Source organism: Chanodichthys erythropterus, chromosome 5 (assembly GCF_024489055.1).
Source record: "Chanodichthys erythropterus isolate Z2021 chromosome 5, ASM2448905v1, whole genome shotgun sequence".
In the NCBI taxonomy this organism is placed as follows: Eukaryota; Metazoa; Chordata; class Actinopteri; order Cypriniformes; family Xenocyprididae; genus Chanodichthys; species Chanodichthys erythropterus.
The window spans coordinates 11,963,749-12,252,106 of NC_090225.1; the positions used below are offsets into that span (position 1 = coordinate 11,963,749).

The 288,358-nt window shown below is 37.1% G+C and overlaps 5 protein-coding genes across 5 annotated transcripts; 3 read left to right on the top strand and 2 right to left on the bottom strand.

The window, feature by feature from the left end:
• Nucleotides 1–1,006: 1,006 nt before the first annotated feature.
• Nucleotides 1,007–8,895, top strand: slc3a1 (solute carrier family 3 member 1). The gene is made up of 10 exons (XM_067386094.1): nucleotides 1,007–1,491; nucleotides 2,832–3,011; nucleotides 3,277–3,419; nucleotides 3,696–3,821; nucleotides 5,446–5,565; nucleotides 6,061–6,185; nucleotides 6,266–6,467; nucleotides 6,640–6,816; nucleotides 8,252–8,377; nucleotides 8,462–8,895. The coding sequence occupies exons 1-10, from the start codon at nucleotides 1,074–1,076 to the stop codon at nucleotides 8,885–8,887; spliced, it is 2,043 nt and encodes a 680-aa protein (XP_067242195.1). The 5' UTR covers nucleotides 1,007–1,073; the 3' UTR covers nucleotides 8,888–8,895.
• A 371-nt stretch (nucleotides 8,896–9,266) lies between these two features.
• Nucleotides 9,267–17,631, bottom strand: prepl (prolyl endopeptidase like). Its single transcript, XM_067386093.1, has 14 exons — nucleotides 17,345–17,631; nucleotides 16,863–16,991; nucleotides 16,702–16,768; nucleotides 16,416–16,628; nucleotides 16,210–16,336; nucleotides 15,847–16,063; nucleotides 15,569–15,760; nucleotides 13,614–13,820; nucleotides 13,342–13,517; nucleotides 13,026–13,242; nucleotides 12,799–12,945; nucleotides 12,116–12,242; nucleotides 9,750–9,832; nucleotides 9,267–9,394 (listed from the first exon to the last, which is right to left on the bottom strand). The coding sequence occupies exons 1-14, from the start codon at nucleotides 17,444–17,446 to the stop codon at nucleotides 9,275–9,277; spliced, it is 2,124 nt and encodes a 707-aa protein (XP_067242194.1). The 5' UTR covers nucleotides 17,447–17,631; the 3' UTR covers nucleotides 9,267–9,274.
• Nucleotides 17,632–18,195: 564 nt separating this feature from the next.
• camkmt (calmodulin-lysine N-methyltransferase) lies at nucleotides 18,196–138,961 on the top strand. Its single transcript, XM_067386096.1, has 11 exons — nucleotides 18,196–18,523; nucleotides 18,646–18,824; nucleotides 20,792–20,856; nucleotides 99,712–99,772; nucleotides 103,344–103,398; nucleotides 107,539–107,602; nucleotides 114,613–114,679; nucleotides 115,751–115,825; nucleotides 126,309–126,372; nucleotides 130,418–130,549; nucleotides 137,718–138,961. The coding sequence occupies exons 1-11, from the start codon at nucleotides 18,404–18,406 to the stop codon at nucleotides 137,808–137,810; spliced, it is 975 nt and encodes a 324-aa protein (XP_067242197.1). The 5' UTR covers nucleotides 18,196–18,403; the 3' UTR covers nucleotides 137,811–138,961.
• A 65,755-nt stretch (nucleotides 138,962–204,716) lies between these two features.
• Nucleotides 204,717–207,000, top strand: six3a (SIX homeobox 3a). Its single transcript, XM_067385193.1, has 2 exons — nucleotides 204,717–205,408; nucleotides 206,808–207,000. The coding sequence occupies exons 1-2, from the start codon at nucleotides 204,717–204,719 to the stop codon at nucleotides 206,998–207,000; spliced, it is 885 nt and encodes a 294-aa protein (XP_067241294.1).
• Nucleotides 207,001–222,992: 15,992 nt separating this feature from the next.
• On the bottom strand, nucleotides 222,993–225,975 carry six2a (SIX homeobox 2a). The gene is made up of 2 exons (XM_067385194.1): nucleotides 224,955–225,975; nucleotides 222,993–223,722 (listed from the first exon to the last, which is right to left on the bottom strand). Exons 1-2 carry the CDS (start codon nucleotides 225,512–225,514, stop codon nucleotides 223,416–223,418), a joined length of 867 nt encoding a protein of 288 aa, XP_067241295.1. The 5' UTR covers nucleotides 225,515–225,975; the 3' UTR covers nucleotides 222,993–223,415.
• Between the last annotated feature and the right edge of the window lie 62,383 nt (nucleotides 225,976–288,358).

The following is a 288,358-nucleotide window of genomic DNA, read 5'->3' on the forward strand; positions in this document are numbered from 1 at the left end:
GTGAGGTTCTCAAGACTCCAGAGACACCAGGAGCTTCAAATACCTGTTTGCTGCTCAACACATGCTTTTTTATAGCTGCCCTTTTAATACAATTTTTTTTTTTGACAGGAACATTCATTAATAAGTCTTTATCTGACCGAGTTCTGCTGTGCTCTAATCACTCACAAATTTTATGATAATTCGATTATCTCCATTCAGTTTCACAAAATATTGGTTATTCTCATGCCTTTTGCACAACATTGGACCATTTCATGCTTGTCATCTTCAGAAAAATCCTTCTTCCTCTCCATATTGCATGAGAACTGTGATTTGCTTAATAATGTGGAACAGCCTCTAAGTAGGGTTTCCATAGACTTAAGTAGACCTGGCAAATTATTTTGTCTGAGATTGATACCAGTTATCTAAAAAGACATGGATAAATAAACAAACATACATTTTCTTAGAAAAACTAAAATCTAAATGTTTATTCTACTGAAATCTTACTGATATGTAATAATTTGGAACGCAGTGTATTTTAATGTGATCAGGCCTTGACTGTATGCATAAACCAATAAAATTATATAATCAAGCTGCAGTTTACAATCTATTTAACTAGTTGTAAGTTGGACAGGATTCATATTTTGTTAATTCACAGAGATATGATTTCAGGGAAAATCTTTCAGCTAAGAAACTAAAGGCTTGCCATCTAGTTTTTCATACAATGAGAAAGCTAGCTATCTAACTAGTTGTCTTTAGTTTGCTAACTCAAATACCGTGGTTCTGTCGAGGGGTGCGAGAATCCCGTGTAGACAGTGTTGTCCGCAACACTAAAACCTTGTAAACCGTCACTTATAGCCAATGTCATGATGAGTTACCTGACTTTTCAATAATATGTAGCCAAGGCAGTGTGTGATTGGCCTTGCTAATCTCTGCCACATTCCTCTGGGAGGGGTTTTATTGTGTGTGTGAGAGCGATGGAGACTGAATGAGGGTTGTGCACTATGGACTTGTGAATGCCTCTATTTAACAGGACTGGTGTGTCGGCTCTCACAACACAAGTGTTGTTCCTGTGATCTTGGATTGAATGAAGAACGATGAGTTTGACCAAAATCACAAACATCGACACGTTGGAGCTGCAAGAAGGTGCCCAGAATGCAGCCTTTCAAGAGGATGATGATGACACACCTGACGCATCAAGCACTCGAGAGCAACAGGCCACCAGCGTCTCCATCACCGCCAGGCCGGAGGAAAATGCATACACTCAGATCAAACCGTATGCTGGGATGCCCAAAGAGGTTCTGATGTTATACTCGAGCAAAGCCTGCTACCGAATACCTCGAGAGATTATTTTCTGGCTGATCATCGCATGCACCCTGGCTCTGATTGCCATGACCATTACGATCGTGGCGCTGTCGCCTCGATGCATGAGCTGGTGGCAGCTGACTCCGGTCTATCAGGTTTATCCACGATCATTCAAAGATTCAAATGCGGATGGTGTTGGAGACCTTAAAGGTAATTTTTGGTCGTCAAGGTAACAAAAAAAAATAATAATAATTTTTTAAGATGTTCCCATGAAGCAATGTAAAGTTGTTATTCTCATTGTTATTTTATGTTATTATAGTATTTAATAATATTTTGAAATAGCTTAGTTTTCATTTTTATTTTTTTTTGTTTTAAATATTTCTATTTAGCTTTTTTAATTTCAGTTTGTTTAAATAATTTTAGTACTTCAACTTAGACTCATTTATTGTAGCTAGTTGACAATGCAACATTTCTAAATTTAATTTTTTTCTTTGTTTTTCATCTAACATTTATTTTGTTTTTTTATATACTTTATTTCAATTACCGAAAAATGATATTATTTAATAGATGTAGTTAACAATAACACCACGGATAATGGCAATATTTTCTGTTATGTACCTTGTATTAAAAGTTGCCCCCCAAACATATGCAAAATAGGCAATTATACCACCTTTTTATGCATTCTGCAAAAAAAAGAAAAAAAAAGGTATTTTAGTAATGATTATTAGACTTATAACACTTATTACATTTTAATTATTTTAATATTTTTATTGTTGCATAAAATGATAGTATTTTGAAATCTTTTTGTCCATGTTTACATAAAAATAGTGTAATCATGTTAATTGTTCTGTGATCTCTAAATCTTACATAATATTGTTGAGAACCTCTGTGTCAGGTTTGGATCTTGTATTTTCAGTGTGATTTCAATCATTCTGAGAACACCCAATGTACCTACACGCATCCTAGTATGCATAATGTGACCATTTTTCAACAATTTGGTTAATTCTGAAACAATTGGCCTAAAACATAAAGGCTGAAAAGTTTCAAGCTGCCTTGAAAAACAACTCCCTTTTCAGTAGCTGAGAGTTCCCTTCAGCTGTAGTGTTATTTGAGAAGTGAGTGTATTGATGGCTTGGACAGACACACAAAAGCCTTGTTTTTTGTATTGCTGCATATTCTGTTTCATGCAAGAGGAGGAGGTTGTTTAATGCTCTTATGTAACGGGTAAAATTGCATCTACACATGCCATAAAGTAAAAAAAATGATTTTATGGCGGTGCATTACAGGGTCATTAGTATTTTACTTTGAAACATGTTCAGACAAAGCAAACACTATGGATAAGACAAAACACCAGCTTATCTTCTACATGAGACGTATTATGACTTTAGTGACTCTCAAAAACGATCATATTTAGATATTAAAAGATTGAAATGATTAAAGTTTGGATTGATTAAGATAAATCCATTGTGAGGATTGTCATATGTCTTAGTACAGGTCAAAGGTGCAAAAATGTGTAGATAACAGTTTTATAATTCGTTGTTTGATTTCAGGAATCAGGGAGAAACTGAGTCATTTTGAGTACCTGAACATTAAAGCAATCTGGATCAGTCCTTTCTACAAGTCTCCTATGAGGGACTTTGGCTATGACGTAGAGGACTTCAGGGAGGTTGACCCTATCTTTGGAACGATGGAAGACTTTGATGACCTCCTAGCAAGCATGCATGACAGAGGTGGGCATGCAATATAATAAATGATCCAAGATATTTCAATCAACTTTGTTGTCAACCAACAACTTGTAACGGAATGACTCATTTTGCAGTCATCATTTTTGCTGTTTATGGCTATAATTTAGCAAGTTTCACGAGTTGTTAATAATTAACAGTTCCAAACTTGTTACAATGTTATAACACCATTATAATCACTATAAAATGCTCTGTTTGATAATCGCATTAATCTTAGCTGTTTTTTTTGTTTGTTTGTTTTTTTTGGCCACAGGTCTAAAGCTGATCATGGACTACATCCCGAACCACACCAGCGACAAACACGTCTGGTTCCAACTTAGCCGTAATGGCACAGAGCCCTATAAAGACTACTATATCTGGGTTAACTGCACAGCAGACAAACCTCCTAACAACTGGGTATGAATGTCCATCCTCACAATGCAAACAAATCAGTGAATAGTAAGAGCTGCTGTAGCATTATCCAGTGGATCTTTGGTATGGTTCAACATAAAGAATCAGTGCTATTCAGAATGTTTGTCCCAAACTATTATATCTCATCATTTTTTATAGCACATTATTATTATTATTATTATTTTTTTGTTGCAATTAGGACTCAATTAAGTAAAATGATTAGAAAACATTTACATATAGAACTTAGATGTGGTTGACTGTAGTGTCACATTGTTTGTCCAGGTAAGTGTCTTTGGGAATTCCACCTGGGAGTATGATGAAATACGACAACAGTGCTATTTCCATCAGTTCCTCAAGGAACAGCCAGACCTGAACTTCCGTAACCCCCGAGTCATAGAGGAGATGACGGTAAGAAAGAGCTAAAGGAAGCATGTAGACAATGGCTTGACTATGAACATTATGCAGACTTTAGGTTCCAAAAGGTTTTTTTTTTTTTTTTTTACCCATGGTAAAAATCGTGTTCCAGGGGATAAAATTCACATTTTTTTACAGGGCTCCCCAGGTAAAATACATATTCCAGGGACTAAATATCGTGTTATTTTGGGTCGATTAAACCCGCGGACATGAAAAACAACCCGCGGCAACAGTGTAAAAGCAACCCAATTCAGCAACACTGCACAGATGAACCATTTTAGGAAAAAACACTTAACACTAGGATGGTTCTTGGATGACTAGTTTAGGTTCCCAACTGTTCTTTGGGAACCCAAAAGGTTCATCCAAGAACTACGGAGAATTAGGGCCAAGCAATAATAAAAAAAATAAAACCATCTCGAGATTTAAGTTGTTAAATTTCGGGAAAAAAGTCGACATAAAATGTTGAGAATAAACTCGTTAAATTTTGAGAAAAAAGTTTAGATAAAATGTTGAGAATAAAGTCATTAAATTAAGAGAAAAAAGTTAAATTATGAGAACAAACAACATTTTTCTCATAATTTAATGAATTTATTCTCAACATTTTATCTCAACTTTTTTCTCAAAATTTAACAAGATTTTTTTTCGTAATTTAACGAGTTTATTCTCAACATTTTATTTTGACTTTTTTCTCGAAATTTAACAACTTTAATCTCGAGATGGTTTTATTTTTTTTTATTATTGCTTGGCCCTAATCCTCTTCCGTAAAGAACCAAAGTGTGAAGTAATTTTTATTTTTTTTTTGTGCAAAGAAAATTTTCTATGGTCATTAATGGTTCTTCATGGAACCATAGATGCCAATAAAGAACCTTTATTTTGAGTGTATATATACTTTTCCAATCATTTGGGATGAATGGATAAGGATTTATTTTAAATTTAATAAATCAATTTAATTTTATTTTCTATTTGTAGACAATAAAATGTTCTTGAGCTTGAGCTCAACTAAAAAAAAAAAAAAAAATTTCCCATGACTTTTTAAGACTTTTCCAAGACATATGAAATCCCTGATATTTCCATCTTTTTCATTAAAGATAGATAGATAGATAGATAGATAGATAGATAGATAGATAGATAGATAGATAGATAGATAGATAGATAGATAGATAGATAGATAGATAGATAGATAGATAGATAGATAGATAGATAGATAGATAGATAGATAGACAGACAGACAGACAGACAGACAGACATTCATTTTTGGATACACAATTTTTGGAGTGAATGTTGCTGTGGGAAAAAGCAGTGTGTGAATGAGAAAAAGTGTTAAGAAAATCAGTGACTGTGTCTGAATGAACGTTTTGAATAAATGAATGAATGTAAGAGGGCTTTAAACCACTTAAGCATGAAGCCACCATCCATTTAAACACAGTTATGTTTTCATTTACACAGGATGTTGTTGTTGAAGAGTGAAATATTTGTAAATATTGCTGGAGGAGGAATATTAGCCTTCAAACTCTTTAACAAAAAGGCCCTTCATGCAGATCTGCAGTCCACCATACCATATCATGTTTCACTGCGAACATGGACCCTCTTTGATCTTTGTTTCATGTCTGTGTAATAGGACATAATCCATTTCTGGCTGAAGAAGGGGGTGGATGGGTTCCGCATGGACGCTGTGAAACACATGCTTGAGGCCACACATTTGAGAAATGAACCACAGGTTGACCCTGACCAAGATCCAGTAAGCTATATAATCTCATGAAAACATACACATTCAGTTTACACACTTATTTATTGAAGCACTTCATCTGCCAGAGCCACAATTATTCTCTGAATGCATTTAGGAAGAGTCATGTTACTATTCTTTGTTCTCACAATGTCATTGAAGGATTACTAGTGCATATTTCTCTGGATTTACTGGCAAGTCATGCCCATTATCCTAATTCCAGATGATCACAAAGCCACTGAAGATCTAGGGAAGGCCGTGGAATGACTCAGTGGTCTTGGCCCTCTTTCTTCAATGACTTGTCCTTCGGTCCTAATGGACTTAGAAAAATGTTCCGGGTTCAACACAAGTTAAACTCTATCATCTGTGACATGTTGTGGATTACTGTAGAAAATCATTTTCATTCGTCCTTCAGTTTGTTTAAAGTAATGTACTTAGACTGCACATCTGATTTCCATTGTATCTAATTACAAGGTTTTCCTCATTCTTTCATCTCTTGATGTCTTTCAGTCGAAGGTGGACACAGAGTTTGAGCTCTACCATGACTACACCTACACACAAAACGGGCTACATGAGATCCTGACACAATGGAGGATAGAGATGGACGCCTACAGCCGAGAACCTGGCCGCTACAGGTATCCTCAGTTCTTCGACTTCACAATTCTCCATGTGTTTCTCTCTTGTAAATGGCTCTTTTGTGTTTTCTCTAACTTAGATTCATGGTTACAGAGTGTTATGACTACAAAGAAATTGAAAAAACCATGAGGTACTATGGCACAAGCTATGCCACAGAAGCCGACTTTCCCTTTAACTTCTATCTACTTTATCTTCCTGATGATCTGTCAGGGAACCAAGCCAAAGTCCTGGTTGATTTATGGATGTCGAATATGCCAAAGGGAAAATGGCCAAACTGGGTGGTGAGTGACCAGATGTCAGAAAAAATAAAGATTGTTTTCAAATTGTGCTGCCTTTGGTCAAATTGAGATTAAAATGGAAAAACAATTTCACATTCCAGCTTCAAATATAAAATTTAAAATACATTTTGTTCGGTTTGTTACAATCACAAAATATGTTTGTTTACATATATAGGTGGGAAACCATGACAAGCCACGTATAGGCTCCAGTGCTGGTAAGGAATATGTACGTGCTATAAACATGCTGTTGTTAACCCTGCCTGGAACTCCCACTACATACTATGGAGAGGAGATTGGCATGGTGAACGTAAATGTATCAGTAATTCAGGATCCTTTTGGACAACATGATCCAGTAAGTGTAAAATACTTCCATTATTTTTTTTTTAAAGCAATAGTTACATTAAAGGGTTTGTTCAAAAAATGAAAATTCTGTCATTTATTACTTACCCTCATGCCATTCCACACCCATAAGACCTTCGTTAATCTTCGGAACACAAATTAAGATATTTTAGTTGAAATCCGATGGCTCCGTGAGGCCTCCATAGGGAGCAATGACATTTCCTCTCTCAAGATCCATAAAGGTACTAAAAACATATTTAAATCGGTTCATGTGAGTACAGTGGTTCAATATTAATATTATAAAGCGACGAGAATATTTTGGAGCGCCAAAAAAACCCCAAAATAACGACTTATTTAGTGATGGCCGATTTCAAAACACACTGATTCATTTATGCTCCGATGCTTCCTGAAGCAGTGTTTTGAAATCGGCCATCACTAAATAAGTTTTTTTTTTTTTTTTTGGCGTACCAAAAATATTCTTGTCATTTTATAATATTAATATTGAACCACTGTACTCACATGAACTGATTTAAATATGTTTTTAGTACATTAATGGATCTTGAGAGAGGAAATGTCATTGCTCCCTATGCAGGCCGCACGGAGCCATCAGATTTCAACTAAAATATCTTAATTTGTGTTCCGAAGATTAAGGAAGGTCTTTCGGGTGTGGAACGGCATGAGGGAGAGTAATTAATGACAGAATTTTCATTTTTGGGTGAACTAACCCTTTATGCACATTAAAATGTAGCACTTTTGTACTCTTATTCAAATAAGTGTTGTTTGAGCTGTAAAAGTCCTTTTAGTTGCCCTATTAAGGCAGCCATGGACCACTGTCCTGCAAAGTTTAGCGCTAGCTTGCCTCATCACACCTGCCTGGAAGTTTCTAGTATGCCAAATTAGCCCTTTATTGGCTGGTTCAGGTTTGTTTAATGGGGTTGGAGCCGAACTCTGCTGCACAGTGACCCTACAGGACCGAGTTTAGACACCCCTGGGTTAAATGCAGAGGACAAGTTCAGAGTATGGGTAACCATACTTGGCCTTCACATGTCACTTTCACGTTTTAGTGGACGGACTACCGTTCAAAAGTTTGGGGTCGATTTGGGGGATTTTAAAAATATTTTTGAAAGAAGTCTCTTATGATTGAAGGCCACATTTATTTGATCAAAAATATTGTGAAATATTATTACAATAAAATATATTTTAAAATGTAATATATTCCTGAAATTTCAGCGGCCATTACTCCAGTCTTCAATGTCACACAATCTTTCAGAAGTCATATGCTCGAGAAACATTTCATATTATAATAAATGTTAAAACAGTTGTGCTTCATAATATTTTTTTGTGGAAAAGTTCACAAGAACAATTTATGTTAAAAAGTTACTGTCACTTTTGATCAATTTAATGCATTTTTTAAAAAAATTAAATATATACTTTATTTTACCATTAAGAGCAACAGTCGAGACCCGCAGCGAACACCAATGCAGTGGAATGATAAACCCAATGCTGGCTTTAGTGACAGTGAAAACGGCACATGGCTTGACATCGCTCCAGACTACAGCACTGTCAATGTGGAGGTACGTTGATTTCGACTGCTATGAAAACAATCTGTGTGTTAAAGTAGGGAAAAATCTAATCCCAGCTTATATTTTTCTCTCTAGCTGCAGCAGACCGAACAAGACTCTACCATTTCACAGTATCGTGCTCTGAATTTGCTCAAAGGGTCGGAGGTAGTCCTGTCCCGAGGCTGGTTCTGCTACGTCTGGAGTGATGTCAACGTATTTGCTTATTTGCGTGAGCTGGATGGGCTCAAAAAAGGCTTTCTGGTGGTTCTAAACTTCGGCAAGGATACTATAACTGACTTGTCTTCGGTTAGTGAGCTGCCAGATTCCCTTACTGTGCATTTAAGTACAGTGCCAATAAGCCAGAACACTTTCTCTAAATCCAGTATTCCAACATCTCAAGGTCAAGGATTGCTCCTGGAATATTCTACCAATCAGCGATTTCACCCTAACCATGCATCTGAATGTTATGTTTCTGAGAAAGCCTGCTATTTGTCCGCACTAGATATTCTGTACAAGTGTTGAGGATACTTGTCTTAATCAGGCAGACAGCGAATCGACAAATGAATAAGGCTATCTATTCCATGTTTTATTTATGTGGTGTCATGCTGGCTAGTCCTGCCCACTCTGAAATCTCATTGGTCCAAAATCTCACTCCATAGAACTGTACCCTGAACATCAATTATTTTCTGATTGTCTGTGATAACTGTTGTGTTAAGAGTTGCTTGTCAGTGCAAACTTGTCACATTACAACTAGTTTTGGACACTGTTAGATTTTATTTTTGCCAGAATAAAGACAACCTTTGTTCAAAAAGAAATGAACAGCATCTATAAAACAAAATTGTTTGGTTTATTAAAAAATATCTTTTTGTCTGCTTGTTTGTCATTCACACATACACAAACAATTTTTTTTCAGTGTTTATGGGACTTGCTAGTTAGGTTATTTGAGCTTTTTTTTTTTTTTTGTCTCCGTTGAGTTTTTTGGTGGTCTAGTCCAAGTTCCGTGTAAAGAAAGGCTAACTGCCGGGCACTCTGTGAGGGGAAAAAAAGGTAGCAGATATTACACAAATAAAAGCTCACTTCAAATATATGATTACTATATAGCCTGGAAAAATACACCATGACATAAAAGTCTAACAGCATTCAACAGTACAGTATAAGTTAATGTGTGACATTAAACCGTGAGAGGTGAAAGGTGACCTCTCAACTGATTCTCATGAGAAAGTGTATATATACAGAAAAAAATGCATGTTTACTTGATCATTATATAATCACAACCTTGGCGATTAATCCAAAGCTTTATAATACTCACCATGCTCAACTTTTATGCAGGTAATTTCACAGTTCAGTCTGATAAGGTGTGGGATGAATATAATTGTTTATGTACCTCATTCAAGGACAGATGAAAATCCTCAGGGCCAAAGTGATCACCTCCTGGCTGCATGTTCAGAATGACATCTGGGACACGTGCTGGTAGTTGAACAGTGCGGGAAGCATATGTCAAAGAGGCACAGGTTCACATGTATCACCACGAAATCAAAATTTTTGTTTATGGAATATTGCAGTGTTTATTATAAATGATTTAACTTCCCCTCCCTCTTGCAGTAACACTTCTCTTTTCGGATGAGATTTTTACTGGCACGAGGGTGGGACAACCTGTCACTCACATGAGATCACAGCAATATAGCAAACCGCAATGATCCAATCAATTCCAGATGGACAAAATCAAGTCCCACCCTACATTTTCTTGTTGCAGAAGCTTTTTCACTCTTTAACAGATATATATTTAACATTAGGGAAGAATCTGTGAAAATGTGATACAATTTTAACAAAATAAGAGAGATCATGCAAAATGCATGTTATTTTTTATTTAGTACTGTCCTGAGTAAGATGTTTTACATAAAAGAGTTTATGAACCCTTGATTCTTAATACTGTGTGTCGTTACCTGGATGATCTACGACTGTTTTTATGTTTTGTGATGGTTGTTCATGAGTCTCTTGTTTGTTCTGAGCAGTTAAACTGAGCTTTGTTCTTCAGAAAAATCCTCCAGGTCCAACAGATTCTTCAGTTTTCCAGCATGTTTTGCATATTTGAACCCTTTCCAGCAGTGACTTTATGATTTTAAGATCCATCTTTTCATACTGAGGACAATTGAGGGACTCAAACACAACTATTAAAAAAGTTTCAAACATTCACTGATGCTCCAGAAGGAAACATTAAGAGCCAGGGGGTGTAAACTTTTGAACAGGATGAAGTCCAAATTTTTCTCTTAATGCATCATGTTTCCTTCTGTTCTAACATATATATATATATATATATATATATATATATATATATATATATATATATATATATATATATATATATATATATATATATATATATTTATTTATGAACTTTTTAAACATTTCTGTGTAGCATCAATAGTTTTAGTTTTTCAGCTTAAATGAAAATTAGTAATGTTGCCTTGCCAACTAACTGAAATATATATTTTTTTCTAATGCAGCTTTATATCCATTAACAATTTTTAATAGTTTTAGTTAACAATATCAACTATGGAGTCATTTTTTTAAATAAGAAAAAAGTTACTGAAGCACCTTTAAATAAACATAAGTAAGCTAAAAATTGATCTTGGTGCACATCAATACAGTAGATAAAGAAATGCATGGACACGAGTTAATGTTTGTCACAAGGCCAAACGCACTGAATATGTAAGACTAGACTGACAATATCCAAGCGTAATCCGGTACTCTGGCTCTCCATCACAACACCTGGGCAACACATGCAGCACTTTAAAGTCAGCGCTCTTGAAACAGAGTGGATGATGAGAGGCTGCCATGTAGGTGGACTTGGCCCACTCCTTTGCCTGGCTGCCTTATTTCCCCACGGTGATGGGATCTCTCTGAAGTGAAGCTGAGTATAAAAATCATATGCCTAATCCTTAAAACTCTGTCATCTGCCTCTTATCTGCAGTACGGCCGCCGGTGTCTCTCTTCATCCCGCTCCTTCTCTGGGCCGCATGTTTCACAAGCCTTCTCCTGACCTTGGCACAGCCCAGTGTATTGTTCCTTATCTCCTCGGCTGATACACTATCTCATAAACATGTTAATCGTCCGAGCTGGCAGCATGTGTGATCAGCGTTTTATCTCCCGGAGAGGAATGGGAGAGATTAGAGGAACTTTCGTTTTTTCTTTGCTTATGTGTGTTGGGTGTTAGCGAAGGTGTTTCTGTGTATGTGTGTCTGTAATAAAAATAATTAACGGTACACAGATGGAGAGCGAGTCTAACGGAGGGGGTCCGGACTAAGATGTGCTGACAGAGTGTCTCACGCAGCAGCTCGCACACAAGGTGACCTCAGGTTGATATGGAGAGGAATCGCTCCACATCACCTGTTTCCAGATCAGTGCTCTTCTCTCCTGAGGAGAGAGTAAGTGCTTCTCTTAAGCCCAGGGGTTTATTTGAGAGCTGGGATTACAGCCAGTGACCTCCAAGTTCATTTCCATTATACTTCACTTGGTTTATTAGAGTTTTTAATACTGCAGCTTTAATGCTGGAGATAATTTTCTTCACTTCTTGGACTAATGAGATGTCTAGATTCCATCCATCCATCCATCTATAGTTCATGTATTACGCTGATTACACCCAAGAATACTCTTTAATCATAGACTGTAGTTGCTTTATTTTATGTGCTAGGAGAATCTGACAATTGTAAAGCTGATTAAAAAGGCTAAAGAGAGCATTTATACACTCACCGTTAACACCAACCCGAGTGGTACACATTTGGATGGCCTTCTTTAGTCTTTCCACATACTTCATGACCCCAGATAAAGGAACTCTGCGATCTTCTGAATATGCAGTGATCAGAATAGATGGGTAAAGCTGTGAAAAAATACAAAACGATTATTAAATGGCCTTTGAATCATAAGACACAAAATACTAATTAAAAGTTTGAGGTCTGAGAGATTTGTTTAAGATTTTTTTTTTTTTAAATCACTAAGCCTCATTAATAAAAAATACAGTAAAACTGTTAAAATATTTTTTGCAATTTAAAATAACAGTTTGAATATATTTTAAAACGTAATTCATTGATGTAAAAGCCTCATTTTCAGCAGCCATTACAGTCTTCAGTGTCATATGATTCTTCAGAAATCATTCTAATATGCTGATTTGCTGCTCAAAAACATTTCTTATTAATATCAATGTTAAAAACAGTTGTGCTGCCTCTTATTTTTGTGGAAACCATGATACATTTTTGTTTTTATGAATAGAAAGTTAAAAAGAACAGCACTTATCTGACATATAAATCTTTTGTAACTTGATAAATGTATTTACTGTCACTTTTGATCAATTTAATGCACCCTTTCTGAATAAGAAAAACAAAGAAAAGTAACCTACAATTTTGAACGGAAGTGTATTTGATATCTGAGTGATTTACCTGAGGTATAATGTTGTGGCAGGGACAGTAAGAGGCAATGTTGTCCCTGTGTTCCCTTATATGGGGGTCTCCCCACTCCCCCCTCTCCTCAACAGTAAGCGGCAGGGAAGCGTCTTGCATTGTGCCAAGAACATCCAGAAAAGGAGCCTGCCGAGAATTGCAATGTCATATATCTTGTGAAAATATGGCTCAAGAAATGTGTGGTCACTGAATTACTGAAGACCCACCTGTAGAATTACAGCTCTAAGAAGCTGTGGGTTATGGTTGCACAACGCCCCCGCTAGGACAGCTCCAGCACTGCGAGCGGTGAGGGCGGTTAGAGCAGGATGAGACACTCCCAAACGATGAAGAGTCTGGATGCAAGCAGCAAGATCTTCCACTCCCCTCCGCTTCTGCAGCACAGAGCCCGCTCGATGCCATGATAGACCACGCTCACCACCACCCCTGCCCAGTCACAAACAACACAAGTACACATAGAGATGCATTTCAAAGTATTTTTCTGCATACCTATGAAAAAAGATTATTAGAGTTGTAGTTCAGTACCTGACATGGCAGTAGGCCAGAGCCCAGCCGTCCTCCAGCAACAGTCTCTTCTCAGGACTGAAGGACATATCGAGGTCAACACCATATGCTCCATATACATGCAGAAGCAGTGGAGAGTTATGCAGCTCAGATAATGCAGGCATATGGAGGAGAGTCAAAGGCACCATTGTACCATCCTAAAAAGTCAGACATTTGGATATTATGGCTTTTTGGAATGACATGGTCTGCTTTTTGTACTTTTACAAACTTCTCATATGTTAAATAACTCATACCTGACTGGCTGCCCGCAGGCGTGTAGTGTTAAAGTCAGGGAGGGAGATATACCGGGTGTCGTCCTCTGTTATGGAGAACTTTTGTTTTCTGGAGGAATAGTGGTAGCGTACAGGTGGGTGCACTGGGGAGGACAGGAGAAAACTAAATGACCGTCCGTTCACAGTCCCAACACGCTGTGGTGATAAATCACAGGCCCAGTAGGGAAGCTAAGAGTAAAATAGAAACATGCTGTTAGAAAGTACCAAGAGCATTTTGGATCCCATATTTGGACCATAGTATCAGTTAAATGTATCAATGTATCAGGTAAACCCTCATGGAGTCTGAGAGAGCCTTTTAATATATCAAAAACATATCGAACATTCAAGTTCTTGGTGGCATTTTGTTTATGAGAAAAGCAAAATTTAAATTTGATCCATGAAAAAGGTTACATTACTTATGTTAGGGGTCTTTAGAGACCCAGCCCAGATGATAACTGTAGCATTTAACTCCTGATAATTTTCTATTTAGATTTCTATTTCTATTTATTTTGTCTTTCTACAGTGTCATAAACATTTAATGCTTATTTTATTGTAAAGGTTTAAAAGGTTTAAAGATATTCTAGGTCTTTCACATTATATATATGTCAAAATAATAAGAGGTTAATTTAATAAGTTTTTTAATAAATGAAGTGAAAGTGAAGTGAAGTTTTGAAAGAAGTCTCTTATGTTCATCAAGGCTGCATTTATTTGATCAAATATACAGCAAAAACCTTAATACTGTAAAGTAATTTGAGATTTGAATAGATTTTAAAATGGAATTTATCCCTGTGATGGTAAAGCTGAATTTTTAGCATCATTACTCCAGTCTTCAGTGTCACATGATCCTTCAGAAATCATTCTAATATGATGATTTGCTGCTCAAAAAACATTTATTATTATCAGAGTTGAAAATAGTTGTATAATATATATACATATACACTACCGTTCAAAATTTTGGGGTCAGACTCAGTAAGATTTTTTTTAATGTTTTAAAAGAAGTATCTTCTGCTCACCAAGCCTGCATTTATTTGATTAAAAGTGTCACATGATCCTTCAGAAAACATTCTAATATGATGATTTGATGCTCAAGCGACATTCATTATTATTATCAATGTTGAAAACAGTTGTGTACAAATTGTTTTCAAAATTCTTTGATGAATAGAAAGTTCAAAAGAACAGCATTTATTTAAAATAGAATATTTTCTAACATTATAATTGTCTTTACTGTAACTTTTGATCAGTTCAACTCATCCTTGATAAATAAAAGTATTGATTAATTTTATTTCTATCCCCCAAAAATAAAATTAAAATTCTTACTGACCCCAAACTTTTGAACGGTAGTGTTTAATGTTACAAAAGATTTAGATTTCAGACAAATGCTGTTCTTTTGAACTTTCTATTCATCATAGCATCATGAAATAAAAATGTAAATAACTGTTTTCAACATTGATAATAATCATAAATGTTTCTTGAGCATCAAATCATCATATTAGATTGATTCCTGAAGGATCACGTGACGCTGAAGACTGGAGTAATGATGCTGAAAATTCAGCTTTGATCACAGGAATAAATTACACTTTACTGTATATTGACATAGAAAACAGCTGTTTTAAATTGGAATAATATTTCACAATATTACTGTTTTTGTTTGTATTTTTAATCAAATAAATGCAGCCTTGGTGAGCAGAAGATACTTCTTTTAAAACATTAAAAAATCTTACTGACCCCAAACTTTTAAACGTATATATAGAGAGAGAGAACATGAGAGTAAAGGCTTTAGACTTTCTAATACATTTATGAGAAGAAATAAGAAATTAACTCAGTAAGATGACTCTGTCCAGTAAAACAAATCTAAAATAGCAAATAAAAATATGTCTCTTTAAATTTTTATCAATATAAATAAACACTTGTGTATGTAAATTAGGGATTCTTCACACCTCGAGAGTGTTTAACTGATAGGGCTCTTGTGTGGTAAGAGTGTGGATCTGAAGTCGACACTGTGAATCCTTTACTGTGAACACGCAGTGATCCTGAAGCAGCTCCATATCTTTAATGACTGTTCCTGGAAGGGCACTGAACACAGGCACCCAGTGTGGCATGGACGGAGAGGCTAATGGTGCCCTGAGCAGCTTGAGATTTGAGAAAGAAAAAAAATACACATAGTTATAATTTAGTTCTGAACAATACTGCTCAAGTCTCTTGGTGCTGGAATTACCTGATACTCCTGATGTGCTCCAGTGTTCGCAAGGATGAACAGATGGTTGTCCGAGTGCTCCACATGGTAAAGCAGACCAGGATGACGGGACTCGATGAGGGTGGGGAATGAAAGTGGAGTCTTGCTGTCAACAAACCACACCTCAGAACTGATCTTGCTACTGCAGTTAATGGTCACCAGCCTCTGGTCTCTGGAACGACTGACCTCCACAAAGAACCTAAGGAGAGGGCAGAAAACCACATCAATGCTGGCTAAAATAACTCTTCACCAACAAGTAGGACTTAAATAGACAATTCTTAATTTTTTGTAAATGACTATCGCAACTTCCATTTCATTCCGACTCCAAGCACACTCTGGGCTTACTCTGGATCCTTTTCTTCATAAACAAGGGTGGTTTGGACACCAGAATCACTGAGATGAAGACGGAAAACACGCAGGCAACGAAGAGCCTCCTGTGTGCTGTAGAAGAGGACGTCATCTGCAGCCCATTCTGCAAGAGAGAAGACATTTGTGGAGGAAAAACTCTGTCAAAAAACTTTGCGTTATTATCAAAGTACAGTAGATCTTACCAAAGCTGAGCACGTTGTCTAAAACCAACATAGCATTTTGTTGAAGGTTGACACCACCTAGATGGACCAACATGCATCTGGTCTCCTCATGGTGGTCTTTCTTTACAGTGGCAGCCAGCATGGTCTCTGTGGGAGAGAGTCTGACCCTCTGGATGCTTCCATATCCATCTCCTCCCCAGTCTGCTCTGAACACCTCTACCATCTCCAGCTCACCTGTATGAACAGATTTACTGGTTTCTACTTGGAACTGTCTTTTCTGAAATGGTTCCTCTTTAATATCTCTTACCGTGTCCTGGGGTCGATCTGTAGATTCCTTTGCCATCTTCAAAGTATACATGATGGTGTCCCTGAAACTTGAGATGATGTTGAGGGAATGATGACTCAGACTGGTTTAAAACTTATATCAATCATGCATTATACACACTTTGCACCATTACAGTTGCTTACCTCTGAATTTTCTGGCACATTGGCAAACTTTCTGTGAATCGAATGCAATCTTCTTTTAAAACGCTGCTCCTGACCTCTGAGTTTCTGTAGTTGGGCTTTACACAGCTCTGCTGTAGTCTGTGAGAATCCCTGAAGGACATAAATGAAGGACATGTTAAACACAAAATACTTTTGAGAAGTTGATTTGCAGTGTGATTATGCTATACACCATCTACAGGCAATTTAAACAGTATTTTGCCGATTATAATTGTTTATTATTATGCATCTACATAGACACATACTGTTACTTTTTCTAATGAATAACACATTATTTTTTTTCTTGCTACAGTAAATTCATACTTTTTTTGTTTATTTTTACCATGCACTTTTATGAGTCTCTTAATTTGCTCAGCGAATGTCAAACGAATGTTCAATATCTTTACCGCAGTTATGCAAAAAGTACATGTGCAAATGTGAAACCACATCTATGAACTTGATCTTACCTCAGTGTAAAGACGTGTGATTAGTGGGTGTATATTCGCACGATGTATATTGCGTGAAACTGATCGCAAAAGCAGCAGACAAGAGGAGGTGGTCAGATTCATTTAATGCAGCAAGGATGTCACTGTCTAATTAGTTTCTGATTATGAAGGAACAGCGTCTTTCTGTTACTGTAAATGTCAAAAATACAGTGCATTAATCATTCTGGGTAAGTAGCACATTAAAAATACTTAAACTTCCCTGAAGCCCATGTGCTTATTCTGCACAACTGAGGTGCATTGACATTTACACTATCGATGCCCGTTCTTTTGAGTCGGATCTTTTTAATGAACCGGTTGAATTGGTTCACAAAACAGGAACAATTCATTGGCTGTTCTCGATCAACACTTAACCGTGAAACTTTCAAAACAGACTGTTTCGTACATGTCTGACTGAAAATAAACCAAGAGCCGAATAGTGAACTGGATTAGCTGATAAAAGTGCATTTTGTAGAGTTTAATGGGAATGCAAATTGTATTTATGTTCTTAATCGCTGCAACAAACTGAGTTGGAACACATGAAATTAAAATAAACACCGCTATTATAGAATATGTGCCTTTAGGTGGCTGTATTTCAACATTAATATAACAAGGCTATCAATCGGCTCTTTAAAAAGAACTGTTCGAAAGAACCGATTCGCCTAAATGAATCAGACTCCTTATCACTAATGGCGCTGAAATATGACATCTAGTTCAGGCAAGAGTAATCGAGTCTAAATTCATAGATGATAGCCGATAGAGCAGAGTGTTCGATGACTCTGGTAATGAATTGGATTTTCTTTCCTCCTGCAACAAGAGGAGGTGGTGTACGGAAGTAGCGTGGGATTTTATTACTAAGCAACAGAGACCAGTACATACCGGCGAATTTGTGAAAACGGTATTAAATTGTATTAAATATACTTCAACCACATCCAGAGAACAAATGCCAAATAAGCCTTCGCCTTAGACGCTGCAATTTATAGTTTTACTGTGATACGTTATTTTCTGCATGAAACCGAATCAGATCGAGCAGGTTGCTCTGGCATGAATAAATGTAAAGACCCCCCGTTAGCTGCGACAGAAATGCATGCGAATAATCACCAAAATCACGACTCTCACTGTGGAACCGTTGTGGCCAGGGCACGATGGGGTCTTCTGCGACAGGTGAGGGGGTTTCAGTGAATTTCCTTCAAGCTGACAGCTTATTTGTTAAATAAGCGTAAATGTAATGCGTTATGTAATGCGGTTGTCACGTTAGACAAATGGATGTGTCTCTCACAATGCAGGTTCTGAAACAGAAGCAGCTCGACAGTTCAGATGTTCAGCAGGTGTCAGTACGAAGATTCTCCTCCTTTAACCTGTTCTCCAGGAGCAGGGTCACTCCCACAGAGACGGATGACCCATCAGACGGGCAGTGGGTGGAGTACAGAAGTGCCATCTTTCCCCAGTACAGTGCCTTACTCAGGTATGCTGGAGAAAGTGTTGAGTAGACTACACTAGAGCAGATTATTTGTTGGTGTTTTTCGTTTCCACACACCCATAGTCTCTGAAGGACTTAATGTTTTAAGGGATAGTTCACTTAAAGGATTAGTTCACTTTCAAATAAAATTTTCTTGATCATTTACTCACTCCCATGTCATCCAAAATGTTCATGTCTTTCTTTCTTCAGTCGAAAAGAAATTAAGGTTTTTGATGAAAACATTCCAGGATTATTCTCCTTATAGTGGACTTCAACAGCTTCCAGATGGTTGAAGGTCACAATTACAGTTTCATTGCAGCTTCAAAAGGCTTTAAACGATACCAGATGAGGAATAATGGTCTTATCTAGTGAAATGATTGGTCATTTTAGAAAAAAAAAATACAACTGTATATGGTTTATGTAAACAAATGATCGCCTTACGTGTGCTTTCGCCAAAACCGAACTTTCGTATTCTTTAAAAAGCTTATGCTGTATGTCCTACGCCTGCCCTATTCTACTTACGGAAAAAATGGATCTTGCGCTGCGTTCATTCCGTCTTTTTTCCATACAATGATAGTGAATGAGGACTAAAACTCCATCATAAAAGTTGCTCGTATGATTTATATTCCAAGTCTAGATGAAATTTAATTCCAAAAATCCTGCTGTGAAAATATGTCTTCACAGCCATTATCATCATTCCTTTTCATTGTATGAAAAAAAGGGCAGCTTAGACATTCTGCTAATAATAACAGCTTTTATTTATAGCAGAATGGGTGAATAAACAATGACAGAATTTTCATTTTTGGTTTAACTGGGTTATTTTATTTTTATTTTTTTGTCGTCATGTCAGTATGATATATTAAAGGTGCCCTAGAACCAGTTTTTACAAAATGTAATATAAGTCTAATGTGTCCCCTGAATATGTCTGTGAAGTTTCAGCTCAAAATACCCCATAGATTTTTTTAAATTCATTTTTTTAGCTGCCTATTTTGGGGCATCATTAACTATGCACCGATTCAGCGCGCGGCCCCTTTAAATCATGCGCTTCCTTTATTTTTATCATTATAAAGAATGAAGTTGTATTTGTGCATTATACAGACTGTTTAAAAATGAAAATAGCGACGGCTCTTTTGTCTCCGTGAATACAGTAAGAAACTATGGTAATTTTAACCACATTTAAAAGTACATTATGACATGCTAATGAAACATTTAGAAAGACCATTTACAAATATCACTAAAAATATCATGATATTATGGATCATGTCAGTTATTATCGCTCCATCTGCCATTTTTCGCTATTGTTCTTGCTTGCTTACCTAGTCTGATGATTCAGCTGTGCACATCCAGACGTTAATACTGGCTGCCCTTGTCTAATGCTTGAACATTGACTGGCATATGCAAATTTTGGGGGTGTACATATTAATGATCCCAACTGTTATGTAACAGTCAGTGTTATGTTGGGATTCGCCTGTTCTTCGGAGGTCTTTTAAACAAATGAGATTTACATAAGAAGGAGGAAACAATGGAGTTTGAGACTCACTGTATGTCATTTCCATGTACTGAACTCTTGTTATTCAACTATGCCAAGATAAATTCAGTTTTTGATTCTAGGGCACCTTTAAACAAGTAACACTTTATTTTAGGGTCTTTTAACTAGTTGCTTTAGTAGCATGCATATTACTAGAATATTGTCTATTTATTAAGCACATATTAATGTCTTATTCTGCATGACCTTATTCTACATTCTTAATCCTACCCAATACCTAAACTTAATTACTAACTTACTAACTATTAATAAGCAGTAAATCAGGAGTTTATTAAGAGAAAAGTCGTAGTTAATAGTTTATATGTGTTCCCTATACTAAAGTCTTACCATTAAACACATTATGTTGTTCACATTTCATGCTAACATTATTGGTTTGTCAGTATCTCAGGATATTTATGCCTATATCATGTTTCTTTATGCATTTCAGAGACAATCTTGGCCCTATTAGAGTGGATGAGGTGCTCAGCAGTTTTGACAACACAGGAAATGTCTGTGAGTATCTTTTCTGTGCAAGTTCATACTTCAGTTGTTGCATGAAGTTTTTGTGAAACTGGTAATCATGTCCTTTTAATGCAGTTAGGTTACTTTTTGATTATGAATGAACAATATTTCACTGTGGTCTTAAACTGAACATGACCTATGGCAGGCAGTAGCGGTTCAGATAAAGCTGCAGCTCCATGGTGCACCAGCTGCAGGCACACTTGAGCCTTGTAAGCACATTATTAATAAGCAATTTATTGACTCCTGCTGTCTATGACTGGGGTATTAAAGTATATTATTCTTTCCCAGTGTATTAAATAGTCTGTGAATTGCACAGTTTCATGTTATAGATTACTACTCTTTGTTTTTGGAAGAAATTAATACATTTTGGCCTTTTTAGTGCAGTATTAAAAGGGATAGTTTGTCCACAAATATAAATTTACCTTCATACTATTCCAAGCCATTCTTCTGTTGAGCACTTTTCTGGATCTGTTGCTGGCTATATCTGAGGCTCATAATGGTATTGTATGAAATTAGTATATATTTTTTCAGTTATTGTTCTTTGTTGTGGAGGATGAAGGAATGTCTCAGTCTCTTTTTAGTGGAAAACATATTTAAAAGGTTTTTTTTTTTTTTTTATTCATGCAGATTACTTGTTTTAATATAGAAAGGAGACTGATCCCGTGCTGGTTTGTGGACTGAAATGTCTCGAAATGAAATGAAATGTCAAATATTTGGCTCTTTTACTGGATTAGTGAAAAGGGGCAGCATGGCTCTCTTCTACGGCAGGGTCATCGCTTCTCTTTTCAGACCTTCCTCTCAACCACCCTTAATTGATCTTACGCATTGGTAAGCCCAAACATCTCCCCCATGTCCTTGTCAGCTCAGCTGGGCAGGCTCATTGTCTGCAAAGGGGGGTGCCCCATGTATTACCCACCTCACATACCCAGTTCAAAATCCTCGTCTCAGGATTTGACAAGCCGAAAGGTCTCTATGTCCTCTGAGGCACTGAATGTGGATTAGCTATCCAAATGTATGGATTACGGTGATCCAACTTGTCAGGGTTGGAAGGGTTGACGGTGCTGTGGGTTTAAGTGCTGTTGTTTCCAGCAGGGATCAAGAGGGACACAAAAGGTCTTATCTGAACATGCTGGGTGGACATGAAGAGCTTTAGAGAGGCTTGTTGACCACTGGTTTGGATTCAAACATCAGTTCTTCCGCTGTCATGTGCTTGGGTCAGAGTTGGTTAAAAACAAAAGAAAAATGTAGTTGTAGTATACATAGTTTAGAATACTGATACTCATTTAAGGGAGCTCTCTGCAGCCAGGTGATGTAGTAACAACATCTACCAGCAGGGGCTAAAAATACAATAGGTTCTTTCACACAAACCATCTTTTCAGGAAAATTACTGGTAAATTACTGTTTAGAGGTCATTTGTGAACAGAACATGAGATTACCAGTATGAGTACCTAAGAAGTCTGCTTTGGACCAATCTTGAAGTTCTAATGGAGATTTTCTCTACACAGTTTACAACCTACACGGCTACATAGCAATCAATAATAAAAGTGGCCTGGATAAAAAAGGTATATATATATCTTCTGTGGAAGTCTCAGGACCAAAGAATGTTTGTCCAATCATTGCATTCAGTCTGAATGCAGTAATAGGATGTCCTACCTGCCTGTCAACCTACGTATTTCCATACCTCCGTGCAACCTACTTGCGCAGACATTACACGTCATCGGCACACTCCATGCATGCTAGCAGGATTGTAGACAGGATTGTTGAACCAAAACAACAAGCTTATGCTGTGTTCACGCCATATCGTAATTATGAGATTGCAACTCATGACTCTCTACCCGGAGCTGTTCACACACTCAGACGCTGTCAACACTATCAATGGCGAATTGAATCTGCAGCAGTCAGGTGGTACTAGTCAGAGCTTATAATTATAATGTTATGTGCTTTGACACATGATTTAACGCCACAGACTCTGCTCTGGCTGTGCACGTTCATGTGTTTTGGAGGAGGCATGTCTTTGGAGAGCACTCTGAAGGGAGGGTGGAATCTTATGCTTTCAAAGCTAGCTTGCTATTGCTAACTTCTCCGAAGTTACTTGCCATTTCTTTGTAATTCTTTGTGAAATTTACTAGAAATTTCTTAGTGAAAAATGTTTCAAAGTAAATCCTACACCAAATTTTTTTCAGTGTAGACTGTAAAAAAAAAAATCCCCGTAAAATTTACGGTAAAAAACCGACAGCTGTGGTTGCCAGAACTTTACCGCAAAAATACGGTAGCAACGTAAAAAAAAATTGTTACATTTACGGTAAAATACTGTATTTCATTAACTGATGTTAATTTACCAACCTAATGAAGTACTAATATCTGTTTTGCACCTTTATAATAAACTGACAACCACCAAACACAGTGGTGATGAGAGTCACATGATGAATCAAAGTTCATCACAAGCAGATTTTCCACAAGCTGAGAAGTACGCAGAAGGTGCACACAGTGTCATTCACACAAACACTAAACACCATCATGGTAACACACGTGAAATTTTAAAAATGCAATAAACATTGCATTGAAAAAACTATGAAGAAATTTAGTTATTTCAACGAAAATACATCAAATGTGACGCATCATGCAGGGTATTGTCGGAATGTCAATTTACGTTTTTTCACTGTAAATTATACAATGACTTATTTTTCACTTCCAAAAACTGTAAATTTAACAGTATTTTACTGTAAAATTATATTAAACGTACCGTTAGAGCTATTACAGTTATTCACCGTAAATAATACGGAAACTTTCTGTAAACCAATTAACTATTTTTCACTGTAGCATTTTTAAAGAGTTTACCATTAAAATCATGGTCCTTTTTTACAGTGTAGAAGGCAGTTGCATAATATTGCGCAACGTCTCGCAAAAATGCATTCTGTGTTTCCCCCCCCCCTTTTTCGACACCCCCCCCCCCCTTTCACCAGTAACTTTTTAACTTTAAAAGTTTTTTCCAATTTACGTCAGCTGTAAGCTGTATGTGTTTAATTCAATAAAGAATAATTCTTTCAGTAATCAAACTGCAAAGATCAGTTGCGAGGTAATGCATTAGATTCAGTTGTGAGATGATAGTATTTTAGTACACTGTTCTTTCTGCATCAGATGAAGAATGCATGTGTGAGAACCGTTAACAGAACCAAACATCATTGAGTATTGGTAGGATACTCTCAGCCAGTCCAGTCAGCGTCTTTATCCTGTGTCCTGAGTTAAGACATTCTTCAGAGAGGTCACATGATAAGGTGGAGGAACTGATCCCTTCTGAAATCACGGCATTCAGGCTTACTAACAGGCAATGCTCAGTCTCAGCAGGGTGTCTGCTGAGCACCCCACCAGAGCAGTTATCACAAATCCATGTGTGATGGTGACTTTTAGAGCCTTTTCATAGCTAAATAAGTGTTATTAGTGTGTGTCTTTCTTTTTATTTGAATCATGTGTTTGTTTGTGTGTGTCCAATCGTCTCCACTCACATGCCTGTCTGTCCTACCCCCTGCTTGGGCAATTATGTAGATTGGGGGACCCTGTGTACTAATTGCTCAGATTGAGGCTGTCCAATGAGGCCTGGTTAGACCTGCTGAGGTCAGAGGTCTGGCTCTCCATCTCTGCCTTATTCTGCTCTCCTGTGTTGGTGAGAGTTAATTAACGCTGCTCTCAGACTGTTTACAGGACGGCTCGCTGACCAGACTCAAGCCCTCATTACTGCAGAACGGCCTGTTGAACGTGTGCAGACAGGGTCCAAAAATTAACACTCGCCAAGCACCGAATGCCAGCCAGAATTGTCCTTTGCGAATAAATAGAACAGTTTCTCGCCAGTTGGCTGGAAACTTTATAGGAACTATCCACTGTTGTAAGCAATGTGAACTATTCAGTCAATCAAATCAAACTGTCTATTACTACTAATATTTTTTTCCCCTCAAATGTGCAAAAATTATCAATTGGGCTAAGATCGTTTTCATTTTATTATTACTTTTTATTATTTATAGTTATTTTATTTTTGATTATTTATAGACTTATAATGAAAAAAACGTTTACTTTACTATACACCATTTCACTGTTACTTTCCTCATTAATTAATTCTCATAGTATTAAGACTTTAATCTCATAATGCCATATTCTTTTTCATAATTTTGACAAAATATTACGTCAGCAATGTTATGATGAGAGGCGTTATTAACAATAAATGGCAAGGCATCTTACGCACAGAAACCATTGGCACATGCCGCAATGCTTAAGGCTCTGATATACTTTGAACAAAATCGAAGAACGAACTGATGTGACGTCATTTTGAGCAAAATCAGGCCAAAACAAAGTTTGTTTTGTGTTCCTTTTGGGAGGCTTGCCAAAGCAAACTCTCAGGAAAAGTTTGCTCCAGCGGCAAAACACCTTCATACTACCATTGGTCCATGACGATAACGTAATAGGAGGTGTGCGCTTCTTTCATACAGAACTCTTCTCTGCAGTGTTGCCAAGTCCGTATACCAGCATAGTTTTTCATGCCTGCGGGTTGAAGCGACCCCAAATAACACAATATTTAGCCCCTTGAATGCGAATTTTACTAGGGGAGCCCTGCCAAAACATGGATTTTACCCCCCAGAATACCAGAGACCCCCACTGAAACGTGATTGGCCTAGTTTTGAGTAGCAATTGGGTGGGTTTTGTTGCAAAAAATTGGTGACCCAACTTCTCTGACTCATTTCATCTGTTGAGTCTGTTATGGTAAGATCTTCATGGGTGAAAACATGAACACACTAGATAACCGCTTTATAGTAGAAAATGAAGTTGTGCTTCTGACGAAATGAGGCACATATTTCGAACTTCGATTTATCATTACTCCATCCGATTACCATTGGAGTGTGCTAGTGACATGCCGAATGATTGCGCCATGTGCCACTGACATTGTTGCAAAAGCACGGTCCAAAAAAAAAAAAAAAACTCATCATACATAGTAAAAGTGTCTTCAATCAGTGCCACTGGTGAAAAGGCCAAGAACTGCTTTCATGATAAAGCCACATACAAGAAATATTGTCTGTGTTTGAGTGACTCAGAACTGACCGGGTCTTCATGCTGAATGATAAATGACTGACCCAGATTAAAGTCATTATGGCAAACATTATTATAGAACATAATGTTGTTGTTTTTTTCTGGCTATGTGTAAGATGGCATCATAAAAGGATTTGCTTTTCTATACAAGCACAAGTGTAAAAGCGAATGTTCTTAATCATGGCTACTGGGGTCAGAGTTGTATCAGAGTTAAGAGATGTGATAAAGGAAACCCTGAAGGAAAGAAATTACAATACTAGACTTTGCAGGGCCGTTTTGTGCGGGGTGTAATGCCACAGTAATTACTAACATACCTTAGCAGCCAGGTAACACTTTTTCTTTTGTTGCAAAGGTCCCTTATAGTCTGGAATTAGAAGGGAGAGCGGGAGAATGAAGAAAATAATAACACCCTAGAAATTCACACTCTAGACTTGTGTAATATTAGACATTTTCTCCATAATTTTCCAAGTTTTGTGCACCTTTTGCCCCTCATGCATTACTTTTTGGCTATTCACTTGCCTGTGAACTAACTGGCCTCAAAGGGCTAGACTTGGATGAAGTTCACACAATTTTTGTCCTAAACATGCTAATTACTTTGATAAAACCATGAGAAGCCATGCTTTACAGTGATTTTACCACAGGTAAAGGGTGTTTAAAGGATTAGTTCACTTTAAAATGAAAATTACCCCAAGATTTACTCACCCTCATGCCATCCTAAGTGTATATGACTTTCTTCTTTATATTTATATTTCTTTATAGAGTTATATTAATAAAAATCCTGATGCATCCAAGCTTCATAATGGCAGTGAACGGGACCAACAAGTGTAAAGCTCAAGAATGTGCATCCATCCATCCACACCGCTCTGGGGGTTAATAAAGGCCTTCTGAAGTGAAGCGATGCATTTGTGTAAAATAATATCCATATTTAACAAGTTATAAAGTAAAATATATATAGCTTCTGTCAGACCGCCTTCCATATTCAACTTACGAAGAAAGTGTAATGCCTCTCGCAATTCAAAACGATTACACTCCGCCTTCAGTATTCAACTTATGAAAAAAAAACATAACTGATGCATAATGTTTATGATGGATGGATGCACTTTCTTGAGCTTTATACTCGTTGGTCCCGTTTCACTGCCATTATAAAACTTTGAAGCGCCAGGATATTTATTAATATAACTCCGATTGTGTTCATCAGAAAGAAGAAAGTCATATACACCTAGGATGGCTTGAGGGTGAGTAAATCTTTCATTTTAAAGTGAACTAATCCTTTAAAACTTACACCAGTATCTTGTTGGTAACTAGTTTATTTTACAGTTTTGACATCTCAGAGTTCTAAAACAGATGTAATCTCTGTCTTTATTTATTATTAATTAATCAAAGTCATGAATTAAAATCTTGATGCCAAATCAATCTCAGCCTTTCTCCATGGTAGTTCCATCATACCATGTCTAAAATACTTTTAAGCATTTTTTTTTTTGTTAGTGTACAGAACAACAAATTACCCCTAAGCCTCTATTTCTCTGTAAATATGTGTTTATATGCTCCCATTGCACTTGTGATTAATGCAATGTAGTTAATTTGTCTCTCATTTCTGTGTCCATCAGACTGCACTTTTTTGTCATCCTATTGGTGCGTTTGTGGACCCCCCTCAATGCTCGAATTCACCCTTTTGCCTGTATCGAGTCCCCGGTTCCTGGTTTGCCTAGCAACCATGACAGGTCTCCAGAAGCCCTAATGTACTTGATGATGTTTTAAAACAAATAGATCATTTATCTGATTAGCGTCTTGGTGGAGAACAAGCCATGTGAATGGCCACCTCTTACTCAGAGCTTGGGCAGCACTCCAAAAAACCTGACTCCCGGGAGGGATGTGCGCGCGTGCGTTTGTGTTTGTGTGTGTGCTGTCTGAATGTATGTCCGTCTGCAAAACACTCAATGTAATGGCTCTCACTCTTATTTTTGTAAGTGCTGTCTCCTGGTTTACATGTATGTTACCTAATTAACACAGCTATGTATGTTTTAAAATAGGCTTTTATGTTTTTACAAATGTTAATTTTAATAATTTATATTAATATTGTTTTAATTTAATTTAAAACTTTATATCCTGTTGTGAAAACTTGTTAACAACAATAGATGTATTAATCTATCTTTATTTATTAGACACTTAAATTCGACAACATTAACTGGGGTTTACATGTTTATTTTAGAATTACTTATATATTTCAGTATACATTACAATTTTATCTTCTTTAATGCACTAATTAAAGATTATGCCCGATAAATGGTCAATATCAAAATTCTAGACTATTTTGTCTAAATCAATTAAAAACAAAACACAAAATCTAAAATCAATCATTATAAATATTAAGTGAATTTAGGCATTGCATTAAGTACAATGAAAAAAATGTATATTCATTTTAGATTGTCTAAAGAATACTGTACATTTAACAGTGTTATTAAAGTGATCATCTTTTTAAAGATAAACTTTAAGTGGGTGTTTAAATAATTGGCAAAGGTAATCTAAATGTTTATCTAATGACAGCTGATATATACAACATCAATAGTGATATTAATAAATCAGATGATAGCAGATATATTTATCTGTAGTTCATTGGCCTTGAAATTTGCACCTTTACTAATATACTCATAAATAAAATAAATTTAAATAAATATTAATCATAATTAATTTCACAAAAGTTAAGGTTGATCAGAATGAATCAATATGTTTTACCTTGGCAGCACAGATCATATAGATTATTTGTCAAGTATGTTTGATGGTTGTCAAGGTCGATTCTGTGAGGTCACAGGCATTGGTGAAGAGTGCTGAGTCGCTTAGTGTCTCGGTGACAGCTGATCAGGGGTTCTGGATCCCCCCCCAGCTGGACATGGTGCAGCCTGTCTTTTGTATTTGACCAGCCAGCCCGAAAGCTGGGGGCCGGTACGGCTCTGAGGGAGAGCCAGTGCGGAGAAAAGGACCGAAGAAAAGGAGAGAAGTAATTACGTCCAGTCATTGAGTTCTGAAGATCCCCCCCCCCTCAGGTTCATTACAGGGGCCCTGCACTGGCGACAAAACGTCGGCCATTTGGAGCGAAAGGAGCAGGAATGTTTTGGAGGAATATGACACCTCCAGATCCCAGCTCTGGCAAGAGAAGCAAGATTAAAAGCCCACACCCCCTGCTTTTGGGTTGCGGTGCAGAGAAGTGTAGAAACGGGCTGATTGCTTGGCTTGCCCATTGTCTGCACTTTTTCATATGTACTGCAAGCCGTTTCACATCACTAGCTTTTCAGGACAGGACCGGACAGGACAGAGGCCCCACACTTTTGCTTTTTGTCCACTCTTATTTTTCTTTTCAAAGACTTAAAGTAGAATTTTCTGTCTTAGAGTTCCCCCAAAAATGAAAATCATTTACACACCCTCATGTTGCCCTAAACCCGCTTGACTTTCTGATGTTTTAAAAACACCTGTTTTTTTGTTCTTTCAGTGTAGTTTTTGGACCCCATTGACTTTCATTGTATGGAGAAAAACATTCTTCAAAATATCTTTATGTTCTGCAGAAGACAAAACGTCATACAGGTTTGGAACAACATGAGGGTGAGTAAACTTTCTGGCCAAGTTGTGAATTAATCTAGTGAATGGACACTGGTTCAACCACTGCACCTCGTTTCTACCTTCTCACCCAGCTCAGGACGGCCCACCTCTTTTCCAGCAGGTTGGTTCCTGTCTCATTGTCTTTTTGGAGCCATAAGGGGATGTAATCTTCAGCAGAAAGGAGAAGTCATTTATTAGTCCCAGCCCAGGGGTTCATGCTTCACAAAACGTATTGAGGCTGTGCCGACCAATCAGAATGCAGAATTAGGGGAGTGCTGTGGGGGTGACGTTGCTGCTTCTTTCACCCACCTCTCCCTGCCCATCCAGCCCAAAAGGATTATGGGGGATTGATGTAGTGCTGGTCCGGTGGCCAGATGATGCCAAACCACCCCACTGAGCTTTTTAGGTGCATGTCTATAAAGCCCGTCTCAGAAAAGAGCCTTTCAAAAGTAACACAACTGTACATTTCAGTAGAATCCGTGCCCGTGATCTTCAAATATCTGACCGCCGTTCGAGAGATGCACTATTGTTTTGTAAGTACACCAGTTAAAGAGCCTGCCAACACCCACCCCTTCTCCAACACACAATCACATCACAACAGTTTGTGGCACACAAAGATGCACACAATGATACTCGTACACACACACACACACACACCCACATTCTCTCCAAACAATCCAGTCGATGCTTTTTCGCTGCTTTGCCAAGTGGCTTTTTACAACTGTTCCACAATGGAGAAGCTAATTACTGTAGATTTGGAGAGCTGGTTAATTGATCGTGCTAGCGTCCTAATTGCATCTCTCTTACCTGGGGCCTCTGAAATGGCAGTGAATGCCTCTCATATGACCTCTGTGTTTTGACATAGTGAGAAAAACACATTGCTGAAACTCTTCAGAGGGATACTTGTGGAGAGAAGGCATGTTTATTTAGGTGTTTTTTTTGGGATCGGCCATTTTTAAACCTCTCATGGTGTTTATACGGTGGTTTCTGCTGTAATTGTTTTAGTTTTTTTAATTGTGCATCCAGTTGGGGGCACTCTCATACTTTGCAAAACTGTTCTTTTGGCATTATCTGATCGGACAAATGTGCCCTTGTTATTTGTTCAGTTTGTAAAGTTCTAAAATTATTAGATTATTAGTAATGCCACCCCTTTACTTTCTAGAACTTTGTGAGATTGTACCAATCAAACAAGTGACTCGCTGTGTTGGTAAAATTGTAGCGGCTTACTTGCTAAATTGACACTTAATTCCACTCTTGATGAAGATATTAATTGAGGAGTGTCACATTACATTGCATGAAGAGGTAATTCAGTCTATCTGCACTTGTTCTGTCACTCACTCTCAATTTAACGTGCGCGCATGCACACATTGATGATGTGCCGTTGCCCTTGCTGCGAGTGTGAGCTGAAACCCATAGTGTGCTTCAAAGTGGGGCATCACTAATCAATGCGAATCATTTAAGTCCATTCTCTCCTGTGCCACAAAACCCAGCGTTTTTGCAATCAATTCAAAACAAGTGCCATTGGCTTTTCCAGTCTGCGGTACACGTAGCTATACGAGCAAGTATTCGTGGGGAACGAATGTGCGAATGAGCCTGAATCTCGGCAGGAATGCGCGTATGTGTGTGCGCGTCGATGTAAGCGCACATATTTTCTGCTGCTTTTTCTCTTCAGTTAAACGCCCGTCTACATTTGTATGTACTCTTGTGTGTATACAAGAGCTCTGCATCAGATTGAATTAGCCAGTATTGTCCTGCTCACTAAAAGGGGGCTATGCTATTAGCAACCTTTCTAAGGACCACCGCATCCTGCACCAGGCAATCAGATCACTCAAGAGCCTCTTTCCCCTGCCGTGACCTGGGCTCCAGGCCTGCGTCTGGTAAAGACCGCTTCTCTAATGTCCCTCTCCAGCCTCTACTAAGCCCCCACCAGCCAGCGGCGAGCCCCCTGCGTCCTTCACCTCACACAGGGGAAGAAAGACAAGGTCACGCACATGGAGAAATAAAGGAGAAATGATTCCCATTCAATTGAGGTGAAGCATTCCATTTAGCAGCTAGCCCCGGGCTGCCACCGGGAGAGAGCTCTAACTGGCCAGTGCATGCACCATGCACATTGCCCAACTGTGGGTGTACGTTATTTACAGAGGCTGCATGGCTTTGACAGGCTATTACTGTAAATAATGAAGAGATGGGCTGCAGATATGAAGCGATCAGACGCAAGCTTGTGGCCATGAGAGAGAAACTGAGAGGGTGTGGAACAGATCCACTGTTGTATTGTTCTGTTGTCTGCCAGTGTTGGCTTGATATAAGACGCATTCTTTTCCACTGTCTATTGTTGATAGTCTTTGTTATGTTTCAGTCATGGCCTAAAACTCTTGCAAACATTACTGTGGTGGTCTCAAGGTACAGTAATGGTATCTGATGATAATATCATGGTATTTTCATATATACCATGGTACCAATTGACTTGCATGTTCATATATACGTGCATATGCTATTGATGTGGTACTCCAAATATTTTACTACTACAATGTAAAAAAAATCCCAGTAAAATTTACGGGAAAAAAAACAGCAGCTGTGGTTGCCAGAACTTTACCGTAAAAAATACAGTAGCAACGTAAAAAGAAAATGTGTTAAATTTACGGTAAAAAAACGTATTACATTAACTGATATAATGTTAATTTACCAACCTAATGAAGTACTAATATCTGTTTTGTACCTTTATAATACACTGACAGTCACCAAACACAGTGGTGATAAGAGTCACATGATGAATCAAAGTTCATCACAAGCAGCTTTTCCACAAGCTGAGAAGGACAACACTAACATATAGAAGGTGCACACAGTGTCATTCACACACACACTAAACACCATCATGGTAACATGCATGAAATTTTAAAATTGTGGGAATGTCAATTTACATTTTTCACTGTAAATTTTACAATGAATTGCTATTTTTCACTTCCAAAAACTGTGAATTTAATGGTATTTTACCGTAAAATTACATTAAATGTACCGTTAGATCTATTAGTTATTCACCATATATAGTACAGAAACTGTAAACCAATTGACAGTTTTTCACAGCAGCATTTTTACAGTCTTTTACTGTTAAAATCAGTCATTTTTTACAGTGTACTATGGTACCATGTGAGTTAATGTAATTTTGCATTGTGATATTTTCGTGATAATGAAGCATATTATGTTTGTCTCGACATTTTTTTTTATTTCTACTTTTCAGTGGATAATATCTGTAGCCTATATATTAATTGTTACAGTAATATTTATTAGTGTATTTAAGCAAAAAATGCACACATTAGCGTAAAACAAAGCAGTACATCAAATACTACATGATCAGATCTTTACATTAACTTTTTTGCTCACCAGCCACTGTAGCCACAATTTTGCTGTTGAGAAATTACATTTTATATGATTAAAGTTGACTTTGGCATGATTAAATTACTTTGAGTGACTTTATTTGATTTAGAAGATTTAAAACCCTTTCAAACTTTCAAATGCAGAGTGACTACCCAAATCAAGACTACATTGTATATCAGCTGTTATGTACAAGTGGGCAATATGAGCATAGGCTAATATGAGAAATTAATATGAGAAAAAGTTATTTTTGTTAGGCTATATAAAAGAACAAAGAAGCAAATTAGCAAATTACAAAAACAATAGAAAATTAAAAAAAAAAACTTTTTTTCAGATACAGTAGGTTTATTTAACATTTATACATTTATTTAACGTCTTTTGTTGTTTGATTAACATTAATGATTTAATTGGGCTGCTAAATGCATGGTCGTAATATACTGACACATATCCAGTTATTACCCACCTGTTTACGTCCACTTAAGCCAAAGCCGACTGTATTCATGTGAGATACTCCACATGATGGACATTTTGACATCTGTGTGTGCGTGTATTTGACTATTCAGGCGCAAGAAGAACTGATGATTAACACTTTCAAATGCCCAGAAAGCTACTAAAGACATATTTAAAACAGTTCATGTGACTACAGTGGTTCAACCTTAATGTTATGAAGAGACGAGAATACTTTTTGTACGCCAAAAAAACTAAATAACGACTTTATTCAACAATATCTAGTGATGGGCGATTTCAAAACACTGCTTCATGGAGTTTCAAAGCTTTACGAATCTTTTGTTTCGAATCAGTGCTTCGTGTATCAAATTGCCAAAGTCACGCCCCCCAGTGGTGAACCATTGAAAGTTCGAAACTTTTCGAAACACTTATGATGTAACGAAGCCTCGTTTACTGAAATCATGTGACTTTGGCAGTTCGATACATGCTCCGAACCACTGATTCGAAACAAAAGATTCGTAAAGCTTCAAAGCTTCATGAAACTTTGTTTTAAAATCACCCATCTCTAGATATTGTTGAATAAAGTCGTTATTATTTATTTATTTTTTTTTTTTTGGCGCACAAAAAGTATTCTTGTGGCTTCATAACATTAAGGTTGAACCACTAGTCACATGAACTGTTTTAAATTTGTCTTTAGTAGCTTTCTGGGCATTTGAAAGTGTTATTATCTTGTTGTCAATGGAGGCCTCACTGAGCCATCGGATTTGATCAAAAATATCTTAATTTGTTTTCCAAAGTTGAACGAAGGTCTTACGGGTGTGGAATGACATGAGGGTGAGTAATAAATGACAGAATTTTCATTTTTGTGTGAACTAACCCTTTTTAATTCAGCTAGTAGAAGAAAAGAGTGAAGGAGGGATAGATGGGAGGAAAGATTAATCTCTTGAGTAGACACACTGCTGCTCGTCTGGATATACAGAAGTTCATTATTAATACTGATATAGATGGACAGTGAGAGAAACGGTTGAGGGATGCACAGTATTGGCCTCTCTCTCTCACACACACACAAACAGGGTCAGTAATAACAGCGGGCAGGCTCCATTACTCCCACAGTCGGAGTGTTAAGTGCTGTCCTGGTGTCAGTGGAAGATCAATGGCCAGTACTGTGTCGCAGTCAACGCAGCCCTGCCAAACAGCCCCAAGGTCAGAGGTCAGTCAGCCAGACGGTCCAGAGGGCGTGGTGGCCCTTAGGGGGTGGCATCACCACAGCGACCCATCGATACCCAGGCGGGGCAACAGAGTGCTAATGCCCTGCTGATGGAGGAGCTCCCTGCCCCCGAGGACCATTAGAGAGAAACACACAAACACATGATGCATTTACACCTCACTCTTTTCTTACAGATACATACATGCCGCTGCACATTAAAAGAGCGACCCGAGCGTATGATCGCTTGCCCTGAGCACATCACCTCTGCTGTAGTACACACTCATCAAAGACAAGCGTGCAGTCTATTAATTTGGTTTGCAGTCTGTCTTAGTGACAAGTGCATTAGAGATACTCACAGATATTGATCAGATGCCCATATGGCCAATCATTCCTTCAACTTTGCACGTCTACAGAGGCTTTATGTCAATTATGATGTCTGGCACTCTAACCCTTATAATTAAACATGAAAAGGGGGAATCGGGACTTCATTTTAAGTCATTTTAACTCATACTAAAACAAAATCCACATTGTCCACATTGGAATTTATAAAACAAAGTTACATATATACTACAATTGATGATATATATGTGTATATATATCTCAATCATCAATTATAGAATAAATGTAATATTTCATATTTAATAAAATATTTTATAACATATTAAAAGATAAAGAATATAAAAATGTATCAGTATTTTTCAGTCACTAATTGGATTATACACAATAATAATCATTAATAAATAAGCATTTTCATTCTTTTACCGCATTTTTTATTGAACAATTGTTAATCATTTTTGCACTCTGTGCTCAAATTATTTTGAATTTGCAGATGAAATTGATATTTAACCTGAAAGATTTGTGCATCTAACCTCACTTTGTCTTTCTGCACCTTTCATTTCACACTAAAACTGACTGGCAGATAGTACAGTGAGATCTAATTTAATCCGAAATCATACAAGCAGACGTTTTTGTTCGAGAGTGTTTAGATGGGTGAAACGTATAGCTGCTGGTCAATACAGATACTCCGGTTGTTCTCTCCGAGGTCATCATTGCTGCTGGAGTTGTAATGGCACTCTAGCCCTCTCCACTCTCAGCCTCCATCTACCTACAATCTAGTGACCCCTACCACTCTACCTCTTCTCCCTCTCTCATCTCTTTCACTCCATTTTGTATTTCAGGTAGCATTTTATTCCTTTCTGCACTTTCTGCCGATGACCTTGGGCTTTGAGCCTTCAAAAGCGTTCGGTATGCTCTCTTCCATTTTACAGGACACAAATACGCTTAGAATATATCTAACAAGTTATGTACTATATACACTCCCCGGCCACTTTATTAGGTACGCCTGTTCAACTGTTCGTTAACGGTAATATCTAATCAGCCAATCACATAGCAGCAACTCAATGCATTTAGGCATGTAGACATAGTCAAGACACTCTGCTGAAGTTCAAACTGAGCATCAGAATGGGGAAGAAAGATCATTTTAAGTGACACTGAATGTGGCATGGTTGTTAGTGCCAGGCGGGTTGGTCTTAGTATTTTCAGAAACTGCTGATCTACTGGGACCACAACCAAATCTATGATTTACAGGGAATGGTCAGAAAAAGAGAAAATATCAAGTGGGCGTCAGTTCTGCGGGTGAAAATGCCTTGTTGAAGCCAGATGTCAGAGAGATTGGCCAGACTGGTTCGAGTTGAAAGAAAGGCAACAGTAACTCAAATAACCACTCGTTACAACCGAGGAATGCAGAAGAGCATCTCTGAATGCACAATAAATCAATCCTTGAAGCAGATGAGCTACAGCAGCAGAAGACCACACAGGGTGCCACTCCTTTCAGCTGAGAACAGGAAACTGAGGCTACCATTCACACGGGCTCACCAAAATTAGACAATAGAGGATTGGAAAAACATTGTCTGGTCTGATGACTCCCAATTTCTGCTGTGACATTCAGATGGTAGGGGCAGAATTTGGCATAAACAACATGAAAGCATGGGTCCATCCTGCCTTGTATCAACAGTTCAGGCTGCTGCTGGTGGTGTATTGGTGTGGGGGATCTTTTCTTGGCACACTTTGGGCCCCTTTCCAATTGAGCATTGTTTAAATACCACAGCCTACCTGAGTATTGTTTCTGACCATCTCCATCCCTTTATAACCACAGTGTACTCCTCTATTGATGGCTACTTCCAGCAGCTACTAACTCACCATGTTACAAAGCTCAAATCATCTCAAACTGGTTTCTTGAGCATGACGATGAGTTCACAATATTCAAATGACCACCAGATCTCAGTCCAACAGAGCACCTTTGGGATGCGGTGGAACTGGAGATTCGCTTCATGGATGTGTAGCCGAAAGATCTGCAGCAAATACGTGATGCTGTCATGTCAATATGGACTGTCAAAATCTCTGAGGAAAGTTTCCAGCACCTTGTTGAATCTATGCCACAAGGAATGGAGGCAGTTCTGAAGGGGTCCAGCCTGGCACTAGCAATATATAATAGCAGCTGTCATATACTGTTTGTGTGTATTTTTGAAGAAGTCTCTTATACTGATCAATTACAGCATGCATTTGATCAAGAAAAAAAATTATGCAATATTGTATTAGTAAAGTTATGCAGTGTTGTCTTAAAGAGTGATGCTCATGTGAATGGATGTGATACTTTCATTTGCATTCTACTTGTGATATATGCTTGGTGGATAGTAAAAATCCCATGTCTTTTGACCTAGCAATATTTTGTTAACCACTCATAACCCACCGTGGCAATTTTGTACATGTGCAAGCACCACTTACATTAGTCATTTAGAGCCTTTTGGTAACATATGAGCAGTTGCACTGTGTGTGATTTTTGCAGTAGTGCACATGATCTTGACACATTGGTGTTCACATTGGTTTGAGTCCAGCCTGCAACCCAATTAGGTCCCAACTCTTCATCATTTTAGCATTCTAAAAAAGAGGCAGCAGCTCAAAAATAACAAAAAACACTAATTTCCACTCATAAACGGCTGTTTTTTTTTTCTCCATAGATTACCAGCTACCAAAAGTGAGCACAAGTCAATTGTGGTCTACTCTGTAACCTGGTATACATTTCACCATGACAAAATGTCATAGGTATTATCTTGCTTACTCTACCTTTATTTATTTACATAGTGAGTGCACAAAACCCACAAGCTGACTTTTCTACAGCTGTTTGATGCTGAATATTCCTGCCCTTCAAAAGCACTCCACATACAGCAAGCTTGCTGATTGTCCTCTTCAGGCCTCCGTACTGAGAGCTCATTCTGTCTAGTACACAAACAAATCAATCAACAGATACTCTGTGTGTGAGTGCCTGAATGCTTCTGCAGATGTTTACACAATGCAGAGCAATAGAGTACTTACGGTAATACACATGCATACACTTCTAAATATCTAATATAAGAGATACTCAACTGAGTATCTGAGCACTTTGAGTCTGTATAGATGATTGGTGACGTTGTATATATGTCCTAGATTCAGGCTTCAACCAACTAATTTGATAATATATACAAGCCGGCTATGTATACCGAGCATTCTTGACATCCAAGACATAACAAGATACTGAACTTGGGAACAAGTTCAAATTTATCTTCTGGAGTTGTGGGACAAAGCGGATGGTTTTTGGTTTTCATGAAATGCTTGTGAAAATGACAAAGCTTTGTTTAGAAGATGAGGTTATTGTGAGACAGTTTTTTTTTTACAGTCACGCAATTCGACTCTTTGTTTTGCCGTTTATTTTGAAGTCTGACAGGATTTTAGTGATGTTGTTTCTCTGAGGTGGGTTTCCTTTGTGAGGACTGAGTTTGCACAAACAGCCTGTTCCCCATCCGCTCCAACACAACTGTAGTCTCACTTGTTTCACATAATGCATCACAAGGCCTCTGTAACCCCTCATTCTCTCAGTACGGATACTGTATTATAACATTGCATGCAGATTTTTCTTTAACTTTTTAACTTTGGTTTATCTTGTTGCTTTTTTCTCTGAACCATCAATATTTGAGTGAATGAATTTAATTTCCACCATTGTATTGCATGTAATAGCATTCTGTGATGGAATTGACAGTGGTGGAATTGCTATGGCTAATTTCATACTTGGCATTATGTTCTAAATGGATACAATTATTTAGACTGATTGGAACTGAAGCTCAAAAATATGTATATTATGAGATATTTAAGTGAATATGAAAGATTGAAAAGTTAATTTTACCTTTATTTTTTGTGACAGTGAAAATGAAAATGACCAACATCTGAAGGACAGTCATAATTATGTGTAAATATTGAAGACAAAAAATAAAAAAAAACACACAATAAATATTGAAATGTTTTATGATTATTTCAGTCTTTGTTTATATAATTTTGATATATTATATGGATTTTCTATATACAGAAATATGATAGATTTTCTTATTTTAAATTTAAATATCTCATAAATTTAAGACATAGAGCCAGACTTACATTTTATAATAAATAAATAAGTCTGGCTTTTGGACAAATGTAAAAAAAAAAAGAAGCAAAAATAAATTATGAAGGTTCAAAGTTAATTTTTTTCTCATTTCATACCCTGACACACATGTGTCTTAAAATAAGCGTGGTTTATTATTTATCTCCACTTCATGCCCTATAATGGTTCTGTCTTTTTTTTTTTTTTTTTTTTTGTGCAAAATTTTAAGTGTCCTACATAGTGTCCCAAGTTGGAAGAGACTTTCTTTAAAATTTAGAAGCAGAAACACCTTAAGTATGAAGAAAAGCCATTCAAGATCTCAACCTAAATGATAAAGTTTTGTCTTGCTGTACTTCCTCTCACCTGTAGGTGGCAGCAGCTGCAACATTTTAATGAAAATGAAAATAGGAAAATGGATCCCAACATAGCCCAGTCTGAAAAGGAGTACTGCTTTTTTTTCTTCTTCCAGTTTTCTTTTTTCAAACATTTGTCCTAACATCATTGTCTGGTAGGCTTTAGGTCAAGATGGATAATAAAACCTGTCAGACCAAGATGAGCACATTTGGTGGGTTCATAGGGATGTGTGTTTTTTTAATATGAATACGAATGATTTTTTTTTCCTCAGGAACCTGCTTAATCATATTTTATTTTACAGTTGCCTAATTATTTAGCCAACCCTAAAATTGACTTTTTTGCCATTCATAGTCAGACTGAGGTTTTTGAAGTGAACCATGTTGATATTATTTTTGATACCAAATGGAGGGGAAGAGAGGAAGGAATGGAGCGATTGAAGTGAATGGATTACATTAGTCTTTTCCCCACTAGAATTAACTGGACCGAATGATACGCATTGGGCCTGTTAACATTACAATCATCAACTCGTTTTCTGCACACTTGTTGGGTTGGATTATGTTATATGTGTGTGTGCTTGTGTTTATTTGTGTGTTTGTGTATGCCCATACAGCCTTAAATAGAGCACTTTGACTCATGACAGCCTTTAAGACTCCATTTAGAAACAAACCCTGTAGCTTCTTTCACTCTCTCTCCCACACACACACACACACACACACACACACACACACACACACACACACACACACATACACACGTAAACCTCCTGCTGCTATTTTGTTTTTCCTCCCCCTGTAAATTTCGTTGGCAATGTGAGTAAATTATTTTAATTGGAAGCTAGTCGGCGTAAGTATTAATCTGGATAATGAATGATGCTATTTATTTTGCAAAAACTACCCAGAGCTTTTCTGTCTTATTGATGTCTGTTCCTGCATATTAGTACGTTTTGTAATAGCAAATTTATTTGGAATTTAAAGTGTGGGGACAATTTTAGTGTGGAGATTAAATTTAGGTAATGTGAGAAGCAGGTGTTTACGGAGCGGGAGGGAGTTTTTGAACAATCTTTAGAGTGTGTAATTAGGTTTTATAATTGAAATGCCAATGGCATTTATCAAGCAAACGAGTTATGTTTTTTTCCACGTTTTTTTGACAATGACTAAATGAGGAGAAACAAACAAAAAAATGAAATAAAAAAATGAATGTTCATTCAGAGCTCCGAAAGCGTCTGGCAAAACAAAAGCTTTTTGCAAATCCTACATAAAGAGGGATGGATATTTACAATACCATTATCTGGCCATTCTGAAAATGGATTTTGGAAATGATATTGGTATTTTTTCATCACATTTAGAAGATAATCGTATTATGTTTATATATAGATGTATCTATATCTTTATATATATATATATTTTAACATGGATTGGACTGCACTATAATACCATACAATTATGCAAATGCAGCAGAACACCAGCAGTGTACATTAACAAACCATCACACACATGTTTTAAGGGATGACCCTCTGGATAGATGAATAAAAGAAGTGCTATTGTAATTCGAGAGATGGCTTGAGCCAAGATAATCCCAAACAGATGATCATTTTACTGGCAAATTTGATTGATAGCAGCAAAAAGAGGGAGAATTAGAGAGAGAAAGGTGGCCTGGGATTTTTAGGAAGATTTAAAAGCTAGGAAGACTACAGTACAAACACACACATACACACACACACACACACACACACACACCATGTCATCTCTCTGCTGAGGGGACACTCTCTCTGTCTCTGCGCATTTCTTGTTGTCGTACCCCACTTCCTCTTTCTCTCCATCCCCCCTCACCCTCAGTGCCCTTTTAGTTGTTTCATTTTCACTCATCCTCTTGTTTTTCCTCTCTCTCTTTCTCCCTCAAGAGTGTTGGCAGTATAATCCTCAGCTTCAGCCCGTGTTGCCACAGAAACATCAATAATATTCCTGCTCAACAACATCTTAGTGCATTAAAGTGGTCATATGGAGTACACCCCTCTCCCTCACCCACTCTCACCCTATGTCGCACTCATTTTGGCCTCTTTCTGTAATGCTTTTCCTGTAATTCCCGGGCAGAAATAGCGTGGTGCGTGTGTACTTGGGAACAAAGGGCGAGACTGAAGGATTGTTAGTGCGCTCAGACCTTTCCCGATCCTTCATTATCCGGAGCCTCGCACACTCTCGCCTCAGGTTAAAGGATGCAAGGTCAGGGGATGAAGACGTTGACGCCTTCGTCAGGTCATTTGACACTGGAAGCTAATTGAATTTTATGTAGTATACAGCTAATTTTGAAGGGCCGTCGGTGGAGAAAACTGTTTATATGGAAGAAGAGTGTGTAGTTATGACATAGCAAAGACTAACCATGTTACCTTTAGGGTTCAGAATAGCATGTTACTTGTATCTGGAATCACAATTCAATTTTACCTAATATTGTCTTAATATCCTTATCCCTATTTTCTAGCCATATTGTTGCTTCCCACAGAAATGTGTCAGATTACAGAAGTTAGTTATTTATTTTGTAAACTTTTTGAAATTAAATTAAGACTTTGATTTGCAAACCCCAGGGGGTTCATGAGTTGATGGAAAGCTAACATTTAATTAAATTATTAAAAATTTAAGCTGAAAATTGATCATTTTAAATGAAAAACAATCAAAATAAAGCACTTTCTAAAAAAAAATTAAATGCTATTTCTTTACCTGTATATCATGTGATCATTAACAGACATTAGCTGTGTAAACACTGTAAAACTCAATAAGTTCAGAATACTCAAATCATTTGGGAAAACGTATTACCTCAAAACATTTTAAGTAAACAAAGTCATTAATTTAAGTTAGCTGGACTTAAAATTTTTGTGAAAAGTGGAGCGGGGCCGAGAGCCTTGGAAGCGGAGCAAGGCCAGTGTGGTGCACAGGTGTCTTTCATTAACAATCACGTCACCGGCATCCCCACAGTTCTCAGCCCCGCCCCACTCATCATAATGTTAATAACATACAGTTTGCTTGCATAAACATCACAATCAGATCTTGGTTAAATGTTAAATAACAAATAACACATGCTATTATAACTATCAAAGAGACTGTTATTATATACTTGCATTTACATGATCAAACAACATACAGTATATATGGTCTTAAAAGTTTTAGTCCACTCTCAACCTAACCACAGGCTCTACTGTTCACCACAATGGTAACCCTACAAAACTAACATAACAGAACCCCATGTAAATCCCCAAATAACACAACATTAACACTAATTTATGTCTCCCTGTGTTAATCTTGTGCAAAAACACAAAAAATAACACTTAATTTCAACATTTATTTATAGTCTGACACAAAACATGCTGGGAGTTAGAAATCTGAGAAATCTCAACTCAATCATATTAAGTTCAGCTTACTACGGTGAAATTTTGTCATAAGCACTGTCAGCACAGTGCTCAAGACAACTGTTATAGTAGTCTTGCAGTGTTATAACACTACTTACTATAACACAAGCAGTGTTAGTAAGTACAGTATCCTCAGGCACACTGGCCTGCTCGTCCGTGGCTTTGTCTCTGTGGGGTTAAGTGTGTGTGTGTGTGTGTGTCCTCTCACAGTCGATTGCACTATTTGCACCCTGGAATTCAGAATATATTTGTGGATCACGCACATTTGTTGCCCTCAACTACTCAGACTCCAAATCACCGTCACACAAACACACTCCCCCCTCCTCAACATTCAGCACCCAGAGTGTGTGTGTGTGTGTGTGTTTGCATACTATTTTTGTGGAAAGCATTCTCACCGCTCCATTCACTGATGATCACACACACACACAGTTGGGGGTATGTTCAGGCTGGGGATGTCATCATCACAGCAGCCAAATTATTCTGATTGACCGTCTGATTTCCTGATAGAAGGGCTTCAGTCGTTAAAAGAGGCAGGGGTCCCGCACTCCTAGTTCAACTTTAATCAAATGATTTGATTTTGCCTTTTATTATCTCTCCCGAGTGCTAAAATATCACCGGTGGTGGGCTTTTCAGCCACTGATGAGACCAGCCTCTCTGCGTTAGACTCTAGAAAGTATAGATGAGGGGTAAATGGGACCAGAGCCCATTTCCCGTTACCAACCAAAGTCAGAGGAACTGCCTGGGACTTTTATTTTTTTATGTGACATAGTCACTTCCTTATGTGGTCATTCTGGTCAAAAGCCACACTTACTGTGTATAGTTAGATGTCTTATTACCAATTTTACCAATTTATTTTACCAATTTATCTTATTTGAAAAATGAACTACCATTCAAAAAGATTTTTCTTTAAAAGAAATTAATACCTTAATGGTGCATTAAATTGACCAAAAGTGACAGTAACATCAGTTATAACGTTAAAAAAAAATTATTATAAATAAATGCTGTTCTTTTGAACTTTCTATTCATCAAAATACAGAATGAATGGATTACAATATGTAATTCATTACAGGAATGAATTTCATTTTAAATATATTAAAATATAAAACAGATTTTTTTTTTCCTAATTTTTCACTGAATCTATTGGATGAGAACAAAACTGGAACTGAATTGAGCTAGACAATTGAGCCGTTTTCTGCAGAGCTGCTTTAAAGCCGATTCATCTTCGACACAGTTATTGAACTGAATGAAATCAACAACTGACTTAAGCTATATAGTGACATATGTTCTTCTGTAGAGATTTTGAATTTGTCTCATCTGATGAAGTCTGCATCATGGATCATTATTTTCCTGTTTATTATTGTGAAGCTGCTTTAAGACAATATAAATTGTATAAAACTCTATATAAATAAAGGTGATTTGACTTGTAAGGTGACTTTCTTGACAATATTATTGTTTTTAATGTATTTTTGATCAAATAAATGCAGCCTTGGTGAGAATGAGACTTCAAAAAAAAAAAACATGAAAAAAAAATCTTACACCCACACAAACTTTTGAAAGGTAGCGTATGATACCACATTTATAGACCGGCATCAAAAATAAGGGCACAACAGTCTCTATTAGCAGTTTTTCAGAAGTAGCTTCAATTCTGTTCACCCAGAAGCAATAAGTTTTAATAGACATAACTCAGAAATCAGAGATCAGTAACCACTTGTCATTGGAAACCTGAGGGAAAAACCTGGAACCCTGACCCGACACACCTGGTTAGGTCACAGTGAAACATTCATGAAGTGTATTGTAGGATATTTAATTCAAGTCCCTGAAATGGTGAATATGCATTATGCACCTCCTCATTTAGCCTTTAATGTGTTGGGGTTGTAGAATGGATCTGAAAGGGCTTTGCTTGTGAATATTAAGTATGTGGCTTAAGGTTGTTCAGTACACCTAACTGATGCTACTTGTAAGGCAGATGTTGGTAGGCAAGCGCTTGGCATAGTAAGATGTATGTGTTCGTTCAGTGTACTGTCAGCGCTTAAGTTTGGCAGCGAGTTCTGTTTGTTTAAAGGGATTACTTCTCCCTAAAATAAGATTTACTCACCCTCAATTCATACCAAACCTTTTTGTGTGTGTGTGTGTGTGTGTGTGTGTGGAAATAAAAAAGGAAAAATTTTAAAATTTTAAATTTAAATGCATTACCCAATGAATGAGTACTGAAGTGTTTTAAGCTTCAAAAAAGGATTCAAAATTTAAGTTATTTAAAAAAAATTGTATTACATTTATTTATAATATTGCATAACTTTATAATATTTCCCTTCCAGTTCATTGTTAGTTGCTGCAATAAGATTGAGTCACAGTTAATTGCATGAGAACTTGCATGAGAATTGCATTGTCTGATTCATAAACAAATCATTCAGTGAGTTTTTTTTAACTGGATCAACTGATTCAATTACAAAGAATGGACTCAAAAGAATGACTTTACAAATTGAACACTGCTATTTCTCTCCACAGCATTGCTATTGTCCAAGGAAAGAATGTATGTCAAAAATTTCCATTTCAGTCTGTTCCTCACTCAAAGCTATCCTATGGCTTCAGAACTCTGTAGGAATGTACTTCATTCATTCATTCATTCATTCATTCATTCATTCATTCATTCATTCATTCATTCATTCATTCATTCATTCATTCATTCATTCATTCATTCATTCATTCATTCATTCATTCATTCATTCATTCATTCATTCATTCATTCATTCACATGGGTGAACAAATGATGGCATAGTTTGCTTAAACATTTTCATTTTTGAGTAAACTATTCCTCAAAGTTCCCTCTCAAACTCCTTTTTTTAAATTTTCTATTATCCTCATATATGCACTGCCAAGTAAACCATTTCTGTCTTGTTTGCTGACACTTTATTATGTCGTTTATGTGATTTTAGTTGTCGCTTCAGTACAGTTTGATTGACTCAATGACAAGTTGGGGTCAATAAGTTTCAAAGTGCGCATGAAGGTTAGTCACCGTCTCAATCTGCTAGCTCTTTTGACATTTTCTTTGAGCACTAAACCAACTCGGGTGGTAGGAGCCGCCTGCATAGCATAGCAAAACATACAGCAGAATACAAGCATGAAAAGGTTCAATGGACACTCCCACACTTGCAGCAAATACACTCGGTCATCATCTTGTTTTTTTTCAGTGTTAGTGTGTAAAGCTGAGCTGCGCACCGAGTGCCAACTCTTTGCGAGCGTCTTCAAATGCCAAACGTCTTCCCTGCATTCCAGTCTTTTTCAGTCCTCTCCATGCAATTTTCAGTTATTTTCTTGTCTGAGTGCAGCTTTCAGTGCGGTTGGTTTCGGGACACACGCACGCACACATACACACACACACATACACACGTACACAAACACCTTGCCTTAAAGCCAGCACCGGCTGCCCTGTGTTTGGCTGGCCGGAAAGGAAGGACTGCAGTGAACTAAACATGCCATGGGTCGTGCAGATGTCACTTCCTATTAACAAGCACAGATTGCAACCCATGTCATACAGGTCACGCACCTCCTCCCTGCTTTTGTGTGTGTATGTGCACGTGAATGTGGCGTCTCTCGCTTAGTGAGCGATAGACACAGCTAAGTACAATCATACTGATGCTCGGTTCAGTCTGGGTTTTATCATGTTCAATGTACCTTTTCCAGGTTTAAGTGTAGTGAATTATAATGGTAGACTTTGACTGGACAAGTAATGGAGCTTGCCCACACAAGCACACCCACACACACTTGAATGTGGACATATCGAGCATGGTACATGCACACACACACGCACGCACACACACACAAGCACACACACACAAGCACACACACACACACACACACACACACACACACACACACACACACACACACACACACACACACACACACACACACACACACACACACACACATCCTTGTTTATACAACTTTGTGGGGTCCAAACTAAGATAGTAAGATGAGGAATTTCCTTTAGTCTGACCCCACAAAGACAACATCTTAAAAGTCAGAATGTTTGACAAAATCTTAAAAGTCACTATAGTATGGCCCTTCCCTAAACTATACCTAAACCTACTCGTCACAGGAACCTAATGTAATTTTAACATGAATATTAAAACATTCTTATATATATTTAAGAATTTTAAAACATTCTTATATACAGTGCCCTCCACTAATATTGGCACCCTTGGTAAATATGAGCAAAGGTAACTGTGAAAATAAATCGGCATTGTTTATCCTTTTGATCTTTTTATTTAAAAAAAAAAAAATCTTACCTTTCATTTAAGTAAAACAACTGAAAATGGGGGAGAAAGCTCTTTATGAAATAAATGTTTTTCTCTAGTTCACATTGGCCACAATTATTGGCACCCAATTATTGCAATGTCCTTTTGCTAAGATAACAGCTCTGAGTCTTCACCTATAATGCCTGATGAGTTTGGAGACAAGAGATCAGAGACAGTTCCTTCATACAGAATGTCTCCAGATCGCTCAGATTCCCAGCTTCATGTTGGTGCTTCTTCTCTTCAGTTCACTCCACTCATTTCCTATAGGGTTCAGTTCAGGGGACTCGGATGGTCATGGCAGAAGCTTCATTTTGTGCTCAGTGACACATTTTTGTGTTGATTTTGATGTTTGTTTTGGATCATTGTCCTGATAGAAGATCCAACCACGGCCCATTATAAGATTTCTAGCAGAAGCGGTCAGGTTATCAAATAGTATTTGATAGAACCCATGATACCATGTATCTGAACAAGATGTCCAGGACCTCCAGCAGAAAAATAGGGCCACAGCATTAAAAGAACATTAAAGCAGTATATTTAACCGTGGTCATGGGGTAATTTTTATCCATGTGTGCGCCTAACCCATCTGGTGGGTTTGCTGCCAGAAGCTTTTTTTTTGTTTCATCTGACCATAGAAGCTGGTCCCGTTTGAAGTTCCAGTCGTGTCTGACAACTGGAGATTGTTTCTGGATGAGAGCAGAGGATTTTTCTTAAAACCCGCCCGAACAACTTGTGGGGATGTAGGTACTGTTTGATATATGTTTTTTAGGCTTTCTGACCCCAAGACTCTAATCTCTGCAATTCTTCAGCTGTGATCCTTGGAGAGTCTTTGTCCACTCAAACTTTCCTCCTAACCGCGGATTCGGATGATTTAGACACATGTCCTCTTCCAGGCAAACGACGGTAATTTTCTCTAAATCTGCCAGTTACGGAGACTTCCGGGTAAGCTGATCTGCAGCAGCTTTTGCGCCTTCGCGCTTTTGTTATGAACATCATCATTGTAGCACGTTCTCATTGGTTTGCTGGTCTATTGCAAACAGAGTGCCCCAGGGATGACGCGTTTTTGTAGGCAAAACCCGGAAGCGAGTTAGCATTTTAGGACTTCCGGTTCCAACGGCGTAAAGTCTATGGGTTTTTTGAATGGGTTTTTACTAAATCGCCTGAAATAAGGTCTGTGGTTAACAAAGCCTCTAAATAATTTCACGTTTTGATCTATGACATAAAACACACCAGTTATAACCCACTTGTGATTTTTTTAAACTTTTACTGTGTCTTAAATTCGGCGGTTGCTAACAATTTGCTAAAAGGGACTACTTCCAGTGGCGGGGACTTTAGACGACATCATTAAAAACGGGACATTTGGACAGCATTTCTCATGAAAAACTGGATAAGTATTAATACACAGCGCAGATCATAATCAGCAAGCATATTTGTAAATAAAGTTGTTTTTTTAGCTTGGTGGTGACGACGTTGATCCGCGACCATGGTGTGCTGTAGTCCGTTTATAGCCTACTGTTAGCTTTTTATATCTGAAGACTTTATTTAGGCTTCAAAATCTATAAATTTTGTGTTCACTTGTAAAGATTATCTTGATAGTCAAAACGTGTAAGTGTCAAAACCCTTTGTTAAACACAGAGCTTATTTTCTGCAATTTTCCAAAAGTCTATGGAAAAAAAATGCATAGGCTTTCAACCGAGGGAACCCGTGCGCCGCTAACTTCCGGGTTCGCCTACAAAAACGCGTCATCCCTGGGGCACTCTATTACATGGGCAGGATAAGCTATGAGCGGACCGCTCGCCCAAGAGAAAAAAAATAGCTGCTGCCAGATCTCAATAACCGAAAATCACATTGTATTTGATACAAAACTAACTAGACTTAGCCAAATGGGGGTAAACTAAATATTACTATTACTAACTATTACTAAACTATAACTAAAACTATTTTCATAGTATTTCATTTTCTCCATAGAGATTTTTTTATGAAAACTTATAAATAGTTTAAGGATGTTAATCGATATCATTTTTTTGTGTTTGCATAATTTCAACTTTTTTTTTAAAGAATAGCCTACTGATATTTTTATTTATTAAAGCCTACTTATATTTATTAAAATTACATTGCCATGGTGTTTTTTATTTGTCGTGTCTGATTTAGATCTGTGTCCTAAACTGATACGTTGAAGTATGTCATTTCTGTGACACTAGCGGCACCTAGCGGATTACAAAAATACAGCATATTTTGCAAACACACCTTTCGCATGTTGCGCCTCCGTCGACTCAAACGTCACAAAAGCTCTTACAGGTGCTTGTGAAGGCACGTCTCAACAGGTAAATATGGGCTACTCTCAATAAAAGTTCCAACATATTAGAAATACTTTTCGCTGTGTTGCTATTTGTCATGAGCAAGCGAATGAGTAAACTAACAATGTCTAGAGAGAATGTGAGCGTCTCGCATATTAGCTATAAACCCATTCAACGTAACTGCATTGTCCACATTTATTTACATGACGCACCACACAGCATACCCGGTTAAAAAAGTCACAGCTCGCCACTGATATATATATATATCACTGATATAATATATATAAAGCTTATTAAAATAAGCTTATTTGGTGTGCTGTCCAAGGGGATCGAGGGCTCTGAGCTTGGAATTTTGCCCAAATCCAGAGTTCTCCTCGTATCCCCAGCCAGCTGAGAGTGAGGAACGGGTTGGCGGAGGGGATGCAGAAAACTGTCGAGGTAACTCGTCCGTGTATATATACCTCCACTCAAGCTGATTAGATAGATAAAACTTTGTTTATAAAACATAATTTGTCACTTGAATTCTGCAATCTCTCAAGATGCAAACATGTAAGAGGCTGACAATTAGCTGAACATATACTTGTTTAATTAGTGACACTTAGCCTACATTTTAAAACCTTTAATTGAATATAGCAACATTTTTATTTTAAAACCTTTATTTGGATATGGCAACATGATAGCTCATTCTACTATATTTCTATGATTAAATCGCTGACAGAGACTCCTCCCCCATCAGCCAATCACTGTGGGCATAGTCCATAGCAACAAGGTCAACCCCGCCCTTTCTCTAGCTTAAGACTTCTCTCTATTCCGTAGTAAAAGTTGGTCTCAGCAACCTTGTGAATAGGTTTTAAAAGAAAACTCTTAGCTAAGAACTTTTACTGCTATTTAGGAGAACTCTTAGTGGTAAGATATGTTTTGTAAATGTTTTGTGAATACGGCCCCAGAACTATATTCTTTGGTTTTTCTCATTATGATGATTGATTAAGGCAATTTGGCTTTTGTGTACACATATTTGTACTCCTGTGGAACAGGAAGTCATGACATGTTCATGATCACCCTGGTGTGCTAAAAAATGTAAATATGAATAGGAGGTGGCCAAAATATTTCTAGGGGTGCCAACAATTGTGGCCAACATGTATTGGAGAAAAACATTAATTCATAATGTGAGTCCCCCCCCAAAAATTCACAAAATTCCCCCCCACACACACTTTCAATTGTTTTACTTCAATAAAAGGTTCATAACATTAAGGTAGAACCACTTTAGTCACATGAACTGTTTTAAATATGTCTTTAGTACCTTTCTGGACATCTGAAAGTGTTAATTATCTTGCAGTCAATGCAGGACTCACTGATTTTATCAAAAATATCTTAATTTGTGTTCCAAAGATGAACGAAGGTCTAATGGTTGTGGAACAACATGAGGGTGAGTAATTAATGACAGAATTTTCATTTTTGGGTGAACTAACCCTAATCTTTTAGTACCAATTACCGTACATTTCATTTTTGAACTGCCACAATACGTACTACAACTACTGTATCGTAGAGAAACGTTGCCAGATTCACAAACTCTCTTTTAGTGCAACTCTCAGGACATTTCACTTTGAAAGTGTTATGAAACGTGCAAGAAGCAACATGATATCATATTTCGGAAATATCACCACATGCACATTTTCCAAAAATGCCTGGGTTGTTAAAAAAAGGTTATATTTTTTAATGATACTGCCTAGGCAGTAGACAGCAATACAGCACACTAGCTTTTGGAACAGAGCCTTAATGTGTGTGTGCCAGTCAGACTGATTTCCCCCTTCAGCAACTCTGTTTTTGAAAAACAGATCTCAGATAGCAATAGCAGGGGAAAGCTTTGAATTAGTCATGACTGTGGACTTTTAGAGTGCTACCGTTTTAGGATTGCATGTGTGTGTGAGTGGCCTGCACAGTAATCCTCTCCTCTCTGCCCCCTCTCTCTTTCCCTCCACCTTGTTCTGTATCATCGTAGCTTGCTTGCTGAATAATTGCAGTGAGGGGACTTTTCAATGCATTCGTGATTGGCTCTCTGGGTGCAGTAGGCTGTATAGGCTAGGGTGAGTGTGTTCTTCCTCCCTAAGCCCATTTCTCCTCCTCTAATGCAGTTCAGCCTGACTCCTACCGACATTAACACATGAATACTTGACTATTACAAAGTTCTTTTTGCTTTTCTCTGATGCTTTGTAGGCTTGTAGTCTAAATTTCTGATGTTCTCTTACCAAATACACGGATTTAAACGGCCAACTGCAACCACTTTTGTGTATGGTGTTTGATTGTATAAAACCTTGCATCTTGCTCATGAACCATCCACAATCCATCTTAAACTGGCATAGTGCTGTGCCACAAGTTTTTAAATGAAGTAATTGACATTATTTTCAGCATAAACATGCATTTTTCCATGCAAATGAGGTGTATAGAATACAGCATATTGACAAAAGTCGGTAGTGTTTGCCTGATTCATTTAGCATTGAGCTATTATCAACCACTGAAAGCATGAGGCATGAGTTCACACAGAAATCACTTTCAAACCAAGCAGCTTTCTGTCGGTCAGCGTGGTGACCAAAAACCCAATGTGAAATCACATGGATTCTTATTGAATGACTGTATTTTGCCCACGAAAATTCACTGAACAATGGTAACTCTTTTTTCTTTGCCACATCCCTTTAAGACTTCTATATAAACACCTGCTTTGTATGTGAAATTACTTTGATTCAATTTGATTTTGCTTCAATCCTGACTCATTTGGCTTTTTGCTTTCATATAACATAAATCTCTCTCTGCCGATACTGTAAATTATACAGGGCAGTGTTTCACGTGGTGCTTGTGTCCTATACTTTCCAATGTATAACTGAATATGGATCCTGTCCTCCACCAGCATATTATGCAGAGTGTTGTGAAATAAACACTAGTGGGCCTACTGTTAATCAAGTGGGAGGAATCAGTAACATTTTTCAATTCTACCAGATCCTACACATCATCAAAACCCTGACAAACACACACTTACAGTCTCATCCACCCTCATCCACTCACCAGCAAACACAACTCACACACTTCAGCCTCCCACAGATCCCACTATGCAAATGTGTCCTCCAGCAACAAACATCCATATTTTTTTTTTTGTTGTGTGGCCCATTGTCACCTCCAAAGGCAGTGGGACAGTATGGTGATCTGGCATGTTGATGATTAGAGGGTTTTATAAAATCAGGGGTGCCCAGTCCTGTTCCTGGAGATCCTGCAGAGTTCAGATCTAATCCTGATCCAACACACCTGTCTGTAATTATCAAGTGCTCCTGAAGATCTTAATTACCTGGTTCATTTGTGTTTGATCAGGGGGTTAGAGCTAAACAGTGTAGGTAGGTAGATCTCCAGGAAGAGGACTAGGCCTGTATAAAATTATGAATGTACAAAATCAAATAGCCATGAATTTCCCAAATGACTGTTGTTCTAAATGGTTTGTATATTTCGCCAGTGGATGCACACATCAGTTATCGAGGTTTATTATTATTATTATTGGTTACACTTTATTTTAGGGCTGGGACAATACTATCAATGCATCAGAATTCGTGGCTTAGTTTTTAACAGCAGATGGTGCTCTAGACTGTTTTTTGACCACATGCTCAAATGCTCATGAAGAAGACTGCTCGTGCGTTTGACTGAGTCTGACCTTGCACCCCAGAATGCTTTTATGATGTGAGATTAATGTAGAATTGTAATTTGCTTCAAACTTTTCAAACTTTATGAATGATTATTTTATAGAAGATTCAAGTGGCGTGTGTAAGGTATTGGATGGAAGGAGTGAACGGCTGTTTCTAAAGCACACAGTGAGATCTGCTGTTAAAAACTAAGCTCAGAATCGATCGAGAGAGAATCGCGATACATACGGGAAAATATCAGAAACGATTCGGAATCATTTCTTGATTCGCGATGCAGCGGTGTATTGTCCCAGCCTTAATTTATTTTGATGGTCCCCTTTAGATATTCTGTTGACACTACATAACGTCGCACCCGCATGTCAACTAACTCTAATTTTGAGTATTAGTTGAGCATTAGTAGACTTTTAGGGGTAAGATTAGGGTTTAGAAGAATAGGCTTTTGCAAAGTTACTTTACTCAGTGGAATGTCTGTTGGGGGACCATCAAAATAAAGTGTTACCTTATTATTATTATTCATTGGTACTGGTTGATACTGGATATACTATACACTCCCGTAGTCCTCTTTAAAAGTTATTTTATTTAGCAAGGGCACATTAAATTAATTTTTAAGTGACAGTAAGACATTTATAATGTTAGAAAGATATCTTTCAACTAGTCAACTATTCAACTAGTTGGTTGTTGGAAAGCTAGTCAATTAACTGACCATGGTGACTCGTCACAGGTAGAAGTCAGTCTTACTACCAGACTGACTTTGTTCGAGTTAATATTTTGTAAATTTAGTTGGTAACTACATTTTTTAGACTACCAGATTATTCACCCCCTGAAAGGTATGTCATTAATGTAATACCCCACCTTGCCTGGCGTCCCACTAATGTGTATGAGTGAACCTGAGTGTTAGAGGGTGTTAGACACCTGCCCGGTACACCAGCCCACACCAGCTGGTGTCTTTGTTAGGACTAAGTACAGTCAATTAGATAACAACCGAATGAACACAAATGTGTTTGTGTGTCAGTAGTGTAAGAGGACTTGGTGTTGAATAGAACTCACAGAGTCATGAGCGTCTTTTACAAGCTGTTGTGCTTAAAAACATAAATGCTAGTGCTTCTGCTTTTCAGAGACTACTTTAATGCTTAGGGTGAAAAAATCTGCTCAGTTAAACATTTTCTGCTGTGTTTTTTTATTTATTTTTTTTAGCAAAAACATTTTAGCAGTAACAATTGAGAACGACTGCTACGACAGATTGGCATAGAAACCTCATACTTTTCTTTCGCATAAAGTTAGCTGTCTAATGTTAGGTGTGTCTAGACAGACGTTCCTCAGTAGGGGGTTAATATTTGACCAGACGCTGCCTCTCCTGGTAGTCCCATTATCTGGGTTACCCAGCATTCAGCAGACAGGTGCTTCCCCTCCCTGTATGCTGTGACCAGGGAGGAGAGGACTTCTTTGGAGTGGACTTCAATAGGTGGGCTGCTGGGACAGCAGCAGGATAAGGAAGTCAGGAAGTTTACTAATTACAGTGGTGTGTGTATATTTGCTTATATGTGTGTGTGTGTGGCACTGACCACTGAGCCTATTGCATATATTGACAGGTAAATCGGTAGAAATGATTATATTTCTCTATCATGTGGGTTATGTTAGTCTTGCTAATGAAGCAGTTTAAAGTCAAAATTGTGCTATTATAACATTGTTTTTTTTTTTGTTTTTTTTTAACTGGTGTAAAATGCAGATTGTCCTTAGTTATTTCATTGGCCATTTAAAGATTTCTGTTTTCAATCATGCACACTTTAAAAGTACTCTTTCACCTGTAGACACTCTAGGTGTTGACCATTTTTTCTATGGCAGATGTTCAAATCTATGCATTATAACATATGATCCTGTTTGATTAAAGGTGCCCTCGAATGAAAAATTTAATTTATCTTGCCATAGTTAAATAACAAGAGTTCAGTACATGGAAATGACATACAGTGAGTCTCAAACTCCATTGTTTCCTCCTTCTTGTATAAATCTCATTTGTTTAAAAGACCTCCGAAGAACAGGCGAATCTCAACATAACACCGACTGTTACGTAACAGTCGGGGTGTACGCCCCCAATATTTGCATATGCCAGCCCACGGTCCCAACATTATCATTATGAAAGGTATTAGACAAGGGCAAAACGTCTGGATGTGCACAGCTGAATCAACAGACAAGGTAAGCAAGTAAGAACAACAGCGAAAAATGGCAGATGGAGCAATAATAACTGACATGATCAATGATATCATGATATTTTTAGTGATATTTGTAAATTGTCTTTCTAAATGTTTCGTTAGCATGTTGCTAATGTACTGTTAAATGTGGTTAAAGTTACCATCGTTTCTTACTGTATTCACGGAGACAAGAGAGCTGTCGCTATTTTTATTTTTAAACACTTGCAGTCTGTATAATGCATAAACACAACTTCATTCTTTATAAATCTCTCCAGCAGTGTGTAATGTTAGCTTTAGCCACGCAGCATAGCCTCAAATTCATTCAGAATCAGTGTAAACAATATAACAGTATACAATACTCACATAATCCGACGCATGCATGACGAACACTTTGTAAAGATCCATTTTGAGGGTTATATTAGCTGTGTAAACTTTGTTAAGGCACTGTTTAAGGCAAGTGCGATCTCTGTGGGCGTGGACCACGGGATTTAAAGGGGCCACAGCATAAATCGGCGCGTTTATAATGATGCCCCAAAATAGGCAGTTAAAAAAATGAATTAAAAAAATCTATGGGGTATTTTGAGCTGAAACTTCACAGACACATTCAGGGGACACCTTAGACTTATATTACATCTTTTAAAAACATAATCTAGGGCACCTTTAAGTTATTTTGCTATTTTGTATGATTCATTATTATTGCAATTATTACCGCCATAGACTTATATCAGTAATATCCTGATATTATTTCCATTTGTCAGTATTAGATATGTATCAACTGATATTAGATATTTGATCACTGAGGCTAATTTCCTCTATTTTTACTTGTATTTTTATTTGCTTTACTTTTCCATCATATAGCAGTCGTTAGATGTGATCTTCACTAATAATAAAATGAATGTAATCTTTAGCAAATCTTAAAATGAAAATCCATTCAGAAATCCATATTGTGATGCAAAGTGTTGGGGTAACGCATTACAATAACATGAGTTACGTAATAATATTACTTTTTTCCAGTTAACTAGTAATAAAAATATCAGTTACTTTTTCAAATAAGTAACACAAGTTACTTTGTTTTCTCATTTATTGGATGATTTATTGTTGTGCTGCCTAATACACGTGTTTCTTTTTTTTGTTTTTATTGCTGAAGTAAGAGTGTTTGAGTGCGTCATTTCACTTTTGGTGTCAAAGGGCCTTGGCATTTGGCAAAAATAGAACTATTTTGTTATTAAAAAAAACAAATAACCAAGTCCAGCCCATGTGAGAAAAAGTACAGCAAAAGTAACACAACGCATTACTTTCCATAAAAGTAACTCAATTAGTTATTATTTTAAGGGATTAACACAATATTGTAATGCATTACTTTTAAAAGTAACTTTCATTGAGTAACATTGTAACATAAAAGTAACATTGCTTATGTCTAAATTTATTTGTAACATTTAAAACTATTGATTTTAGGTTTTGTGTGTTTATTTTATATTCATTTTTTTATGCAAAATTGTAAATGGTGTCCTTTTTCAGTTATCAGCCATAGCATTACAATAATTATGGACTAAAATTCTTTTAATTTTTTTTTTAATTTTCAACCAATGCTCTTGAAGTCATATTTAAGAGGAAGAGCACTAGCTATATGTGAAATTTAATAATCACAATTCCTCTGTTTTTATAAGGGTGTTCCACAGGGATCCATACTTGGATCGTTGTTATTTGTACATCAATGATTTGCCCTCAGTTCCAGCTATATGTAGATGATGCTGTGATATATGTGCATAGTTGCTCTGGTGAGGATGTTGCTTCCAAACTCACCAGAGCAATGAGTATTGCTAAATGGTTATATCATTCATGTCTTTATGATAAAAGTTAATAAAACTGTTAGGGTGTGTTTCCTTAAACATCCATGTAGAATTTCAGAACCTGATATTGTGTTCTCATGGCAAAAGTTACAGATTGTCAAGATTAAATATCTGGGTGTCTGGATTGACTCTAATCTTTCTTTTGGGACACATGTAAGAAAAATGTCCCAACAAGTTAGGATTAGTTTAAGTAATTTTAGATTTATTAGAAATTAATTGAGTCCTGGTTTTGCTATGATATGTATGAATGAAATGATTATCCCTCATTTTACATATTGTTAGATCTGCTGGTTGAAGGCCAAAAAAAACAACTATGAAAGTCAACTGAACGTCTAGACATAAAAGCTTCCATACTTGTTTAATTTTAAATAAATATAGAGTTTTAAGTTGGGAGACTTTAATTAAATATGCAAATCTTTGCCTTGTTTTTAAGATTTACAATAATACTGCTCCCTCTCTTCTTTGAACAAATTCATAATGCAAGAAGTAATACTCAAGTTACAAGAGGAATGACTAGAGGGTACTGTATTATCACAATTTGTAAAAGTACTTTTAGTCAGTTCACTTTCTGTGTAACTGCTTTGAAAGAATGGAACTCTTTGCCAGTGTGTATTAGAGAAATTCATACTCACCATCTTGTTACTGTTAAATTGTAGCTGTGACTTGTCAATAACCAATTATGTGAGCATTAGTATATTATTTGTCTGTCATTTTTATTTAATTTGTTTTGTTTGTTTTTGTGTGTGTGTGTGTGTATATATATATATATATATATATATATATATATATATATATATATATATATATATATATATATATATATATATATATATATATATATATATATATAACTCTGGCTCATTTACAGTCTAGATTCTGTTGATCAATTAGCACTGTTCCTGTCAAAAAAAAAAAAAAAAAGTCACTTTCATGTACAAAGAGCAATAATTTCAATCACAGCACTCACATATTGTATCCCTGGTCAAAACTCGTCAGGAGATTATAATTCCCTCCTCCTGTGCAATCATCTTTGAAAGGTGTTGGGCATAATTTGGGTGGATTAGGAGATTAGCTGCTTATTGTGGGTTTTACACATGGGCCTTGTCTGATGTAACCCCACTGATCAAATGCTTTGTCTCCAGTGACTGCCAGCTATTGTTACACCTTTGTCAGGGTCATTTAGAAAGATGTCAGCAGGGGAGCCTTTTAAATTTGTAAAGCATATTTCCAGGTTTCCTCACTGTTACATTTATTTCATTAATTTAAGTCTACTAATGCACTGGGATTTGTGCCCTTGCCTCAACCTAGACCAAGTGAATTATTTCATCAGGAGAAATGAATAGGAGAATTTCTTTCCTTTTTTTAATGAAGGCAAAAAGACTAACCACAATACATACTGGAATAATGGTGTAATGTCTGACACTGTACAGCACCTGTTCTTAAAACATTAAATCCTACTAAGGGTGATTGATCCTGATTCATCAATCTGACATCAATTTGGTCAAATAATCTACTATTATATTATTAATCTATTACACTATTCCGTACTAACACAACAGAGCCTTTTTCAGAAACATGGATGCCTTTTGACTTGTAAACCCTGAAAACTTATCTAATTTAGGGTTATTAGCCAGGGGACATCAAGATTTGTGAAAGACCAATGTACCAAACTAATTTTCAAAAATATTGATTGTTTTCAATTTGGTTTTATATATGCATGTTACAGACGCACACCACTGAAGCTGGGATGTTGGAAAGGTCTGACAAACAGCAGATTTTTAAAAGTGTGTTTACAGTATTCAGGAAATCAACCTACTGTGTGAATGGCTTACATCTAGTTTTATCGACAAAATATACTGTGATAGGAAAAAGTATTTTGACAAGGAAAAAATGACACACTTCACATTTAAATTTGGTCTTTTCTAAATTCACCGCCTCAATACGGACATTGACAGTTTCCCACACAATACAACATGAAAAACAGGTTTCCACTTTTCTCTGAATGATTGCTACTCATTCTCATATCTCAGCTTCATTTTCTCACCTGTGCATTAAAAAAAACGTAGCCTGCGCCTCAGAAAACAAGTTTACGCTTCCATGAAATGTTTATCTTTACGTCTGAATGTGTTTTGCTGTTTTCTCTCACTGGTGAATATGGTTATCCAGTCGTCAAAAGGACACTTCCTGCCTGTCCTTTGAGCACATCCTGTGTCATACACCCTTATTGTTACACAGACATGTTGACAAGGCCTTCTCTCCCACTCCACAGACGACCTTCCACTGTCTGGCTGTATTTGTCAGCTCAAAGGAGTGTATTGTCTCCGCTTCCAATGCCAGACAATAGACACCATAGGACAGACCCGCTCACAGACTGATCTTAGCATCTCAACAATGTTTATGTCAGCCAAATACAAATAAGTGATACAAGCCTATGAGAATCAGTGAGAATATACTTCACTGGCACCACTATGAGCACTTTTTCCACTGCCTGTTTCATGCACTTCTATTGGCTGAGATAATTTTATGTACTTTGTTCAGTGCCTGATTAGAAATAATAGATTTTTTTTTTTTTTTTTTTACTGTGATTTAATCACGAAATGTCTAAACATGTATGTTAAATTCCAAATTACTAGGAATACACAGTATATCAGAATCATTTGTCATTCATCTCGTCATATTAGACCAGTGTTAATTTTGACAGCAAATTTTAATTTAGTTTTAGTCATTGTCTTTTGATTTGATTTTTAGTTTTTCTGTTTTCATTGTAATTTTAGTTAAACGTTTTTAGTAATTTTTTGTGTTTGTCTTTTAGTATTTGCTTTTAAATGTCTATAAGTTTTTAATTCTGTTTATTTTAATACCTCAGGTTAAGCTAAAGCTTAGACTTTACATTTTTATATATATATATTTATTTTTTATTTCAGTTAACGTTTACTTCAAGTAATGAAGATTCTTTGGTTTTAGGTTTAGTTAACCCTTATATTTGTAAAATATATTGATTAATGTGTCAAATAATGTTCTTCTTTCCTTCCTGTGACAGAAGATACGGTAGTTTACTATGAAGTGAATATAAATTAAATTAAATACAGTTTATTGTGTAAACAAAATAACAATGAAAAAAATCATTATAAACCATCCCGAAATACACCATGACTCTTATTCTGAAATGTCTGCAGTCTGCACTGTAGCAGGCTGCTCATGAGAGTGATAGAATATGCATTCTTACATCCATCTAAAACATACTACCATATAAACATTAACATAGTAAACATCATAATTCATCAACATTCGCTTATAAGCAATCGCTTGGCATAAATGTGCGCTATTCATTAATTGCGAAGTAGTCTGAAGTGCTGCTGCTGCTGCACGAGCCAGTAGAGCGCGTAACAGCGCCACCTTTCCCGCGGTTAGATCAGCACGTTACACTTCAAATGTGCGCATCTTCCACACAGGACAGCAGTCCTGACTGGATATCTTCCCAAATCGTCCATCTCTTTCATTTTTGTCTTGTTTTTATTCGTTGACGAATATTAGAGTAGATTTTGGTCATAGTTTTAGTCATTCAAAACGCATTTTTATTTAGTCATCGTCTCGTTTTCGTCCGTGAAAAAATGTCGTTGACGAAAATTATGACACAAATTATTCGTCAACGAAATTAACACTGTATTAGACAAGGTGTTTTAGAGTTTTAGAGTTCTATTTTTCCCATTTTATTTTTCTTTTACATACCTTTAGGACATACTTAACCTGCTCACTTAAATTTAATCTTTAAAAACACTAGTAATTTAGTAACACTATTAAATTAAAATTGTAGCAAATATACAAAAAAAATTGTACATTTTATTTATTTATGCTGTACATTTCCCCTATTTTACATTTTCTTCCCATTATCTGACGGTCTCTATAAGTTTTAATCTTTACTAATAACACTACTAATTTATTTAAACTGTTAAATGTAATTTTGAGCAAAATGAATATCTATTATATTAAAGGGATAGTTCACCCAAAAATGAAAATTTGATGTTTATCTGCTTACCCCCAGGGCATCCAAGATGTAGATGACTTTTTTTCTTCAGTCGAACGCAAATTATGATTTTTAACTGCAACCGCTGCCGTCTGTCAGCCAAATAATAGCAGTGATTGGGAACTTGAACAATAAGAGTCGAAAAAACTTCCATAGACAAATCCAAATTAAACCCTGTGGCTCGTGATGTCCTAAGACACGAAACGATCGGTTTGTGCGAGAAACCGAACAGTATTTATATAATTTTTTACCTCTAATAAAATCACTATGTCCAACTTCGTTCAGCTTCCGGCTAGTGAGGTCTGATAACGGAAGTGATGTCTCGCGCTCATTGAAGTATATGGGCGAGACATCACTTCCGTCTTCAGAACGCGTTTTTTGACCTCACTAACAGGAAGCTGAACGAAGTTGGACATAGTGGTGTATTAGAGGTAAAAATTATATAAATAATGTTCGGTTTCTCGCACAAACCGATCGTTTCGTGTCTTAGGACATTAATGTGTCGTCACGAGCCGCAGGTTTTAATTTTGATTTGTCTAAGCAAGTTTTATTTACTGTTATAATTGAAGTTCCCATCTACTGCTATTATTTGACTGACAGATGGCAGCGGTTGCAGTTATAAATCATAATTTGCGTTCGACTGAAGAAAAAAAGTCACCTACATCTTGGATGCACTGGGGGTAAGCAGATAAACATCAAATTTTCATTTCTGGGTGAACTATCCCTTTAACTGTACATTTTATAAATAAATATATAGTATCGCTTCTATTTTACATTTGTATTACATTTGTATTGTAATTTCCAACAACAAATTTCCTTTTAGGTTTTCAGTTTGTTGTCAGTTAGCAAGCTAATAGTGTAGCCTACTAGCTTAGCATAGGGCTAAGGGGTTAAAAAACTCTTTTGATGTGATTTTGATCAGGCGTTGAGGATCGGGGAGAGGATTCTGCGGGGGGTTGACACTGGCCCCTTAATCCTTCTGGTCTTTATTAAATTTATTTAAATGATTAAAATTACAACATTCTTTATACTCTTCTACTCAAAAGACCAACCATTTGTCATGTGATTGAACGTCCTGATATTCAGATCAAAGCGTCCGGGTTGAAGGGCGGCATGGGTAACATGGGTACCTTGCTCTCAAAGGTAAAAACTTCTCGCTTCCACAATTGAAGAACGATAGTGCTAGCATCAGAGATCAAGCCTAGCGTAATACTTCAAAAGGGTTCACAGGGGTGTTAATTTGTGCTCTGTGTGTGTGCGCGAATGTGTTCATATGTGGAGTATGCATGTCCACTGCTATTGCTGCCTGCTGTCAGCCTATTTCAGAGTGTACAATGCAGAGATGAAATGTTTTCAGTGTATTCTATGTGTGAGCATGACCCAGACCGGCCTCGCATCACAACCTCCATCTCCAGCTCTGATTAGGCTGCTTTGACAGCTGCGAACTCCTGCGTTTTTATGGACTCCTATCTTTCTGTAGCTTCCAAACGGCTCTTTTTCTGTACAAAATGAGCAGGGCCAAAGCGAGGGACCCCAACTATTCTGTTGATGCCCTCTGCCAGAGCCTGAGTCGGCCCCTTGGACCCACATCCATTTGAAACAACCGTGCTTCTATTAATTTGGCCATAATTGACCAGTTCTGGTTAGCCTTCCTCATGGTGTGAGAACAAAAAGGGTTACAGTGAGTCAGAGGGGCAAATATATTTTTCTTCCACCATCTTCTGGCCTTTTTGTATGACTAGGCACACGCATACACATGCTCAATGGGGCTTTTTTTTAGCATTCTCCTATCTGTGCCACACATTTCTAGCATCTGCCTACAGATTTGCAGTTGAATAGTGTGATTTATCTGTGTGCCCGCTAGAGGCATTGAACGATAATATCCAGGCGAGAATATTGTGTGTGTGTGTGTGTATAAAGTTACTCCCTCATTCAGCAGGGCGCCATGTGCTTCAGCACCCTGGTAGCGTGTCATCGGTTTGCTCGCCATACGCCCTCTCTGTGGTTCTAATGACTCTGTAACTGCAGCGAGAGGTGAGGTGCAATACCCCCAAACTATCTCTTTACCCTCCCGAGGCCCCGTGCCCTCCTGCCCATCTACTCGGATTCTCTCGCTCCCTCCCCTCCTTCTTCCCCTGAAACCCACTCCTCTCATTACTGTGTTAATGATGTGTTTACATCCCTGTATGTTATTAAAGGCTAACCTCAGAGCACTAATAATTGGGGCTCCCTTTCACACTTTCTCATCAGCTCTCGTGTTTTTAGGCACACACACACAAATAAATATACCCCTACTGCTCCCACGGGAGGAAACACTATTAGAAAAGATTCATTCTTTGCAGATTTCATATTTTACAGTTGAAAATATGCGATACTGATGCATTTAATGTTGCATATGTTGTGGAAGTGAATCTTGTTGCAATTAGAATAGTTATTTCTGTCACTAGCATTTCAACACACTGTCAATAAATTATGCTGCATTTAAAGGGTCAGTTCACCCAAAAATGAAAATTCTGTCAATAATTACTCACCCTCATGACGTTCCACACCTGTAAGACCTTTGTTCATCTTTGGAACCTAAATTAAGATATTTTTGATTAAATTTGAGAGTATCTAATCCACACATAGGCAGCAACGTCATTGCACCTTTTGGCGTCAAGAAAAGTAGTTTAAAAATAGTCAACGTGACTACAGTGGCTTCAACCTTAATGTTATGAAGCAACAAGAATACGTTTTGTGTGCAAAAACAAAACAAAAATGATGACTTTATTCAACAATTTGAACCGTTGTCATAAGTAGTGAACTCAGTGCAGGCGTCCTTGTTTATGTCCGAATGCTGGCTCATTATTGGCCGAAGCTGAACATATTTTATGTTTATATATTTATATATATATATATATATATATATATATATATATATATATATATATATATATATATATATATATATATATATATATACACTACCGTTCAAAAGTTTGGGATTGGTAAGATTTTTAATATTTTTAAAAGAAGTTTTGTCTGCTCACCAAGATTGCATTCATTCCATTAAAAATACAGTAAAAACAGAAATATTGTGAAATATTATTACAATTTAAAATAACTGTTTTCTATTGGAATATATTATAAAATGTAATTTATTTCTGTGTTGGAAAAGCTGAATTTTCAATATCATTTCTCCAGTCTTCAGTGTCACATGATCCTTCAGAAATCATTCTAATATGATGATTTGCTGCTCAAGAAACATTTTTTATTATTATCAATGTTAAAAACAGTTGTATACTTTTTTTTCAGGATTCCTCGATGTATAGAAAGTTCAAAAGAACAGCATTTATCTGAAATACAAAGCTTTTGTAACATTATACACTACCGTTCAAAAGTTTGGGGTCAGTAAGAATTTTTATTTTTATTTTTAAAGTAAAGTAAAGACATTTAAAATGTAACAAAAGATTATATTTCAAATAAATGCTGTTCTTTTGAACTTTCTATTCAAACTTTCTATTCAAAGAATCCTGAAAAAAAATATTGTACACAAATCTTTACATCTGTACACAATAAATGTTTCTTGAGCAGCAGATCAGCAGATTAGAATGATTTCTGAAGGATCATGTGACACTGAAGACTGGAGTAATGATGCTGAAAATTCAGCTTTGCCAACACAAGAATAAATCACATTTTCAAATATTTTCAAATAGAACACAGTTATTTTAAATTGTAATATTATTTCACAATATTACTGATTTTACTGTATTTTTAATTAAATAAATGCAGCCTTGGTGAGCAGACGAAACTTCTTTTAAAGAAAAAAAATCTTATCTTACCGATCCCAATCTTTTGAACGGTAGTGTGTATATATGTATTTATATATATATAATTTATTTCAGCTTTTTATATATATATTTTTTTTAAGATAACGCAAATTATTTTTAATACTTTTTAGTTTTAGTTAAAAATAACAAACCAAATTGCAAGCTAGCTATTATATGCATTGTTTTGGCAAACACTCTGTCTCCATTCTTGCATGTAATGTCCCCTTTCCATGATCCAGTCAAATCCCACTGGAAAAAACAAACAATTTTTTTTTTTCTTGCTGAATATCCTGTTTCAATATCCTGGTTATAAATGGCAATTCATGTAGAAATCATTGATCATATCCCTCTCTATCAGTCTACTCATAGTCAGTGAGTATGTCATCTGAGAATAACACTGAAGGCTGTGTGACCTAAGCAAATGGACTCTTTTTACATGCGCACACACACACACACACACACACACACAGTCACTGGTGTGTTTGAGCTGAGATGCTTTATTTGTTTTTATATCCTCACGATGCTGAGAGCTCTGTGGTTCTGCTTTGTTTACAGGAATCCTTCAAAAGGTTTTTGCAAGAATATTTTTGGATACTCTCATGGTTTGTATAGAAGGGGACTAAACAAGCATATAAGTGTGTGTGTGTGGGGGGGGGGGGGGTTGATTCGGTTTTTGTTGATGGACACATCTCACTTGCTCTCCTAAGCCCCTGATGACTGCACCTTAGTGCTATCTCACTCAGTGTATAAAAGCCTTTCAACCATGACTGCTATAAAACCAGCCCAGCACCCAAGAGCAGTTCAACAAGAGGGTGAATGATCAGACTGCTGTCATCTGGGAGACAGAGAGAAATTGAGAGAGAGTGGAGAAACTGTCTCTGAGAGAAAGAGGTTGAGCGGGAAAAACATTGCTCTTCGGGTGTGAGCGAAGCGATATGTTTGTTTTGCGTGAAGTGGACACTTTCTTCCACAGGGGTCCAGTTGTAGTACCATTGACTTGTGGGAACTGAAGTTTGGAGATTCCCTGCGATGGCCCGGCTCTTATCGAAGTCATTAACCTTGAGGCTAGATCAGTATTATAACAGCAGAATGGTTTAAATGGATGTGTGGATTGATGCACAGGTGTATAAGAGGCTTGTGGATGGCATCTGGTTGGACTTAGCATGCAGACTTAAACAAGGCAGATGATCTCATAGCCATCTTAGACTGGGATCCATCGGGCTGATCTTCATCAAGGTGCTCGACTTACCTCAAAAAATAGGATTTGTCTGTCCTTAGTGCCAAGCGGAGTTCATTTTGTTGAGTGACCCAGGCTGAGGAGTCTCGTGAAGACACGGCTGCTCTTTGGCCTCTTGAGATTAGGCTTTGAGCTTTGATCAGCTGTCCCTTTAGATCATCTTGCTCACCTGCAGACAGACCACCTGAGCTTTGTGTCGTACTGAGGGATCATCCTGTCATCTTTGAAGAAGGCCCTGACCCTCAACTACCTGATAATCTGCTCGTAATTCTTCATGTGGCCTGGGTAACGTCACAGAGTACAGTGATGCAAAGTAGAATTATTATTATTATTATTATTATTATTTTAACTCATTATATATTTTTTTCTTAATATATGTTTTCTTAATGTAAGTAATCTATTTATTTTCTAATCTATTTTCTATATCCTTTTGATATACATTTGGTTGGGGGTACATTAAATGGCCATGATCTAGGTTTAAACTGGTTTATGTTTTATTTATTTATTTATTTATTAATTTATTGTTTTTCAACTAGGGTACCATTTGGGCCAGGACTGTCACTTAATGTCCCCTCAAAAAAAAAAAAAAACTCTGCATGATGTCCCTGTAAGACAAAATATGACTATATGCGTAAATGTGTATGTGCTTATTTTATTTTAAATCAGAATACAGAGTGTGTGTGAACAGTGTGTACAGTGGTTCTGTTTGAGTGTTTTTTGATTGCTTTATGTGGGGGGAAAAAGAGAGCGACTGGAGGAGTGTATTTGAGCTGGATAATAGAGGCGATCTCAAGGTCTTGGGCAGCAGGTGTCATGGATTGTGATAGTCGGGCTGTCTTTTAGAGAGCTGTTCTGCGTTTAAAACCACACCAAGCTACACTCTCTCTTCCTGACCCTTCACCTCTACTCCAGCTCCTGACTGACAGACGCAGCACTGTAATGAGAGGAAATCAGGACAAATTAAGCCCAATTAAACATCCATTTATGCCTCTGTCTGCTCTTCTGCCAGGCTGGTGAATATTCAGGCATATCAGAGAGAGGAATAAGGTGATTTAATATCATGGCAGTTGAAATTGTTACTTTTTTCAGTGATGGCGATGAAATAATTTTATGCATATTGTTTGGTCTCAAACACTGTGGCTTTGGCACTAAAAACGTCTGAGTTTTGTACAAGCATGAAGTTGAAGGCCAACCCCTAAATAAAAAAATGATTGATTGATTGATTGATTGATTGATTGATTGATTGATTGATTGATTGATTGATTGATTGATTTTGCTTTGATGGGAGCAGTTTGTATAAAACCTGATGGTCATGTTCTCCAGCATGATTTGAGGTGATCCAAAGATCTTGTGCTTCAATGAACAAATATCTGTCTGTAGTCACATGATCAGTGTCACACATTTACTTATTTCCCTAGTGACCTAGAAATAGTGCAATACCTTCAATGTTTATTATTAATTTTACAACATAACATTTCTTTGTTTTAATTCTTTAAAAGCCCTGAAACATTAATTTTCAAGTTTAAATTGGATTTTGAATGCCAGATATTCAATGTTGTCTCCATCTTTTGAACATTTTTTTATTTTTTTCCTGACATCATCACACTATGATTTCCATGTCCAGCTCTATTTGCCTTGTCTTCAGTGCTGGCCAGTTTAGGCCAAAGGTTGTGTCCCCCTCAGATGTAATAGTCTATAATCACTCCTTATTGTTATTCAGGTGCAGGAAGAATGTCTTATTCAAATGTCAGGGTCTCTCATTCTCTTTCACCCCCTCTCCGCTTTGCTTCCCTCAGCTCTCCTTTCTCACTCACATCAGGTCTTTTGACAGACTATAGGATGGCAGAGCAGACGTTAGGTAAATTACTTTTCATGATAACAGAGCTGAGTTTAATGAAATGCATCGCTGTGTCAGCAGCCCTACTGTTCTGCAGCCCTACTGTTCTGCAGCAGAGGAATCAGCTGTCAATCATTGCTTTCATGGAGAGTGGGCGGCAGAGCACCCTATGTCCCTTTTAATAGTATGTGAGATGAGAATTATTGTGGCGCAATTCATACTACATTGAAAGCATAGATGCCTGGATTCAGAATGTGTGTCTGTGCATACTTTAAAGCCTAATATTTCCCACAATCCTTTGCACAACAGAAAAGGGGAATTTTATGACCATTCTCTTTTTAATTTTTAATTTTTTTTTTCTGAAGAAATGTTTTTAAAAATGAGAAACCTTGAGTTATAATGACTTTAAAGAGAAAGTTCACCCAAAAATGTAAATTCTGTCATCATTTGCTCACCCTCATGTCATTTCAAACCTGTATGACTTACTTACCTTCTTCTGTGGAACACAAAAGATTTGGAAAAATCAATTTGTGTGTGCGTGTGCGTGCGTGTGCGTGTGTGTGTGCATATAATATAATATAATATAATATAATATAATATAATATAATATAATATAATAATATAATATAATATAATATAATATAATATAATATAATATAATATAATATAATATAATATAATATAATATAATATAATATAATATAATATAATATAATATAATATAATGTGTGTATATATGTGTATATATGTGTATATATATATATTAATATATTAAATATATTATATATTAATATACACTCTAAAAAATGCTGGGTTGTTTCATGCTGGGTTGTTTCAACCCAAATTTGGATCAAATATGGACAAACCCAACCGTTGGGTTAAAAAATGCATTTAAAAATTTAACCCAATGGTTGGGTTTGTCCATTTTTGACCCAAACTTGGGTTGAAACAACCCAGCATTTTTTAGAGTGTATATATATATATATATATATATATATATATATATATATATATATATATATATATATATATATATATATATATATATATATATATATATATGTATATATATATATATATATATATATATATGTCATTGGTAACACTGACAAAACACAAGACAATGTTATTTTGTATGGACAAAAACAGTTGAGAAATTCTTTAAAATGTATTCTTTTTTGCTGTACGGAAGAAAGTCTTTCAGGTTTGGAATTACATGATGGTGAATAAATGCAAATGATACATAAGGGCATCTGGTATCAAGTGTCTTAAACCAACGTGTTGTATTACTACACACATTTAAAAGTGCAGACTTTGTCAAGTACATACTTGTAGAGCTGTAGTATAAATATTCTAATTGGTACACAGCCTCTAGATGTGGCAGAAGAGGAGTTAACATTGACTGGGTTTACTGTGGTGTGCTAGACTTGGGTGTGTGTATTTTATGATGCCCTTTAAGTGAATTCCAACACAGTCTGCACATACTATATGCAATAAAGATAATGAACAAGTGTTAGTGTAATGATAATGGCTGTAACAGATTATCCGATTACCTGTAGTGATCCTAAAGGGCTTAAAATTGTGATACCACAGAAAGTAATGCTAACAGCCCTCATCATGTGGAGCCAGCTCTGAGACCATTGTATTTTCATTTTTATAAGTAATGTAATTTCCATAGAGGCCCCCGGAGAGACCAGATGGTTCATAGTAGAGTGAATGAATTTAATTTGTGTAGACATGACAACTCCCAATGCTAATATGCTTAGAAATGGAATCCTAGATGGACTTTGTCCATACAGAGAAATCAGGAACAGTTAAACCCTACAATATGGCAGGTAATCCCAATGAAGAAAGACTTGATTTTTGGACGTCAATGACATCAGTGTCTAGAAGAACCCTCCAGAACTTGAAGATGAATTACCTCCAAATATGTTTCTTCCCCATGATGATTTAGTCTGCTCTGCAACTTCAATTTGTGGCTCTTTAGTGTTGCAGCATTGGCTCCGCTACATCCCATCTTCTGACAGTGACAGCGAGGGGTGGAGGATGTTCCGCGGGGAAGAAGATGAGGCATCCCTGTCTCCAGTGATGGAGACAGGGATGTTGTCACATGCAGCAGTGGCTGATAATTGGTCACGTCCTCGCTCCGTCCCCACCGAGGATCTATAAAAATGTAAATGAGCATGAAGTTGCTTGGTGATAGCAAAGGAATCTGAAGCAGCTATGAAAACCGTTTAACAGGCTAGTGTGGCGGTCAGCGTCTTTGCTGGAACTTGTCTGGAAAGGACAGTTGGCTGGTAAGGGCTGCCCAAACAACATTCCTCTTGACATCAACCCTGACATTACCATCAAAGTCTCTCTGAATCATAATTCAAACCAGATATTGATCTTTTGTTGATGCACCAATATCATGTAGCTGTTTGTTGTTTCAAAAACAACACAAAACTGTACAATCAACTTGAAATCACACCTCTCTTACCAGTTTATTCCTCTACAGACTCCCTGTTAATCCGACTCTAGCTCTGTCTGTAATGCCCCATTGAAAAAAAGGCTCACCCATTTCCTGGCCTAAAACCCAGACTGGAAACCCAGCTATTTCCACTCATGCAGTCAATATTCTCCTCCCTTTATGCCTCTCCCTATACCTAAGGCACAATAGCCTGTAATAACAGCAACGTCTTTAACAGTGGTGGAGATACGCCGGCATGTCGACAGCAAGAAAAGGCCTCAATCAGTATCCATAGAGCACCTCCAATTGTGTGATCTATGGGGCAGCGGAAAAGGTAATTTGAGCAAAAGAAAATGACACCAGCACAAAAAAAACATGGTGATTTACGCAAAGTCAAATCACACCGTTCCATCGACACCTGGCTGTGTTATTATCTCAGGAGTTGGACCGCCGGGTTCCTCCGCTGGGTATCATGGGGAGGAGAGAGAAAAGCGAGGCAAAACATTTGTACACAAATGATAGAAGAAAAAAAAAAGCGAAGATGCTAAACAAAAAGCTTTCTCTCCTCATCCGTGGCTATCAATTCTCCCTCCTCTGGTTCTGAAAGCATTGCTCCTGGCTCGATTGTTCAGGCATTGTTCCCGCAAGGGCAGGCGGAGTCAGAGAAGAGGGTATCAGAAGAAAAGGGACAATTTGTTGTTGTTTGTTGATATCTAGACCACTATAGCTTGATTGCCTAGCATTAAACCAGCAATAACAGCCCCAATCATCACACTTACACCGCAAGATGCAGAACAACTGAATTGGATCAAACTTGTCTCTCCAGTTGGCCCACGCTCCTTCGCTCTATTTCTCTCTCTCTCCTCCATGAAATGCTTATTAGCCCGTATCGATCCGACTTGGTCAATTGTCAGCTCCTCTCATCCACGGAGTATTGACGGCATAATCAGTGGATAGAGGCGGTAGACAGATGAAATATGATGTCGGTGGGTAAATTATTGGCTGCTTGCCAGTTGACCTGGGCTGGGGGACTCACACCTTCTCAAAGCACACATGCACAAAAGCCCGCATTCTCCACCAACTTATTTACACCCACATGGTACTTTGCAATCATATAGATTCTCACCCTCGAAATGGACGCAAAGTGATTGATGGAAAATGAGCTTTTGGGAGCATGATCATTGTTCATTTAGCATCCTGAGTATTATTAGTTTCAATGCATTTGAATAAGAAAGAGGAAGCATTTACATTTTATGCATGTACTTGCGCTTGTCATTGACTGTGACTTTAATGGTGCTTATTTTTCTCTCCCAGCTCAAGAGTCAAGTATCCATGCATCTCCTCCTGCAGGGAAATGAGAAGGGAGACTATTGTGTGCACATGCTGTTTTCATGTATGGAGTGCTCCACAGATGCGTCTCTGCTGCAAGGCCAGCCTTGAGCTTTCTATGGCCTCTAGTTGAATCGTACCCTCCTCCTAGTGATACACAACACTCCAGTCCTCAAAAAGAGAAACATCTAATCGAAAAACATCTTCCATATGAGAATAGTTAAGGACTGACTGATATACATCAGGAATATGGGTTGTAAGGTGTGAGATGTGTTTATAGTAAGGAGGTGGTTCTGTTAATTGTTATTTCACGTGCTACTGAATATACATACAGAGAAACAGACCGCGCAACGAGTGTAGTCTGATTACAAAATTAATTAATAACAGGTTATGTTTTGTCAGGAGTATCTTATAAAATTTAACTAATGAAAAATATTAAACAAACATAAAATATATGTATATGTAATAGGGGTGTGACGAGACAGGTATCTCACGAGACGAGACGAGACTCGAGATTGAATTCACGAGACGAGACAAGATGGCGAAATACATGACTAAAAAAAATATTCTGCAGGTGTATTTGAAATGTTTTAACTAATCATCTTGTAATGAATGCCATTTCAGTTTTACTTTCTGAGTATGAATTCTCCTATGCAGTAAAAGACAACAATACTCAAGCACTGTAAAAGGTTTTGCCACTAACTCGACTGACTGACTTCTCTTCTGTATGTTTTCAGTCTCTTCAGACCTTACTGTACATGATTTATGAGCTTCTACAACTTTTGACCTCCTAACTGAACTCCTTTTCACAAACTGATCATAGAAATAAAAACAGTATAAATGAAAATGGTAACACTTTAAAATAAGTTAATAAGTCACTTAACATTAATGTATTAACCAACATCAACTAAGAATGAGCAATATCTTTGCTACAGTATTTATTAATCTTTGTTTATGTTAGTTGATAAAAATAGTCTTTCATTGTTAGTTCATGATAGTTCACAGTGCATTAACTAATGTTAACAAATTAAACATTATTGTTTGTGCTTAATAAGATTAAGAGAAAACTCTTAATCATTTTTATGGTAACACTTTACAATAAGTGCAACCATAATCGCACTCTCTCAATATTCAAAGTGCAAATAAGACCAAATTTTTCTTTGATACAGAGCTAAGAGATGGCTAAAACTACACTGCCCAGCCTAAAATAGCTTTCATATTGAGAGATATTTGCATTCATCAGGGAGCCGCTTTCAAAATGCGGGGTATCGAAATCGTGTTTGAATGCACGCTCGCGTTTACTTTCACTTTCACGATCGCGCGTAACTCTGTGCCGGCGCCGACCGTTATCCAACTGAATTAAATGTTTTTTATTTAAATACAAAGCAAAAGGACAGTGGAGGTGTAATGTTAATGTAGCGGTGGCATATTCTTTCCTAATCATCCTAACACTCTATCATGGCAACATCACAAGACTACTTTTCACCTCAGCGAGAAATCTCGTCACAGTTTAGTCTCGTGAGATCTCGTGACACGAAATCTCGTCACACCCCTAATACGTATAGTTATAAATCCACGCAATTTGATTGGGCCTTATATCTCAGTGGATACTTGTGAAGATTTTTTTTTTTTTTAAATGGAAAATTTTAGATCTCAAATACCTCCTGCCATTTGTGATCCATTTGTCCCTTCCTGTTGCCCTGTGGTGTTTAATCACTTTGAACTTTTTCATTTCTCTAGTTTGGCTAAAATAGTAGACCAGCTGAGGCCATCGGACTACCCACTTGATACTGTCCCATCAGAACTGACCAAACAGGCTTTTGATACAGTTGGGCTGTAGTGATTTATCTGTAATGAATAGCTGCATTGTGTCAGGGTCTGTTTTGTAAACATGCTGTGGTGCAGCCCTTAAAGGTGCCCTAGAATCAGAAATTGAATTTATATTGGCATAGTTGAATAACAAGAGTTCAGTACATGGAAAAGACATACATTGAGTTTCAAACCCCATTGCTTCCTCCTCCTTATATAAATCTCATTTGTTTAAAAGACTTCCGGAAAACACGCGGATCTCAACATAACACCGACTGTTACGTAATAGTCGGGATCATTAATATGTACGCCCCCCATATTTGCATATACGCCAGCCCATGTTCAAGGCATTAGACAAGGAATTTGGAAAGGCAGTATTAACGTCTGGATCTGTGCTCAGACAAGTTAAGCCAGCAAGAACAACAGCGAAAAATGGCAGATGGAGCAATAATAACTGACATGATCCATGATATCATGATATTTTTAGTGATATTTGTAAATGGTCTTTCTAAATGTTTCATTAGCATGTTGCTAATACTGTTAAATGTGGTTAAAGTTACCATAGTTTCTTACTGTATTCACGGAGACAAGAGAGCCGTCGCTATTTTCATTTTTAAACGTGCAGTCTGTATAATTCATAAACACAACTTCATTCTTTACAAATCTCTCCAACAGTGTAGAATTAGCTGTTAGCCACAGAGCATAGCCTCAAACTCATACAGAATCAAACGTAAACATCAAAATAAATACTTTACTCACATAATTCGAACCATGCATGACGAACATCTTGTAAAGATCCATTTGAGGGTTATATTGGCTGTGTGAACTTTGTAAATGCACTTTAATATAGTCGAGAGATCGTCTGTCAGGGAGCATGCGATTTAAAGGGGCGGCGCTGCCATCAGTGTATAGTTAATGATGCCCCAAAATAGGCAGTTAAAAAATTAATTAAAAAAATCTGTGGGGTATTTTGAGCTGAAACTTCACAGACACATTCAGGAGACACCTTAGACTTATATTACATCTTGTGAAAAAGCATTCTTGGGCACCTTTAATTAAAAACATAAATTTGGACCAAACAGTTTATTCGATTTATAGACCTATATCAAAATTACCTTTTCTCTCAAAATTGTTGGAGAAAGCTTTTCTCATTCAGCTGTAGCCTTTGAATATGAATTCTCTCTTTGAAGTATTTCAGTCTGGGAAGCATCATAGTAAAGAATCTGAACATTTAAAGGTTCTTAATGTTGTTTTGTTAACTGCTGACTCAGGGGATGCTGCAGTTCTGGTGTTAATAGATCTTATTGCAGCATTTGACAATGTTGACGGTGAAATTCTTATTGCACGGCTTGAGTGGCTGGTAAGGATTTGAGGTACTGTTTTAAACAGAACAACTTCTATTAGTCTAATAGACTTAACCTGGTTTAAGTCTATTAGACTGAATTCACTTAATCTTTGGCCGAATTAGGTGAATTCACTTAATCTTTGGCCCCTCTAATATGTGGGATTCCACAGGGATCCTCCATTTTGGGACTCATTTTGTTTTCATTATATATGCTTCCAATTGGGTCTTTTTTCACAAAACAGAGTATCATTTCACTGTTACACTGGTGATACTCAAATATATGTGCCAGTAAAGAAGGAAAGTAACTCTCAAGAGCCTCTTATTGCATGTTTGAAGGACTTGAAAACATGGTTGGCGTTGAATTTCTTGCATCTGAATGAATGTTAAAGAGACTATTGTGTTTGCACCCCCTAATGAATCTGGGTCCCCTAATATTGATTTAGGCCTTTTATCTATTTATAGTAAATCCATGGTAAAACATTTAGACATTTAAACATTCAAAAAAACACACCTTCTGCAAGAATTGTTCTAAATGTATTTATTTTTTAATTGATCTATTCATTTGTGCATGGCTACATTTTAATGGTCTGTTCCTGCCACCGTTTCCTATGTGGGAGGAAGTATATTCAAGTGTTTTGATTTCCCACAAGATCTGCTTGCCACAGCACTGACATGCCTTTTTGATTCATATAGCTGAAGTCTGTCCCGTGCTCTCCAGTTGGTGTCTGATGCCCTGCTCCCCCACTGAGCGCCCAGCTCTGGAGACTTCATTGTAGGGAGAGGAGCAGCTGGCAGGGCCTCGGTCTTGCTGAAGGCCGGTGCTCGCATTGTTGTCTGCTGATTAACTTTTTATCAGGCACTTAGATGGGCATCTGTTTCAGGAGTTTTTCTCTGTATACAGTTGAACTGCCACAACATGATCAGTGCCAGGCGGAGTCATGTGTTCATGTGTCTTTGTGATCAGTGTCAAAGGAAATTACGGCATGCATTCCCTGATTGAGTCACTGCACTGTGCCTTGCATGTCTGTCTTTATAACTTGTTTGCATGATGTTTGGTAGTTGAATGAGTAGAAATGAACCTGACTTCCATCGCTGGAAGGATGTTTGCTCAGCTTGATTCCAGTGAGTTATCCATCTGGTGGGATTTAGGGCATTTAACGGATAGTCCACCCAAAATTTAAAATTCAGTTGTCATTTACTCATCCCAGTGTTGTAGGCAAGACCAGCTGATTCGTGTCCAGGTCAAGACTGAGACCAAAAGTGGGTTTGAGTTTGGATCGAATACGCGGCAAGGCAGAGACTGTCTTCTGGTCTCAGTCTTGACTCTAACTAAAATGAGACTCACCCATCCATAGTCAATGGGGTCCAGTGTTTTGCAATGGGGAAGACGTGAGCATCAGTCATCAGAGTGTTGCATTTGAATGTGTTTAATGCATTATGTTTTACCACATATAACATACATTTTTATTTCTAATTGCAATACCCCTCAGAAATCACTCAGAAAGAGCATAAATGTGATCTTTGCATTACCAACATTGTAGCAGGTCTACATATCACTCTATCCTACTTGTTACCAACATCATATCTGTCAGCTTGAAAAATAAGAGGTGCATATAGTGGCATTACTGTGAGCTCAGCAAGGCTGAAGTGGAGGCTTTGAAATGATACTAATTCAGTGTGAAATTGTGCAGTTGATTCAAGGATATAAACTCGAAACTATAGCTAGTGGTCTGACAGTGGGTGGAAGCAGGAGAAACTAACACTTGTTCAGAGTTTATTGTGTGTGTGTGTGTTGGTCACATCTGAGAGTTTGCTTATTTCCCATATCACTTGAAAAGTGAAGACATAAAGGAATGGCTATATAAAATGGTGAGCGTGATTGAGGAAGATGGCATGATTGAGACAGATGCTTATGGATCGCTCTTCACTTCTTTTGTCCTCAATGCCAGACTTGTTTGTTTACTCTGATTTGGAAGTTTATTCAATATGAGTTTTGCAGAAAACTTTGAAAACTACTATACAACATCCTATCAGATATCCTATCAGGATGTAGATCTTGAAGGATCGAATTGTTTCATAAAGATGGGAAAGTAATGAAGCAATTACTGCACCTCTAGTCAAATGGAATGGCAAAAGTTATGAGTGTTGGCCAAAAAAACATTCTTCTATAGAGCTGTTCAAGTCATAATTTTTGGCTTTTTTTCTTTTCCATAATATCCTAAAGAATACATTTTTATCATAGGGTTTGTGTCTGTGGTAAACATTACTTGAAAATACTTGCAACTTAAATTACACAGAGTCATACCTTAAATTTGAATTTTGAGGTGACCTTTAAATCTTAAGTTGCTAACAAGTTGTTATTGCAAAGTTGGTGCGATTTGTAAAGCATGTAAGCTCACATATTTGTGGCGACTGAAGTCCTTAAAAACGTGGGTTCAAAATTCACGTCTGAGGTATGTATAATTTGTTAAAGATGCTGTGACATTCTATAAGTACTCATAATTTTGACTATGGCTAACTGGCTAATAGCTACAAATAGCTAACATAGTTTTCTATACACATTCAAATTGAAAGGAGAAACTATTTAAACCCCAAAAATTACATGCTTCATCTTCCGGTTGGTGGTTTGTCTAAAGATGTGGTCACATTTACATTTGTTTGGTGAATTTTCACGGGTGAAATCCAGTCATTTCAGTAGGAATCCACAGGAATTTTGCGCAAAGACGAAACTGTGTACCCACGCATATTTCGCAGCGGGTCCAGTTTGATCACCCAGATTATTGTTTGTCAACACAAATGTATGTTCACAGTAAAATGCCTTCTCACATATGCTAGAGACTAGGGCTGCACGATTAATCACATGCTATTCTCACGCGCATTTCGTCAGTAAAGCCGGTTCCCTGATTACCGCTAAATCGCCATCACCTGTTTTTAAACGGAGCGCCTTTTATTAGACAGAGCCGTAGTTCACAGACAAGCCACGCAATATCGCGTTCATTATCGCAGGCGATTCATCTGCGATATGAACGCGATATTGCGTGGCTTTTCAGTGATCTACGGCTCTGTCTATTAAATGCCGCTTCATTTGAAAGCAGGTGATGGCGATTTAGCAGTAATCAGGGAACCGGCTTTACTGACGAAATGCGCGTGAGAATAGCATGCGATTAATCGTGCAGCCCTACTAGAGACAGACATAAACACTTGTGTCTGTTGACCAGCAACACCTCAGCCTCTGCCCAGAGGATCCTCATGAAGCAGTGAACTTGCTTTCTTTCCTTTATTTCTTTTTCCCGAAGACAAGTTAAATTAGCAGTCTGGCAGCGATGCCCCACCGTCTGCTGACTTTCCTGTGTTGCCACAGCGCACAGTGACTGTCAGTGAGAGCCTGACGGCTTAATAGTCTCTCCTGAGTGGATTTGGGCACTTTGCCTGCCTCTGTTTACATGCGCATGTCAGCCCTAAAATATTCAGATGGAGATGTGAAATATTCATATGAGGTCCCCACCAGGCCTGGCAGGATCCCCGCCACCCCTCCACACACACACCTCCCATGTGCTGTCAGTCAGTACAGACCCAGGAGGACGCCGGTGCGAGTATTGTCTCTTTAAGAAAATGGAGGAACGGAATGTGACTGCGACAAAGCGAAAAGATTTTAGCTGAAATTGGTATTTATCTAATGACTTAACGTTACAATAGTCCTGAAGAGAAAAGTGCACCACTAAATGTATCGACTGCTAAGTAGGCGAATAAACACCAGCAAATCTGCTTTCCTGTTTTTTTCTTATTTCTATTTATTTATAATCAATCCCTGTTCACGCTGGGGTTTTTTGCACATCACGTACATCAGGATTGTCTTTCAAAGCAGGCCAGTACAAATAGCTTCTGTTAGTATATACTACATATGGGTTCATTTAGTGTGCACTAGAGCAGAGGAGTGACTAACGTTCTGTTTGAGCGAGCGAAAGACAGTGAAAGGGGAGAAGTGGGTACATTAGAAAAAGAAAGAAGAGAGTGTGACATTGGGAATTGTTGGCAGCCCCGGTTTCATTGGCGCTTTCTTTGAATGGCTGCCATATGTCCTTGCTTATCTTGACATTCTAATCTCCATTCTGGACCGAAGATGGTGGGGGATTTAGTCTGCTCTTTGGAATGAATGCAAACAGTGGAATGGCTGGGCCCACCGCAGCCTTCACCTCGTTTCAATCATGCTGGTTAAAATGACTGCGTGATACGGATTGCGCTGCGGCCCACTCTCATTCTCAGTTTCTCTATTTTGTTCCCTATCTCTCCCCTGCATCCTTTTTTTTACTGTCACTTGCAATGCCTCTGTTTATCTCTCAACTCCTTTCCTTTTGTGTGATATCAAACCCACAGAATAGCACATGCCATTGCATTATATTCCAGTATGGCGTTTTCATTTTCAACCGTGCATCCTGTCAATATGACTTTTTTGTGTGGGTGCATATGAGGTTGTTTGTTTTTTCCTTAGCGTTTGTGTGTCGAAATGGCGAGAGAGATGTAGAAGGACCACTTCGAATAGTATGTGTATATGGATTGGAGAGAGAGCGCAAAAATGTGTGTGTGTAAAAGGGTTGTGGAAAGTGGCTGGCTGAGAAGGCTGTTCTATATATAAATGCCTTGCTAGTTCATAAGTGACGTTAATGATAGAGCCAGGCAGACAATGGCAAGCTGTCAGGGTCAGTAATTGAGTGGGAGGGATGAGCTCTCTTCATTTTAGTCCATCGGTGTCACGGCGACAAGAGCACCACGGCAACTCGTCACCCAGAGATACCAGCCCGCCCGAACAATAGCTCCTGTCCGTCACAGCGCATGGCCGTCTAGTGCTGGCAGGGTTAGTGAGATGATGCTCTTGCCGGAGAAGAGAGAGCACTCATTACTGCGGTACTTCTCCGCATTGTGACGCGTGCACACATCTATATACAACAGATCAGTGTCGTCCACAGTAAGGAGCGCTCTGTTAGGACTGTTGCGAAATAATGAGAGGCTAAATAGGTAAAAATTTGATTTGAGCAATGAAAAATCTCATCTAATGAACTTAAAGCCTTAGTTCTCCATAGTCTCATATCGTTCCAAGCCTGTATAACTTATACTTTCTTTTGAGAAACGCAAAAGAAAATGTTTCAAAGAATGTTTCTGTTTGTTTCTGAAGAACTGTTTTTGTAATGCAAAATTAAGAACAGCTTTGAATAAAGAAATGTAGATAAACTATCGACTCCCCTAATCCAAAGTTATGACCAATTACTACTTTTAACACTGATGTTTTGTCCTATAGGATTCAAATCTGTTTTGGGGTTAACGCACAGAGTTCAGGCCTTCCACCAATCCAACCTGCCACTTATGTGAAGCCATTGTTTGTGCCTGTGCCGTGAAAGGCTGTTTTACTTGGCAAGAACATGGCCCTATTACTTAGCCTAATTAAAGCAAGGTACATAATTATGCTTAATTACACACCGACAGGAGTCCCCCCCCCAACCTTTTTTTTTTTTTTTAATTTCCAGTGTGTGCTTTGTATCATTGCATATCAAATAGGTTTACAGTCTTTGGAGATTATGTGTGTATATTTACTGTTTAAGTGTACAGATATAAATGTATGTATAGATTAGTGAGAGGCATGGAGGAAGATCAAAACAAGTCTATGAGTCTTTAAATTACATTCCAACCAGCTGGGTCTTCAACAAGAGATGGCAGAAAGAAAGTCATGTGGAAAAAAAGCGAGATGGAGGGATGCTTGTGGGAAACATTCTAAGAATGAAATATTTAAACAAATCAGCATCTCCAATTAGACTGTGTGTATCTCCTGCTCACTCTGATTAATATCTCATCTGCAGAGGGATTTTATCCACCCCTTGAAAGGGAATTAAGAGCTGTCTTTTTTTGTTGAATGCTTTTTTTAGTCTTCAGTGGCTTAGTTTGGGTGTAGCTTGATCATTTTTAGACATTTAAGCTGTCAAAATGTGTTACGTTTACCCCAAATTGCATGAGTTCATAGAACATAATTTTTTTCTTGTACTTCAACATGAGGGCTCTGTTCCAAAATGAAGTGAGCTACCTTCCTAGATGGCATATTTTATGCTGCCTTCTAAGGTATTTCATTTTGGCCGAAATTTGTATTGCATTGTATGTATCCTTCAGGGAGAAGGAAGTCCCAGAATGCATTGTGATGAGCTCTGTCAGTAGAGTGCTACAGTGATGATGAATTTTTGTCGGCCAACACGGAAGTTGGCATCACCATGTTTGATTTAACAAAAACCCAATAGGATTTTTTCATTAACTTTACATGTTTTATCATAATAATCTCCACAAGTGAACACAACTTTTATCAATTTTGAAGAGTAAATACAAGAGCTTAACATAGGCTTTAAACGAATTCTTGGTCACATGACTTCAACATCACCACCATTAAGCTTCAGACAACTCTTTTAGTACTTTGCAAGGGCACAATTATAAATGCAATGAGGCTGTAAAAGCGGACTAGTGAGTAAATGAGAAAATCCTGAGTTTCCCACTGGTTTGGTGGCGTTCAACTCATAAAAATCTTTCCGACATGACTTGAACGCACCAAAATAAACCCCTTGACTTAAGTATGACCGGAAGTGTTAAAATGCTAACTAGTTTCCAGTTATTGGTCTACAAAAATATGTCATTAAATTAATATATAAATATAAATATATTTCATTCACTGCTGAATACGATCAATAAAACTCTTAAATCACGTCATTAATAATACATATTTTAATTACATTATTTTAATTACAACATTATCTTGATAGCTTAGCAACATGCTAAGATTAAACTAGTAAAAATCAGTAGCGATTTCTGACGCACAGTATTTGTTGCCTTTGTAGAGCATTTTAGTTAGTGTGCAGGCATTGAACTATTGTACCCATTATTTGTATGCTATGCATTTTTATTCGAAGTGCAGTATCTTGTTATCTTAACAACATGCTAACATAAAACTACTGAAATCAATAGCAATTTGTGTGTATTTGCTGCCTATGTAAAGCATTTTACTCAGCATGCATCTTAGTGGCCGTTGACACAGAACACATTTTTCCATTACACTTTGCTGCTTTTCCATTGGTTTTCTATATAAACATGCGTTTGACTGACATGTTTGACTGTTGCGCTTACGTCTTACGTCTTTTGCAGTGTCTTTTACATAACTATTCTCTCTCGAGTTCTGCCCTGCGTCTCGCTTTTTTAAACGCAAAATGTATTCTCTGTTAATGGCCTCTTTGAAGGTCATTACCTATGTAGACAGCAGACTGTAAAGCAGCTCACTTGGTCACTTACTCACTAGAGCTATGATGTTCAAGGTCGCATTGTGTCAGTAACTGACCAATGTCTTTACTCTTGTCAATGTATTTTTTCTCTAAGTTAAACTTGACTGTACCTTAATGCGGTAAGTCTGTGCCCTGTAGTGCTGGGGGTAAACTGGGACACTTGCCTCCCCCATCCTCCTCATCCTTGGCCTCTGGAGGTGTCTTAACAAGGAGCTTCATTGGAGTAATAAGGATCTCTGGGCTGTCCCTCACCAGGAGGCATATCACAGGTCATCTCTTCTATTTTAGTTTGTGGCTAGCAGCGAAGGCCGTCTCATAACAGTACTGCTCAACAGGCCTCAGTCCCTTAAATTGTTTTAATGACCAAGTAGGATATTCACCTATTAAAAAAATTAACACGAGATGTTTGCTTTCTAGGGTTTTCTCATGTGGGTACTATACCTATAAAGTGTGACCATCGGGTGCCTGTATATTCATGCTCCAATGACCACATCCCTCCTGAAAAAACTTTTAGCTGGTCTATGACCAGAACCTGTCTGAAACCAGCCAACAGACCTGCCTGACCAGATTGGGAGATCTGCTACGACCAGCAAACCAGCTTAGTCTTTCTTTCTTTCTTTCTTTCTTTCTTTCTTTCTTTCTTTCTTTCTTTCTTTCTTTCTTTCTTTCTTTCTTTCTTTCTTTCTTTCTTTCTTTCTTTCTTTCTTTCTTTCTTTCTTTCTTTCTTTCTTTCTTTCTTTCTTTCTTTCCTAAATTGCAGTGCTGTACTCACACAAGCCTATTATTCCTCACAGTGACTCTGGTTTGCTAGGATACAATAGTTTTCTGCTCTGAGAGGTGGGGTGCTAACAATACATTCCTGACCAGATAGGCTCTTCAATTGTACTCTGGTATGTTGGGAGATTAGTCCTTTTGCTGTGGAGAGTAGCAGCTTGACTTTCAGTGGAAAAAGGTTAAAGTTCACAATTTCTTCATGTGTGTGTCTCTTTTCACATCTTGGTGTGTCCTGCCATGGTGTTGGTGAAAATGACTTGGTATGCGGACAACACGTTGGCCCATGCAGTGCTGCTGTTAGCCTGCTGAAATAGCTCATCCACAGCAGCATGGTCTGTGGAACCTGTGGCTTTATCTGGCCCGTGACTGTGTTTGGCCAATGGCTATTAACCAGTGCTGCTCAGGTACAGTCACAGGATTGAATCACCACTCTGTAGATTCAAATCTGTAATAATAATCTGTAGATTATTATTATTATTATTTTCAAACATTTTTTTGCACTTCCTCACTGTAATTTTCCCCACAGTTACCAGCCCAGTCACTATTATACAACACGAGGTGATGGGGACTGTGTCAAAAGCATTTATTCACTCAACTACTCACATAATATCTGCCTCTAAGTAGCGGTATACTCAGCACTCAGTTTATCTTATCTGTAATTTGCTTCAAGATGATCCCTCAACAACAGATATCTCCCCTGATGGCATAATATCTGCTCCAAGTTCATCTGAAGTGACACAGATTGAGAAAGTGTATCTTTGCCCTGTGGGCTACGTCTTTAAAAAGAATAACCCTCATTTGCTGGGTGCCTGAAGTCCTTAGAGGAGGGAAAGGGGCAAAGAAAATGCTGCATTCAATCTTTTTGTTCGTATTTAAATGCTTTTAGTCATCCATAGAAGGCGTTTGGACTTCTCTCAATCCACTGTGAAGTTACGTGAAGTGTTGTTCTCGCTTAATGCGTTTTGGCTTTCCCCGCTAATGTTTTTTCTGGCACTGTTAGCGTCTGTCTGTTGGGATTCTCTGAGATGTCACACTTGGGTAGTGTTGTTTACCAAAGCTTTAGACTTTTGTCTTTTTATTTACACCTTGTTAAACCCCAAGCCATAGACTGTAACATCTCTTTTTTTTTCTGTTACGAACTAGAACAAAATTATTTTTGGAAAAAAACGTGCTAGTTGCTAAATAGCTAGTTAACTTTGTAACTACAGAGAATATAGGAAAAAAAAAAAAAAAGTTATTTTTTAAATGTTCTTATTTGTATATTTGCTGTGTCAGAGCACCTGGTTTTTGCCCAAGGTTATAAGCAGTGTTTAACCCGGGGTTAAGAACAGTTATATACCCTCTAGCACAGGGATTCTTAACTCAGTGTGCGTCTCAATCAGCTCCCTAGTTCAGTAGTCAGGGCACTGATCAGGGAATCGGCCACATTCATTTACATGATATACCGATTCACGACCTAGGGAGCTAGGGAGCTTCTAGAAAGCTACAGACAGGTGAGTATGATCAAGGTTGGAGCTAAACTCTTCAAGAAAGTGGACCTTCATAATGTTTTCATCATTATCTTATCTAGGACACCTTGTGAACCAGGACTGCCATTGGTGCCCCTTCAAACAAATGCATGGCACCCCTTAAAACTCTGTATCATTGCAACATATGTTATTACATGTGAATTATAGAAAGAGCGGGAGCGGGTCCACTCAAAAGAATGTGAGCATACTGAGGGGAAAAATGTGTGCGTGTGTGTACTAGCGCGCATGTGGCTCTAAATGGCTTGGCTCTCCCCTGGTGGGCCGGGGTTTGCTGTGTCCGGAGCTTTGCTTTGTCCTGGGCTTTCTCTCTGATTAGGCGCTGGTGAGGTCTCACTTAAGGCTGACGGAGAGTAGCGTTCTACCTGCACTGCCCATGCTGTTCCCATCACAGCCACTTCCCCTATAATGCCACTTAATTCCCCAAGAAGTGGCACACTGCAGCAGTGGCCAGCCAGAGAAAGGGTGTCGTAATGCATCTGGACCCGACATCGCCCCACAGGGATAATAGCCCTGATTGCTCCTGATTCCCCGTCTCCACAAAGTACCTCATGTAAAATAAGTGACATTTAAAAGGCATCAAGATGTGAAAAGGAGCCAGGGTGTGCACCAGAGAAAACGAGAGAGAGAGAGCGAGCAGGGGAAGTAGTAAGCTTTTCACCTGAAAGAGGAAGAGAAAAAAAGGTCCCTTCTTTTGCTGGCGGGGGAGCGACAGAAAAACGATAAGCCCTTGTGTCGCGAGCTGACCCTCGCTGCTAAGCTTTTTAACTTCCCCCTGTCTGTACTGCTTTTCTCTCTCCTCACACAAATCCGCATACACGCACGCACACACACACTGAAAGAGAGAGAAGGAGGCAGAAAAAGAGAGACGCTGGCAGTGGGTTGACATTGCTTCTGGGAAGTGCTTGAGTCGGCGTGCTAAAAATCATTTCGGGTTAGATAGAGGCCCCCTGAGCTGGCCCGGGGATATCACCACGCTCATCTCCGTTTAGAGTGAAAAGCGGCAATGCAAAGCACAGCCTGCAGGCGCCCTGCTTGTCCGTTCTCAGACAGAGAAAGAGAGAGTCAGAGAGAGATACGGAGGGAATTCAGTGGCCTTTGCTGTATGCAGTGCTGAGGGTACAGCCAGCATATGTGCCCTATGGAATGCTCTGTGACCTTAATGCCCTGCCACAGACAGTGAAACGCAAAGCAGTGACTCATTCAGCTCAATCACGCACTGGAGACGTTTATCCCTTAATCATTGCTTATTTTTTATTTATCAACTTATAATGTTGTGACAGTAATACTATTGCTTTTTTCTTGTCTCTGTCTCATTTCTTCTTCTTCTCTCTTTTTTCGCTTTCCTAAAATGTCAGAGAGGGTCACAGTAAATAATTGTTCAATTTACTGGATTATCGACAAATTTTCATCTAATTTTAACTTGTTCAGTTCAGTTCAGTTCAATTTATTTATATAGCACATTTAAAAACAACCATGGTTGACCAAAGTGCTTAACAATGTCCAGAAAATAAAAAATAAAGAGTCACACACAAATAAGACAAATACAATAAAAAACATCACAATGTCACAGCTCAGCTCAATATAAAAGCCAAGGAATACAAATGTGTCTTAAGTAATGACTTAAAAATTCCAACAGTCTGAGCAGTTCTTATGTGTACAGGTAAACTATTCCACAAATTAGGTGCCACCACTGAAAAAGCTCGGTCACCTTTATTTTTTAACCTAGTAAAAATATTCTCAAAAATATTCTTTAAAAATAAAAATATTATAGTTATTGTTGATAACTATAAAATAATTTTTCTACAACTGACTGGCTGATTAACGAGGTTGAATGGATTATCTAGTTTTCATGTAGTTTTAACAGGATGAAAAAAATTCCATTAGGTTTTTTTTTTTTTTCATGTTTTTGAAAGAAGTCTCACCCAGGTTGCATTTATTTAATCAAAAATACAGTAGGAAACAGAAATATTGTGAAATATTGTTACAATTTAAAATAATTGTTTTCTATTTGAATATATTTTAAAATGTAATTTATTTCTGTGATGACAAAGCTGAATTTTCAGCATCATTACTCCAGTCTTCAGTGTCACATGATCCTTCAGAAATCGTTCTAATATGCTAATCTGCTGCTCAAGAAACATTTCTGATTATTACCAATGTTAAAAACAGTTGGTTACAATTATTTTGTAACATTATAAATATCTTTACTGTCATTTTTGATCAGTTGAATCAATGCATCCTTGCAGTATTTCTTTCTTTTCAAAAAAGAAAAAATAAATAAAAATCTTACTGACCCCAAACTTTCGAACGGTAGTGTATGTTACTAAAGCTTTCTATTTCAGATAAATGCTGTTCTTTTGAACTTTCTATTCATCAAAGAATCCTGAAAAAAATTGTACACAACTGTTTTCAACATTGATAATAATGAGAAATATTTCTTGAGCAGCAAATCAGCATATTAGAATGATTTCTGAAGGATCATGTGACACTGAACCACATCTTACCGATCCCAAACTTTTGAACAGCAGTGTTTGTGTGTGTGTGTGTATGTAGGTGTGTATATATACACATACTATGTATATTGTGAAATTTAGTTTAGGTGAATCTGAAACCAGCCTGCTTGTCCAGAATTGAGTTTGATTTTCCCATCACACTAATAATAGTTCAAGATGTTTTAAATTTGGATTTAAAAAAAAAAAAAATCCTAGACCAGGTGCTATGGGAAAGCAAGAGCAGCAAATGTACATAGTAGGCAGATGATACTTGACATCCATTTTTGGGCCACTCACTGGCCCCTAATGACACACCTGGCCATGGCCCTGCTTTTCAGCTAGGTGTGATGTAGGGCTTTTTGCTGAAGGCTATTCAAACATGAAATGACTTCTAGTTTTAGTCTTGTAGTGGGCTTAAAGGACAAAAAAAATAAATGTTGTGATTTATTACATGATTCAATCAATAAAAAAGTTTAATATTCACTGGTAGGGACAAAAACAGGTTGCAGTACAAGTCAGAAGGATGACACCATGATGACATGTTGTCATGATTACAATTTGGAAGTAAGTTCCATCTACATGATAGACAATGTCGGACTTGAGACATCTCTGTGTGTGTCTGGGTCTGGCCTGTCCATTGTTATAGCTGTTAACACATTCTCACCTGTACACATTAAATCACACACACACACACCTGCAGCAGTGGATAACCGTTCACACATTATCGCCCACTGAGCACACACTTTTTCTCACAGTGCTGTTCCTGTATCCCCTACAGGGCCGTGCAGTAATGTAGGTTAAGATAGCTGCCAACAAGAGTGCTGTGATGCTATATAACAAATAAAGTGGGTCGCGCTGACACTATTTTCATCTGACTTTTCAATAGGTTTATGATAGGAACTTTTTCCCGACGCAGTAATGAATTGTTTGCTAAGAAATTCTCATTCAAAGGCCTTTTGTCCCTGGCGCTGGTCATTACACCTCAAAAAAAAGAAAAAAAGACTCAGTGGTAATTACCGTATGCACTAAAACAATTCATTTCTAACAAAGGAAAGGTCTGCGCTTAAAAGTAGAGATGTTTTTGTCAGCAAGCACGTTTACAATATCTCATCACCCATCTCTTCACCCCTTTTTTCTCATCAAACTCTTCCCCTCTCCTTCTCTCTATTCATCCCTATCATTTCTCTCCCTCTCCCTTTAATTGTTTATATGCATTAACATTCTCCAAATAGACCTTGTTCAGGTGACAGGGCTGTAATTTGGCGGGCCCCTGCTCCACAGTGCAGCAGAGAGAAGTAAGCAATTTAGGCTTGCGCAGCGGCTGTAATCTGGGGTTGTCAACGGCCCGCGCCATCCCAGCCTATGCTAATCAATCAGCTGCGGTCTGCACCCGCTCATCTGACCGGCTTAGCCCCGCACCCGCGTGCTGATATATCTATTAGTCTGCCGTCAGCGCCGCGCCACTGCGAAGATGAGATTCCGCCAGCTTTGGCATTTTCTCTCACAGATAAGTAAGCTATCAGGCCACCGGATAAATAGCAGAGCAAAGAGTTGCCCCGGCCCCCGCGCGCGCCGGTGACAATGCAGCGATGGCTCTTCTCCCCTCATTATACGCCGTCACCCCTAATCCAAAAAAGTTGTTTACCAAGAGAGGAGGGCGGCCTTATCTACCCGAGGCACAGTGTTGCGGCTTTGAAAACACACTCGTGTGCGCAGCTGGGCAAGACGGAAAGGCTTTTTCCCCCTCTGTATTCTGTCATTTTGGTGTGTTGGAGCTGTGTGGTTAGAGGATTCCTTTTTTGTGCACTGAAAATTGCTGAGGGGTGTGTGTCTGTATGAATGCGTGTGTGGGTTTGTGTTGTAAAAGATTAAGCTTGTAGAATGTGAACCGAGAGTTTTAGGGGTGGGCGGTGTGTCCAAATGCATCATGGTATGAGTAATATTATATGACAGAAATAATATATATATATATATATATATATATATATATATATATATATATATATATATATATATATATATATATATATATATATATATATATATATATATATATATATATATATATATTTATTTCTGTCATATAATATTACTCATACCATGATATATATATATATATATAGGTATTTTTGGCTCAGAATTCAATTTAAACTTTGTTTTTGGAAACTTGATGGATGGAAATCCAAAGGTTATTCATAACAGGATGACTAATAAGTCTGGCATCAATGCTAAAACAGCTTCACGTTATGTAATGCCTGAGTTTGAGGAAAATAAAAGACTGACCGTAATACAATTTTTAAATGTGGCAGTATACGGTATGTTAGGAGCTGTTATAAAACTGCTGATAGTCCCCTGCTGTCATGTCAGCGACATGACAGCAGAACTATTGGCTCATGGGGACTCTGGTTCAATTCTGACCTGGGTCATGTCCTGTGGCCGGTTTCATAAACTGCTTAGACTAGTATTAAATGTTAGACAACAAACTTTTGTCAGTTACATAAAAAGTTTGAATGGTCTAATTTGAATCCAAAAAGTGACACTTGGCTAACTACTGTTGGCCAAACAAGGTTTTAAAGGTGCCATCGAATGTTTTTTTTTTTTTTTTTTACAAGATGTAATAAAAGTCTAAGGTGTCCCCTGAATGTGTCTGTGAAGTTTCAGCCATTGATTTTGGGGCATAATTAGAAATGCGCAGATTCAGGCTGCGGCCCCTTTAATTGCTCGCACTCTCCGCCCCCCCTCGAGCACTCGACTCTATCATTGCACAAACAAAGTTTACACAGCTAATATAACCCTCAAAATGGATCTTTACAAAGTGTTCGTCATGCAGCATGTCTAATCACGTAAGTATGGTATTTATTTGGATGTTTACATTTGATTCTGAATGAGTTTGATAGTGCTCCGTGGCTAACAGCTAATGCTACACTGTTGGAGAGATTTATAAAGAATGAAGTTGTGTTTATGAATTATACAGACTGCAAGTGTTTAAAAATGAAAATAGCGACGGCTCTTGTCTCCGTGAATAAAGTAATAAACGATGGTAACTTTAACCACATTTAACAGTACATTAGCGACATGCTAATTAAACATTTAGAAAGACAATTTACAAATATCACTAAAAATATCATGTTATAATGGATCATGTCAGTTATTATTGCTCCATCTGCCATTTTTCGCTGTTGTCCTTGCTTGCTTACCTAGTCTGATGATTCGGCTGTGCACAGATCCAGACATTAATACTGGCTGCCCTTGTGTAATGCCTTTCATAATGTTGGAAACATGGGCTGGCATATGCAAATAATATGTACACCCCGACAGTTACGTAACGTGTTATGTTGAGATTCCTGTTCTTCTGAGGTCTTTTAAACAAATGAGATTTATATAAGAAGGAGGAAACAATGGAGTTTGAGACTCACTGTATGTCATTTCCATGTACTGAACTCTTGTTATTCAAATATGCCGAGGAAAATTCAATTTTCAATTCGATGGCACCTTTAAGACACTGTCTTAAAAGTGGGGTATGTATTTTTTCAACAATGCTGTTGGGCATTGTTGATATTTGAAATCAATCCAAACAAACCCACCCCTCTCTTCATTGCTCTGCCTCCAAAACTCACCCTCCAATCCTAACCATCCTACTCCGAGTCAGTCTCGAACCCCGGCCCGTCCGCTGCTAGAAGGCAAGGCAAGTGCACTGACGGTGATACCAAACACCACATTCACTAACAGTCGTCAGTGCGCAGCGGTTTACCTGCTTAAACTCTCACTATCTGGCCACTGTTACACATGCAATGCGAAAGTGGATGTCTGTTTATCACAGCTGATGTGCAACAAAATGATTCACGAAAAATAAAGCGCAGATGATAAACGAACAACAAGGAAGCACAAAAAATGAACGTACAGTACACAAGAGTAAATACAAACGAGTTTGTGTTAGTCGCCAACAGCACATGTGCAGCTCCAGACAATCAATGACACTCAAACCCAGTGTTACTCACGTGTGAAGCTGAATCAAAGCAGCCTCCACGTCTGTTTTCAGGCCTTCCCGCTTAGCACTCTCCAGTGCCGGAAAGCTTTTCTAATATTAACGCTGGTCCTAAAGTGCTTGCCTAGTCATAAACCTTCATTCCAGTGATATTCTTTTGAGCACTTTGTATTGCGTCTCATCATCTCTCTTTCTGCATTTTTTTTTTCAAATCTCCCTCTCGCTCGTTCTCTCTCCTCGACTGTCATACGCCCCCTAATGCTGATTGGTTAGACGTTTGTTGTTAGTGTCAGCCCAACTAACTTCCAAACAGTGTTGTTGCAAAAATACATAACCCACCTTACTCAACTGGCAGCTGAATTCATTCTCATTCTACCACCATCCACTGACTGTCCAGTCAAATCTTAACTTCTTAATATAATGATGACCAAAAGCCTACAAATAATTATATTCTAAATAATGAATTATAAATAAATTAGTTTGCCAAACTGTGTTGTTGCTAAGCAACTGTAAACACTGTACAGTAATGCTATGCCTATAGAGCACAACAGTCAGGTTCCGGAAGTAAAAATCCCATTCATTTTCTCCATAGGGGAATTGATTTTTAATAATAACTTATTACCTTTAAAGACAAACCAACTTTGAACTACGACATTGTTAATCTATGGTATATGCTTTTGTTGAAGCCATCAGCCAGCATCATATCAACATATTTTTTAAAAATAATTGTTTAACATCAGAATTCCTGGTGAAAAATGACATTCCCCATGATTCTGCAAAAAAATCTCCACTGGTCAGAGAATCTAAACACCCAAATCATGCCAAATCACCCACTCCCATGAGGCACTGTGAATAAGTCCTTCTCCTTACGCTCTCAGGCTACTTAAATATTTGTGTATATACATTTTTAAATAAACTTATATGTTGTTTCTGTATATCTTTCAATTAATATTGTTATATTTTTAATTTGATTGTCATTTGCACAGTAGTTCCTTCTCTCAATAAGGCCTCTAATTATACAGTCTTGTACTTTTGTCTTTTTGTCTGATTTTCAAATACTTTTTTGCTTCAAATCAATGTTTGTAATGTTGTGATTCACCTCATATTATTTGGTTTCGTTCTTGGCTTATAACTCTTTAACAAAGACTTTTTTAAATCATTGTGGAAAAAATACTTCTGGAACTAAAGCCACTGAAAAACTGTTCCACTCTATAGGACATGAGCTAGCATAGCGCATAAAAACAAAATTGCTTTATAATCAACAAAGTGCCCATCTGCGACACCCTTTGGAGTGTATGTTATAGTTTTTGGCTTAAACATTTGAATCCAGTGGCCATATTATTGAAACATACCAACTCAAAATCTTCTGTTTATAATGTTATTAGAATCTCATTTAGAACATTTAGATTGTATCATCTTCTCATATCCTATATAGGTCCAGGTCTTCAACAGCCCTGATTGGTTCTACAATGGTTGTTGAACTCTTGCAGGAACTGCGCTTTGTTGCATCTCTGATTGCTTCAGAACCCAACTTTTACCATCTTCTCTGAGGCGCCACGCAGTGACTTTGGTTGTCTGCGGAAGTACGTGTGAGAGTAAGTGAGTGTGTGTGTTCAGTAATCCTGAGTTGGAGTAAAGTAGCGGTGTGAGGGAACAGATTGCAGTTGATCATGCTGAAATGCTCTCTTATCCGTTATTGGATCTGAAATGGAGGAGGCTTAGGAATTATCAGAGGCCGGCGGTAATGTGGAGATCATCTGGAGAAAGCTCAGGGCTGGCCCGCATCCTGAAAGGGAGGAGGGAACACAAAATTATGAGAGAACTTTGTCTTTTTTCTGTTTCTCTTTGCTGCATGTTAGATTTTTAATGTTGTGATGTATGTGATTCATAGGTTTTTAGCTTGATCTGTATGACGTGTCAATCTTTGGACCTCCGTATCTAACAGTTCATAAAGTGTTGTAGTAAGCTGATTGTTTGTCCTGTTCATTGTTCCTGTTTAAGCCCATGACGTTGAAGGTCTCTACGTACATGCACGCAAACAAGTGGCTCCAGAGCACAGCAACTATAGTATGTGCGTAAGTAAGTGCCGGACGGCATCTGCGCGTCTCATCCCGGCTCATATGATTAGTGTCTGGCATTTCCACCAGGATTAGCCAGGCGCTGCACTTTTCCAAAGTTCACAAGGTTAGGAGTTCACCTACACTTAGGCTGCTTGCTGGAGGACCACAGTTGGGTGACATTTTTGTGCCACTAGTGGCAATAAACAAAATTGCACAAGTATTGACTCTTTTTCCCAAAAAAAAAAAAAAAAAAAAGAAGTAAAACACTTTTTTAATATATATAACACAGTGTTTCAATGTTCAGCTACAGTAGCATAGTGAGCTGCAGCGTATGTATGTTTTTTATTTAACCTCACTTTTACATTGTGGGTTTTACATCAAAATTTGAGGGAAGTGGAAAAAAAGAAAGAAGAAAAAGAAAAAAAAGAAGTTTTGAAGATAATTTAAGGGAGGTAAAGAGAGTAGCAGAGACGGCTCTGTGTCTCATTTGATAATTGATGGTGAGAAGAGATTGCATTATCCCCTTGAAGAGCTTTTATCTGCTATCACCTCATGGCTTCTTCATTTCCTCAAGTGCATCTTGACCCCTGTCCAAATAAAACACACACCTTTACATGCACATATCTGCTTTAAGTCTTTCATTTAGATTCAAGTTTTAGATTCAAGACTTTTAGTCTTTCTTAGTGTCCATGTCAGTACTAAATGTATTACACTACCAAAAGCTTGGGGGTCAACTTTAATGTTATTGAAATGTCCACCAAGGCTACATTTATTTGATTAAAAATACAGTAAAAACAGTAATATTGGGAAATATTACAATTTAGAATAACTTTTCTATTTGAATATATTTTAATATGTAATTTGATTGAATATATTTTAAAATGTATTTTTGTTCAATTTAATGCATCCTTGCAGCATTCAAGATTCAAGACTTGGAAGTAATTACCCTCTGCTATGATTGGGTAACAGTTTTGCATATTAAAATAATTTTTAACATCCCCGCTGTTATACGTGTGGAATTGTTTTGAAAACTTCCGATGTTGAAAAATATCTTGTTACATCGTTGAAACATTTGCCAATGTAAAACATTTATGCGTATTACATATTCTTTATAAGTCTTGGTTGTGGAAAATAAAGTTTAAGGACTTGGAGTACCACAGTTACAGTTGACAGGATAACTTGCGGTGTTTTGTGTAAATGGAATTATGAATGAATGTACCATCATCTGTCTCACTTTCATTCTTATAGGCTATTTATCGTTCATCGGGTGGGCAATGATGTAGAAGTGGGTGTTGATTTTCTTCTGCAGGGGCGTTCTTTTGTCGCACTATTACATCATAATGTGAAAAAATCCAAAACAAGTAATTTTGCCAGCTTGGTTTCAATAAAACTTTGATAACTACAAAAAACTCCCCTATGTGACTGCATAAAATTTTAGAAAATCAGTAAACTGACATAACAAAACTGTCTTGAACAGCATTCACTGACAGAATTATTGTTGCATAAAAAGCACTTAGAAATAGTGTTTCATAGTCATGATTATTTATAGCACCTTTGACTGTTTTTAAGCAGCTTCACAGGATTTTTTTTTTTTTTGCTGCAGATTTGCTATATATCTGCCAAGGCAGTGCATTTTTGCTATTCATCGCATATTGAATAAAAATGAGGATTTTTTAAGGATTAGTGTATTCATGCTGTACTTCTGATGAGAGTAGGGAAAGAAATCCACCTATTGCCATAATTATATCTCAGCATATCATTATTGAAAAGACCTCTAAAAGCAGAAAAACTCTTGCCCTTATTAAGCAGCTTTTGTGTTATCTCACCATTTGTACAATTGCTGAATCAATCCATTTCAAATGTCATTTTTAAGAACGTCTACCTTATGAAAATGTCATTAATACATTGTGTACAGTTTATTTTAGAAGGCACTTTCTTCAAAATGTTCTTTTATGTATGTAACACTTCAGGAGTTAATTGAAGACACCGCATTACACTTTCCTGAAGCATAGTTCCAGATTTATCACTGCAAAATTAAAAATGATAAGATTTAGCCCATCATTCAAACTCACAGTTATTGGCTTTTTAAATTCTCAGTCACAGAGGAGACTGTGTCTTCAGAGATTACAGACAGACAAATTAATCGGCCCAGGTGGGCCACCTGGATGAGCCTAGAAGTAGTTGTTATGACCTCTAAGTGTCATAAGTTGTGTTATTTTCCCCCTGTCTAGCTCCAATCCTTATGTGATAAATCTTACACTAGCCTCTCAAAATGTCAAATGGTTCATCAGCAAGTGGAATAGCAAGCAGGTGCTGCCTTCTTTTAATGGCAGAGGCATATGTTGACGTTTTATCAATAGACATTATTAAATCTTGCTTGGGTGAGTTAATCTCAAGCTGATGGTGCAGAGAGGTTGAGAGAGACAGGCTTTAACAGGCCTTCCTGAAAGGCAGGTCATAAGCTGCTTATTATATCGACTCTGTCTTACAAATACACACACACATTTTTTCTCACCCTCTCTCTCTAACCTTCTGCATTACTGCCGTTCTTGCATGGACTGAACAAAATCATTAGCAGGGTCATTCTGCAATATAAGGGACACCTTTTGTGTCCCTTATATACCTATGTGGAAATAACTTTAAAGGATAGCTGTAGAATAGTGGATGCCAACTTTTACTATGCTGGAATATAGACATTTTTTCTGAATACAAAATATATTTTTGATAAAAATCCAGTAATTTTATTTGATTTTTGTTTTGTTTTTTTCTTTCCTTTTCCCTTGTTCTTCTCCTTGCTATTATATCCATAATTAGCTCATTTTGATTAATAACTAAAAATGGAAATAAATCTTGCATTTGGCTTTATTCTCTCTTTAGTTGATATAATGTATTATTAAAAGTTATTTTAAAAGTTATTGTGCTTTACCTTTGTGACTGTCATATTTTCCCCCCTTTTGAGTAATAAACTACTGCATAAATCATAATGACACAATTTTCCAGACATGAATCCTTTTAGGACATTTTGAAGTCTCCTTATTTACTTAATCTTACGTTTTGTTACTTTTATCAGTAGGGGTTTCTCTTAAAGGGATAGTTCACCCAAAAATGAAAATTTGGTGTTTATCTGCTTACCCCCAGGGCATCCAAGATGTAGGTGACTTTGTTTCTTCAGTAGAACACAAATGATCAAACGGTCTGTCAGTCGTATAATGCATGTCAATGGGAACTCCATCTGTAAGAGTCAAAAAAACACAACAGACAAATCCAAATTAAACCCTGCGGCTCGTGACGACACATTGATGTCCTAAAACATGAAACGATCAGTTTGCGCGAGAAACTGAACAGTATTTATATCATTTTTTACCTCTAAAACACCACTATGTCCAACTGCGTTTAGCATCCGGTTAGTGAGGTCAAAAAACGCATTCTGATGACGGAAGTGATGTCTCGCGCTTTCCTTCAATGAGTGCGAGAGATCACTTCCATTGTCAGAGCGCGATCAGACCTCACTAACCAGATGTGGAGGGCAGTTGGACATAGTGGTGTTTTAGAGGTAAAAAAATTATATGAATACTGTTCGATTTCTCACACAAACTGATCGTTTCATTTCTTAGGACATCAATGGTAGGGTTTCATTTGGATTTGTCTGTCGTGTTTTTTTTTTACTCTTATAGATGGAATTCCCATTGACACTCATTATACGGCTGACAGACGGCAACGGTTGGAGTTAAAAATCATCATTTGTGTTATACTGAAGAAACAAAGACACCTACATCTTGGATGCCCTGGGGGTAAGCAGATAAACATCAAATTTTCATTTTTTGGGTGAACTATACCTTTAAAATGTCAACCCTATTACCTTCAACCTTGTGATAAATAAAAAATGTATTTGTGCAAATATCGATATTAGATTCTACTTTTAAGAAGTACGTTGCTGCATAAAGCTTGTAATATGTTTTTGAAGGCATATTTATACTGTGACATATATTCATATCCCTTAATTAAAGGGATAGATCACTCAAAACGAAAATTGTCTTCATTTATTTGCCCCCGCTTCACTCCAAACCTGTATTTTTATTTATTTATTTATTTATTGGTAAAAAATGTTACCAGGATTCTTCAAAATATCTTCAAAATAGTCTTTGAAATAAGAAAGTCATACAGGTTTGGAATGATATGAAGGTGAGTAAATGATGACAGAATTTTTGGGTGAACTATCCCTTTAAACTTAAGTTGGCAAAGTTAAGTTTTTTAATATTTAACACTTTGTTTGTCTGAGAGAATATTTAAAATCTTACAGAAATGGACAACCTAAAAAGGCAGTTTTTCATAGAATGATCGAGCGCGCGCACACCAAAAACCTGTTTTATTTCTTCTTTCTTTTAAAACACTTCACAAATTTATACATGAAGATACATTGCAAACGAAAGTAAAGTTACACACACAAATCCAAACACATAAGAGCTCCCATCAAAGGCAGACAGCTCAGGGGCCTAAGTTTATTGAAATGACTATTTTTCCTCAGCTGCATGTGTGTATGTGTGTGTCTGAGAGACAATAGCAGCTTTATGGCTCTTGCTGGAGCTAGCAGAAGGAGCAGAGGCTGACAGTGGGTGATAAGACCACCAGCCTGCTTCTTGTGATAATCGTTCGCTGGACCCCCACTCACTCTGTGCACAGCTTACAAGCCTAAGTAGCCAGAATCTTATGTGTGTGTGTGTTGGAAGCGAACTGTAGCGAGCAGGGAGTGTTCATGAACACAGAGAAAGCGCTAGTGCAAAAGAGAGTGAGACATTGTCTTTATGTTGCATCATGTGAAGGTTACCAAGTAGGCTTGTCATTGTGTGAGAATGCAGTATGTAATAAATTAAATGTTTCCTTGCTTTCTATGATGAATAACTTCTTAAAGTCTTTTGATGATCTGGCTATCAATGATTTAAAGAATTGCTATGCAAGGAAATGTTAGATAAAATGTGTTGGTTACACTATATGCATGATTAACTAGTTGAATATTCACTACTAACAGTAGCAATAACAGTTTATATAAACACTGGTATTTCATATGGTTTTATAATTATACAGTATATTCAGTGAGATCAGAATTATATATTAGATATTAGATATTTTAAAAAGAAATTAATACTTTTATGCAGCAAAGATAAATTAAACTTTCTATTCATCAAAAAATCCTGAAAAGTCACAATTTACGCAAAACATATTAATCAGCACAACTGTTTTCAACATTGATAATGATAAGAAATGTTTCTTGAGCACCAAATCAGCATATTAGAATGATTTCTGAAGGATCATGTGACACTGAAGACTGGAGTAACGACTGTTAAAAATTACTTTTCCATCACAGGAATAACTTACATTTTAGAATATATTCAAACAAGGAACAGTTCATTTCAATTATTTCACAATATTACTGTTTTTACCTACTTTCAATGCACATTTATTGTCCGTCTCTAAACGTCAAGTAAAAAATGAGTTGTGATTGGTGGTTTAGGGTGCGTTCAGACTTAGCATGTTTAACAAACTGTGGTGCGATTGCTCTGTTAGTGCGGTTCATTTGAACATGTGTGAATGTAACCCCTCACCCAGGTCATACTCGCCCCGCTTTGCGCGGGCCTCGCACCTGGGTCTCCAGCGTGGATGCTCTAACAAGGAAGCTAAAGGCTGCAACCCCTAGTGTCAGTCGCTAGAGCATCTCTTGAGATCAGAGGAGTAAGGTTTACTCGCACAGCCACTACTAGCTGGCCTCCGTTACATGAACGTGCGCCAAACAACTTCCAAATGAACTCTGGTGCGGTTCAAATGATATATGAATGCAACATGAACCAAAGACATGCAAACGAACCAAAAACAGGAAGATGATAGCCTAAAAAGGACAGAATGCTCACGCATATCATTTGTGTGTGTGTGACGGAGTGTTTCCTGATGCTGTTTTGACTCCTTTACACATTTTATAAGCTCTTCTCAAATTCTCAGCTGGTCAAAATATCACCATACAGTATGTAGGCTACACACATACTGTACAACGAGCACATTTAGCCCAGAACACAGCATTGTTTTGGATGTTTGGTACGTTCTTCACAACAAAACCCACCCAATTTCTTCTCAAAACTAGCCCAATCACATTTCGGGGAGGGTTCCCCGGAAAAAAAGTGGTTTCGGGGGGTAAAGTGTTTCGGGGGGTAAAACCCACGTTTTTGACAGGGTTCCCCTGATAAAATTTGCATTCCAGGGGCTAAATATCATGTTATTTGAGGTCATTCAACCCACGGACATGAAAAACTACCCGCAGCAACAGTGATAAGTAGCCCAATTCCACAGGAAAACCATGGTCTTGGCAACACTGGTTCCATCTCAAAATATGCAATACGTCATAAATGTGTCCCTGTGCCTTTAGGTTCGGTATCTTTTGGTTCGGTATATGTCAGTCAAATGGCCCTCTCATACCTGAATGGACTCTTCATGGCCAGATTATGCTGTAATGTGCACTAAATTGAATGTGAAAACGTGTCTAGTTTGATTGACTGGATGATCTTGTAGTATCTGTATGCAAGAATAATTCCCAGCACTTTGAACAGGCTTAATAGTGATTATGGCATAACAGCGAGTACCAGTTTACTTCTTCTAACCTCTTTCTCTCTTTCTCGTTCAGGTGTCTGGCCTTCTGAAGAGGTGATGGCCTACTACTGCCTGAAGAAACGTCACATGTTTACGTGAGAACACCCCCCCCCCCTCTCTCTCTCAATTTCAATTTAAGTGTGCTTTATTGGCATGGCAAAAACAATACATTTGTATTGCCAATGCAATGGCAGCTAGGCGGTGTACAGAATGTGTGCAATGCAAAGTACAATAACATTCTCTCTCTTTCTCGCTCTCACACACACACACACTTTGGCCATATGACAGAAAGGCAAGGGGCACTTTTTGATTTGCACTCAAGGCGGTACACAAGCCTTTGATTTCCTGTTTTTACATTCAAGAGGCAGAGGAGGGAAGAGAGGCTTATCGATCACACAGCGGCAAGCTGAAGGTCAACTGGGCATATAGAGACAGAGCAGGTTTTTGCGCCCTTGGGCCAATGCTTCTGCAGGAGTGTATGTGTGTGGGTGTACGGAGGATGTTAAGACCTGTGTTCTGTTGTGATTCGGTCTGTGTATCGCTTTTGTGCATATTCAGACCTCCGAATTAAAGCTGAAGTTCATTTGCATGAGTGTGTGTGTGTAGTATGTTTGTGCACGTGTGTGTCGATGTGTGCTCTTGTTCCTGTATGTCATCAAGGACTGTCACCCTCTCGCTATCTTCCAGACCTGTTATCAGGCACTCACCAAAAAGAGAAAAAGAGGAGGATAAAGCAGAACAAAAAAAAAAGTCAATTTACAGAGAGCGCCCATCTCTTCTCTTCATCCCTTTGGTTTTTCGCCTTTCTTTCCACTAGCCCAATGTACAGCCAAATAGCTACCTGTCACTGGGGCTTTGTCCCCGCCGCGGCTCATACTAGCAGTTTTGTGCGCATTAATTTTTAATTGCACTCCCTCATACAACAATCGCTCTCTCTTCATCCTCCACTCTGTCTCTCTGTCAATGGAAGGTGTCGGATCATGGGCTGAGAGCAGACAAACACATGGAGACTGTTGTCACGGAGTGCAGAAATGACTGGCAAAGTGATGAAGTCAATCTGCCGGTGTGTGTGTGTGTGTGTGTGTGTGTGTGTACTACAAGGACTCTCTACTGTATATTTTGTGTATGACAAACATAAACTCTATGCAAATTATAGTCTTTGTGTAAATCCTCCGTTCCTGTGGGAATTATATGAATTACCTTTCATATGAATTATTCCATTCTGGTGCTGTAGTAGGTCTCTATGTATAAAGTAGGTGTCTGCATGTTATAACTGTTGTGGTATGACTCAAAAATTTATGGAAGCTTGTTTCTGCCACTGAATGAAAAATAAAAAAGGTAATTTTGACTTTCTATCTCACAATTCTGACTTTTTTTCTTGCAAGTGCGAGTTTACATCTCAGAATTTCATGTTATAAAGTCAGTATTGTGAGATATAAACTTGCAATTTTGAGAAATAAAATCAGAAAAAAAAAAAAAATGTAAATCATAAAATAATTATATAATAAAATAATGATGCATAGATAGGATAGCCAATTAGGCTTATAAACTTTTTAAAGGGTGGGGAAAATGCTTCTGATATCTATCTGTAGTTGTTGACATATGTAGTTGTGTAGTTGTTTCTAGTTAAAATTTTGCTGTAGTAGCCAGACAATTTAGCCAGATGCTAACATGTGGTGTGTTTTGTAGTATAAGTAGTTTGAGCTGAGCCATAGCTGGGGTATCCAGGGCCCCGGTGCTTGAAGTCATGTTGCTTTTTCCCCTCGGTTGAAATCGCGGGGCTCACCTAAGGCCGGGGGCACTTGGAATTGTCTCCACTTTTCGCCCCGCTAGCGATGGCCCTGAAAATTCCAAAAAGAAAAAGTGCACGTAATTAACTGGAAAAACAAAGTGTGGAATGTTGTACACTTCATGCACTCAACTGTTGCAGCTTTAATTGCGTAGCGGAAGTGCTATCAGATTCTGATGTTGAATGACAGAATAACCTCATAAAATTCATACATTACAAGGTTGAGTACATAGTGAATGCATAGTGTGTAGTGCGTCATTTGGGACACAACTGTGGTTGTAAGTACATTCACATGCAACAAGGTTATGCATTTATGCTGACTTCAATGTTTTGTGCGACAAGTTTTTGACAGCCGAGAGCATTAAATTATCAAAATTCATGAGACATTTTAATAAATGATTAAAGTTTGATTTTAAAGACATTTACTTGTGTACTTGTGTGGTTTGCCACTTGATGTAAACAGAAATCAGAAATATAGAATATAGCACTTACAAAACAAGTAAATATGTTTGGACATTTACCATAGTAATACGATGGTATTCTTGAAGTACCTTGAAGTAATATATATATATATATGCCATAGTTTTTGAATACATCCAAAATCGCATACTCCCCTATCATATAGTAGGCAGAAAACAATATGTGACAAAATAAGTATGCCTGAATTCACAGTACTCATTAAAGAGTAAGCAAAAAGTACCCAGATGACTACTACTTCAGGCGAGATTTTGAAGTGTACATACTGTATGATGCATGTATGAGGCAATGGGAGAGGATTTATGAATGGCAGTGAAGCGACACAAATGGTAGGTCACATGATGATGACAACATAGAGAGTGTAGTATACCGGATTACATTCATACTACATATACTCATACAGAACATACATTTTTAGTGGTCACAAAGTAATTACTTATTCAAAAAAAGTACCTGCTCAAGAGAATATGTGGTTTCAGACTCATCCTATGTCTTCTTATTTGTGTCTTATGATGGGTGGCAACCAGCGTTAATGTGCAATACCTCCACCTGCTATGTTGGAGCGTCAGTTACTGGTGTGAGATTATTTAGGATTATTGTGTGTCAAATTAACATAATGTCAATATTTCTTTTTTTGGTAACACTTTAGTTTAGGGTCCAATTCTCACTATTAACTAGTATCTTATTAGCATGCATATTACTATGATATTGGCTGTTAATTAGTACTTATAAAGCATATGTCTTATTCTGCATGACCATACATGCCTAAATCCTACCCAATACCTAAATTTAACAACTACCATACTAACTATTAATAAGCAGTAATTAGGAGTTTGAGGTAGAGATCATGGTTAATAGTGAGAATTGGACCTAAACTAAAGTGCGACCTTTTTTAAAAAAAAATCATGATTATCATTAATACCGGGTATATTGTGATAGCCCTAATTCAGTACTATTACACAAAATCAAAATACAACAATATTACCATCTGATAGATCACTGTACTGTACAGAATCGAAGAAGAAAACTGATCTTGTACGTTTAATTAGCTTCCAGTTCTTGCAAATCCACATTTCCAGCAGGAAAAAAGGACAATTGCACTTTCTTTTGTCAACACATATACACCCGCTCGCATGCAGAGAGTAGAAGAGAGAGGAAGGTTGAGATCAATGAGCCCAGTGGAATTGCATTCCAATCAATGGCATCCCCCTACATGGGCAAGTTAATTAGCGTTATTGTCAAGACATAACAGCCATCTCTCTCTCTCTGTGTCTTTCTTTATCTCTCTCATCCTCCTGTTTTAATCTCATTTAAAACGAAAAACTTAACTCTCATACTCATGTACTTCAGTTTTTACACTAAACAGCGCATCAAGCCATTTCTGTCTCTCTGTCTTACAGGGGCTCCTCGGTGTGTGAACTGGGTGGAGGCATGACGTGCCTTGCCGGGCTCATGGTAAGTCAAAAGTGAATGCAAAAATTACATACAGTACACTCACACAAACAGACAATCACAGGCAAATGGGCAATTTGCATCAGCATGGGTAATCTAACATGGGCATATTGCAGGCAACATGAAATCGGCCGGTGCACATTGACATTTCTACCTCAGTGACCATAAACACATGTGGCCCAATGGGCTAACTTCATCAAAAGCGTTCAAACACACAGGCTTGCATATGCAAGCACTTTATTTCTTGGTCTCTCTCTCTCTCTCACACACACACACACACACGCACGCACGCACACACACCAGTGGTTTAGGCTCTGGCTGTGTGTAGTGTATAGTAGTTTGTAGTAGCCTCTCCAGATGGACAGGCTTAACATGTTATCGATTTCGCCTTCACAAGACCAGCCTTCCCATATCTCTCCACTCAATACCCCCGTGTTGTGACATTACGGACTGCCAGTGGATCGCCGTTCTCGCCCCCCACTCGATCTCTAGCTACTCACATTCCTCCTTTTCTCAGGTCTGACTTAGTGCTTGTGTTTATTTAAGTCCTTGAGCAGGACCCTCTCTTTTGTCCTGTGCCCTGGAGTGCTGTGGTTTTGGCAGTGTCAACCGTGTTTTTCTTGGGTGACTGGTTGGTTTCCTGCAGGTCTTGATGCCCATATGGCTAGCTGGTGGTGCGGGCCCCGTGACCTGACTCTTGCCCACAGGGCAAAAAACACAGCATCACTCCAGAGATATTTCTCCTGCATTGTCTCATTTTGTCATTCCCTTTGTGTTTAACATTGAGCAATTCATATAAAGACATTTAAACTGTCTGCTGTTGATGTTGCGAGAAGTGTGCATCTTCAAAACAGCTTTTATCTAGGAAAATTTGTCCAGGAAGCTGTTCTCTGTGATAACACATGGTATATTTGTCACATTATGCCATCAAAACAAATAAATTAGGAACAAAATGTTTAATGTTTCTTATGGTCACCCAAGCTGCATTTATTTGATTAAAAATACAGTAAAAACAGTAATATTGTGAAATATTATTACATTTTAAGATTCCTCTGATGGAAAGCTGAATCGGTACTCCAGTCTTCAGTCTTATTCAGTCTTCACAATTCATTCTAATATGCAGATTTGGTGCTCAAGAAACATTTCTTATTATTAATAATGTTGAAAACAGTTGTGCTGCTTAATATTTTTGTGGAAACCATGCTTTTTTCAGGATTCTTTGATAATTAGAATGTTCAAAAGAACAACATTTATTTGAAATAGAAAACATTTTCTAGGGCCCCTACACACCCGCTGCAATGCAACGCCAGGCCCGACGCAAGTGTTTTTGCTAGTTTCAGCCCAACACAGTTATCATTTTCATGTCGCAGCAACTTAATGTAATAAAATTTAAATTACAATCAATTAACCTGTTTGGCCAATGAACACTCAGTGTTAATTGTTTATTAATTCTAAGAAATGTTAATTTCCAGGTTATGGGAAATAACATTTTATTGTAAAGTACTACTCAGAGCATATAGTCAGGATCTGCATGATTAGGGACTCTAGTATATGAGCATGAAACACAGAAAACTTTCTCTGTGACATGAACAAGACTTTAAGACTAAAAACTTAAACTACTCTAACATTCGCACACATTCATGCATACAGTTTACCAAGGGAAAGAGAGAGCTGAAGCAGAATACAGGAAAGCAAGAAGTTATTGCATTATTTGAAATTCAGCAGATCAACAGCCTGGAGCAAACCATCAGTTTAGTTCTAACAAATCCTTTTTTTAAAGGGGAGTAAGGATACTTAATGTATCAAACAATGAGACTAAGTTTGATACTTGCATGTCTCACCCAGAGGATCTTTGGTGAATGAAAAGTCTAGGCCAGAGCCTGGCACAAGCTTGGGGTTCCTTAGAAGCTTCTAGGTTCTTAGCATCATCTTCACAGCAGAGTTTTCTCAGTAAAAGAGAGAGAGAAGGGGCCTGTGATCCTGTGATCAGTCATTTTAAGGGGCCCTAGATTGTTTTTTTACAAGATGTAATATAAGTCCTAGGTGTCCCCTGAATGTGTCTGTGAAGTTTCAGCTCAAAATACCCCATAGATTTTTTTTAATTAATTTTTTTAACTGCCTATTTTGGGGCACCATTAACTATACACTGATTTTTTCAGCACGGCCCCTTTAAGAGATGTGTTGCCTCTGCCCCACGAGCTCTCGACTATATTACAGTGCATTTACAAAGTTCACACAGCTAATATAACCCTCAAATGGATCTTTACAAGATGTTCGTCATAAATGCTATATGCATGCTTCGAATTATGTGAGTAAAGTATTTATTTAGATGGTTACGTTTGATTTTGTGTGAGTTTGAGGCTATGCTCTGTGGCTAAAGCTAACATTACACACTGTTAGAGAGATTTATAAAGAATGAAGTTGTGTTTATGCATTATACAGACTGCACGTGTTTAAAAGTGAAAATAGCAACAACTCTCGTCTCCGTGAATACAGTAAGAAACGATGGTAACTTTAACCACATTTAACAGTATTAGCAACATGCTAATGAAACATTTAGAAAGACAATTCACAAATATCACTAAAAATATCATGTTATCATGGATCATGTCAGTTATTATTGCTCCATCTGCCATTTTTCGTTGTTGTTCTTGCTTGCTTACCTTGTCTGTGCACAGATCCAGACGTTAATACTGCATTTCCTTGTCTAGTGCGCCGGATGGGCTGGCATTATGCAAATATTGGGGTCATACATATTAATGACCCCGACTGTTACATAACAGTCGGTGTTATGTTGAGATCTGAGTGTTTTCTGGAAATCTTTTAAACAAATGAGATTTACATAAGAAGGAGGTAACAATGGAGTTTGAAACTCACTGTATGTCTTTTCCATGTACTGAACTCTTGTTATTCAACTATGCCGAGGTAAATTCAAATTCTGATTCTAGGGCACCTTTAAAGTGAAGATGTCACACCCTCTTGAGGTGTCTGAGCCAATAAGGAGTTGTCCCCTCGGACAGAGACTTGGTACAACCCTTTTGGACCATGCACCTGATGCACTAGCAAAAGTAGATTCGGACACCCCCTAAGTGCACCTGCACCATGCGCTTAGATCGTTAAAATAGGGCCCTATAATTGTTTTTACTGTCACTATTTGATCAATTCTTACTAAATAAAAGTTTCTTTAAAAAATACTTTTGAATAGAAGTTTACAGTATATGCTAAAATTCCTAATAATCACATCACTATGCTATTTTCTAAATAATGTCATTCTCATATGGACAATGATAAATAAGAAAATAATATTTATTAAAAAATAATGCATAATACACTTCCATGGCTGGCAAGAAATGTGTGTGTGTGTATATATATATATATATATATATATATATATAAACTCTACATTTTTAAAATTCACTCAGCATTGGCAGGTGTGACAAAAAATTAATTTTGCTTCCTGTGTTTGAGAAATGTCAGAAAGTAATCCGAAAATCGCATCTTTTAAAAGCACAAATGTAAATCCTTCCAAGCACTTTTACAAACACACACACACTCCCTGATTCTGCCCACTGCTCCTCTCCAAACAACTGTTACACGGCACCTCTGATAAAGCTGACTACTTGAATGAAAAGACTGTATAAAAAGAGGACAGAAAGAGCTGACAGTGGAGCAGCACAAAGGCAGAAGCTTCGCAGTACAAAGTTATATGAAGGGCATCAGGCAGGCCTCGCGAGCCGAGTAAGGAGTGACAGCAGAGCGCGATGGCCCCGCCTGATAAACGCCACACTGCAAATGAAAGGCTCGGCGCTCACCATCATCCCCTGTCACAATGCAATTACCCAACAGAGTGATAGCAAGATAGAGGGCTCCCAGCCACCGGGAATGATAAAAGTATTGACTGATTTGATTGAATGATTAAAATAATGCAGACATAAAATGAAAAAACGGCAGAGACAGACAGAGATGGATGAGAGGGAGCAGGGGAGAAAGAGAGACGGGTGGTCGGTTTGGAGTAGGGCTTTAAAAATCAGCGCTCTTCAGATATGACTGCTTGCGAACAGTGTGCTGCTGAGGATGTCTTGCTTTTGTTTTATTTATTTATTTGTTTGTTTATTTTTCATCTTTTTTTCTCTTTTCCGGCAGATTGCGGTTTGTGCTGATGTGAAGGAAGTGCTGCTATCTGATGGCAACGAGAAGGCAATTCAAAGTATCCTTGCATTTCAGACCGGTATGTGGCTCTGTTCCAAAAACCTAGTGAGCTGCCCGCCCCCTACATAGGCAGCTGCTTTCTATGGCAGCTCCTGAACTGAAATGGAACCTCATAAGTGACTGATTTGGAACCGTCTACTTAGGTAGGTTTTCTTTACAAAGTGCAGAGGAAACAATTACAGGCAACACGAGAAGAAAGAATTTTGTTTAATGAGAATAAATATATACCAAATACACAAATATAAAAGTTTTTGTATTTAAAGAATATATATAAAGAAATATTATTATAAAGAAATAATAATAATAATAATTTTAATATGTTTTTTTTAATTAATAATTTTACTTAGCAAGGATGCATTAAAGGATTAGTTCACTTTCAAATGATAGCTTTGCTCACACTCAAGCCTTCCAAGGTGTATATGACTATCCTGACGCATTTGAGCTTTATAATTTGAGCGGGATCAACGATTATGAGCTGAAGAAAGTGTCTCCATCCACATCTATCCATTACAAATGTACTCCACACGGCTCCGGGGGGTTAATAAAGTCCTTCTAAAACAAAGCGATGAGTTTGTGGGGAAAAAAAATCCATATTTAACAAGTTATGAATTAAAATATCTAACTTCTACCAGACCGCCATCCGTATTCAACTTACGAAGAAAGTGTAAACTTTTTTTACATAAACATCACTTTGCTTCAGAAGGACTTTATTAACCCCCCGGAGCCGTATGAAGTACGTTTATGATTGATGGATGGGGATGAAAGGCACTTTCTTCATCTCATACTCATTGATATCACTCACTGCCATTATAAAGCTCAGATACATCAGGTTATTTATTAATATATCTCTGATTGTGTTCATCAGAAAGAAGAAAGTCATATACACAGTGAGTCTCAAACACCATTGTTTCCTCCTCCTTATATAAATCTCATTTGTTTAAAAGACCTCCGAAGAACAGGCGAATCTCAACATAACACCGACTGTTATGTAACAGTCAGGATCATTTATATGTACACCCCCAATATTTGCATATGCCAGCTCATGTTCAAGGCATTACACAAGGGCAGTCAGTATTAACGTCTGGATGTGCACAGCTGAATCATCAGACTAGGTAAGCAAGCAAGAACAATAGCGAAAAATGGCAGATGGAGCGATAATAACTGACATGATCCATGATATTTTTAGTGATATTTGTAAATTTGTCTTTCTAAATGTTTTGTTAGCATGTTGCTAATGTACTGTTAAATGTGGTTAAAGTTACCATTGTTTCTTACTGTATTCACAGAGACAAGAGCCAATGCTATTTTCATTTTTTAACACTTGCAGTCTGTATAATTCATAAACACAACTTCATTCTTTATAAATCTCTCCAACAGTGTTTAATGTTAGCTTTAGCCACGGAGCACAGCCTCAAACTCATTCAGAATCAAATGTAAACATCCAGATAAATACCATACTTACGCGATTAGACATGCTGCATGACGAACACTTTGTAAAGATCCATTTTGAGGGTTATATTAGCTGTGTGAACTTTATGCTGTTTAAGACAGTCGCAAGCTCGGGGGCGTGGAGCACGAGAATTTAAAGGGGCCGCAGCCTGAATCGCCGCATATTTAATGATGCCCCAAAATAGGCAGTTAAAAAAATGAATAAAAAAAATCTATGGGGTATTTTGAGCTGAAACTTCACAGACACATTCAGGGGACACCTTAGACTTATATTACATCTTTTGAAATCACGTTCTACGGCGCCTTTAAGAATGATCTGAAAGATTCCCAAACTCCATCAAAAACTGTATATTTATTCCTTAAAATATAAGTTATAAGTTACCATTTATTTTAGCCAGTGTCCTATACTTGGAACACAAATACTTTTCCAATTTAAAGAAATAAGCCTTTTTGCTTGAAGAATACCTATATTTATAAATATATACTCCTCTTTTTTTAAACTAGAACTTGTTAGTATATAAATCACATAGAAAAAGTAAAAGTGACAGTGGAATGTTAACATTGAGGATCTTCTCTATCACACCTTTCCAAAAATCTGTGACTTCTTCGCACTCCCATATGCAATGATATAATGTACCTTTATTATTGCTGCATCTTAAGCAAGTGTCAGGGACATTTTCACTATATTTATGCAATACAACTGGAGTTATATAAATCTGCATCAACCAATTATATTGTAGCAGTTTCAGATGTGTGTTCATTGTTTGTGATTGAGCTTTTTTACATGCTTCCATCCAGTCCTCCATCTGAATATCGTCATTGAGATCCAATCACCAGGCTTCCAGTTTATAGATTGAAGATATTAAAAAATCTTCAGACTCCAAACTTTTGACTGCTACTGTACTGTAAGTATTTCCCTGCTGAAGAAAAGCAGGTCAATGTAATATCTTAAACCAGCCTAAGATGGTTTGCTGGTCAGGGTGGTATGTCGACTGGTTTTAAAGGGTTTTGGGCACTTTTTAATTTGTCAGGCTGTGAAACCAACTTATAACTAGCTAAGATCAGCTGAAACCAGCTAAGACCAGCAACCCAAACCAGGTTAGGCTCATTTAAATAGGTTTTATTCTGGGATACTTACAATTTGTCCAAAATGAGGTAACTTAGAAGGCAGCATAATTAAGTTGCCTAACTTTTGGGACATCCTTCACATTGTAAATTGTCACCTTATTTAAATGCTCCATACAGAGGTAGCTCACTAGGTTTTGGAGCAGTGCTTGTGTGTTTGTGTACTTCTGAACCATTCCAAACATCACTTTGTGTTGCAGGAGCGCTGACAGAAAGGCGTTTGGTCTGTATATTCTCAGTGTGAGCTGTCTTTTAAGAGCGTAGCCCAGAAAAGAATACCTTGCTGTCTATTTAACCCGTATTTACCTCAGATATTCCTCTCACTTCCACCTCACACATACACACACATTCAGTCAGCCATTCTTAATGTGCACTCTGACAAAGAATACCCGCACACACACACACACACACACCCCTCGACATAACTGAATGTGAGGCAAATCATCCAGCTGACACCCGAAACCTGCATTTAGCATGTTTAATACATATTCATGTCATTGAAGGCTACCGCTGTGTGTGTTGACTCACCTGCTCCTTGTCTCTCACCCTCTCCCCCCTTCTTCCATTCCTCTATTGACTTTCCCTTTTGCCAGGAGCACAGATGAAGCTTAAACAGGTGACAGCGCACAGCTCGAACCTTCTTTCTTCATTCCCTTTCTTTGCTTTTTCTTATTCCCGCTCTCCATCTCTCGTCTTTCCACCGCAGTCACTCAGATTAGCCACGTCGCTTGGCTTACAAAGGCAGGAAAAATGGAGACGACAGACGTGACAGCAAAACGCCGCAAAATTACTGTGCCCACGTTCGTTAGTACAACAGCCAGCACTGCCACTACAATGAGCTTTTATTGAATATCAAGACTCAAAGAACAATGGCCGTGGCATGAAATTAACACAATTCCTCATTGAGAAGAGATTTGTTTAAAAGAAAATGGAGGGAAAGGGAGCAGAGCAAGACATACTCAAAACATTCAGAGTCTGTCTCTAAACTGTTTCCTGTAATAGAGTGTGAAAAGACTGGCAGTAGGCTGATAGAGCATTAATTGGCAGTGCTTTGTTTCAGAGATGTGTCTGCCATAATAGAACGCCAAGAGATGATCTGATGATCGGACGAGGCCAGGAAAGGACAAGCTGTCTTGTGAGAACCGTATACGATGTAGTGTTTTCTTTCTTTGTGTTAGAGGATAGAAAATGAAGGAATGAACAAAGTTATTGAAACCATTTAGTTAGTAGACCATTTCAAATTAACATGTTAGTCATAAGATTGCTCCAAACATTTAATGTAAACATATCTACCGTTGTGTATATACAGAACTTACTTTTCTTTTTTGTTCTGTGTATATATATTTATTATACAATTTTATGTATTTTTTGTATTAGTTTATATACTTACATTTTATATATATATATATATATATATATATATAAATTTACTGCGAGAGTTTTACACTTTCTTCATACGTTGAATAAAAAAGGCAGTCTAGCAGAAGCTAGATATTTTACTTCATAACTTATTACATATGGATTTTTTTTTTTTACACAAATGCATCGCTTCACTTCAGAAGGCCTTTATTAACCCCCCGGAGCCGTGTGGAGTACGTTTATGAAGGATGGATGTGGATGGAGGCACTTTCTTCAGCTCATATTCATGAATCTTGTGCACTACCATTATAAAGCTCGGATAGGTCAGGATATTTATTAATATTTCTCCGATTGTGTTTATCAGATAGAAGAAAGTAATATACACCTAGCATGGCTTGAGGGTGAGTAAAGCTTGGAGTAATTTTCATTTGAAAGTGAACTAATCCTTTACTCTACTGAATATGACTCAAGTAGACATATTTAGTACAGCAACAGTCGTACACACACACTTTCTCTCTCTCTCTCTCTCTCTCTCTCTCTCTCTCTCTCTCTCTCTCTCTGCGTACTTAATCAAGACATCAGCCCAATGAGCCCAACTGGGAGTGAATAAAGTGTATCACAAAGTGCTGAGTGGTTTCATGACTCAGTTTTGATCTCAGTCTGCGTGTTCAAAAGACTGGCTGAGCTCAGATTAAAGCTGTGCATGTATAATCAAGAGACCCTACTGTTAACTGCTAAATTTCACTTCTCACATACTGTTTACATTGTTTAATGGCTGCTGCTCTCTCGAGCTTTACAAACTCTATCAAGCAACAGTCATGGAACTTTTAAAGACAATATATGCACAGGTGTTACACAGGAAGTGCATTTTTGATCATATTGTGTCTCAGGGCCAGCGCTGACCTCTCCCCCAGTGGTCTTTTCCTGATGGGATTACACCGTAAGCTTTCCACTCTCTCTCTCCTTAGCAGCAGATCGCACCAGTGTAATGCGTGCACCCAGCCTCCTCCCCTCTTTCATCGAGGGATTTGCCCTCCATCCCTGCGCTATAGATTGGATTTGCTACGGTTGTTTTCCATGGAGCGAGAGAGAAAGCTGGGCAGAAAAAGCGAGAAATCGTAATTGAATTAGTTTAAAACTGTCGAAGGGTCTATTCATAGATGCACTGACATCAGTCCCGCAGTATAACCACAATGGGTGGAGGCCCATCCGAGGAGATGGCCGCAGGTTAAAAGCCTCCCTATTGATTACCTATGATGATGCTTTGCATGAGTTGGTTTTGAGCTCAGTGGTAATCTGAGGATGAGGTGTGAAGGGAAAAGACTGTTACGGATGCGAACGGACTGTGTGGGTTGACGTCATTTAAGAGGGCCTGACATAATAGAGTAACATGGTTAAACAAGAAATCAGCTCAGTGTAATAGCCTCGAGATCAGAGGGATAATGAAATGATCTTGCTATTGTTCCACAGTGTCTCACCTACATCTCTGAAGTAGCTCATACTTTTTCTGTATACTTTTCTGTATTCTGAAACTTTTTATTGCCATCCATCCATCCATCATCCTTCCATCATCCATCCATCATCCTTCCATCCATCCTTCCTTCCTTCCATCCTTCCTTCCATCCGTCCATCCATCCATCCATCCATCCATCCTTCCATCCATCCATCCTTCCTTCCTTCCTTCCTTCCATCCATCCATCCATCCATCCATCATCCTTCCATCCATCCATCCATCCATCCATCCATCCATCCTTCCATCCATCCATCATCCTTCCATCCATCCATCCTTCCATCCATCCATTCATCCATCCATCCATCCATCCATCCATCCATCCATCCATCCATCCTTCCATCCAACCATCATCCATCCTTCCTTCCATCCATCCATCCATTCATCCATCCATCCATCCATCCATCCTTCCATCCAACCATCATCCTTCCGTCCGTCCATCCATCCATCCATCCGTCCTTCCTTCTATTCTTTCTTTCTTTCTTTCTTTCTTTCTTTCTTTCTTTCTTCCATCCATCCATTCATCCATCCATCCTTCCATCATCCTCCGTCCGTCCATCCATCCATCCGTCCTTCCTTCTATTCTTTCTTTCTTTCTTTCTTTCTTTCTTTCTTTCTTTCTTTCTTTCTTTCTTTCTTTCTTTCTTTCTTTCTTTCTTTCTTTCTTTCTTTCTTTCTTTCTTTCTTTCTATAATTTGTTAACTCTTTACTTAAAGCCTTAAAGTATAATGCATTATAAAGGTAATAATACGTTGTAATGCATCATATAATTTTATAAATAATTGTAATCAAAGTTAAAATGCATTATAATATTTGCACATTCCTTGTTACATCTGAGATTGTTAATCATGTTTTTTAATGTATTATACTTTATAAAGGTGTAACATTGTATTATAATATACTTTAAATGTGATCACGATTATTCATGAGATCATAAGGTGAGATGAGATGCATTATACGGTGCATTACAAGGCATAATTAATGCATTTAAAAATACTTTTATAGTGCATTATACATAAAGGCTTTGAGTAAAGTGTTACCTGTAATTTTTCTTCCCATCTTATCCCATTTATTTATTTATTTTATTTTAATTCATAATATTATTTAAAAATTATTTATGTATCATGATGCTAATTGATAAATTATTATTAATAGTAATATTAATAAATAATAATAACAAAGTATTCGATTTTTTTGTTTATTTGTTTGTTTGATTATTTGAATTGAATAGTGAAGGAAAAGCAGCCACCAAGTGTCCGGCAAACCTGAAAAGTCCTTCAGTACTCTTTATAAAGCATCCCAGGGTGCATCTCAAGTTAACTGACAGATTGTCCAGGGTGTGCAGAGCAGTGTTGACAAATCAGCATCCAGGACCGGAAATGTCCAGTATAGAATTTGTGATATTTCATACTTTTAATGCCTTCACTGTTAATACAAAATATAGGAAACAAGTAGGTGTGTTCAAACTTTTGACTGGTAGTAGATATATCTGTCTTTATGAAGTTGAGGTCTGATTTTCATGCTTTTATTAATAAACAGTTGCATTTCTTGACAAAGATCACCAGATGTACGCAGTGTAATCGAGAAGAACAGACGAGAAGGGCTCTTCCTGTCTACCGATGTGTCCAGCAGGTAAGAACTCTCTTACACCTCCCAACATCTCTGATAATGAAAGACAGAGCACTAATATTGCTTTTACATTACTGCCATATGAAGGCCATCTCTCATGTCAATACAAATTCAAGTGTTATTATTCACTGAATATGTGAATTCTTTGCGTAGTCGAGCATGCCATGAAGTATAGGAAAGTGTGTTTGGGTAAAGAGGCATTTACGGCACTTGTGTTCGGGACATAATAGTGTCAATAAGTAGGCAAAAATGAGGTCGCAAGGCTCCGTGTCACTCCCTGAACCCAGTTGGCCCGGTAACGAGGTATCCGCAGCCCGCAGAGCGAGCGCTACGCTCTCTAACGCGCTAAGATGTATCCAGGCAGAGTGATGATGAGCCACTCTCCATGATTGAATGCCCTCATCTAGAAAACTCAAACACACACACACACTCTCTCTAACACCCCTCTCTCACATTTGCCAAAACACAGCTCATCCACTGTGCACACCATCACGCAAATGCATTATCACCTAAAAAGTAATTTTGGCACTCAGTGATCTAACCACTCTCTCCCCCTCTCGTCTCCTCTCCTCTCTCTTGCTCTGCACACTTCCCCCTCCCTGTGTATTTACACTGGGCTGATGAAGTGAAAGAGTAAACGTATAATTAGCCTGCATTACTTTGATTGTTTTCTTTAGAGATTAGGCTTCCTGTCAGAGCGCGCGGTTTGAGTGGGGTGAAGGTCGCGTGTGATTGGTTGAGGGAGGGGGGGGGTGGATTCGCTTTCTCAAGTCAGTGAATAAGCGGTGCAGACCCCCGCTGAGAGAGGAGATTGTATTTCCACAAGACGTAATTTTTGTTTACTGACTGTTAATAATGGCTAATTAATAATCAGATTTGCTTGCCTGGAAACCGGCCCTAGCACTTAAAGAAAAGAGAGAAGACGATTGCCGCCAGACAACGGCGCACATAAAACGAGTGTCAGGTGTGTGAAATGTCTCTGGACGCATCATTATTATGGGGGTCTTGGATGAATGATAAATTGTGCAACAGGGTTTATGACGCAGCTATCATCCTGGTTCTGTCCTCTTTCAGGGTGGTGAGATGGGACAATGAGGCTGATGTGTCCGCTCTGGAGGGTCGCTTTGACGTGGTGATGTGCGCTGACTGGTAGGTTAACCCTTTTGTTGAACTGTCAGTTCTTCAGATATCCACCGTAACCTTAAACATGACACCAATACAATCCTAACACCTTCAAAACCGATCTTTCAGTCCAAATCGCTTTCTGACACTATATGATTCTGAGCAGATGAAGAGATTCTGTACATCTCTCCAAACCAGCCATTCTTACAGCCATTACAAAATAAATATCATATCTCACACTTTACTAGCATCTCCAGCCACAATATGTCTACACCCTTAATAAAAGTGTGCACCTTGTGTCCCGGTGATGTGGCATTAATATTCCTGCGCCCGTAACGCTTATCAGATGGCAGCCATCAGCTTGCGGATGGCACTGCATTATTTCCCCTCCGCCAGCTCCGCCAGGCATTTCCATTTTTCAGAAATTGCCTCTTTTTCATGCTTGGCGTCCCAGCAAATGGATGTCTTAGGCAAATTGCAAATAATTATGCCTGTGCAAGGAGAGAAAGAGAGCGAGAGAGAGATTGTGGAGCAATACAAACATTTCAATTAGCCAGGTCCTGAACATGTGGAACCATTGTTTTGTTTTTTGTTTTTTTTCTTCATGTATCTGTGTAAATGTGTTATTGTGTGTGCATTACACTAGTCTTTTACACTCATTTGGATGTAAATTTTACTACTACATTCTGACTTCATTATGTAATGCAAGAAAAATGTAATGTGACTTGAATGCTGTATTTTAGATCATTTGGGAAATCCAGCTTAGGGAGGCATCATGTGATCAAAGATGAACAGTATCTCATGTTAATTTAGTTGTTAAAGGGATAGTCCACCCAAAAATGAATTCATAAAAAAAAAAAAAAAATATCCTGCAGGTTTCAGAACTCAAAACTTCTTTGTTAGTATAAAAACAGCTTTTATTGAAACCAAGCTGGCAAAATGACTTGTTTCAGATATTGTTTTTTAGTATGATGTCATGGTATGTAACTTAAGACCATCTCTGCAGAAGAAGATCAACACCTACTTCTGCATCATCGCCTTTTTTAGCCCCACTCACCAATTTGCGCATGTAATAGGAAGTGAGTTAGTATGAGAGGCACAGGATTCCAAAATGATAGAGATGCATCATGATTTTGCAATGCCAAGTTATGGAAAAACACAGTCTTTGCATTACCTTCCTTGTGGATAAACTTTATTATTTTATGAAGTTCCAGTTTGCATCAGTAAGACGTTAATTAGTTTGCTTCATTTTACAGCGGATTTTTAAACAAGACACTGTTTGACTTTTTATAAAGACTGAAACTAAAAGATGATGCAGTGATGACTACTGTATATTGAATCCAACAGTAATGTCAAAACACACAAGTGTAACAATTTTTTTTACAATGCGACACTATTATGCTTTGTTACAGATCGTTTGATTATGTAGTCATTTCAGGGGCGTCGGACTGGGGGGGTAAAGGGTACCGAGTACCCAGGGCCCGAGGCAGGGGGGGGCCCTTAGAAGTCAGTTTTCTATACATACATATACATGCACTAACATTTGTATAGCATTTATTTACAAATAAAAAAGTTATAAACTAAACTTGTAGTTAGGCACTGGTTTGGTATAAAAAAAAGTCATTTTCATGCTGTGCAGGGCCCCACCACCCCTCTCGAATCAATGTAAATGGTACGACCCGCAGGTCAGGTGCTTCTGCGGACCTGCGGTGATTCGTGAATCAGTTAATGAGACAGGAGCTGGAGTTAGCCGTGATATGAACTAGGAAGACAGGGGAAGAGTCATGTCTTTCCTTAAGAAAGGAAAATCAGGGGCTCAAAAACGAAAAGAAAAGAAGATTAAAGAGAGAAAGGCAAATGAGGATAAGCAGTTGCTCACTCAGGTTTTTGAAAAGAAAGGTGAGCTACAAATGCATCATCGAGCATTGACATTGTTTTAACATAAATATCTACTCCAGGTAGAATAGCATACATTTATGTTCGTACTCTATTTGAATAATATACCAATACTTTATAGTATCACACCCTACATAGCGAGCAAACAATATTTCTGGGTAAATAACGGAGTGAGAAGCAGACGGAGGCGGAGCCTGCGCAGCTTGTCTCCTCTTGTGCTGCAGTTCTCCCCAGAGTCAGAACTTTAGTTACATGAAAACACTGTATATTTCCCTCCATTATCAAAATCTAACACCCGCAAAAACACAGATCGTTAGCGCCTATTTTACCGCATTTTTATGCAAATTAGCTCGCGCACGCTCTTACATTAAGTACAGGATTGTTCTCAGTTTAATGCACATCTTAATGATTGAAAATGACTTATTTTAAAACGTTTTGGCGGTTAGTGTACCCTGTGATTCTATAGTCTGCATTTATTTTAAACAGACAAATAATCAGCAATTAACTTGTACTTAGCCTACACTTTAAAAAGGGTATTGTGACAATAAAGGATATTTTAGCAAGTTAGTAGTACTTTTGACAATGAAACAAAAATATATTAATCAGAGTGTGGCTTACTTTGTTTACATTTTAAGTGTTTTTATGATAAAAATGCAATAGCCCACCCATTGGTATCACTATGGTATTTGGTACAGGGGCCCAGCAAGATGGTTTGTACCCAGGGCCCAAAATTTGGTGCTACGCCCCTGAGTCATTTTACTTTCACTTCAGTGAAAATGATGAATATAAGAACAAACAGCAGTGTTACAAACCATGGGTCAAGAGAGGGTCAAAAACTGGATAGAAAATAGCCTATTCTAAATTATGTTTTTTGATGTAAAAATCTTGCTAACATTTTATATATATATATATATATATATATATATATATATATATATATATATATATATATATATATATATATATATATATATATATATATATATATATAATTCAAATATCTTATTTGTGTTCTTCAGAAGAAAGAAAGTTTAAAATGACATGAGCATGAGTAAATTATTACAGAATTTTAATTTTCCCCTTAATGCATTACAATATGTGTTAAATTGTGTTCCAGTAATGTAAAGTTTGGCAGTGTTTTATGTATTTATCTGCTTATTGAATGTACAGAAAAATTGCCAATGAATACAGGAGATTATTATAGAGAGATTTTATCGGTTTGCTTATTCATGTCTGATTCTTTTGTAATGGTCCGTGCTTTCATTACATGAGTTATAATAACCCTAATTAGTACTTTAATTATATACATTTTCGAATCATACACGTTTTTCTATATCAAACTTTTTCTTAACACTATTATAGTTTATTACATTGTTATTACATTGTTATATGCACAGCTCTAAACAGGATGTTCTTTGGCATTGTCGCTATCTAGCACAAAGTGGTGAGGCTGATGGAGGCGGGGTATAATGATACCTGTGTGTTCTCTGGCGATGATCACTAAAGCCTGGTACAGCCTACTATTATTCTAATGTCAGACAAATGGCAGCTAATACGCAGGTAAAATGTGCAGCAGAGGGCCAGCATGAGATTGATTTGTGTGTAGTAAGAAGATACTGTGTGTGTGTGTGTGTGTGTGTGTGTGTGTGTATGTGTGTGTGAGAGAGAGAGAAAGTGGAAGAACGTATGTGAGGATGAATCATGCCGCGTTGGCTGTCCCCCCGTTGCTTGCGCTGGCAACTCATCTGTAATTGCCGTCGTCAGGAGAGTGATCGCTCGGCGATTAACGAACATAGCCATGCTGACGATCACCTGCGAAAAGGTCAACAGCCACACTTCTGCTCCGATTAATTATAGTCTTTCAGACAATCATCAAGAAAGGTAGGACATAATGTGGCGGCGCTCACACTAGGAGAAGAGAGAGAGAAATAGAGACGTAGCCTCCGTTATGATAGCAGAAGATTCTTCCAAAAGACAGCCCTATGTTTCACCTCGTTTTTGTCTTCACAAGACTATGCTATTCTTGTCTGAAAACTATGTTTTATACCTATGCTAAGAGTTAACAAAAGCATGAAATTAGCACTTAAGGCCCATAGCTCTTTACTTGACTTGTGCAGTTTTGTTTAAAAAAATATTTTCTCACTGCTGAGCAGGTAAAGTAATGATATGCTTTTTTAGTCTGAAGTTTTCATGTGTCTCTTTTAGGTCTGTCGAATTAAAATTTTGAATATTCATCGAATTTAAAATACAAATCCACATTCGAATGCAAAAACGGTGTATTTGAATCTAATTTGAACATTAGTAATATTTAAAGCTGCAGTCCTTAAATTTTTTGGGTTAAAAATGATCCAAAATCAATTTTTGAACAAGTACATAACGAGCCAGTGTTCAAAACTATCTATTTACCGTAGTCCGATTCACAGCGGCAAGCTTGTAATGTTTTCAAATTCGAGTGGTACTGCTAGGTTTCAGAGGAAAATTCGAGGATGCCGTTCGTCTTTGCTCCATTATGTCACGTCTGTTCACTTAAAGGAGTCCCAGCTAATAGGCTATATCGCATGTGACGGATCATTTATAGCCTTTTCTACAGCATCTGAAATAATTCAACTTATCATTTTGATGAGGGATTGTATGGTATGACAAATTAACGTATGAGATTAGACTGTACAGAAATTGAAATACAGGTAAATCTAATGCACACTAAATACACAATCACGCAGTGCTATACGCAATGTTGTTAACATTAACAATTTGAGAACAAAGTATAACAATAATAATAATAATAATTTGCACAGTTTGATGTGATATGAGCTAAGTGATCGTTAGATTTAATCAACAAGTGTGATTTATTGTAATGCTTTTTTTCTCAGTTGGTCAGAGCAAAAGTGGCAGATTTGTAACTTACTCCTTCAGATGAAATATTTTCAGATGAAAATTCTTATTTTGGAATATTTACAAGACTACAGTCTGTGATTCCAAAGTACAGTATCCACCGGTGCGGTGACCTATCACACATTCTCCTCAAAACAATATATTAATTCGTGCTGAGGAGCCATGCTGACATACAACTCATGTAAAGATGATAATTTCACAAATTACTGTAATTGCAGGTTTCGAACAGAGATGGCGACAAAGAAGCAAAACTTACAGACTGAAGCTTTAAGTATAAAATGCGAGCTGAAAACCCATCTCTTTCGTGAGCACTTAACCTCATCTTAAAAAACAAACAAAAAAAAAACAACTTCTTATTCGTATCCTTTCACTTCCTCTAATCCCTCTCTATTGTAGCTTATGATGATCTGAGCACTGCCTATAACTTGTATTATGAGCACTTCTTGTCTATTTGCCTTGACATGGCGACTCGCTTGTTGTATTCCTCACTTGTAAGTCACTTTGGATAGAAGCGTCTGCCAAATGAATAAATGTAAATGTAGTTTTTCAGCCATTTTGACAGCCCTAGTCTCTTTGTGATGGGCCTGTTACACATCACATGTGACATAAATTGCTTGTCTGTTTTAGTCTTTTAGTTTGTAGTTCTGTCTTGTTCCTGTTTCCTGTTCCCCCTCATTATTCCCTGATTGTCTGCATCTGTGTCCTTAGTTACATCCAAAAATGCACGGTCTGAATAGATACTACATTTAATGAGGAACTTTGCGACTGTTATAAAGTACATTCCATATAGGATGTGTGTAATATGAATTGTATGAGTTATACGCTGCTCCGAGACACTGAAAACATTGGATCACGAGCTGCTCATGTGTAAAAGAACACAGTACTACACTAAGCCACATCACAATTTCAGTTTTATTTGGATTAATCACGCAGGCCTACTTAGATTAGATTGGCCTGACATCCAAATTGGCATTCATATATACTTACAGTCTTGTAATAGCACTGTATTAATAAATAATGCTTAACAGATCATTTATGTATGACTCTGGTACATTTTATAATGTGCGTTAGTGACTTCATAAGGGTAGTCTAAAATGTAAGTGTAACTCATTTGGGTTTAGTTGTATTTATACTGTAACTATATGTAAACATGCTTGCAGGGAGTCTGTTATAAAGTGCTGTGGCACTCTAGAAAAACATGGTGTATCCCATCACTTAGATCCTTGGTTGGATTCGCAGTAACATCAGGCTAGGGTCAAGTATGTGAAGAAGCAGTCAGCCGTGCTCCATGATAAGTGAATCAGTCATCAGTATCCTCCACTTGATCCCTCCAGCAGTTCCCATGGCAATAGGTGCCTGAAACTAACAGGTGAATCTCCGTACAGTATGTGTGTGAGATTCCCTTTGGTCCCCTAGGTAAAAACAATTCATGCGTGTTGAATTTATTAGACAACAGTTAAATAAGATGTGTGTGGACATGGGGGAAATATACTTTATTGAAACATTATGTTATGTTTTATGACCTCCCACAGCAAACGTGAATGCATGTTTCTTAGTGGTTTATGCTTTGACCGCTTTAAATACACAAATGGAACATGGAATGGCTTTGCTGCACAAACTGTATGGCAGCTGGTGTGAATTCCTGTAGCGGTCTCGTTGCGATCACGGTTGTGGTGATTGACTGACTGCGAGAGAGCTTGGTATCTCAGCTTCCTCTAAGGTTCCTGTGTGTGGATTCTGAGATAAAGGCTTTTGTACATGTTTATTTATTTATTTAACTTTTTTAAGAAGTTACTGTTATTTTTTTCTGATTTCTTTCACACCTTTCATTGTTTACATGCCCCTGGTTGAGCTTGCTAGAGCCAGTGCCAGCTCATTTTGTGCAATCATTTCTTTTTTTTTTTTTTTAATACATGGTGAGTTAGTGAAAGAAAGCTCAATTTACATCTTTGTATTTTAAGAGCACCTCACCTTAACAACCTAATGCCTATTGGTGTCAGCTGCCCGCATTGTTTAGCCCTTTTAACTGTAATAATAGTACATAGAAAGCGCACTAAAATTTTCCCAATAGCTTTGAAAATGCTTTAATTTACCAATTTTTTAGATGTAGTTTACATAAATTGACCACATCATTCAAAGCATTTCAGTGTTGAGTTCTGTGTAGTTTGTGATTTCAAGGTTTGAAGCTTCATAAAATTTCAGTTAGCTGAATTAGTGAATCATAATAAACTAATTTGAACAACGGAGAATATGTGTGAAATATAAAAATATATATATATATATATATATATATATATACACACACACTACCGCTCAAAATTTTGGGATCGGTATGATTTTTTATGTTTTTAAAAGAAGTTTTGTCTGCTCACCAAGGCTTAATTTATTTAATTAAAAATACAGTAAAAAAAAGTAATATTGTGAAAAAAAAATTATTACAATTTAAAATAACTGTTTTCTATTTGAATATATTTTACAAAGTAATTTATTTTCGTGTTGGCAAAGCTGAATTTTCAGCATCATTACTCAGTATCACATGATCCTTCAGAAGTCATTCTAATATGTCGATTTGCTGCTCAAGAAACATTGTTTACAATTGTACAAAATATTTGTGTACAATTTTTTATTTTTATTTTAAAATATTTTCAAATAGAAAACAGTCATTTTAAATTGTAATAATATTTCACAATATTACTGTTTTTATTGTATTTTTAATTAAGTAAATGCACCCTTGGTGAGCAGACAAAACTTCTTTTAAAAACATTAAAGATCTTACTGATCCCAAACTTTTGAGCGGTAGTGTGTGTGTATATATATATATATATATATATATATATATATATATATATATATATATATATATATATATATATATATATATATATATATATATATATATATATATATATATATATATATATATATGTATGTATATATATATATGAAAATGTAAGTGACCTATTAATTGCCATTAAAGTGAAATTACTGAACCTAAACATACGATAGTCAAAACAAAATGTATTCAGACACCTTAAACATTTCATTCATTAATACAGTTTATTCACTATATAGTTAAAAAAAATGATAATAACATATGACATAATAATATAAGATCTCAGAGTTAAACTGTGTCAGAAAACATTGACCTTAATTATTTCAGATAACTCTTAAGCAAAACATGGTCAGGTCAAAGTGTCTGAATAATTTTTGGTTCCAAATTTTTATCAATTTTACTGGTAGTCCACTGTATGAAGAATTTATGGGTATAATATGTCACAGTTTACTTTATTTTGCTATCCTCACTTACATAAATGAACTATAGTGTCCCCACTACTGCACCCACTAGTAAAAAATGTCTGAATATTTTTTGGTTTGAGTGTGTGTGTGTGTGTGTTTGTGTGTGCTTTTGTTTATATTACATTGTGGGGACCACGATGTCCCCACGATGTAATATAAACCTGAGTTCACCTACATCGTGGTGACCAGCCACCGGTCCCCACAATGTTAATTAATTAATAAAATACTAAATGATGTTTTTGTGTTAAGGTGTGCACAGTTTCCTGTGATGGTTAGGTTTAGGGTTAGGGGTAGGGTAGGGGGAGAGAAAGTATGGTTTGTACAGTATAAAATGCATTGTGGCCTATGGAAAGTCCCCACACAGTGTGTGTGTGTGTGTGTGTGTGTGTGTGTGTGTGTGTGTGTGTGTGTGAGTGTGAGTGTGAGTGTGAGTGTGTGAGTGTGTGTGTGTGTGTGTGTATCACAATTTTGGATACACTTGACTGAAATATTTCTTATGATCTTAAAAACCTAAAGGTTTATGTTTAAATGCAGTTTGTTTTGTGGACAAACAAATTCTATGTATGATTTCAGATTTTTCAGATTTACATTTTTTTTTATTTTATTTTATTTTTTTTATTGTATTTTAAAAATGGATGATTAAAAACTATCCATCAAGTGCCCAGGAAACATAAAGAAACTGTATATTTATTTATTTACACATAATTGTACCCATACTTCGATTTATGTTTTAGTGTCAGTTTTAGTAAGTTTTTCTGAAACTGCAAATATAATAAAAAATGATTTTATATATAATATATAAAAATAACAGTCTCTTCATATATGAAGGATTTTAACTCTAATCATCAATAATTTCAGTCATCTTAGTGTAAACTTCTACTATTTGATGGTATGATGATTTTTATGAGTCATTTATCTGCCTTCGCTGAATCCTTGAGGTTTCATTGTGGGGATGAAGTTAATGCACTCTGGATTAGGTCAGATTAAGTATTAAAATCTGGTCAGAGTAGCAACCCACGCATATTTTAATCTTACTACCGCCACCTTCAGATTAACATGGTCAAAAATATTTCAAGTCCTACTTACAGTGTGTTTGTCTTCTGCCGTTATCACCTTGGTGAGCTATGTAGGGTTTTGTTTAGAGTTCTGTACTTCTGTAATATGCTACCACACTTCTATTTATAGCGTTGTAAATGCACTGTTCACACAGGTGAGGCAGGAGAGAGGGATTTGAATGTCAATTAGCCACTGATGAGGATGACGACAACATTACCAACAAGCAAATCTTGTGGCTCAAGGGCAAAGGTCTGATTACTGCAGGTGCTGTTGCTGATGGTTATTAGTTTTTAGTAAACAAAAAAAATGCTTTTTATAAGAAGAGAATGAATGGAAAGCAAGTATTACATCACTGACAGGTCAATATATGGAAGTTATGGAGGAAGTACCATAGGTTTTGTTTGACATACCATGTCAAGGCCAATGTAGCCAGTCGAACATTCCTTCACTCTGACCTCTTAAATTCACCCTCTATTGTCCGGACTGACCTACTCAACCCAAAACATAGGGTCAAAAGTTGAACTTCTAATGAAATGCTTCGAGCCATCACACTTGTGACCGCTAGACGTGGCCAGTGAGATCACACAAATATGGTTTAATCAACATAACTCTGACCTTTGACCCCTTGCAAAAGAGGGCAGTGTTTTTAGTTGGCTCAAAGGTGATTTGACTCTTTGCTAGTAAAAAGTTCACTACTAAAGTCAGTCTGGAACATAGTTTTCTTTTGGGAAAAATAGTTGTAGTAGGGTTGTGTTTAGCAATGGGGGAATGATTTTTTTTTAAATGGAAAAATCACCATAAAACATGGAAAACCAATGTCTGTGTGTGTGTGTGTGTGTGTGTGTGTGTGTGTGTGTGTGTAAGGAACAAGCAATTAAAAAAATATAGTAAAAAGTATTTGATCAATCATTAAATAAATCCTTGTTCATTTGAGGGCCTTATTATTATAGATTATTCATTTAAGAGTACACTTAATTGATCAGCCAATTTATATTCTTCTCCACTCTTTGTGTGTTTATGTTCAGCATTGGTTTTGTCATTTTGAAATTTGAAATTGTGTCACCAGAGGGTTTTTCTTTTTCTGTTGCTTTGTATTAGTTTGTATCATGTGAACGCCACCTGATACTTCCTTGATCATTCATCTCTGCTAGCGTGTGTGTTTTACATTTGATTTGAATGCTGTCACACCACTGATTTGTTCACATCTAAGGGAAAAGGAGCATCTGCATCCACAAATAGTATTTTCGCCATGCTGGTGGATTTATTCACAAACAATGAAAATAAATAGCCTGCTGCTTTATCTGGAACCATTATCGTTGCAATGCATTCTAATCTTTCTGGTTTCTCTGTGTTTCTCTTCTTCTCGTAGTCTGTTTCTTGACCAGTACAGAGGCAGTCTGGTTGATGCACTAAGAAGATTACTGCGACCTGATGTAAGTGACTGTGTGTGTGTGTGTGTGCGTGTGTGTGTGTGTGGACTCTCAGTAATTAGTTGGCATGTATGCAGTGATTGAGCGAGTAATGGAATGGCAGGATTAATATCATGTAATACTTTAATACTTATTATGTGCAACTTAGATTGGGTCATCTCATCTATTTTATGCTCTGTGCTAATCATAAGACCCACAAGTCCTCTTTCATGCCCCCTTGATATAAGACCCTGTACAGCAAATGAAGAACACTTCAATGATAACAATGGATTTGTATTTATCTTTAAGGTTTTTCATGTGTCGACTTTGATATTTGATGCCTTGTTGAGGGTGGTGTGCTGTCTGTCTGTGTGTGTGAGTGAGTGTGTGTGTGAGACAGAAAGAAAGTGTCAAAAAAAAGAAATATATTTGGGTGTTTTTCAAGTAATCTCCCTTAAAACACAATTTTCACACTCTGGTTTATTTTATTTGTTTACTAACAAAAACATTTTGTGATGAAAAGAATGGTTATGGAATTTTTTTTAATAATAATAATAGGAAATAGATTTTTCTTTATTTTCTTCACATTTTATATTTTATTATTTTAGACCAACCATGGTCTTTTATTACGCTGTTGTTTCTTTTCAGCTTTTTAGTTTTAATATTTTTGTGATTTATACAAAAAAATTTTTTTTACAAAAAAAAAAAAAATATATATATATATATATATATATATATATATATATATATATATATCTATATAAATATATATATATATATATATATATATGCACTTTAATATATTTGTGATTCACATAATATTTCTATAATTTTTGGGATTTTTATTGAAAGTCTGGGTCTGTGACAGGAGTGACACAAAATCCATACACACAAATCATTTGAAAAGTGGCAGCAATAAATGAAGAAGGCATAGTAAAAGTTTCCAAAACATGTTTTCATATAACAAAAAGAATAAAAGATGAAACTTGTTAGTAATTGTTAAAACTTTTTAATAATATACAAATGCTACTAGTCCTCTAATAATACAGTACTTCTGTAAATAAAAATGTTTCTTTTTTTATTCCTGGCTCATTGTAGAGATGCATTATTGTGATTTTCCCCATAGCATTGCTGACCAAATGTTTGAGCCGATTTACTGAAACCAATTAATTTCCCTTCTAATGACTCTAATTGCTTATTCTAAAATGCCAGTGGACCATCCAGCCAGCAAACACAGCTGATTAACACATCTGTAGTTATGTGAGTTTGTATATGTGTGCGTTTTCAGCATATGTCCTGTGTAGAGCTTATGAAAAAATGAAAACATCTGTTGTACTGAGATGATCCTGTTCTCGTATTAATTGTTGTTTGTTTCATTTGTGTCTGTGCCCATTTAATTAAAGCAATATTATGAACAAAATATGAAATAATATTCAAAACCGAAGGATTTCAAAGAAACTTTGAACCTTTGGGTAATCCTCTTAGCTTGCCTGGTTGGTCTGGGCTTGTTGATCTATAAAGAGAGGGGATGCGCTTCCAGCCATTGATTGGATTAGGTGAGCTTTAATCTTTTTGTTTATTATCTAATATAATACCTGGGAGAAATCAAATAGAATGTAATGATGCAAACCACCACGTTCGCTGTGTGGGCTTTGAGATGTAGTGGAGACGAGCTGGGCCGGATGTGGAGTAGAGCTCAGCCCCCTGCACTAAAATCTTACCAGAGTCTACCACAATTTTTTTAATTTTCATCAGAGCGATTAAAATGTACCTCCTAAAATGTTCCAAACAAAAAAACAACAATCATACTACCCTACCCTGCCTTCACTGTTTTATAAAACAGACGGCCTGCCCCAAAGTCACAACACTGGTTGACTCAAAAATTGACTAGTCAGACCACTCCAGGAAACTAAGCAGTGTTTTAGGGCGTGTTCACACTTGGCAGGTTCTGTTCGATTGCTCTGCTAGTGTGGTTCATTTAAATAAGTGTGAACGTTGCCATCCAAGCCCTATCTAACAAGCAGACTGAGCCCGCTGAGAAGATGTGTCCGCTTCCAAATGAACTCTGGTGCAGTTTGAATGAAATATGAATGCAACACAGACCAAAGACATCTTAATGAACCAAAAACAGGATGCTCAAGCATACTGTTTTTTGTCATCATATAAGCCATGACACCCGTTACAGTTCAATACAGGTACCAGAATTTCTCTCTCTCCTTGCTGCAAATCTTTGTATGTGTGCAATGGAGGAAATTTTGGCACCGTTTTGACGGCTTTTTTTGTTTTGTATCTTTAGGTTCGATCTTAAAGGTGCCCGAAGAACATGTTTTCAGAAGATGTAATATAAGTCTTAAGTGTCCCCTGAATGTGTCTGTGAAGTTTCAGCTCAAAATACCCCATAGTTTTTTATTTTTTAAATTTTTTTAACTGCCTATCATTATAAATGCGCCGATTCAGGGTACGCGTCCCCTTTAAATCTCATGCTCCACGCCCCCGGAGCTCGCGCTTGCCTCAAACACCATAAAGAAAGTTCACACAGCTAATCTAACCTTTAAAATGGATCTTTACAAAGTGTTCGTCATGCTACATGTCTAAACGCGCAAGTATAGTATTTATTTGGATGTTTACATTTGATTCTGAATGAGTTTAATAGTGCTCCGTGGCTAAAACTAACATTACACACTGTTGGAGAGATTTATAAAGAATGAAGTTGTGTTTATGAATTATACAGACTGCAAGTGTTTAAAAATGAAAATAACGACGGCTCTTGTCTCCATGAATACAGTAAGAAACAATGGTAACTTTAACCATATTTAACAGTACATTAGCAACATGCTAACGAAACATTTAGAAAGACAATTTACAAACTTCACTAAAAATATCCTGATATCATGGATCATGTCAGTTGTTATTGCTCCATCTGCCATTTTTCGCCATTGTTCTTGCTTGCTTACCTAGTCTGATGATTCAGCTGTGCACATCCAGATATCCTGCCCTTGTCTAATGCTTGAACATGAGCTGGCATATTCAAATATTGGGGGCGTACACCCCGACTGTTACGTAACAGTCGGTGTTATGTTGAGATTCGCCTGTTCTTTGGAGGTCTTTTAAACAAATCAGATTTATAAAAGAAGGAGGAAACAATGGAGTTTGAGACTCACTGTATGTCTTTTCCATGTACTGAACTCTTGTTATTTAACTATGCCGAGGTAAATTACATTTTTGAATCTAGGGCATCTTTAAAAATGACAGTGTGAGCACTAGCGAAACAAAACTAATTGTATCATTTTCTTTTTTGGTCTGGACCAAAAGAACCGAACTAGAAGTGTGAACACACCCTTAAACACCAAACAACGTTTGCACTCTTTAGGGGAATCAACCTAAAAAAAGGCTTATTTACAGTTGTTTCTGCACATTCAAACAAGACAACAGTATTGTTGTACTGAGTAGTAGTAGTAGTAGAAGTATTAGAACAATTTATGTGCAAGAGTATTGATTTAGCAAAAACATCTCTAACCTATAATCTCTAGTAAAGGAGTTCAGTGTTTTTAGCAAGATCATAGTATTGTTGATTAAACATTATTAATATGACCTAACCTGCCATGTCTAGCATCTGTGAGGTAAAGTAGTGTCAGTATTAGGTTATTGAGAAAGTATTTTGATGTGGTCTTGATACATTGCCATTAACTTTTACTTGTATTGCATGTTGGTCACCATGATTTTGCCAAGTAAGATATGTTCCTGCAAACATATTTTGTTGATCCTGAAACAATATTCCTCTCTGAAAATTTAGTCCTAACCATATACCTACCACTAAACCCTAAGGGAAATGATAGATGAATAACACTGATGAAGAAGCACCTAACCCTGGGTGTAAGCCTAAACTTGACATAAATGGTAAACTTGTCCCTCAAATATGGTTGTTTGCAGAGTTATCCAGGATCAACAAAGATGTTGCACTTGTTGAAATCATATTCACCATTGGATGTTAGCAGATACACAATTTGTTATTTGTGAAACACCAGTAAAGTATTTCTACACTGTGTATGTTTGTGATTTGTCACTTTAGGGCACCGCTCTAGTATTTGCCCCTACCAGAGGAGACACACTGGCAGAATTCTGCAAACTGGGAGAGAGCGCAGGCCTGAGAGTATGTCGCTATGACAACTACGACTCACACTTGTGGGACCTTCACCTAAAGGTGTGTGCAGTATGTGTATGTGGCGTTTATTGTATATGTGAGTGTCTAAAGTGTTTTAAAATATCAAAAAGTTGAGAAGCAAAGTACAAAGTTTGTCTGCATTTGCCACTGTCTTTGTCCATGCATCATTTGTATTTTGAAAGTTTCATTGAAGTACATTATGCCATGTCAGCAGGAACAGGGACAGGGAGTCTGTAGCTCAAGCTCAAAATGGACTCTTAAAAGTCAAAAGCTGTCTTTCTAAAAAACCCTAAATGAATGGGGCATGGTGCAACTCCGTTCCCCCTGCCTGAGAGCACAAATACCAAACCCAGGTCAAAGCAGCAGCGCCGTCCAGCTGGTTAACTTGCACCGAAAGCACAGCCACGGCTGCCATTTTTGGTTACCGAAGAAGCTGTGCGGACCCATTATGCCCCATAGGCCTAACAGTGGCGGCCTTGCCTATGCCTGAGGAAAATGGGCCTGTCAGCGGGACTCCAGAGCTGAGTGATTGGAACTTTATTTCTGTAGTGATGGACATAGCTGGGCAGAAAAACTCTTAGGGGCTACAGAGGAAAGAGTGCTTGAATTTAGAGATCTCAATTGAATGGGGAAAATGAGAGAGAATCAAAAATGCAGATGTGTGGTGTACATATAGAATCCCTGGAGTGATTTTTTGTGTGTGTGTGTGTGTGTGTGAACAAACCTAATACGGCAACGAAAGTGGAAAGTTTTAAGCCTGTACACAAAGTCAGTAAAAATAGGGCCTGTGTACTGTGCTTTTTCACAGGTGTTTTATCCGTAATTTAAAGGATTAGTTCACCCAAAAATAAAACCCTAACCCTGTCATTAATTACTCACCCTCATGTCGTTCCAAACCTGTAAGACTTTTGTTCATCTTCAAGATGTTTTTAATAAAATCTGAGTCTGTTCTGTACTCTCCATTGACAGCTATGCAATTATCACTTTAGTGGTAGTTGCATAGTGGTAGTTTTAGTGGTGATGAACTTTTATTCACAAATAAACATCGAACAGCAAACATAAACAAGCTCAACCGAACCTGCTTGAGACGCAAAATAAAATAATAGTTGCATAGCTGTCAATTGAGGTACAGAAATTTTTGTTCCGAAGATGAACGTAAGTCTAACGGGTTTGGAACATGAGGGTGAGTACATGATGACAAAATTTTTGGGTCAACTATCCCATTATATTACACTTTGTATTGTGTTGTGTTTTAGGGTTAAAGGAAATGTCTCTAAGCTTACGAATAATGTCCTGGCAGAAAAGTACCTTTTCCATTTTTCTAGTGTAGTTCTTTATCAGAGTAAAGTGAAAAATTTGGTTAGACAACAAAGGCATAACAACCATTACTTATACCTTTGCTAAATAAATCATTAGAAATAGTAATTTCTTATTCAGTTCCTGAAATTGAATTGAATTTTATTTGAATGAGCAAACAGGATGCATATTTGAATATTAAATAAGGGAAGTAGTTTATTCCTACTTTATTAAGTAAAAAAAAATCCTATATGCCATTAACTGTTGAATATCTTTGAAACTAGTTCTTGTAATTTCAATTTAGCATCCCATTGGGGTGGGACCAATTTAATTCCAATTCACACTCATAAACTAAAGGGGAACCCATTCTTAAAATTCAAAATTTCGCCCGACCCTGATAAACGCCACAATACAGTTAAATGAGCGAGCTGTGAGCGAACTGGATCAATCCTTTCTGCCTGTGAACCACTGCAGGTTTGCAGAGATGCCATGTGGTTTAAGCTACAGGCGGCGGACGTATTTAGTGGTGGAAGTAAGCAAAATGTGTGAAATCGCACCTTTAAGTATTGTCCAGATGAGTAAAAACGGTGTCACCCTTGCCCATTTGCACACACACACAACTAGCTAATGCAGTCAGCTTGTCATTGTGTTGCCCCGATGCACCTGAAGTCTAACGGGATCTTTTTGAGCCAGACCACCTACTGTGTTTCTGTGCGGATAATGACATGAGCAGCGAGGGGCCGAGATAGCTGAGTCAAGAGTCCCCCTGTTCGCGCCTGCGTGCGTGTGTCTTTACTCTCGGTTTGTCGTCAGTTCATGCAGCTGTGTGTGTGATATGAGGGGCGAGCTGAAGTGCCCTCATCATATCTCAAAGTGATTAATTCCTCTTTCTTATCTTCTGATGAACACCCTGCCCCCTGCGAGTGCGCGTTGGGTGAGAACGTACGAAAAGAAGTGCACAAAGACACGCACGTTAGACAATAGATCACATGCCCCACCTCCTTCAGAATCCCAAATCACAGTCATCTATTATAGCAGCGTCTACGGGCCCCTCCCGGACGCACACGTACGGTCGTCTGTCGCTTCTCACCTCCAGCCAGCCTCTGATGTCTTGGAGATTGAAGTGTTTCCTTTAAGACCCTAAATCTCCTCCCTCCCTCCCATGTGTGCCGACCGGCCGACCGGCCGCGGATGGGGCTCTCAGCGGTGTGGGGACGTGGCGAGGGGGCTGTGTGTTATCCTCTTATCCCCACTGTTCTGGAATAGAGCACCAGCAGCTGGAGGACTGCAAGCCGCCTGATAATGCAGCTATTTTCTACTCGGCCATCTTAATCTTGTTACTCAAATGGTTGTGAAGAGAGTCATGAATTTTAATTCAGACATCCCCCATCCACACCCACACATATACATACACATATTAACTTAATCTCTCTACATCCTCCCCAACTTCCAGCTGTCTGTCTGGCCGTATCTGCTCTCTGCGCGTTTAACACCCAAATCTATCCATTTCTGGGGCCTGTAGAGCGAGCATCCGGTTGTCCGTTTCATCCTGTGCTTTCTAAAGAACGCCTCTCGCTCTCCTCATCGCAGAAAGCAGGCTGAGGGGGAAAGAGGAGAGGGAGGGAAAGCAGCAATAAAATAAATGACTTGCATCTTGGCAGCCGCGCGATTAAAAAGTAGGAGCCGATTTATCCAGCCACCCATGAAGCTGATTAGCAGGCTGTGATCAGGAGGAACAGCTTTGCTTGTTAAACTTTTCACCTTTGCAAGCTTGCTGCCTTTTCCCCCTTCCTCTCTCTCTCTCTCTCTCTCTTGCTTTCTAAGCTTCTTTGCTATATCACTCTCTAACACTTTTATTGCTCCCCCTCTCTCTCACTCGCTCACTTTCCTTCTGGTCTCTCTCATTCACTCACATTCTCTCTCTATTTCTCTGTTCCTCAATCCTAACTTCCATGTGCACACTCTCTAGCTGTGTTACAGTTCACAGGGTTCCTATGCAGTTATTCTGAAAAAGGAAAATCGGTGAAGTTTGAGTTTACAAAATTCATTCATTTGGAATGTCATCAAACACAAACAACACTATATACTGTGTGTTGCTGCCACAAAAATATTAAAGGGGTAGTTCACCCCAAAAATGAAAATTCTGTCATTAATTACTCACCCTCATGTCGTTCCACACCTGTTAGACCTTCATTCATCTTCGGAACACAAATTAAGATATTTTTGATAAAATCCGATGGCTCAGTAGTGAGGCCTGCATTGACAGCTAGATAATTAACACTTTCAATGCAAAGAAAGCTACTAAAAACATATTTAAAACATTTCATGTGACTACAGTGGCTCAACTTTAATGTTATGAAGCGATGAGAATACTTTTTGTGCGCCAAAAAACAAAATAACGACTTTATTCAACAATATCTAGTGATAGCAGATTTCAAAACACACTGCTTCATGAACCTTTGAAGCTCTACGAATCTTTTGTTTCGAATCAGTGGTGCGGTGCGTATCACACTGCCAAAGTCACGCCCCCCCCAGTGGTGAACCATTGAAATTTCGAAACACTTATGACGTAACAAAGCCTCGTTTACTGAAATCACGTGACTTTGGCAGTTTGATAGTGCTTTGTATCGAACCCTTTAATAATAACAACATTGTTAATAATAAGACATTTCTTGAGCAGCAAATCGGCATATTAGAATGATTTCTGAAGGATCATGTGATACATGAAAATTCAGCTTTTCCATCACAGAAATAAATTATAATTTAAAATTTAATAAGATAGAAAGCAGTTATTTCAAATTGTAATAATATTACATAATTTTATTGTTTTTACTATATTTTTGATCCTATAAATGCAGCCAGAATAAGAGACTTCTTTCAAAAATATTAAGAAATATTACCGTACTTTTGAACGGAAGTGAATATTTTTAAATATACAAAGTATGAGTGATTTTTGTATATTACTATAGTTTATCAGACATGAAATCCCTGAATGAAGTGAGAATAAATCACTGTTTAATATTTAAATATATAAAAAAATACTTAAAATAATATAGTTAGTTATCCCCAAATATAATGGTAATAAAAATTAAAATAAATGTGTTAATTTTACAGCATGTAAACTATTTTGTGATATTTGGTCATAATAATAGCATTGTAACAGTCACATTTTGTTATACCTGCAAACAAATGTGTAAAAGCCCATGAATTAAGCTCAATAAAAACTCTTTTTCACATTCATGTAGTACTAAAATGGTGTGCATTGACTTTTGGGCAAATTTCCCTTTCCAAATGATGTGATATATCAATATGCGCTTGTTCCTAATGTTGCTTTCAGTGCCCTTTGGACTAAACATATATGCTCCCTATGGTTTGAAGTCCACTTTGCAGGGTTCTACGATTTGAACGTACCCTCTCTTGCACTGCACTCTTACTTGTCCAATGAGACCAGGCTCTACTTGTCTGGCTTGGTGTGAATGTATTGGTCTTCGCATTGGGCTTAGTGTTGGTCGGCTGGCTGCCCCGATTACAGAGAGGTCACGGGTTCAAACATTGGCTGCTGTGTCGAGGGGTGGAGAGAGAGATAACGCACATGAAGGGCAAGAGAGCGGCCTTTCATCTGTTCTTATTTTATCTCAAGCCACAGAGAGGAGGAGGTGAATGTTAGAGTAAGACAGAAAGGGAGAGTGTGTCCATGTGGGAATATCCAAGTAGTGTTTATACAGATTTTACTTTCATTTGTAATGGTTTATTCTCTGTTTGTAGTCAATGGAGAATGTTTAGATACTCAATAATACTGTTCATAACATTCCCTTCAAAGATCTGCCTGAAAAGACCTTTCAATTTCACATGGTAATGATATAATTTCAGCACACAATGAACGAGTTGGTGTTTTCTGTATCTAAAAAAATACTACTACAAAAAAAAAAAAAAAAAAGTGACTGTAGTGATTGTGTATGTGACCTACTCTGCACTTCTCCAGCACATTTAAGTCACTCTGAAAAGTATACATGTACGTCAGCTGTGTTTGCTGTTTGGATATGTCTTATTTTCATAAACGAACTGCATGTTACTTTTTCTAAGTGCTGGCGGAGTGTGTGGGAATTTGGACGATTTGATTGGTTGAGACAGGGCTGAGCTCCGGGGCAGAAGAGACTGGCAGCGCACTGAGTGTACTGCCACAACTCTTGAGTTCAGATGGTGGCAGACCCACAGGGCATATTGTGCAGCAAGGCTGCGTGACATTCGCTTTGCAGACACCTCTACTCTAAGCGGGCCATTATGAAGCAGTTAGTGGGATTCTTGCTGCTTGTCCTTGTTTGTTAAAGGGAGTTCTTGCAGTGCACGTCCGAAGAGTGCTTAGTATCTTTTTTTTTTAATGATATACAGCAGAAATAAAATGTTTTTCCTCTAATGTGTCAGAACATTTCTGAAAGCAGTAGAGTAGGTGTCATTTGAACATTGGTGCTGATGCAATAAACCCAATCAAGTCAAACCTTTACCATTTCTTATATAAAAAAAAAAGTACTTGAATGGATTTTTCAAGATACAAAATATATTTTAAAAAAACTTTCAAATTATTTTATAATTATTATTTTATAATATTTTATAATTATAATTTTTGGATCATATGAGTAGCATGAATTATTAATTAATAAATATGAAGTTTTGGGATAGCAGTGTTATAATTGGAATAAAGCTGAAATAAAAAAATATACATAATAGATGAAAATTTAATCCTAACTTACTTATTTTGGTTAGTTGCAACAACAACTTTTGAAGGTTTTTGTTGTTGTTGAAGAGCTAAAATATCTAAAATTAAAATTAACATAAAAGTAAATTAAAGCTAAATAGATTTTTTTAATGACAAAAGCACAAATAAATTACAAAAGCTTCAAATTAAAATGAAAACAAAAACATTTAAAATATGAATAAATACCATAATTTTATATAAATAATACTAAAATAACACTGTTGGGTACAGTAGTCGCACCACATGATATTATACATGATATTAGTATGTCTGAACTAACCTTGCTATGTCATTAAAATGTCAAATTATCTGATTATTTTAACATTATTGTTAAAATACTTACTGACTTCTCACACTGTCATGATGGTCTGCAGAAGTCCTCTTTATGACATCACATCCTGTTTTTTTTTTTCATGTTTTTGCATGTAGGTCACACCACATTAATTTGCTTCACTGCTTTCTAATATTATGCCACATCTATTCAAAAAATATTAGTAAATACTATTATATTATACTATTATATAAATAATACTAAAATAACACTTTTTGGTAGTTTACAGAACTGAACTAACCTTGCCATGTCATTAAAATGTCATCAGATTATTTTAACAGACTTACTGACTTTTCACACTGTCACAAGGGTCTGCAGAAGTCCTCTTTATGACATCACTTCCTTTTTTTTCTGCATGTTTATGCATACAAGTCACACCACATGACTTTGCTTCACTGCTTTCTAATATTATTCCCAATCTATTTTGTTGAAATATGATTTGTAAGAAATTAAAATAAAATATGCCAAACTACTTAATAAGGTTTTGTTTTCAGGAATGTAATTTTTTAACAAGGAATTTTTAAAATTATGATATCAGATCTGTCATCATAAAACAAAAATGCCTCATTAAAAGAATAAATACCTGGAGAAAAAAAAAATTAATTTAGAATTTTAAAAATATGCTTGTCATAAAAGAGGTGTTCAAATCCACTGTATGTTTGAATTGCATTTTTAATGTCTTTTGAATTAATTAATATACAGTGTCTTGTCATTGGCCCAGTTTTTTTAATAGTACTATCATTTCAGATGTTTATTTAAATAGAGTTATTGATTCAATAATGCATCTTTTTTTCCTACTTCCTGAACATTTGCATTTTGTTTTTCAGATGCAGAGAGAGGGAAAGGAGGTGTACGACGAGAACATCCACTATCCTCTTCTCCTCACTCTCACTCACGGATCCAGTCCAGCCCTGATCTGAGCTGGGCAAAGCCATCTCATACCAGGCTGCCTTTCTGTACCGCCCACCCCGGCTTTGCCACTGTGTCCTCACCTCCTGTGCGTGTGCGCCAGGCCTAAGCGGCCTCTTATCACACTCCTCAAATACCTTTTTTAACTACAGTGTGCGTGTGTGCTTTGAAAACAGACTGTGTAGCTGAGTTGCCGTGTGTGTGTGTGTGTGTGTGTACTTGACCTGTTTACTGTGCAATAACAGTGTGAAATGTGTTAAATGGGAATGGAGAACACATCCCTCCCTCTCATCCTACAGACACTGCGGATGTGACGCTCAGATATGAACTCATTTAATGCCTGTGAGTATGTGTGATATCAGAGATGATGTTTCAGGGCAGAACATTATGAATTTATGAATTCCTCTGGAGGCTGATTCAGCTAATCAGGTTCGCAGGACTATCTTCGCCTCTTTACAAAGGCGTAAATGAGGCCGCAGGGTCGTCTTGATCATGAGATCTTGTTATCATAATGACACCAGCTCTCAGTTCGTCGTTAGCTACTGATTCTGTATCTACACTCAAAGGTTCATTCTGACACCAAAGGTTATGAAGGGTTGAGATGGATGCTGCTGCGCTGAATGTTATTTGCGTCACTGTGAAATGCTCTCACCTGGCATTTTTTATCGAAGAACTGACGAGATATGACAGATTAGGCCATACTAAGGCTGAATTGATGTCTTGATAGTGTTACACTTCCACTGGTAAGACCTGCAGCAGTGTTCTCCACTGAGTCCTGTATGTTTAGAGAGCACTCAATGTGCACGCTAGACTAATGGCCTCATTAAAGAGATGGCTCACCCAAAAATAGTGATGATTGTGTCACTGTTTACTCACTCACCCTCATGTCTTTTGAAATCCATTTTATTTTCCTTTAACCTTAGAATGCAAAAGGGGTTATTTGTAGCAGAATGTCCAAACTGCTCTTTTCCATACGATAAAAGTGAATGGAAACCATGACTGTCAAGCAAGATTTCCAGAGAATTAACAACTTCAATTTTAGTCTTTTCTACATACACTGGCTTCAGAGGATTTGTGAAAGTTGTGTGACGTTTTTATAATGCTTTTTTGGAAGTTGTCAGCCTCTGGTCACCATCTTTCATTGTATGCACTCTAAAAAATGCTGGGTTAAAAACAACCCAAGTTGGGTTGAAAATGGACAAACCCAGCGGTTGGGTTAAATGTCTGCCCAACCTATTGGGTAGTTTTATTTAAACCAACTATTATTTAAAAATTGCTATATGGCTAGCTTAAAATGAACCCAAAATAGTTGGGAAATTAAAAACCAGATGCAATAAGAGACAACAATAATAGACAAAAGGTGAATGTTTATTAATAAGCTTTAATATTTTATTAATATAAATGTAATAGTTTATTAATATAATTTTATGAATAAGCAATTTAATAAATGTTTATTGTTCAATAATTATTCATTGAACATTAATAAATGTTCATTTTTAACATACTTTGGGTTCATTTTAATTAAGCAATACAGTAATTTTTAAACAATAGTTGAGTTAAATAAAACTACCCAGCAGGTTGGGCAAACATTTAACCCTACCGCTGGGTTAAAACAACCCAATTGCTGGGTTTGTCCATTTTCAACCCAACTTGGGTTGTTTTTAACCCAGCATTTTTTAGAGTGTGGGAAAACGTTTTTGGACATTCTACTAAATGTGTTTATGTTCCACTTATGAAAGAAAATAATATAGGTTTGGAAACAACATGAGGGAATTTTAGGCAGAATTTAAATTTTTTGAGTGAACTATACCGTAAAGGGTTAGATCACCCAAAAACTAAAATTCCATGATTAATTACTCACCCTCATGTCGTTCCAAACCCGTAAGACTTTGGTTCATCTTCGGAACACAAATGAAGATCATTTTGATGAAAACTGAGTGCTTTCTGTCCCTCCATAGACTGTCTTTGCAACTTGAACTTTGACACTTCAAAAAGTTCATAAAGATATCGTAAAAAATAATCCATTTGAATGGAGTGGTTTAGTCCAGATTTTCTGAAGAGACACGATCGCTTTATATGATTAACAAATTGAATTTAGGCTTTTATTCACATATGAATATTAATCAGCGAACATAAACAGAAGCTCTTGCGGAAGCTTAAACGAGACTGAACCTCATTGGTTCTCGCACGCGTCAAGCAAACTTGCTTGAGCTTCCGTTTATCATAACCAATGTGTGCGTTGATGAATGTTAATATTTGAATAAAAGCCTAAATTCAATCTGTTCGTCATATTAAGCGATCATTTCTCCTCAGAAAAATTGGAGTAAACTGCTCAATTCAAATGGATTAATTTTATAATCTCTTGATGACCTTTTTGAAGCGTCAAAGTGTCAGTTGCGTAGCTGTCTATGGATGGACAGAAAGCTCTTAGATTTCATCAAAAATATCTTCATTTGTGTTCCGAAGATGAATGAAAGTCTTACGGGTTTGGAACGACATGATGATGAGTAAATAATGATGGAATTTTCATTCTTGGGTGAACTAAGCCTATAAGTCTAAATTTAATTAATGGATACAATTAATAGAAAAGTATATTCTTTGCTTTGGGGTTGTTATTGTATACAAAAGTTATGTTTTGGTATATTATTAAAAGAGTATTATTTTATCCTCAAATATTATATATTAAACTCTTAAACTGATTTATGCATTAACAAATACTTTTTTTTTTTTTTTTTTTTCTCGAGATATATATATATTATTCGGACACAGGGCTTTCCTATAGCCCCTTTTTTCCACTGTTGCTTTCTCCTGGTGGTGAGCTGGTGACGCCTCATTCAGAGCTCTTTGGTTCGTTGTGAATTGTTCAGGGCTGTGTGCTTCTGCACTGTGATTACATTTGTACAAAACACAGACGAGTCCAAAGTGATTGTTTCTCACTGGCACTGCAGGTGCTTGTAACGACTGTGATTAAATCATTGTTTTGAATCCTTCTGTGTGTCCTGGTAATTTTTTTGTATCGCAGAATAATTGATTTGTGGTGTGAGGGCTTATGGTTATAATGATTAATGCCAAAATTGTTTCATTGTATTTAATGCAGTAATTGTACAAATTAAATATTCTTTTTTGAATATTGTTTTTTGCTTGTTTGGTCAAATGTTTGAGTGATACGTTTGTATTAAAGTGATAATTTGCGCTCCAGACTGCCATGAAGGGGCTCTGGACCATTTGCAAAGGCTGCGGATTACAGGTAATAATGTTTTAAGTAATGTTCAGTTACTTGCACAGACAGATTGTTTCGCTTCATAAGACCTCAATCTATTGTCAGGAGCCATGGGTATTAATTTTTTTTTGCCTGTATATGTCTTTTTGATTCTCAAAATGACGGTGGCCATTAACTTGCATTTTATGTATCACCAAGGACCAGAGTTTCAGCTAAAAATCTTCTTTACTGTTCTACCGAAGAAAAAGGACACCTACATCTTGGATGGCCTGAGGGTGAGTAAATTAACAGCAATTTTTTATTTCTGGATGAACGATTCCAAGTTAGAAAAAAATGCAAAACGGAAGCATTTTCACTGGTGGTCTCACTTTTGGACCCAACTGCATGTCCTGCAGAGTCCCTTTACTGGCGGATGGCCTCACATGTGCCTCAATTCACATTGACTGTCACTCTAGGCCTCTTCATTTCCCATGCTCTGATAGCCAACTGAAGCTCAGCTGTAGAGTCGCTATGCAGCTAATCCTGTCAGTCAGTCAGTCTATGGAAAAGAGAGAGGGGAGAGGAGGAGGAGGAGGAGGGGTAAAAAGGAACCCAACTCTGTCTTTTGAGATTTGAAAGAGGTCCGTTGTCCCCTCCCTCTGTCCCAGTAGAGGGAGAGAGCTCCCTGTTCACTACAAGGGCTCCATTAACTTGACCACTTGCCCTTTGCACACAAAGCCTGGGCCGGCCCACTGTCCCTCCCACCCAATTATGTGCGATTAAGCTCAGTGTGCTGTGTCAAGATGCAGAGGGACAGAGAGAGAGAGAGTCGAGATACTCTGTAAATGGAGGGAGAGACTGAAAAAGAGGAAGAGGGTAGTTATTAAAAGGCACTACATGCCTGTAACCTGTAGTTTGGCTTATTGTCTACCAGTACAAACAGTCTAAAGTACATTGTTTGCAGTTTTGTAGTGCTTTAGGAACCAAATTGGATATTTTAGAGTAGAGTATGGATGTATATGTAGACTATGAAAATTATGGTAACACTTTACAATAAGGTTCAGTTGGTTAACATTAGTTAATGTAGTAACATTACTCTTAAAGCATTTATTAATGTTAATCTGTACATTAATCTAGGTTAATGTACATCATTTTTAACATTTCAAGTTGAATAAATTAGCAATGTATTATGAAAAAACATGAATAAATTAAAAGTGTCATAAATATATTAAATACATTAATAGAATAAATTGTGCAAAGGTTGTTCATGTTTTTAGTTTGATACCTAATGCATCAACTGATGTTAACAAATTGTATGGCGTTACCAAAATTAATATATTTTTTAAATGTATATTTAGTATTTTTATATATATTATTTATGTTAAATGCTAATATCATTAATATTATGACATACTTGGCAGGCTGCAACTATTCTTAAGATTATTGCAAGAATTTAAAATGTGATATTTAAAACATCTTGCAAAGTAGGTCTTATTTATACTGTTTTATTAATGTTTATGGTAACACTTTACAATAAGGTCTCATTTGTTAACATACTAACATGAACTAACATTGAGAAATGTATTTCTTACAACATTATTTAATCTTTGTTAATGTTAGTTAACAAGAATACAGTTTATTGTAAATGTTAGTTCACAGTGCATAAACTAATGTTAACAAATACTTTTTATTTTAAAAATGTATTAATAAATGTTGAAATGAACTTCAGCTAAGATTAATAAATGCTGTAGAAGTATTGTTCAAGTAGTTCTAATGTTAACAAATTAACCTTATTGTAGAGTGTTACAATGTTTATTATCAAGTTTATTAATGCAATGGTAAATAATTCTGACATATTCCATATTACCCGAATAAATAAACGAATAAGAGTTTTAAACCTGTTGTATACAATTGTTTTGTGTTTTGGTGCTGGTGAGGGCACGTGAGAAAATGTTTTGTGCACAAACTCAGATAGATGTCATGCTATTATTGAATGGATCATGCTCACTTGTTTGTGCCAGTCTCCCTGAGGCAGTTTGGCAGTGTTGGGGCAAAAGCAGGTGAACTGAGAATGATGAGCTGTTTCAGGTGAGCATGTGAGCAAGGATGGATTATGGCACGGACCTGACTGCCAGGGGCCTTGTGCTACGGGGGCCACTCTGGCCTGACACCCAGAAAACAAGACACTGCACATGTAACAGTGAATTAGTAAAAAAATAAATAAAAAGTTTTTGATTGTGTACCAGTACAATGTTAAAATTTAGTAAATAATAAAATGCACACAAATCACATAATTAAATAATTATAAAATGGCTAAGAATGTAAGATACCTATAATTTACGGTAGCACTTTGGTATGGGGAACACATATTCAGTATTAACTATGACTTTTGCCTCAATAAACTCTTAATTTACTGCTTATTAATGGTTAATAAGGTAGTTGTGGTGTTTAAGTTTAGGTATTGGCTAGGATTAAAGTCCTCCTCAATAATTGTATCCCTTAAAACTAATCTTTGATCACCAAAATTACATATATAAACATTTTTTTTCAACGCTAGCTCACGACCAATTCGTACGTATTTTACGAGGTTACGAGGCTAATTCGTATGAATTCGTACAACCTCACTGATATGAATTTGTACAATTTGTCTAATTCCCAGTGACGGGTAGGTTTAGGTGCAGGGTTTGGGGTAGGTCATTTGTATGAATTCATAAAAAAGTGTCAACTCGTAAAATACGTACGATTTAGAAAATCTTAATGCCTTAAAATAGCTGGAATGTAACTCTACACCCTTGCCTCATTTAATATACACGGATGATCTATGAATATGATAATTAGCCCCGCCTCCACTCATTCGCACGAGCTCAGGAGATCCAATCGACAACTTACTGAGGTAAACGCTGCATATTGGTCGCTTTTTACAACGTAGGACTCATAACGGTAATTAATATGATTATGCTTAGCTACGTTATCAAACAGCTAATTGTGTTGGTAATGTTACACAAACCATGTTCATATTCACGAGTCGGACAGCTGCCTTCAACAGTCAACACTTTGAACACCTTAATGTCAGTGGAGAAAGGCATTTAGTTCATCATAACATCGTAATATGCATCATACACACGCCATATTGCTAAATCTACCCGATTTTACATATCAACAGAAAAATATACCGGGATAACCTTCTTTTGAGACTCCCTTGCGCGGTCAGTTAATGAGATGCCAAAGCCCGCCAGGACATTGATGTGATTGGTTACAAGGTAGTTTGTGACGTCAGAAACACCAGCGATTTCAAACCGCAGTCTTTGGTTTAATGCAGATTTAAAGAGAAAATACTCAGAAACGGTGTTGACTTATGAACTTGCGTGCACATGGTTTGTTTAAAAGCATATTAAAAACAACACTTAGACACATGAACAACATTAAAAACTTGATTTTCACCACAGTGGAGATTTAAGGGATGTAGAATATGGTCATACGGAATAAGGCATTAATGCTTTATAAGTACTAATAAACAGCCAATATGCAAGCTATTAAGCAACTAGTAAAAAGTGAGAATTGTTTCCCATACTAAAGTGTTACCAAATTTACAAGCTGGACATTGTATTTTTTTATTTATTTTTTTTTTAAATAAAGTAGCGACAGATCTTTTCTTCTGTATTGTGACGTACATCTGAGCGTTCATCTGAAATTATCGTACGAGATTGTGTACTTTACAAAATTATTGAAAAAAATAAATAAAAGTTGTAAATGTTTCACTCAAAATTGGAAACAGAAGAGCATGAGCTTTAAGTAGACTAAAAGATCCAGTTGTGACATTTTGTTTAAACATTACAAGGCTGAATTATTCACAATAAGATCTATAATATGCATTTAGAAAATAGACAGGGTATATTTCATGCCAAATTTAATTGGCATTTGGTTGGTAACCTTGCAGGACCCTAATCTGTCCTTGCTCTTTACAGATATTTTATTAAATGTATTTTCTGTGTGAAGACTGTGACATGAATGTTTTGTTTTGTTGTTTTTTTTCCACCTGAAATTTATTAATGGCAAACTCTCTAATGTGCTGCTTGCACTTTGTAGACATCATATTGCTGTTTTCACATCCCAAATTCTGACCACATCGTCTGACCTTGAGTTTAAAACGAATAAAAAGGTCCCTTCATAAAATTCCTCTCCTTCAGAAAGGTTTTTTGGTTTTGGTTTCTTTTATTGAAGAAGTAGATTTTAAAGTATCTGTCCTTAATTCTGCAGTTGCGCTTTAAAAAGGTTTCCCTCTAACGGGCAAGAGTAAATCAAGGGAAGCGAGTGCACAGTTCCTGAAAGCATTTTCTCCACTGAGAGCCATTGAGTGTGTTAGCAGCAGGAGTTGGAATGCTTTCCCTTCCAACACCTGCTACCGGCCCTGTGGGGCCTGGATTACCTTTTCATTTCCACCCTCTCTGCAGAGAGAGAGAGCCGAAATGCTAAGTGAAGTCAAAATAAACGCGGACCCTTCGGCCTGTTTCTGAGCACCGGCATCTCTGCGACGTGGTGCCACTTTAAATGTCATATCTTATTCAGGTGAACATTTCGAGCGGAGCTTGAAATGAGATTTAATGGTACGATTTTAGCATTGTTCACCTGAATAAACCTGAATAGTTTTTGTGATGAATTTACTGACATGCAGCCTTATATGAATAAAAGTAAATCAGTCAGTTACACCTTTTCCTCCTGCCCTCTGGAGAGTAAATTGTACTATTCAGACAACCGGATGCCTACGTACCATGACTATGTGGTTTGAAGCTGTGAATGACTCCGAAAAATCAATGCATATCCTAGAGCTCTCTGTTATCTTGCTGATAACAAAGCAAATAGTACATGTGCAGTGTGTAACACTTCACAGATTGCTGTGTTTGAACTAATGCTAAACTAAATCTAAACTGGATCTTCATGCCCCACAATGAGAGAGACCTCTTGGCTCCGTTTATTGAGAAAGTGGCCATTTGAAAGAGTAGTCTCAAAAAGCCAGCTCTCCATCAAACTGACTTATCCTATCCTCCACCTGGATTTGACATTAAGCCTTTTGGAAAAGATCCAAAGTGCTCAAGAGGTAGAGGCTTTGTGAAAGTGAATGCACTCAGTGGAGTTGATTGGTGGCACATAATGTTGAATTAGTATGCAGTCTACGTGAAGAAGAGGGTGGGCAGTTTTGACAGAGCTTCACACACAACGGTTCTGTTGCCGTGTGTGTGTGTGTCTGTGTGTGTCCTAAATGGGCAGTTTGTTTCATTCTACAACCTGAACTGGATCTGGTGCTATGAAGTTCTTTTGGCTTCTCATGGTCGTCAAGGTGACTATGTGAACGCCTCTAAAGCTCTTTCCGCTGCAGCGATTGGTCAACAAGCTTCTTCCTCTCACAAGTGGCCTGCTAAGCACGAAGAGGGTCAGTTTCTTTTCTGGAGGTCAATGAAGCAGCAATGTGCACCACTTACCTGTAGACAGACACGCATACAGTAAAAAAAAACAAGTAAAATCCACATATTGTACAGAGACGCACATACTGAAAAAACCTGAATGTAATGTATAGCTCTTGTTCAGCGTGTATATCATACTGGAACACACTTTTGCATGCATTTATTTCTAGGAAGTTTAATTTTGTATATTTGAGTGGACTTTACAAGGATTAAGCTGTTGCTTAATTCAACACTGTGAATACGCTTTACTTAGCTCTCTTGGAGGAGTTTTAGTTTGTTATGTGTGCTTTTGCTTGTGGTGTTCGCTTGATTCATGCTTGACGGTACTTGGTCCCATTATAAAGACTCAGTTCAGAGCCTGCCTTTTCTTTTCTTTTCTACTTTTTGGCACAGTACACTTGCCTTACATTTAAATTGGACTGTGATTGCATTTTATACAAAAACTATTTTTAAATTCTTATCTCAGTTTTTTTTTTCTTTTTTTTTTTAAACAAAATTACTTTACAAATTTTTTCCCAAGATATAGGCCTATGTCATTTTATTATATTGCAGCTGTTGTTGGCTGTACGAGTCAGAAGGTTGTAATGTTATCCTGAATCCGAGCCCTTTGTCTGGCACATGGATTTCTGCTTGGGTATTTTTCTAAGCAGATTACGCCACACTTCGAAGCTCGGATTACAGAAAATGTATCCAGACTTAACTCATAAAATACAGCCAGGTCTTATTGCAGTTTAACTCACACAGCTCATGCTAATTAGGTGTTTGATGCTGTTAATTGGGTTCCCACCGCTTTTCAAATTGATAACGTCAACCCACTCTCAACAAGAGTAGAGCTGATTTTTTTTGCCTATCACACTGTACTATTGCCTCTTCCTGAAAAACTATTGCATAACTTCATGAAATATGTGCCTGCAGATCTCCACAGATTTTCACAGAATTTTAATGTTCAAGTTCTCAATTCAAAGTTCTGTCATGTTAGTGTGTATCTAAAGCTACATTTTGGAAAAATAATTTTTCCTCACTATTCATTGTTCTCTATTTTTTTTATTATTATTATTATTATTACACTTGTCTACAACCAAAATGCTTCTGAAATAAATGTAGTCAAACTTTACTAATTCTGGGTCACTAAGAATGAAATTTATGCTTAAAATTGTTGATTGGCTTTAGTTTTCAAGGGTTTACGACATATAAGACAGTATAAACTGTCTTAAAGTGTTAGTTGAAAATTCTGACATTTATTACTCATCCTTGTGTCGTTCCACATCCGTAAGACCTTCGTTCATCTTCAAAACATAAATTAAGATATTTTTGATGAAGTCTGAGAGCTTTCTGTCTCTCCATATTCGAGATCCAATGCAACTACCACTCCAAGGTCCAGAAAGGTAGGAAAAATTCATCAAGTACTCCATGTGACTCCAGCGGCTTAAACTCAATTTATTAAGCGACCCGAGTGCTTTGTTTGCACAATTTTTTTTTTTTTTAATTTTTGGATGAACTAACCCTTTAAAGCTGTTTTGCTGCATAATGGCATTGTTTTGCCATCAATTCCAGTTGGTCATGCTGTCCATATGAAGGAAACACAGCATTGTGGTGATTTTAACTGCTGTTCTCTCTACAAATGGGATAGTCGTGCAAGAGATTCCCAATACATCAAGAAAGATTGGTCACTCTGACAGTCATTGGAGCCTGGGAGGAAAAGTGTTCAGCATCCACCACTTGTTGCATCAAGGAAGATTTTGTTACCACCCTTACACATCAAGCTGGGTCTGATGAAGAACTTGGCCATGGACAAAATGCAAGCAGCTTTCACATACCTCCGTGGAAAATTTCCAGAGTTAAAGGGTTAGTTCACCCAAAAATGAAAACAATGTCATTTATTACTCACCCTCATGTAGTTCTACCCCCGTAAGACCTTCGTTCATCTTTGGAACACAAATTAAGTTATTTCTCATAAAATCCGATGGCTCAGTGAGGTCTCTATTGCCAGCAAGTTAAAGGTGCTCTAAGTGATCCTGGGTGGAGTAACTTCCGGTTGACGTTCGAAGTGTTGTCAAAAGAAAACAGAGGCTAGCTAGACCCTCCCTCACTTTGAATCTTTTGTTTTGAATCAGTGGTTCGGATTGTGTGTCAAACTGCCAAACTGCTGAAATCACGTGACTTTGGTGATCCGAACCACTGATTCAAAACAAAAGATTCAAAGCAGTGTTTTGAAATCGGCCATCACTTGATATTTTTGGATAAAGTCAATATTTTGTTTTTTTTGCTGCACAAAAAGTATTTTCGTCACTTTATAATATGAGGGTAGAACCACTGTAGTCACATGTTTTAAATATTTCTTTAGTAGCTTTCTGGGCATCTGAAAGTGTTAATTAACTTGCTGGCAATAGAGGCCTCACTGAGCCATCGGATTTCATCAAAAATTTCTTAAATTGTGTTCCGAAGATGAACGAAAGGTCTTACAGGTGTAGAACGACATGAGGGTAAGTAATAAATGATAGAATTTTCATTTTTGAGTGAACTAACCTAAGTGAAGCTAAGATAAAGGAAAGTGTCTTTGTTGGTCCTCAGATTCATAAACTTCTTTGAGATGATGCATTTGATCATGCACTGTTTGGCAAGAAAAAGATGGCATGGAAAACCTTGTAGTTATAGAGGCAATAAATTGTCTCAAGAGCAAGAAGGCAGACAATCACAGGTTGTTGGTGGAAAAACCTCCTCAAGGCATAAAAGCCTTGGTTAAAACACATCACTAAAGATACATTTTTTGCACTTTCACTCCGAACTGCAGAGCAGTGAGCGATTTCACCAGGACATTGCAACAATGGAGAAACACTGTCAGGGCAAATGGAGCTCATCAATGCTCTCAGACTATTGCTGGACATTGACGAGATGAATGCAAGAGACAAGCCAAGAAGCACAGAGTAGACACTGAATAGGACTGAACTATGTGCATATTTTTTTATTTAACCTTTTGTTTCATAATGAATTTTATTTATATAACCCTTGCTGATTTTTAAAGTGCTACGTAAACAAGATTGATGACAGGTGCTATATAAACATAGAAATAAAATGTAAAAACGTAAATATCTTGGAGACCAATCAGTTGTTTTTGTAATTGTCATATATGAATTCAGCACATCAAAATACATAACAAAAAAGCACATTTTATCTCTGAAGCAGATGACTTACATAAAATTATAGACCAGTAGCCTATTTTTATTTCCCATGGAATACAACAAGTACACAAATTAGAACTTTTTATTTGCATTTACTCTTACAATTAACTATGCAAATATTTATTCTGCCATATTCTGGTAATTATAAAATAAAGTCTTTTCACTTTTAACATATGTTTAGAAGTATCTATATACACATTTTTATCTTTTGCATCTTTATCCAACTTGATTACTGAAAATTACAGTAGTGGTGGAGGAACAATAGCTGAAATATGTTTTCCCCACTGCAGTTGAAAGAGAAGAGGGAGAGATTTCCCTCTGTTTGACCCATCTGTCAGCTCCAACAAGCCCTCATACATCAAAGATTGCTCATAAGGAAATGTCCAACAACCGGCAAAAACAATCCCGTGTCCTTTGATGACAGACTACTGTATACATGCAGAATGTGACTATGGAATAGTGCCAGAACTTTAGCATAGCATTTTTTTTTATCTCTCACTCTGTTGCCTCGTCAGCTTCCTGCCAGAAGGAGCTTGTGTTTCCAGGTCTGGGTGGCAGAGAGAGTTCGGGGCTTTGTGTGTAGCTGTGCTGTTGTTTGCATCGTGTGTTTATGCAGAGTTGTTTCAACAGGAAACGCCCATGTGGCATATTTTCACATGAGTAAAATTACCAATGTAGTTTGAATTTCAGTACCTCCTAAAAAAAAACTTGCATGCACATATTTTTGTTGTTGTAACCAAACAGGTTATTCTCCCATGCCTTATTCCTTTTAACCCAGCTATCCAACCTCCAGTCACATCTTAACTTAAGAAAAACGACAGTATTCAGCCGGGTGAAGCCTGAAAACGTTGAGGTCTTTTGTGGGAATCAAGTGAGAAAAGTGAACTTGGGAGGGTGGGGGGAGAAAGCAGGCTGTCATGGACCTCAATGGTAGCATTATGTAAATCTCTGACGTCCCTTGATGTAAACCTGAATAGAAACACATTAACGTCTCGTATATACTTAAAAGGAACCCAGACTTTTCCGAGCTGAAACGGCAGATCCAGTAATCATGTTGACAAATTAATGGCAGAGAATTAGTTGTCCATTAAAAGTGTATTATGTGCCACGCTGGCACATAAAATTACTCCAAAATAAGTGTGGAGGGAAAGCGCGCGAGGGAGAGAGAGGAGAGAAGCAAGAGTTGCATGGCGAGGGGGTGTTTGACTGTCACTTTGAGATCCAAAACCATCAAAGCACGCTAAGTGTATGCTTAGGGGCTCTAACCTCTGTTGAAAGGTTGTAATGAGGTTATGTGAGGATGAGGTGTCAGGCATTAGGTCTCTCTGTTTCCCTGTTGGCATTCAGACTATGCATGTGTGTGTATTAGGGTATGACTGTCAGCGTACCACACTCATAACCCCTATTCATTTAGAGGATAATTTGGCCCTGCTGTGCTGTGATATAGTGTCACCAAACCTGCCATTTTAATCATGGTGGCTCACACTGCCAAGACACAATCACATGTATATGTGCAGCACAGTATCACAATTTCAATATTAATAAATAACACATTTAGGTAATAATAAATATTCAGTTTATATATATATGAAATATATAAATACTATATCTATATATAAAAATATATATATACAGATATGAAATATATAAATACTATATATATATATATATTTCAGTAACAATAAATATACAGTTTCAATTTCATTTTGCAATTAGAAATTTAACATTACAAGCAAAATAAAATTGCAGTGTGCGTGAGGTTTTATAAATAAATTGCAGAAAAAAATTAAAATCAGTATTTTTTTTCATATTTTTGTGCATAATTATCTAAACATTCTTAAAACAAGATACATTTACTTGAAAAGCAAAATAAAAAATATAATGTTTATTTTTCTTACTACATTTGTGAATAGTTTTCTCTTCTTTTCGTCATTTAACAGAATTAGGTTAAAGAGTTTTGAGCTTAAAAATAATAAATTGATTAAATTACGTTCTTTTTTTTTTTATTAAAATTTTTTTATTAAAAGTACAAACCCGATTCCAAAAAAGTTGGGACACTGTACAAATTGTGAATAAAAAAGGAATGCAATAATTTACAAATCTCATGAACTTATATTTTATTCACAATAGAATATAGATAACATATCAAATGTTGAAAGTGAGACATTTAGAAATGTCATGCCAAATTTTGGCTCATTTTGGATTTCATGAGAGCTACACATTCCAAAAAAGTTGGGACAGGTAGCAATAAGAGGCCGGAAAAGTTAAATGTACATATAAGGAACAGCTGGAGGACCAATTTGCAACTTATTAGGTCAATTGGCAACATGATTGGGTATAAAAAGAGCCTCTCAGAGTAACAGTGTCTCTCAGAAGTCAAGATGGGCAGAGGATCACCAATTCCCCCAATGCTGTGGCAAAAAATAGTGGAGCAATATCAGAAAGGAGTTTCTCAGAGAAAAGCTGCAAAGAGTTTGAAGTTACATCATCTACAGTGCATAATATCATCCAAAGATTCAGAGAATCTGGAACAATCTCTGTGCGTAAGGGTCAAGACCGGAAAACCATACTGGATGCCCGTGATCTTCGGGCCCTTAGATGGCACTGCATCACATACAGGAATGCTACTGTAATGGAAATCAAAACATGGGCTCAGGAATACCTCCAGAATCCACCGTGCCATTCGCCATTGCCGGCTAAAACTCTATAGGTCAAAAAAGAAGCCATATCTAAACATGATGCAGAAGTGCAGGCATTTTCTCTGGGCCAAGGCTCATTTAAAATGGACTGTGGCAAAGTGGAAAACTGTTCTATGGTCAGACGAATCAAAATTTGAAGTTATTTTTGGAAAACTGGGACGCCATGTCATCCGGACTAAAGAGGACAAGGACAACCTAAGTTGTTATCAGCTCTCAGTTCAGAAGCCTGCATCTCTGATGGTAGGGGGTTGCATGAGTGCGTGTGGCATGGGCAACTTACACATCTGGAAAGGCACCATCAATGCTGAAAGGTATATCCAAGTTCTAGAACAACATATGCTCCCATCCAGACGTCGTCTCTTTCAGGGAAGACCTTGCATTTTCCAACATGACAATGCCAGACATCAGTTACAACATCATGGCTGCGTAGAAGAAGAAGACCTAAGACGGTTGAGCCTGTATTAGACAAGAATGGGACAACATTCCTATTCCTGAACTTGAGCAACTTGTCTTCTCAGTCACCAGACGTTTGCAGACTGTTATAAAATGCCACACAGTGGTAAACATGGCCTTGTCCCAACTTTTTTGAGATGTGTTGATGCCATGAAATTTAAAATCAACTTATTTTTCCCTTAAAATGATAGATTTTCTCAGTTTATACATTTGATATGTCATCTATGTTGTATTCTGAATAAATTTGAAACTTCCACATCATTTCATTCTGTTTTTATTCACAATTTGTACAGTGTCCCAACTTTTTTTGTAATATAAAATATATTTTCTGAAAATAATTCTATTGGTTTTGCTAGTAAATTTGTCTTGTTTTAAAGATGTTTAGATTTTTTTTTTTTCCCCTGGAAAAAAAGACATTGATTAACAAAATGATCTTTTTTTTTTTTTACTCCAGACCATGTAATACAGCACCTTTCACATGGTATTATGGATAACATCTTTCCATATGTGTATACACAAAACATCTCCATACAGTACGTATGAATGTGCCATTTTTGACACATTGTCACTATCTTGTGAAAGCTGAATTGTGTCATACAAAGATAGTGCCTTATATACCGAGCAATAGGGTAAAATGTCAGTGAAGTTAAATGATATAAATGTCAACTATGCCACTTTTGCGTCCAAACCTGCAATATGTACAAGATAGTCTGTCAGTTATCAGTGAGCCAGTGAATGTATACATGCCTATTTCAGCTGTGGCTCGGAGTTGTGAGTGACAAGACAAAGCCAGAGTTAAATAAACATTTGAGACATGGTTATTTCTCGCTTTCTCTCTCTCCACATGTCTGAAATGTAATTCAGATGTCAACGCAGATTCTCTCTCTATAATACAGTATGCTCTCTCTCGTTCTCTCTCTCTCCTCTCATTGTTCCTTTTGTTCTCTCGGCTGCTGCTTTATTGAGGAAGACGTTGCAAGGGGAGAAGAAAAGATGACACACATTCACAGTCGTGTTCTCTTTGGAGCGCTTGTCATTTCTGCAGCAGCGTGGTGACAGTGGTTTCTAGAACAGAGCATCTCCCAGTTCACAGTGAAGTAACTCTAATGGAACCGTGACACTGGCCGTCAATCTGTGTGCCGGTCTGTCTCTCACAGTGTGAAATTACAATCATCATATTCCACTGCTGAATGGAATCATGCAGTCATACCAGCCATTTCTTAGATCTACACAATCATTACCGCAACATCTCCTGCACTACGTAACTCCTGACTGTCAAAGAATACAGCCGTTTTATTTCACAGTGCTACTGCATCATGTTTTTTTGGAAGGTGTTTTATAATGCTACACTTTTTTTTTTATAGACAATCTTAAGCATTAAGGTTAATACACTAAAAAATAAGGAAAAAGATTTGTCGAAAGTTGTAAATAAAAAAGATTATTGGAGTATGTTTTACAAGAAAATATCAGTCTTTCTACTATAAAGTTTCACTTTTTATTCAGTGCATTACTTGTAATTTCTTTGTGAAAATTGTTTCTACACCATTTTTTTTTTCAGTATAGTAATTTGATATTTAACAATAAGATAATATCTGACTGCCATGAATTTTTATGAACAAATTCTGAAAGTCACATTCCTTTCAGCATGAAATAATAACTAAATTTGACCTTGGTAATTTGAAATAACCTCTCTTCACTGTTGTTATACCCTGACTTGCAGTTGATTCAATTGTACGTTCAATATTGTACTTTATGCTTCGCATCAGGGCATCAGTCTGAGCTCTAATCATTACTGTCATTTTATAAAAAACCTTAGAGTTCCTTGTTCCTGAAGTTTTGGCTTTTATAATCCAAGCAGACCAATCAAAACCGCTTTAGATGGTATGAAAAAGCATCCAGAATATAATACAGCCAGGAACTAAAGGCCACCAACCTTCACATTCGTTTGGAGCCAGGCCATCAAGATACAAAGGCACAACGGAAGAAGGGGTAACTTTTAGGAATGCCTAATGTCGTATAGGGCAGGAGACTGACTCAGGGCAAGGGGTAGGGGGCTATTGTTTGATCGAGAGAGAAAGAGAGACAGGGGTGATTTAAGGGGGAGAAAGAGGTAGAAAAAAATAGCTTCTTTCTCTAGCCTCCAGGACTAAATGTATTTCTCAATCCCCCTCAGCAAATGGTTTTTGTAAGTTCTGGGCCAAAAGAGGGCACAATTTTAATACATAAGTTTGTTATATACGCTAAAATGTTTTTCAGTGATGCTAATAGGTTCCATTTTAAGAATGAATACATATGCTAAATAGCAGAGAAATCATGAAAAAGTTGTGTTTTGATCATGTTCAGTGAGACATTAATGTGAATTGCACTTATGACAATGTCGAGACAGAAAATAGCGTCACTTATCAAACAAAGACAATTGCAATCAATCAGCTAAGCACAAAGCGTCCTGCCTTAAGACTGAAGAGACATTCAGCTCGGTTTCTTCAGGATCCGCGACAGTCGGTCAACACATCTTGGTCTCAGACAATGCCGAAGACCACTGCGAATTGAAGCCGTGCATATGGGATCTGGTACATGAAATCCATAATGGTAAACATTGACAGATGGCGTCAGTTTGTTTCCATTGGGGACTGAGATTGGTACACTTGTCCTAAGTGGCCCATTGGTACTGAAGACTAAGCACGGTTGAAGAATACCCTTAATAACGTCCTTAAACAAGACCTTTTGTGGCCCCAGCCTTTCTCAGGCCACAGAATTAGGCTTCCTTTTTTGTGGCCTTTCTCTCCCTCTTTTCTCCCCCTGTAAACCACTATGTGAAGTGGTTCATTACGGAGGCTCTCCTCCACTCAGGTAGTGGCCCCAGCCATTCCCAGCTCTTCAGTCCTGTAACTCTATGAGGAAGGAAAAAGGAAAACATATTGGACAAAGGTCCTGTTAGCACTTCCTATGGAAAATTAGCAGCTTTCGCAAAGGTAGAAATCCCAATTACCTCACATTGTGAGGATGCGCCTAAAGGCTCGCTAGCAACTCGCAACAGTGCCAAAGTGAGCACCCCCTCCCCGATCCCCAATTAAGAGCGAAGATGCTCTTCTCCCTCCTGAGTGCATCTATTTACCTTGTCCAAAGCTCCCCACTCCTGGAGCCCTCAAAAATCCCTAAAATGCACCTTTGAGACACAGAAGTGCTCTCTTGCTTGAAGCGGGGTGGCGATGGGCCTTTTGCATCCCAACCGTTATGCCCTTCAGGTCCAGTGGGTCTGCTTGGGATGCATTGTCCATCCCTGAGAATTCTCTCAGGACAGGAACAACAGTGCGGAGACAAATGGGACTGACTAAAGGAAGGGTGGGGGCACATGCTTGTAAGAAAAATAATGACAGAGGGGGAAAATAAAGTCTTGTACGTCACTATAGACGGATCTGTAAGGTTGGCTTCAGATTTCACTCTCTGTGGAATGCACTAGACCTCTAAGGCCGCCAAGAATGTTAGTGCAGTACGCTGTCAAAAGCTCAAGGAGGAACCCAACGCTTTCAGATGACTGGCTGAATTAAACCTCCTCCTCCTCAGCTAAACAAATGCTTGTTTTGGCATACGGCGACGAGAAGCAAATTCTGAACAAGGCGACTGCAAATGAAACAAGGTCTGAATAGACAAAAGGAATGTGTTTGTGTTTTGCCAATGGTTCAAAATAATGCACGTAAGAATGATCCAAAAGACAAAGATCCATTCACTGTTTTCGTAAGACACATTCCTAAGTAAGTCATAAGCCTTCACATTCAAAATCTGGTGTAAATCTCAGGCTGAACACACATTTCCTGATATCATCTGACATTATACTCTTAGTCTAAAGAGCAAAAGCCTTTTCCATATATTTTTTAAAACATGACAGTATAGGGCTAATGTACAACCCAGTGTTCTGCTGAATATTTTTATACAGATGTAAAATTCATACAGTTCTTAAATGCTGCAGTACATTCAGTAGTGCTTGTTTGGTGGAGGTCAATCGTGGGAGACAGACTTACGTAATGCTTTGTCTGTTTTCAGACATTTCGGTCTTTTTCCTCTTATGGATCTTTCAACTTTTTAAATATTCAACTCCTCCTAGATGATTGAGATTAAGATTTTATATGAAAGGAATATGTAATTCAGATCATTGATCATTGTGCAGGAGCAAAGGAACAATTAAATATATCTTTCAGACTTAATGTATTCAAATGATTCATGTTTAGCAAAAGCATTTGAACAATTTTATCGGCTATAAAAATATTTAAAGTATCAGTTGTTATTTCGAAATCTGCATTACTGATTTGAAATTATTGAAAACTAAAATTATCAATAAAAACATATTTACTTTTCTCCTTAAATACAGTGCAGCAATCTATAAAATAAATGTGCAATTTAACACAAATATGAGATCTTTATGCAACTGATCTTTTTAATAGAAGACAACATAAAGTGTTGCTTCCTTCAAAATGTCAGCTATTTTAGTTCAGCATGCCATGGTATAATTTTATGCTAGTTTTGAAATAATGATTTATAAATGTTGACACATGAAAATTCTATTTGAATCTTGTAACATTGTACAGTATTCCACTGATTGATATTAGAGAAACAATCACATCTTTTATATTTTACACACAAAGCAGAATTTGTACATGAAATCTTACTAAGTCAGGTTAATACAGGATGCGATGGGTGTATCTTAATGAACACTAACTACAGATTTGTCCCTTTAATTAGCCTGTCAGAGTGGAGATTTGCTAGACATTGCAGTGTTTAGTATAATGAAAACTCCCTTGAACACTAAAGCATTGAGTGAAGTCAAAAATCCCAGCACAACATTCTGCCACAAGCGGTAGAAGTCAAACATCCCCCAACTACTACAGCATTTAGTAGCTCCTCAGAAGGGAAATAAGTGCATGTTAATGTCAGTGTCTCTATTTAGTGTGGCCTAACATGATTTTTCCCAGAAATGTGGAAGAATACCTCATGAACACCCAGTTAAGATGTGTTCAACAAATTATTTTATTTGGTTTCATCAATAAGAAAAAGATTTGCTGGCAACACTTTACAATAAGGTTTATTAGTTAACATGAACTAATAATGAACTGCACTTCTGCAGCATTTATTAATCTTTGTAGATACATTGTAATTACTCAAATAAGTACTGAATACTATTAATTAACTACATGTACTTACTATAGAGTAACATTTAGGCTTAGGATTTGGTTTAGGTTTAGTTACTTGTAATTATGCATAATTTACTGTTATTACTATAGTAAGTACATGTAGTAACGTATAACTATGGCACTGTAAAATAAACTTACGAATAGTATTTGTTAACATTAGTTAATGCACTGTGAAGTAACATGAACAAACAATGAACTGCTGTATTTTTATTAACTAACATTAACAAAGATGAACAAATACAGTAACAAATGTATTGCTCATGGTTAGTTCATGTTAGTTAATACATTAACTAATGTTAACAAATAAACCTCAAGTGTTACTGATTTGCTTTTATATAATGATAATCATATTTGTAAAAATATATAATAATATAAATAACCCACTCAGCTTACTATTGGAGCAGCATTTTACACTTGATGGAGTTTGGCAAGAGTGTGTCCATTATAATCAAAATATACACAACAAAATATGACAATCCTTTCACTTTGTCTGATATGAACTTGTTTTTGATCTTACATCGTTAGTCTTAGCAATCAAATCACTTCACAATGAAATATGCAGATAGGTGAAAGCCTTGAAAATAAAATCAGAGATTCACTGTTAATAAATCAAAGAAAGCAGAGCTAATCGTAATGGTTGTGATCTCTCTTGCTGTCCTATCCATGTCATTCTCTTTGTTTCTCTTTAATTGAACAGGTTTTGGTTCCAAGGATTTGTGTGTGTGTGTGTGTGTGTGTGTGTGTGTGTGTGTGTGTGTGTGTGTGTGTGTGTGTGTGTGTGTGTGTGTGTGTGTGTGTGTGTGTGTGTGTGTGTGTGTGTGTGTGTGTGTGTGTGTGTGTGAATACAGTCCACTCGTTCATATCTGTGTTACGTTTATAATTCATCATTCAATAGCAGTACCTGCACACAGGCACTCGCACCTCTGTATTTGCTCTCTTTAAATTGGCTCTGGCCTGTGGCAAACAGGGCTAGCATCTGGAATAGAGAAATAACACCTGGTGACAGTCGCCTAGCACCACGGCAGTAAATTAAGTCCTCAATGCCATGCTCTGCTTAAGTGCACGACGCACGATACCAATCTGCAAGTTTATTATTGCCTGTCCCCGTTTGCCATTATCGGAAAACACAGTCATTAAAAAGCATTTGACCTTTTTTCAACAAGGATCCAGAAATTACTTTTCCTTTTTTTCCCCTGCTTGCTCTCTCCGTCTGCCGTTCTCGAATCATACTTCTCAGCAAATTGTAATGCGACCCCATTCACAAAGTGAACTACAGCCAGATAGCCCTGAGGAGATACTGCATTTAGTTAAATGTTATATCTGCCAATTTCATGAAGACAATGAAGAGGAGAATGAAAATAGTATGAAGACAAGAGGGAGAGAGAGAGAAAGAATAAGGCACCCTTCTGACAATGTAAAGAGGACAGCTTTGGCTCTTGGACAGTGATGCGGAAGCTTGCTTACAGAGCGACTGTTGAGGAGAGAGGAGAGGGTGGTCTGTGTGTGAGGGTGAGCAGAAACTCCCCCAGGCTCTTTGAAATCCCTCCTCATCGCTATCAAGGCCTGTCACATGTACTGGATTCTGTGCATTTGTTTTCAGCAGGGTATGAACCTGAGCTTGGCTCCGGGAACTGTTGTCAGAGTCACGTTTCCAAGGGTCTGTGCTGAGCTGGAATAATGAAGATATGGCTTCTTTAGAAAAGCCAAACTCAAATAGATATTTCCTGACTTACGTCAGTTTATGCAGGCCACTGGGTCCACAAACTGTGCTGTTTAGCAATATAAATAGCAAATTAACAGGGCCTATCCTGTAAGCATAAAATATTAATATTATTATTACAAATAAGCAATGTAAGCATTAGACAAGCTTTAGAAAAGCCAAACTCAAAGCAAATAAATATAAAATTATTATTATTATTATTATTATTATTACAAATAAGCAATGTAAACATTAGAAAGGGCAAACTAAAAGCAAATAAATATAAAATTGTTATTATTATTATTACAAATAAGCAATGTAAGCATTAGAAAAGCCAAACTCAAAGCAAATAAATATAAAATTATTATTATTATTATTATAAATAAGCAGTGTAAGCATTAGACAAACTTTAAGCCAAACTCAAAGCAAATAAAAGTATTATTATTATTATTATTACAAATAAGCAATGTAATCATTAGAAAAGCTTTAAAAAAGCCAAACTCAAAGCAAATAAATATAAAATTATTATTATTATTATTATTACAAATAAGCAATGTAATCATTAGACAAGCTTTAAGCCAAACTCAAAGCAAATAAAAATAAAAGTATTATTATTATTATTATTACAAATAAGCAATGTAATCATTAGACAAGCTTTAAGCCAAACTCAAAGCAAATAAAAATAAAAGTATTATTATTATTATTATTATTATTATTATTATTATTACTACAAATAAGCAATGTAATAATTAAAAAAGTTTTAGAAAACCCAAACTCAAAGCAAATAAATATAAAAATATTATTATTATTATTATTACGTATAAGCAATGTAATCATTAGAAAAGCATTAGGCAAAACAAACTCAAATCAAATAAATAAATATAAAAATGTTGTATTGTTAATTATAATAATAAATAAGCAATATAAGCTAATAATAATAATGTATAATCTATATATTTTTTAACTGTTATTATATATATACTTTTATATACACATATCGTTTGTTTGTGTATATATATATATATATATATATATATATATATATATATATATATATATATATATATATATATATATATATATATATATATATATATATATATAAGCAAAACATGGTCAGGTCAAAGTGTCTGAATAATTTTTGGTTAAAAATTTTGATCAATTTTACTGGTAGTCCACTGTATGAAGAATTTTCACAGTTTACTTTATTTTGCTATCCTCACATAAATGAACTATAGTGTCCTGCACCCGCTAAAAATATCAAAAATGTCTGAACAATTTTTGGTTTGACTGTATATATGTATATAATATATTTAAAAAATATAGATATACTGTATGCTTTTATCACCTTAAAAGACTGTGCACATCCAATGCCACAAATCAAATATTTCAGATAATTGCCTATACTCTTTATAATCATCATATGTGAGTTTACAGTTACTAAATTCTTTTTCGACTGTAAGAACTCTTCTTCTGTGTCTGAGTTCCAGTGTTTGTAATGTGTGAACTGCTCTGTCCAGCTGTGTCTCCCTGCAGGGGGTGCTGTGCACAGCTCTGGATCCAGAACAACTCATCTGTTTAAAAAAAATCACATTTATCAAAACTACATGGAGAAAATAAAAACACAATCACCTTCAAAGCCATCTTAACAGTATCATACCTCACAAGTTAATTGAATTGAGTCATCGCTTGCGGCTAATTATTAAAAGTGGTGGGTGGTAAGAAAAAGGCCTACAGACTGAGTGAAGACATCCGTTGTTTAAAGAATGTGTCTCCGGGCGATTTCTACTCCCAGAACCGCACCGTAGCGGATGAAGAACAAGATAGGAGGTGTAAAAAGGGGCTTATTCAGCAGGGGTGACACAAAATTTCCATACGGGCAGAAAATCGGATTTAACGGCGCATCACCACAACAATAGCTGAGTACACTCTGGCATGTTGTTTTGCCAACACAAAAGGCCCAATATCCCAAACAGATTCATCTTTACAGAGTATGAAATTGATCTGACTTTTAAAAGCCATGGCTCCTTTATTTAGTTAGGATACAACATCGTGTACAACATGATTCTAGCTGGAAGGCTTCTTTGACCAAATTATCAAGTAAATGCGACTCACATCATTACTTAAAGGGATAGTTCACCAACAAAAAGAATATTCTGTCATCATTTACTCACCCATTACATTCCAAACTGTATTTCTTCTGTGGAACATAAAAAGAGATACTCTGAATTGTTTTTGTTTGTTTGTTTTTTTGTTTGTATCGGTACAATGAAAGTCACTGGGGTACAATGTTAGTTTTCTTGTAAATGACAGAATTTGGGTAGAATTTGGGAAGTCTCTTTAAATCACTACTGCAATACTGTTCAGGTGGTCCTTCAAAATAACATTCTGATTCAGTTTTCATGCATATTCATGAATATATAATAGGGTGTACCCCATTAAGTATACTACATGATATACAGCTTTTTAGAGAGCGATATAACATCAGCAATATTCAGTCATAGACATGTATGTGTGCAAAAGTTGATAGTTGCTAAAGAGTTCTTTAGAGAAGAAAAGGTCAGAGAAATATTTACCCAGAATATTCTGAAAGCTAAGCGTTTTGCACCTCTGCCTACAGAAATAGTTTTATCCTCTTATAAGCAAAAGGAAAAATGTGAGAATTATGTTTAGACTAAATGATCTCTTGAAGCATCAAATAAAAACATTACTAAATCAGTATAAGTGAATGACAATTATTCAACACAACATTCCCAAATAATAAATATCACAATGCCACTGTGTGTTGAGCAGAACTTGTACTAATTTTCAATGTACTAATGAAAAATATACAGTTGGTCTAGAGTGATTTCTACAAATGTAATTAATTGAAAATATAAAAATGCTCAAATTTGTTTCCAATTTCAAGAGCCTTTTACCCCTTTTTGGGAAAATTAGTATCTCTCTTGTGAAGTTTTCCCCTTCTGCTGTAACTAAAGGCTAGAGAATATGATACTAATGATAAAATGCAGACATCAGTGTGGACCGAGACACCATTTAGTAATTAGAAAGACAACAACAGTGAGGCATATGTATGTCAGCTTTTATCTCCGCAACAATTCCTCTCTACCTCAGTGTCTTTGAGGATGTGTTTCTCCAAAGAAGGCGTGATAGTTCTCACCTCCCCGAAGACAGAATCACTTTGGCACACACACAAGGTTTGGATCCCAACCTAATAAATACATAAACAATCAGACAAACATTGAGCCAATTTCCCCTTCACAGCCCAACTAAATCACACACACACACACAGACGGAGCTCATCTAATTTTCCTTGGGCCACCACACTGGCAGGGAGTATGTTGTAGCACAAACAGAGATGTGTTTTGGGTAATTGCTCGTGCTGTGTTTGTATGGAAATCTCAGAGTGTGTGACAAGGCTAGATAGCTGTCCAATGTTGTCCTGATCCACGCTTTAGGCGACCGGCCAAAGTATTTTATCTCTTAATGTATTAGAGTGATCTTCCAATTAGCCCACGTTCATAATACCCCAGAATCTGGGGGCACTATATATGTGTGTGTGTGTGTGTGTGTGCGCGCATCGCTGAGGGTGTGTGGCGGGAGGGGAGGGGGGGGATCTGTGATAGTTCTGCTTGAGAGGTAAACTGAGGCGCTTATTGTGTGTTGCGGGGGTTGTGCGCTTTCCGGGGCTCCTGTTGTAAAGTTTGCTGATAAGCGAACCCGGCCCTTGAGCATCCATTCTGCCTGGTACATTAACACTCCTTATCGCCGGTCCAGATAACGAGCACATGCCATTTGCCTTCCGAGGAATTAGCTCGTCTTCCTTGGCTAACCAGGCAGTGGTGATTAACCTTTACACTGTCCGATATTCTCTGGAGACTCCCTCTCTCAGATTAGACACTATTAGTTATGACTAACTAAATGAACAGCTCTCGCCTCTCTAGACAGACAACATGAAAGAGAGAGGAAGACAGATACTAGGAAAGAGAGAAAGGACCGTTTATGCACAGCAGTGTGTATATGGATGTAGGAGTGGCTTAAAGTGGGAACAAATTTGTAGTGTATTATTTTACATATGCATATTCAGTAAAATGTGCTTATATTTAGATTTGCATGTCCATATAGATAAACACAATACCCTGCTCTGCTTTCACCATATATACATGTGAAATACCCAGTAGATTAATAAGAACCAATTTTTTAATTTTTTTTTTTAAACAAAGTCTTTAGAATTCAATTGTTTCTTGTCTGCCAACAAAAGCAGATCTAAATAAATAAATAAATAACAGTTGAATTTAATTTTAACTTATTTTAACTTCAATAAATTGATTCAGAATAATCATTAAAATATTGCGTAATGCTTTTAGGACAAAACAATTATTTATTGAGATTATATTTCTACTCATAATTGCTTTAAACATTTTAAGAAATATTCGTTACTGACTCATTTTCTTCCAATTAATTTTATCTCATTTTTATGTATTAATTTATGTAATGAAACAGAAAAAGATGCCAGTGGCAATGTGAGGACATAATACAAACAAGACAAAAAATAAAAATGTACACACAAATGACTTGTATATATGTAGGTTATTCATTAAAGTGATATATTAATCATACAGTCTGTCCTTCAATGACTGACTGAATAAATAAATGAAGAAAACACACACCATGACATATGTAAATATAAATGATAAATATAATGAAAACATGCAATAAATATATCGAATATATAAAAAGAGCAAAATTTGGTCTGTTCTCATGTTGTATATATTATATATTAACTGTTCATACTGTGCTTAAATGACTGAAATGTATCTACAAAAAATGTTATAATCTGCTTAAACATGAGGTATATAGTATGTTTTTATTCTGATTTTTTCCCCCGCCACATTTCAGAAGGCAGAGGCCTGTGTTAACTAGGAAAATGTGAGGAAAAAGTAGAATCTGCAGTAGATGTGGATGAAAAAGAGGGACGTGAGCGTGTCAGTGTGGAAGTGGATGTAGAGGCTCTATTTGCTGCAGTCTGAGCTCACTGCTCTTGACAGGGGTCAAAGCAATAATGTGATAGAGACAATATGTTGAGCAGGTCCCAGCCAGCAAAAAAGGGCTGTGTGTGTGTGTATGTGTGCTTCCAGATGAGATAACCACACTCTGGCTGGGGGGTAAAGTGCTGTACAGCCCACTGCCTTTCTATCTGTACAGAGCCCCTCAGCATACGCACATACACTGTCACCACCGCTAGAGCTAAACATATTAAGCCATCACATGAGGGCCGAACTGACAAGAGATGTGATGAAGTGATCTATACAAACGTAAATCTGCCTGTACCCCATGCCTCAGGCTTTCTTTCTTTCTCTTTCCCACTTTCTCTTTAGTGGTTGATATGATATCAAGACTCAATATATTTGTTTCAAATGCCGTGAAATTTTGCATGTGAAAGCTCTTTCTCTCATATCAGTAAATCGAAAGAGTAGAGCATGGGATTTCAACAACTGGCTTCTTTACTGGACCATTAGTCTTGACGACATGTGTCAATGCACATGCATTTCAAAATACTCAATCTTCTTATACACACTGTGGCCTAAATACACCATCAATTTGAAAGCTATCACACACAGTCTGTCAGCGAGCACTGTGTTTCTGCAAGATAACTTCACAGACGTGACACGGGATGACACTTGTGCACACCCTAGCTATCCAAGCTAGTCACATTTTCAACCAGATTAAGTCTTCTTGTTGAAAGTGACGGTGGAATTGGATTACCGCACTGGAAACAAGCTCCTGGATTTCTTGCAATAAGCAAGTGCCTTTGAAAGAACGCCATACTTCTGAATGCAAACACACACACACACACACTTTGTCTCCACAGCGATGTCGCATACACACGCGCAGCCAATGTTCCCCAGGCGCCGCAGACACATTTATCTATGGGCACAATTAAAAGCATGAAATTTGAACATGCTGCGTTAACTAAGAAAGCGCTTTTGTTCCTGAGGAAACAAAAGCTTGGGGAAAAAAATGAGTTTTTCAACCTTGAGAGAGCAGCGCCAAGGCTCACTGATACCCAGAATAATCACATTCTGCCTCAAATCCCTGTAGCTGGCACAGGTAGAGCTCATTTAAGACCGTCCACTGGCTACTCGGAAAAAGGCGGTGTGGAAAAGTGTTCTCCACTGTCCGCCCTCGAAGCGTGGACACTTTCAGCCCACAGAACACCCCAAAGGGCTGCCAGAGTCATACAGAGCGGCCCCTCTTCCCTTAACGAAAGTGTGCACTCGTAGAAGCAAGAAGCCATCGCTGCTCTCCAATAAGCGGGTCCACCTCCAGCGCTCGAAACGAAGCCTCGTTTCCACCTTAAGAGAATGACTAATCAAGCAGCCTGGGCTCCATTTGCAAGCTGTCAGTCAAGCAGCTTTGCTATCTTCCCACCACGGCTTCCTCCTCTAATACCAATTTAAATCGTTCACGGGCCTTCCGCTGCCATTATTCAAAAAGATCATAATAGTTTTCCTCGCGCCCAAAGCACAAAAAATCAATTATTTCCCCACAAAGACTTGAAAGTACTTAGCGTGGGGCTGCGGCGAGTGGAGCTGTGGGTTATATCAAATTGAAACTGCACTCATTACACGCCACACAATTAGTTACCTCTGGTCTGCGCAGCCTTTCATTCCAAATGGCATATCTGTATTATTACAGAAACAAGCATGCAAATGCCATTGTTGGGGATTTAGAGAAATCAATAGGACAGTGGTGCGAGTGTTTGGTGGCCCGTCAGTCAAATCTGCTGCGGGCCAGAGATAAAGGTCTGAATTCAAATTAGTGCCGGCAGCCTGTGACATCACAAGTGACACCCCAAATAAAAGCCTGGCTCCATGATATGTGTAATTATTCCCCACGACTTCTCCTCCTTTCTTCGCCCCTCATTGTGTAGACTTGTGTAACTATGTTTCGAATAAAAGGATTAAAAGTATTTTAATGAAAAATTGTAATTGTTTCTTTGTGTGTGCGCTCCGTGGATACGCGCCGTGTCCGAGACTGTGTGTGAGAGTTGTTCTTATCCAATGAGTGAATGCTGTGTTACTCATTTGTTTTTCTTTCACTCTTTTGATTATGAAACAATTATGGTCAGGAGTAATGTCAGGATTTTGTAGTTCACTTGAACAATCACTTCACCACCTACACCGATACGAATGCCAGGTGTTGTGCATCTTATACAGTAGAGCTGAATTTAAAATGCCTTGTAGAATCCAGTTCATTTCCTGGATTGAATTTGAATCAAACTGAATTTGAATTGAGGTAGTAAACGGAATTCAAATTTTATTGTCAGGAATTAGGATTAAATTTAATTGAAATTCAAAAAACTGACTCTAATTTTTAACTAGAAAAGAAGTTTAAAGATTTAAGGGACTTACTGATATACAATTAGAAATGTATATTTAGTTTATGTATTTCATAATACATTTTTGTGCATTACCTGTGTTGAAATTATGTGATTTACAATTTAGCAAATTCCTCTTTCTGTCATTCAAATTCACATTCTACAGCTCTATGATTTCCATGATTTCTAAAAAAAAATGTATCATTTAATGTGGAATGTCATGTGATTTGACACAATTTGGATGAATAAATCAAAAGAAGGGCTGTACATATGAACTTCTGTCTGTGACTATATTAAATGCAAAAAGACTGCTATTTAAATATGAAGTCTGCATGTTCTGAATATCCCTGTGTGAATGAGCGTTGCAGTTTTGCACATACCACACATACTCAAGCATGTGTGATGCTGTTTTTTTTGTCAGCATCTGCCGTCTCAATATATGAGGACACTACATATAAACTTCATCAGATACACATAGAAACTCCTCACTACAACCTGCCAAAATAAGTTCAGTTTGAAGAAATTATGACAGAAATATATTACTTTAGTACAGCAGAATGTACTTCTCAAAGTAATAATAACCATTATAGCTGCAAGCAGCCATTAAGGGGCCAACCACAAAGCAAGAAAGAAGTAAATTCATCAGTAAAATATAACATTATATTTCATATACTTTATTGTAGTTAGTGGCAATCCCACCACTATTTTTATGTGTCCTCAGAGTGTACCCATAAATGTAAAAATATCTAATTTCGTTTAGGAGTTATAGATATGTATATGTATGAGTACATAAAAAATGACCCATGCACGACTTTGAATTTTTTTGCCACTTACTATCAAAATTTTGGCATTTTGGCCTTTAACATATAGCCAACAACCGATGTTTGTGAATTTCCTATGGTTGTTTCGTCTCGATCAGACTAACGGTTTCAAAGATATTCGCGAACGTTGTTCTAACGCTAAATTGCGATGTTGCACAAACCTAGCATGTTAGGTATCGTTGGACTCGGCAAGGATGCAGGAATTTAAGGAGATGACTCCCATGAAAATAAGTCAACCACATCAAAAGTTATGAGCATATGAATATTTGATTTTAGCACTAGGTGGCGCTGTCTCGAAACACCTCCTTCAGGGCATTGTGCTGTTGACCCATAACGAGTTTTGTAATGTGTTCAACAATACAGCATTTTGCTACATTAATGCATTCATTCATTCATGATTTAATTCAAACACTAAATTATTGTTTTCCAGGTCATTAAAGGAATTGTTCAAATTTGATTAATTGTTGAAATCTTGAAACACAGAGTCCAGAAAAACTAAAACAGACAACACACACATTTCATAAGGCAATATTATTGTTTAAATTTTAATAAATGATTAGACATCCTTTTTGGTTATTAAGATTTAATTAAGCTATTAAAATGGAAAACATGGAATTTGGGCAAAAAATAAAATAAAATGGATTTCATAGGGTGCTAACATTCCAATCCAACTTCCATATGGGTGTGGTCAATTCAACTCAAATTCACACTCATGAATTGTAAGGGAGCCAATTCTTCAGTTCTGAATTGTGTACGACCCTGATAAGTGCAACGCGTTAATTAGTTCTCGGCTCAAATAGCACGTAAGAACTTATTGTATACAACGTAGTTCCTATAGATCTGACCCCAGGCTAGCCTTCAGTTTGACCCCATGCTGGGACAGGTGAGGTCAAAGGTCGTGATCTGCAAGGCCAGAGATGGGCTGAAGACACAGGGGACAAGGGTTAAGCATGTGCAGCGGAAGTGCCTACAGTGACCTGTCACCCAGGTGATCCTTTAACAGCTCTAAGAGCGGTTGAGTGGCCGAAAGAGGGACAACAATTACCAATTAGCAGCCTCATCTCCACCCCCAAAACAAAAGCCAGCAGGAATGCAACTGCTTAAAAGCTACAAAGAAGAATTAAAGGGAGGGGGGATCAGACATTCCTTCCAGCCACACACCCTCAAGCTATATCCAGCCACTCTTCGATGTGCGTCTGTTATTTCTGAGCTGGGCAAAGAGCGAGCGTTGTGTCTATCCATGTTGCGGTGCTCATATTCCTGACGGTGCTGCTCATTTCGAACATAGGAGACATCCCAAACATCTCTTATTCAAAAACAAACAAAGACGTGCCCTTCGTGCGGCGGGGACGAGTGCAGAGAGAGAGCGGGAGGGAGGGACGTGCCCTTTCTGGCCTCTTTTTCTCTCTCTCTGTGTCCTGCCCCCTTCCCTTTTAACACAGGGGTTCCTCATTCAACGTCGGTTAAACGTTTTCACAGCCACACAATGCCAGAGCAAGATGGCAGGTGCGAGGGAGATGGAGAGAGAGCGTAGGAGAGTGAGAAAAGGAGAAAGACAGAAAAAGCAAGCAAGAGAGAGGAGGTCAGCCCATTTGGCACAGTAATCGCTGTGAGCATATTAACGGAGACCCAGGTGTCTGCGCTTGACCCCCGCATGACGGTTCCATTAACCCTGCAGGCTGGCAGGGAGTGTCCGGTAAAAGGGCGTTCCATTCAGCAGCGCTGAGCCGGGCAGGGCCTTGCTCTCCTTCATCGCCACCACCACCACCAAAAAAGAAGCAAACACTTCCATTCATGTAAACAGCCCCCACTGGACACAAGCATGTTTTGAGGGCCACAAGCCACTCTCAAGACCTCCAATATAATACATGCGCCCTAATACACACACACACACACACACACATGCTGCTTTTTTCTGTACCCAACCAAGTGAGATAAAGACTGGCAGCCTAGCTGAGGGGAGGCGGTTGTGAATGGGAGGGGTGGCTGGGGGCTTCAGATTCGTCATTCAGCTGCTGCCAAAGCATGCAGTGCACAACGCCACATTGTGCAGGGATTGTTAGCTGTGCTGGGTGCATCTGCTAGATGATTTACATTTTGTACACAAGCATGTTACAGCACACGCTTGTTTGTACACATTGGTGCATGCTGTGTTCGGACATGTACACATGGGCTCATTTTGCATATGCTAACCACTCTATTGTTTTGAGTCGGAAGTCACAATGAAACCTTTGTGGAGAAGCGCAATTACTAGAAAAAAACTTGATGAGATATGATGGCCAGGAATTAAGAATTTGTTTCCACGACTAATTAACTTGTTTCCTAATTTTTGCTAAATTGTGGCCACACAATTTAACTAAATTACATAGAGGAAATGAATTAGTTCAACATGGTCACGGTTTAACAAAAAGAATTAATATATCGTGTGAATTAATTAAATCGAGCATACATTCCATAACATAAATCTATAGCATAAATAAATTCCAGATGTGTTTTAAGTTATTTTTGATTACAAAAAAGTAAGCTTTGAAGTTACAGAAATGTTATCACAAAATTCAAACATTAACTGCTGCTTTGACACACTGCTGCCTTGGCTCAAACAGAAGCATGGAGTGCAAATTGATCAACCATTTTCCCTATTTACTACTGGTTGAAGCACAAAAAAAACAATAAAAAAACATGAACATCAGAGTGCATGCTGTACTTATCAAAATTATCACCCTTTTTTCCAGTCAGCGTTTCAACAAAAGATGTCAACAACATGTCACTTGACATTACATACCTCAAGAAATCATAGCCATAGTTTGTTAAAAAGCAAGTAAAAAAAAAAGACAAATAAGAAAAATAAGAATTAGACTAGATTGCTAACTGTATTTTAAATAGTCACAGCTGAAGGGCGCTGTTAAAGGGGTACTTCACCCAAAAATGAAAATTCTGTCATCATTTACTCACCCTCTTATTGTTCCGAACCTGTAAGACTTTTGTTCATCTTCAAAACAGAAATGAAGATATTTTAATGAAATCTGACAGATTTATTTCCCTCCATTGACAGTGAACGCAACTACCAGTTTTGATGCTTAAAGAGATCGTAAAACAAATCCATATGAAGGGAGCAGTTCACTCCAAATTTTCTGAAGAGAAATGATCACTTTATATGATGAACAGATTAAATATATACATTCATCAACACACACATCAGTTATGGCAAGGGCCTCTTCACACACCTGAACCAGCTAATCAGGCTCAGAAAATTCAGAACCTTTACAGAACATTCGGGACGTTCCTAAAACGTCCTCTTTTGGTAATGAAAGTGCTGCAGTTCAAGTTTCCTTATATGACTTTAGGAGGATGTTCCATTTTGGTTATTTTATGGTCAAAAAAAGAATGTTACAAAGAGGACATTTGGGACATTAACAGAACCACACGGTCCTCAGTTGGTCATTTAATAACTTTCCCGATATGAGTTTAGGGGGTTCTATTTTGGTTATTTTATGGTTGTGCAAGAACGTTACAAAGAGGACATTTGTGATGCTATCAGAATGTCCTATAGAAGTAGTCCCCTAAACATTCCCAGAACACCCTGAATGTTCCCTGAAGGTCCACCAAATAACGTTCCCCAAACCTTAAAAGAACTCCACATCGTGACCATCTCTGAACGTTCTGGGAACGTTACTAGGTGACAGGTTACCCCGCTAGAAATTTTACGTTCCCAGAACATTCTCAGAATGTCCACTGGAATTAAGGACGTTGTCTAGTAACGTTCCCAGAACATTCTCAGAATGTCCACTGGTATTAAGGACGTTGTCTAGTAATGTTCCCAGAACGTTTAGAGAACGTCACAATGTGGAGTTCTTTTAAGGGTTGGGGAACGTTATTTGGTGGACCTTCAGGGAACATTCAGGACGTTCTGGGAATGTTTAGGGGACTATTACTATAGGACGTTCTGATAACTTCCCAAATGTCCTCTTTGTAACGTTCTTGCACAACCATAAAATAACCAGAATAGAACGTCCCCCTAAACTCATATCGAAAACGTTATTAAATGACCCACAGAGGACCGTGAGGGAACGTTCAGTTAATGTCCCAAATATCCTCATTGTAATGTTCATATGTGACCATAAAATTAACCAAACTGGAACATCCCCCTAAAATCATATAAGGAACCTTGAACTGCAGCACTTTCATTACCAAAAGAGGATGTTTTATGTCCCAAATTTTCTGTAAAATGTAAGAATTTTTGTCACTTTTAGAGAACGTTTAGGCAAAGTTGCTCAAGGTCACGAGAATGTTGCCTTCTAAGTGGGTGTTTTATAGAAACGTTTTCTAAAGTCACCGTTTTGGAGGTGAGCGTTTGCTTTAGATGGGTTCTTGATTCTTGACATTTAACATTAGATTTTCTCTGGCTGCTTTAACTGTGTTATCAAGACATGTTAGTTATAGCAAAAAATGCAAGAGAAATTCAGATCAGATGAATTGATTGGTTTAGTGTTGGTGATTCAGTCATCGTGGAGTGTCCTGATTCACTGATTATCACCAAAGTCTAAACTGTGAGTGTATTATATGTTAGTTTTGCATTAGTTAATGCTTAGTTTTTAATGAGTTTTTTTTTAAATTATTTATTATACAGACAGAGTTTTGAGCAGTGTCTTTCAGACTCACACAGACATCATGAATCAGTGTACGATCCTCAACAATGGTGACAGTAAACAAAAATCTTTTTTTGTGACTTTAGTAGCTTGTTTTGTGATGTTCAGAGTTGATCTGTTTATCTGAAAATTTTGTCACCATTGTTGAGGATCATACACAGAATCTTGATGTCTGTGTGAGTCTGCATGATCCTGTCTGAATAATTTCTGCACAATGATAAAAATTTAAAATTTAAATGTCAAAGCAGGACAGGATTTTATGCAGTATCACAGTCAGGACTACAACAACATGAAAAAAATACAATATTCAGAGATCAGTGAATAAGATCACTGTATGATGAAACAAATTTTTTTTTTTTTTTTTTTTTTTTTTTTTTTTTTACAAATGCTTTAGAATCACACAGTTATAACAATTGGAGAAAAAATAAAGTCAAAATGTCTCATTCCTTTTCCATCTTTTAGTTTAAACCAGACCTGTTCATATAAGAAAGTGTGATTAAACACTCCACGGCTCAGGTGAACTCGGCACAAATCTCTATAAAGATCTGGACTATAGCTGCTGAGAAGATCTCCAAGTAGCCTATATTGCACAAAGTAATGATTAGGACTCAGAATGAATACCTTAATACTTTATTTCCCCCCTTTTTCTCTTTTTTTAGTGCTCTTTTTTTATTTAAATTCTTGTTTTATGATTCCTGTGGCTTTGTTTTTCTGTTAACTTTTCTATGCATTATGTACCCCACTGTAAAGAGACCGCAGGGTTAAGTTGGGTGTAAAGGGAGGGAGGGAGGGTAGGTGGACTGATATGTGTTTTCATGTTTTCATACTTTTTTCTGTTGTAAAAAATGAAAAAATGTAATAAAAAAAGAAAAAAAAAGAAGTGTGATTAAACACTATAACTCGAAAAACATAGAGTACCATACCTGAAACAGAAAACTTTTAAATAATATTCCCTCTGCATGTCTGTGGACTTCACAAATGCACGCATCAATGTATCTGCCGCATGAGAAGACATTATTTGACAGGGGAAGGGTGTGGCCTCAAAATTAAAGCTGAAAGACACAGACATAATGCAATCATGGGTCACATTAATTAAATAATAGACACTTCACTTTATAATAAACTCTTACTTTTGCAGAAATACAAAATACATGGAACAGTTTTGACAGTATACTCATTGTGTATGTTGGTATAGCCTATAATAAATTAATTGATGTCTTAACTTTTTTAATGTGTTTAAATAAATTTAGCATAAAACTCGTGACGTATTTTATGGTTCAAAATGACCCTAAATGGTGGAGCAGGTCACATACAATAGTTGGTTACTATATATGACACATGCTTAAATTATGTTAAACAGAGTTTGTTTAGTCATTCCACATCAAATGTGAAATTTTGCAGTGTCCTAACATGCCTACAAAATTGTGCACACTCAACATCCTGAGAGTGTGGTTAGACAGTCCATCGTTGTATCAATTAGACAACACCAGTCAAATAAAATCTGAACTTGCCTTTGGGCGACTGAGTGATATGTCACTTCCTATTTGCATCTGTAACAATTGTTTATAACCTGGGAATCGAACTGTACTGTTGCTTTACTAGAAAAGACATTTACTGAACAGTGCTTTTTCCACGTTGACCATCATTATCTTTTACCTTACGTTAATTTTTAACTTATTACTAAAGAATACAATCCTCCTGGCATTCACTCTCATTTGTGTTCACCTAAGATAACTTGCTTTTTAATATAGGCAAATCAAGACACAGCATGACTGGGATTTACTTGTAGTTATGCCAGTGTGACATTTTTGTGGTTAAACTGAGGAAGGGATCAGTACAGAGAAGCCTGAAGCTGGAACCAGATGTTAAATTGACACAGAGACGTGATGGAGATCGTACCCACGCCCCATGACAGCAGCACTACGCATTACCCGAATCGGCAGTTAGGTGTCAAAACCGTGTGATTGTCACTCAGTGGTACACCACTCAAGTAACATACACCTCGGAAAGCAGCAGATCCTGATCTCAGGTAGATCCAGGTCGGGCCGCCGCAGGCAACATCTGCTCATAGCACTATCCGTATAAATCAACATAATTGCCATGCTTATGTAAAACTTCTGTATTAACTCAGTAGCAAGCAGCTCAACCAGGCTAAATGAAGAAACAGTGGGAATCACAGTGGGAATTAGGCTATATCACCTATATCCACATTTGTGATAACCTGTTTACCATTTACCCAATTGAAAATGCAGTAAATATATATATATATATATATATATATATATATATATATACCGATCACCGATCCACGGACAGGTGAAGTGAATAACACTGATTATCTCTTCATCACAGCACCTGTTAGTGGGTGGGATATATTAGGCAGCAAGTGAACATTTTGTCCTCAGAGTTGTGTTAAAAGAGCAAGCGTAAGGATTTGAACAAGTTTGACAAGGGCCAAATTGTGATGGCTAGACGACTGGGTCAGAGCATCTCCAAAACTGCAGCTCTTGTGGGGTGTTCCCGGTCTGGTCAGCATCTATCAAAAGTGGTCCAAGGAAGGAACAGTGGTGAACCGGCAACAGAGTCATGGGTGGCCAAGGCTCACTGATGCATGTGGGGAGCAAAGGCTGGCCCGTGTGGTCTGATCCAACAGACGAGCTACTGTAGTTCAGATTGCTCAAGAAGTTAATGCTGGTTCTGATAGAAAGGTGTCAGAACACACAGTGCATCACAGTTGTTGCGTATGGGGCTGCTTAGCGGCAGACCAGTCAGGGTGCCCATGCTGACCCCTGTCCACCACTGAAAGCGCCAACAGTGGGCACGTGAGCTTCAGAACTGGACCATGGAGCAATGGAAGAAGGTGGCCTGGTCTGATGAATCACGTTTTCTTTTACCCGGGTGCGTGTGCATCACTTACCTGGGGAACACATGGCACCAGGATGCACTATGGGAAGAAGGCAAGCCGGCGGAGGCAGTGTGATGCTTTGGGCAATGTTCTGCAGAAAACGTTGGGTCCTGCCATCCATGTGGATGTTGCTTTGACACGTACCATCTACCTAAGCCTTGTTGCAGACTATGTACACCCTTCCATGGAAACGGTATTCCCTGGTGGCTGTGGCCTCTTTCAGCAGGATAATGCACCCTGCCACAAAGCAAAAATGGTTCAGGAATAGTTTGAGGTGTTGACTTGGTCTCCAAATTCCCCAGATCTCAGTCCAATCAAGCATCTGTGGGATGTGCTGAACAAACAAATCCAATCCATGGAGGCCCCACCTCGCAGCTTACAGGACTTAAAGGATCTGCTGCTAACATCTTGGTTCCAGATACCACAGCTTCACTGCTGTTCGCAAATCCTATGGCCTCATGCGATAGTAAAGTCTGTGATGTGATGTGCGGCCAAGTATGGTGTATACTCCAAGTGTTCCATACTCAGAATTTGTGCTCTGCATTTCACCCATCCAAGTGAGAGCAGTGAGTAGTGAACACACACCAGGAGCAGTGGGCAGCCATGGTGAGCAATTGGGGGTTAGAATCCTTGCTCAAGGGCACCTGAGTTGTGGGTAATGAGGAAGAGAACGCTGTTCATTCACTCCCACTACCCACATTTCCTGCCGGTACTGAGACTCGAACCTGTGACCTTCAGGTTACAGGTCTGACTCTCTAACCATTAGGGCACAACTGCCCCCAACACTAATGTATAATACTTTTTGCCTACTGTTTTAAAATACTTTAAATTTCAACATACACCTCCTTTCACAATGTGTTTTTTTTTTTTTTTTTTTGCCAACTATATAGTAACGAAGTATGCAATTTCGGATGCAGCCAGTGACTGTTTTCAAACAAGTCTCCCAAATGCACTCAGGCAAACAGATAGCCCCACCCCCAAACTAATCTCATTGGTTGGTCTACTTGAGCTCAATGTGTTGATAATCTCACAGAACAATTTGTGAGGTGAATCAATCAATCTTTTCTCTAAGCCGGAATAGGAGAAAATATTTTATAATAATAATTAAAAAAGAAGACACTTTTCCTTTGTAATGTGCAGTTGATATATCCGCATCACTTTTTTCAGCCCTTCCTCCTCTCATCTCACCCATTCATTCAACGTCTCTTCCCAGTCAATCCAATCCACTGGCCTCTTTGATCAGTGTCTCTCAGTACATGAAACTTCCATTAGAGCTCAGGTGAAGGGAGAAATCAGTGGGATTGGTTGCTGCGTATGTGCCTTCTCCCAGGTGGATGTGCAGAATAAATATTGCAGATATTTTGCATATTGAACAGAATATTGATGTAGTGTGTAATGCATATGATAAACGGTACCCAGCAGAGGCCCAGTTACATTTTCATCTGCATTGTCTTCGGCCAACCAGGAACCACCAAGGGACTCATAGTCAGGTTCACCTGTACATTCACTTAATGAACGTCATATTACTCCATCATTCCTGTAAATGCATTGAGTGGCTTCATCCATTAAGCCACAGGATTTTGCCTAAGGGAATTTGCTTTGAATATTGTATGACAGCAGCCAGGGCACTTTAAATGTTGACATCCTCCATATAAACCTGCAGGCCAATTTTAAAGCTCAGATTCAGTTTGTCTCTATGGACCCATGATGTAGTAGAGCATCAGTAGCCTATCATTAAAAACTCACTCTAGTCCTTTTAAAACATGTCTCTGGCTTGGTGCGGCATTTTCTAATCTTCATTTGATCAGAGGATCTGTGCGTGCATGTCTGAGCAGACACAATAACATTCTGACACCATGTCTATGAACGAATGGTGGCTTGTTGATCATAGAAAGCCCTGCACATATCATCTGAGGGTGATCCTGTTCAGGGCAGCTGGGTAATTTTTGGTTTGGCATGAGAGGATTAACAAACCAGGTCAAAACATTCCAGGCTAATTAATTAGCAATAGCTGTCATATGCGCACATCAACACATTCACACAAACATCTGCACATCACAGTACGGACAAAGAATGCTGTGTCCTTCTTGGAAGGAAACCAACTTTATGTTGTGAACACAAACACCCGCACCCATCCACCCACACACTTATGCCCCCTGTGTCAGATGTTGATGTGAAGATAATGAGAGCCAAAAACTAAGGTTTGCGCTCTCAAAGAAAAAAATCTTTAATTATTTTGGCGTATGCATTTTTTCTAGGACTTTTTTTCTGTATTTTTATTGTTTGTAATGAATTGCTTTTTTACCATTGGGAGCGGAAAACATGAAGGAAGTTTCATTCTATAAAGAAAAATGAACAAAGTTATTAGTCTCTTCTGTTTGATTTCCTCTGTTGGTTTACCTTGAGATACTGAAAACGCTCGAGCACAGGGTCATTTTCTAGAAAACCATTGGACTACAAGCACAAATAAAGCCTGTGGAAAAACTCTCTCACAACCTTCATTTCTCTTTCTCTCTCTTTATCTCTCTCAAAAACAAAAAAAATAAAAACTCATTCGCTTGGTGTCCACTGTTTTCAAAAGGCAGTACAAGCAGGCACAATACGCTTCAGCCCTATGAATGCAGAGTGTGTTCTATTGTCTGAATGAATTAGCATTACTTGCTGTGGTTCAAGGTGATTTGAACCACAGACATTAAGAGATACCTGATGTATAAATGTATTTTACCTCTCCTGAAAGCCACCAGAAGATTTATACAGTATGGAATCAAGTCTTTTTTGTGTGCACACTAACCTTCAGCTAAGTGCACTAATTTAATTACCTGCTACCTGAATGAAGTTGTATGTGTGATAATGCTATTCATGCTACTATGTGGTCAACTGATGGAAGAGAAGTTTCAAAGCAAGCAAAAAAAAGTACCAGTTTCCACTTGATCTCAGACAAACTACACAGCAAATACACACTCAAGTATGGTTTCACTAGCCGAGCAGTTTATCATGCTTCGATCTGGGATTTGTCAGTTGCATATCAGAAGAGGAGCTAATAGTGTGCTAATTGGTGTACAAATGAACTTTTAACTCACTGTAATGCACTGTGGGCTGACCTGTTAACACCAGGTAGATAAAGAAGAATACTACAGATAAGATCCTGGGAAAAAAGTAGGGGAAAAAAAGCCTTTTTCTCTACCTGTCAGATTTACCTAATATTACACTCTGTTCTCCTTTCTCAATATGTCTTGTAATATACTATTGAAAAGTTTTGGGTCAGTAAGATTGTTTTGTTGTTGTTGTTGATACTTTTATTCATCAAGGGTGAATTAAATTGATCAAAGTGACAGTAAAGAATTACATTGTTACAAAAGATTTCTGTCTCAAATAAGTGTTCTACTCATAAAAAAGAATCCTGGAAAAAATTGTATCACAGTTTTTACAAAACTATTAAGCAGAACACAAAAAAAATTCAATAATTAAAACAAATGTTTCTTGAGCAGCAAATCAGCATATTAAAATAATTTCTAAAGGATCATGTGACACTGAAGACTGGAGTAATGAAGCTGAAAATTCAGCTTTGACATCACTGGAATAAATTACATTTATATATCAAATTTATATATTTACAAAATATATCAAATGAACGAAAGTCTTATGGACATGAGGGTGAATAATTAATGACAGAAATTTCATTTTTGGGTAAACTAACAGTTTAATTGGTGTAACAATTAAAGGATCAGTTCACTTTAGAATTAAAATGTCCTGATAATTTACTCACCCCATGTCATCCAAGATGTTTATGACTTTCTTTCTTCAATCGAAAAGAAATTAAATGTGCCCTAGAACTTTTTAAAAAAAAAAATATAAAGTGTCCCCTGAATGTGTCTGTGAAGTTTCAGCTCACCCCATAGATTTTTTTTAATTCATTTTTTTAACTGCCTATTTTGGGGCATAATTAGAAATGAGCCGATTCAGGGTGTGTGGCCCTTTAATTCTCCTGCTCAACGCCCCAAGAGCTCGCGCTTGCTTTAAACAACATAAAAAAAGTTCAAACAGTTAATATAACCCTCAAAATGGATCTTTACAAAGTGTTTGTCATGCAGCATGTCTAATCGCGTAAGTACAGTGTTTATTTAGATGTTTACATTGATTCTGAATGAGTTTGAGGCTATGCTCCGTGGCTAACGGCTAATGCTACACTGTTGGAGAGATTTATAAAGAATGAAGTTGTGTTTATGCATTATACAGACTGCAAGTGTTTAAAAATGAAAATAGCGACGTCTCTTTTCTCTGTGAATACAGTAAGAAACGATGGTAACTTTAAGCACATTAAACAGTACATTAGCAACATGCTAACGAAACATTTAGAAAGACAATTTACAAATATCACTAAAAATATCATGTTATCATGGATCATGTCAGTTATTATTGCTCCATCTGCCATTTTTCGCTATTGTTCTTGCTTGCTTACCTAGTCTGATGATTCAGCTGTGCACATCCAGACGTCCTGCCCTTGTCTAATGCCTTGAACATGGGCTGGCATATGCAAATATTGGGGGCGTACACCCCGACTGTTACGTAACAGTCGGTGTTATGTTGAGATTCGCCTGTTCTTCAGAGGTCTTTTAAACAAATGAGATTTATATAAGAAGGAGGAAACAATGGAGTTTGAAACTCAGTGTATGTCTTTTCCATGTACTGAACTCTTGTTATTTAACTATGCCGAGGTAAATTCAATTTTTGAATCTAGGGCACCTTTAAGATTTTTGAAGAAAACATTCCAGGATTGTTCTCCACATAGTGGACTTCAATGGGGATCAATGGGTTGAAGGTCCAAATTGCAGTTTCAGTGCAGCTTCAGGGCTCTACACGTTCCCAGCCAAGGAATAAGGGTCTTGTCTAGTGAAACGATCGTTCATTTTCTACAAAAATTTAAATGTATATACTTTTAAACCACAATTGCTCATCATGCATTATGTAATCACATTAGAAAGGCCACACGTGACGTAGGTAGAAGTACCGCGGTAGGGCGAAAAACTTCAATTCAAACATTTCAATTTCTCTTTGCACGTTCACTTTGTAGACACTGGATCTGTACTTTAATCTATATGTCATGCGTGACCTTCTTAACATGATTACGTCATGCGTGGCGCATCGCATCGCATTGCAGTGCAAGATATAAATTATTATTTTTTTTAGAAAATGAATGATTGTTTCACTAGACAAGACCCTTATCCCTCATATATTACACTGTCCTACATTCTAATATACTCTAATATATATCCTCCATTTTAACAACGCACTGATAAACATACTAGTCTTGAGGCTTCACATCCACATTTCTTGCAGTTGCAAAAGAATTTGTGTATTGCTGTAATGAGTGGTCTTCAGTCCATCCAAAAGCACTCACGATAACACACACACACACACACACACACACACACACACACACACACACACACACACACACACACACACACACACACACACACACACACACACACACACACACACACACACACGTGTAAAATGCCTAATAGATGTAATTTAAAAGCACAAATAGGAGTCCTTGGGGTCTGCACATATTGAAAAACCACTCCATTTTTCTGCAAAGGTCAGATGACTCTAGTAGGTGTTCACATAAGGCAGGATGTGTCAAGGTGAGAGTGTTAATAAACTAGACTGTACTGTTTCTCTGAGACTAAGAAACAACACCTGTGTTCTATGGCAACAGAGAGATCATCTGAAGAGGGTAAATCAATTAATGTGTTACAAATACTGTATCATCAAATGAATAATTCTTCATCAAAGACCTGGGCAAACATGATTTCACACTCGGTTTTGGGTGAATGTGAATCAAGCTGTGGAATGTCTTGGTGAAATAGGTGTCAGCCATTCGCTTTTAAAAATGGCATTAATAAAAAAACATTTGTTTATCCAGACTTATTGCTGTGAAATGTAAATTTTTGTAATTAAATTTCTTATCATGTCACAGAAAGGAAAAAGGATAAAAGTCATGATAATGAACAGGATGTGTATTTATGAGTGTTTGTGTGGGGGCCTCGCTGAATTACCATCATGGCGAGGCTGAGCTCCTGCCAGGGCTAATTAGCTTGAACAACTTCATATGGTGCCTGTGGCAGGGGCCCCGATAAGAGGGCCCCGCACACGGCCCCATACAAATCCTCAGCCTTATCTCCATCTCCTCAGAACAACCAGTTTCAGCCCAATTTCGTTCTAATCTTCAGCATAAACAATAGCAATGTTTCATCAGCACTGAAGACAGAAAAAGAGAGAAAATAGAGGGGAAGATTGAGGGATGATAAGATCACTCCGTTTCCTCGCACCTCTTTTATAACACTTTCCATATTCACACGTAAAGTCTGTATTATGCATTTAAGTTCTCTCTTTTTGCATCACAGAGTTTTCTAAACGTGGCTTTGAGATGAATTTAAACCATCAGTTTTCATTAATGGTAGATGTGCTGTTGGGGAAATCTTGTGATTATAATGATGCTTGAATTATGTTATTCTCATGGACATGATTCCACACTTCAAAAAAAGAAAAATGAGTGAATAGTTTAATTTTCATGTACAAATGTCCTGTCTTTAACCTCCCTCCTTTGCTGTGATTATCAACCTCACTGATGGATGAGGATAACCTATAGCTCTTCACTGAATGAGAAATGCAGTTGATTTAATCAGTGGTGCTAAGCTGAAGTGCGCGCACACACACACACACACACACACACACACACACCTTCTTAACCCTACTCATCCTATGAACACTTCCATCACCCTGGCTCACTCATCTATAGTACCTTTTAGAGATCTAGCACACATCTTGCATCATAGCTTGACCAGGGAAATGGACTGCAATATTTTACTGTTATTTATCTCCTACAGACATTCATTGCACATAAAGGAGCTCTACAGCCATGATATAAGATGTGTCATGAGCTTATGACTCCTGTGGATTGAATAAGACACAAAATCATTTTGATGAATCTACCTTAAAACAAGATTACAAAGAAAGGATCATGTTTGATTGTCTTAAAATAATCATCATCATGAAACAAATCTCTACAGCCAGGGATCATTTGCATGGCACACACAGAAATCAGGCCAACACATAATCACATGGATCACACCTTACAAAACAAGTCTAAAACACATCTAGATATTTTATGTTAAAAGAAATTGCATAGGCTGACTGTATTGAGCAAGGTCAGCTTTTATATAACTAGTTTGAGAGTCATTGGTAGTAATTTTGTTTTAGATTGTTTGAACAATTTGTTTCTCAGTACTCCTTTATTAAAGAAAATTATGTTTTTATAATATGAGAAATGCCTGGTCACTGATTAGTCCCTGATCAACTAATCACAATGAAGTTATGACCCCTAACTTACTGTAATCTGACTGAGCTTTAGGCATCAAATAAAACAGGCATGGCTAACCAACAGGAGGAGGATGAAGCCCCCTTTTTACCTTTTACATGCAGATTTATGTTTATGGTAGCCACATCAACTTGCACCTATTATAAACTTAATACTATCAAGTGATAATAATCATTAAATAATCATAAAGTTATTTTGAAGATATTTCAGAGTCGCAATGGACATGAATTAGTCACGTGCCAGTTTGTGAAATTCTAATGTTCATGTTGAACATTAATGTTAATTAAATATTATTAATATGACTTTATTTATGTTTTCAAAGTGACCATAAACTGTCAGTCAATTTTTCATTGGTTTTAGTGGGAAACAGCCCCAGTGGATGTGAGATGAATGAATACACATGCAGCATTAGACACACTCACACACCCTCCACACACACTGATGCTATACTGCACACAAGTGTATATTTATCAGAACAGCAAGTACACAGAAACACATCCACAAACACACAAAGAGATATATACTCAGGGTCACCCACTGCAACCAACAAAAACAGTTTTCTTTTGAGACTTCATATGTGACCCTGGACCACTGGTGAATTTACACATCATATGAAAGCTGAATAAATAAGCCATTGGTGTATGGTTTGTTAGGATAGGACAATATTTGGCCGAGATCCAACTTTTTGAAAATCAGGAATCTGAGGGTGCAAAAAAATCAAATATTGAGAAAATTGCCTTTAAAGTTGTCCAAATGAAGTCCTTAGCAATGTATATCCACTCACAAAAAATATATTTTTGATATATTTATGGTAGGAAATTTACAAAATATCTTCATGGAACATGATCTTTACTTAATATCCTAATGATTTTTGGCATAAAAGAAAAATCGATACTTTTGACCCATAAAATGTATTGTTGGCTATTGCTATAAACATAACCGTGCAACTTATGACTGGTTTTGTGGTCCAGTGTCACATATCATCTTGCTTTTTTTCTACATTCTTATTGAATTGCTCAGTATGTTCTTTTCAAAATATTCAACACTAGTTCACAAACTCTAGTTCATAAGTATGGTTAAAATATGAGGATAATTATGTTGCTTCATTCATGGTGTCCATTGTAGTTGACGTAAAAAAAAAAAAAAAAAAATTTAAAAAATGAGTTGGCAAAAAGTTGTTTTGAAGAAGAACGAATATCAAGTAAGTAAAAATTTCAGGTTGGAAAAAAATCAGGGTTAAGTTTTGTAATTGTTTTATATGAAATGTATCTTAGCAGGACAATAAGTAATACTGAAACTGTAAATTTTCTTTTTAATTTTAAGTCATTTTTATTTATCTTTTTAAATTATATTTTTTTCTATTTTAAGTTATATGAAGGGTACATTAAAACTGTCTTGTAAACTTTTATTATGCCTTTATTATTCTGTCTTTTATGCATAGATCTTGCTTTACCTTTAACCCGACTTTCAACCTAAAACATGAAAATCCACCTCAAATATATAAATTATTTTAGGGTTACAATTATGATAATCTAAGCAAACTGTAAAGCAAACACCAAACCATTTCAATATTTATTGTGTGAAAATGATTTATATAAATTATAAATTTAAAAAAAAATTGCTATGTGATTAAGAGACTGTATTGATTTTATGGTTCCTCTCAGTTTAGAGAGATATTTTTCCTGTATTGTTTCCTGAAATTATTCCTGAGATTATTTCCTCTGACAGGCGTATTTGTTTGTTTGTTTGTTTGTTTGTTTGTGTGTGTGCTCATGTTCTCATGAAAACATGCTTGCAATATGAGGAATAAAACAATAGAAGTAAAAAGTCTCCAATATGAAAACAAAATGTATGCGTGTATGCATATGTGTGATTGAGAGTGACGAAAGGGGGTCGGGAAGGGGGATATTCCCAGGACAGTGAGAGAGACACAGTCAGTGAGATGAGCCAGCGACCTGACCTATAGTGAAAGCGAGATGAAATCCTCACCTGTCTCTCTGTATCACATCAGGAAAAAGTTCCACACACACTCCTGCCAGGAAAGGTAGAATATCACGCACACACACACACACACACAAATACTGAGTCCACTCTAGTAAGCAATGGAGCACAAAACATTAATGCAAGTTGTGAATTGATCACAAATATAATGTGCAATATGACAAAGATCTAAAATCTAATGTTTTATTGGGGAACGTCCTTTGTTTAGACAGAGTGGCACAGTGTTTACTGATTAATAATTCAGTGTATTAGAATTACAAGACCGTATTTTAAACAGCTGTGCTTTTTATTGCACCTGTAATTAAAATAATGCTGTTTAAATAGTAATATGCAGCTTGGAGAATGAAAGAGAAAGTCATGGTGTGATTCCTCCCCCACACCCTTTCTGCACTTGCTGGAGAAAATTACAACCTGGCTGCACACTTAATATTTCATCCTTAAGCAAGTATGACAAGCTCTCTTTGTGTCACTCTCCCACTCGCACTCTCCCTCCTGCGACCTCACTCCCTCCTCTCTTTCGTCTCACTTGCTTAGCATTAGCAAGGACACCATGCTTTTGTCATGTGATGAATACGAGGAGTGAAGAATCAGAAAAATAAATCGAACTCAAAACAAAAGAACCAAAGAAATCATGACATTGTCTTATGAAAAGACTTCAGCGCTCCCTCTGTCCTGAAGACAGAGCAAAACAGGATCACTCGTTGCCGGAGAGTGATGTCTGGAAGCGCCGCACACACTTCAGACAGAATTGCATCACTGCTTTTTGTTTTGGCAAATTCTGGGTCCCTAACATGTCATCTCAGATCACTAAACATACTCCTGTGTATATAACCACGGGCGAGACACGTAAACACATATCATTTTAGATCAGAGGAAAGTTACCACACCATCATAACATTTCTCAAGTTTGTATAGAGCTTAATATTTAGAGTTGCGATTTGCTGGTTATTAAATGTAGCGATGGAAATTAAGAAGTTGAACAAATTTAGTACAACATGGCCTGTACAGTAAATGGCAGCAAATGTTTAAATTATGGCATAAAGCTTACATTTTAAAGCCTGTAATGTACATTTAGGCCACAATATGCCTAGAGAGGGATGTTAAGAAACAGTAAATGCAAGCACTGGCCACATACATGCACATGCACAAAGTGTGTACAAAGGTATCACTGTCCTGTACACTGGGCAGCAGCATTGATCATATAATTTACTCTTGTCTATTAGGCAGCAATGATATTGATCAAATAATTCCTTCTGCAGAATCTGGACACTGGCAAATTGCTAAAACGTTTCTGCCACATTTAAGCATATCCTGTAATGGCCTGGCCATCGATTGCAGCTCCTATTCTCTTTTTGCATGTAAACAACTCCCTTTCAGGGCTGCTGAGCACACATGGTGCATAGCATGTCTGTGTGTTCGTCAAATTCTGAAATTAAGTAATTCAAGTGGCCTTCTCATCCCACTACTCAGAATAGAAACAAATTGCTAGCGCTCACTCCTGAGGTAATTTCTCAACGATTTGAAGATTACGACGGCTGAAAGGCAATTTGACCCCATTTTCCTTCTGCTCTGCTTTTTGATTTGCTGTAAGCCCCTAGCCTGAGGCTGAATGAGAGAACACCTTTACTTAATCTTACATTACTGTACTGCAAATGCGCAATGGACACCGCAGTGACATACACTCACAGTGCACCTTACACCAGTGTTGTTATTAAAGGGATAGTTCAAACGAAAAATAACAAATTCTGTCCATTTAAAACATTTTCATTAACTGAAATGAAAATAAATACTGGTTACACTTTATTTTAAGGTGTCCGTGTCACAGTGTAATTAGACATTTAAGTACTGAGTAATAAGAATGAACTACATGTACAGGGTTGGGATTAAGGTATGGTTTATAGGGTTAGCTGTATGCAATTATGCACAATTTATAGTAGTTAACTACATGTAACATGTAACAAGGAACTAAAATTAAGTATTACCTACAAACGAACACAACTGTAAAAAAAAAAAAAAAAGCTATAATATGGCAAAAAAAAAAATCCCAGTAAAATTTGCGGTAAAAAAATGGCAGCTGTGGTTGCCAGAACTTTACCGTAACAAATACAGTAGCAACATAAAAAAAAAAAAAAAAAACATGTTAAATTACGGTAAAATAACGTATTTCATTAACTGATATAATGTTAATTTACCAACCTAATGAAGTACTAATATCTGTTTTGTACCTTTATAATACACTGACAGTCACCAAACACATTGGTGATAAGAGTCACATGATGAATCAAAGTTCATCACAAGCAGATTTTCCACAAGCTGAGAAGGACAATACTAATATATAGAAGGTGCACACGGTGTCATTCACACACACACTAAACACCATCATGGTAACATGCATGAAATTTTAAAAATGCAATAAACATTAATTTAACAACATTAGATGTAACATAAAACCCTAATGTACATAACTGATTAGGAAAAAAATGAGAAAAACTAAGAAGAAACAGAGTTATTTCAACGAAAATATATCAAATGTGAAGTGTCACGCAGGGAATTGTGGGAATGTAAATTTACGGTTTTTCACTGTAAATTTTATAATGAATTGTTATTTTTCGTTTCCAAAAAACTGTGAATTTAACGATATTTTACCGTAAAATTACATTAAATGTACCGTTAGATCTATTACAGTTATTCACCGTATATAGTACGGAAACTTTCTGTAAACCAATTGACAGTTTTTCACCGCAGCATTTTTACAGTCTTTTACTGTTAAAATCACGGTCATTTTTTACAGTGTATATATATATATATATATATATATAGTTTTGGAGCCATAAATATTTATATTTAGCACATTTTTACTTTTACAGTTGTGTTCTTAAACAAAAATATATGCTAAATATAAATACACATGTGACCTTTCTGAATAAATATAAATATTTCCACAAACTGCATTAAATTAAAAATGGCAGATTATTTTAGTTTTTGATATGGTATATTATAAAATATATTATAAAATATATATTTGAATATATGTAATATATGTAATATAATATATTATAATATGTTATAATAAATTATATTATAATATATTATAATATATTTTTTTAATATATAAACTGGCAGCCATAAAATAGGAAACTAAAACAACAAATTATAGAGAAGAAACTAAAGAAAACAAAACTAAAATGACAAATTGAAAATAAAGTAGAAATTAAAACTATGAACTCAAAACTATAGCTCTGCCTTACGCTTCATTCTGCAATATATCTAAAAAGGCTTGTTGCCATTGCCTGCCTGCACATTGTAGGCTGAAGAATTGTATATGATCTAGTGTCCTGGATCAATATACACAACAAATGCTTTCTAAAAATGAGTGTGTATGCTTAGTCTTAAGTCATGTGGTACCATGACCTTCCTTCATCAATCTCAATGAAGAAGAAGCATTTTAGAAAATACAGGACACTATTTCTATCCACACCACCTTTACAGCAGAGCCTCAATACACTGGCAGAGGAATAAATGGAAAAAGCAGTAGTATCTTGATCACACGCTGCACACACACACATGTTGTGCGCACAGCTCCAGTCAGGTCTGTGAAAAGCGTGCTCAAGACTGCAGCTGGTGGCACAAAAGGCGGCGATGCAGGGAAGTGACACCTCCTGTCACCACGGTGACCCTGCTTGACTCACGGCTGACAACCCCATCAAGCAGACTTGCTGATAAAGCGCTCTCTGGCTCGCTCTCTCTCTTTCTCTCTCTCAGCCCCCCCTTCACGCCTGCGACCTGATCCTGTGTGAAGGGCTTAAGGAAAGCAAGGCTAGGAACGAACATCGTGAGAGACAGAGATATAGCAGGGGGGTGTGGAATGGAGTGTGATAGGGAGAAAGCAGTTGTAGAGGGAGGAACCGAGGCACGGGAAGGACTGGGAAAGAGAGGGAGGGAGCGCTCAGGTTAGATCTGAGTGCGAGTGACATTGCATCAACTCACTATCACATCTCCTCCACGCTGGTGTCCATCAGCTGTCCACCCCGCTAACGTCCTTGACACACAAACACTCCACAGGCCTGTTACATACATACACATATACACGCCGCTGTTTGAAGCTCATCCCTGGCCTGTCATCTACCCTGCAAAAGAGGTGACAAAAAAGGATGTCATCAAAATGTGCAGCGGGTTCTTGCGCTAGGTCAATCTGACGGTGCAAAGATAATGTTTTGAGCAGCCCGCCCCCATCAGCGCCCTCCCCCCGGCACAAACAAACACACAGGCTGAACCGTACCCATCAATATTTATGCAAAACGAGAGAGCACCTCCAGGAGTGCTTTGATTTGCATGTAATAAATAAATGAAAAGAACCGGCGAGTTTACTCCACCACAATCTGCAGACAGAGGCGATGACGGAGGTGAGATGGGTGAAGTCATGTAATAGTAATGGAGGTTAAGAGAACATGAAAATGAGATTGTGTATTGTTTAAGAACTGCAATAAATAATGGAAATAAATAAAGAAATACCCGAGACTTCCGTCCCTCCGTGCCGTAATGAATTTCAAATAAGTTATTCACTTCAGGAATAAGTGGCTGGCACGCAGTCCTTACAGCTGGTTTGTTGAGATAATTGATTTTCAAATAGTCTGAAGATGCGCGAGGCGGGCGATGACAGCCGCCACGGAGACCGCCGGTGACGAGCGCGCCAATTCTGTGAGTTGTATCAGTTTAATTAGAACAGCAACTGGCCTTCGACACGGCCTCTTTCCTACGTAAATTAAAACAGCCCAGTGATTTACCAGGCAGGGACGATGAATTTTTCATGTCGTAGCGCCTCTCTTCTCTGGTCTACTCGAGGCACTGCTGTTGCCTGTCGCTTTTTTCCTCAAGCAAGCCGTCGACGTGTCGTTCTGTCACAGATAACTAGAGAGACCGCTGGCTGGTAAAATGAATGGGCGGCATTACCTGCCTAAATTTGAATTGACAATGTAATTTGTACGTTTTCTGTTTCATTTACACAATCGGCCCGCGGACATCAATGCGCGCTCGCCGACATTACCGTCATTAGTGGAGAAAATGATAGCAATGATGTTATGCGCTGGTTACATGCCGATAAAAATGCTGATCGTGTTACAGAGGGGTTTAAAGCTGATTCGTTAACCTTCTTGTTGATCTTAGCTAAAGTGTCAGGTTGTCAGATTATCATTCATATGACTAATGTAATGTCTCACTGAGATGAAGTATGATGGCCCTCGGGCCTTGCTCCAACAGGCTGGGTTTTGAAGGTAGGCTAATCGCAAAGGCCAATTTCATGCCTTCTCATTAGTGTCTGTGTAAACTGAAGACAGATGAAACTCAATCCTTAGCCTTTGTGCATTAAGAAATGCTAAAAGCAGAACACCCTACTTCTTTGCCCAGGCACGTCGGCTTCGTATTCAGGATGCACATGCACACACAAACACAAGGCTTCTCTAATTTCCTCAGTTCAGGGCACCTTATGTATGTCAAAATATCGGTGAAACCCTCACATACTTGGCACTCGAATTTGTGCACAGGCTCAGATCAGCTTTTGTAAACACACACACATGCACATGACCCTGTCTGGACTTGGTTTGTGATTCAGATTGACAGCTCTCGCAGGAAAACGTGCACTTAATATGCCCTGGGAATTTATGCGTGATTGTACTGAGTGTGTGTGTGTTGTCATTTCTAACACCTCACATTCCAAGTCAGATTAAGCACAAAGCATTCTTTTTATGCTCATAATTCACATGTATTTTTGCATACTTAACATTGTCGGGTCGATAAGCTGTTGTCTTGATGGTTTCTCAAGTTATCTGCCATATACATCTTTATATCTCCTAAAGAATGAGATGGAGACAATGAAAGTTTGAATGTTTTTTTTTTTTAAACACCTCTTCATCATTATCTTTTAAGGCACTAATTAAGATTTGTACTGACTATTGCCCTAATAAACCTTTGATCTTGGTGTTGTATTACAACTGACAACATTCATTCTTGTGTCTACATCTCTACACTATAATTTATCTGCAGCCTATCAGTTGTGCGTGAGAAAGACAGGATATCCCAGTTCGGGACTTTCTAGTGTTGTAGTTTCTGACACTTGCTTTCGCTTTTTTTTTTTTTTTTTCAGTTATTCAGAAAGGTCAAAAGCAGCAAATCAACATATTAGAATCATTTCTGAAGGATCGTGTAATACTGAAGACTGGAGTAATGATGCTGAAAATTCAGCTTTGCCATTACAATAAATTACATTTTAAAATATATTTAAATAGAAAGCAGTCATTTTAAATTGTAATAATGTTTGACAGTATTACTGCTTTTTGATCCAACAAATGCAGATAAAAAACATAGAAAATCTTACTAACCCCAAATATAATAAACAATACATTAAATGTCTCTCAGCTCTGCCATCAATTTCCCACATTTTTTTGTGCCCCAGCCAATGCATTAACAGCTAATTTGTTTGACCCTATTGTAATGAAGCACTCCTGAAGTTAAATAGAAATGATAATTCCATAATGTTGCTGTTGCAGCATCTGTTTTAGAACAGCAGGGCGGCAGTAGCCGAGCCCTGCTGCCCTACATCATCATCAGACCATAGGGGATTTCACATTATCTTGCATGGCTCTAAATGAATTCTGCTTTTCCCTCCAAGTTCAAGATGAGGAATTAATTATGTGCTCCTTGAAGTAAAATTAAAGAATGATGATTACTGCATGTCCTCTTGTTTAAAGCAAGGCAGCCTTGATGGCAGTGAAGTGCTACAGTCACTGACACTATTAGCACAAATTATTTCATAGAAATCTTATCTCGCTGCTTTTCTCCACCCTCTTTGCAGTCCTGGTGCTTTTGTGTGGTATTAAATTAATTAGTTATTAATAAAAAAAAAAACATGTAAAAGTAGCACAGAGTTAACTGCAATGATAATGCACAATGATTACACTGTTCTGTAATGTAGATGGTGCTTTGTCCCAGGCACATGGTTTATTCAGAGGTGTGCACTGATAAGGCAGTGAGTTTATTTTCATGGCATGATATCATAACGGCGAGAGATTTTCAGACACAGTGCTCTGTCAGCAGTAACTCAGTGTCAAGGGAGTTTACTGAAAGGGGAAAAAAATATTCTTATTTTTTTCTAACATGGAAAAGCACTTTTCAGTCAGGCTACCAGTGGACATGCACTGCCTGAGAGTAGCTTGCACATATCCAAATAGCCTGTCCACTCCCTCGGTGACAGTAGTTGTGTCTTTTGTGTATGTGTGTTACACAGCCCTTGTGACACCGACAACAACTTCTTCACGACTTTGACCCCTCAACGTGAGTGAGTCTATGTTGTGCTGTGCATCTCCAACAATACCTTATATATGTCAGCACCCTCAAATACTAACACTCACTCTTCTAATGGGCATATTTACAGTACTCATACTACAGTACCACCTTTCTCCCCATCAGCACCACCTTGAGGTTGAGAATAAGAGTCACAACTTCAGGACCTGCACCCAGACGGCCTTTAGGAGAAACTTAATCAGCCATCTTGTACCTGAATGTGCAGGAAATAGAGTTAATGTGGCAAGTTTTCTGATGCAAAAGGTCAACTCCATTCAGAAGCCTCTGTGTCCAAGCTATGTCCTCACGGTTACATGTTCTGATCTTCAACAGAAGATTATTTAAAAAGTGTGAAAATGCACAGCACAGAGAAACAGAGTTCACAATTGGTCTAAATATTGTGCTGAAGAGATTTTAAATTGTCAACTAAAACTCATCTATATATTATCCTCTTATACATGTGTATAAATGTTATCATACTGTTTTGTTCCTAATAATCATGCTGAATGGAACCGGTTGTCTGGTGGCCAAGCAATGGCATGCCATTTTCCTTTAACTCTTTCAACAATGACTTTGCGTGTCTGTACAGCACCTGGCCTGACCTGGCTATTGTTCAGGACAAAGTGTTCTGAAGAGTGGTGGCTCCTCCTGCAGAAGCATGTTAATCACCTTTATACAACAGTAGGGTATGCTAATATCATGCTAGGCTATGTATTTACATTATGACCAGCTGCATGACTTGGAGTAGAGGAATTTTATTGAACCTATAAGAAAAAACATCTTTTTTTCCCACATGAAATGTAACACAAAATGTGAATTGGTAAACAATTGCAAAAATACAAAATGGTGACTCTTACTTTGTGACAACATTCTTTTTTCTTTTTTGTTTTGGTGATAAATATTCTCACATAAATCACATCAACAATTATAATGCAGAAAATACTCGTTTATTGTTTGTATACAGTGTTTATATAATCATGAATCGAACAACAGATCAAATTTGACAGGGTACACATAAATACAGACACACTGAATTAAAAGATCCAATTTATCATTCAATCAGAACCTCAAATTTCTCAAGAACTGTATTGTCTACTATAGGAGATCTATAACGTGCAATGTGCAAAGTGTTGGCAGCCAATAAATCTATGAGTGACATGTTGGCGAGTTTAAGAAACTCTGGCCTCTTGTCCTTTCTGTGTTACCATTATGTAGAGTTACTTAAAAGTTTTGGCACGAGTCTTTGAAACAATTGACGAACACGATTAGCTTCCCTGTAGATAATAAATGTATAACCAAGCAGAGAAGATTTTTCCTCCAGTGTCTTGACTTTTAAAAGCAGTCTATCTGTTTCACGGTGGTGGAGTTCCGAACAGAATAACGTGTAATTAATGTTGGGATGTGGCCCTGGGGAGCTTGGAAATGTGGGAAGAGGAGAGAGGAGGGAGAGGAGTCACAGAGATTTCTGATTACCTGACAAGTTGGGGCCGGAAAGGCTACACTTAGCCCATTAAAGATTTTCCAGCGTGACATTTGAGAGCAGCTGCCGCACCGTGCGCCACCTCGCCATTTCCCCATTCGCTGGGCATCAATTTAGAGAGAGAAAGAGAGAGAGAAAGAAAGAGCAAACGAGAGAAAGAGAGGCCACCAGGCAGACACTGGCACAAATGGATTTCATTCACCAAGGTGAACTGTACTTGGCTGATAAATGCACTTCCTTGAATGTCAGCAAATGTCATTTGTGAAGCCTTTTACTGTTGCTTTAATAGCTTCCCCAAACTTACAAAGAAATGAAAATAGAATGACAGAGAGAGTGAGAGAAGAGGGAGAGATAGAGAGGGTTTGGCTGTTGTCACTTCCACATGATTAAGCAATAAGACATTTGAGAAGTCCCAACAAGAAAGTGGTTAAACTTGCTGGATAATGCCTCCACAATTAAGTGTTAGACTGTGAGTTTCTTGCTTTGAACTGAAGCTTTGGACAACAGCTTAGTTAAATCCAGTTACTAATCAAATCACAGATCAACTTTGGTTTTTAATAACCTTCAGCAACACAAAAGATGTATTTCTGTCATTTCATTTCATTTCATTTTTTTTTTTTTTTATTACAGTAAAGGGTTGCCAAAAAATGAAACGCTAAATACAGAATCTTCCTTAAATTATAAACCACATGTATCACTGTGGAATTTACAGTTATCATTTTTTTTTTCTTTTTTTAAAGTGGCAAAGGTTTGAAAGTATCTAGAATTAATTTCCTCTATATAAATTAAAATTTACAAATCTGTCTGTGACTCTTTATGATGATTTAGGAATCCGGGTTGTAGCCTGGGCAACCTCACTCTGGCCCAATCCACAAAGGCGGCCCACATGGCTGTGATAATCCCCATTTCCAGTAGTTGCTAAGGTTACAAATTACCTTTGGTACTCTTAACCGGCTCCTCTGTGACACTCTACTAATCCTTTTATGGAATTTCATTTAGGATTTATACTTTAGATACAGGATTACACAGCACTACATTTTGTTATTGTTCACATTGTCCAGTGAAGTCATGTAGCACATTCTAGCCTCATTTATTTACAGCTCAGGTATTGCTCACAGAATTTCAGTGTTAGTTGGTTGAATGTTAATAGCTCACAATGTTTTATTCAGAAAGATCTATGCTTTTATAGAGATATTTGAAAGGTACCTTCCAACGTCAAATGTCAAATCAAACAGTTATACAATAAACACACAGAATGGGACTATCTGTGTGACTGCAGTGTTTTCTAAGGGACACTCTGACCTGGATAGATATGATGGGTCATTTAGACTCGCCCATATATACACAACTTTTTAAAAGTGTGAGGTCAATGAAATTTAAAAAAAATCTCCAAGGCTGCATTTAGAAATACAGTCAAAAACAGTAATATTTTGAAATATTTTTTACAGTTTAATTTCTTTTTCTGTAATGACAAACTTTCAGCAGCCATTACTCCAGTCATCAGTGTCACATGATCCTTCAGAAATCATTCTAATATGCTGATTTGGTGCTCAGTTCTTCTTATTAGTTGAAAATGATTGTGCTGTGAGTTGTGGAAAGTGTGGAAGTGGGTTTTTTTTTTTCAGGATTTTTTGATGAACAGTTTGAAGAACAGCATATATTTGAAAAATAAATCGTTTGTGTCATTATAAGTGTATTTAATGTAATTTTGATTGATTAAATGTATCCTTGCTGTGTAAAAAATATACTGCATCTAGCAGTTTAATAATATAATCATCTAAAGATTTCTTAACAAAAATGAAGAAAAAACACACACAGTATAATAATACAAACAACAGTACAACATTTAGGATTTTTAGGTTTTGTTACATGTTACACCACCTGATAGCAGTAGCTACTTAGATGAGGAGAATGAAAAAGTGGGAAAGAGAGAGAGAGGCAGAGAAAGAGAGAGAGAGAGAGAGAGAGAGATGTGTGCTCTAATGATGTTCAGCTTTGTTTGTGATGCTCTGCAGCTAAACAGATCTAATGAGGCTAATGGAGGCAATATCAACACATGCAAACACGCACACACACACACACACACACACACACACACACACACACACATAGAGAGAGAGAGAGAGAGAGAGAGAGAGAGAGAGAGAGAGAGAGACAAACCTAAAAAGTGCTAAGAGCCTCAAGTCATGTTGTGGAATACAGAGGACATAACAATATTTTCCCTCCCCTTCTGTCTCTTTATCTCATACACTCACAGTCGCTCTCATATACACTCTCACACTCACACACAGCTAGCAGCTCAGTCATCCGAGTAGTGACAGGCTGACAAACAATGTTATTGTTCTGATGGGTCAAATACTGCAAGCTCCTCAGTAATATGAACCATAGCTTTTAAAGACAACATAGATAACTCAGTGCAATGTAGAGAATGGTTTTTCTGAGTAAGGAAAGGAGAACATGAATGCAACTGATCATATGCCATGATTTGAAAGATCATGAAATATACATTTTTATATTCCATTTTTATATCAACACATAACAACAACAATCATATAGGCCTACAATAGTCATTTTAAATGTATTTTATTTGTATTGTTTTATTTATACACGTGCACAGTCATTCATAACATCACACACAGAATACTTTTAAATAAAAATCATTTATTTATTCCTGTAATTTATGTTTTATTACATTATCAACAATCCAATTCACGTTTTCATTTGAAAGGATTATTGATAAATTGGGTTTAATACTGCTGGGGAGACTGAGCAAATGTAGGCTATTTTTTTTCACAAAAGCAAGTTACTCGGAAATAGGCAAAAGTACAAGGATTTTCTGGGTTATTGCAGACAAAAATAGCCAAAGACAAAGAATTCACTTTAGTTCGAGGACGGGTGTTTGCTTTCACAAGACAAGACCATACCGTGCAGTTTATGACGTCGCAATATTATTTGTGTTCCTGTTTTGGTTAATGTTGTAAACCTATAAAAACAAACAGGGGTGCGAGCCGGTGAGCGCAGCGCTGCTGGGCTGGACACATCCTTTTTTAGGAAGGAAAGGGATTTGGCGGAGAGAGAAAACAAAGATATCAACAGTTTCTTTAACCCCGCCGTGAACCACAGACCTGCAGGACAATATGGTAGGACAACCTCCCAATAACTTCCCATTACCTCTGCGCGACATTTTGCCTTTAGATTCACCTTGTCTGAGTGCGCGAGCGCATATTTGTCGCGTTCACACGCAGCAGACAGTCTGAGAAACCTTGCAATAAGGCCTAAACAGGAATCACATTTATACAACCTGCTATTATTCCGGTAAATGAGACTACTAGAGAATTATTTAGATGATTTGGGGTTTTATTCTCCCACTGTCTAAGGCTATCAAGGAATTACAAGTCATAAATCAATAACGTAACCGTATTTGAGCATATAGTCTTAGATGGTGGATGTGATGACCATCAAAGCAATTGAAAGACCGAGGGCTGGCTACAGGCTACAGGTTACAGCTGTCAGTCATTAATTTTTCATTTGGGCACGGGATAATGCGTCGCGCACTGGACTCACTCACTCAATCATAAACATTTTTAAGACGTTTTGACATCCGCTTGAGTATCTCCTATAATGTAATTAAGTGATTTAATAAATTATACATATGCGTTAATCTGCAAAAAAAAAAAAAAAATGTGATCAAGTACCTTAAAGGGGCGCTAAAAATGAACGTTTCAGAAGTAAGACTGGCATAATTGCATTTGTGTTTCAAGATTTCGTCAGAACAACATGTGCAAACATTGAGTTTTTTCCTAGTCAACTCTAATATCGATCAACTCTGGAAGTGGATCCTATCCAAACACGAGGGAAACATTATAACTGGGAGCGATGGGCTTTCCAAAGAAAATAAAATTTCATTTTGAATTGAAAAATCATACAAATAAGTCACAGATTAGACAATAAACCCCTGGCTGAAGCCTTGCACTATAGCTTCACTTTATAACATTATCAATCATATACATTCACATAAAATCTATAAATAATTAATTCTGTTGAAAGAAATGTAACTTTTCTGAAAGTATCATTATTTTTAGCAGACAATGTAAGCCTAAAGAGTTTAATAACAAACATAGCATCCTTTAATTTTCCAAAACCTCTCCAAATGACATTAATAGAAATAGAATGACCATTTTTGCAGCATCTGTTTGTAAGTAATGTAAATTTAAAAAATAATCAACTAAACCAAAAATTGATACTCGTTGATCTGTTAATATCAACACTAAGTAAAATACGTCAAAATAACTAAAAATACCTCCGTCTTCGTGAGGAACACACCAAAACTTAAGAGAGTTCTTTGTTTGTAACTTCCTGTTAGTGTCCCGTTAAAAAAAATCACGGGTTCACAAGTTCAAAATCTCAAAATTATTTTTCAGAATTTCTCTTTAGCTATTCGTTAGATACACTCGGCATATAAGGTATATCTACCTGTTGATATTTCGCGCGTCTCCTCAAAGTAGCGCCTTGTACCTGTCACAGCGATGTAGCGCATTTCATCTCCTGTAGCAATCCAGACGTCCTCTATTGATCTCTGTGGTCAAACCCTTCTTTAGACAGAAATCCTATTCGACAGATGCTTTTCACCCATGAATAACAAGTTCTGGATGCTACACTTTCAGTCACTGCCAAGTAATCATAAGTAGGCCTAAAAAAATATAGATGACTCTGTTCACCTCCTTGACTTAAACTTCTGACAAGGTAAGTTAATATATAAATTGCTAAAATAAATGAAAAGTGAAAAATTTTATAAGGAATTGTCCCAGGGCAGACCAAAATCTAGATCATGACCAATCAATAATACATATTTTGCATTGGTTGCATATGATTCATTTATTTATTTATTTATTTATTTATTTTTATTTATTTAATTTTTTTAATGAGTGAGTGAGTGAATGAGTTAGTGAGTGAGTTGGAATTACAATTGATATCAGACATAAGCAGAGTTTTAATACATGTTTACCAAAGGATTTCCTAACCTTTACAAATGAGAGCTTTTGTAGGTCAGCACAGGTCACTCAGACACATGAGCCAATGTTTTTATATTTATTCTTTAACCAGACTGGATTCATCACTGATGAAATATAGTAAAATGATAAAATACATGGGAAAACACATTACATGATGCCAATACAAAAATTAAGAATGAGCACCCTTATTAAACATATCATTCAAATACCAATACATAAACTAAAACATTCAAATGTGTCTAGTCAAATTCCAGGGGGAAAAAACATGATGTGAGCAAAACAAAATGCAATTATTATTTATCATTCTCGAGCAACAATCACTGTCATTCTCGATAACAGGAACAAAAACACGTCAAGCTACAATAGCAGGGCTTGTCCTATTTAAATATGCTGGTTTCACTCGTGTAATTTTTCAGTCACTTGACTTCCCTGTCAAATGAAGGACGAGGAAAAGGCTTATGTTAAACACAGCAGTTTAGGCGGAACAGGGAAAGACAGGTTGCATGGTGCACTTTTCCTTATCAAATGCTGCACTTTATTATATTATGAATTAAATAAATCTAATATGAATTAATTCTATTTAAAAAAATAAAATTGAGCCCAATAATAATAAAAATAAAAACTTTGGACATCTTTATCACTGTATTTTATCAACATTGTATGTAGTGAAATGTAAGCATTCATTATTTTAGTTTCCCTCGCATTTATGTTTAAAAGTTCAGCACGTCTATTTTTTGAACAGAAACAACATCTCATATATATCAAAATGGTAAGAACTTTTTTTTCTCCTCCAACATATTACTGTACTTTGGATGTATCGATGGATCCAATCCAACGTACAGTGATGTTAGAGACACAAATTATAATTTTAACAACAAATTAAATAATTCAATTACACAAAGACTCATTGAGCGTAGGAAGAATGAGTTAAAATGAAAAATCTTCAAATGTTCCACCTACATTTGGGTCTCATTTTTCCAACATGCCTAAATTGAATCATTATAGCATGAATGACTGAGAAAGAATGGACGGAGAGATTGAGCACAATTCATGAATGGATCTGCCCTTTCAGCGGTAGCTCAACTGAGGCGCTAATAATTTGCCCATGTTGACGATTTGCTCCAGATTGGGTTGTCTTACTAGGCACAGACCCGTGTTTCACTTTCTGCCAATTTAAAAGCTCTAATAGAAACCTCCCCGTAGACGCAAAGTGACAGATTGCCAGCGTTTATGAATTATTGTCGGGTTGCCCCGGGTCTTTATGACAGCGGCCTCAATGGTTATATCTTATCACTTTGCACCTGATCAAGACTGACAAAACTGATAGGGCTACCAATACGAAACGCAAAACAAGACCATACCCCGCCCGAGTAAATGACAACAGGATGTACTAAGGTTTAATTTAACCACGTCGAATACCTGTAGACTACAAGACTTTCAACTAGTTTTTTATGGAAAACATTAAATCAACGTAGTCTCTCGTTTAGCTTCTCTCATGTTTTAAACAATTAATTCGTTAATTCGAGAAATTCAAGTTTCACATCAGAATCTAATAGGCTATAGAACCAAAAGGCGATATGCAGTCTCAGGCTTAATCATGTAATGTTTATTTTCACTTTAAAGCACACGGTTTTAAACTCGTCAAAAGTTCTGTTGGTCAAAAAATCTGTTAATTTATTATGTTAATGTCAGTGACTGTACTGTTTCGTAAAATCATAAACATGATGCATCTAATATCTAATAACTAGGGTTTGCATGCCTCACAACAGTATTCGAAGATTTTTTTTTAAATAGCACATTTTCTAGAAATTCAGTCCATACAGTCATAATGCTGAATACCTTCTATAAAAACATCATCACTATTTTTTACATTATAAGTAATATTTTAAATAACTGAATATGCATTCAGTTTTAAACACTCTTAAACATTTGCATCAAGATTAAACACCTTGTTGCACAGTGCAAAACAAACAAAAAATCCCTAAATATCAAAACATTGTGTTAAAATGTGTAGATTGTGGTGGATAATCCTAAAAAGGTACGCTGTGTATAGAAGTAGGTTTGTGCAATTATAGCGATGAGGGGTTTTGAAGAATTAGTACTTTATCACTCACAGGCTATTGGTATGATTTTGATCCTGAATGAGGTCCTGAAATCAACATAATCAATTAAACAACAATAGAATGGATACAACGTAGCTATTTTTATACGAATATCTCCGTTACTCCCCCGACCCCCCAAAATACAGTGCACGTCCTCACCACCCACACCACGCACTATGGATTTGGGCCAAGCCAAAGCTCTGAGAGAAACCGGAAGAAAGAGGGCCTGCAGTTCCAGGCGTCCGGCTCCATTCACCAACGAAACCTCCAATGGGTTCATTAGAAGTAACGAGTTGACACAAGGTAAATCTAACATTGAAGCGCCATTCACTTGGTTTGCAGAGAACCCTCATTAAATGTCGCTAACAAGCCGTGCAAATGCAGTGATTGGACAGCTCCCGTATAACTCCGCAGACCTAGCAGGATGCCCACTTAATGAGACCACACAAAAAAAAGGAGGGGAGGGGGACATCTCTGTTGAAAATGGTGCTCGCATTTCGCCTCCCTCCCCCAGCAAAAAAAAAAAAAAAAAAAAAGAGAGAGAGAGAGAGAGAAATCTAAAATGTCATCGAGGTATCAGGAACTCTTAAATAACAACTACAAATAATGTATACTATAGCCAATGCAAATAAATGATTTAAAAATATGCTAAAATCAGAGAGTTCGATGAACAGCAATTACCCATTTTCTTTTCCAAATCACACATACCAAATATTTGTCACAATAAACATTTTTTTTTTTTAAATAATCCTGGAATTGTATCTTGGCTACCTACATAAGTAGGTGTGACATCGTATAGCCAGAAGTAATAAAACGCCTCCATTGTACTACCTACATTTAACAAGCCAAGCGGATTCAAAATACAGCCGAGGTTAAGACCCTGAGCTGAGCGAATAGAAAGGGGCATTTGCGCCCCGTCACGACGGCCCCACAACGCTGCAAGCTGCACTTGTCTTGCATGATTCACGGAGAGGAGAGCAACATCCCGGCAGAGGATGACAACTTCAAGAGCGATAAACTGGGAATATGCTTGGCTACTGAACGATGCTTGTTGTTTAATCTATCGCCTTCGCTTTATTATCTGTTGGTGTCTTTTACGAAGTCATAAACACTCTTAAGAACTTGACCAACTCTCTGGTGAGTCTCAGAATAATTAGCTATTTTTAAGATAATTGATTAAAACTTACAGGATGCAAAGACGTCCAAAATTGTGCAAGCAACACAAACCTCATAGCCACATTTAAATCAAGTCCGTTTTTGCAGTATAGCACCGGAAAACAGCAATAGATCATTTATAAATCTGAAACCATGAAAAACGCAAAAAGGAAAAAAAAAGACGAAAGAGACGTAACATAAGGGAAGAGTGAGCAACGGATCAAAATCGTTGGAGCCGCATCAAGTTTTACAACCCATGAGTTAGTTTAAGTAAAGAGGAAAAAATAAAACAAAACAAAACAAGAACAGAAAGACTCAAACCACCGCTCCCGAGAAGACAGTCAATCTCTTGATAGAACTCTGTGTTTCTGCAGCCGTCGCGTGGAGATCGATTTCCTGTTTGGCAAAGTGTAATGATGACCTAAGTGGATGTATAAAAACAGAATAAGTGTTTAAAATAAAATAAACCCTTTAACCGGAGAAGGCATTGTCCCGTGCCCTTTCCTCCTCAAACACTTGCATGCAAGTCCCAGACTAACCACTCGCACAAAATTACTCATGCATGCTAACCGCGTAGTTGCCAACATTGGTGGATGGGAGGACACATTTTCGTGTGATAAGAAATGAGAGCAAGTTTGAATCGAGAGCTATAAGAAATGGTTTACTTACCTTCTCATACGACCGAGCTTCTCAGTGATCTCTGGCATGCTGTGACGACACGTAGTTTTATTATGGCTCTTTCAGGGAGACAGTGAACTCCGAAATTACATGTTAAGTTTCAAACCCTTGATGTCACTTCACTTAAATGCTGAAACAAGAAACATGTTTAAATAAAATATGCTCAGCTGCGAAATAATCCACTGTCTATTACTTTCTTATTTCATAGTCTTTGTCAGCAAATAAAAAACAACTAAACGTTCATCTGTATTAAGGACCTTGCTCCCCGCTGATTTTGGCATAGTACAGAGCAATGGAAGCTATAGGGGATAAACAGACGATTAAACCAGGTGAATGAAGTTATTTGGGGATGCTAATGACTTGCTTAACGAAAACAAAGGCTATGTTAAACAAAGTGATTTTACGGCAACTTGGGACGTTCTTTCTGTTTTTAAGTGAGTTCCACTACATGACAGAACTTTTTGCAAATCACATTTGAATCAAGCCATGCAAACACTGATGTCGCCAAATAAAAAACCTGGGGAAATCCTGTATCATATGCCATAATTAAGAACATTTCTAAATGTTAAACAGCTTGACCAAGTGATTTTTAAAAACACAGTCAACAATGAAACAACACAGGTTATTTCCAGTCCAAAAAGCTTTCCAAAGGGACCACTTGAAGTGCCACTTGGAGTTACTTCACTTAAGTTTCCTGTGACAGAAGAACAAACAGATTTGATCCTGGAGACACAACGTGACCCAATACTTCTATTAAGATCTCTTCCCCGCCCCTTGCAGTAAATTTCTGTAAATCTGACATGGGTGGCTAATAATAATGCTACTGGAATAGGAAATAAAGTTAATACAATAAAAATGTTATCCCATTTACATGTATACTTATTTGATAAAATTAATTCAGTATCTGAAAAACACAAGTACCTGAACAATTCTGGAAATTGCATTCAATTATGCCAGCATTAGCTAAATTAGAGAATGTCTGGATGCTGCGGCGTTGTACACCTCATGTTCTCACAATACTGTCATTGTTCTTTATCGAGTGGACGCGTAAATTTTAACACTTACTAAGCACTGTGTAAATATAATGCAGCACAGACTCTTTTGGTGCATGCCAAGAAACCCATATCAACACGCCGCTGGAAGCTGAATCTCGTGGCATAGTTATAGATTATATCCTTCATTCTCGTGAAAAGGTCTTTCAAATTTTAACGACCTAAAGTAGCGCACAATATTATTTAACTATATAGCTAACTGCAAACATTTTTTAATCAAATAAAAATAAAAATGTGCATCAACGATCACGTGCTTTTTTCAACATGCGTGGGCAATGGGCCAGGGTTTGGTCTCTGAGCATAGTAAAGCATCAGCGGAGCCACAGGGATGCGCGTCCACTAGTAAACGGCTGTCACTGTGTGAGAATAGCATCGAAATGCGATCGAAATAGAAAAACGATCCGGGAGTTTTCGGCGTGCGATATACACAGCGAACAAATATGTTAATCCTTTTAGATATAAAATTCAATGCATGTTTTACGGCTAATGTTTTAGGCTATGGGTTTAGCGAGTCGGCGTAACATCCTCTCCAGCTTCATACAAGGCGCTAAAGAGTGAAATAGCCTATCTGCACCCTGTTGTAGATTCCGTTTTAGCGCTTCATTTAAATTCCCGTGTCCGTGACTGTCATCCCGAGACCCCACCCCTGCCTTCTCTCCCTACATATCTTCTTAACTTTAACGAGCCTCGTTAAGATCACAATAATATTCCACCCTCTAATTGCTCATTCCATTCAACAAATAGGCGAGACTCTGCTTCGACTTCACACGAGTCAAGGGAGGGAGGGTGCTGTTGAGATTGGAGTTCCTGATAACCCCCCGTGCTTGCAGCCGAAGTGGTGAAAGCCTCTACGTACTGGCTAATGATTGGCACGCTTGACAGTGATTGGCAGGGCTGCCATGACAACCCTACAACGACACCGAGAAGACCAATAGAAAAGCGAAACAAAATATTTCAATGCTACACTCACGGTGGATTTAGGGGGAGATATTATGAGGCTGGTGTCATTAGGCGATAGCTATTGAATCATTCAATCCGAATTCGTCGTTCTTTTTTCCTTGGCAAATTTCATTCTCTCTCAGGTCATTTCCATGGTTTTCAGATCGCCTTTAGAGCTTTATCCCTCTCATTTCTTCCTGCCAAACTTTGCTGATCGCCCTTTGCTCTTGGCGAGCAGTGCGCCCAGCACCAGGTCTCCCGAAGACTTGTCAATGTTTCAGCTACCGACCCTAAACTTCTCTCCAGAGCAAGTGGCGAGCGTCTGCGAGACGCTGGAGGAGACCGGGGACATCGAGCGGCTGGGTCGCTTCCTATGGTCGCTTCCAGTGGCGCCGGGTGCTTGCGAGGCGATCAACAAGCATGAATCGATCCTTCGTGCCCGGGCTGTGGTTGCCTTCCACACAGGCAATTTTCGCGATCTCTACCACATTTTGGAGAACCACAAGTTTACCAAGGACTCGCATGGTAAATTACAAGCGATGTGGCTAGAGGCTCACTATCAGGAGGCCGAGAAACTACGCGGGCGTCCCCTAGGACCGGTTGATAAGTACAGGGTGCGAAAGAAGTTTCCCCTGCCTAGAACCATCTGGGACGGTGAGCAGAAGACGCATTGTTTCAAAGAGCGAACGCGGAGTCTGTTGCGGGAGTGGTACCTTCAGGACCCCTATCCAAACCCCAGCAAGAAAAGGGAACTGGCTCAAGCCACTGGACTCACTCCTACACAGGTCGGAAATTGGTTTAAAAACCGGAGACAACGAGACAGGGCAGCGGCAGCAAAAAACAGGTCAGTCACGTTATGTATGTTTAGCATTCCATGAAAATGTTGTTTAAACACTCGTAATACACATATATATTCATAAATTAATTGTTGTGATATGTGAAAACACAATGTATTGTGTAGGTATTGCAGTAAATAAAGAATCAAATAGATTTTAGAGACATACAAAACAATGAGGGAGCAAGAGCGACGACATTTAAGTTGTGCCATGTTTAAGATGTTTAGAAAGTCTTAACTAGAGCATAAAAGCAAATTGTTAAAATGACCTATCATGTTTGTTAACGTGTGAAAAAGGCAATGGGAAAAAAAACCTGAAATAGCTGTAATAGCATACCATGATCAAATGGTCGTGATCTTCACATCAAAGCTACTGTGTGTTGCTTACACTGTTACAAAATAGCCTTTAACACATCAAATATTTAAATCTTGATTAAACAAAAACAAACTGATAATAAATACTACATACTAGACATAATACAAATATGGATAAAGCCTAATTGGAGGAAAAAACACTGTACGTATAGCATTTCTCTGTTGCAATATTGGAAAAGTAAAATCTACCCAAAGTAATTGTCAATGCAAACAGTAGTTTATCAAACAAGTTTTACTACATGAGATTGTAAATACAAATATTTGTAACCTTGCGAACACACAACATTGAGAAATAAATCGTTATTAATTATTCTAGGGACTAGTGTTTGTTATATATGACATTGTGCAAATTATTAGGCTAAATATTCAACTTCCCAATGTACTTCATATTTATATTACACATAACACGGCGTAAATTAGTTAGAGTGAGTTTTATTTTAGATGATTTAGCCTATTCAAATGTTTTTTGTTTTACTCCTAAACGCTAAATATTATTATGTATATTGGGAATGAAAAAGCAGCAGAAACTAAGTGCACTGGTGTTACTGATTTTTATTATTTAATGGATAAATCTACAAATTGCACTTGACTGGATGACTACACATCGCTAATAGAAGCAAGAACTATGACTTTTTGGTCATACAGCACACTAAGACAGCAATCTTTAACTGATGTCACCTAATTTTAACACAATGGAATTGAAAACAGTACTTATTTGTATCATTACAAGATACAAATATCCTAAATAGCCTATAAATAGCCTATGCTAATATTTTGGTGTGTAGACTTAATCGTTGTAGCAACAGGGCTTTTTGTATCGTATACAGCAGTAGCATCCACTTTATCACGTAGCAAATGTTTAGAATTCTTAGAGTTCTATTTTATCTAAACCGTTTTGAAGAACTATGTCTAATGTAGTTAATATAGCACAATAATTACATGATTATGGAGGCGCGTTTTTCAGTGAAAAAAAAAAAAGGCCTACAACTTTTATATTCTAATGGCATACCATTCTCTCACTTTTCTGCTATAGGCTCCAGCATCAAGCAATAGGGCAGAATGGCATGCGGTCCCTTTCAGAATCCGGCTGCACTCCACGCAGTTCGGCGGAGTCGCCATCAACTGCAGCTAGTCCAACGACCAGTGTTTCGAGTATGACAGAGCGAGTCGACACGGGCACGTCGATTCTTTCAGTAACATCAAGTGACTCGGAATGCGACGTATGATACGCAAACAGAGAAATATATACAGGAAAATGGACCTGAATAAACTTTATTAATTATCGGGGAAGATGAAAAAGGACCAATTGATATTACTATTATAAAAAGGAAAAGAAAAAAAAAACGTAAAAGCACGTGTTTTTCAAGCGCTTTCAATGGACCCCACACCTTTCCCCCACCCCATCACTTGCATGATATATATATATATAACTAAATATATTTTTTTCTTTCATTTTTTTGTATATGGGGAAATGCCCCACGTTTATTATGTCTACCAGGACCACCGTGAAGAGGGAATTACCAGAAACCGGTGTCCATCGCCTTTTTTTCTGTTTTAGTCCGAGTGACGACGAGCAGCCAGGATGCAATCCTCTTTTCCTTTATGTTCATCAGACAATCATTTGAGTCGTAAGCACCTTTTTACTACACTTTCTGTCACTGCCTATGTGGGGTACTGGTCAAATGTGGAACTGAATCGTTATGACTGTATCAGATTTTTATTTTTATTTCGAGATTTTATATTGAATTATGTATATCTTAAATAATGCGATCATTCTCCCAGTCTGTAATATATGTGTAGAAATAAGTCTGTAAATAATATTGCTATACCCATTCTCTTTTCTATCCCTGTTCACTTTTCTTGGCTTGGTGTCCCTACATAAACTATTCGTCAAAACGTAACTATTAAGTGCTCTAGGCGTTTTGTTTCTCTGTTTTATGCCATGAAAAGAACTCTTTAGTGACCATGAATTATCAGTCGAGAATAATGCAAAAGACAAAATATTGGATATCATCATCGACTGACCAAGTCTATTTCATGTTTCCAGTCCAGCGCTTATAATTCAATGTTACTTTCTTGCGTGCTTCTGTTAATGTATACGTTTCTAAACTGAAAATACAGTATTCCATTTTGTTATAAAACTGCATTATGTGTGTCATTTCCACAAATCATTTTCTATAGCCAACAGCAACATTTAAACTATTAGGCTATCTCTCCAGTTTACGGAGAGCATGGAATAAGTTTGTCACTCGTGTAACAAAATTCTTCAACATACACATAATTTGTAGTAGGCTACAGGAACTTTTTAAAACATAAAATTCGCTGAAACACGTTGAACATTCTTCTTTCTTTTTGTTAATATTCAGTGGCTAATGTACACAATGCAAAAATTAAGTGTACACCATTAAATTGACTAATCATGGTGGACTCCTCCCCTGGACCAGTGTCCCATTGTAGTCAACGAAACGGCTTTTCATTCCAAATTGAGCTAGGCAAGGAAGAAGCTACCTTTGGGCGAGTAGCTAACACTAACTCGCATTAACACACAGAAAACCATACAGAGGACGTTATTTAGAAGTTCAGTTAGTTTGCTCCAGAACTTTTACAGCGCACTTTAACAAACACAAACAGTTTATTGACGTAAATACACACTAAATGTAAATGTTATTATGGAGAATAGCTTTAGTAAACAATAAGACATGAAGCGTTAATTCGTGTCTCCGATTTTAGTTATCCAAATGTAGAGGAACATTGTAGATGTGACAAATAACTGTAGATGCACCGAAGACAAAACTAACCAACCTATATTGAACATTTATTAAAACCATTATTAGTAATTTGTATCATGGACTAATTCTGTTTAAATTAGTTAAAGAAACGCCTGTTTTATAAGTGCAACCATTAGCTGAGTTAACATTTCTTAGCTATTTTGCCCCTTATCATCTATCCCTCTTCCTCTCATTCCCGTCTGTCGGTTTTACGACAGATAACTTGGAGACTATACGAAAGCTGTAGTTTTAGCTCCCACAACCGCGATGGTAAATAAGGCTGTGTTTATTATTTCACTCACGTTCGTAATTATGTAGGGTGCTTTGTGTATGTCTTGTAAGTCATCTCAAGTCTAAATCTGAGCGACCATAAGGAAATACCCATTGATCCTAATGACACTTGATTACATAAAATGCTAAAATAAAGAAGCATTTGATTTGTATTCATTAGTACTTTTTACTTCTGAAGATCATCTGCAGAAAACAGATACGGACAATCAATGGCCGATGGAGCTCTCCAATCACTTTATACTGATCTTTATCATTCTATCCTCTCAGACTACATTAATTTATCGGCCGATATACGTCTTGAACATTTTTAGGACTGAAAATTGGTTTAGAGACGAGCAGTTTTCTTTAAACAGTAATATCAGTAGGCTAATGCTATTTGAAAAAAAATAACAGGTGGTAAAAACTTTAACGAGATTTTTTTTTAGCTATCATATAAGACATCGCTAAAAAAAAAAAAAAAACATACAATGGTTTTATATCTTGAATACATGCCTCATTTCTTTGCTTACAAACGATACTTTTCGCAGTTGCAAAGAGATCTGGGCCCTTATAAACTCAATACTTTGTACACAAAGATTAGCTATTAATTCAATAACATCTTCATATTATATATATATATATATATATATGATAACTTGAGCAACAATAGACTAAATAACATTTTCATACACATCCAGTGCCTAAACGTGTGTATTATATGGCGAGGGTGTCAAAAAGGCAGAATAGATTTTTTGTCCTGTTCCCATAACCTTAGACGCACAGAGACAAATGAATGCAATTGGACCGCAGACGGCAATAAGAAAAGATTGTACAGCCCTGTTTTTTCTCTGATTTCATCGGCTAACTGAACACAACTTTTCTATTCGTGTGTATTCATGCAGTTCTCAATGAGCGTCAGTTCCCTCTGACCCGGATTGAAAGCTTGGAGCCTCGGCATAGCCTGTCAGTGCAACCACTCTTGGCAAGACTGGGCCTTTCCCCTCCCGAAACAGTCCCCTTCTCACAAATAAGCACAGGACAAGGTACGTAGAGCTAGAATCCGTTAGTAGGCTATTGCCACTGTGGAAGCTGTGTATTAGGCGGAAGTGTGTATAGGAGTACAATGATCGAACCGCTATTAAATGTCTAAAAAACAATTAAATTTTATACGCATAATGATAGTTTCTGTTATTTAAAAGCTGAAAGTTATATGATTGTTCGTGTTATCCCATTATGGGGTAATAATTCAATCCAAAAAAGTAGGCCTATTCAGTAGCCTATTTTTAGATCACGTAGGCTATAGCTAAAATGTGACAAAAAACGTTGGCGGTAATTTCTACTTCAGACCTTTAGCTGCTCCTGAAGCTGCTCCTGCTCCTGACATAGGCCTTCTCACATCTCTAAGGTAATGTTACATCACTTCATTATTCTATATTTTACCCAACATAGACTATTGTTGAGTCCTTTGGATCAGTTCTATATATATATATATATATATATATATATATATATATATATATATATATATATATATATATATATATATTTTTTTTTTTTTTTTTTTTTTTGGTCGGCTGCTCGCGTCTTTCCTTTTGGTTAAAAAACTGTAATAAGGGCAGTGACTAACTACTTGGCTTTGTAGAGACAGCCACTTATTTATTTATTTATTTATTTATTTATTTGATAGAAAAAGTACACGAATTACCATGACTTCCATTCTGTAAAGTCGATTAACAAATAAAAAATGTAATAAATAATTTAAGGGAGCACTGCGAGTGTTGTTTTTGACCCAGCAGCCTGTGATGAGGCGTTCTGGCAAGCAGGATTAAAAACTGTAATTCTATTACAGAGTAATTTAGAGGTCACAAGAGGCTATGATACAGGATCAGCAGTAAGATCAGAGTGTAAGAGCCCGTTTGAAGGTTAATTCGGATGAGATCCAACGAACTGTGGAAAAATATTCAGATTTTTTGTTTCATCTCATAACAGCTTGTAAGGTTAAAGAAAAATAAACTTCCCGAATCATTCTCACATGTGGGTGGGCAGACTGACGGAGACAACATATAGCCTACCTACTGTGAGCACCTGCGTTCACATTCTATAAAACAAGTCCAACAGATAGGCTATCAGTAGCTATATGTACAAAAACAAACAGAAAAAAAGGCTACACATTTTACTATCAAATCTTTTTTCTTTTTTTTTTGTATCATGCTACACATTAGTTGCAGCTAAATGCAGTAGGCTAAAAATACACACACACAAAAACATGATTTATTTGTAATGTTATGTTCAAATACCATCAGCTATTCCCTTAATGCAGTAAATTTCGCGTACAGTCGTCAGTATTGCACTAAAACAACAACATAAGCTTATAATAATAATAATAATTATCATCAATGCGAATATTAATAACTACTGCGACTTAAACCATAATAACAAATTTTCAGCTCTAACAGGGAAAGCTTTCTGTGATTTGATGAAGCAGGGCAATTTAACAGGTGCACATAAAGACAAAATCGATAAGATGGGCTACAAGAAATAAAAATATCCACAATAACAGAATAGTAGTAATGTGAGTGTAGATTTAGCTGAGACCGGGAGATATTGTGAAATATCTGTTTTTTAAAGAAAGAGGCGGTAGGAAGAGAGAGATTTTGGTCTCATATTTTATACATCTAAACAATACGCTCAGCTCCAAGAACCGTGCCCTGCCCCAGCTCTTCGCGCTCCCGTGCTCTACTGGCCCGCCTCGACTCTGCCTCCTCAATTAACGCCGCTCCTATTGGAGCCCCGCTGCGCGCCAGAGCTCGACCTCACAGCCTCCAATAGTCCTAACCGCCTCCTACGGCGATTCCGCTCAACAATCATGAAACCATTTAGCAATTGACTCATTCTGTAAATAATCTTTGACGCACTAACAAAGACGCTATTCGAGAGGAGTGTATTAGCATGAAAGCATTTAAACAGATGTCATGTTAGCTGCTGGTGTCTTGGTTGCACATCATTTAGATGAACTGCAACTGGCGATTTTACTCACATTTATGCTCCAGAGGATAAAAAATAGATAGCCTATATTCAAATCTTTCTCTTTAGTACAAAAGCTATAGAACTAGAATGTAAGATGCAGGACCCATTTACAGACACTTACCTTATTAAGAAGCCTAAAAAATTAGGCCTTCGGAGAGAGCAATGACTTATTTTACAGACCTTTATAGATTTAGTAGTTCTAGTTGAATACTTTAATATATTTAGTAATTTATACTTACAGAGCTTATATTCTATAACTGCTATAGCAAAACGTGTAAAAAGTAAGCGTTGCATAGTTTACTTAACTGTTGTCTGAATTACTGAAAAAAAGCAAAAGATGGGTTTCACCTCAGCTTGAAACAGAACGGAGTAGGCTACACGTGATAGATGTGCATGCAGCTCAACTGTGTTGAAGTGGACGGAAGCGCGTCTCATATACTGGTTGATCTCGTATGCGTGTTACGCCATCTTGTGGAGAAAAGTTCGAAGCGTCCCTGTAGCTCGCGTCTTCAAGCTGTGAAAGAAAAACATTTTTTTTTAGAAAACGGTACATTGCAGGTATCCAGTCCACATGAACAGAAAATTGTGACTAATAGAAAAATGAAAAGCTACAAAATATGGTAAAAATTTGTATGCAGTTTGTTACACACGTTACATGTAATTACTATGTAATAACAGTAAATTACGCATAAATTATGCAGGTGTCCAGTCCACACGAACAAAAAATTGCGACTAATAGATAAATTAAAAGCTACAGGATATGGTAACAATTTATTTTGCAGTTTGTTACACATGTTACATGTAATTACTATGTAATAACAGTAAATTATGCATAATTACATGAAACGAACCCTAAACCTGACCCTATAGTATTTACATGTTGTTAAGTAATGTTATTTAGTACTTAAATGTATAAACCACTGTAACAAAGACATCTTAAAATAAAGTGTAAGCCCAAAAAATCTTTGAAATCAGATGTACAAATCAGTTATTTGAAATGAAGTTGGAGTTCAAACAGGGATAGCTCTAAATATACATCTAAAAACACCTTTTCTTTTGTTGTTACAGTTAAGATGTGCAGCTTTGGTTGAGCTTCTCTCCACTTCATGCCCTCACCGGGAGATGATGCTGAACAAGCACACTGTGAACACATCAATAATTAATCGTATGTAAGTCAAATGATGTTTGAACACTGAACTGGATTTCCATTTGTGCTAGATCACAGAGTTAGATGGCTCGGAATGTAATGGAATCCGGACTCCCTTGTTAAATTTTTACCACTGATACCCTGAATTTCTAAGGACCGAATGTAAAAATCGAAGGGCTTCGCTGGAGCGCAGCCTTTCTAAGTTAAACTACAGTGTAAGTGCCCAAACATTCTAATAATGGAAAGTAAAACACACTCTTAACTACAGGACCGTTTCTTGGATACCCGGCAGGGCTTTAAATGATCGCATTGCACTCTCTCTGCTTGCAGCATTGCCTTTCAATGTTTTTTTTTTTTTTTTTAAATAAATTTAGAAGTTATTTAAAAGGATAGTTCACCCAAAAATGAAAATTCTGTCATCATTTACTCACCCTCAAGTTGCTCCGAACCTCCGTGAGTGACTGATGGAAGTCAGTTAAAATATTTTCAAAATGTGTGTGTGTGTGTGTGTTCAGCAGAAGAAAGAAATTCATACAGGTTTGGAATAACTTAAGGGTGATTAAATGATGACAGAATTTTCCTTTTTTGGTGAACTATCCATTTTAAAAGAAGAAAGAAAAAGAGGCAGTCATTGAAAAATTTATGCATTCATTAGTATTCTTTAAATATACTTCATATCCATTTAATTTTGTAATTCATATTAACACATTAATTTCCTATAAGTGCTAACTTCTACAGCCATGGCCAAAAGTATTGGCAGTGATATACATTTTGTGTTTCACAAAGTTTGCTGCTATTTGTAGTATTTGTAGATTATTTTTTCACATGTTTCTATGGTATACTGGAAAACAATGATAAGCATTTCAAAGTTTATAGGCTTTTATTGGCGGCAAAAAAAAAAAAAAAAAAAAAAAAAAACATTCAGTATATGCAGAGAGTTAATATTTACAAGGTTGACCCTTCTTCTTCATAACCTCTGCAATTCTTGCCTTATTTGTGCTCGGAGTTGATCATAATTCTGCTTGTCCACTCGCCTTTTAATGACTGACCACAGATGTTAAGTTGTTAATGGGATTAAGATCTGGGTAGTTGCCACAGATCCAAAATTTCAGTGTAGTGATCTCTGAGCCACTTCATTATCACTACTGCCTTGTGACATGGTGCTCCATCGTGCTGGAAAAAACACAAATTATCACCAAATTGTTCCTGGATCTTTGGGAGAAGTTGCTCTTGTAGGATGTTTTGATAACATTCTGTACCCCTGGCAGTATTTTTAGGGAAGAATTGTTAGACAGCCCACTCCCTTGGATGAAAAACAACCCCACAATGGATGCTTCACTGTTGGCATGACACAGTACTCATGGTAGCATTCACATTTTCCTCACTGGACGATCGATTTTCCAGATGTCACAATCAGTCGGAAGGGCACTTAATTGGAGAAAATAACTTTGCACCAATCTTCTGCTGTAATCCTGTAATGCACTCACACCCACTTGCTGCCAATATTGAGCAGCTCTGCACTTCTTCACTTATGTTTATCCTCTCCTTGAAGTTCTTGATGCCCTGGTAAAAGGTTCTTTTAGGTGTAATATTCTTTGCAGCAGTTTCCTTGCATGGGAGGCCATTTTGATGCAAAGCAATGATGGCTGCATGTCTTTTTTTGGAGGTAACCATTGCTAACACAAGAACACAATGAATAGATGCACTTCTTCACTCCTTTTAGCAATCAGTCCAATCAGTCTTCAACAGTAAAATGCAAGTTTTTGTGATACAATTAATTTTCTAAAGTTCTGATGACTCTGCACAATAATCTACAATACAATGTGAATCAACACCACAACAACTGAAGCAGCAAACTGCGAAACACAAAATGTATGTCACTGCTATAACTTTTGGCCACAACGTCAGGTCAGGTAAATTTCAGTTAGTCACTTAGGCCACCTACTGGCCAAACGTGCAAAAATATTTAGTATGAAAACCTTTTTTTTTTTTTTTTTTTTTTTTGAACATTTGCTAAGAAATCCACATCAAGCTAAGTAAGGAGGCTGGGGAAAAATGTTAAAAATCAATGTTAATTGTAGATATAATAGGCCTATTATGTTATTATACATGTAAATGCTCATGGCCCCTTATGAATAAGGTTTCAAATTGAAAGTTCTAAACACCCAGATGGGTTAGAATGGGACTTACATGCCGTTATTTAAAAAAAAAAAAAAAATATATATATATATATATATATATATATATATATATATATATATATATATATATATATATATATATATATATATATATATATATATATATATATATATATATATATATATATATATATATATATATATATATATATATATAGATATATATATAGATATATATATATATATATATATATATATATATATATATAAAAAAAATATATATAAAAAATATATACAGCTATGGAAAAAAATAAGAGACCACTCCAAGTTCAGAAATCAATGTTAAGTGGTCTCTTAATTTTTTCCATAGCTGTATATATAGTATATGATTATTCACACCTGAGTAAGTCCTACTATAATATCCCCATGTTTAGGATCAAATAAAAAAAACATATGAGATCCGCTCACGTAATTCATCCACTGGTATGTATCATGAATTTTTTTCTTTGCCATGATAAAGGGTGGAGCTTTATCTTGGGTATGTGGATGTGAATGAGAAAGCCTCTGTTAGGGTCCACGCTCCAGAATAGCTCTATAACAGGGGTGCCAAAGACCAACATCCTTTTAATGGGGTTTAGTTAAAACCCCACTTTCACATACACCTGCCTGTAATTTTCCTGAAAATCTTAATAAGCTTGAGCAGATGTGTACACACTGATTCCCTATATATGTCTGGCAAAGACAAGGATCGAGGTTCACCATGTTGCGGTGGCCAAACGGTGGCCTGCTCGCAGCTCTTCGCTCCTCAAAGTGATGAATGGCTGCATCCAAAAGCAAGATACATCTGAATCCTATGATCGTGTCACATCCTGCCAACTGAAATACCTTCATCTGATTGATTTTTGAAGGCAGCATGGATCTATCCTTTTGTTTAGCTCCAAACCTAATCAAACACACCTGAAAAAGCTAATCAAGGTCTTCAGGATTACTAGAAAGTTACAGGCTGGTGAGTTATAAATAAATACTATTTATACTCATATTTACTTAGCATACCTCATATTCACATTCCCTTGCATTGTATGTAACATACCTGTACATATATTGTCTATTTTGTATATTGTGTATTTTTATATATATATATATATTTATATTTATTTACTTATTTTATTGTTATTACCAGTCTTGTTGCTGTCATTCTGTCTGTGGAAGCTTCTGTCACCCAGACAAATTCCTTGTATGTGTAAGGATACTTGGCAATAAAGCTCATTCTGATTCAGTTCTGATTCTTCCTCCAGGACCGAAGTTGCCCATCCCTGACCTATGATACTATCCTGTGAGTTAATTACATTTGATATAAAAAATAAAATGCTGTCTAAAATGTGGTTACTCACTTATACAATCTCCATATTAGCATATTACCCCAGTAGTGCTGTTGTGTTACTACATACAGTATATATACATATATATACACACAGATACACACACACACATATGGAATATATTAGGAATAATGTCAGGACACTACATAGTGTAAGCACTGTATGGGGTGTTTATTGTTTTTATTTATTTATTTATTATTTATTTATTTTCCCCAAAAGCAGTTGATATATGATGTCAGAAATGTTGGATTGAGAACCACCTGACTGTTTCAGAATCTTTGTAAAAATTAGCCTTTTTTTTTTTCTTTTCAAAATGTTAAATGTAAAAAAAACAAACAAACAAACAAACAAACAAACAAAAAACTTCTTATTCATGGGCAATGGTTAAAATATACAGTTTAACAGATTGTATTTCTGAATTAATTTTATTTGTATTATTTCTTACCATTTATTTATTTAACAGTAATAATAATAATTATAATAATAAACCCAGATGTGAAAGCAGCGGCCATATTGCTATTTATAACGCATATTATAGTCTGTACAGCATATTCAAACTATAAATTGGGGGAGCCCTTGCAGTACTGCCGCTGACTCTCTAGGTGTCGCGAACACCCCGTTAAAACCCCAGACAGGGTCATACAGCTTTCCATGCCTCCCTGAGAATAATTAAAGGGATAGAGTTCACCCAAAAATAAAAACTCTATCATCATTTAGCTACTCACCCTCAAGTTGTTCTAAACCTGTATGAATTTCTTTCTTCTGCTGAACACAAAATAAGTTATTGTGAAGAATGTCAGTAACCAAAAAGTTGATGGAACCCCTCTGACTTTCATAATATGAAAAAAAAAAAAAATACTATGGAAGTCAATGGAGCCCATCAACTTTTTGGTTACCGATATTCTTCAAAATATTTTCTTTTGTGTTCAGCAGAAGAAAGAAATACAGGTTTCAAACAGGTTTTTAAACCATTTGGAACAAATTGAGGGTGAATAAATGACAGACTTTTCATTTTTGAGTGAACTATCCATGGTCAGTGAAGGTGATTCATATTAAATTGTGATGAACAATAACAGTCAAATGCAGAGTGCAGTCAAAGTTACAAATGTTACAATGTTACAAAACTGACAATAAATTACATCGTGGTTCATTAATGGTGAACGCAATAATGCCATTTCCTACATTCGGTGTCAGAGTTCAGAATGACGTGCACCAGCAAAGTGGTCTGGTTATAGTCACCAATTTGTAAAAAGTGCGATGTACAGTAATTAAATTAACAACTATGTGTGGCATATCTATGGGTAAATCTGCTTTGACAAAACATTCATTTTACCTAGAAAATTTACTTTTGACATGAAAGAACGAATACTTTTCCCTTTTCCATCAACTGAGTATACAGGGAGGAGAGTGACATTTATTTGTTGGAAAAAACTCCTTGAACTATAGAGGAAAAGAATCTACAACTGTTGTAAGAGAGATAGAGAAGTTATAAAGGTGCAAAATGCTATGAGATCCTAAACTGTTATCTCATCAAAGAGTCAAGATGCTGATGGATTTGCATCCACTGCCTCTTAAACATTTTTGTTGGTTTGTAGATTTAAGTATAGCTGTCAACATTTGAAGTGGATCGAAAACATTCATCAAAGTTGTCATAAGAACTAAGTTGTCCTAAGAAGAATGTTTTAGGACAACTTTAATGAAAGGTTTTGATCCACTTCAAATGTTGACTAATGTAAATATCTTAAATCTATATCTAATATCTGTACTATTTTTATCCTTTATTTTGCAATTTATAGAATTTGTAATTTTCATATAAATCGTGTTCAGTGTGTTCCAAGTCTCTCAACTTGCCTACATAATCTCCAATGAGATTCGGACAAGGCTTGTGTACTCTGATGGTCAGTCCCTCTCTGGATGCCCAACACTTATTCCAGACAGTGAATGGAAAGAACCATCTTATCTTCCCCTTCCCCTCACAATGTTTGCTTTGAACTTTGTGGTTGTAGAAGAATACTTTTTAAAAAAAAAAAAAAACTTTTTTCTTGTATATTCACTCTTCTTTTTTATATGTGTCATTTACTCTCAAATGGGAAAATCTCACACATATTCTCAACAGATGTCAACAGACGTCTTTATTTTTCTTTATCAACAATTACTCGCTTTGCTGCGACCTAAACCTAAAACAACATAGGCGATGTTTCAGTCTGACAGCCTCTCTGCAAATACTCATTCGTTCACTAGATGGCGTCAATGACTATTGCGAGCACTAAGAGCTGAGTCTCATTCATGCTCTCACGCAGTCACTATTATTTTCGATGTAGTTTAGGTTGTAGCAAAGCAACCAACAAACAACACACACACACAGCATAACGTCCAAAATTTCAAGTTTTATCATCCTGGTTTGGTCCCCACAACATATAGGGAATACCCGGACCATACGCGCGCGCGCTCGTTTACTAAATCTAAATGGGGGCATAGACCTCTTTTATTTTTATATACAGTTAGTTTAACTAGCTTCTATATAAAATCTAGTGTTTTTATATTCAGCTAGTGTATAATACCCTAGTATTTATGCCTGGTTATACACTATGCTATATAACATAACTCTCTCTAACCTTAACAGAAAACTTTGTGTTTTTACAAATTTGTTTTTTACTTTATTTATTTTTTATACCGGTTTTACAAATGATGACGCGTCCCCAAAATTAGGTTTTGTCAGATTTAGCTCAATTCTGGGTTCATTTGTCCCCCCAGAAATAGTTAAACATACACATAGGCCTACTTCTTTCCAATGAGTATAGCAAAGCCACCTTGTGTCTTGAGATTTAGCATACACTTATGCTTCTGGAACAACCTGGGCTAGAAACTTTCTCTTCAGTTCTTGCGTCAAACTTACCAGCAGCGACCAGGGGTGGGGAATGCGTGCAGTTTCTGCGTTAGACGCTCAGTAACGCGTTTAGCTATAGCCTGCTATTTCTATGCGCCATGCGGAGTGCAGTGAATTAAGTTATGCAGCAAGAGTTTAGCTAAAATTGTGTTCAGCCTCCAGAGTATTAAAAGTAGGCTACTTAACGAACATATTCCTTATGGATAAAAGTAATAGTAAACGTTTAGGGGAAAATAAAACCAATGCAGGATGTGCACAAAACGCAACTATTTGATGCCCAAAACAAGTGAAGATGTTTCATATGTCTTATTTGTGTAAATATATCTGCTCTACGGGTAAAAGAATTGACACGTACGCCCCGGTTAAGACCTGATTTGTCATAGAAGAGACCTTGTCAGCTAGGAATGTGTCAGTGCCATAATAGAGAAACCTGCACCTGTAGAGTATAGCCTAAAAAAAGAAAGTATTTTTGCCATTAGAGAAACTCATTCTCTAGAACTCTTTATTAATTAACATAGGCTACATGCATAACGCCGAGTTGACAGTTATGTATTTCCAATGAGTAGGCTATTCTACGATTATATGTGAAATTTAATAATGTGTTAACTTTTATCACATGATTATTGTCATTTGATGATTATTACATGATCTTATAAGATAACTATCTGTTAACATCAGACAAGCCCATTCGCTTTTATTTAGGCTAAATTAGCTTACACAAGTCGTTTAATCACTACTCATAAAGTTCCATAAAATTATATATATATATATATATATATATATATATATATATATATATATATATATATATATATATATATATATATATATATGTTTTTTCAAGGAGGTTATTATATCATAGGCTTTCCAAATAGGCTATTTATGAGCGAGGTGAACCTGGATTAGAGCTATGTTAAATCCCGTGAAACAACAAAGAATAATTCTATAATATTTATCTACATTGTTTTCGTGATAATGCGTAATTTATTTATTTGTATCATTGTTCGTTTATATAGGCTATGTATGCCTATTCATTTATTTGTGGAGTACGGGAGTCATGAAGTTAGGCCTATCCAGTTCTGGTATTCAGGTTAATACTTAATATTGCTCTTGAAGTCCAAAATATAAAATTGTTGGCAGAATTATAAAAAAACAATGATAACATAAACAAATGCATGTTTAAACTCGGTGTATCGAATTATTTTTTTTGGTCTTGTCTTTCTACCAAATTCTACATGAATAACTGTCTTGAGTCAAACTTTAAACAATTACATTTTTAGTAGGTATTAAATAAAAATTAAAGAAGGTGTAAATGAAAAATGTGGAAGTGGAAAAAAAAAGTTTTTTTAAGCTGTCTAAAATAAAATAGTTTTAAAGGTTATAAACGACGAAAAGTCCTTTTTCAACTTTAAAGCAGGACAGGCTTTAGTATTTGACCAATACGCATGATTTATGCCTGTAGTTTAGAGCACCAACAATTTTAAATCAAGAAGCATTAGGCTACATATATAAACTGGATAGGCCTAATTTCATGACTCTCTATTTTCATTCATATATAGCCTATTAGTTTTCAATGAGACCGGACTATTTTGACAGAACAAGCCCCAAAAAATCTGTGTGTAAAGTCAGTGCAAAACCGCTGCAAACACAGCTTTAAAAAAAAGAAAAGAAAAAGAGATATCAGCAACGAGAGAGGTAGTGAAGGAGACTGGAGATGGAATGCAACTAAAATTGCAAGACTGTTAAACGTCATCTCCTCATAAACAAACTTTCCAGCATTAACTCAGAGTATAAGATTGCATTTATAGCGTATTAGCCTCATACTGAGAGAGCTTTTCTTAACATCTTATGCCCGAATTTTTTTACGACCTGTCCGCCTCTTTAAAAGCACGCATAACATAGGTTATATGCAACGTTAGGCATTTGTTGATTTCTAAAAAGGACATGGACAACATTAACCTATAGTAGGCTACATAAGCTATTCTCTGGGGATACAAAACCTTGTTTTTTGAGAATGCAATACTGCAACAAACATGCTGTTTCATATGTTCATGGGGCTGCTCCAAATAATTGCTACCATCTTGTTTGAAAAAATAAAGAAATAATTTGCATGTGAACACAGGACTGTTGTAAACTAATGCGATCCCGCGTACACTAACGCATTAATTAAGTACCAGATAAAATACTGTAAACATGCAGATTTATGAAAGTAAAGGCTAACATTTACATTTATGCATTTAGACGCTTTTATCCAAAGTGACTTACACCCTAAACCTGTAGGAAATAAAGAATTCAGCTCCCTTTTGGATGAGTGTTTACAGATTTGCCTATAACAGTTTGGTTAGCCTTTATTACATATTGGGTAGTTATAAACTTCCGGAGAACTGGTTAGAGTGTTAATATTATATTATATCATACTGAATGTTGAGCAGTTCGTGTTACGGCATTGTTAATAAAAGAAGAGAAGTTTCCTGAATTCAAGTTTTTGCAAAATATTTTGATGTTGTGAAAGTACGTCGATAAAAATCGATAAACTTTACGATAATTTGGATTCACATTCACTGACCATTGAAATGACTATTTCACGATATCACATTCACAAACTGCAACTGAATGGCCCACAACTAAATCTTTCACTGAGTAAATAATAATAATAATAATAATAGCAAGAAAATGTATAGCTATAATAATAAAGTGAAAACAAGTAGCTACACAAAATGTAGCTCATATCTATCTATCTATCTATCTATCTATCTATCTATCTATCTATCTATCTATCTATCTATCTATCTATCTATCTATCTATCTATCTATCTATCTATCTATCTATCTATCTATCTATCTAATTTAGTAGGTGGCCTAGGAATAAAGTTATCCCACTGTGCTGAGAAGGAACATTCTTCTAGGTAAGCATGTTGTGCATCGGTATAATGAGCATTGTGCGGTATTGGAATATTGATGTATTTGGATAATATGGAGTACAGTGAAAACTGAATATCAGATTAGTTAGAGCCGCATGTTGACACATGCACTGAAATTTCTGTACATTTAAAAAAAAAAAAAAAAAAAAAGATGAAGAAAGAAAGAAAACATACAGGCCTCTCTTGTGTTTGTGGTCTGTCGAAAATTGGGCATAACAAAATAAGCATAGACAAGGCTGATATATAGCTATATTTCAAAGTTTGAAATATAGGCTACTATACTGTCAATGCAGTGGTCAAATACTTATATTTTATAAGAGCATCGCATTAACTGTTATAACCTCAAAAAAATGATAACTTCCAAAAAGCTTAATTTTAAGCATGAATCAAGATCACAATGTAAAACTTTTGAACTTTAGTTCCCACCACGTGACCGAATGCATGTCATAAATAGGGTCTCACACGATCGAATCAGGACACCTGCTCAACAAACCATTGCACAGCATGTACAACAAAACCATTCAAACATTTTTTTTTTTTTTTTTTTTTTGCTCGGTAAATGCATCTTATTTTATTGTTAAGGGTATATGAATGAAACTATGATGAGTTTGGAGTTTATTTTTATTGATCCCAAAGGTTACATGCAGTCGCATTCCAAAAGTAAAATACAAATGAAAATGAAGAGATGCCCCATAGTCGTTTGAAATGCTGTTTTGGTATTAAAGCATTGCATTAAACGAAATCCCATTAAAATGAAACAATGTATGGCCTTTTTAAAAAAGATAAATGTAAACAAACGGAATATGCGACTGAGGATTCCTGGGTCAATTTGCAATCTAAAATAATAACGATATCAAATAATGTTGATATCAACAATTAAGACGTTTTTAGCATGTTTATTAACAATAGATCATGGCATTACATTCTAGAAAAATACCTCTATCAAGGCCCTCCATATCAGCTTTGCAAGTAGGTCAGCCGACAAACATCCACAACTCTCTTAGTCCATTCCTTGTCTCATTTGTTTTTGTTTTATACGTGTCAGGAGATGTTTACTCTAAACGTTCACGTACAAGCGTCCTTCTGAAAGGGTCCACATGTTTAAGAGCCAAGGTCGACCAAGTTTGATGACATAGGGTTCAGTATAGTGTCGTGTAATGAATGGTGGTGATGCACGGAATCGGCACTAGGCACTGGGATGGCGCTGGGACCAGGTGGAGGTGCGAGGCCGTGTAGGGACTGAAGTCCGGAGTTTGACGTGAGGAGCAAGGCCGGGCTTGACGAGGTGTGATCTGGGGTACCAGACGGCGTTTTGTCGTCGTCCGAGCTTCCTAAAATAGTCTTATTTCCATTCATGGAGGACGTTAATGGGTTGTGACTGTTTGTGTTCGAGTTCTCATTATTCTCCCTGTGAAAATGAAAAAGTATAGTTAGGGTTAGAGCTACATTCGACACCTTTAGCTATTCAAAACAATTCGGCTATAATTAAGATGTAGGCCTACATAAACAATGTCTCTGACATCGCAGGAGCAACTAATTAACTAAACAAACAAACTTAAATATTAACATCTTTTTGTTCTTCTTCTTATTATTATTATAATAGCCTAATAAATGTCATAATTATTCGTAACCTAAATTAATATAGGCTAGGTAGGCATATAATTCTAAATATTATTATAAGTTGAAGACAACATGTTGGTTCTGTAGGTGTGAAATATTATATTAGAAAAAGATTATTAAATACAAATAAATAAATAAATAATAATAGGAAAACTTTTTTTTTTTAAATTGTGCCCCTGAATTAGGCTATAAAATACATAATATCCTATTCATTGACAAATATAGAGCATAAAAGTCGTGTCCATACTTGTGTATGTATCATTTGTTCTAATTCGTGTCGATATTATTAATTCACAACAGCTAAAGAACGTTCAAGCATATTAACGAGCTAATCCAGGAAAATATGATTTATGTAGGCCCTAATCATTTATTAATATAGTTTGTAAATAAACCGTCTAGGTTAAGAATAGTGTAAGCCACTGATTTATTTAAATTCTCAATCACAACATGTCAAGTAAAGGTTCTTTCATAAAATATTAATTAAGGATAAAGTATCGGGAAACGTACGAGCTATTTTAATGGTTTACACTGTGGTTTCGACTTGACTACCTCGCCTGCGGGTGAAACAAGACACCCGTTTAGAAGGAGTAAACTGCACACATTCTAAACAAGAATACGTACAGATAAATCCAGGATAAATATCACAATTCGAAGAACATTCCCATTAATTAACAATGGACTATTTTTCCCTAAAGTTTGAGTACACCATAATACACACACTACGCTTTTTAACGTCATTTTAAGAAAAAGATATAAAAACAAGCCATTTAAGAAAAGGCCTATTGTTAAAAAAAAGGTAGGCTATTAATATATATAAAGTGACTAACAGAAGTAGAGAACGGATGACATTTGTAGTGACTGTGTGGCTATCCATCTATCTACGGGGATTTTCTTTTTTTATGCAAGTTTCTTAGGTATACTCACACCGCTGGCTTAATTTCACGGCATGAATGAATGCATTCCATGTAAAGAATGCTCTCTAATTACACAGTTATTTAGCTAAAGACTATAGACCCGTACCTTTCTTTAGCTTCCGCTGCTCGGTCGCGTTGACGTCTGTTTTTAAACCAGTTACTGACTTGTGTTGTTGTTAGCCCCGTTGCCTCTGCTAGTTCCCTCTTCTCCCGCGGGGAAGGGTATGGGTTATGGGTGTACCATTCCCGCAGCACGCTCCTGCTCTTTTCTTTAAAGCAGTAACTTGTCTCCTCGCCGTCCCAAATGGAGCGGGGTAGCGGAAACTTTCTTCGGACGCGGTATTTCCCAACAGCCCCAAGAGGGCGGCCCCGGAGCTTCTCAGCCTCGATATAATGCGCTTTGAGCCACAGCTGCTGCAACTTCGGATGGTTGTGCGGAGAGAACTGGTGGCTCTCGAGAATCTTATAAAGCTCTCTGAAATTTCCCCTATGAAAAGCGACCACAGCTTTTGCTTTGAGCACGCTCTCGTTCTTGTGGAGATGTTCGCAAGCCGGCAGAGACCACAAAAAGCGCCCGAGACGTTCAATGTTTCCACCCTGCTGAAGGACCTCGCAGACGCACGCCACTTGCTCTTGCGTAAAGCCGAATGTTGGAAGCATAGACATGGTTTGTCACGAATAAACGTCCACTTTTTGTACTTATGTCTATTTTACCGATGACAGCGACAGTTCTTCAACAAACTTAAAGTAAACCCTTGGGGGCAAAATTTTAGGACGACTTCTTGAGTAGACGAAATCAAATCCAACTCCTGGCGAAGAGAGGCACAAAACTTTAGATCCGTTCAAACAAGCATAATACACCGTATATCCATCTAAAGCACACGAGAGAAAGTTGTTCCTCCTGCGCGAGTCTCTCGCCACCTCTTCTATGTCGTTTCAGCATAACGCACTCACGAAGAAGGACCTCGCTCTCTTGTTTTAATAATATTATTCTAAGCTGGCAAGAAAAGCGATTATGTGAACGGTGATTGGTTGGTTATCTGACCCGGGGATGATGAGGATAAGACAATAGTTTTAGTCAAATTATTTGCCATGGTTACGCTGTCATTCAAGGTAACCTGATATGCTTTGAGGTGGCTCCTTGGGCTGGCTGACTGATTATTCCCTTCATTTAAAGCCCGCCCACCGACATCGAAATATAGCCTCGACTTTCCCTGTATATTACATTTTTTTACCCGGGGTTTGACAGACACTTCCAGCAACCAAACAGCGCTGATCTGTGAGGTAGTGAGGTAGCAGCAGCTGAGATGAGAGCGCCAGAGCAGGATTGCGCTCCAGACGCTCTCCAAACCAAGGACCCGGAGTGTGAGTGAACATAAGCAGACAATCCACCCTGCCCATGCAAACCTTTTACTTTGTAACTTGTCGATCACACAGTTCCAACGTTTGGGGAACACTTTAGAAACCATACAAAAGGTATCTCTAACTCTTTTGCAGTACATTATTATTACTGCTATCAAATGTAACAAAAATCACATAAAATCACAATAAGATTGTTTTTGCAAGTACGTTCGGCCTACATTTTTCTATTTAATTTATCTTCCTGTTGAATTCAGTAGCAGCTATTTAATCGGACCAGTCCTGTGTTATGCATTATTTAGCAGTTGTTGAGGATAAACAAGGGGGTATGTTTCTCCAAGTGCACACCCGTGGAAGCCAGGCATTATGGACTAGAGTGGAACAGGGTTGGAGGGCGTTTTTAAGTAGTATAGAGCGGTTTTCAAGGATACACGTTAGAATGAACAACGACTGGGTACCATACCACAAAGGTGAAACACTGCGAGGGACGTTTGTGCTGGTAAGACAACTCAGATTCATTGAAAATGCTGTTGACTAAAGTTAATCGAAGTAATAAGAAGATGTTCATGTTAAGTTATAACTTATGACTACAGAACATTATTTTTTCTTAAAACACCGCAACACATATTTAGCGAAACACAGCTCCGTGAGGCGCATCTTCCAATGATGCCTATTACGCACACCATTATTGGCATATAATCAGTCAGTGTCTGTAGACTGAACTTTAACTCACCGTGTACCGTGGCATAGAAACAAAGTTCTGCTTTAATCACGAACACTCTGATTTCAACTCAATGATACTTGAGACCACAAGAAAGTTAAGCAAAATCACATATTTCATGGAATAAAAAAGCTGATACTGTTGAGACATGCCAGCCTTGTTATAAGGGAGAGAGATTGCTTGGGCTAGTTTAAGGTCTAGTGTCTTTGCAGTTTTGTATCCGTGCTGCATGGTGCAGTGAAGGCCTGTGATGTGGCTTGTTAGTGAAAAAGACTTCAGAACTTGCATAGCATATTATTCAAAACACGTCAAAGCATGTAACATTCTCTGGGGTTAATATCGTGGAAAGATTACAATGCTACAATTTCCATCCACCCTTTTAAGTGGTAATTTTGCGCAATACAGTCACAAAATACACTGGTTATGTCCTAAATATCTTACTGCACTCGCTGCAAGTTCTGACGAAAAAAATGATAAAATAATTAAACAAGTAATTCATGTTTCTGACGCTTTTTGAAGAGACATTCATGTGATCTGATTAATCAAGAAATATGGCATCTGTTGAATTCAATAATTCACAAATTTTAACAACCATTTTTGGTAACACTTTGGTATAGGGAACATATTCACTGTTAACTACGACTTCTTCCTCAATAAACTCCTAATTTAGTGCTTAATAATTAGTACGTTTGTTAAGTTTAGGTATTGGGTAGGATTAAGAATGTAGAAGGCATTAATATGTGCTTAATAAGTACTAATAAACAGCCAATATTCTAGTAATATGCATGCTAATAAGTAACTAGTTAAAAGAACCTAAAATACAGTGTTACCCAATTATTACAATTAGCCATATAATTAACCTAAACGACAGAGAAATCCTAAAATCTACGCAGTCAGTGAAAATGGCTGTTGCTGATCTTGTGATAAGTAAGTAAATATATAAATATATAAAAGCAGCTATTAATGCCAACCTCGGAAACCACCACTGCCCTTGGAAATTGATATGGCGCCTAAATTGCACTTTGCTGTGAGTAAATATTTTATGCGTTACTTTGATCTCCTTGATATGTGGATCATTCCCTGGACACTGAAACTAATGACGACAATATATCTGATTTGCAGGATTGTTGATGACATACTATTGCACCAATTGATGTTGATTTATATGATGTTGATCTATAAAACAGTTACTTTACCAGCTAAAGGCTATAGCTTATTCGCTGATAGTCACAAATCGAGGTATTTTACCAATATTTTCCTTTTGTGGCATATAATGAAACTATACCAGTACAGTGAAGCAATGGAAAACACACTGAAAGGATTTTGGATGCTTTCTGTGTGTGTGTGTGTGTGTGTGTTGGTGGTGGTGGTGGTGGGGGGGGGGGGGTGTCAGTGACAGGCCAAATCAAGGTACTCGTCTCGCCTTGACACTGTTTGTAAACGGCTTGTTTCCACGGATCATTTTGATCAGAACTTCGAAGGACCTGCGCTGCTCGTCTGCATGGTGATTATTACAATGCTGATGAATGGGGATCGCGTTTCGTCTAATAGCCGCCCCCTGTTTTGACAACCTCCCACAGCTAACCGGAGAGCGCGCAGCCGCGACCTCCACTAATTGGACTGATTATTGCAAGATGTTTTTTCCTCTCTGGAAAGCGCAGGGTGGCGGCAGTGCGCGGCTGCTCCGTGGCTTGCACCACAAGACCTGATGAGTTACATTCTTTCAGACATGTCATGTTAAGCGGGAATAGAAAGAATTAAACCCAGACGTGTGGTGTCAATGTGCGGTTCAGTGGAAGAAAAACAAGACACCCATCGTAATTAAATAGTGAAATGTATTAACTTTTCAGCGCGAATAGATAACTAAGTTGAGTTTAATAAAAATAAATAAAAACATCTAGTCTACATAAGTGTGAATAATGCTATCAATCATGAAACAGGAAGCCCTGGAACACTTTTCAATGTACTTTAGGCCTATACATTAGACACAATAGTGAAAATGACTAAAGTGCAAACACGCACTGTCTGTCTGTTATAGAATCGCATGTATTTGTTTTATATCTCTTTTGCTGTTTTTAAAGAAAATATTTTCTGTTTACCCTTTTAAATTGTAATACTTAAAATGTTAGGCTGTGTGTATTGAACATAATTATTTTGAACCTGCATTTGATGACCGCAATACATTTATGCACAAAAATGTAATAGTAACAGTGTTACGACATATCAGTACAGCACATTTTACTTGCCATTCATTTTCAGTTTGGAGATAAATACTAGCTTTCGAAACTACATAAATATTGGTATTTTATATCAAAGTTTGACATATAGCCCAAAACATAAATCGAAACATAAGTGTGTTACAGTCCTATTAAATATATTGAAACTCTCACAATTAATGTACATGTGATTCGGTTGGTAACAAAATGTATTTTTCTCTCTAAATAATTTTCTATTGGAGGCCGATAAAACACTTTATAAAGAATGATGATGCTGCCCTTTATGCAACAAGTGGAGGCGTAACGGCTTATTAGTGATGTATTCAACGCATTTTACCCGTTCTGTCTGTACCCCACTTAACTAGCTTTTGTCTTGACCTGGAACTATTAGAAAATTGTCTGTTTATTGGTGTACGACTTATTGTGACTTGCCCGATTGACTGTGATATCCCAGGAGACTGGGTCGCGCGTGACATGTGGCGTCTTCTGAACGGTGGCATTGGCTTTCTCTCTGATTAGTTTAAAACTGCAGATTCGCCAGTATACGCTCCGCTTAAGAATGCAGATATGTAAATGAAAGATTAGCTCAAAATAATGGCTATATCAATGTTAATTCGTTATGAAATCAGCAGTAATAATACATGGTAGCAATAATGAGCACGGCAGCGGAGAAAATAGATGCATAGACGTTTTTAATCGATATATAAAATCCTCTGACGGTAAATTAAAATTATTTGAGCACACTAGTGAAATGAATGGCGAGGCGGCTAATCTTTAGATGAAACAAGAAAAATATAAAATATCGATATTGTAGCACTATATGCATATAAGAAAGAATTCGAAATCAAAAATCCTCCTTTAGCCTATAATTTGTCATTTATTTTTTTATAAAGATCAATTATAGAAAATGAATAGAATATGAATCTCACTGCTTGAGCCATGTATACATTTTCTGAAGCATTTTATATATATATATATATATATATATATATATATATATATATATATATATATATATATATATATATATATATATATATATATATATATATTGTGGTATGAAGTATGTTAGTTTTAGATTTTAATACAACATATGTTAGGCTACCTGATATCAGTAATAATAATATTGCTCTTATGAAGTATTAGAAGTGTGCATTGGTTTAAGAGGTCCCCAAGGACCATCAATATGATTACTGTAACATTACTATAAAACATTAATCAGAAAGTTGTGCAGATACATTCTGTGATTTACCATGACTGAATTGATCAAAAACAACCAAACAACAAACAGCTGAATATACATATATAATAATATTATAAGTAAGTTGTCTCATGAACTGTAGAGGTAATACAGGTGGTGATATACATTAATGTTGTCCTGGATGGTGTGATCCTTAAGCTTTATGTGAAGGTTAATTGTGTTTTTCTAATGTTGGCTCTAATGTTTCTAATGTTTTTCCAAATTCAATTATGGCTTGTGCTTGATGAAATTACCCAGACATAGCATTTTAAAAGCAATCATATATCAATTTTCTGTAACTATAATAAAGATTTTTGACTGTTTAGGATAAAAACTGCTGTATTTGTAGAATTACTAAAGGCGGCAACATAAAATCACATATTGTAAAGATTATATGGCAATTGTTTGCATTTTGGGTAGATGTGTGTACAAACGTTTACATATTGTTGGCTCTCGGTACATGACTGCGATTTAACACAGACCTTCAGGTTAAGGAAACGCCTGTAAAATGGTAATCTTTGTCTATGATTGAACATTTACAATGTGATGTTATTTGTATTCTACTGCCTCTCAATTACATGGTAGCAAGAATAAAAATAACAGATTCAGCACTCTTTCAATGAATGTATATCTAGAATTTAATTTATAGTTATTTTTAATTTATACACTTCTTTGTCTTTAATGTGGGAAATGTTATGTAACAAATGACTGGAAAATATATTTAATAAAATGGTGAACTAATAGTGTGATAAGTGAGATGTGAGTTTTGACTGGACTGGACTGGACCTTTGAAAAGTGGCTTTTGGTTGATGATGAAAGAGGAGGCTTTTCCAGAGATTTTTTTTTTTTTTTTTTTTTTCAGTTTAAATATAACTGCTTTTGAAGAGTAAGACATGTTCATATTACTTGCCTCAGAGTTTTCCTTGTTTCACACTTCTCCAGGTCAGCATTAGTTTCTGTCAACACCAAGGTCACTGAAAGCAAGAAAGGTCTCATGGCTGCTGTTTTGCACTTGTAGACAAAATGGGTGCAAAACAGGATATGCAAGTATTTCATGCATTTCTTGTGTTTTATGGCATTACTTTAACCTTTCTTTTATTACTTACTAATACCTGGTTCTTAATAAATATAAAAATATATAAATTAAAATATAAGAGAGACAAGAGCACACAATAATATGCATACCTTATTATCTCACTATTCATTTAATAGAAGTAATTTAATATGACAAATTCCATCAAGATTTCATCTATATACAAGGCAATAAAGCATATTTGACTATAATGATGTGCAAATAAATATAGATCTAAAATACAACAAACTTTCATTCAAAATATCTTAAAGACGATATCAGCAAAAACAAACAAACAAACAAAAAAAAAAAAACACTGGTTAGTAATCACTCAGAAAATAATTAAACCACCTCAATTTCTGAATTTAGAACAAAAACTAATGAAACACTATGTTTTTTTAAAAATATATGCCAATGTTAAAGTACAGTGTGTCAGAATAAGCACAGTCTTAGTTAAATCAGTTAAATATCTCTGATTTCATATATTTCATATACCTTGAACATTTCATTCATTCTTACAGTTTATTCACTATGGTTTAAAAAAATGGTAATAAAATATGACAAGATCTCAGAATTAAACTGTGACAGAAAAAAAAAATATCTTAATTATGTCAGATAACACTTAAGCAAAACATGGTCAGGTCAAAGTGTCTCAATCATCTTTGGTCCCAAATTTGTATCAAATTTACTGGTAGTCCACTGTATGAAGAATTTATGGGTAGAATATGTCACAGTTTACTTTATTTTGCTATCCTCACTTACATAAATTAACTATAGTGCCCTGCACCCACTAGTAAATTTTATCTAGTGTCTGAATAAATTTTGGTTTGACTGTATATAGTTGTCTGTGAGGGTTGTGTTTAGGGGTAAGGGACAGAATATACAGTTTGTACAGTATAAAAATCATTATGTCTATGGAAAATCCCCATAAAACATGGAAAACCAATATGTGTGTGTGTGTGTGTGTGTGTGTGTGTGTGTGTGTGTGTGTGTGTGTGTGTGTGTGTGTGTGTGTGTGTGTGTGTGTGTGTGTGTGTGTGTGTGTGTGTGTGTGTGTGTGTGTGTGTGTTGATGTGCTGGGGGAGTATCTTGGGGACAGTGGAATTACTGTCAATTGAATACAAATTGCAATAGTCCAGGCCACCCACAGTCTCATGCGCATACACTCAAATACACAGAGCTGATGGATGGCTACATGTGTCCATTCCAAAGGAGAAAGTCAATCCATAATGTTTCAGTCCCTTACAGTTATCATTTTCCCCAAACTAGATCTAACTGGAACTTTGCCTGTAATCATAGATATGATTACAACTTAAAACATATACATACATTTTCTTGCACAAAGATTTATCAGATTTTGTATTTTAATTTTTAATTGCGTGTAATCTGAAAATGTAAAATCTAAAGACGGTAGTTCACTAAATTGTATACTCAGCCTTTGCAAGACAGTCTTTTACAATCTGTTTAATAATAAAGCAAAACTGGCACATGACAGACAACAGAATGTCTGGTTTGATAGTTTATATTGTTATGTGATAAATATTACCATTGTTTATATGAGAGCAAAATAAGACATTTGTTAGTGGTTGGTATACAGACCATGTAACTATACTGCCCTCTTTGTTAGTTATTCTGCAAGCACAACCTGGGAGGGAAAAAAAAAAAATCACTGGATATCACTGGTGATTTCTATTTTGCTTTGTATTTGAGATCAAATTTAGAAGAATTTACATTTCACACCAAGTAGTCTATGCAACTGTGTTCCATGACAAAAATGCAAAAAAAAAATGCAAAAAAAAAAAAAAAAGTCAAACATTGATAACAGATTTCATTAAATGCCCGTTTTCCTCCATTTTGATTATATTGCAACTTAATCCAACCAATTCAAACTGTTAAAATCAAAGGGGAAGCAGCTTGTTCTGCTGGAAGAGAACAATTTATATTTACCATGTCTGAAAGTAACGATTAAATAAATGCCATCATGCTTTACTAAGCACAGTAAAAAAGATACTGGGCAGGACAGCAACAACTTGGCAATCATATTCATGAGTGTGTATGTGGCAGCTGGAGCAGACGTTCGGACAAGTGTCCTCAGCAGTCCCGCATTAAAGAGGACTTTACACCCACAGGTCAGATAAAAGGCTTGATGGTTGTAAGATGGTACGCAGTAAAAAGAAGTGTCTGTATATGCTACAGATGATGAAAAGAGAGAGTGAACAGCTGGCTTAACACATAATATATTCTTTAAATACTCAATCAGAATGTTTTAAAGTAATTTATTTAACATAAATGGGCTAATATTGTGATCCTCCAAATAAGAGAAGCATTTGAGAAAAGACATTTGTGTCTGTTGTGAAAAAGAGCAACCAATGTCTAACAATTATATGACATTCCAAATTAATTTCAAGTAAGATTTAATACCTGTACAATTTATCTCAAGTAAAATTAATTATTTTATTTATATTATTTATCACCCACACATGAAAATCTTTCAAAATAAAACATTCAAAATATCTTATTTTGTGTTCAGCAGAAGAAAGAAAGGTTTGAAATAACTTGAGGCTGAGTAAATGATGACAGAATTTTCATTTTTTTGGTGAACTACCCCTTTAAGATAAAGCCTGTGGAGTTATTTATGTTCCTGTATGAAGCTATGACCGAGTATCAACTACAAGCATATAAAAAAATGAAAGGAGAGCATTTGGATATTTATTGTTGCCCAGCATGCTTATGGCTTCCTGCAGACCCCTGCCTGAGCCTCACCTAAGGGACAGAGGAATGGGGGTCATGATTTTGGTCTGCCGGCCAGCCGTGGCCCATGCTGATATAAAGACACTATGCCAAAGCCATATTTACATCAACTACAGTAATATTATCAATAAAAGCAGAAAGAAAGGCACCTTGCAGTAACTCAGTCCAGACAAGTGTCTAAGCAGCTGTTCAGAGGCTTCCTGTGAAGGACTGGTGGGGGAAGGTTTGGTCTGCACTGGAGGAGATGTACAGTTACAGCACCGTCCAAGCTCTAATTAGGTTCAGAGGCCTAGGTTAAAGGGATAGCTCAGGCAAAATGTAAAATTTGTCAACCTCATGTAGTTCCAAATCTGACTTTCCTTTTTCTGCAGAACATAAAATTTGTCCATACAATGAAAGTCAGTGGGGTCCAGTGTTGTTTTAAACCCCATTGACTTTCAATGTATGGACAAAAACAGCTGAAAGAATTTTCATTTTTGGGTGAAATATCCCTTTAAACTAAGGATTAGTTCACTTTAAAATGAAAATTACCCCAAGCTTTACTCACCCTCAAGCCATCCTAGGTGTAAATGACTTTCTTCTTTCAGATGAACACAATCAGAGTTATATTAATAAATATCCTGACGCGTCCAAGCTTTATAATGGCAGTGAATGGGACTAACGAGTATGAAGCTGAAGGAGGTGCATCCATCCAAAGCAAAACGTACTCCACACGGCTCCAGGGTGGGGGGAATAAAGGCCTTCTGAAGCGAAGCGATGCGATGCGTCACGCCAGTTAAGCTTTTTTTGTAAGCTGAATACGGAAGGTGTAGGACGTAGCATAAGCGTTTTGAACTGCAAGAGCGATTACACTTTTTTCCCCCAAGTTGAATACGATGGCGTAGGACGTAGCATAAATGTTTTGAACTTTCTTTGTAAGTTGAATGCGGAAGACGGTCTGCTAGAAGCTAGATATTTTACTTTGTAACTTGTTAAATATGGATTTTTTTTTTTTTTTTTTTTTTTTTTTTCACAAACGCATCGCTTCAGAAGGCCTTTATTAACCCCCGGAGCCGTGTGGAGTACGTTTTGCTTTGGATGGATGCACTTTCTTGAGCTTTTTACTCGTTGGTCCCGTTCACTGTCATTATAAGCTTAGATGCATCAGGATATTTATTAATATAACTCAGATTGTGTTCTTCTGAAAGAAGAAATGCATATACACCTAGGATGGCTTGAGGGTGAGTAAAGCTTGGAGTAATTTTCATTTGAAAGTGAACTAATTCTTTAACTTGTTAGCGTTCTACTGTACCGCCCGCGGTACACATACCTTTTAAAAAGACCAAAACCATACATATACTCCAAATGGTTCAAGAACTGCATGCAATTTAATTTTTTTTTTTTTAGGCATTTTAGGCTAACTTTACAGGAATGCTAAGGGGTTAACAATATATGGCTTTCAAAGTTGTGTGGATACTATGTACTAAACATCAATATTGTCCTCTAGAGACACTATGGTTTTGATTTCAGTGCCTGTAGTAAGCAACACCTCACAGAACTGTTGAGTCGGCAGATTATAAGCTATAACCAATACCGGTATCGACATGTCTGTATTTGTTGCGATAACCTCACAGTCACCATGAGGTTGACCTCTAATGTAATACGAATATATGAAATGGATGTCCACTCCTGCCTGATTAGGTTCTGAGAGGAACTTTAATATTCAAAGAGGGAAGTGACTGGTACTGGGTAAAGTTTAGGGCCTCTAATGGCCAATAAAGCTGGATGTTCCTCTCCCACCACTGCAGTAAAACACAAAGGTGAAATTATTGAGAGTTAGTACATTCTTGTGTCTTTTAGAGGGTCAAAGGGGTTCGGAGCCAACATGCCTATAGAACACATGTCTTCATCCGAACGCTTGTCAAAAATCACTTTTCGACAACTAGAAGTATGCAGACAGAGTGCAGGCCTGGACATTAAAACAATATATATACACCCAGCCGTTTACGTGGGGCTGTGGTGTTTCCCAGCTGACCTCTCAGTTACAGGCCAGATGCTTTCTGCATTCGTCCTGTTCTCCAGTTCCATCCTGATATTTCCTCTCCCTGTGTTTGAATAATAATCCTAAAGCGACCAGAAAATTAGCATTCACTTTCCATCAAATGACTTCCACAGTTCCCTAATGCACAGATCGCAAGCAGTCTAACTTTAGCAACACTTCAACAGTATGAGAGTGGGAGGGGGCGTTGGGTTCTGAGCAAGAGGGGTACTGTCCTTCTAATGGTTTCTTTGGATGCCATATGTCCTTCATGTCAGCTAAGATTCTACAGTTACAGTTCAGGTTAGTGTGAAAGACAGACAAGTTGTATAATAAGAGGCCTTGGGGCTTTTTAAGCAGATCTCACCATCTTGCATTACCATCAATAAATTCAACCCTGCAATAGTGCTGACATAAATTAGGGGCCTTGTTCTCCTGTAACTGTACTTCCAAAGGTGTCATTGTTCAGAGCCGCATTAGCAACCTTCTGCGCAGCCTTGCAGTTCCGCAATTAAACGGCCACTTCTTCAACAAATGCCTCCTCTTCTTGGGTCACTGATAGCGAAAGGCCCTTAAACTTTATATTCCCTGATGGAGCGGAAAAGCAAACACAACACTGGAGTTTGTCGCTTTGGCAAACTCATTAATGCTTGGTTCTTTTCAAGGGGCGCAAAAGTGTTTATTGCGGTCATGGGCATTTGTAGCATCAAGGGTGTTATTTCTTGGTCTGGTGCTGTTTTCGTGAGCTTGTAAATGCCTATAGATTCAAGGGTTTTATATAAAAAACATTAACAAAAAAATCCACACTTTGATTTAAGGATTAAGTGTGGGCTTATTTCCTCTCATGTCTTACAATTATTTTCTTTGAGATTATAAATATAAATCTTCAAAATACCATTTTCATCTGTCTACAGTCTTTATGTGATTGCAGCAAGATAGGAATATCAATTATGTAAATATGTTAAAAATAAATTAATTCCAGAACTGTTTACAGTTTTAGTACCATCAACTAAACCAAGAACTGAGCCACTATCAAAAAACAAAAAAACAAATCAATGTTGATTGATAAATTACAGCCAAAAGGCAAACAAATAAATTGCAAACAACAATAACACAAAGTTATTATGATTATTAAATATTTTTAAATCAAGATTTGAGCTGCAAATAGTGGTTTCTTTGAGGTGTCCTTTCTGGAAATAAGCACTTAAAGCCTGTCTTTTGGATCAGCAGATTTGTAGTTTTTGTCCGGTCTAATCGAGTCACTAATTCAATCATTTAGGACTGCTTGGAACAGGAAAGGAAGACATCGACTTAGTTGAGAAAAGCGTAAATGGAGGGTTATGTAAGTCAATACTAATGTAATGAAGACAGGCCTTCACCTGTTTTTAACCTTTTAAATTTGCCACAGCTTTCAATGCTGCATTTATTAAAGACAGGATCTATTTTGTTTCCTTGATTTGCGCATTTTAAAAAGACAACATTTTGCAAGACGCTCTGCATACAGAAGGGCTTGTTCTGTCAGGGCTTGTTCTGTGAGCTTCGAAAGGCCTCGGTGCAGGTTATACAGAGTGAGAACTGGCCTTTGAGTGAGGCCTCCAAGAGAAATAAAAAACACCTACTCCTCATGCTTTCGGTCAAACATAGGTTCAGCGGAGAGGAGGCTGGCACCTTGCCCAGCAAAAAGCACGAGTGACTCGCTCCGTCAGGTTATCAGAAGCGACCACCACACCAAATAAGCCAGCACCGGGCACAGGAAGTACCAGATGGTGAAGGTTGGGAAGGCGAGTAACACAGAGCTGATCACAGAAAAGGTCAGGAAGTGAATGAAGGAACAGGAAATGAGACAGGATCTTCTTTTCGAGCATCTGTATTTTTTTCAGTGGCTGCAACCGAAGCTTCGCTGCCTTTTCCGATGAGTGACAGGCAAGCGGAGGAAAGCTGACATTGTTGAAGTATGAATTTCACCGTTTGTGTTTTTTGCAAAACACTAAGTCGGATCAGTCTCTCTTGATTGGCAAGAGGGGCTTGTCCTGCAGTCGACCTGCTGGCAGAATAGGGGGGGTTTATTGGTGAGTCAAGTTCAATTTATAAAATCTGTTCAACTTAATTCATAGGATATCATTCTAAAAACATGCATTGGGACACATAATACTTACTATTGCAACTTTCACACGTAAAAGACTGAACGATGCAAATTTATAACAAAACAATTCTTTTACTTAATAAACATCTAATCTATAGGAACAGACAAGCAGTACACATTATTTAGAAATACCATTGCAATGCGCATTTCACATGAATTGAGAGCAGAGGTAAAAGTAAGAGAGAGCTAAAGAGATGTTCTGTGTCTGGTCTTGATCCTGGCCTAAAGGAGTTACTCCTTCTACCCTCTGTAAAGAGCTCAAAGCTGTTGTGACATCTCAGTGATTGATAGGTAAAATGAGACCCATCCTGTAATAAAAGCAAAGTCCATGCAACAAAAGGCAGGATTTTAAAATCCTAAGTCAATACAGAACATTGATCCCACTAGAGGGACAGCAAAGGAAAAAGAGGATAAACCCTGGAAAAGAAAAGAAATCTGTCATGAAAGAAAGAATGAAGTATTACGTGAATAGCCGGTTTATGTGAGTTGGTCATCTGGATAATAGACGGGGCACAGCAGAATCACGCTGACCAGATATTCTATAACCCTTGGACTATAAAATCCAGGTCTGGAATCAATCTGCTATTTTATAGCCGCCCTGTTTCTGTTCTCTGTTGTTTTATCAGTGAAAGGATGATACATTTTTGAGCTCTACCTGCTCACATGCACTTTACCAGAGTGCTGAAATGCTACAGTAGTAATAAATAGCAGTCGTAGCTTTAGGGCCTGTCATCAGCGTTCGGTCTGGTCTCCAGGAGTTCAATGGTTCAAAAACAGTTCTGACCACCACAAAGACATAAAACAAGTTAGATTTTACCCATCCATCACTCGGCGTACATATCTACTCCATAGACTTTACATGCACAGGAACCACTGGCCATTATTGTCACATTCTTTCTCAGACTGTCTCTCCCTATGAAATATGAATCACGTCTCAACTCCTCACAAGTACGACAACACCTACATGGCTTTAGAATCTATGTAATAGCAACCTGCGATCACCGAAGCAGACCAGCTCCTGGTTGTGGTTTTCAACCTCAGAATCACAAAAGCACACATGCACGCACCCACACAGATGTCTCATTGTTCCTTAGTCGCTCGTGTGGTTTGCTTAATTAAAGCTGAACTGCGGGAATGTCCCCACAATGCTGAGAAAAAGCACTATTCTCCCTTCTGCTCAGCTGGTCTCTGTCTTTTATCAACCTGTTCAGAAAATCAAGCCTCCCCCCGATACTTAGTCTTAAATAGCACGCAACAAATTAATTGGAGATGAAGACCAGAACATATATCACGCTTTCAGACACACAGCTGAATTTCATGTTTCATATTTCCTGATGTCTCATGACTTTTGACAATACAAATGGGTTAGCACTTTACTCCAATAGTCCATTCTACTAACTATAAGTAACTTTGCAAATACTTGTCAACTAACACTCAGAGAATTAGTATTAGACTGTCTGCTTAATAACACTTTATTTTGATGGTCCACCAAAAGACATTCTAATGACTATAAGTGTGTTCACACTTGGCATGTTTGGTTTGATTAAAATGAACCAAATGAATAACTGTGAATGCTACCATCCGAACCCTGGTGCGCACCAAACAAACTGAAAAGATGGCTCTCGGTCCGCTTCCAAATGAACTCTGGTGCGGTTCGAATGGAATGCTCAAGCATACCTGTTTTTTCTAGTCATAGTCACGATGTTGCCGATTACAGTTCGGTAGAGGCATCAGAACCGTGTCTACTCGCAGCAGATCTTCGTTTGTGTGTGCGTGACGGAGGGATTCATGCCACTGTTTTGACTCCTTTACACATTTTAAAAGCTCTTCACAAATTCTCAGCTGGTTACCATCCTATGTAGTCTACGCAAATACAACGAGCGCATTTAGCCCAGCTCACAGCATTGTTTTGAATGTTTGGTAAGTTCTGTCACGAAATGTATGTCACAAAAGCCGACCAATCAGTTGAATGTATCCCTATGCCTTTAGGTTTGCTATCTTTAGGTTCAGTGTAAAAAATGCCAATGTGAACAGACCAAGACTAAATGTTTTTTTGGTCTCGACCAAACGAACCAAATGTAGCGAACAACAAGTGTGAACAAATCCTAAGTAACTTTTCAAGTACGCCAACTTATTCTACTAACCCTAACCTAAAAGTCTACTAATACTCTAATGAGAGTTAGGTGACATGTAGTTGCGAATTAATGAGAGTTGTTGAAGCTACTTATAGTAAGTAGATAGTCTAAGGTGGACTATTGTAATAAAGTGTAACCCAAGCTAGACTGTGAAGTGACAAAAGAAAAATTGAATATGAATTATGGCTCACAGTATTCAGCTCATCTTGATGTTCGAATAATAAAAACATTTTTTTTTCTTTTTTTCACTGCAGCTACTCTCAATGTTTTTGGTTTCCCTCCATCTCTTTTTACCTTTGCTGCTCTAGTTCATTCAACACAAGGGTCAACCTACAGCTTGTCTGGTGGTAAATGTTATCTTATCAGCTCATGTTCAGTTTGAGTGACCAACTCAGTGGGTGGACTGAGGTATTTGTAAAGTGATCAGAGCAACAGAGTTCTAGTTCACAGAGATAACAGGCCATCTGCTGCTCATCCAGTGTGCCCCATGAGTCAGCTAACACTTTGACACTACCCGTCTCATCCACAACAAAGAACAGCTTAACATGGTATCAAACATGCCTTGCTCAGACAGGTGTGATGACTTCACGTGTAGCAGGCATTAGTAAATATTAGTTAGTTTTTCTCAACTGATAAGGCACATTTCCTAAAACTATAAACATTTCTCAAAACCAAAACTGCAGCTGTAAACCTTATTAACAACAGAATGTTTTTCAATATATATGATGGAACAAAATACTGCCATAGTTTGAAAAGAGACCTGTGTCTGGCTTGATGCAAGTTCTTAAATAATCAATTTTCACAACTGGAAAAAAAAAAAAAAAAAAAACTTTGTATGTTAATAAGGCACAAAAGTAATATCAAAACATCCTGAACACACTGTACTGTAATTCACACTGAATGAAAACTGTAAAAAGAAATTAAATCTATAAAAAAAATATATATATTTCCCAAGCCTTCAATCCCATTTTGAATCTAATTTACATCACATGCAATGTTACTCTTCTATAGACAGCAGCAACTATCTGACAAGACAGCAGAAGTAGCCCCTGTATGCCTTATGAACTGTAGGAAAGCATTGAGCTTCTCAGCAGGCACCTCCACTGGCTGGAGAAGATTTGTTGTATATCTTCAGCATTCCAAAGCAAAGAACATGGTAAACTACAGTAACACAGATCTCAACAGAGACAAACATTCTCATCGGCCTTTCTCTCCTCTAACTTCTAGTACTTGTATTCTTCCTGTAATTTAAACATGGATGCAAAACCAAATAACTGAAGAGTGGATATTTTTATGCATCCTGAGGTTCTGAATGGATTGTGATCAATTTTGTAAAGTGTTCACATGGTGAAAATTGGTTGTTAATTGTGCCCAGATTGTGAAGACAAGAATTTATATGATGAATTTTAAAAGTTTTTTAGGGATTTATATGATGAATTTTAAAAGTTTTTTAGGGAAAAGGTTTAACAGATTTGCAACTTGACAAACAAAAAGAGTGTTACAGTGTATGCAAATGAAGTCGGCATGAAATGAAAATTCATCCTATTTATTTTCTAAATGCATGTAATTGATCTTATTCTGGCCTGGGGTGCGTTTCCCAAAGCGAACTATGGTCGCACGATCCATCATTACCAATAGAGTTCAATGGGACATAGTTGACGATGCGAACGATGCTTTCGGGAAACGTCATTCATGCATTCAGACTTCTCTCTGGTGATGGGTGCCAGACTTTTTTCAGTCATTTAGTCCTCTTAAAGAGATAGTTCACCCAAAGATGAAAATTCTGTCATCATTTACTCAAGTTGTTCCAAGCCTGTATACATTTCTTTGTTCTGCTGAACAAAGAAAGATATTTTGAAGAATGTTTGTAACTAAACAGTTATGGGGCAACATTGACTTCCAAAGTATTTTTTATCCATACTATGGAATAGATTATAATAGAGTGCAAGCTCACATTCAGATCAGACTCTTTTTCAATAATCTGTTCACTCGTATGTACGTCGCAAAATGGAAGAAAAGATCTGTCGCTACTTCTGTTACAATATATAATGTTCATAATGTTCACAATAATTTGCATAAATCTGAAAATTGAAATATTCTCACACAGGTCCTAAGTCACAGACATTGCCTGTCTGATTTCTGTCTCTTTATAGCAGTTTGACCTGCTGGCCAGCATCTGTTCAAGCCTTGTGAGGCTAGTGCTACCGACACACTTATTAAAGTGGACATTAACAAGGCGGCGTACCAGCCAAACGACTTGTAACTTGGGCGAGCAAGGTGTCGAGGTCATTAATTTTAACAAGGAGAGCTGATAATAATCTCATTGGAGCTCTTATTTTACTGACATCGCTCTCCTGGGCTTGTCCATACGACTGGAATACAAGAATAAATCCCTCATCTTATCAATGTAAAACAGCTTGGACTCATTACATATCAGTATTAGTTTAAGCTCTATTACAGTATGTAGAATCCCAAACTCCTGAAAGTGGCTGTCACTGGAATTTTAATTGACTAACATGAAGGAGGTTGTAATTTTTCCCCAACCCATCTATCTTCCCCCTAACCTTCCTCGTATCTCCCTTTCTGCTTCTATGGAACAATAAAATCGTCTGGATTTAAGTTATGGTAAGTTTTTGAAGTGCTACAGGCGCCTGTAAATTTGGCGGGCACCTTTGGGAGCCGCTGCAGCGGAGCTGGCTGTGCCACTATTTCATAGCCTAGATGATTCATGGCTCTCCACGGCGTTCCAACAGAGGCCCTGTAAATCTAAACTCATGCTGCCGTCATTAGGGAACTGGGGGCCGGCGAGCCCAAGGCCCAAGGGCCATTTCACATGGACTAACGCTTTTGGTCATTTCACTGCTCTTCACATTTCATCGAGGTGATCCCACCCCAACCAGACAGGCTTCAGACTTTGGTGGACTGGTGACCCTAGAGCTGTCACACCGACTTCGCCCACGCTCACGTCTAGCCTCGGGTTCCCCTGGCCAGCGGCAGCTGTCCTACATGCTCGTAAAAATCATATTCCTATTAAGTTATAAAGAGGTTTTGCAACAAATGCACCATTTCATAGGCTTGAAAGAGAGGGAAATGTCAGTGGGAGAGTAAAACTGAGTTATTGCTTCCAGTTTGAAGAAGAGCAGCAACAAGTAACTGATAGAATATAAGAAAAGAAGGATAAGAGGAAAGAAAATATAGGCGGAAAAGACGAGAAAGCCCAGGAGGGGTGCACGCCGTCTTTGTCCGTTTCTTACACAAGCTCCTGGACTCCTTGTTGTAGACACCTGTGCGCGTCTAATGTTTCAGCGAGTCTCTGAAAAACAAACGCACAGCTCCGATCTCTTAATCCGCGTGGCTCCGTGGAGCATGGTCACATGATACGGCTGGGCCGATGATGATGGTGGGCCACGGTGGTAGGGGTGCATGGGGGGGCGAGCTTAATCTTTTTTAATTCAAATCAAGGAGGTCCCTAGTGGGACACAGGGATGATACCCTATCCGCTGCAATCAGGCTGACCTCCACTTCGAGCGCGCTCTAAATGATTAATGGAGCTGCCTTCCCACTGGTTTCCACGGCAACCGGTAACCGGATAGCCCACAGGAATTCGGCTGCCCGCCCAAGTGAGCGCCAAGGGAGGAGGCAGAGAGGGAGAGAGAGAAAGAGCAAGAGGAAAAAGAGAAATGAAGCAGTGGTACAGTCTGTATAAGGGAGAGGGATGGGGGTCGAGAAGGATAGTCCCAATTCCAGGAGAGAAGGAAAACAGAGACTTCCGTGAAGATGTGGGGTGAAAGCATAACTTTGTGAGAGAGAATGATGAATTAGGTAGTAACGCTAGTCGTTCAGTATTCTAATAACCACGCAATTGATTAAAAGATTGGCCTTCAGAGCGGCATCACCATCTATCGTCCACACTTAGAATAAATACATTTAAATGCACAGATATATTCAAGCTACAGTGCATTTTTGCATTGTCAAACTACTATCTGTCCAAGACAAGTGTACATGAACAAATATAAGCAAATATTTATATCTTTGGGATAGTCGAAAGACCTCTTTTTCATATTTCTCAAGTCTCATATGCTAATCAAGTAATCAAGACTGCATTTATTTGATCAAAAATATAGAAAAAAACAGTAATATTGTGATATATTATTACAATCTAAAATAATGGATTTCTATTTTAATATACTTTAAAAGGGATGCACTGATATGAAAATGTTGGCTGATACCGATAACCGATAATTCTTTATATTTGAAAGCCGATGACCAATATATTGGCCGATAAAACTAAATCAAAATTTTTATATAATTAAGTCTGATTCCAAAAACACCAAAATTCCAAAAGTCTCACCATTAAAATCCATGTCCCATGCACAAAATTATAACGTTCTTCTCATTATAATATTATTTAGCCTATATGACAGACTTGGCTGTATGTTGCACTGTATTTTTCAAGCAATTCAAAACCATAATGGCACATCTGAAGTGTCTCAGCTGAAGGAAATAATCCATTATTTATCGGCTTTAATGTATTGGCTACATTTTTTTAATCGGGACAATAACGATAACATTAAAAATAAACATATGGGTTGATACTGATATGGTGGCGGATATATTGTACATCCCTATTTAAAATGTATTTTATTTCTGTGATGCAAAGCTGAATTTTCATCAGCCGTTACTCAGGTCTTCAGAAATCATTCTAGTATTTTGATTTATCATCAATGTCGGAAACAGTTGTGCTGCTTAATATTTTTTTTTTTATAACCTGTGATACCTTTTTCAGGATTCTTTGATGAATAAAAAGTAAAAAAAAAAAAAAAGGAACCGCATTTATTTAATATAGAAATCTTTTGTATCTTTTTTTGAAAGAAATTAATTGTAATAATTACTTTTTTCAGCAAGGTTGTGTTAAAATTGATAAAAGGTGATAGCAAAGATTTATATTATTAGAAAAGATTACTATTTTGAATAAATCCTGTTCTTTTTAACTTATTATTCATCAATGAATCCAGAAAATATCACAGGTTCCAAAACAATTTCCAACATTGATAATAACTGAGTATCAAATCAGCATATGAGAATGATTTCTGAAGTATCATGTGCACTTTAAAACCGAACAGTGAAATTAATTAAATTAAATGAGTTTGTTTCACTCAAATAAAAATGAAAGTTCATTGTACTTAATAGAAAAAAAGTTGCATGAACTCAATTTCATTGTAGTAAGCTGAACTTTATATGATTGAGTTGAGCTGCAGCAGATTTGTAATTCCCAGCATGCTTTGCATCAGACCATATAAATAACTGTTGAAATTAAGTGTTATTTTGTGTGTTTTTGCACATGATTAACATATGGAGATATAAGTTAATGTTTAATGTTGTGTTATGTTGGGATTCAGGGGGGTTCTGTTATGTTAGTTTTGTAGGGTTACGACTGTGGTGAAGAGTAAAGCCTGTGGTTAGATTGAGGATGAGCTGCAAAATATTTAAGACCAAATATGTTGATTGATTACATATATGCAAGTATGTAATGACTCTCTGATAATGGCTCTCTGATAGTTATAATAGCATGTGTTATTTGCTATGTAACATTTATCAAAGATCTGAATGTGATGTTTATGTATGTAATTAACATTATGATGAGTTGGGAAAGGGATGCTGGTGACGGGATTGTTAGTGAGAGACACCTGTGCACCACACTGGCCTTGATCCGCTTCCATGGCTCTCAGCCCCGCCCCACTTGTCACAAAAATTTTAAGTTCTACCAACTTTAAAAAAAAATGAGTTAGTTTACTTAAATGTTTTGAGGTAATACGTTTCCTCAAATGTTCTGAGTATTCTGAACTTATTGGGTTTTACAATGTGACACTGGAGTGACTGGAGAAATGACTGAAAAAAATTCAGCTTTGCATCACAGAAATAAATGATATTTGAAAGTATATTAAAATACAGTATAGGACAGCATATTTAGTCCAAGGGAAATTGTTAAAGTGCATGTACATGTGCAGGTAGTTAGCATGTAGCCAACATTACAACTATTGACATAACACCATGCTTAAAATACTGCCACTGTTACCTCTTTGTTTGGCCATCTGACATAACACATGGGCTTTGCAACTTTTAAAATAGCCCATTGTCTGTCCATCCAGGTGATTGATGAGGGAATCCATGTTAACTTGATGGGACCTCTTGTGCTTAAGTGGCCTTTACTGGGTAAGAGGCTACATGGGGATTGATATTGATAGAATCTCAAGGCCTAAATTGATCTGCCTATCAGGTTCACAGCGAGAGACTGTCCCTGAGTAGACAGAAGACAACAATGATGGAACTTCACAAATCATGATGTTGAACATGGTGGTAGAGGGCAGATTAGCAATTATGAACTGTTTAACTTAATGCCTTAATAGGCAATAGGCGATTTAATCTCTGGAAGAAGGGTCGGCTACACATCAAGATAAACATTCTGATCTTATTGACCTTCTAACACAACACACATCCACTGAGCTCTCTCTCCTGGTCTCATCTTTTCTGTATGTGTGTGTTTGTGTGTGTATGTTTGGGAGTATTTGGTGTCAGGCCTATTGTTGTGGTCGATGGTAAAATCAGCTGCTAAGCTTTCACAGGAAACCACACAGACAGAAAGCGCTCCATACTGCCCAGTCCGTGTATTGAAATACCATCCCTGAGAGTGTGTTGTGGGGGTGTGTGTATGAGTGTGTATATTGGAAGACATTCACAGTATCACCAAAGGTATCTGTGTACATGGTGTTGCTTCTCCCGCAACATCCTGTCACTCATCGATACGGCCACAGTTTTGGATTGAATTTCTCCAAAGTTTTTGCCACTGATAATGACACAGCTTTCCAAAACTTTATTTAAAATCCACAATATTTGCATCTACTTAGAATGGGTGTTAATCAGCAAGCTCCGGATTACAAACATTTAGGCTAGCTAATTTTACAGCACTCCACAAATTTGTAATGAAAGGGTATTTTTAAGTTGTGTTCGTGTGTCCCATGTGTGTGTGTATTATACGCAGTGCTGACGGACTGATGCAGTGGGGGTATCACTGACAGACTGACAGGCCAGTAAACCCAATCTGACCTGTTCCTCCTTGCTCTGCTGTGGCCTCTGTCTCCCAGCCTCCCTCAGACTCTAGTTTCCTCTATTTCCTGCACAATCTCACAAGCCTTTATAGAGCTGCCGCTAGTCACTCACACAGGCAGCTTTAACCCATAGAGAGTACAGCGGTTTTGACCTCACCCAGGTTCAGCTCTCTAGTCTTATTGAGAACACAAGATGGATGTACTGGTCACAGTCTCTCATCAGTCCACACTGTGGGAATAATGACAGCTCATTAGATGGATGTGTTTACATGACTATTTCAACAGCACACTACAAATAGGTTTTGTATTGAACGTACTGAAAAATGTATAAAAATATTGTGAATATTTATTTTTAAATATATATTTAAATACTAATATAAATACATTAAATATTAATAAATAAAGTATATTACGAATGCAAGTGAAATACATAATAAACATACACATAATTTTGATTAATTACCAAAAAAATTTGGAAAATGTTAATAAAGTCATTAAGCTATGGAAGTATAGATATGTGTGTGTGTATATAAACAAATTATATATATATATATATATATATATATATATATTATATATATATATATATATATATATATATGTTTGTGTGTTATTTTTATATATATATATACACACACACACACACACACACACACACACACACACACACACACACACACACACATATAATAAATTCATTTATAATAATACAATTTTTAATGATAAAGTGTCTACAAAAGCCTTAGATCAAGCCTTTCCTGTTAATCAAAAGCTATTTGAAATCATGAGCGCCATTCATTAAGGTCAGGGGTGTCCAAACTGTATATTCATTTATTTTTATTATCGTGTTCTTTTGATAAAATATTCACAAATTAAAAAATGTCAGACTTTTGTCATTGACAACATAGGGATTTACTACCACTAGCCTACACTTGCTGGAAAATAACTGTATTTTTCTTTATGAATTAGCAGAATACATTTTACTCTCTGTTCTGAAGACCTGCCTGGTACCATTTTGTTAAAATTATGGATAATGATCATAACCTGTGTCCGTAAGGCACAGTGTTTACTTTCATAAACAAGTTCATAAGATGAATCGAGGAATTCAAACTGTGTACACCAATGGGAGCAGAAATGTTTAGTCACAGTGGAATATCTGACACATGTGACTACCAAAGGAAGGACTGAGGGCTGCTGGGTAAGAGAACGGACGAGCTTGTGTGGGTGGCTGGAAACACATCAATGGCAAACGGCAAACAACTAGAATCCATGAGCTGAAGACAAAATCTGAGCTGAAATATCCTCGCTCACGTGTGTCTTATAGATATGTGCATGTGTCACGGACATCTGTAGACAAAACTTCATGAAACTTTTACAAACCACAGGAATTTGTGTATAAGGCAGAAGTATTTTTATTTACCTTGAGATGCTGTACTCAGTTGCTCTGGAAACCTCGTAATAGCCCTTCATGGATGTCCAGGTTTGGACTCAACAGGAAATATAAAATATAAACAAATATGACAACTTACATACTGAGGTCACAAATCAGCACATAAATGAATGCATAGTTTAGCTTTGACTTTGTATTAGAAGAATAGAAGAAGAATATTAGACTGTGTATTAGAAGAATATCCAGCAGTTATCATCAGTCAATAGGCACATTCAAGTCAATGTGAGCAGTGTGAAAGGGGTTCAACAGTAAGTTTGCCCCCTTTGTCAGAGACCGAAGGGGCCAGTCTAACTGTGTTTCATGATTAATGAGAGAGGGAAATGGGGTCATGTTGTATTAAGAAAATGTGTGTTTAAACCCAAAACCGGCAAAGAGCTCTAGACTAATGCATCAGTTATCGACTGGACACCTGAGAGCAAGAGGCTGTTACACCAGTCCCTACGGCCTGCAGGCCCATCCATCCACACAGAGCTCCCTTTCCCTTTCGGTCTCAGTCACTCTCTCACTTTCTTCTTTTATATCGTCTTTTTTTTTTTTAGCTCTTTTCCACTCTCACTTTCTTGCAATCTTTCTCTCCATCCAACATTTCCCTATTGCCCATTCTTTCTCTGCTCCATAACACAATAGGCTCTGTGTCAGTGTGACTGCATGTTTATAGGGAAGCCATGATGGTTAACACTCAATCCTCTCTCAATCCCCTCAGTGGATAGCAACTTGATCCTGATGACTTGTTGGGGATACAACGGCACGGCCTCGAGTCCCTACAGCCGAGATTACAGTTACACTTCTCTCTGCGTTTATTTAATTCTCCAATGCTAGTAGCAAATAATATATGCAGATTTTTGAGGTAAAGCAATTTTTGATAAACATCATAACCAGTGGGTTTTACAATTATACTTTTTTGTGCTATTTAAGAGAGCAAGGTTGAAAACTAACATTGCATACATTTGTTTCAGATCTGTTTTTGGTTTGCTCAAGTGAACCATCATTTTGATGCAGAGAGTTCACGTTGCAAAGTTTAGTTATAAACCAAATATGGAGGGTAGATAGCGACTAAACAAACAATGACTGATTCAGACGAGCTTCTCATCCTCTGTGGAGGCCCAAACAAACCAAAGCATCATTGTACTGTGCCGAGATACCCAACAGGCAGTGGAAAAACAAATAATAGAGAACCATGACATGAAAGTCTGTGCAATGGGCTGTTCTGAAATGAAAACCTGACATTTACAAAAACAGATTTCATAACTGTCTTTTCATCAATAAGACAATTACCAGAAATTGCTTATGAAGAGTGAAAATTTCTGGTTTTGATATATAGGTTTTCTCCTCAACGGAAACTTCTGCTGTAAGGAGCAATCAGTATATTTATGCCATAATTAAGTTTGACTTGGACTTCATCAAAGAAGAAGATGATGATAACTTGCATAGGGAGTTTGAGATTGAGAAATCAGATTGTTTATCTTGACTTTATATCATTATTTCCTGTTTCTTATAAACAAAATGAAAAAAAATAAAACAACATTGTTGACCATAGTATGACTAGATCTGCTGGACTAGACTACATAAAAACTTAAAACCAAACTGTCATATTTTACAGTCTTGTTTTGATTTTTTTTAAAAACTACAAATAATTGTATTTGTTCACAGCAAGGGCGCATAAGGCATTGTATGACAGCATTATATCAAGAAGGTAGGGATTGTAGCATTGAGAGTTTACAGCTCTATGTTAACTTCATTCTTGTTTGAGTGGCTCTAATAAAAAAAAAAAAAAAAAAAACTAGGTTCATACACAATGAAAGTGTTTGAATATACTTTAATGTTCAACCCATGGTCTTTCGTACGATTTATTATGCATATATAAAAGTAATTATATAAGTAAAGTATAACATTTATATTTATCCCTCAGAATTGGACCAGCACAGGCTGAAGAACTGCTCTGAGGTCAGTCGACGCTGAAGTATACAGTATCATATTGATTTGCTCATAGCTGTCTTGCTCTTAGACAGATGATCCTGTTTTATTGGATCATTTCCTCAAACTCTACATTAGGAGGCAGACAGGATCAAAAGCAAACACCAAGAAAGGTCACTCTAATGATTTCTTGCTTTAAAAAAGAAAAAAATTGGAACACAAAACAGAAATAAAATACTGTTTAGCAATCAGATAAGACAAAAATATAATTCATCTCATTATTCAGACCTTAGGTTTGTTGTCACAGGTTTTCTGTGCTGTATTATAACACAGACTACAAAGACTCTAGTCTAAAGCACATTACAGATAAGTTAAAGCATCTCAGATTTAAAAAAAAATGTTAAGCAGAACTTTTGAATGGTAGTTTGTGTGTAATATATAAATATTTGTTTATGGAACAAGAAAAATGAGAAAACATCTGTTTGTTCACATTCTGCATCGTGTAATACACTTACTTTGGTTGAATGGCTCAGAAACCCATACACACAAACACACAGACACACACACTTTCCTCATTGCCTGTGGATCAAAGGTCAACTGATTCATCCCAACGTTTCCTGCAGAGAAAGTCACATAAAGGAGATTACGCTGGGATGAAGATGTCAGCTTTGTTTATAACTGTTAAACCACAACATTACATTAAACTCTGTTTCCTGGATGTGTGAACTCATTGGTTATTCTTGTTTAGTTATTCTGTTTTGGCCAACATGGATTCTTTTCTGTGCACTGGGTGCACGGGTCCTGTTGGTTACATTAACCGATGTTTGGACATCTGCTGGGGCTTGGCTCAAAGAGTGGGCCTGTCAACGTGGGCTTTAGAAAATCGAGAAATTGCACAAACACTAGGCTGCGCGGTAATAAAAACAAGCTCCCGCTTGCTGCATTAGTCCTACATTAGCCCAACTATGCGGCCTTTGTTGATGCATCGATGCTGTTAAAGATATCTTTGGTCAAATGTAGAGACATTTTAAATGCCTTCTAGATCAAGCTGAGCAATGTGACTTTTTTCACTTCAACTTATTTTCTTGTCACACAGTGAAATTGTGGCTTGTGGTCTAATAAAATGAAGTTTGTATATATTTTATATAAAAGACTCTTAGCTTTACAGCTCTTAATAAAACGCATAAAAGCAAGGAGTGAAGTAGAGAAATAATAAAGAGTGATGAGGCAACCTTAGCTGCTCTCAGTAGGGGAGTGCTATGGTAGGCCCCCGTTTATTTACTTTAAGATTCTGCTGAAAAGATACAGACTGATGTTTTGTCACATGTAAAATACGAGCCGCTTAACATTATTGTGAAATAGCATAAACAGTGAAATGACCCTTGGAGTAATAACCATCACTTATCATTGCGATGGCAGGCTGATGTATTCTGATAAGATGTCTTTTCTCCGTCTGAGGTCTTAATTTCTCCCTGCTTCAAGCTAGACTTAAAGGAAAAGCTAAATTAGCAAACTAAATGGATAATTGCTTTAGGGGGAGATATGAATAAAGAGGAAGAAATCTGAGCCCTTGGGTGGTTTTATTGCTTCCCATGTCTTCCATGCGCTCTCAGCTTTTCCTCACCAACAATGGCAACCATTGATGCTTTGGAGTGATCTTTGGTCAACAGCGAAATTTTTTTAACCAATTAGAAACAGGTTATTAACAGAATTTTGCAGAAAGATCATTTGCTGCAATGTTTTTAAAATTGAGATGGTTTGTATCTGGTAATAAAAATGTGGTAACACTTAGGGTCTCAATAGACAATAAGGTCTCATTTGTTAACATTAGTTAATGTATTATGAACTATCATGAACTAACAATGAGCATTACATTTGTTACTGTATTTATTAAACTTTGTTAATGTTAACAAAAATCCAGCTGTTCATTGTTTGCTCATTTTAGTTCACAGTGCATTAACAAATACAATATTTGATTTTAATAATGTATAAGTAAAATGTAGAAATTGACATTAACTAAGATAAATAAATGCTGTAGAGGTATTAAAGTCTTCGTTCGTGTTAACTTTATAGTTAACTAATGTTAACTATATAAAACCTTATTTGTAAAGTGTTACCAAAAATGTACTTTGTAGAAGCTGAATATCTTACATATAACTTGATAAATTGTCATTGCTTGGCAAGAATTACTGGTGAATAAATTTAGCAAACATAGAAGTTGATATACTTTAGCCTTTTTAATTTACTGCTTTATGTGATTTTTGTTAGCTTAATTTTATGCCTCATGGTAAACGTTTTTTTTTTTTTTTTTTTTTTGCCCAAGAATTTATATTTTGACCTTTAAATGCCAAAAACATCCTAGCAAAATTATATCTATATCTTACGTCTTTACATGATAGGAAATAATTTTATATGGCAGCCATATTGACTGTAATTGTAGCTGCATAATTAAGAGGTTGCTTTGTTAAAAAATACAGTTTAATGTGATTTAATATCTAAGTTTCGTTATCTAAATAATAATGTATGCCCTTCATCACGCCAGTTAAGCTGTTCCTCCAAACTTATTGTTATTTATTCACCCTCCTGTTGTTTTAAAACTGTATGACTTTCTTTCTGCTGTGGAACAGAAATTAAGATATTTTGAAAAATGTCTCAGTGGTTTTTCATCATACAATGGAAGTCAATGGGCTCCAATGTTGTTTGTTTGCTCAACACTCTTCAAAATATCTTTTACATGTTCCGCATTAGAAATAAAGTCAAACAGGGGTGCGTTTCCCAAAGCGAACTATGGTCGCAAGTTCCGTCGTTACCAATAGAGTTCAATGGGACTTAAGACCATAGTTGGCTAACGATGCTTTCGGGAAACTCACACCAGGTTTGGAACAATATTAGGATGAGTAAATGACAGACTTTTTCATTTTATTGTGGACTATCCTTTTAAAGTCTTAACATTTAATTAGGATGTAATTGTACACTCTAAAAAACTCTGGGTTAAAAACAAACCACGTTGGGTTGAAAAAACTGCCCAACTTGCTGGCCAGTTTTATTTAACCCAACAAATGTTGGCTGGCTTAAAATAAACCTAAAATACATTGGAAATTAAAAATCAGACATATAATTTCAGAGGAAAAATAATCAAAAGGTGAACATTATTAATAAGCAATTTAATAAATTTTTATTGTTTCATTATTATTCATTAAACTTATTAATAAATGTTCATTTTTAAACATATTAATAAATGTTCATTTCCAACATACTTTGGGTTCATTTTAAGCAAGCAATACAGTATTTTTTTAAACAATAGTTGAGTTAAATAAAACTACTCAGCAGGTTGGGCAAACATTTAACCCAACAGCTGAGTTAAAACAACCCAGTTGTTGGGTTTGCCTATTTTCAACCCAACTTGGGTTGTTTTTAACCGTGAGTGTACAAAAACTTTGCTTATTTAATAATGTGCTATGCTACAAAAATCATGAACATCATATTATAGTAAAGAAAATGCCATCTAAAACTTTCTATATAGGCAAATAGAAAGTATTAAAGAAAATATGACCAATTTTTTAAGATTCAAATTCCCATCTACATGCATTATGTCCCATGTGCCTGATTCTGTTCACTTAACTCTCTGGCTAAATAATTCAGGAGTTATAGACAAAGAGAAAGAAACGTGAAATTTAGGCAACATCCGTGACAGGTAGAATAGAGTGTTGGTCTGCTGTGGTTCTGGAGAGAAACCTTTACATGCTTAGTTTAGTTTCATCAAAATATTGTTTACATGTCTCTGTGGAACTGACAGAGGCAGTGTGCCGTTATTTGAGCCTGATCATTTGTCAGTGTCGTTGTGACAAGGGCACCACAAGACTCCTCAGAAGGACATGGGCTACTGAGACCCAACTTTATATATCACAGGGTGTGAGACGTATCCGTCAGCATTTAAAGTGCCACAGATTTATTGCAGTGGTACTCAATAAGTCTAAAAAAAAAAAAAAATCTGGTCAACAAGGAAAAGAAAACAAGACTTTAGCTCAATCCTCACTTCATAGCCATCCATCTCAACACTGCAGATATTGGTCAGCTAACACAGATTTTGAAGTTTAAGTTCATTACAAAGAGATAATCTCACCCAAACCTTCTGGAATCAGACACTATGTGCATTGACCCAGGGCAGGAATTCCCCAGGTTCCTCGATGAGGCCTCTAAAGCCCAGTGACAGTTTGTTGTTACCATATTGTGTAACCTAAAACCTCAAAGAGAGGTTTGTCACTCACTCACCTTCTCCAGTTGTAAGCCGATAAGGACAGTAATTGACAGCTACACCGCTGGAGTGAATGACTTGAGCTCTCTCCAGCCAAGCATAGACTTGAACAGCTTCCTGACAGACACACGTTAACGTTTTCTTTTACACAAAAATTCTGTCATTGTTTTCTTACCTCCCTCACATGGGAGAATATAATGTTTTGGACATTTACATTGGATGGCTAAATCATCACATAAAAGCTGCCAACATCTGAGTTTTCCATACACTAGTTCCAAACATTACACTTGTCTTTCAGCAGTACCAAAGTATGAATATGCATTCAGATGCCCAGCTTCAACAGTCAAATATGAGAGCAACAGCGTAGCAGGTTCCCACTGCTAAAGGGGCTATACCTTGCAAACGCAGCACCTTTCTGTGCACAGCGCGATCAGATCCAGATGGTGTGGGTTATGACCTCCACGGGGCCAGGCTAGCTGATCTACTGTCACTCAGTCTCTCAGTGTTTGTGTGTGTGTGTGTGTGTGTGTGTGTGTGTGTGTGTGTAAAAGAGAAGATGAGGATGATGTATGTCAGTGTAAAAGGAATCCACAGACTATAATTGCCACTCTCCTGATATTTGCCTTAATGACAGATCTGTCAGCTAATAATCATAGAGTAAATACGATACTGTAATGCCTGTCTGTGGTTTAGCAACACATATAGAAGACGGGTTTGCTGTGTGTGAACACTGCGACACTTTGTACAGTTTAGGAAGACGATAAATACGTGCTAAATAAGGTTAATATTGCCAGTCGTCTGGTAGCATTTCTGAATGTGAAACACAGGCAGTTTACGGTGACAAGCTGCTGCTGATGAATCATGTGTAAATGTAAAGTAGATACAGTAAAACTGAGATGCACTGAGTGGGATGTATTTTAGGTATAAGGGAAAAAGAGGCTGTGGTGAAGGCTTGTACCATTTCTTTCATTTTCTCCTTCCTCTCTCCTCTGCTTCTTTCTTGTTAGGTGATCGGGTTTCTCCTCTGGCCCATCAGCTGAATAGGTGGGGCTTGATCAATGGCAGGAAACTGAAGGATCAAATGGTAATATATCAGAATAAGACTGAGCCAAAGTCTGCACTCACACACACACTTAAATCTAGACAGAGGCCAGAGTGACCACAGAAACAGTAACCTGCACACTGACACAAGAGAGACAGTAACCTTCATCCGTGCTGTACATGACCATGGAGACCACAAGTGAAGCAAGTCTCTCTCCCTCTCTCTCTCTCTCTCACACACACACACACACACACACACACACTTCCCCTCTAAACCTGCTCACAAACACCTTTATTTACAAACCATTGCTGCCTGCAGCAATGCAAATTATTATCATGAATTGTGTTTTTGATAATATCATCCTTTAAATTTATTGCAATGTGTGTTTATATGTATTCATTCATTTTAATTATTTCCTGAGGATGTTTCCTGAGCATCACCTGCTGGGAATTTGCATAATATTTAAATGAGAATTATTTGTAACTCTGTACCACAGATGTAAAGCAATAAAAACAGATTATATTGGTCTCAGCAAAGGACTTAATGCATAACTAATTATCTCCTGAATTACTCTAATTTAGAGGTTTAGTGATTTGAGGATGATTAATTAAATCAAGCTATTGCACACACATATACACACACCTCCACACTCCAACCTCTGAGATATAATTGTATATTTTTGCTGGTTTTGTTTTAATTTATTTGATATAATTATATTGTATTGTAATATAATATAATATAATATATTTATTATATTATATTTATTATATTATATTATATTAAAAGAAAATACTTTCTTACTGTCTGTGTCTCTGTTTGGTCATGAAAAATAATAAGTCACTGTTCCAGCTAAAGCTGCAGTTGTGGAGTCATTAATCATATGATTTGACAACAATCATTAAAGCGGCGCTCTGGAAAGCGTCTGACTGAATGAGTGAGTTTAGCAGGTTTAGCTATTAGCCGATCACACAAATAAAGCGGATTTCTTATATTCGCTACACCGATTTTGCCTAGTTTATCTTTCAAGAAACGTGAATAATATATGTAATGTTTAGGCTACAGCGTGGACTTATTTATGTCTGTAGAGGCGGATGTTAAATTGTAAAATAAGCTAAAGCTAAACACATTACACTCAGTGATTGTTTTCATCAGAACGGTTAAAGCGGGCCATTTAGAGATAACTTAAGATAAAGCATTTATACAGACAGACTCTACCTGTGAGCGGCGGGAACTGTGAAGTGATACAGCATGCACTAAGAAAAGCCCATTTGTTTTCAGTCTCTGCAATATCTATTAGGCAGATGCTACTGCGATGCAACTGTACACCGGCTTTTAGCCCAAGTGGACACATTATGCCCTCAGTTTAGCGTGATGTCGGAGGAGCTTGAACTGGTGATTGAGTGGAAGCGTCTCCTGCAATCCCGCTGGCTGTCCATAAATCAGAAACGACCACAGATTGCGACCATATAAGACTGTCCACAAAATGCCTATAACTTTAAACCTGCGAGATCTTTAGCTGGAAAATGTTTCTAAAATTATCCTACGTAAACAAAAAAGTAAATATTATATAGCTATTATATAGCTATATTATATATATATATAGCTATATATATATATATATATATATATATATATATATATATATATATATATATATATATATATATATATATAATTTTATATTATATATATATATATATATATATATATATATATATATAATTTTTATTTAATATTATTACTATTATTAAACAATTTGCTTTTTACTATTTTTATTTTGTTTTGTTTTTGAGGGCACTTACAAGAGTCAACCAAATTTTTTTGTGTGATAAACATGCTTATTTCGCTTACGTGTTTTGTTGTAGGTGATTTAGATTTGCATTCTATTCCCAAATTTCAGAAAAGCCTTCTCCACCGAAAAATCGCAATAACATAGTTGCGTTTCGTTTCTTATTGCGTCTGACAGCTTCAGTAAATTAGCTTTATTAATACACAGAGTTAAAGTGTGCGTGTGTCAGACGACCGAGGGTTTAACTTGAGCTTCCGAGAAGCGGTTACGCAGGACAGAAATAATTGTTTGTTTAATTTATCTCTGATGCATGGAGCCATGTCCGCGTTCACTAATTACAGTGCAGGTTTTGATTTGTGGCAATCAGGATTGTTTCATCTTTTAAATCCAGGATCAAAATGAACCGGTTCCGCCTTTTCCTGTGCTGCAGCACCCAAGTGTCACTGGGGCCTGTGTGTGCTGCGGTCCATGAGCTGTGCGTTTCCTCGCATTGAGGGGCAATTATACCCCATATTAAATACGGAGTGGATCAATCAGTCTGTTGGGATTACAGAGGTGGATACACACATGGCCGGAGGCATGTCTTTATTTTATGCGGACTCAGTGCCTTGTACAAAATGTTTAGATATTTTATAGAGGTTTTATGTGCGGGGGGCTGTTTTCTAAACTGTATACACGCAGATGGAGTTGATAAAATACATCAGAATATTGTGGAATTTTTTTTCGAACAAGATTAAGTTATATGAAACTCAATACAACATGCATGGCATAGCCTAATTATCAACAGTTATTATGCGTTATAAGGCAGAGCGAGAGAGTGTCTATAGGGTGATGTTTCAATGTTTGTTGCTGTTTTTTGCGCGTCACATTTCTATGTAATATTCTTATATTTGCTTGCTACAAATTAAACTATAAACCTAATTTAGAAATCTACATTGTCAAGTACATTGTCAAACGTAATCAAATTTACTTTTTTATGTATAATGTTTAATGGTAAAACTCTACAGGGATAAAAATAAAAATATACAAATTCATATATCTAACAACTCAAAAATACATAACAGGGAATGTGTGTGTGTGTGTGTGTGTGTTAGTCACTCTCACAGCTCTGTCAAATGTAGTTTATACACCATCCCATTTTGTGCAATTTTTGTGTGCCCAGTAAATTTACATTGTAATGTTAGAACCCTCTGTTTGCTTAGCCATGATATTTCCTGTTTTTTTATTTTTAACATTTAAATATAAAAGGTTGAGGTTATATATCAAATTAAACATCAGAATCTAGCATCAATTTAACATTCATTAATAAGTCAAATTATAAAATTTAGCCAGATGTACAATTTTATTTTTTATCCTGTTACAACTCTCCCATTCTGCCCTAAATCTCTTATTGTATCTCGTACTGTACTTTATCTGTAAAAAACAGAACAGTGTATGATTATTTTCATATAAGCTCTAAACTCATATTAAAATTCTCTCCTAATAAGAGAAGTGAAAACAAAAACTAACATTGGCTGGTGTAAATTAGTGTGAAGCACCTTGTACAAAGCACGTTCAGTGAGTTTATGATTATGATGATGATGATGGTAATGATGATGATGATTATGATGATTGGTTAATTGCAGTAGACTGTGCCTGTTGAAGGTGGCTGGATTTCTGTAAGGTCCACATATCGCAGGTTGCAGCGAGAGAGGGCCGCGGCCGCTGTGGGTGTAAGGCGTGTAATATATTTAACTACGGTAAAGTAGTGTTTTGAGAATTGGTAATTGTTCACATCCTTCTCTGGTCACGGGGACACTGTCCAGATCTCACCATACGCACACGTGTGGGGTTTCTAAGGTGCATGCTTTCAGGTCTACATGGCACACAGCCAAACACGTCTCCCCAGCTTGTTTCCTGACCTGAAATGTTGACTGACTGATAAGAAAAACAGTAGCACTGAATAATAACGCAATCAAGACGTGGCTGATAACCCAGTTATGCTTTTAAGCAACCTCAGTGCTTTCATGTTCACAGCCGTCTCACCACCTTCTCAGGCCCAAGGCCCGAAGATTGGACCCAACTTCACACTAGCTCTCTTTGCATAAAAGAACATGTGTACAGTCATAATATTTACTTTGATAATGTTTTCATGACATGGCAACTCTGAAGCGGGGATATATGAACTGTCTAAATATGACAGTCCATGCGATTTGGTATGTTCACTGAATAAGGCTCCTTTTACCCTCTCTCTAGAATTTGCTCTGAATAAACAAGAGACTCGGGTCAGGTCCTCCGATGTGTGATCTACTTTGTAGGCCGGTGGTTAAGCGTGACATGCTTGGCCCTTAAAATATACCCTTTTTGTTAGAGGGGAACGGACAGAAAAATATACAGAATTCTCTGTAATTATGTATAAAGGTTTATTTTACTTTGAAGAAATCGCAGCCGATGGTGGAGGACTGGATGTGCGCGGCCGTACGAACTTCATGTTGTCTGGAGTAATCTAGCCTCGCGACTGGTTTGAATTTGCTGCCCCACGACAGCAAAATTGTCGTAATCACAAAGTAAACAGATACTTCCTCTCCTATCAGAGCGAGTCGACAAAGTTAGTGAATGAGGGAACTTTCACTGTTAATTGTTGTTTTCCTTCGTACCCTGATTCAAAAACACAAGCATAATTATTTGCAAGTGCTACTTTGATTTTGTAATTTAGTTTGAAAGGGGCTTAAGGTGTTTCAGCAAATTATTCACTTAGATTTAGTTGTTCTTGCATCTCTTCATGGAAAGCAAGATAACTATAACTGTATGTGGTACAGGGCTGTTGCTAGTTAAAACTATGGACAAAAACAGAAAACTCTACGAATGCTAAAGAGTTTGAAGTGGTACTATATTTCCACCCAATGCATCATATTTATAACACACACACACACGGACGCATCCAAACACTGACAAACACCTTCTCATCCTTTCTTTCTCCTATACATAAACACTGCATAAATATTATTTCTTGAACAACACATATTTTAACAGTGTAACTTTTCCACAAAATTCACAGGAACAGTTGTTCTACCAAACACATTAAACTGTGAAAAGGTCTACAAACTTTTTAATTTTTGTTACAAGAATCTTCACGATTCAACAGTTAGTCGCGCTAAATAATATCACATCGACACAATTTGAATTATATTATATTATATTATATTATATTATATTATATTATATTATATTATATTATATTATATTATATTATATTATATATAAATGTGATATAATGATGTTCTATGTTCTTATTCTTGGTCTGTCTTAATTGAGCCACAAAACTTCATCATTCCCAGCAGCAGCACTGGAGATCAGACTACAATACATATGTTGATACACTTTTACCAGTTACAGTAGTGTACATACAGGAATTGCTCACATCATTTCCTTCTAGGATTATTTATTCAACCATATTCCACATTCCTAAATCCAGCTGATTTCTTTTTCCACTTAGAAACGGAAATATATGATTTAAACCAATAACAACAAGTAACTCAATGCACACAGACTGTAATCAGAGGCCTGTCATTATAGTCGCAATTTCCCCCGATGCACTGTTTGGCCAATGAACCAAAGTCAGCCATAGATGAAATAGGCTTTGTTTAGCTTTGGGAAAATGCTAAATGCTTTTGTGAAATGTGTGTATTTAATAAAATCATTTAACATATATTTGTACAAATCAAAAAATAAAATTTGCTCATTTTCCTGTATCCCCCACCCCATCTTGTGCGTCTTATATATATATATATATCTTTTTTTAATGCCTCTCTCTTTTTCTCTTTCTCTTTTTCCAGTCATAAAATGGTGCCAGGCTGCGACATGAAGGCAGGGGCCATGAAACCGTACCCTCATCATCAGCCTGTACAGTAGAGAGACAGAGTCACACTCCTGGTGTAAGCAGGGCATAAAAACACTGCTGCATGATAAGGAGCTGCACAGGGACTTTGAACATTTTATTAGTATCTATAAAAGAGGCACAGGACGAAGGACACAGTGTCTATAAAGCACTAATGGAGGATCAATTAAGATGGTCAAGCTGCAGAAAGAGACTTTTACAGTGTAGGGTTTTAACACTAACCTTGTCCTTTAACACTAACGCTAAAACCACAAGGTTGGGAAATTAAGCCTAGTTGTAATTCCAGTGCATCCCCAATATTTAATGATTGGGAACAGTAAAAAAGTTTGTTTGTTTGTATAAGAATATAAAAGTGAGCGGTGGAGAATTCCTACCTGCTTTAGTACAGAATAAAAATAACACACACACACACACACACACACACACACACACACACACACACACACACACACACACACACACACACACACACACACACACACACACACACACACACACACACACACACACACACACACACACACACACACATGTTTGTTTTTGTGAATTGTGGGGACTTTCCATAGACTTCAATGCATTTTACACTGAACAAACTGTACATTCTATCCCCCTACCCTGCCCCTACCCCTAAACCTAACCCTCACAGGAAACTGTGCAAACTTTTACTTTTTCACAAAAACTCATTCTATATGATTTATAAACCCATTTACATTGTGGGGACCGCTGGCTGGTCCCCACGATGTAGGTGAACTCAGGTTTATATTACATCATGGGGACATTTGGTCCCCACAATGTAATATAAACAAAAGCACACACACACACACACACACACACACACACACACACACACACACACACACACACACACACACACACACACACAGTGTTGGGTTTCCAGATTTTATGGGGACTTTCCATAATTATTTTGATACTGTATAAACTGTATATTTGTGCCCTATCCCTACACACAACCCTCACAGAAAACTTTTTGCATTTTTACATTTTTCAAAAAACATAACTGTGAGTTAAAGGCTGTTTTCCTTTTGTTTCCTTTTTTTATTTAATAATAAAACTTATTTAACCTAAATGTTATTTCATTTCCATTTTCATTATTCAGAAATACACTTTAAATATTGTATCAGAGAAAAATTGGACAAAAAAAAAAATTTAAACATTAAACAAAATAAATCAATGGACTGCTTCTACATTTTCTGTCAGAGCCGCAGTAGGCTACATTGCTAAATAAACATTCATGTTTTCACTGAAAGGTTCAATGCTTATATCACTCTTCTGTGGTCACTGAACAGTACCGTTCCCTTCACATATAAGATCTGTATTTTTTTCAGCCTCTATTTGAGCATATGTATATGTTCAAGGCAGATATCATAACCTGCTTTTATTTTCCAAATACACACTTCTGGTCAAAACTAATAAGTCCCGATTAATTCCTGCATCTTCCATAACTTTCCTCTCTCTCTGTTTCTGTCTGTCAGGACATAGCATGGCAAATTGAATTACATTTTGAACACACGACTGGTCATCTATCAAAAACAAGTCAAAAATCTTCCCTGTGCATGTTTATGAAAGACATTTCTAAACTCTTCCTGACCTGAAATGTTTATATCCAGAGTTTACGTTGTGAACATTTTAAATGTCATCAAAACCACCTTGCTCCAGGGGTATAAATTGATTCCATTTGTTGCCTGCCCAAGCAACTGGCCTCGGCCGCAGGAGCAATACAAGGGGGAAACCGAGAAGCTAGAGAAATCAGTTCTGAGAGGAGACACCGTGGACTTTCAGAGGGCTTTGTAATGAGTGAAAATCAGGGATGGGGTTCAGTGGGAAATCGCATGCCATGCCTCAATCAGCAACATGTCCCAACAACCAGGGAGGCATGTGTCAATCAAACAGATGTGGGTTTGTGGGGAACCAGTGAATCAGTTGTAAGGCTTTTAAGCCAACATTAAAGCAAAACTAAGAGATGCTCTGCTACACTAATGTTATGCATGCTAATATCATACTGTCAATAGTATCACAAGACCAGGGGCATCAGTCACAATTCTTTTTTTTTTTTTTTTTGGATGGGACACCAATGGCAGTTTTGGCTCACTTAATGGTAATAGACAAAAACAGAAATAGAATTTCTATAGTGTGCAAGAATAGTCAGATATAATTTTTGATAAATGTGTTTGTGTGTGTGTACAAGTTTGGCTATTGTGAGGGCCAAATGTCTTCACTTAAAATATTATGACAACTGACTATTGAGGACATTTTAATGGTCTTCACTAGTTAAAAAGGTTTAAGTCAGCCAAAACATGTTTTTATTTAAATCTCCTTTTTGCAAGTTTCTGTTATGAGAAGGTGTTAGGTTAGGTGATAGAAAATATCATTAACCTGATATTAAATCAAAGAAAGTCAATGCAATGTTTTCACTAATATAGTAAAACGTGTGTGTGTGTGTTCTTGTTTAATCTATATTGTGAGGACCAAATGTTCAGTAAAACCTGACATTTTTGACATTGTGGAGGCATTTGGTCAGGTCCCATGAGGAAAACAGCTTATAAATCATATTAAATTAGGTTTTGTTTTTTTGTTTTTGTTTTGTTTTTTGAAAATGAAAAATGCAGAAAGTTTTCTATGATAGGTAGTTTTATGGGTAGGTTTAGGGGAAGTCTATGGAAAGTCTACCAAATTATATAAAAACAAGTTTGTGCGTTCATGACTGTATACATATTTCAGCCCGTGTGAGTTTGTGCTATGTACATTGCTGAATGCAGTCCTATGCAGAGACACTGGACCAAAAAAAAAAAAAAAAAGACTTCAGTCCCACCCACTGCAATAACTGCTTTTAAACCAAAGGGCCTTCCAGGCCAGTGCATAAGTTTATAAACTTTACCCAGGATGTAACTAACAAAACTCAGAGCTCATCGTAGGAGGTTATGGCACGTTATCTGTACGTCTAAAACTCTCTCAATCAAAATGGTGTCAAACAATGTCAACAGGATGTCAGGCTATGTGAGGCTATATACTATAGATATAGAGAGTGTGTGTCTTTTACAGCAGAAGCAGCATTAGACAATCTAAATACTTAAATTTAAGCACATGAAAGTGTTTGAGTGTAAATGTGCACAATTTTACAAACATGCATTAAATGTGCAGCATATATATAATCTCTGAACCAGAAGGTGTTTTTTTTAAATACACTTACAATGAAAGTGGTGTGTGCAAGTGTTCTGCAACGTCTATGCATATCCACCCTCCACGCTTAGACAGAAAGCAGATGTTGGGAATGTGTTAAAGGACAGTCTTGTTGATAATCAACCTGCTATTAGTGAGGTATGTGGCAGCGGTGCTGCTGGGCTGTGAAGGATTGCATTACTCAATCTCTCCAGACGACAAGTGGCCGCTTTCCTCTTAGTGGAGTGCAGCACACATACAAATGAGTTCACGCTATTTTGGAGCATCTCCCCCTAAACTCTAAATCTCTCTGGAGTGAGTTATGGTCAAGAAACGGCTCTCCATTTCCTCCTGTGGCTCAGGAGGTCCAGTAAAAGTGGGCTGAAGAAATGCAACCTTATTCGATTTCCACTATACAAGGGGGCGGAAGGAATCTTCATCATTTTTTGACCCACAAATGAGGTAATAGCTTTACTTGGTTTACAAGCTGGACAAGACTGGGGGTCTGAAAATGCGACAGTTAAAATGACACAGAAAGTGTTATATGATGAAGTGGCATAAAAGGGATACTAAGAAAGAAAATAATGAAGAGAGGGTGGGAGGAAGTCAATCAGTCCTCTCCCTTCGTTTGACCAGCGGCCAAGCAGTGAGACTCAGAGCTGTGGCCGAGCTCCTCTGAGACAGCTGCAACATTTCAGGGCTCCAACTCAGCAAATTTCCATCAGCTGCTGCTGCCAGAGACCACAAAACGCTTTCAAACAACGGCTCACTTCAAGAATTCTTGTCTCAGGGAGGAGAGAGACTGAGAAAAAAAAGATGGCTGGAGAAAAGTATCACAGTGCAGCTGAGTGAGTTCAGTGCATTAGGTTAGCAGATTAATACAAACTGTGCCCTGGCAGAGGAGTTTGATTGGCCTTCCACGGCAAAATTGCTTGCAGGTTTAGAAGACGGTAGAGAAAAGCGTTTAAGAGTATGTAGCAGTCAGAAACGAGGCCGGTGTGTTTTGCGTCAAACCCTTCAGCCTCTTCGCCATACATTAACACTTGTCACAGATGCCCATTAGGTCTAAAGCCAGTGGCGAAAATTTAATTACCAAACCATTTATTTCATTGTTAGGAAAATAAACCAATGAAACCTCAGAATGCATTAGGCTAGCTGGTGGCCTCTCCTGTTTTCACCTTCTATGTTGATAACACCCAGTACACCCTGCAATTGGCCCAGTGCACTGAAATAATGCTCCTCTTATACACCACAAGCCAGTCTGCTCTATTAAAACCAGCTGGCCGGCATAAGTCATTCTTTATTTAAGTTCAATTAAGAGAACAACTGATTTAATGAAGGAAGCTATTTATACACAAGGGTTACTCATCCGTGCCGTCCATCGGCTGAGCGCCTCACAGGCCAAGAGGAGACCTGTCCCAATAAACTAGACCATTGACATGGGGTGCTTGTAAAAACAAGTGGGCCCAATCCACTCGTGACCGAACTCAAGGGACTACAGGCCGCCTTTGTCATGGACGGTCTGGCAAAAGAGGGTTTTGGTTTAGAGAGAGGAGAAAAGGGGCCTTAAGAAGAGAATGGATTTGCTGTTTGCTGATTAGAGGGAAGTAGAGAAATCACTTGATCTTAATTGTATAAGAAATATATATATATAATAATAATAATAATAATGTTTAAAAAATAATACTTCTACAAAATGACCTTTGGTTTTAGAAAGGTGCTATATAAATACAGTAAAATAAATTATGATCATTAATAATCACCATCATCACCATTTAAAAAAAAAACTACTTATTCCTCAAAATGAATGTTTTTGAAAGGTGTTAGTGAAACAGACATAAGATCTATGCATGTAAACCTCACTCACTCCCCTCAACTCAAGAGGTGCTCTAGCGACAAATGCTAGAGACTGCGGCCTTTCGCCTCCTTGTTAGAGTGCCCGACTCCCATGCCGGCGGACCAGGGTTCGAGTCCCGATAAGAGAGAGAGCGGTTCAAACAGGAGGGGTTACATTATATAAATAAAATCAAATAAACAATGTATCATGATGTGGATGATGATGATTATTGCTATTATTAATATATTTTCTTCTTCATAATAATAATAATAATAATAAAAAATGGGACCTTTCTAAAACCAAAAGTCATTTTCTATGATGAAAAAGAAAAATGAAAAAGCAAAAATACAGAGCACAAGAAACAGGTTATGAAAAGCAAACAACTAATGGAAAAGCAAATAAAAAACTACACTATACTGGATTACGACAGAGACAAAAGTGGTCACATGGACAGGTCTCAAGAAATGACACTTACAAAGGTCCAAGTAAAGTAAAACTGTTGGAGTTCAGACACTACTCCTCAAAACTCCCCTAATGTAGCATTTTAAGTGCTGTGTATGCGCATACTCTCATTCCCTGCGCATTATAAAAGTGAAGAGCTATGCTGGAGAGTAGTGTTTGAAGTCTGGGCCCAGGCCCCAGCTCAGCAGTAAAGGGACTCCCCCTGCCTTTCTCTGGCCGTATAAATGACAGCTAGTGAAACCCGAGCCTCCGGCCCTTCATAAAAAATCCGGACTATCTGCGCCGCCCTCTCAGTTAATCAAATCCACCGTAATTGTCATCTGCGGATTTTTAAAGACACAAAGGGGAAATCGTAACTTGACCCAAGCCTCTTGACTCTGGGTTGTCAGAGTTTGTGTACAGTCATGCTCCGTCGTGTGTTTATGTGTGCGGCCGTATGAGCTTCGGGGAAAGGCCACGGCTGTCGACTTCATCTTCATCTCCCCTCATCTCACGCTGTACAACTCTTTAGATCTTCAAAGCCAGAAGAGGACAACAAATCACAGCGTCTTGTGAGTGTAAGCCTATAATAACAGTGACAAGGCATGACACCAGGGAGTAGGGTAGTCGAAACAATGGGGGGACCATATGGGATGTTTTTGGGAGGAGATGGAACTATTTAAGTAGTAAAAGAACATTTGCAACCCAGAGGTGAGCGACAGGGGAGCAACTACAAAATATGGAATACGCAGGTCGGCATAATATATATACCACATTATGGAGCGATTATACTCCTGTGTCCACTCGGCGCTAAAAGAAAAAACAAAAACAGATTTATCACTTTCGTATCCCACAGATGAACTTCAAACTTCACATTAACATGAACTTATCACCTGACTTCAGCTGTTCAGAGGTAACAGAAATATTAGCAACTGGCTGAACGTGCTTATTTTGCAAATAAAAAGTGACCATTTGTGCAGGGTGGGGTTGGTGAGGTGGAAGGGGCCAAAGCAGCTGCAGAGATGGTGTGCATGTATTGTTGTGGCTGGACTGGGACAGTACTGTGGCGTTGATTGGCAGGTGCCGAAGACCTGCGCCTGAATTTGCACAGCCAGACTCTGACAGGGAGCCTTGACTAATACCATGTCAACGGCAGGGCTCACATTTGTGGGTGGGAAAGGAAAATGTTATGATGTTACCAAGAGAGACGGAACAGAAAAATAACACTCCATTAAGATGAGTTAGTCGCACTCTTTAACGGGAGCTTTTACTGGGGGCTGGAGACAGCTTTATTTGTCCACCTCTAAGAAAAATCGTTTCTCTGAATTTCATAGCTTCATCCTTCAGGAGTTCAAATACTTGCACACTTTACAAAGCACATGTTAAATGGTACATTTTACCACCACAAATAAAGATCTGTTACAGTATAATTGCTAAATATACAGACTAGCACCATAAAATTTTGCCTGAGTGAAGGAAGAGTCATTAACAAACTCTGAGTGGTTACAAAGTTTGGGCACCTAACACTAACAGAACAATCCACATTAGCAGTGGGGTGCATGTCAACTGATAGCATCCTACTCTGCCTTTAAGCATACTAACACACTAGTCTGTTTTCGATTGAAGCATGTTTCTGCCACGGAATAAAACATTTTAAAAGATAATTGACTTTTAATCTCACAATTTTGTCTTTTTTCTCACAATTGCAAGTTTACATCTCGCAGTTCTGACATTGTTTCTCAGAATTCCGAGATATAAGCCAGCAATTGTGAGTCATAAAATCAGAATTGTGAGATATAAACTTGCAATTGCGAGTTATAAAGTCCAATTCTGAGGAAAAAAAAAACTTTTTTCTCAGAATTGCAAGTTTATATCTCGCTATTCTGATTTTATATATCTCGCAATTGTGTGTTATAAAGTCAGAATTGCTATAAAGTAGCAATTCTGAGAAAATTAGTTTATGAGATATAAACTGATTTTCTCAGAATTGCTACTTTATAGCAATTCTGACTTTATAACTCACAATTGTGAGTTTATATCATGCAATTGCGAGAAAAAAAGTCAGAATTGTGAGATAAAAAGTTGCAATTATCTTTTATTCAATGCCGGAAAAAAATTAAGGTGTCAAATAAAATAAAAATGAATTAATTTTTGCAAACTGAAAAATAGAGACCCAGTTACAATTGATCAATTTTGATTATCCTCCATGGATAAATGTCTGTGAATTCGATAACAATATAGCAAACCAATTGCCATTTATTTGAAAGAAAGCACCAACTCTTCATGTAAAAATGTTTCAAAAACATTACATTCAAAATAAATTATTCAGTCAAATGTTGAAACATGTTTACAGTTCATGCAATGAACTACACTTGTGGTTAATCTGCAAACTATGACCAACTGGTAAAAAAAACAATCAAAACAAATAAATAAATAAAAGCTGACTAAATAAATAAATACAAGCTGACTAAGAAAAAGTGAATGTGACTGAACTGCCCAAAAGTGCCCAAATACTTATGCGCGCTTAAGTTCTCTGATCTCCTCAACCTATGCATATTTATCATCCTTATATATCTATACATACATAGAGTTTGCCTTAGTGAATGTGCATATGTGTATGTGTATTAGACAGACTGAGTGGCACATTTGATATGGTCCACACAGGTGTCCTGGAGGCCCACAGTTGCTTAGAGTCCAAGAGCTTGAATGAGGATTGACGCGTTTAACTCGACAAATATGAAAGCCATCTATGGAATGATATGAGTTCTTGGAGGAGGGTGAGGGAACTTGAAACCGTTAACTCATTAAAGCTTGAAAACCCACTCATGATTTATGCTTGAAAATATAGGTAATAACATCAATAAATCTCCTGCTTTTGGATATAGATTGTGGCAATTAGGCTTTAAAGTAGGCAATTGTTCACACACTGCAGAGATTCATGCTTTCTCAGCTTTGGAAGCAAAAGTCTGTTTTTGAGTCCAACATGGCATAAATCTAGAGTTTAGAACTAGTGTTTAGGGCTCAAATATTTTGTTCACAGCCTACATTAGTTTGTTTTATTATTCCGCTTTAATAGATATTTATTTGGCCCAACTCGGCTGCAGGTAATAGTTTCCATTTGAGACAGCACCAAGCTGCCTGGAGAAAATAAACACAGGTTTTTCTTTCTTCTCATCATATAACCAGGGGAAGACATAAGGGTTTCATCTATCACACATTGGAATGGTGCAATTACACCAATGTTGTCATTTGAAACTGATACGCAAGGGAAGCACACGGAAAGTAAATGCTAACCCCATAGAGAGCACGATGATAACCTGCAATTTCTCATGGCTTTTATTTTACCCCTGCTCTGTAGGTCAGAGATTTGCATGTGTGACTTGTTAGACAAATGTGTATGTGTGTGAGAAAGTGTGAAAGAAACTCTACCATATTACTACACTGGGGAAATATGCACTTTATCACCTCAGTCAGACTCAGTACATTTGATTTTGGTTCCACTCAATTTCAATTGACATAAATTGTGCTATAAAGAAGTGGGGAAATGTAACTCTCGATTTCTCTTTGAGTGATCTCATCGAGTCAGACAGGCCTCTTGATATGAGAAAACCACAAGCGCTAGGAGCATATGTGCTCTGTGTAAATGTGTGTTCACACAGGCCTTGCATGTTTAACAAGCAGATTTCTCTCTGATACGGCAGACTCATGTGTTTACTCAAGCCTCTGACCTTCTCGCCATGACACTTTCACTGCTGATATAAATACCATCGCCATGCAAAATCATCATGCCCCACTCAGGTAACCTAACACGCTTCACCCCACATCTTCCCCATTGGCCGCATCAAATCACATGCTTAATGCTCTGGCCAACTGCATCGGAGAACCATTACTGCTGGGGGATATTTTTATACAAGGCTTGTTTGTTGAGAAGGCATTTGTAAAAAACGGGAGAGGTGGGGAATGTGTTGGGGAATTGGGTTCCGCATTGAAACCGGATCACAGCGCCTACGCTAATATGTCCAAAAGGACTGTAATTATGAGGTGATAATGCCTGCTGATCAGGTTGCTTGTTGCCAGTGAGAGGGAAGCCCCCACTATTCCCAGAGCCAGGAGGCTGATGGGTCTTCCAGGACTCAGTGATGCAATAACATCGCTGACGGGTTGCATGGAATGAGCGGGCACAGCAATGTACTGTTGACGAGATCTCATCATCTACATGATGGTTTAGCGTGTTTCTTATAAGAAAACCGTTTGCCAGTGCTGAGGCTGTTACAGGCCTTTAGTATCTAATGTCAAAGTCAATCTTCTTTTCTTTTTTTTTTAAAGAGAGCGATAAAGTAGTGAGAAGGGGTTAAACGGATCGTAGTTGATCTGTACGGACCAGTCTCCACAATTGTGTTTCACGGATTAAGTGCCAAGTTTCACCATCAAAATTTTGTACTCGCGAATTGATTCCTCTTTTGCATCTCCATGCATTTGAATGGACACATTCACACAAAATGATGTCAAAAATACCAGTCTCGGCAAGTATTCTTGTAAACGCAGTCGGTTATAAGTGAATGTGAACAGTTGAGGAAGAAATCGGATGTGTCATTTTATTTGATCCATGAAGTCGGTCTTGAAAGTGACAGCAACTCGGGTAAGTCATTAATGTTAATCAAACAACAAAACACAGCTTAACCTATATTATACAGTGAACACTTTAATGTCATTTTACAACACATTATTAGCTGTTTGATAACATACTCAAGCAAAAGGCTAATCATATTAATTAAAGTCATGTGTCCGATGTAGTAAAAAGCGATACCATTGTCCAGCGTTTACCTCAGTATGTTGACCGAGTGGATCTCTGAGCTGGCATGAGCGAGTGGAGGCAGGGCTAATTTGCATATTCATAGATCCACGTAAACTAAATGAAGCAGGGGTGTAGAGTTACATTCAAGCTATTTTAAGGCATGATTTTTTTTTTTTTTTTTTTCCCACAGGACAAAACATTTAAATATATAATTTTAAGGGATAAAATTATTGATCACAGGGGGACTTTAAGATTTTTTTATTGTTCTTGAAAAGTATCTTTTGTTCTGTTGATTTGCTGCTCAAGATAAAAAAGTTTTTGCTGCTTAATATTTTTCAGTAAACCATGACACTATCATTCAAAAACTTCAGATAAAAAATATAAAAATAGATGAATACTTTTATTTGCATTAATTTGCTCAAAAGTGACAGTAAATAAATTTATAATGTGACAAAAAAATCTATTTCAAATAAATGTTCTTTTGAACATTTATCAAAGAATCCTGAAAAAACATTATCATGATTTCCAACAAAAATACTAAGCAGCAACATAATAAGAACCATTATTAATAATTGAACAGCAAATTAGCATATTATAATGATTTCTTAAGGATCATGTGACACTGAATACAGGAGTAATGGCTGCTGAAAATTCAGTGTCGCAATAACAGTAATAAATTACATTTTAAAAATTAAAAAAAAAAATTATAATAATTCACAATATTATGGCTTTTATTGTATTTTAATAAAATAAATGCAGCTTTTGTGATCATGAGAAACTTTTTTTTAATTATCGTACCTATAATGTGTACATTCAGATGTATTCAAGGAAAACATTTTTCTTATTTGATAGTTTCACTAATAGCATTTTAGTCATTAAATGAAAAAAAAAAAAAAAAATCTTGAAAATTTAAAAAAGATTTAAAAATGTGTTTCAAACTATATAGTGGCTCATATAATTGAGTATATCAATTAAAGGTGCCCTCGAATTAAAAATTTAATTTATCTTGGCATAGTTAAATAACAAGAGTTCAGTACATGGAAATGACATACAGTGAGTCTCAAACTCCATTGTTTCCTCCTTCTTATATAAATCTCATTTGTTTAAATGACCTCCGAAGAACAGGCGAATCTCAACATAACACCGACTGTTACGTAACAGTCAGGGTGTACGTCGCCAATATTTGCATATGCCATCCCATGTTCCCAACATTATGAAAGGCATTAGACAAGGGCAGCCAGTAACGTCTGCATCTGCACAGGTGAATCAACAAACTAGGTAAGCAAGCAATAACAATAGCAAAAAATGGCAGATGATCGATGATATCATGATATTTTTAGTGATATTTGTAAATTGTCTTTCTAAATGTTTTGTTAGCATGTTGCTAATGTACTGTTAAATGTGGTTAAAGTTACCATTGTTTCTTACTGTATTCACGGAGACAAGAGCCGTCGTTATTTTCATTATTAAACACTTGCAGTCTGTATAGTTCATAAACACAACTTCATTCGTTATAAATCTCTCCAACAGTGTAGAATTAGCCGTTAGCCATGGAGCACAGCCTCAAATTAATTCAGTATCAAATGTAAACAATATAACAGTATACAATACTCACATAATCCGACGCATGCATGACGAACACTTTGTAAAGATCCATTTGAGGGTTATATTAGCTGTGTAAACTTTGTTTAGGCACTGTTTAAGGCAAGCGTGAGCTCCGTGGGCATGGAGCAGGAGAATTAAAGGGGCCGCACAGTATAAATCGGCTCATATTTAATGATGCCCCAAAATAGGCAGTTAAAAACATTAATTAAAAAAATGGGGTATTTTGAGCTGAAACTTCACAGACACATTCAGGGGACACCTTAGACTTAAATTACATCTTGTAAAAAAACATTTGATGGCACCTTTAAAGTAGAGTCAGGTTATTCAGAGACAATGTATTTCTGACCATCCGTATGCATAAATGTTCTACTTAATACTGCTGTATCTATATCATCAAGCTGTCATAATAGTGATGCTTATCAGGGTTGTGTGCCAACTAAGGTCAGAGACCAACAGAAGTCACAAGGTAGGCTAGATATTGAATAGCTGATAGTAGCATGTGGAGGTAAGAGGTCAGGTAGAGGCCAAAGGTCAGGATCAGGGACACCAGGAGAGGCATGGCTTTATCAGCTCTGTTACAGAAGGGTAGACAGACGTAGTAGACTGAGAGACGGAGCCTTAATTATTCCTGACATATGTGGCCCAGGCACAGTTGCACCACACAGCAAGCAATGTAGAACCCTATGGAAATATACCAATCCTGTTTATTCACCGTCTCACATTCACACTCATTTCCTTTTCATGTTTTCGGATTATGTTAAGATTTTCCAGCCTGGAATTTCTAGTTCAGGGTAAAAATAAAGGAGAAAAAAAGATTTTAGCACTCAGTGGCTGAAACCACGTTTTCATTACTGCCTTGACGATCCTTAATTAATCCTTAACAGAAAGTATGCAGCTACTCTAATGCATGTTTTTAATGACTCTCGTAGCTTCATTGTGATAATTAAGTTATTAAAAGTGTGTTTTTTGTAAATAAACTAGAAATGCTGTGACTAATATCCTAGACTAGGTTCAGAGCTGCAGGAGCAAATGGAGAAAAGTCTGGTTGTATCTTTGTGAGCAAATATCCTCCACACTCATGGGATAGGGTGACCGGGGCTAGTTGTCACAGAAGTTACCCAAAGGGCTGTATCTCAGAAACTATATGGTTTTGAGGCAAAATTGTTTCTCAAGCAGTCATTTTGCATGTTGGATTTAAACATCTATTTTAAAACCTTCTTAAACTAGAATTATTATGTTAAGAACTACAATTCCAGAATATCATCATAGATTTATTTTATATCATCATTAGATTTATTCACTGAGCTTTCCTGTAGCTCAGTGGTTAGAGCATGGCACTAGCAATGCCAAGGTCATGGGTTCGATCCCAGGGATTGCACATACTCAGATACAAATGTATAGTATAATGCAATGTAAGTCGCTTTGGATAAAAGCGTCTGCCAAATGCATAAATGTAAATGTAAATGTAAATGTAAATTTATTATATCTGTTGTGTAAGTTTGACAGTTAGCCTGGGTCTTTACAATATTTCTGATTGACTCCTCTTAAGTAATTGACTTTTCTCTCTTTTTCAATTATTTTCAAGCATCATCCCAATGAAACCAGGATAAAGTATAATTATATTAATAATATAGTGTTAATTCCATGCAGTGAGAAACACTTCCTTGAATTTTTTTGATATTGCTTTTTCCAACTAAATTACTTTGGTTAGGCAAATCAAACAGACAGATATGTTAGATGAGGAACAGGTTCTTTTATTGAGGATTGATTGTTGAAATGATAACAGGCAGATACCAATTGCATTCCAAGGAAAAAAAAAATGCATCTATTGCTTGCACAGGAGTACTTCCAGCTAAAAGTAAAAAAAATAAATAATAATAATAAAAAAAATTAAAAAAAATAAATGGCACTCACTGTTTATTGATAGCTAATGGCTTCTCAGCAGCTTGGTCTATTTGTTTTCTCTGTAAGAAAATATGCATGTTGTTTATAGCTGTAGTTTAAAATAGAAACATTACTCATGACTGCATTGGACATGGTGGTTTGTGACCCAACACCCTTCTCCTGCTGCACTAAAGAAATGCCCAGGGGAAAGGGTTTTAAAAAAAAAATCTTTAGGCTTTCATTATAAAAACATAGGAGAAGCAGGAGAAAACAGGAGACAAGAGATTGAGCAAATTACATCAGGTATCTTTCTCACACCCACTTTCCGTTTCACACACACGCACAAAAAAATGAAACTGGGGCGATCAAACAGCCCATATAACACCCCCATGTATGGGGCCGCCTGTGGTCCTGTCAAGGGCCAGCAGCTGGGGGACAGAGGGGAAGGCGGAGGGGGGTGTCTGACCCAGGGTCCAGGTTCTGAGTACTTTTGCAGACAGGTTGGCTCCAGTAGCAATGAGTCATGGCCGTCTGTCTATGTTGCCTGCAAGCTGGCCAAAAGGGTCTTATATTTTATCATGATGCTAACCACTGCTTCATTCACTTACAGAGCACTGCCATTTAGACTATCCAAATCTACGAGTCCTCACACAGCCACTGTAGGGAATGGGGTATACTGGATATAAACACAGCAGACTGGAGTCAAATGCACAGAAATCAATCTCCTTTTGACATGCTCCCTTTAAATGAGCTCAGATTTAAAGAACACTCTGGGTCAAATGAACATTCATCAAACGGAGAACATTCCTCAAAGAAAAAAAAAGGTCAAACAAGCTATGTAAGAGTTGAGATTTGTAATGACAGGAAAATCTTTGGCCAATAATTTTTTACTTTCTTTATATTTATATATATATATATATATATATATATATATATATATATATATATATATATATATATATATATATATATATATATATATATATATATATATATATATATATATATATATATATATATATATATATATATGAAAAATATGAACTGACCGCTGTCATTCAAACGGAGAGAGCAGATAATGACAAAGACAGAATCATCACTATATTATATACACTTTATTAAAGGCACAGCTGACATTTATTATAATGGGTTTACATGAAGATTGTTTTAAGTTTGCTTTAGTTAAAAATTGTTAATATTTTTAAGCCTACTAAATGTTACAAATGATTTTAAAAGGTGCGATTAATTGTGATTTATTTATTTATTTTAATTGATTGACAACACTAATTTAAAGTGTGTGTGTGTATATATAGTGATAAACATGCGCTATATGAATGGATATTCATTCTAATCGCCATTTACATAAAAACAGATTTAAATGTCTACAAGATGTTAATGTCACTTCATACAGAAGCACTTCAGGATGGAGCTTATCATCAATGAAAATCACTTCACAAAAAACAAACCCACCCTTTCCACTGAAACAAGTATGAAAGCATGATATCCTCAGGCGTGGACAAAGTGAAGAGTCGTGAATGATACATGAGAGAGCACTGAAATTAAATTGAACCACAACAAAGTCATTACTAGAGAGCACTCCAGGGCATGGGTTCTGAGGAAGCATGTCTTGAATCAGGGGTAGGTTGGACCATCAGGTTCTAGTTGACCAAACACACATTTACTGTTAACTTTAAGTAAAATTCCCTGTCAAAATGGACAAAATTTGTGTCTCCATTCTGCAACCAGATACTAGGCAGATGGACATCCTCCAGAGGAGGGAGATTTTACAGATGAGGCTACGAGCCCTGAACTCTTTCATTGTCTCATTCCACCGTCTGCACTTGCACAGAACTTCCGCAATTGTTCTGAGAGAAAAAAAAAAAAAAAGCCGGATCAGATCGCCTTACTTTTTCAGGAAAAAAGGGTGAAAAAACACGCAACCAAAGACTCTTCGGAACTCAGTGTGAAACGGATGATAGCAGTGAGAGAGAGAGAGAGCTGATGAGAAAGGGTGAACAAAAATGTCATGTTGAGCAGTATAACCTCAGGCGAGGTAACAAATAGAGCTCTCAATTGTGTCTTAATTTGTGTCTCACCACAGACCTTCCCTGCTAACGTCTGGTTGCTATTATCATAATCTATAGCAACATCCACCTTAAGCTTAACACTGAAGACCTTGAGCTTATGTAATTTCAGTGTAGCACAGAATTAGGGTCAATGACATGATGCTCATTTTTTTTTGTCTGATCTATTTAAGTCCAATTCAAACATACAACAACTTGAATACACCTCTTCTATAGACCTTATGCACCAAAGAATCAAGCATGCAGTCATCTTTTTGTGTTTGAACTTCTGGTTTTGCAGTAGCTCTGTATATTTATATGGCACCGCTGTATAAATTTTGCATTATAGGTCCCCTTTAAATTGCAACTTTTTAAAAACTGTATAAAGTGAAAAAAAAAACATGAATACAAAGAGAATTGGCACGTCATTTAATTTACATTTTAAAAATATTTTATTTATCTTTATATCATGGATATCCTTATATGTCACTGACCCATATTACACACACAAGAATAGAAATCAAGACACTGCAACTTAACACTAGTGTTGTCAAAAGTACCGACTTCGATACCAGCATTTCCCCCTAGCATTTTGACTGCTGTTGAGCAGATTCGTGAACACCGCTGATTGGCCATTGTGTTCACATGCTCATCAGACATGTCTGTGATTGGCAACATTGATCAATGCTTCAAAAGAATGTTGTAAATAGAAATTTTGATGCTCTTCACAGAGTGCTTACACAGATACACATGGAAGCATTTGAAAGCATACGTCTATCAGTGGACCGGTCCGCTGATAGACGACTGCTTTCAAAAGCTCCCGCTCCTGTTTTTTAAAAACGCTTTCAAACACTTCCGTAGGCTTTCAAACGCTCCTGTGCGGTGATCATTGTAGCAAATCACGGACATATCTGTGAGCGTGTGAACACAATGGCCAATTAGAGGTGTGTACAAATCTGCTCATCTGCTCAAAATACTAGGGAGAAATGCTGGTATAGTGTCAAATTTTTTTAAGTTTCAGTACCAATCTCACACCAAAGTCAGTATATTTGACAAAACTACACACTAGAAATAATACTCAGGAAATTGAAGCAATGAATCAGTAAACACACACACAAATACAGTCATGCCCACACACAGCTGACTGTCAGGTTAAACCTGTTATGTCAAGAAACACTAGTTAAATAAACTGTGAAAATGAGAAAAATTATACACATTAGTACATTCACATAGTATTTCATGGTGTTATTTGTACAAATATTATTAAAAAAGCGATGAGCTGGTATTGATAATGATTTCAATTACACAAACAGTTGTTATTGTCTGGGTAAGATTGAAAGTCATATCGTTTCCTTGTGTGCTGGCTGATCGTTGGGGAATTTTTGGTAAATTGAGAGCTCACAGACACAAACAGGACCTTATTGGGTGGATCAGGTATGTATGGGAAAACGATACAAAGCGACTCACTTGCCCTCTAGATAAGGAGGTACAAGTTTCCAGTTTGCGCTAGCGGCGTATCCTGTTACTAATACGGCACTGGTTTTGTTCCTCTGCAGGGATGTCACATCCCTGAGGGAAACATCAACTTCCACATCTCGCTTCTCTCTCTCACTCCATACTCACACCAACGCTCACACACATGGAAATATAAACCAATACCTCTCACACGCTCTCTCTTTACATCCCCTCATCCATGACACAAACACTTCAATTGCATATGGCAGAGTATGGTGGCTACCATACCTTGGTCACATGGTAAATACTAAATTCATTATAAATACCAAAAATTAATCGAGATATAATTTATTACATTGGTTGTGCATTAAGTCTTCTTAAATATGGACACAAAACAGAAAACAATTATATATTGAGTTAGGTATACTATAGGCCTACATTATTTGAACAGTCATTCTGACACAACTGAGGTTTATTACTGTAGGCCTCATGTTTCGACTTGAAATTAATTATAATTGATACCTTAAAATGATGCGCTCGTGTCGTTTTCCTGGGAACACCGGCAGGAATTGCTGCACACTCACTTGAATGTACAGGAGTGCAAGGGCCAAGGTCAAGATTATAAAATAAATTTTTGGTTTGCTTCTCGCCAAACCCTACCATATGCCTTCAGAGCATTTGGAATATATTTTCTGACACATTTGCATCCTTATAGAAAAAACTTGATGAAAGTCACCATTCTCTGCCATTAAATGGACAAGTGTGAGCAGGACAGTAATAAAGCTTTACAACAACATGAAAGTGAGGAAATTATATAGATTAAGTGGACTTGGAATATAATGCATGAGTTGTATGGACGACATTGACGATGACTTGAGCTTGTCAACCCTTGGTCACAATTCACTTTCATTGAAAGTGAGCAGTGTGAACATTCTTTAAAATGTCTTCTTTTTATTTAGATTGACATAAGACATAATAATGAGAGCATCCCTTTGAAACCCTCTTAGCCTGATTTTGATTTTATGGCCTTATAGATAGAGGAAAGAGTAAATCATTAAAAGCTATTTTTTAGGATCCATCTGCTGTCTTGACCAGTATTCTCATGTTGAAGTGACTGAGGTTACATGGGTCGTGACACACAGTTGCAGGTGCATCTTAGCCTCTGCGGTCAAAGGTCAAAGGTCAGAGAAACCAAAACCAGTTACACCAATTACTCTGTAAAGCCATCAAATAGTCTTGCTCTGTGCCACCTAGGAATCTATGTAATTTAAGAATTAGTACATAATAGTTCCACTTTGTCTCTTTAAAGTGTCACTAAACACAAAAAGACCAACGGTATTACCCTAGCAATAAAGAAAGCCATTAACACCCCATTAACACGGGATATCCTGTGGCTGTTAGGTACAATTGTCAACAACTTAAATCACATTTCTAACAATAGCAGATCTGCTTGGATTAGAACCAAGGATTCAAAGATCTGGGCAAAATGTTACATTAAATGTATTAATGAATATATGAATCACCTTAAACTGCATTTCAACAAGTCTTTCTGTTTATCAGAATTACACAGAAATTACGACTGAAATGTTTATAGTTAATCACAGAATAAGTCTGTTATTCTTGCGCCAAATTTAAATCACATTAAGTCATTACATAACAAGTAAAAATATAAGCAAGTTCATGCTAAATTCACGCATATTTTTTGTAAAATGTTCCTAAATAAGTTGCCAACATAGTCATTGCAACCACCTAAAAATACAAAGTCCTAATGATGTAATGCCACAGTTGAGTAATATTTTTGGCACAACAGCAGAGTTCAAAAGCTTAAGCCTTTCGCTAACGTCCTCCAAGATAAATCTGTCAGCAGCGCAAAGCGAGCATGACTGTGTGCGAAAGGTCTACTGAAAGCCGTTTCCCTTTGAACAATAAGTAACTGTGTAGAGAGTCCCGTCTCTGGTATATCTAGCGGATCCCTCCTTTCCCACCTACGTCCGTAGATGCGTTTGACAGTCTCTCATCACACCCCTCCATCCTCCCTTTTCTGTATAGTTCTTCCAAAGGCTCAGCCAATCACTTTTACCTCTCTATTCTCACTCACTGACCTGCCCTGCGGAACACTAAAGGATCCATTAAAGTGCATTTTTCACATTCCTGTGCTGTCATCCTCGCCCTGCTGTTTACCTTGTCTTTCAGAGAAAGTTCTGGCCTATCAGTCTTTGCCCACCCTCCTATGAGAAGCTGTCAGTGAGAGTCTTCAGACTAGTTTCACAGTATGTGCTGTTCACACCTGAACAGGTAGTCATTAACTTCTCACCATCACTCCAACACACGACAGAGCTCCGGCCTGTCAGCACCCTTAATACGAGAGCCTAAAATCTCTCTTTAAACTCTGAGATCCTCAAGTGCTTCTAATCCAGAGTAAAAATATTGTAGACATACGGCAAGGTAATTTGATAAGCCTATCGTGTTTTTTTTCTACACTCGAAACATTACGTTGTCATTGTGTATGTTCAACGAAAACATTTAATATGCCAATCATTTGTGCCAAGACATATCTGAACACTCAGATACAAGCAGATACAAAGACATTATTATTCATCTCATGAAGACATTGTCTCTTGCTATGAAACAGACACCAGGTTTGAATAATTTGACTGGGAAACCTGAGAAGAGCATGTACACACACATATACAGTACCTTCATTGTACAAATATGTGTTTCCAGACGTGCATGTGCTTTTTAAATGATTTGGCTTGACAAAAAGGAAACACACCGTCTCATTTCCTTGTTCCTGAGCAGTGACAGTTAGGTCTAACAGGTCTTGCAGGCTTTGCTGGGTCTTTCTTATTAAAAATTTGTTGCTTCTTGTTGCGTCTTTACTCAAAACTATCGACCTTCGCGCTTTCCTCTCACCTGCATTCAGTCGGCCACTGGTCTTGTGTGTGTTTGAATATGGATGCAGTCATAGCAGACGTTACAGTCAAACTAATGTCAGCAAGAGTTCATCCAAGCTGAAGAGAAAAGCTGCCAGAAGAGTCAAGTCTGAACACACTCTGATGCAGCAAGCATCACACCTCTGTCATGCCGCTCAGACAGGCTTTCAGGTGCCCAACAGGACATCTAGTTGCCAATCACTTATGTTAGCGCTGACCTCCAGCAGCTTGTTTTTATGACTAATTTTCTCTTATTTAATGAAGAACAAGTGACCTTTGAATGACACATCTCACTTTAGCACATACAGCCTTATTGTTGAACTCCCTAGAGACTGCTTTCTTTATCTCCCTCTACTGGTGACAAAGCAAAGCACTGACACATGCATCGTCAATAAAATGTTCTAATTTGTACAGTCACTGGAAGCACATGTATTTTGTTTTTGGTAAATATCATCTACACAGTCTATAATTATCAAATGTGAGATTCAAACCAACACAAAATCAAACACATCAACTCCATCTGGCCAACTAAAACAAATTCATATAGGTAAAAACATGTGGACAATAGCATTGTTAAGTAGTAAAGCATTTCTATAAATCAAAAAGCAGAGTATCACACTAGAAACTGCAAGGTAATATGTTTAATTCCTAGGGGAAAATTTGCCTAATTCTGTGGAATTAAAATGTTTTAAACAAAGTCTCTTATGCATTTGTTTGTTACAAAATACAGTTAAAATAGTAATATTGTGAAATATTATTACACATTTAAAGAACTTTTGTATTTTAATATATTTTTATTCATGTGATGGCAAATCTGAATTTTCAGCAGCCATTACTCCAGTGTCACATGGTCCTTCAGAAATCATTCTTATATGCTGATTTGTTGATCAAGAATTATCAATGTTAAAAACAGTCATGCTGCTTAATATTTTTGTTCAAACTATGATGCCTTTTTTCAGGATTCTTTGATTAACAGTTCAAAAGAGCAGCATTTGGTTACACTTTATTCCACTTTACACATTCTACTATAAGTAACTTTGCAACTATGTCAACTAACTCTAATTAGAGTATTAGTAGTCTGTAGTAGACTTTTAGTACACTGTTATGTTAATAACAATAATAATGTTAGCTTTAGGTGTTGGGGTTCTGGTTAGAAGAATAAGTTGGTGTGTACTTCAAAAGTTACTTATAGTTAGTAGAACTATAACATATTTTGATGGTCCATTTAGTCTAAAATGGACCATAAAGTGTTACCCAGCATTTATTTAAAATATAACTTTTTTTGTTACATTATACATGTCTTTACTGTCAATTTTGATCAATTTAATTTAATTAAATTAATTAAAAACACTTACTGACCACAAACTTTTGAACAGTAGAATGAACTAAAATGTCAAAAATGAATTGAAATCCATTCTAACAAAGTCAACTGAAAATGTGATACAAACCCACAGATCGTACATCTGGGCCTGCTGAAGCACAATTCTCAGCAAAAAATATTAGTCATATGTTATTGACATTACCACACAATGAATCATACTAAAAACAGCTATGATTTGAGTGTTCATATAAAGGCATAGGCCAACTGTATAAAGCGAACTAAGATGATACTGACTTAAAACACTACTCAATTTACTTCACATTGTCATTTAAAAAATATATGACAAAATGTCCTGCTGTGTTTTACTGGCAGCATGTTTGGCAAAGAAGAAGCTAGAGTTTGAGGAAAAGGGAAGCCAGAATACTATTCCAATAGTGCACATGTTTAGCAAACTCTCATCCTCTCCTTTCTTCCTCTCCAACAATGGAAGGCTAACGAGTGGGAGGAATGGAGAAGGAAGAGATTTGCTAGTAAAAATAAACGGGCGAAATAAACTCTTGCTATATTGGTGTAGGGTTGCAGCACTGAGAAACGGGAAGCTGCCTCGCAGAGGCTGCGGACGCTAAAGTGATGAGGATAATCATGTTGCTCCTGAAATCAATCCACATAAAGACTGCAAACAGCAGCCAGAAGATGGTCACAAAGGGTTTAGCTTAGAGGAGTATGTGTATAAAGCACCATCATGTGCTTTTTTATGCAAAAAAAACTATTTAAGATTGCCTGAATATATGCAAGAGTTTGTGATCTCATTGTCTCTCAATTAAAATGTAATAAAGATAACAATTAATTAAAACATATTGAAAGAAATTACCGACATTGGGAGTCAATTACATAAATATTGACGGCTCAAGTGAATTCAGCTTAAAATAAATCTAAAACAAAAGTATAATGTCAATATAAGTTACATTTTCTAAAACAGTCATGCTAAACAGTCTCTCAAAGGGATAATTCACTCCAAAAATGAAACATTTGTCATCATTTACTCACCCTCATGTCAAACCTGTATGACTTTCTTCTGCAGAACACAAAAGAGAGAGAAAAAAATCTGTTTTTATCCATACAATGAAAGTCAATAGGGTCCATAACAACTAGACCCCACTGACTTTCACTGTATGGAAAAAAAAACATTATACTGAGACATTTTATTCAATTTTATTATGGAATGTCATGGCTAAGAAAATGATGACAGCCTTTTCATTTTTGGGTGAACGCTCCATTTTAAACCTGTGCCAAATAATATCTTTAGCTATAAATACATGCGTCTGAGTAGAGCTAATCAGTGCATTGATGTTTTGGCAAGATGGTGTTCATGTGAAACGAGGCATGTCGTGATGTGGGACCAGAGGAAGTATCATGTATCTGTGTGTGCGTGAAGGTGAGGCAACACACCCCTCCTCACACCTGAATGAGCCCGAACGCCGCTCCATCCCCAGGTGAGCTTCTCAGCAAGGCGCCTCTGGTTTCACTTCTATTTCTTTCTCCCTCACTCGCGCCAAATCTCAAGACCCACTCGCTCACCTGCCTGACTCATTGTGTGTGAATGTGTGTATGACAATAGCAGGCCTGGCTGCATCTCTCCTCAGCCACAAAGATTTACACTCCCTCTTTTGAGCCTGGGAAAGGAAGTACACCTGTAATTCTACCCGGACTCTCAAGGTTACCCGTTCAGTTAAACCACTTCATTTCTGCTCTGGATCCCTTCCTCTGCCCTGAGCCTAAACCAGGATCACTACAAACTGTACTCCTGCTCTTGGTACACAGCGTACATAGCACAACAGTGTTGTCAGGTTCAAATACTCTAATAAAACCACTCTGTATACAGCACATAGCCACACAACAGCTTTTTACACTAAATGTCCGATAAACACACAGCACACAACACCATGTCATACCAGGCTAAAAGACACTGCATGCTTACCTCATAAAGAAATATCTTTTTCTTTTTTAAGCAAAATACTAAAGGTTCATTGTGATACACTATAGTACTTCAGCTACTTCACTGTGTTATGTTTTTATTTGTTTTTGTTTTGGGGTACAGCCAACAATGATACTTAGATGTCATTTGTCCACCTCAGGAGGTCAAACTACATAAGCCATTTTAGTTTATTTTAGGATATTTTTATAACCCTGTTACCAAAATATAGCAACATGTCTAGATTAGAACAATGTGTGATCTAATTATTTCTCAAATTAACATTAAATTAACATGAAAATTGAATAAAACAATGTATTTTTTGGTAAAATATTCTGGTAACATTTAGAAAAACACGGCAGAATGGGTAACAGGATTGCCAATTTAGCCTACAATAAGTTATCAACCAGTTGGAGTTAGTTGGGCCCACATGTAAGTTTGGAGTAACTGATAATTATTGGATGATTTTTCTTGCAATAACGCTGATAACAGAGTTGACTCATCAAGTTTGTTAAATACATTCTACACAATGCTTCACAATGAAAACAGATAAAACATGAGAGTAGCCTACTTACTTCCTGCCAATGATGTCACTACTTGGGTGTCACGGTTTTTATGTATGCTCTATTTTTATGGGGGTGCATCATTCAGTAACATGGTTGTATACTAAGGGTACGTTTACATGACAACGATGTATTAAAATCAGAAAAGTTTTTCTTTTGCGTTTTTCATGTACAAACAACAACGTCATCAAAACGATCCCCATTCACAAACTATTAAGAACGCTGTATTATGCATGTCAGGCCAGTAGTTGGCAACATTACTTTGTAAAGAAAAACTAGGCACCTATAGACTGAACACGTACTATGCGTGTGCATGACGTCACTGTATTCACAAATTCACATTTTTGTAGTTTACACAAAGACAATAATGGTATCGTTTTTTTTTTTTTTTTTTTTTTTTAAATGCACTTTGAAACCTTTTTTCAAATGTTTTCATTTTCAGGCATTTTTCTGCTTAACCAGCACTTTGCAACAACACAACCTTCTTTTTGCAGCAACTATAACAATGTCCGACATGTTTACATTTTACGTGATGTGAGAAAGTGACAAGCCATGATTAGAGTGGTCAGACTTGAGACAGATTTCCAAAAATACAATTTCAAGCCACATATGAATGTAGCTCAAAACGGATTTGTTAAAAAAATTAGCATTTTGTGTGATTTTTTTGCTGTTCACACTAGCTAAATATGATCAGCTTCCAACTGGATATGCACAAATATTGAATTTGGACTGAAGGCTAAAATGTGGAACCCAGCAAAATATTACTTCTTTGGTAATAAAAAATAAATTCAATAATTTATTAGATAAATATGTTTATTTAAATTATTTAATTACATTTAAATTTTTCTAAGTCATTTTTAACAATTTGTTTCATATACTCAGGGTAAACTACATTATGCAACTGTCTGGCAAATGTATTCATGAGATATTTAGATTACCAGACTCACATTTCATACTCTTACATGATGTTGTTATCTTGAACATTTAAACTGCTTACTCTTTCTGACTTTAGCACCTCTATAGTTGTATGTGGTTCTCTGTCATCTATACTCAAATATATGTCAACTATACTTTGCTGTGGCACTGGGGTAAGTATCAGCATAATCCCACATTCTAGCATTTCCTTTTATATGAAAAGTAAAAAGATGTAAAGAAAACATGATGTAAAGGGAAGAGCGTGTGGGAGCAAAGGAAACTTTTTAGAGGGTGTAAATTGAAACTGCCATTTGGAGGCATTCATTTCCTGGAGTATTTGAGTAAATATTATGAAGATATTTCTCAGTGTTGGACAGTCAATCCATCACGGCTCAAAAAAGTTCAAGTATTAGCTCACTTGATTCACTTTGTCATACTTAGTCATTCTGACTTTTAAGGCGGACAGCTCTCCTCCCTGCCAGCCAGTTCTGCTGCACAAAAGAAAAAAACATTAACACCCTCAAGTTCTCTCCATCACAGGCGGTTGCATGCCAGAGGCAAAGAGAAATAAATTAACAGCAAGATGAAAACAGCTAGCATGACAGACACGGCTAACTTAAGCAGTCAAATCTCTAGCACACATTACACAGGTGCAGAGAATATTAGCATTGGCTACACACTGAACCTGCTGAGAGGCTGTGGAACAAGGCCCGAGAACAGTAGGGTCTTGACGGAGCTCTGGAATTACTAACATTGGTGGCTCAGTCAAGTGATTTTGTAGATGTTATATTAAGTTCCGAATATTATCTATTAAGTTCGATAAATCTGGAAATGAAAGTCACATTCTCATAACACTCCAGTGGAAATGGATTCTTTAACTGTAATTCCAACAGCTAGATGTTCCATTTCTAAAGTCTCTCATGGGAGTCTACAAGAAGCGATTCATTGACTGCACAACGCATTACTTACTAACCAGCCATTGCACAGAAATAATATATGCTTCATCTTTCCTAGCATAGTTGGGTCAAAAAAAAAAAATAAAAATCATAAGACAGGTTACTAACTGTGCAAAATCTTAAAGGACAATTTGCACTATTACTAATGTATCAAAGCAAATTACAATTGAATTGATAATACTTTATAAATGTATTAAATGGAATTTTTAAATGGAATTTTTATATACTTCCAATTTAAGGAAGTATAATTAAAATGAACTGAGATTCAAAGACATTTAATGTAACTGCAATATGTCATTTTTAATAAAAAAAAAAAAAAAAAAAACTTTCAGACAAGGCTTTGTCAAGCCATTTAAACCTTGTCTTACCAAAACTTAAAGGGTCAGTTCACCCAAAATGAAAATTCTGTCATTAATTACTCACCCTCATGTCGTTCCACACCCCTAAGACCTTCGTTCATCTCGAGAACACAAATTAAGATATTTTGGATAAAATCCCATGGCTCA

Excerpts from the sequence above, each read along its gene's own strand:
- slc3a1 (XM_067386094.1), top strand. The coding sequence starts at position 1,074 with ATGAGTTTGACCAAAATCACAAACATCGACACGTTGGAGCTGCAAGAA. Across the intron at positions 1,492-2,831 it reads TGGTGTTGGAGACCTTAAAG|GAATCAGGGAGAAACTGAGT; the intron begins GTAATTTTTGGT and ends GTTTGATTTCAG. Across the intron at positions 5,566-6,060 it reads TTGACCCTGACCAAGATCCA|TCGAAGGTGGACACAGAGTT; the intron begins GTAAGCTATATA and ends GATGTCTTTCAG.
- prepl (XM_067386093.1), bottom strand. The coding sequence starts at position 17,446 with ATGAATCTGACCACCTCCTCTTGTCTGCTGCTTTTGCGATCAGTTTCA. Across the intron at positions 16,064-16,209 it reads TATGAAGAAAAGGATCCAGA|GTTCTTTGTGGAGGTCAGTC; the intron begins GTAAGCCCAGAG and ends CCCTCTCCTTAG. Across the intron at positions 13,243-13,341 it reads CTGGCCTACTGCCATGTCAG|GGGTGGTGGTGAGCGTGGTC; the intron begins GTACTGAACTAC and ends GTGACTGGGCAG.
- camkmt (XM_067386096.1), top strand. The coding sequence starts at position 18,404 with ATGAATAAATGTAAAGACCCCCCGTTAGCTGCGACAGAAATGCATGCG. Across the intron at positions 18,524-18,645 it reads GATGGGGTCTTCTGCGACAG|GTTCTGAAACAGAAGCAGCT; the intron begins GTGAGGGGGTTT and ends CTCACAATGCAG. Across the intron at positions 130,550-137,717 it reads TGTGGGACCTTCACCTAAAG|ATGCAGAGAGAGGGAAAGGA; the intron begins GTGTGTGCAGTA and ends TTTGTTTTTCAG.
- six3a (XM_067385193.1), top strand. The coding sequence starts at position 204,717 with ATGGTTTTCAGATCGCCTTTAGAGCTTTATCCCTCTCATTTCTTCCTG. Across the intron at positions 205,409-206,807 it reads GCAGCGGCAGCAAAAAACAG|GCTCCAGCATCAAGCAATAG; the intron begins GTCAGTCACGTT and ends TTTCTGCTATAG.
- six2a (XM_067385194.1), bottom strand. The coding sequence starts at position 225,514 with ATGTCTATGCTTCCAACATTCGGCTTTACGCAAGAGCAAGTGGCGTGC. Across the intron at positions 223,723-224,954 it reads GCAGCGGAAGCTAAAGAAAG|GGAGAATAATGAGAACTCGA; the intron begins GTACGGGTCTAT and ends TCATTTTCACAG.